The following is a 288358-nucleotide window of genomic DNA, read 5'->3' as shown; positions in this document are numbered from 1 at the left end:
CGCAAAGCTTTTGCACAAAAGGGCCAGTGTAGACAGCTCAGATTTGTTTTGCGCAAAAAAGCCCCGATTGCAAAAATGGCAATCAGGGCTTTTTTGCGGAAAAGCGTGTCTAGATTGGCACAGATTCCGTGCCAATCTAGACGCTCTTTTCCGCAAATGCTTTTAACGGAAAACTTTTCCATTAAAAGCATTTGCAGAAAATCATGCCAGTCTAGACGTAGCCTTTATGCATAGTGCTTGTAAATAAATAGGAGAAATATCTGACTTGTTCATCAGTTTCTCATACTGGAAAAAGCCTACAGTATCCTGACTATTGGTTAATTGCTTGGGTGAACAGGATCATCTAGAAGCTGCAGGTCAACTACCTACATCTACTCTCTAGCCTTACTCCATCCAGATCATCATCAATCATCATCACCATCAGTGTCTCTCCTAGTCAGAATGGTGTGAATTAAAATCACGACAGTAGACTGAAGGTCCTGAGAAGTTGCACAGGAAAGAAATTGATCAGCTGGCAGATACTGATTTATTGACACTGAAAAGCATAAGATCTTTTCACTTTTATAGCCTGCTGTAGCCAGACATGAACCCCATCTTGTTTTTCCCCGCTACCCCCCCCAGAGAGCAAGAGAAAGGCAATCAGCCTTTGATGCCCTGGGAACACAAGTGTGCTGCCTGTCCCTGACTCTACCATAAACAGAAACCAGACAGTAAATGGGCTAGCTGACGACCCGGGGCCTCCCGTCGCCCTGATGGCTAGTACCAGTAATTGACACGCCTACACTGTCCCAGGAGAGGAATCTTCACCCATCACATACCAGAGGTGCCCATTGTCTGCATTTTCCCAGGTGTGAATTATGCTTTGCACCCTTTGTGGGTAACTTGGCGTTCAAAGCCATTTTTCCTAATTAGCCACTTGAGACCAGGAAGAAGCCTACATGACCCAAGGGGTATAAAGAGGGGTTTAGTAACCCACCCCATTTGAGCTCCAATCATCTACACCTGCTGGCAGGTATTGATTGTCTCCCGAGGTCTGTGGGATGCCCAACCTCGCCCTACTTCTTCCCGAGGGATTGAGAGAAAGACGCTGGCCACACCAAGTCTGGAACACAGGGGTGAGAATATATACCTGCTAGGTGTCTATTTTGCATGCATTTAATAAGAGCTCAGAGAACCAAAAGGGTTTCATGGTACCTGTGACTTATTAGTGTAATTTCTGTCCTGTCCTTTGTAGTGGCTGTGTTATCTGTAACACAGTAGTAGCATTTAACAGCTAAGTTTACCCTGTAACAATAAAATAGTAACTGTTTAAGCTTTAACCTGACTCCTTCAGTTGCTGTAACAGAACCAAGCACAATTTAAAAGAATTTCAGCCAGTCATAAGGGACAGGTGTAGGAAGAGCTTGGGTGTTTGGATTGTGTCACTCTCAGGTGACAGATCCGTTGGGGCATCTCTCAGTCTTCCCTAGACTGCCCGCTGCGAAGGGATCCTGTATCCTAGCAGCTAAAATCTGAGATGTAATAGGCTCTTCCTATAAACTCAGGGTGTCTGTCAGCCTGTTGGCTGCCCTCTGCGACAGGACCCCGGTCCTAGCCGTAAAGTCACGGACGTTAAACCTTTTCCTCGGTAACATACACACACACCCTGCCCTGACCGTCAGCTGACACCTGCCATTCAGTTATATCATTGAGACCTAATGATTAATACATTCCCTGATGTAGGATGCCAGCCTTTGTTGCCTATGATGGAGATGAGACACATCAGCAAACCAGGAATTGATAGCTGAGTGTCAGTAGTAGCATGTGTATATCTCTTGGTCATTGAGAGTCCCTCAATATTGAGCTGTAGCACCTTGAAAGCTGACAGTGCTAGGGTCTGTGATGTTGGCACTGAAAAGAACTCCACTAGAGAACTCCTTTTTGCTGTATTTGTTTTCATTTTTATGGTGAGAACTTGATATTCTCTTTGTTTTTCATTTTGTCTGCTTTAGCTTAGATTTTTGTTACTGGTAGGGGGTTCCAGCATACTTGCTCCCCTATATTAATGGCATATGCATGAGAAGACTCATGTTACCATTAAAAGGCATGATGCTGCTACTTTTACTTATGTGACTAATATTTTCCTGGACAAGCAGTTCCACTGAAGACCACTTTTGCCATGATTACTATTAAAGATATAATCATGAATGCAATTAAAGTGTCATTAAAGTGATACTAGTTGTTCCCTCCCAGCATCTCAACTCTGGTGCTTTCCAAGCTTTGTTACCAGATTCAGATCTATGCAGCCATTAGATTTTTTTTTTTAATTACAACTCAGTAAGGTTAGACTGTGCCACAGGGAAAATGCAAATAAGGGGTAGTGAATGTTACACCATTCCAAGTGCAATCCGGGGAAGGAACTGTAGTTCAGGGATCACAATCTGGGGTCTTTCTGTTCAACCTCTTATTTAAAGAGATAGTAGCAAATTACTACACCACAGCCTCTCACTGTTTCCTCTTTATTAGCTGGCTTATTATAAGGAGAGCCATTGCTCACGCCATTCCTGGCTGCCGGCCTGCCCATCTACTTTGGGAAGGAGGTGTAGTGAGCATACAGTGTATTTTTCCCCTGTATCTCTGGACACAAGATCTTGGTAGTTACCATAGGAGTGAAAGAGAAGGTCTAACCCATAAATATTAATGATAGCAACCATAATGCAGAATGGGGATAAATGAGTGTCCATAAAAATAATGTAGCATTGATTATTAGTTATATTTGTTGGTTACAGTGAAGATGTAACATAATGATACATTGTTTTATTATTACCAATTCAGACAAAGGATTTAAATACATGAGGGGGAGAGATAGATATGCTGGAGGGCAGGGATAGGACCCAGAGTGACCTAGACAGATTAGAGGATTGGGCCAAAAGAAATCTGATGAGGTTCAACAAGGACAAGTGTAGAGTCCTGCACTTGGGACAGAAGAATCCCAAGCACTGTTACAGGCTGGGGACCGACTGGCTAAGTAAGGGTATGTCTACACTACAGCACTAATTCGAACTAACTTAATTTGAATTAGTTAATTCGAACTAAGCTAATTCGAATTAGTGCATCTAGACCTAAAATGCTAATTCGAACTAGCATGTCCACATTGAGCGGACCCTGAACCGAGGTTAAGGATGGCCGGAAGCAGTGCCGGCAGGGCATCAGGTTAGGACTTAGAGCGTGGAGCTGCTGTCTCAGGCTAGCCGAGGGCTGTGCTTAAAGGGACCTGACCCCCACCCCGGACAGACAGTTCTCAGGGGTTCCCTGCTTGCAAACCAGTCCTGTCTTGGAGTGCCCTGAGTGCCCACACTCGGCACATCACAGCACTCGGCCATCAGCCCGGCTGCACTTGCCGCAGGCTGCCATCCGGAGGGGGGGTCAATCAAGGGGCTTCAGGAGAGCTTCCACCCCGAGAAGCCCACAGAGCCACCCCAGTCCTCCCCATCGGGGGCTCGTACCCCATTCCTCCCTCACCTCCTTCCACTTATCCCTCCCTAGCCCCCCTTCCTGATGTACAAAATAAAGGACACGTGTGTTCAAAAATAGAAACTCTCTTTATTGAACAAAACTCGGGGAAACTGGGAAAAGGAAGTGGGAGAGGGGAACGGAGAGGGTGGGAGAGGGGAGGGCAACTAAAATGATCAGGGGTGTGGAACAGGTCCCATGTGAAGAGAGGCTAAAGAGACTCTGCACTAGACCAGGCGGGCGCCCACCTCTTGCGGACCCGAGCAGGCTCCCGGGAGCCGCCAGCCTGGTCCCAGGAAGAGGCGGAGGGCTGGGTGGCAGCGGGTAGCTGGTTCGTGCCGTGCCAGGTGCAGGGTCTGCTGGCTGGGTGCTGGCAGGCTTGCACCTGGCACGGACACCATAGCCAGCCCGTGCCCCTTTAAGGGCTCTGGGGCCGGGAGGGGGGCAGACGAGTTTCCCTGTTGGTGCCCAGAGTGGCCACCAGGGAAAGCTGGGGAGGGCTAGCCTCCCACTAGTTCGAATTAAGTGGCTACACACCCCTTAATTCGAACTGCTTAATTCGAACTAGGCGTTAGTCCTCGTAGAATGAGGTTTACCTAGTTCGAATTAAGTTCGAACTAGCAGTTTGTATGTGTAGCGCCTATCAAAGTTAATTCGAACTAACAAATTAATACTAACTGGAGTATTGTGTCCAGTTCTGGGCCCCCCACTATAGAAAGGATGTGGACACATTGGAGAGGGTCCAGCGGAGGGTGACCAAAATAATTAGGGGGCTGAAGCACATGACCTATGAGGAGAGACTGAGGGTATGTCTACACTACACGTTAATTCGAACTAACTTAGCTAATTGGAACTAAGCTAATTCGAACTAACGGAACCAGACTAAAAAACTAGTTCGAATTAGCTAATTCGAACTAGCATGTCCACATTAAGTGGACCTTGAACCGGGCTTAAGGATGGCCGGAAGCAGTGCCGGCAAGGCATCAGAGGAGGACTTAGAGCGTGGAGATGCTTTCTCAGGCTAGCCGAGGGCTTAAAGGGACCCAACCCCCACCCCGGATAGACAGTTCTAAGGGGTGCCCCGCTTGCAAAGCAGTCCTGGCTTGGATTGCCCGGACTACCCACACTGGGCACATCACACCACTCGGCCATCAGCCCGGCTGCACTTGCCGCAGGCTGCCATCTGGGGAGAGGGGGCAATTGGGGGGCTGCAGGAGAGTTTCCACCCCCAGAAGCCCGCAGAGCCAGCCCAGTCCTCCCCATCGGGGGCTCGTGCCCCATTCATCCCTCACCTCCTTCCACTTACCCTTCCCTAGCCCCTCTTCTTGATGTACTAAATAAAGATAACGTGTCTTCCAAAATGGAATCTGTCTTTATTGAACAAAACTGTGGGAGACTGGGAAAAGGAGGTGGGAGAGGGGAAGAGAGAGGCTGGGAGAAGGGAGGGCAACTAAAATGATCAGGGGTTGGGAACAGGTCCCATATGAAGAGAGGCTAAAGAGACTGGGACTTTTCAGCTTAGAAAAGAGGAGACGGAGGGGGGACAGGATAGAGGTCTCTAAAAGCATGAGTGGGGTGGAGAGGGTGCATACAGAAAAGTTCTTCATTAGTTCCCATAAAAGAAGGACTAGAGGACACCAAAGGAAAGGAATGGGTAGCAGGCTTCAAACTAGTAACAGAAAGTTGTTCTTCACAAAGCAGAGTCAACCTGTGGAACTCCTTGCTGCAGGAGGCTGTGAAGGCTAGAACTAGAACAGAGTTTAAAGGGAAGTGAGATCAAGTCATGGAGGCTGGGTCCATGGAGTGGTATTAGCCAGGGAGTAGGAGTGGTGTCCCTGCCCGAAGTTTGTGGAAGGCTGGAGAGGGATGGCACGAGACAAATGGCTTGGTCACTGTCTTCAGTACATCCCCTCCAGGGTCCCTAGGGTTGGCCGCTGTCGGCAGACAGGCTACTGGGCTAGATGGACCTTTGGTCTGACCCAGGACAGCCATTGTAAGCTCAGGGCTCAGGTTCGGGGGTCTCACTGGACCCCCTTGATTCTCTTGCACACCTGCTCCTGGGTGGCCAGGCTGGCAGCTCTCCTGCCCTAGACGGTCACTTTCCTGTGCCTAGTGCGGAGATCGTGGACAAGGTCCATGATGTCTGCACTAGCCCAGGCGGGTGCCCGCCTCTTGCGGTCCCGGGCAAGCTCCCGGGATCCGCCAGCCTGGTCCTGGGAAGAGGGGAAGGGCTGGGGGGCATCGGGTGGGTGGCTTGATCTGTGCCAGGTGCAGGGTCTGCTGGCTGGGTGCTGGCAGGCTTGCACCTGGCACGGGCACTGTAGCCAGCCCGTGCCCCTTTAAGGGGTCCGGGGCCGGGAGGGGGGCAGAGGAGTTTCCCTGGTGTTGGCCAGAGTGGCCACCAGGGAAACCTGGGGAGGGTTAGCCTCCCACTAGTTCGAATTAAGGGGCTACACACCCCTTAATTCGAACTAGCTAGTTCGAACTAGGCTTAATCCTCGTAAAATGAGGTTTTCCTAGTTCGAACTAAGCGCTCCGTTAGTTCGAATTAAATTCGAACTAATGGAGCGCTAGTGTAGAGCCTATGAAAGTTAGTTCGAACTAAAGTCCGTTAGTTCGAACTAACTTTGTAGTGTAGACATACCCTGAGGGATTTGGGTTTGTTTAGTCTGCAGAAGAGAGAAGTGAGGGGGGATTTGATAGCAGCCTTCAACTTCCTGAAGGGAGGTTCCAAAGAAGAAGAAAGGCCATTCATAGTGATGGACAGGAGAACAAGGAGCAATGGTCTCAATTTACAGTGGGGGGAGGTCTAGGTTGGATATTAGGAAAAACTATTTCACTAGGAGGGTGGTGAAGCACTGGAATGGGTTACCTAGAGAGGTGGGAATCTCCACCCCTAGAGGTGTTTAAGTCTCAGCTTGACAAAGCCCTGGCTGGGTTAATTTAGTTGGGATTGGTCCTGCCTTGGACAGGGGGCTGGACTTGATGACCTCCTGAGGTCTCTTCCAGCTCTATGATTCTAAAACAAATTTCAAGCATTTTTATATTCTGCAATCGTAGTTGTGTCTGACTGATTTGATGGTTCACTATGGCTACAGATTGGTGTGTTTACTACAGGTTGAACCTCTCTTATCTGGGACTTTCTGGTCCAGCAACATCTGTGGTCAGTGAGATCACGGATATTGCTGGACCAGAGAGCCTCTGCTGGCTGGGTGGCCATGGGGTTGGCTGCAGCAGCTTTTGCAGTCCCAGCAGCTTTTGCAGCTTTTGCTGGCCAGTGGAGCTGGGAGCCAGTGCCCTGGGAGCAAGGGAGCTCCACTAGGTTTTCTGACAGACCCCAGGAGAGCCCAGAGTCCCATCAGTGGGGAGGGGAGGGGCGTGTGTGTGTGAAATTGACCACCCGTGGTCCAGTGGTATGTAGAGAGCTGCTACCTATGAGATTGTGCTAATTAGAGAAAATTTGGGGGCACAGAGCATGTGCAGACACATTGAGCATGCTCAGTAGCTCTATTGACGCCACTGCCCTTTACCCTGCCCACTCTATGTATAAGTTTTTGCTTGCTTCTTTTTAAAAGAGGTAAAACATGGAGAAAAGGGGCTAAATAGAGGAGAGGGATGAATATTGACTGGGTGGGGCATGAAGCGCTGGAGACAGGGTTACAATCAGTGCTGGGAAGAGTGGCAGGAAAGTGCCACAACACAGAGGGCAAAGCCCCAGCACAGGCAGGGCAGAAAGGGTAAAAACAGTCACCCCAGTGGGAATGAGGCACCAGTCAAAGAGTGGCCCTGGCGGAGGGGCTCGTGTAGGAAAGTGCTCACCAGAAGTAGCATGTTCCTACAGGGAGCCGCTCTACATACAGAAATGTATAGAACTGCTCCCTGTAGGATTGCACTACTTCTGGTTGCAGTTTCCTACAGGAGCATTTCCATACGATCTTACAAATGAAAAAGAGCTACCGGTAATACATTCCTACAAGTATCAGAGAGGTAACCATGTTAGTCTGGATCTGCAAAAGTGACAAGGACTCCTGTAGCACCTTATAGACTGACAGATGTATTGGAGCATAAGCTTTCGTGGGCAAAGACCCACTTTGTCAGATGCATGTCGTGGAAATATCCAGAGGCAGGTATAAATATGCAGGCCAGAATCAGGCTAGAGATAACAAGGTTAATTCAATCAGGAAGAATGAGGCCCACTTCTAGCAGCTGATTTGGAGGTGTGAATACCAGGAGAGGAGAAGCTGCTTTTATAGTTAGCTAGCCATTCACAGTCTTTGTTTAATCCTGAGCTGATGGGTGTCAAACTTGCAGATGAACTGTAGCTCAGCAGTTTCTCTTTGAAGTCTGGTCTTGAAGTTTTTTTGCTGCAGGATGTCTACCTTTAGATCTGCTATTTTGTGTCCAGGGAGACTGAAGTGTTCCCCTACAGGTTTTTGTATATTGCCATTCCTAATATCTGATTTGTGTCCATTTATTCTTTTACGTAGGGACTGTCCAGTTTGGCTGATGTATATAGCAGAGTGGCACTGTTGGCACATATTACATTGGTAGATATGTAGGTGAATGAACCAGTGATGGTGTGGCTGAGCTGGTTAGATCCTGTGATGGTGTTGCTGGTGTAGATATGTGGGCAGAGTTGGCACCATGGTTTATTGCATGGATTGGGTCCTGAGTTAGAGTTGCTATGGTACGGTGTATAGTTGCTGGTGAGAATATGCTTCAGGTTGGCGGGTTGTCTGTGGGCGAGAACTGGCCTGCCTCCCAAGGCCTGTGAAAGTGAGGGATCACTGTCCAGGATGGGTTGTAGATCACTGATGATGCACTGGAGAGGTTTTAGCGGAGGACTGTAGGTGATGGCCAGTGGTGTTCTGTTGGTTTCTTTCTTGGGCTTGTCCCGCAGCAGGAGGCTTCTGGTTACACGTCTGGCTCTGTTAATCTGTCTCCTTACTTCCTAGTGTGGGTATTGTAGTTTCAAGAATGCTTGGTGAAGATCTTGGTGAACTAAAAAAGCAGCTTCTCCTCTCTTGGTATTCATACCTCCAAATCAGCTGCTAGAAGTGGGCCTTATTATCTCTAGCCTGATTCTGGCCTGCATATTTATACCTGCCTCTGGATATTTCCACTACATGCATCTGATGATGTAGGTCTTTGCCCACAAAAGCTTATGCTCCAATACATCTCTTAGTCTATCAGGTGCTACAGGACTCCTTGTCGCTTTTGCACATTCCTACAAAAGCTTCAGAGGGGTAGCTGAGTTAGTCTGTAACTGGAAAAACTTAAAAAACAACCCAAAGTCTAGCAGCACCTTAAAGCCCAACAAAACATGCAGAAGGTACCATGGACAGGTTTTGTCTGTTTTTAAGGTGCTGCTAGACCACTGGTCCCCAACGCGGTGCTCACGAGCCATGGCGCCCGCTGGGCCATTTATATGCGCCCGCCAAGTGATCAGGGCCGGTGTATAGGCAAAAAGTGAAACCGCTCAGTTTTTGTGACGGTCACAGTTTCTGTCAAACAAACATGACATTCCGTATAACTGCTCAGGAAAACCAATTTTTACAAGGACATCAGGTGGCTTGTACTGCTGGGTGACTGTTCCCACCTCTCCCCCTACGTAAACGGGGGTTTTGTCGTGCACAGGGTCTGGCAGTGTCCCCCCTGCCCGGGGTTAACCAAGGCTACCACCCCCCACCACCCGATTTTTTCAATTTTGCACATCTTATGCAGGTAAAAAAAGAGGATTGATGCCTCCAGCCAGTAAATTTCTGCCCCATGATCAGAACCTGACACACCCCCCCCTGCAATTTGCCCCCCTTCATCATTTTAAACACCTCCGAAGAGGAGGAAGCAAATCTGAGGAGGCAGTGAGGGCAGAGAGAGGGCAGCGGCTACAGCGAGGGACACTGAGTTTGCTCAGTTCGGGTGCGCATGCTCAGTGCACCCAAAGTAGCAAATTCTGAGAAGTTAGTGTTTTGCTCGCTACACCGGCCCTGCCCCAGGTGCACGGGTCATGCTTGGAGCCGACCCTGGGGGCGTGGCGCATGGGCAGCCCCAAAAGGTTGGGGACCACTCTGCTAGACTACGGGTTTTTTAAGACATTCCTACAAGGCAGCAGCTCTTTATACTGCTGTTGGATCTTTGTTTCAGGAAAACAGCCCTACTTAGGAAAGGTGCTTAGCAATGCCCAGAGATAAGCACGTGCTTGAGCACTTTCCTGAATCAGGACCCTCGTCACTACAACTACGACCCCTACCTCTCTGCGATTGCTGCTGCGACTACCGCTGAAATGAACCGTGGCGATCGCCTCGGCTGCTGTTTTTGGCTGCGGTTGCTTTGAACAGCGTGTTCCGATGGCTGCTCTCCCAGGGGCCCGGGCCGCGCCGCGGGTTCTCTTAGTGCCACTGGGCTCTTGCTATTGACAGTCACCCTCCTGCCCGCGCGCTCTCCCGCGTGGCGCCCCCCCGGCGGGCGGGGACTTCCCAAGGCAGCCCTGAGCGAGGGGAGGCTCCGCCCCCCTTCCCCTTTGACCCAGATGTCTCGGCGTTCCGTCTTCCTGTTCTAAACCACGTGGGCGCTGCTGCGGGCTCTCGGGCGGGCGGGCGCGCGCGGGGCATGGCGAGCCAGCCGCACTCTCTCAGCTACGCGGGGTGCAACTTTTTGCGGCAGCGCCTGGTGCTGTCCACGCTGAGCGGGAGGCCGGTGAAAATCCGCAAGATCCGGGCGAAGGAGGAGAACCCCGGCCTCAGAGGTAGCGGGCGGGCTGCCTGGGCTGGGGAGGGCATGCCTGGGGGGTGGCACGCAGAGGGGCAGAGCCGGGGGGGAGGTGTGGGGTGGGGGGGGGGTTGGGGCGGGTTTGTTTCTATTATGGAAACAGTCGGACTCGGGGGTCTGTATTGTGGGCGGCGCAGCTGTTTTTAAAGGAGGCGCTACGTGGTTTTTGTTCATAATGCGCATGGGATGGGGGGGGAGGCAGATGTGGGTCCCTGTGGCCCCACCAAGCTGTCAGGGATTTGCATGCTGTTCCGGGAGCAGTAACTGAGACCCATGTTGTTGGTTCTCCTAATGAACTTGCGGTAATCACACTGTGAAGCCCTTTCCTGATAGCATGCTTGATCTACCTTCGACAGAGACCTACGAATATTTTTTAAGAGAGAAGGAAAGAAAACACATTGACAGCAATTCCATACCTTGTTGTGCCAGTGAAGTACTTTGGAAGTGAGTTTTACCCCTGTAAGCTCCAGACTAATACAGCTACCCTCTGAGACTGCTCTCCTACTGTTATACCTTTTAGTAACAGGAGTATGTTTTCAGGCTTTAGTGCAGATTCCAAAGTGAAAAATTGTTTTAGAGAGTGAAATAAGGCTGTCCAGGAAATTACTAACAGCCTGATGGAAGCTAGGTTTGGCAAGCCAAGCAGGCCCCTTTCTGAATTGGCAGATGCCTAATTTGGATAGGCCAGCTATATGTCCAGTTTTTTAATAGTAGTGTGTGACAGGAGGCATTGATGGTAGGGACGTTAGATATAGGGTAATTGAATAGTCATGTAACTACATGAAATCTTAGCAGTTACACTATTTCAGGGTTTCCCAACCTATGGGTCGGGATCCAAATATGGGTTGCCATTACATTTCAAAAGGGTCATTTTATAAGGAATAAGGGTAATTTCGAAAGAAGGGTTTTCTTTCCAAGTAATCGCGTCTAGACAGCGTTTCTTTTTTGGAAATAGGGTATTTTGAAATTGCACCCGGATGCGATTATGCAAATGAAGCACAGGAAATTCAAATCCGTGCTTCATTTGCAATTTTGCTCAGCTGCATTTGCATTCCTCTCTTGAAAGAGGAATGCAGTGTAGACATACCCACTCAGTGGATTGCAGCCACCTGGAATATTGTGTTCAGTTGTGGTCTCCTTAACTCAAAAAAGTTACAGAAGAGATAAAATGGGCCAGAATCCGGTGATGGAATCAGTTAGGGGATGGAAAGATGGCCCATCCAAGGAAAGATGGAGAAAGAATGGACTTATGTAGTTGAGAGAGGCAATGAATAGGGCATGGTCTCAACTACAGAGTTAGGGAGACCTAAGGTAGTTTGAAGGGGGGAATTCACTATGATTGTTTCTCTCGACCTAAGTACGTCAGTGTAGAATGTTGCTTCAGCTGAAGTAAGGGGCTTGCTACACCAACATAATAACTTCACTTCCATGACAGGTGTAGGTCTTTATATCAGCATAGTTAGGGCACGAGGGACACTTGCATGATCTGTTGGCTGTCATTCTTGTCAATTTCACCCTCAGCAAGACCTCAGCTCTGGAGCTGTGAAATTTACAAGAAAGGCTGGTACACTCCACCCTGCGAAATGGAGTCCCACACTGGGCTCACAGCTCTGGGCTGTCATACCAGGGCACATGGGTGAGCTCCAACTTGGGGTCTGTGCAGTGGTCAGTGCCCCAGAATACCCCCCACTTCAGTTAGTACTAGCATTCCTGGTGAGGAGACTCATCGCTGGCAGAAAGAAGGTAGTGTAGACACCAGTTGAGTTATTGCAGTCGCTGTCGGTCCACTCAAAGCGAGTCTACTTAATTTTCTAGTGAACCAATCCCTGAGAGACGTGTTAGAGGAAGTGTTCTTTGTGTGGTGACAAATCAGAAGAATATGGGGTGAGGGAGAGAATTAGAGGGCTTCCCTGGGGGTGCAGTTGACCCCCTTTCTCTGCCTTTTCTCATATCATGAGAATTATAGTAGGTGGCTTGAAGTAGATCATTCCCTATGATTGTGCCATGAATTTAAATGTTTTTCTATTCTTCAGTGGGGCAACATTTGACCCCTCCTGATCTATGGGGTCCCCTCTTCCAATGAGCTAGCCCTTTCAGTCAGGCAGACTTCATCAGATTGTCTTCAGTATCCCATCATCTTCCAACCCTCTTCATCCACAGACCAAATTTGTGCCAGGTTCCCCTTTCCATTCTTCCTGTTTGCTCTGGTATCTCACTTCTCAGATTAGCTCTGCCCCTCCACGCAATGGAAGATCATTCTGTCTGTTGAGTGGCTTTTACTGCTGCTGAGAGATGAATTGAAGATGCCAAGAATGCAGTAGCATGGATGATTCTAGCAGCCTGATCAAACAGTACACGGACCTTTCTCACTAGAGATGCCAGATCTGGCTTGTCTCTAAATAGGACTGGATGCACCAGGAGCTGCTCAGATTCTGGATCAAATGGTCCCACGCAGTGACTGCTGGTGCCAGCACATATTGCTGCAAGCTTATTGCTTGCTCAGGCTGTGACTCTGCCTCCCAGTCTCACCAGTTTTAATTGGGCTTCTTTCATGGTTTATTGTCATCTGTCCGCAGCCCAGATAGTTGCAGCTAGCAGTGAAGGTAATGGAACTAAATCCGTCTGCTATAGATTTTTAAAAGCTTCCCCCAGTGTGGATAGATTTAAGAGAGAACCCTGAGCTCTTCAGCGCGGGAAGCCCTCGCCATTCTTATAAAGCACCATGCACATCTCTGGCACAGTCACAATGAATTAAAAAAAAAATCTAATTCCAGTTGAGTATCTTAGGGTTTCTTTGCATGGGCAGTCCCTGTGAAATGAATTTGTTGGAGGGCTTTTCAATCTAATTCTGGATGTAAATTAAATAGACACCATCATAGTTGTTGCTATTTGACACTTTGCTCAGTGAATTACTGTGCATCAAGAATTGGAGGGGTAGCCATGTTAGTTTGAATCTGCATAAACAACGAGAAGTCCTTGGCACCTTATAGATAGACTAACAGATTTATTGGAACATAAGCTTTCTTGGGCAAATACCCCCCCCCCCCCCTTTATCAGAAGCATGTTATCTGACAAAGTGGGTCTTTGCCGACGAAGGCTTATGCTCCAATAAATCTTTTATTCTATAAGGTGCCACAGGACTCCTTGTTGTTTGTGCATCAAGAGTAAACAACCCTATCTTCCAGGAACTCAGTCCCATATGTCTTGTCAGGATTCATATACACGGGCAGAGCTGTTCTGGTCCCATACAGTTCCCAATTAACTGTTGGTTCTCTGCTCCCATTTAACTGCTCACTACTGATCAAGTGCATCATGCAACGTGAAGCTTTCCTGGGCCCTGACTGGAGGCATGCTGGACCGAAGTAGAGGTGCAGGAATTTGTCTGCACAACTGGGTTCTACCTGGCTGCTACATTGGTCTTGCCTTTTCGCTTCCCTGCCTTGCTCCTGATCCTTGCCCTGGTCACCAGCTCTGACCCTTGGCTTGAGTTCTGCTCTGGCCACTGTATCCAGCCACTTGTGTCCTGGCCCCAGCTGTACTTGTCAAAACCACCAAATTCCCAGAGACTGGTAGTTGAATGCTGTGATACTATATAAATATGTTATTGCCCTAGGAGATGTTTTTTGGCAGATAGAGTTCATGACTTTTGCCTCTCCTTTTAACAAGATACAGCTTTTTCTTTGGAATCAGTTAGGGGTTTGGAGAAGTGGTCCTGCTGAGGAAAGATGGGAAAAGAATGGGCTTATGTAGTTTAGAGAAGCAGTGAATAGGGGGCATGGTCTCAACTACAGAGTTAGGGCGACCTAAGGCAGTTGGAAGTAGGGAATTCCCTATGACTGTTTCTTGGCCTAAGAATTGTGATTAATGTGAGAAAAGTGTGCAGAGGAAAAACCATGACTATGCATTGGTATTTGCAGTCCATTTTGTTTGCTTTTCATGACATGAATATTTGTGCAAGTGAAATCTTGTCTGCAAGACTGTTCTCAGAAAAGTTTCATGTAGACACACGTTCACACTGAAAGTGAACACAGTGCCATCATGTAAGCTTTGTGTGAGTAAAGGTAATCAAAGCTGAGAGTGGAACCAACACCATATGACTCACAACCATCTCCAGCATGCAAATATTGATTAATGCATAGGGGAAAACCTGGAACAATAGTTGGGTCAACTAATTCATAGTTTATGCAACCACTTAATTCAGTGGGTCAAATAATTTGGTAAAAAGAAAAACATGGTCACAGTTTAAAAAAAGCTACCATATTTTCCGGCGTATAAGGCAACTGGGCGTATAAGACGACCCCCTAATTTTTTAGTTAAAAGATAGGTTTTCGTCTTATACTCGCCGTATAAGACTACCCCCCTTTAAGAGGCCAACCGGCAGTGCCCCAGCGCCCCTCCGCCTCCCGGCTTTGCTCCCGGTGTCCCTGGTCTGCTGGAGACGGTCCCCAGCAGACCAGAGGCACCGGGAGCAAAGCCGCAGCAGCGGCGGGACCCCGCACCTCTGAGGCTTTGCCAGAGCAAAGTCTCAGAAGCGCGGCACCCCGCCGCCGCTTCGGCTTTGCTCCCGGTGCCTCTGGTCTGCTGGGGACCGTCTCCAGCAGACCAGGGACACCGGGAGCAAAGCCTCTAAGGACGCCGGCAGCGCGACAGCCGCGGTGCGCCTGGGCTGCCCCGCTGCCCGAGCCCCTCCGCGGCTTTGCTCCGCGTCTTCCTGGTCTGCAGACCGGGGAGACGCGGAGCAGCTTTTCTCGCCCCGGAGTACATGGGCGGCGGGACTGCGAGGTCCCGTAGTCTGCGTCCTCCGGGGCGAGAAAAGCCCCGTTCCTACCTGCAAGTCGGGGACTGCCTGTATACCCGGCGTATAAGACGACCCCCGATTTTTGGGGGATGTTTTTTAGCATAAAAAGTCACCATATTTTCCAGCATATAAGACATCTTAATTTAATGACTTACTAGCTTGTGTTCTGCAGCCTGTTCACAATGAGAAGGATGCTTTTACTCTTTAAAACTGGCTGGAATTTAAATTCAGTATAGTTCCAGGTTCTGCACTTGCTACGGAGTCTTCCTTCATATGGGGCAGATTGGTTATATTTGCTTTAAAACAAAACAAGATTTATTTCTTCCTTGTTACTGTTTGAGAGCCCACAAATGGGAAATTGAGCAACTAAATTTGTGAAGTGCTATAATGTACAGAGTAAACAACTGGGAAGGAGATGGGGAAATATTTTTCCCTATTATTGTCACTTCAGGTGTTTGTAGAAACAGCAGATTTTAAAAAAACACAAACTTTCCAGACATGAATGTTGATGGTGTCTGACAGCTATTTAGCAGTGGCACTTTGCATTTTTATGTCATCCTCTGTAATAGAAGGTTTGAAAATCTTTTTAAAGGAGAATTTATGATTTCAGGGGGAAATGCCCTGGTCAAGATCCCATGGTGTTAGATGTTGTACGTGTATGAGATGGCCATTACCCCAAGCAGCTTGCAATCAAAGTATACATTGGGAAATGACAAGGGAGATGAAGGGTTGGAGGAGGACAAGGTAACAGTGAAATCATTAGCATAGAAAAGCAGCACTCTCCGCTCAGCTTCCTAGACTCCCCTTTCCCACTCATTCACATGGACACAGGTACTCTTTTCTTTTTGCCCTCAGCATTTTCCAGTGTCTTCAGTTATGGTTCTTTCATGGAGTCCTAATACTTCTGTGTAAATTCAAAATTCTGCCATTACTGGGACAACAGCTGAGCTGTTGGATAAGATAAACATATCAGGAATATTTCTTTAACTGGTGTCCATGTGCAGAAAGCAAGAGGAGGTTCCTAATTCCAAGTAGCAAAGAACTTTTGGGTACTAATTCCAATACTGATGCTGACTTCCTCAATGTCTTTGGATAAGTAGCTCAGACTTTCTGTGTCTCGCTTTCCCCATATCTAAAATTGGGAGAAAGAGTTGCCAGCCTGGCTTACCAGAGTAAGCTGGGCGCTTGTGTGACCCCTCAGGAGAGATTTTAATGTTGCCCAGATGATAACCAGAGTGCCAACAGGTAAATTTTTGTTTCTATGAGTGGTGCACATAACAATTATTCTGCACATGGATGAAAAAGTCCATACTTGAATGAAAAAAGTTTGGCGAGAACATTGCTGGCTACCTTCCTCCTCCCAGGAGTTTTGAGAGAAAGCTTTATTGACATGTTTCTCGTGAAGGTTGAATACCTCTCCAGGAATAACTTCCCAAAGGAAATATTTTAAAATTAATCCTTTTTCATCTCCAACAGACTTTGAAGCAAGTTTTATACGACTGATTGACAAAGTGACCAATGGCTCTAGGATTGAGATAAACCAAACAGGTAACTGTATTTTTCTTTGTTCCTTTCTTCTATGGTATGTCACTTGGAGTTGTGGGAAGGGATCTATATACTGGAGGTAGACAGGTTAGATGGTGGTCTTTTTCCAGAGGACCAGTATGTGTCAGAACCAGCCAAAGCCAGGAAATTCTAAAACAGTGATTCATGTTCCATTAAGTTTGCTTTCTGCCATAATGCTGTGGCTCAGAGAAATATCAATCAGTTGTAACTTGGAATTTTCTGTGAGGGGAATTGTTGGTTTGTGTCATGACTTGAAGTAGCGGCAGTGATTCACGAGGTGGTGGTGGGCCAGCTGAGGGGTTGCCTCCATTAGGAGTTCCTGCACAGTTGTAGTTACATCAGCATAGCTATATAAGCGCTGTTGCCAGTGCTTTTAGTTGAGATGAGATTATTCGGTTGAACTCCAGACAGTACGGTAGCCACTAGAGCTGAACCCTGGATGGTATAATACATAGGGATGTAATAGTATAATTGTTTAAACGGTTAACCAATAAGCATGACTTATTCGTTACTGTAATGGTTACAGGCCAGCCCCACTCTTGGGGAGCCAGAAGCCACCCTGCACCACGGGCTCTGTATCGGAGCTTGCAGGGCTGCAGGCAGGAACTGGGGTGTGCCGAGAGCCGGCTGCCACCCCACAGTGTAGCAGAGGCAGCAATGTGGGGCAGCAGATAGCTCTTCCAGAATCAGGGCAGCAGGTAGGAACCAGTGTGCATCGGGAGCTGACTTCTGGTGCGCAATGACTCATGGAGAGCTGGCCGCTGTCTTGTGTTGTGGATTCTGCAGTATAATTCTTATACTGCAGAGCCCACAGTGCAGCTGGCTCCCTGGGAGTGGAACCAGCACCCGGAAGCCAGCTCCTGGCATGCTCTGGCTGCTGGCCCCACTCCTGCAGCATATACTGGAGATCCCTCAGCATGTAATTGCTAAGATCTTCAGCAATTACATGGTTACCTAATTAACCACTTTTTAATACATCACTAAAATTAACTTTAAAAATAAAGGCTACAGTACAGTTTCCTCTTCCCCCAGTGTCAGCCCCATATAGCACCAGTGTAGGGCATCTACGTTGATTCATGTGCACATGTACAAAAATCTCTAATGCAGGGAAGTCCTGAGTTAGTACTGACCGTATGCCCAGTATGAGCGCCACTCGGTTGATTTTATGTTTCAAACAACGTATTCCTTTGCGCTCTCCTTGTTTTTCTGGGGGTGACTACTAGATTCCTCTTCAGTCTTGCCACCCTAGTCCCCATTGGCTTCATTGTGAATGGTGCTTATGGAAAGACTGCACAGAATCAGTAAGGCAGCTGATCTGCCAGCATGAACTCCGTGCTGAGGTTGCCCTTTCTCACTGGGCCAGTGAAAGTTGCTAGTGTAGCTGTTCATTGGCCTTGATGGTGGTAACTGATAGATTCCCCTGATTTATGGGTGAAACATGATACATGATGTTAAAATCTGGCCCTCCTGCTCCTCAGACCTGGTGAGCCAGGAACTGCAGAGTGAGGTGCTGAGGTAACTGGGATTGGAAGTAGGGATGCAACTAGTCAACTATCTGATAAGCAAATGCTTATTGGACAGTCAACACGCTAGTCGGCTAGTCGCTTGCCCCCCTCTTGCTGCCTCTATCAGAACGAGGCAGTAAGGTGGGGGGTGGGAAAGGAGGGGATGCTTCGAAGTGGCAGCACCATGTGGAGCCAGGGGACTGTCGCTTTGAAACACCACGTGCAGCCTGGGGCCAGCAGGGGACTCTAGCTGACCCCCGACTCCCTGCAGCACTTTTGCCTTTGAGTTGAGATGAGATTCAGAGGTGGAGGTGCCCTTATCGACTAATCGAATACTTGATGCAAATTGCATCAACTATTTAAATAGCCAATGAATTGACATTTTACATCCCTAATGGGGAGGAGTGCCTTGGAAGAGCTGTCTGCTCCAGTTCGACGTGCTTCTACTGCTGTTGTCATGGCAGAGAAGAGCGTTTAACTTCCTTAGATTCCAGTGTGGTAATGACACTTGTTTTTCTTCGCTCTCAAAAGGTACCACCCTGTATTATCAGCCTGGCCTTCTGTACGGGGGCGTGTTGGAACATGACTGCAGCCCTCACCGTAGTATTGGCTATTATTTGGAAAGTCTGCTCTGCTTGGCGCCTTTCATGAAACATCCATTAAGAATCGTCCTCAGAGGAGTAACCAATGACCAAGTAGACCCTTCAGTAAGTAACAAAACTTCATTAAGTGCCCTGGCAGCTCTTTCTTCTTCCCACCCCAACCATGAAAACCCCCCATTGTATTTTTAAGTAGGATTCTATATGCTTGGAGCTACATTATACCTTGGGCTGATAAATCAGGTAAATCACGAAACACACCCCACATTTCAGTCATGTGCTCTCCTTCAATATTGGCACACAACAATTTGGGATCATGGAAGCTAGAGAGGGGAAGAGACTTTTTAGCTCTATACCAGGGGCTTACTGATCCAGCATAACCTGCCACTGCCCTAGTTTTCCTTCTTGGGGTGGGGGAGGGGGGCAGAGAGCTTTTCAGAAACCACACCCAGTCATTTGCAAGTCCACTATCTCCTTCTCCCCCATCTTGTTTGGGGTTTGGTTTATGCAAGCCACCACATATTTCAGATAGTCTCTTAAATCAAAATAAGTCTTTCCCCCATTCCTCAGTTCTTTCAAACCCTAGCGAGTCTCAACAGCTATTTCCAAGAACGTAAGAGTTGTAGTACAGGTGAGAACCTGGTGTCCTGTGTTTCTTTCACAGTCTCCAGAACTAGCGCTTCAAGGGGAGTACACAGAACAGGGAAGCTGGAGAATCCACAGGGTTGCCCTGAGCATGGGATTGTGGCCCCAATAGCATAGGGCCGGATTTGTAATATGCAGATAGGCACCAAGGCACTTATGAAAATCGCATGTGGTGTCTCACTGCCTTTGAGTTAGAAAGAAACGCAAGGAGAAACCAAGAGGGATAGGATAATGCAACACAGGGAAGTGGAGCAAACACGGACAAGGGAACACCACAGAAGGTGAGCAAGAAGGGAGAGACCACAACACCAAGAAATAAGGGTTGGTGGGTGAGAAGGCAACACTGCAGACCAACATAAAATGGAGCGAAAGACCACTGAAAGACAGAGAGAGACCAAAATACAGCAGAAGGCAAAAAATAGAGAAAGTGAAAGATAGTCAGACCAAGCCAGAAAGGTTAGCCATTAACAGAACATCTGATGCCAAAGTATCCAAAAACTATTTCTTTCTGCTTCTGCACACACGGCTCCCTTCACATGGCTGCAGCTTTGGCACCTTCCATCCCACCCTTTCTCTGTGCCTCCCCCCTCCACTGTGCATCCTGGTCCCATCTCTAGCTTCTAACCCACAGTTCCTGACTCCAGTTCTGTGCTGCTTCTGCTCCTCATCCTTTCCTGGTTAGTCTTTCCAGGCTTCACGTTGGGCCCTGCCATTTGCTCCTCCACTAAGTTTGCTTTTCCTAATCATAAGGATGAGAGAGGTTGATTTTTTTTTTTTTTCCCCCTTCAGAGTACTATAAAAAGAGAAAATTATGTCTGAAACTTTGAAAGGCAGTTTCTGTGAAGCAGGAGTGCTTTTTATTGCATGCATTGTGCAGATTTATATGGATGCTAAAATGAAGCCTGAAGTTCATCTGAAACAAAGGTCATGCAACAGTAATTCAATTACAGTAGCAAACATATTGTACATAATTTACTTAGCTGTCTTACCCTATTTGCAGAAAGGAAACAGCCTGATTGTTGAGAGAGAAGCTAATAAGAACACAAGTTTAAATGACCATATGAAATTCGCCACAGTTGCAATGAATTGCATTCATGACAGCTTAATTCTCCATCTAAAGTCTTAGGCTACGTTTATGCTGCAGGCTTTTTGTGCAAGAAGCTTTTAGCAGAAGATAGCTTCCGCAAAAACTTCTTACACAAAAGCGTGTCCACGCTACAAAAGCACATCGCAAAAGTGATGAGCTTTAGCGCAAGAGAGCGTCCATGCTGCATGGACGTTCTTGTGCAAGAAAGCTGTGATTGCCATTTAGAGAATGGCCATCAGAGCACCTGTGCTTTTTCTGATGGGCTCTTTTTGTGCAAGAAACCCTTGTTGAGAGCCCACACGCACCTTTTTGTGCAAGAAGTCTTGCGCAAAAAGGAGTTATTCCTCATAGAAAGAGGTATACCTATACTACAAAAAGCCCTCTGTTCTGCCGTTCTACTGTAAATTTTATTGTGCAAAAAAGCGCTTGAGGTGTGGATGCTCCGCGGGTGTTTGCACAAAAACCCTAGTGTAGACACAGCCTTAGCATAGAAGAGGAGTGAGGAAGATGTGAGTTAAAATGCAAAGGTGATGTCCGTTTCAAAGCTATTGGCTGAAAGAGCACTGGTGTTTACTTTCACTGCTGTCCTTTCTGTGATTAGATTAAAGGGCCTTTCAGCTGGAAATCTAACCAGTTCAAAAAAGTGCACTGAGTACAGCTACAGATGTTAGACTGGCCTTTCTGTCTCCCAGCCAGTGCTTATGGTTTAAAACAACAAGCAACTGTAGTTACAAAAAATGTTTTCTTTGCACTGTTCCTTTGTAAACATCCACACAAATGGGAGGGGAAACTGAAACTGGGTATTAGAGCTATGTGGAAAGAGGTAATTGCTACCAGGTGGGTGAGCTGCTAGGAAACCTGGAACACTGTAACCAGCAAAATCACAGTCTCCCAAAACATTTTAATTTTGACAATTTGGCATTCTTGGACAGAAAAACATTCCATCAGAGAATTTCCAAAGAACTTTACATAAAAGGCTGTCAAATGGCACAGAATGAAATTGAAAAAAAAATTCCTGTCTTTCACTTGCTGCTATTTTAGATATTCACTGAACCGCAAAGTTTAAAAAAAAAAGTTTTTAAAAAAAGGCAATTTTATTTTAAATTGACTGTCTCGCTATGACTGCGGTGAAGAAAGTCTTCCTTGTAGAATGGACAAAAGCACCCAGGCTTAAATGTTGATTTTAATTCAGCTTTGACACACATCTAAACATTTAGGCTTCATTCAGAAAAACTGATGTGTGTTGAGGCAGGCCTTAGATCTTGTCTATATGCAGACATTACACCAGTTCAACGAACATTGATCGAAAAATCAAGTGCTAGTTAAATCTGTGCAAAGCCCCTGCGTGAGCACTTTTGCTGGCATAAGCCAGGTTTAAAGTTATTTATGCAGCGTTTTTTACTTTGTTTTCATAAAAATTATATAAAAATATACCTCTTGTCAAATTAATGCAGTTGTGTGTATGGACTACGGATTAAACACATGCTTCAACTCTGTCCTGAATAGGGATCCCTGTTGGTAAATATAGTGCGTCTTAAATGGATGTGGGGTTTGATTATTTTATAAGCAGATGGTGCCCTGGAGCTATGCATAGAAAAGGTATAGTGGACATTTGTCCAAAAAATGTTAATGTTAATTTGCTCTTTTTAGTAAATAGACCAGGTCTTGGAGCCATATACACAGATGGACAAAATAGAACACCATTTTGGAATTAATTTGTTTTAAAAGGGGATGCTTTTCCCCACTGTAATTAGCACGAGAAGAGAATCTCTCCCTAAGAGTTGAATATCAGGACAAGACAGACAGCCACTTCTGTGGATAGCACTTGCATTGTAACTGTCATTACCAGATTTACAGTAGGGTCAGCCGGCTTGAATTGAGGGGGGAGCATCCACTGGTGAGCAGGGCCAGTCTTGTCTTCACCTGCGGGATCTAAGCTTTCATTGTGAAAAGCAGCCCCCCAGACTCCTTGCCCCCAACTGTTGCAGCAGCCGGGGAAAAACCTGGGACCATTAACGAAAGGTCACAGAGTGCAGCTGCGGCTGTGGGGAAAGCACGCTCGGTCTGCCTCAGTTCTGCTGCAGAGCAGGTGGGCGGGAGGGGAAGTTGCAGCAGGCCCTGCTGATTCCTTCAGAGTTCTACCCTGGGCTGGTGAGCAAGGACAATGAAGATTATTTGGTTGATCTCTACAGAGCCAGGCTTGTTCCCTCCTTGCCCCTTGTTATCTTCCCATTGGCAGGCCCAGGCTGTGTGCACTCCTGCTCCTGATACCTTTCAGACACCTTCCATGGCTGACTCCATGCTCCTCTTGCTGAACTTTCGCTGTTTCCTCCCTTGGCCTATGAAGGAGGGGAGGAGGAGGAGATGCCTGGCTTCTTATCCCCTTCCAAGGAAGGGTACCTACCTCACCATCTCCAATAAGTCTTCCCTAAGGAAGGGGAGAAGGGCTCTAGCAGAAACCCCTGCCTCTCTCGGGGGGGGGGGGGGGCTACTAGTGATGCAGATGGGTGAAAAGGTGATGCCTTCCACAAATGGAGGACTTGTGGAAAGGCTTCTCTAGGCTGTGGATCGGGCCCATAGTGCTTTGGATGCAGAAGCGTCTTCTTGACTGTGCACAAATATACCCATCACCTGCCATTGGGGGAAGCAAACAGCTGTTTAACAGCAGGCAGCCATGCAATGTAACCACTGGCAGGAAGCAGAGGATACAACAGGAGCAATTGAACAGCAGGGAAAATGTTCCAGCCTGGATGTATGCCGAGCCCAGCTGTTGACACTCCCACTGTTACAAGTGACATGATTTCAGTGACTGAGATTTTGGTACTTCAGTTTTACATGTTGCCAGAAAGACAGCATGCCTAGCTGCTGCAGGGTGCCCTTACTGCCATGCTGGGGCATTCATAGAGAAGTGACGCGAGTGGCTGGGAAGAGAAATTCTGCCATTCTTTTGGGTCACCAAGACAGTGCCCTGCAGTACTCTGGAATTTACATGGTGATCTGTCTAGGCCTGCCCCTTCCTGACTTGGGAGATTTGCCAAACTCAGATCTAGATTTGGGACAGCTTCAGACTATTCAAAAACCCCTGTCTCTCTGTCTTATTCAGGTGGGCAGTGTGCCTCTTTATGAAGCGGAGGAGAGAGATTCTCACTAGGATACCATGCAAACAAGGGGAAAACAGATTGAGATTATCCTGACATGCAGCAAATGCAGCTATGGCTGCTGTAATCTGGTTTAAAAATATCTAGCCCATAACAATTCTTTAACCTCATCTGGGCTCTTGAGTGCTAACGTAAGATCTGAGTTCCAGGACTTTGTAATTGAAATCTTATTCACGCTGGCATGAAGTTGAGAGAGAGAGAGAGTTCTAGCTGGGGAGCAATTAAAAAAACAAACCCATCCATTAATCGGCTTAAATTCAACAGCTGTTTGGACTCCCCTCTTGAAAACATGAAAACACAACTTTTCCCTGCTGACTTTTTGTCCTTTTCTGTTTTCTAAATCCCGTTTTCCTATTGCTGCTGGAGCCAATCTGACTTTCTGCCAATGTGACAGCGTTATCTGTGTTAACAGGAATAGGCGCTGTGTTGAGGAAAGTTTTAACTAATGGCTGTCTAGGAGAAGGAGGATTACCTATTGCTGGGGTTCATTTTAGTTGTGGCCTCATTAAAATTGTGGCTTTTAAAATGTTTCTTGGCAAGCCAATAACTTTTTTTTTTAAAATGATTTTGTTTTTTAATACAATAAAAGGGGAAAGGAGGAAACATTTCCTCACCACACTAACCAATTTTAAGTGTACCCAAGGGATGTAAAAGAGCAGTCGATTAGTCGACTACCCGATAGGCCTAGGCAGTAAGGGGCAGGGAGCTAGTGCTGGGGGGAGCCAGATTAAAAGCCAGTTCCCCCAGCACCGTCTCCTCAGTGCAGGGGGAGAGGAAGCGGAGGCAGAGGCGCTGTGATCCGGGACTGCTCGGTCCTGGTTTATGCCAGGTCCCAGACCTACTCCCACTGTGGCTGTGCATTTTAAAAGTAGTAAAAGCCCACTGTGGTCCCCACTACCTCTGCTGCAGCTCTGCAGAGCGCCTCTCCTTATCGACGAACGTAGTCAATACAAATTGTATTGACTACACAGTTAGCCAAATACCTACTTCTTAACATCCTTAGGGTAACCAACCAGTCATCAGAGCTATTAAGCCTGGCAGCATCTTTATAACTCAGCACTGAGTTTTGTTATGACAGCCCAACCTTGATTGAGCCTGGCAGTTTGTGGTTGTTTACAGCTAAGGCTCTGATGAGGGAACAGCTGCTATCCAAGGGAGCTTGTAGCTAAGGCACTAGACAGGGCTCTAAGAGATCCAGGGTCAGTTCTCATCTTTGCTCAGACCTGTGTGACCTTGGGCAAACCCTTAATTTCTCTGCATCATGGGGATAATAATTATTCTTCAGACTCCCTCACTTATCTGTTTAGATTGTGAGCTATTTGGGAGAAGGACAGTCTTATGTATCCGTACAGTGCCCAGTACTATCTTGAACTTGTTTGGGGACTACAGTATTACAATACATCTTGTAGTTGTTGAAGTAAAACTTGGATTTTAAGTGGAGCTGGTCCAGTGTTGTGGTATAATATGCTTTCCCCCATAGATGGCTTCTCAGGAGTATTTCAACCCAGTGGGTTGCAAAAGAGGGTTTCTAACTTGCATAGTAGGGCTGTTCTTTTTCCAAGAACCAGAATGTTTTCTAGAGAGAAAAACATTGAGTAACCCAGATAAAGTGCCAGGATTTTAAGATAACTTTCAAAACTTGTTGGCAGAGTTGTTGACTCATGTGTATGTGTGATGGATGCCACCCGGGAGACCACCTGATATGCTGAAGATACAAATGAGCCCCCCCTTTTCTGCCATCCTGGGCACCCTTTAACCCTGTCTTGCTGAGCCAGGCTCTTAAGCCTCCTGCAGCAACACGCAGGTAGGGCTGCACCCAGCTACAGAATGAACAGACACTGAGGCCAGTTCTAAACTGGCACATCACAGCACTGCAACTTTCTGGCCCGGGGGTGTGAAAAAACACCTCCTCCCCTGAGCACAGCCAGTTGCAGCACTGTAAAGCACCAATGTCAACCAGGCAACATAGAGCACGGCTGCACAGTCACTTTAAAGTATGGCCATGGCTGAGCTTTAAACTGTTAAGTGCAGACAAAGCCTGAGATCAGCTCTGGGAAGGCTCAATTTAAGGGACATGCCACAGCCCCAGGAATTCACATCCCCTGGGGTACGAACCAAATTATATGAAATTCGCCTTCTTCCTCAGTGTGGAGAAAGGTATGCACAGCTTCCTCCTCCTCCCTGTTAGGAATTACAAAACTGGGTTATACTATTATACATTTAACTACAAAAAGGTGTATTTTTAAATGGTTAAAAAGGTAACAAGCAGAACAAAGCAGATGACTAAGGAGTTTAATGCAAAGCATGCAAACTAAGCTAGATTCACTAAAGAAATAATAATTCCTCATTGTTTAGACTGGAGAACCCATTCTTCTTAGACTACTCATAATTGACCATCCTTTAAAAACCTTTACTTGGTTCTTTAACTGTCCTTTAACATAAATATTGCCATGGTAGTAAAGAGGTTGGCTTCTTGTGATTTATTCTAGGTGGATGTACTTAAGGCAACAGCTCTGCCCTTGCTGAAGAAATTTGGAATCGACAGTGAAAGTTTTGAACTGAAGGTAAGAATTTTTAATTACTTTCATTTAGCATTGACTAAAGTGATATTTTTGCCCTGGTTCTCACAGAGCTATATGCTTCCTGCCTTCTACTGTCTTTAGGAGATGTACTATCATCACTAGGTTTTTATTACATGTGTTACTAAATAGTTTGCCCATCTCGTTAACCTTTTAGGGCATTAGCAAACCAGACTCATCAGTGCACAGTGGTGGAGAAATGCCCAGATTATCGAGTGGGAGAGATTGGAGAGGGCAAGCCTGGAGTCTTTCTCCTTCTGCTTCATGTTCTCCTGCCTCCCCAAAAAAGCTCAGCATCGTTTCCTCCCATTCAGTCATTCAGGGAGATCTTCTCTCTTCCCTGCCCTGTCCCTTTCCACTAGTGCAGACGGCCAACCGTAGAATCTACTGTCTTATCCAAATTCAGAGCTGCCTCTAGTTTGAGGAGGCTTCTCTCTTTCAAGCCACTAATTATTGTACCTTTAACAAATCCAAAAATCTGGCTCTAAGGCTAAGGGTGGGGTATGGAGAAGAAATTGTGGTCCCTATAAAGCTAACCCTCAAAAAAAAAAAAAGGCTAGACAAAACAAAAAGTCTTCTGCACTTTTTCCTGCCAGGTAGGAGTGTCTGACTGGGCTGACCTTTTTTTTTAAGTGTGTGTGTGTGTGTGTGTGTGTGTGTGTGTGTGTGTGTGTGTGTGTGTAAAATATATATATACACACACACACACACACACACACCCCCACACACACACAAGCTGCAGTTGCATTGCTCGGGGTGGGCAGTGGGGTCCTGCCGGGGTGCCCTGTGTGAGGGGTGGGCGGGAGGGAGTGAGCACTGGACTTAGGGTGGGCGGGGCGGCCCAGCTCGCGCCCGGGGCTACAGGTACTGCGGGGGACAACTACCCTGCTGCCTGCCCTGCTACCTGCCGCACCATGGGGCCGCGCTGGGGGCTCCCCTCTCCCACAGGCCGCGCCAAGCAGGTGCCGGACTCCCCGCCACACAACCAGGAAGCTGCACCAGACCCCGGGCCGCTCCCAGCACCGCCACTGCCGCCGCCTCCCCACTGCACCCGCAACTGCCCTCTAGCGGCAGCTGCGAGCTCCAGCTCGCCGCTTGGCAACCCTTGGCTGCTGCCAGAGGGGAGGGGCCCAGGCCGAGTGCCATCATGGGTGGGAGGGAGGAGGGGGCTCCCCGCCCCGGACGTGCCTGTGCAGTGGAATGGCCTGGTAGAGGCAAGTGGGGCAGCTGCCGCTAGGAGTGCCGCCCCTCGCCTCGCGCCTCCACCGCTGGCCTTAGTAAGTGACACTCCCTGCTGCTTCCTCCAGGATGCTGCTTCCTCCAGGAAGCTGCTTCTCCCCGCACTGCCAAAAGTACCTTAAAACCTTCTCCTGGAGGAAAGGTTACCCCATGCAAAGTTTGGTTGTGGTAGCTCTTCTAGTGCCCAAGTTATTAGCACACAGACATACAAACATTCTCCTTTATATATAAACAAATAAAATAAATTTGGCATGCATGAGGGTTAGTTATTTAAAATATTTGCTGTTTCTAACAGGCTGAAGCATCTGTATCCTTGTTGCTTTGTTTTATGACGATGGATTGGGGACTTGATTTAGTCCTTTGCATGCTAAGCAACTGAGGGTATGGCTACACTGCAACAGTATTTCGAAATAACTAGCACTTTTCTGAAATAACTTATTCCGCATCTAAGCAGCAGGACGTTATTTCAAAGTAGTGTCGAAATACTGTCAACTGGAGGACTCCTTACTCCGACTCCTATAACCTTCATTGTATGAGAAATAGGGAAGTTGGAAGAAGAGTGCTCTATTTCATAAGTGCTGTGTGGATGCTCCTTAGTTCGAAATAGCTTATTTCGAAATAAGAGATGTAATTGATGTAGCTCAATTTGCGTAGCTTATTTTGAATTAAGCCCTGCAGTGTAGACGCACCCTGAGACGCTTCATTACATTCCTTCAGAAGCAAGTCATTTTGTAGTGTCAAAGCACAGATCTGCTTTTATTGCTCCTTTCACCTAATCTTCAGTGGCAGGCATTGCCCATCCCTTTTTAAATGAGCTAGAAAATTATCTTTATCTCTTGGTGTAAATTAGCTCTAGCATTGCCTTGGGTGTTAGCGTTGACTGTCCTGTATTCACATGACATTGGCCTCTACTGTTAATGTTCTAGTATAGTATAAGTGGAATAAAAGCCATCAGTGTGAATGTATAGATGTATTCGTCCATTGTTTGCTAACCTATTTTCTCTTTTTTTTTTTTTTTTTAATAAAAACTCTGGTGTCCAGATCACTAGAAGAGGAATGCCTCCAAAAGGAGGTGGGGAGGTGATATTTGCCTGTCCAGTTAGGAAAGTCTTGCGACCCATTCAGTTCACAGACCCGGGCAAAATCAAACGGATCAGAGGAACAGCGTATCTTTTTCCTGTGTGGTGGTTTTTTTTTTTTTTTTCATTAAGCTTATGCAGATTGCAATTTATTGTGATGTTCAACAGCCACCATAGTAATATAAATGCATATGGTTGTGCTTGGACCGCAGCACACCACTGTGAAGGCCTTATCCAAATAGCAACAGAAATACAATTAAATACAATAACAGGTGAGAGGGGTTTTTTAACAGAATTCCTTAAGTAGCAAGGAAAATAGAAGTGCTTTCCCATCACTTACTCCTGCTTCAGCTTGGGAGGCTGGACCAGATGACCTCTCGAGGTCTTTTCCAGTTCTACATCTGTGTGACATGTAGCAATACTCCTTCCCCCTCCCCCCAAAAAAAATCACACTATTAGATGTATTTAAAAGAAAATCCTTGATAGGTTTATTGTAGGATAAACTGTTAGGCTCCTTTTTTTATGGTAAATTATCCTAAATGTATGTAAGGTAAGAGCCTAAATTTAAGCTCAATTTGTACTGCACAGCACACAAGTGTGTAATAGATAGGGTGGTGTTTGGCATAGGCTTCACTGTTGAAATTAGATAATGATGAAAAAATGTGTAGAAAGCAATAAGAATTCATGCAACTGTAGAAAAGTATATATTCAGGTTGAAAGATGGGCTGATGTCCATGAGTGGACATAGATTGCAAAACCAAATATCCAAAAGAATGTATTGAAATCTCTTTGTGTACTAGCTATCTTTCTAGTTTAAAGTACTTTCCTATCATAATAAATTCCTTGACTTCCTAACATAGGTATTCTGTCAGAGTGTCACCACATATAGCAAACAGAATTGTGGATTCTGCAAGAAGCATCCTAAATAAGTTTATACCAGATATTTATATCTATACAGATCATATGAAGGGGACCAGTTCTGGAAAGTAAGTCTCAAGGATTCGAAGGAATCTTATTTAAAATCATACTAACTTTTTTTTAAAACTTTGGTAGCTTGGACCAATGTATGCTGTCAGGTTTGATGGTGCATTTAATCCTCAGGACCTGGTTATTGGTTTTGCCATTTAATTAATGAGTCTTTACAAGAAAAATGAAATACTCACTTGTGCATATCCTCAAAATATTGTGTCTAGATTTATGCAGTGTACTTCTTAAATATGCAACATAACATTATAATCCATCCACTAAAGGTAGCATTTCATCAAATGCTTTCTTCGGTGTTTAATTTGTTGTGTTAGTCTAACGTATAACTTGCAAAAAAAAAAAGCTCAGTGAGTGCAGTAGGTGCGGTGTGAAGGCTACAACTTGTATTAGCTTATAGTTTTCTTACTAGAAATGGTACTACCTGCTAGGGCTGTAAGCAACTAGTTGACTGTCCCATAAGCGTAAGTGTATCGAATAGTCGATAGTCACTTGACTAGTTGCTTCCCCCTTCTTGCTGCCTCTATCAGAGAGAGGCAGCAAGGGCCAGGGGAGCAGGATCTGGTGCTAGGGGGAGCTGACTTAAAAGCTGGTTCCCCCAGCACCATGTTCGGGGGGGCAGAGGTGTCCCTGCTGCTGCACCTCTCCCTTTTTAAATGTACAAAAGCCACAGGCCACTCTTGTATATTTCAAAGGGAGAGGCACAGCAGGATAGCAAGCGCCCCCTTATTAACTAATCAAGTACAGGCAGTCCCCGAGTTACGCGGATCCGACTTATGTCGGATCCGCACTTAGGAACAGGGCTTTCTCGCCCCGGAGCTCACAGGCAGCGGGACCGCCCAGAGCGCAGCGGTCCCGCCACCTCGACCTCCGGGGTGAGAAAAGCTGCTCCGGGTGCCCCTGGTCTGCTGGGGACCATCTCCAGCAGACCAGGGACACCTGGAGCAAAGCCGGGGAGGCGGAGGGGTCCCGCGCCTCTGAGGCTTTGCTCTGGCAAAGCCGGGGAGGCGCGGGACCCCTCCGCCTCCTCAGCTTTGCTCCGGGTGTCCCTGGTCTGCTGGGGACCGTCTCCAGCAGACCAGGGACACCGGGAGCAAAGCTGCTGCGGCTTTGCTCCCCATGTCCCTGGTCTGCTGGGGGGGGGGCACAGCTAGTGTGCCCCCTCCCCCCCAGCAGACCAGGCTTTTGTTGTGGACCCTGGGGTAGAGCAGCTGGGGTGCTGCCGGGTTGGTCCTGCAGGGACCTACCTGGCAGCCCAGCTGTTCTGTCCCAGGCTCGAGATTCAGCCGCTGTTGAAACTGATCATTGGCTGATTCCAGGAAGCTGGGGGCAGAGCAATTCTGCCTCCAGCTTCCTGTAGTCAGCCCCTGGTCAGTTTCAGCAGCAGCAGCTGAATCTGGAGCAAGTTCCGACTTACATACAAATTCAACTTAAGAACAAACCTATAGTCCCTATCTTGTACGTAACCCGGGGACTGTCTGTAGTCGATGGAAATTCTATCGACTACTCAGTTCATTAATCAAAATTTAACATCCCTGGTACCTGCATGGTTAGACTAAGCAATTTAAATATGGCAGAACTCATTACTGACATACACGTGGTAATTTACATACGTATGCATGCACACACGATCACACATACATCCTTGATCTGAACAAAGACTTGCCCTGGTTACCATTATAAAATGAGCTTTCCTTACATTCAACACACTATTGACATCAAAAGCTAAGTATGGGACACTTTCAGCCTACTCAATTAGCGTCATTAGCACCAGGACTGCAATTGACTGGTGCTTTATTTTTTTTCTTCCCTCTCCTTCCCTCTCCCCTTTTCTTTCTCCACTCGATCATCTCATCTGAAGTAGTGGGTTTTGCCCACAAAAGCTCATGGTACTATTTGTTTCTGTTAGTATCTAAGGTGCCACAGGACTACTTGTTTTTAGCAGCATTCAAAGTCATTGTACTCTTACATTTTATTGATCTGTTCATTAGCAAAACATGAAAGTGAAGCAACATGGGTATATTGTAGTTCTGATATGGTATGTGGAGCTGTTTTGTTTTGACCACAGGGAAGGGGAAATGCTTTAACTGAAAACAGGCTGGTAAGTGGACAAAGGAATAAAAGGGCATTGCGCATGCTTATTTGGCGACGTGAATGATCATCTACAAAACTGTTTTTCTCCAAAAGATTCAAAAGACTGATGTGTTATAAACACTGTGAAGGACACTTGAACTTCTGTGTTAGTAGTGGTACGAGAGGGGTAGTAGTGGTACGAGAGCCATGTTAGTCTGTATCTGCAAAAACAATGAGGAGTCCAGTGGCTCCTTAAAGACTAGCAAATGTATTTGGGCATAAGCTTTCGTGGGCAAAAAGCCACTTCATCAGCTGCATCTGATGAAGTGGGTTCCAGCCCATGAAAGCTTATGCCCAAATAAATCTGTTAGTCTGTAAGGTGCCACTGGACTCCTTGGTGGGTGGGTGGGTGGGTGTCTGTCTGTCTGTCTGTCTGTAAGGTATTGATCATAAAAATTGTGCCGAGTTCTTGTATGCATGCCCATGAGTCCTGCTGTAGTCCAAGGGAGCCCTGTGCTTGCATTTAAGGACAGAACACAGCCCTTCATACTTGCCTCCAACTTACTTTCCCTTTTGTGTTTTCATACAGAATTTCTATTGCAGATGCTTTGGGGCCTGGAGTCTGACAAGTTGTGGATAGGAAGGGGAGCTAAGCAGATGTGGCATTGAGTTGGGACTTAAAAGAGGTAGTCTCTGTTTGCAGCTCAGCCACAAGACATCCTGTGTGATGTCATTTAATCCAATCTGTGCCTAAGTTTCCCACTTGTAAAATGTCGGTAATACTTCTAGTTCATAAAGGTGTTGCAGATAAAATCCATAAATAGTTTTGAGGCCCTTAGTTATTGGTGTGATTAGGGCCGTATAAGTGCCTATCTTACTGGGTGCATTTTGCCCCTTGTGTGGTGCCTTGTATGTCTGCAAATGATTGTAAATGCAATACTTTGCATTGGATTTTCAGAAGTGTTGAATATCCACAACTCCAGTCATAGCCATTGGGAACTGCTGAAAAGTGAAGTCCTTTGTACTTACAGGGCCTTTGAGTCAGAACAGCTCACACCTCTTTACATTAGAATAAAGATAAAAATTCCCAAGTATCTAGCAAGGGGCTTTTAATGAATTTAGGCTGCTTCTGAAAATGGAATTTTAAGTGCTACCCTGTAACTGGTTGTGTTTGCAAATCTAAAAATCTTCACAGAATAGGTGTTGGCTATAAGTTAAGCCAAGATTGTGAAGCTTTTTACTTCTGGGGCATGATTTTACTTGACAGCAAAGTGGTAAAAAGAAATGAACTCTGAGGTGAAAAGAAAGGCAGTGTGCAGCCAGGAAGATGACTGAGGCTGGATGGGGGCAGGTCCCCAACCAGTCTGGGGCTGCCCCAACTAGGAATGTTTACTATCGGTGAATTGAATAGTCGAGTAACCTCATGAATTCTTATCAGTTAGTTGACTATTCTATAGTCCCCGGGGGCGGGGGCGACAGCAGTGCGGATGCCAGGCAGGAGCTAGTCTGCGAGGGGAGCCAGTTTAAAAATCAGCTCCTCTTGCAGGATGGCAGCAGCCCATGTCTGGGGAAGGAGGTGTGTCTGAGCTCCCGGACGTGGTGTGAACAGGAACTGAGCTGAGCTGCCTGCCCGCCCAACACCTAATACACCTTAAATGCAGAGCCACAGCGGGGATACGTCCTGCACCCGGCCTGAGTCAGTACTGAGCCAGGCTGCTGGCCAGCCTGCTAAAAAAACTTTACTGGTTGGGAGGGAGGAAGGGAAATGTATGTAGTCTGTAGCATTAACCTATAAGCTTTTGCTTACCAGTTAATCAATTACTCTATTAACCCTTAGCCTCAACCCCAAGAGCCCCCCTCTAGGTACCATTTAGGTAGGGCAGAGAGGCTTAAGCTCACCTCCCCCTGAGATTCATAGAACCAGAACACTAGAACTAGAAGAAACTTTGAGAGGTCATCCAGTCTAGTCCCCTGCCCTGACGGCAAGACCAAGCACTGTCTAGATCATCTGTGATAGATGTCTGTCCACCTGCACTTAAATATCTCCAGTGATGGAGATTCCACAGCCTCCTTAGAAAATGTATTTCAGTGTTTAACCTCCCTGATAGTTAGGAAGTTTTTCCTAATGTCCAACTTAAACCTCCATTGCTGCTTGTTCTATCATCACTGGCTAAGGAAAATTATTTTTCTCTCTCCTCCTTGTAACAGCCTTTTAGGTACTTGAAAGCTGCTGTTAACCTCGCTCTCTCTTCTCTAGACTAAACAAACTCCGTTATTTCAATTTGCCCTCATAAGTCATGTTTTCTAGACCTCTAATCATTTTTGTTGCTCTTCTCTGGACCTTCTCCAATTTCCCCCATCCTTCTTGAAATGTGGTTCCCAAAACTGGATACAGTACTCCCGTTGAGGCCTAATCAGTGCAGAGTAGAGCTGTGAAGGGTTACGACTCATGTCTTGCTTACAACAGTCTTGTTAATGTATCCCAGAATATTTGCTTTTATTGCAACAGTGTCACTATGGTGACTCATTTAACTTGTGTTCCACTGCGACCCCTAGATTCCTTTTTGCCGCGTACTCCTTCCTAGGCAGTCATTTCCCATTTTGTATATGTGAAATTCATTCTTTCTTTTTATCCTGCTTACATAATGTGCCTGCATTCCTCTCCCTCCTGCCTGGGGAAGGGACGAGGCAGAGGAATGAGTGATTTACGCTGTATGCTTCCCCCTCACTCCATGAGTGAGGAAGAGGAACAGCAAGAGGCGTTCTGGTTCAAATCTCAGGGAGGCTTCAGCCCCTACTTCCCTGAGCCCCTCTTCACACACCCCAACCCTGATTCGTGCGCACGCGCGCGCGCACACACACACACACACACACACACCTACCTACCTCTCTCCTGAGCCCCCAGCACTCAAACCCATACTTGCATTTCTTACAGGTACTGTTGAATCACGTTCCCTGCCCTGAGCCATCTCTCTCTCCTCTCCCCCACAGTACCGTGAGAAAAAAATTACTTTAGTCTTCGAATGAATTGAGACAAACTCCTTTAGACTGGTCTGCATTGTAAAATACTTTGGCATGTGGCACCTGGATTGGAAGCCTTTATGGAGAAGGGTTAAGGACTTAATGGACCTGGAGACTGAATTCCCCTCCCATTCTTGCAATTGGTTCCTCAGTTTTGGCTGGAACACATTAGCAGGGTAGCATGTGGAAGCCTGCCCTTTCATTTCCAGTGTCGTTCCCCTCTTGTGGATAAATAGGATTAGTAATGACTAATCAATCTTGTGCACTATCCTGGATTTCAGCTTCCATGGTAAAAAGGATTTCAGAATCCCTTCCTCTATGCCAGCATCTTCAGGAAATGAATCACCTTATTTCCTTGCATAATCCCTAAAGCATCTCTAGGAAGGAGAGAAAAAAATCCTCTGAGTTGTATCCTCTGTTTCTGTGTCAGGGGTTTGCACGAGAAAGTTCATCAATACAGATGGTAGCTCATACCCAGTGCAACTATAGGAGGAATTAGATCTTCATTTGCATGAATAATATCCATTATCACCATGTGCAGGTTTTGCTAATTTATGAAAACCAGAGAGCATGTTTATTAACGGGACATTGTCGTGGCTGCTAACCACCAAGAAATGACTTTCTTTGGCCTTGTTCCCATCTTATTTTCCAGATGCTCCTTCTGTCTCTGTTCCAACTAAGAGGGCAAAAAAAAGGACATGTCTTAATATACTTTCTACATCACTGTACAAAACCAGGCAGTTAATGGGTGGGGTCACTACTGTTTTATAGTTCCTTGTGCTTTCTGCACATTGTTGAATCTCCCTTTTGGGTGGGTCTGGGTGATGCTTTTCTGGGTTAGTGCTGGGAGGGGAGCAGCCGTAGAAAGAAATGGACACAGATTTTCTGAATTTGACAGGGCTGAGGTGGGCGGAGAGAATTAGGATATCCCACTGCTCCTGCATAAGCCCTCTAACTAGCAGCAGCCAGAGGAAATATTGGTGCAGCGCTTCATTTGAAACTGTGTTCAACTGGCCAAATGTGCATTGGTTTACCTCTGCATGGCCTGCTAGGGTATGCGCCGTGTGGGGTTGTGGGTGGGGAGAAAGCAGTACAAGTGCTGGGGTGGAAAGCTGCCATAGTGGCTTGGCTGCAGTGCATGGTAAAATGGGGCTGATTTTGCCGCTTTGCCCTTCAGGCCAGCAGAAGCTGGCAGTATCTCCTTGTGCTCTTTCTGGACCTGTCCTCTTGTGCTACGGCTGCCTGAATCCTTGGCCAATTCTTGAGGAAGCTGCACGTGGTGCCTTCTCAGCTGAGGTGGTGCAGGGTCTCTGACAGGAAGTAAATGGATGATTCGGTCAAAGAATCGGAGGAGAAGATGGATGGGGAAAAAAGGGGGGAGTGAGTGAGTAGCTCAGCTAAGAAGGTGAGGGAGATGTGTCAAAAATTCCAAGTGTAAAACTGAGGAAGTCGTGTGACCTGGGAGCAGGAGTAAAGGCAAGGTGGAAATGGGGTTAACTGTAGGAGGAATTTGATTTTTTCCTAATTCATATGTAATCTCTCCTTCCCTCACGCCCCAGACAGGCAATTAAAACTGAACTCACAGTCATACCAGAGAATCAATCAACTCCTCATTGTTCCTTTGCCAGTCAGTTTTTCATGAGTAGAGATTGCCACTGAGAATTTGTGCCTGTCTGTGACAGAATTGTCTGCAACAACTAGGATTTAATGGTCTGCAGTTTACTCAAACTGAATTCAGAAAAAATTGAACTGTCACTCATTTGATTTGTCTGGTTTCCCTCCTTTAAGTGATCATTTACCTGTGTCCAAACTTTCCATCTGGAAGTTCTTCTTTTGAGACAACCGTTTAAAGCAAATCATATTCATGGGTATGGAGACGGGTTTTGATTTTTGTCTCAGATATATGAAAAGCTGTAGCACAAGTTCTTTTTTGTGTCTTTGTTCATGGGTTTTCTCTGTCTTATGACCAGTGAACTGGCAATTGTAGATTTGTAGCTTGAGTTCATCTTGCTTGTCATAAATGACCCATTAGAAACCGAGAACAAGGCAAGAGTTCTCATTCTAAAGCTCTTTAATGTGATACAGAAAGTTCTCTCCAAACTCTGAGCGGAGTAAAAGCTTTGAAAATGCTGATCAGTGGCAAAGAATGCTGTTTCATTTGTCACTCTGTGTGAGTTCATTTACTTTGGGATTCTTAGGAAGTTGCTATCAGTGATTTCAGGTGGCTGTGCATTCATCTACATCAACTTTTCCTGATTGGTGTTCTTCTATTCAAAGGCAAAAATACTTTGCGACCTTCTTCTTTTTATAGCAAATATATTAGTGACAGCAACTGTATATAATGTATTTACTTGTGTGTTTCAAGTCACTGACAGAGGGGGCAGGAGTGTGTAAGGAGTGAGGGGATGAGATTCTTTGCTAGAAGTTGCAATACAATTTTCAGTACCTCCTCACCCTCCCCCATTCTTTCATAGCACCTCTCTATCCCTACCAGTTGAGAAACAATGCATTTTTTTGAGAGTTTGCTGATAAAAATATCCATTGTAATCATATATGGGGGTGGTGTTGTAAATCATGCATATACTTCTGAGACAATAAGTTCTTATTGTCCTGAGCCTTGGGAGTTCTGTGTAGTAAATAGGGGTGTAAAAATGAATACAAATATTTACTGCGTAACTGATAAGGATTTTATCAATTATACAGTTAACAGTAGGGCTGCCAACATTGCTAGGGCTTCTGGCCCAATGGGGCTGACAGCCCATGCGAAGTTTAATTGTTAATAGTAAGCAATAAGCCTCAGCTTACTGGTTAATCGGTTAAACGCTTACATCCCTTGTGGTAAAATTGTCCTGTGTGTCCTTTTTGTGAACAAACTACATACTTTGACTATCCTAAAGCCATCAAGAGTGCTTTCTTAAATTCATCTAAATCAGTGGGTTTTGCCCACTAAATCTCATATTTTTTTTATATATATATATATATATATATATATATTTATTTATTTATTTATTTATTTTGTTGGTCTGTAAGGTACCATAGGAGTGCTTGTTGTTTTTAAAGACTCACATGGCTACCCCCTTGAGACTTTTAGATCTTATCAGGTATTCAGGAGCTATAATAATCCTGAGTGGCACTAAAAGCATTGAAGAGGTAGACAGTATATTTGGCTGTTTAGTTTTTTTACTCTGTGTTCAGCTTGGAGGCATTCCTTGCTATTAGGTCAGTAGTAATGAATTTCGATGTAGACCATTCTGATGAGTAGTGGAGAGGGAGTCCAGCAACACTTTCCCTAGTTCACTGTTTCTCAGCCAGTGGTACGAGTATCCTTAGGGGTACTCAAGAGAAGTCTTGGGGGTACATCAACACAACTGAAATTTGGAGAAAACTGAATTTTCGTTTTTACAGCACTTGGTTCTTTTTGTACTTTTTACACCCAACAATTTCATTGCCCACCCAGCTATGATTAAGTTGTTTAAACATATGTGTTGCAATGGTGGGAAAAAAAATGGTCCGAAAATTAGGTACTGGGGGTACTTTTAACTTTTTTTTTTTCTTTTCAACTTTATAAAAAAAGGTTGAGAAACACTGCCCTAGTTCACTTGTTGTAGGAAAACTTACACACTGAGGAGAGTTAATCTAACTTGATGTAATAGCAATTGTCAGGGTTTTTTTCTAAAGTTTAAAATGAGACAACTGTGTGAACAAAAGACAAAGGGTATTGTTTGGACTTCTCAGTAACCTAAGCTCAGATATCCTGTGGATTTCTGAGACAAGGTTTTCTATTTATTGGACCAACTTCAGTTGGTGAAAGGGACACACTTTCAAATCAAACAAAGCTCTTCTTCAGGTCTTCTGACTTTTCTGTGAGACAATGTCCACCTTTAAACACCTTCATTAATATGAGGTAACTTTGTGTATTGGCATTATTCTGGGCTTTGTAGTAAAGAAATTCTGCCATAAAACAGGAAGTGTGGAATTCTTCTGTACAAGTGAATCTCTGACTTGTTGTTGGCTTAAAGTGGAAAAAGTCAAGGAGAGCCAGTGAATAATACCGGATCAAAGTATTAATTACTTGCATCTTGTGTCATATTACGAGGTCTGATCTTGCCAAATCCTGAAGCAACTGTCCAAAGAGTTTGGCTCCTGGGCAAATGTTTGGTTTGTTTTTTTGATTGTAAATGAGGTGGAAAAGAAACACTTTTCAGTTACTCTAGATGCAGCTGTATTCAGGGAAGAAATTAAATGAACATATAAAAACTATTCATGTTAGGCTTGGGAATGGCAGAGAGAGAAAAGCTGTCAACTATTACACTGGTTGTTTTTTATTAATCCTGAAATGTAATTAGAGAAAGTGTTCAGTGCAGATCGAGTAGCCTCCTAGCAGAGAGCACTTTTAAAAGGGAGACCTATAGGATAAGGTTAGAATCAACTCATTTCTTTCAACTTTTTTGTATATTCTAGTCAAAGATACCTTTCATTTCTGTCACTGTCTTTCAGGTCTCCAGGTTTTGGCCTGTCTCTTGTTGCAGAAACCACCAATGGCACTTTTCTGAGTGCTGAACTGGCATCTAATCCCCAGGGCCAGGGAACTGCAGTGCTCCCAGAAGAACTTGGCCTCAGCTGTGCAAAGCTGCTGCTTGAGGAGATTTACAGAGTAAGTAGCTAAAGTGTTCCCTTTCTTTTGCTGTCCTGTGGATGTAGCTGGAGGGAAAGGGGAGGAGTGTTTCATTCAAAGCATGTTTCTATGACGGCCTCCAATATCAGTAATAAACTGGGTTTTTTAAAACACAAACTGCGGGTTTTCGTTTCCTAGAATCATCATCTTAGTTAATATAGAAATTATATTAAACTAGGTTCAGGCAGGCATTTTCTCCCCCTGGGTCTATTGAGGCAGCTACCTGTGGTTATGTCAGTATACATAAATGTGGGACAATGAGCTGATTCAGGTAGCTGGGAACCAGACACAGAGCTGTCTGCTTTGAACACAGCCGAAGAAGTGACCAGTGACTGTCGCTGTCTCATCAGTATGGGAAGAATGTTGATGGTGGGTCTTGCCCTTCTCACCCTGTGGTGGATGCCATTAAAAGTAAATGACTTGCCACAAGGCTATACCGTGAGATGTCCCACTCTTAGAATGTGCATCACCCTCAGTTATTTGGAGGGTGAAACTTTCTGACTGAAGAGCCCCAAGTGTTCTCTACCTCTGTCCAAGAACAAAAAGTTCATTGTCTCTCTTTCAAACCATGTCTGGCATATTTTTTAATTCCCTTTCAAGACCAGTGCAGTAGAGTCGGCAATAAAGTTCAGAGCTCTTCAGTTTGAAGAATTCTCTCCTTTTACTGACTGAAATGGATTTTTTTTCCCCTCGTGAAAAGGTTCAGAAGGTTTCCTTTAGCCCCTCCATCTTTAAGCATAACTGCACAATAATCCCAAGATCACATACCTGGGAATGACGTATTTTAGAATGCCAGAAATGGCAACCTAGGAACAATCAACATGTTCAACACTGTTAGGTATGGTTCATTAACCTTATGCTATGAAACCAATTAGCTTCTTATCTTATGTTCCACACATACTGTTTTTGTCTGTTACTGAAAACCGTGCAAGAGCTCACCCTATTACTCAACTCCTTTTCCATCTTTGTCATGAGCTTTTTCATTTGAAGAAATGTAATAACTCTTGTTTAATAAGAGAATGAAATTGATTCAGGGCATTGACCCTGCAGCAAAACAAAAACCCTGACTTTCAAAACAGAGATTAGAAGGGTTGTAATGTGCCTCTTAGCACAACTATTTGCTGCATTTGAAAATCCATCTGCATTTTGCTTTTAAAAAAATGAATTGGTTGCTTAGCAGTTGATTCAACTTGCTCAAAATAATCACAGTAATTAGGCCAAACGATGACACATGAGATACTGCCTTACTACACAAAATTGGAGTACTATCAGGAACAGCAGAAAGCTTCCCTAGACTGCTTAATGAGGGGGTGCATGTTTTTTTCCTTCCTGAGCTCAATCTCGCATTTGAATAAACCCTAGAAAGCACTTAAGCTACGTCTGGACTGGCATGATTTTCCACAAAAGCTTTTAACGGAAAAGTTTTTCCGTTAAAAGCATTTGTGGAAAAGAGCGTCTAGATTGGCACGGACTCTTTTCCACAAAAGCACTTTTTGCGGAAAAGCGTCCGTGCCAATCTAGACGCGGTTTTGCTCAAGAAAGCGCCGATCGCCATTTTTGCTATCGGGGCTTTTTTGCGCAAAACGGTTCTCAGCTGTCTACACTGACCCTCTTGCACAAAAGCATTTGCGCAAGAGGGCTTTTTCCCAAACGGGAGAGTCATTGTATTTGCGGAAGAACACTGACAATCTTACATTAGATTGTCAGTGTTCTTGCGCAAATTCAAAGCGGCCAGTGTAGACAGCTTTTGCGGGGAAAAACTTGCCAGTCTACACAGCGCCTTAGTGTGGCCCTGTTGCGACATAGCTATGTCAGACTGAAAGAGGGTTTCACAGCCTAATGCATGCCTTTCAGCTGGGGAAGCAGCAGCATCAGGGCTTGCAGCTTAGGCAACTGAAAAACAGTTCAGCATGTAAAACATGTTTATTGTAGCCTCTCTGCCAGGGGTGGGCAATAATTTTTGATAGGGCGACTCCAAGATTTAGAAAATGGTCGAGGGCCATACTCTTCCATTATATTAATGGAAGAGGTGCAGGGTCTGGGATGGAGGTTGGGTACAGAAGGGAACTTGGGAAAAGGGATTAGGGTGCAGGGGGGAATGTGGTGTCTGGGGTGGAGTTTGGGTGAAGGAGGCAGTTGTGACCTAGGGCAGAGGATTGGGGTGCAGGGTTTTGGAATGTGACCTAGGGCAGGAGGGTATGGGGTGCCAGATCTGGGAGGGGGTATGAGGGCAGAGGGTTGGGGAAGGGAGGGACTGGGGTGCCAGAGGCAGGCTCTGGCCAGGAAACTTACCAGCCAGCAGCCCAACCTGATTGCCTGCCTGCAGAGCTAAATGCTTGCAGAGCTTAAAACGTTTTAGCCAGCCTGCCTTCCTGCTTGCTTTGCACCTGCACAGGCTGCAGGGCCATGTGCTCGTGTGAATACAGTATCTGTGCCGGAGGGGAGGGGCTGTGGTGCTTCATATGCTGTCTATTATTCAAACAGGCTGCTCCCATTGGCCAGTTTCTCGTGCTGGGGGCAGAGGCAGCTCCTGAAGGTACCCCTCCCCCTCTGCCCCTGGGATCACAGTTTTGAAAGAAACAGCCCAGCAGCCGCTTTATTGAGCAGCGTGTGGGGCAAGCAGGGGAGCCTGCCTAGGGCTCTCTGCTGCATCTGCAGGCTGGATCCCTGCTGCTTAGTGGGCTGGATTTGGACCACGGGCCATATTCTGCCCAGGCCTGCTCTATGCAGTAATCTTATTAGAGATTGTCTGATTTGTGGTTCGTATCAACAAAACAAGTGAAAGGAAGGAACAGAAGGGAGCCTTAGGCGGCCCCATTTGGAACAGCTAGATCCCTTCATTAGTTCTGTGACCCTTCCCTGGTGTAATAAATGGCATTGTACTCCTGTCATCAGAAGTGGCTTGTGCCCTGTACAGCAGCATCTTGTTAGTTGTCAGGAATATCTTGAGTATGAATTATTTTGACTGTCTGGGTCATAAGGGACAGATATTGTATCCTTCTCTGTCTCTTTTTTTTCTTTGAATTGTATTTTTCCACAGTACTTTAAAAAAAATCTGGTCCTTTGTTTCCATGCCCATGTTAAATCTCTCCTCAGCACCCCCATCACTTTGGTTGTATCTAGACTACATCCCTATTTCGACAGAGGGATGTAAATTAGACACATTGAAATTGCAAATGAACTGGGGATTTAAATATCCCATGCTTCATTTCAATAATGGCGCTCTTTCGAAAAAGCGCCATTTAGAAAGTAAACCCACGGTCTGTCTAGACGCGGTTCTTTCAAAAACCTCATTTTTTGAGGTTTACAGGATCTTTCAAAAAAGCCTGCCATTTTTGAAAGAACCATGTCTAGACCGTGGTTTTAATTTCGAAACGGTGCTTTTTCGAAAGAGTGCCACTACGTGATTATGCAAATGATGTGTGGGATATTTAAATCCCCACTTTGTTTACAATTTCGACGTGTCTAATTTACAGCCCTCTGTCGAAAGAGGGATGTAGTCTAGACACAGCCTTATTGTCTTTTCCCCCTACAGTCTCATCCACTTCAGTGTTCTGGGTCTTCACCTTACCCCTTGTGGTGCATCAGAAATGAGCTTCCTTGTCCCTATTTCTGTGAGGTATCTTGTACGTGCTAGAGAGCTCAGGATGCTAACAGACGGCTGGGGAGGAATACTTGATTTTTCACACTTACCTAGTAATGTGCAGTTTTTGGTAGCATATAACACAATGCTGGCTAACGGCTGAGAATCATGCAGGGCACATAGAAGATTGGACTTCACTCATAGGAGAAGTTGTCTGCTTACCTGCCCACTCCACTGTATCAGGTCTCAGAACTCTCAAGTACAGTACTAACTAGCTCACACGTTCATGCGAACAGCTTAGATGCAAAAGTGAGCAAGGGATGTGAAAATGTAACCATGTACACGATTAACGATGAGACTCTGCTCGTTGGTTAATGTTCATGGTTATACACAGGCTCCCAGTACATGCGGGGAGCCAGCTTAAAAGCCAGCTGTCCATGCGTGCTGGCTCCTGGGGAGCTGACTGCTGCCCCTGATACAGAAGCAGCGGGGGCGAAGGGGGGCAGGGCAGGCAAAGAGCTGGTATGCATGGGGAGCCAGCTGCCACCCTGCATGTAACTGCTGAAATGTTCAGTGATTACATGGTTATTTAATTACACATATTTTAACATCCCTAGAGCACACAGTCTCTTCCCAAACAGAATTGCTTGTGAGCCAGGCAATCACTGGCATACCAGGCACTGTTAAAACTGAGTGCGAAAACTGGGTAATTGCCTGCAACATACTGATCTAGATGTGCATGTTTTTGAATGCAGGTGAGGCCACTTGTATTAGAAAGCTTTGTTAGTGAGGGAGAAACAGAGTGGGGGGAGGTTCATTTCACAGCCTGCCGCTCTATGCCTCCAGTAGCAACTGCCTACAGCAACGGCCATTCCCAGCACTTCATTTACAAAAGCTGAATTGCAAACTCACTCTTCTGTTTAAATTCTTAAAACCCACTCTGAGCCGGCCGTTCCATGTAAACACCCCACAATCCTTCAGCTGGCAGAAAGAATCAGAAATCCAATTTCCTCGCAAAGTTCCCTTATTTCCACATGGCTTTCCAGCAGCAGTGACTATTTTTACTATTGCTTTTGTAATCAAAAGCAATAGAACCAACTAGTGATTTGTAAATTTAAAATTATATATAGTACAGGCACTAGGAAAACTGCTTTAATTATTACTCCCCTTTTTTATTTTATTTTATTTATATTTTTAATTTTAATTGATGATGTTGGCTAAGCACCTAAGAAGGTACCAAGTACCTTGCAAAATAAGGGGAAATGGGGCTGAAAGAGGCAGCTTGCTAAGGCAGAGGAGGAAGGTAGCAAGCTTCTCAGAGCAGATCAGATGTCTGTGACTATGTTTAGACTGCAAGCTTCTTTCATAATAAGCTTTTCAGTGGGTGAGTGCTCTTCTTCACACCCACCACCCCTGGCCTGTGTATCTGAAAAAGAGCACTCACCCGCTGATCCCTCCCCGGCTTCGGAGGATGCCTGGGAGACATTGGGGCCCTGGGGTACCAGCTCCGTTATGGTGATGATCATGCTGGCCATCTCTTCCTCTTCCTCCTCCTCCTCGTGGGCTGAGACCCCGCAGGTGGGTGCCGATGGGCATTTCCAGCCCCAAGTGCACCACCAGGGGTGGGGAAGGGGCTGCACTGTCCCCCCCCCCCCAAGATACGGTGAAGTTCGTTATAATAGGGGCAGGCGTGGGGTCCTGCCGTGGAGTAAAAACTGCGCGCCCTGGCATAACCCTGCTGGAGCTCTTTTACTTTACTCTGGACCTGCTCCAGAGTGCGGTTGCCCCTAAAGTCAGGCTCTCAGCCATCCTGCCGTAGATGTTGGCATTCCAGCATCGGGAGCAGAGATCCTGGAGGGTCTCCACTTTGCCCCATACCTCCAGGAGGGCCAGGTTCTCCTCCCCAGACCAGGAGGATGCATGTCTTTTCGTGCCCCGGCAGGCTCTTGGTAGCCCTGTGCATGCTCCCTGTGAGGGCCAGTGAGCTCTTTGGGGGGCTTGTGGCTGGGACATAGTGCCTAGATGTGTGGCAGTGGCAGCCGCACAGCAAGTTGCAGCTCCCAGGATCAGCTTCCTGCTACAAGCCTTGTCCTGGGTGTCTGCGGCTTTAAGAACTGCCAGGAGATAGGGACTATGGAGTTACGATGAGTGTGGATGGAGTGGCCAGCAGGGCACCTGTGTTATTTCCTGGAGACTTTTTTTTAACAACTCCCTCTAACGCGTTCACACTTGCCTTTTTCGAACAAGGCTTTTTCAGAAAAAATCCTTCTTCCTCATAGAATGAGGTTTGCTGTCGTCGGAAAAAGCCCTCCATTATTTCGACTGTCGAAATAACACTATTGCAGTGTGGATGCAGGTATCGTTTTCCTAGAATAACGCTGCAGCGTAGACGCACCCTGTGCGTGGTAGGGATGTAAACAGGTAGCAACCGGTTAACTAGTTACAGGGAGCAGCAATCCTGCCTGTGATCTGCCATGGGTGGAGGACTGCTCTAGACTCACTGGACCCCCCCCCCCCCCATGGCTAAGACCAGGACCGCTGGAAGCTGCTCCAGCTGGGCTGAAGCAGTCCCCTAACATTTAACCAGTTCACTGATTAATCAAGATTTTTACATCCCTAGTGCATGGTAGCACCAGCATGAGGTGCAAAAGCAGTGTTTGAGAGAGGAATAGGGACTGTTGGTGGGTTAGGTAATCCCTTTGCCATTTTACATGTTAGTGGTTGATGTGAGCTGTGGATGAAGTGGCTAATTCTGTCCTATGGGACTGTTAGCTAAAGCAGCTTTAATATTCTGTTTTCTAATTTAGTTTTGCCCTTGGTGTGGATAGGGCACAGGTCTGGGACATCTTTTGAGACCAGGTACTGATGCAGGCATGATTCATTGCTGGGTTATGCTGGCCTGCTTGATTGTGGTTGAACAGAGCCTCTAGACTCGAGGGCTACGTCTACATTGGCCCCTTTTCCGGAAGGGGCATGTTAATTTCACAGGTCGTAATAGGGAAATCCGTGGGAGATTTAAATATCCCCCGCGGCATTTAAATAAAAATGTCTGCCGCTTTTTTCCGGCTTTTAGAAAAGCTGGAAAAGAGCGTCTACACTGGCCCCGATCCGGCCCGATCCTCTGGAAAAAAGCCCTTTTCCGGAGGATCTCTTATTCCGAAGGATCTCTTATTTGAAGTAGGAATAAGAGATCCTCCGGAAAAGGGCTTTTTTCCGGAGGATCGGGCCGGATCGGGGCCAGTGTAGACGCTCTTTTCCGGCTTTTCTAAAAGCCGGAAAAAAGCGGCGGACATTTTTATTTAAATGCCACGGGGGATATTTAAATCCCCGCGGATTTCCCTATTGCAACCTGTGAAATTAACATGCCCCTTCCGGAAAAGGGGCCAATGTAGACGTAGCCGAGTAGTTTTCAGAAGCTGGGTGGTTAGGAGTTGGAGTATAGGGTGTTTGTTAAATCAAACCCTGTCCATACTAGGTTGCAAGCCTTCTGAGGGGCATAGATGGGTGTCTATTATGACTTTAGCACCATTAGACAGAGCTCTTAGGAACAATAATGGAAAGATTTCATCAGTAGACATTAGTGCTGACAGCTGCTTTTCTCCTGCTTGTTTGGGTGTCTTAAAGTGACAGAGGTTTCATCAGTAGACATGGCACTGGACTGGGACTTGGGAAGGTGAGGTTCTAGCCCAGATTTGACACCAGCTGCCTTTGTGATGAAAGCTGATCTTTTCTTTCTCCTCCCATCGTTGTCTAGTTTGTAAGCTCTTCAGCACAGGAACACATTCTCACTGTGTCTGTCCAGCATCTAGTACAATGGAGCTCTAATTTAAGCTGAGGCTTTAAATCAGGAGGGGATGATAATTTTTGACTGGGAGGGGGGCACTTCAAGAATTTGGAAATTGGTCAAGGGTTGCACTCGTCCATGATATTAATGGAGGAGGTTGTGGTCTGGGATGGAGGGTGGGTGCAGAAGGGGGTAAGGGATTGGGGTGCAGGAGTGGGTGTGGGATCTGGGAGGGAGTTTGGGTGAAAGAGGTGATTGTAAACTGGGGCAGGAGATGGTGCAGAACCTGGGAAGGAGTATGAGTGCAAGAGAGGATTCTGACCTGGAAGAGGGGTGCAGAAGAAAGTGCAGGTTCTGGGAGAGGGTTGTGACCTGGGGCAGGAATGCAGGAAGAGGTGCAGGGATCTGGTTGTGACTAGAGTAGGGGATTGCAAAGAGGGTAGTGGTTCAGGAATGGAGCAGAGGGAGGGAGGGAGGGGGGGAATGGGCACTTAAGCTGGGCAGCTCCTGACCAGAAGCCCACCAGGTTCTTCAGCCAGGCTCCCTGCCTTTCATGCCCCTGCATTAGTTGTGGGGGCCATGTGCAGCTCAGAACACTGGAAGCCAGGGTGGGTACTTCGTGTGCTGCCTATCCAGCAAATAAGCAGCTCCCATTGTAGGAAGTGTAGGAACTTGACATAAAATTTCACAGTCAGCCAGTAAAGTTAGAAAAAAATCGAAGAGCAGAAGACACGTCCCCATGTTGAGTGGATCTGTGTCAACAAGTATGTTGAAAGCAAACAGCATTCTTTATAGAAAGGAAGAAGAGCCTCGAACTTACCCCCTTCCCCACAGACCCTCCAATATATATATCCCCAAAATTATCTAAGGCTCCTGCTGTATTGAAGCCCTCTTCTGTGGCACACATTGTTTCTAAAGCAAATGCTAATGGGGAGGTAATACACCATATTATTCTGTCTCAAAAGCTCTTGTACACAGCTGAGAGTTGAACAGGAAACTCTGAGGTTTTACTTTTAAGTGTCTGTAGGTCAGATGTCTGTTTAGTAAAGATGGCCATCTTTGCTTGTACATTTAACAAGAGAAAAACCACAAGACGTTTGGCGAATTGTTTACCTAACTAGATCATCCAGATCCGCAACTAACAATTAGTGGATCCACTACTTGCTGCATGCAAACTGTTGCTAAACAGAATAATTTAAAAAAAAAAAAAAGCTTAAATATCAATAGTCAATCAAATGTAGATAGAACATCTGGCAATTATTTGAAAAGAGTGTGAGACAAATGCTGTGTACTTTATAAATGTTTAGCCTTCCAGCCCACCCTTTGCTTTTCACTGCATCATTCTGTCATTGCAGTAATTGAACTTTAGGCATTTGGCCTTTTTTCTGTTTCATGTTACCTTTGTACTCTCCAGGCTGAAAAAATGCACTTTAAAAAGTTAACCAATAAACAAAACCTTGTGCATTGGTCAGCAGGGGTTGGACAGGAGTCAGCAAAGTTAAGGTCAGAAATGTTCATTGTTTTGAAAAATTATTCACGGGCAAAAGATAATGGGGATAGATGAGTTAAGCTGTAAACCATGAAGTGAAAGGAGCGGCATTTCATTGTTTCTCCATTTCACATTCAAATTAGTTGTAAATACTGATGTGAGGGCATGTCTTCACTACAGGCGGGATTAATGGGCAGCAGTTGATCCAGAGTGGGTTGATTATCTTTCATATGACCTCCGAGCGCTCTCCAGTCCACTGCAATACTTCACCAGAATGTGATAAGTAAATGGAGTCAACGGGAGAGCATCAGCTGTCAACTTACCATGGTAAAGACACCGCGGTAAGCAGACCTAAGTATGGCACTTTCAGCTATGTTGTTCACGTAGCTCAAGTTGCGTAACTTAGCTCGAAAGTCCACAGTCGTGTAGACAAGGGCTAAGACTGCAATCACAGACTAACAGGGTTAGTGCAGGAAAATGTCAGGGCTCCTTACAGAGACATTGGAATGGGACCCCATAGTTGCATTTTGTAAGGTTCAGTGTTCAGCCTTCTTCACCAAGCCTTCCAAAAGTCCAATACTCAACTAGCCGTGGGGGGTTTAGCACTCCCAGTGTAGGGCAGAGGAGTAAGTAATGTCAGCAAAACTTGGGGAGAAGAGGCTGGAAGGAGTCAAGTATAGGCATGAAGTTACACCCTCAAAAATTCCAAATCCACAGCTTTCCACAAGCATGTTGTCTCTGTGTCCTGTTTTCTTTAGATTCCTTTTGATACAGCAGGGGTTCTCAAACTTTTTGATACCGCAACCCCCCCCCCCCCTAAGTTGCTCGCAACCCCCCGGGGGGTCGGAACCCACAGTTTGAGGCGATACAGAATCCAGTTCAAGAGCTGCGTCCTGATATTTGCAGCCTTCTGTGGGACTTCATCTTGCCTCTTCCTCCACAACCATGTCCTCCTCCCTCTGTGGGCTGGAGATGGTGCAATGTTATATAGAGCAATAAACCTTCAGAAACTCTTTTTTTTCCTAAAGGAAAGCAGCCTCCCTTCTACCTTGTCATCTTGACTAAGCTAGTTGAGTACTGAAGTCATCCTGTTCATTATTGTGTTCTACTTTGTGTATTTTTAATTGTTTGCAAAGGGGTGGTAAAATACTGTCTTCAGCAACATCTGCTCCTTTTATTTTGCCACGTGATTAAATGGTAATAAGTCTAATGTGTGATTGCGTGTTCTGGTCAGACCTCCCTGGTCCAACATCCTCGGGAACTCAGTGATCCTCAGAGTTTATTGTGGTCAAGGCTCCCTACCTGGCTGTTGGCTCTACTCCCTGATGCTTGTCTTGCTGCCTCCAGGCCCCCTTCCCTCCTGCCAGCCCTGGCTGGGACTGCATCCCCACCGCGCCAGCCGCAGACAAGGGCCCGCCCTGCTGCCTCTAGCCCAGCCATGGATGCACCTCCTACTGTGTAAGCTCTGGCCGGGACTGTGCTCCTGGCTGCTGGTCCCACTGCCTCCAGCGTTGGCTAGGGCTGCGCTCCTTGCAGCCAGGGCTGCACCCCCCCATCACGCTAGCCCTCACTGAGGCTGTGCTTCCTGCCACGCCTGTTGTGCTCGCACTCTTACTGCCAACCCAGACCAGGCTGTACTGCTGAACCTGGCCAGCTGGGACTCTCTGGTCCACAATATCTGTGGTCCTGCCAGAAAAGAGAGCCTCAGATTTAGAGGTTCAGTCTGTGCCAGTTTTTGAAATGGTAACATAGAGTTTCTCTCACAATTTTTGGAGAGCCTGTTAGGGGTCCAATCCAAACCCACTGTGGTCAGGAGAGATCTATTCGCTGACTGGTGTGCCAGATTTTTCTCTCTTGGGTTCTTTGACTAGCTTTATTTGGTAAATTCTCTTCATGCTAAGCAAGACAAAGTGTAACTCTTGCTCGAGTCTAGAAAACCACAGGCAGTTACAGGAATGACTTGTTGCTATGTGTACATTATAATTCAACCCTGTTTATCTGAAACATTTCAGGCCTATCTAAAAATAAGGGTTGAACAGTCAGTTTGCAGTTTCTGTATAAACTTCTCATGCTAGGAGGACGTGTAAGATTAGGATAAATGGGGTTTTACTGTGTGATCTGGTTTGGAGTATATTCCTGCTTTCTAATGATAAAGAGTTTTTCATATGTCAAGTTTTAAGTGCTGCAGTTGTTTCCAAGCCATTTAGATTGTCTTGATTAAAGGGATACTGTTAACTAGTTTGGGAACAAAATGTAGGTTGTTTAATTATCATTGTTTATTAGTAATCAACAAAACCACAATTGTGTAAATCCAAGTCTTTAAAAACTCTCTCAAAATGTCCAGTTTTTTTGTTTGCATGTTAAAAGGGCAGTGTCAATTTCAAAATGACACTGCTGTCAGAAACATTTTTATATCTCCTTATTGTTCCTAAAAGATGCGACACACAAATATTAAGGTCAGTTATATTAATACAGAATCTTAGCCTTAGGTACAATAATATAAGATAAATGCAAGATTTAAAATCAACACACCTCAATACGATTAAAAGACATTCTGAAAATACAAAAACACAAGTTCAGCCTTGCCCCAGAATCAATCACAGGTTTGACGTCACAATCCCTGGAACAATATACAAAAGCAAACTACCAAAGGTTGAATACATTAGGGATATATGTGAAAATACATTTATTCTTCTACTGACATTTTCAGTTACACTTTTACACGTGGATGGTGGTCCCCGTGAGCATCAGCTCCCAACTCTTCCCCCTCCCCCCACTTCTGCCTCTGCATGAACAGGCTCCTGCCCCCATCTCCACAGCTGCTTCTGTGGGGAAGGAGAAGTAGGTGGCTCTGTGGAAGCTGGCACTTGTGGGGAGCTGGCTTTTAAAGCCAGCTCTCCACGAGCATCGGCTCCTGCCTGCCCGCCGTCTCCCCACACCCACCCACTTTTGCCTCCCTCCCCCCATCCACACACTGCTGCCTCTGGTACACACATGCCAGCTCTCCCCACCCCCATCTCCGCACTACTTGCTTTTGAGCCAGTGAAGTAAAAGACATCTGAGCCAGAAATGGGGTTAGCCAAGTTACCAGAAAGTAAATATGGTAGATCTTCCACTTACATAGACCTCCCTGAGTAAAGCTCTTCCTTCCCAAACAGGCCATCTTCATAATTTGACAGTAGAGCCATAAATTCCCTTCCTGATATATTTTTGTTCAAACTATCCAAATATTTCTCAGAACTATGTCTGCTCTTTGAAGAGGACTGCCAAGGGGCAAATGCCATGTCCAGTTGTTTGCAAATATCTTCTGCTCTAAATGTAATGGAGATTCCACACTCTTGCCTACATCCCTAGCCAGGTCAAGTTGCAACAAGCCCAAGGAATGGAGAGAGCCGCAGACATTCAAAAGCCAGAGGAACGCTATGGATTGTGTACTGTTCAGCTGTTATTCCCCCCCCCCCCCCGTTGCCCCCAGACATAACCTTGGATGATGCTGTAGATTCATATGCTGAATCCTCAGCCAATAATTCAATATAAAGGCATCAAGCTTCACTCAGAATAGTGCACTCCCTTCTCTTCCCTAAATAAGGCTACCAGGGTGTAGTTTGAGAGACCGAGCCAGGGAGAAAAATGTATTTCCCCTCAGGGCTTTTGTTTATGCATGTGATGGCACTTTGTGTCGTTCCACAACCTGTATTCCTTATAGTTGTGTGGATTTTTCATGCAGCAACACCAGGAGAGGGACATGTTCTGTAAAAATAGGAAAATGTGTCTGCACAACAATTGGCAGCAGAGCGCTGGGCAAATGTAATACCTGAAACACCTTTTAACTACTTTTGAATAGCTTTCAGGTTGTCCCATTTTAAACATTGACCTAAAGAGCTATAGCCCAAGCAGTTCAGTAATCTATTAGTGCACATGAACCTGAATGAGAGTACTCCCTTTTCACTTGACCAAAATGAGTGAAATGCAAAACAAATGTTTTTCTCCATTTATGCTGTTTAAATGTTAACTATTCCTAGAGCTTTCATAACCAATAGCAGTAATAATGTTAGAAAAATAATGTCCGTATTGTTTTTAACTCGTGTCCCTTTCCAAATATGCCCTGTGAAGTTAGTTACTATTACAAAATCTGGATTTTATCTTTTGACCCTTGAAACGTGAGAGCTGTGATAGTTCTGTTTTAAGTAAATGTTCCTCCATCTTTTTTTCCTATTTTCTGGTTTGTATAAAGATTAATAATTAAAATGTTTGTGTTTATAGGGAGGCTGTGTGGATTCAACAAATCAGAGCCTGGTTCTGCTCCTCATGACCCTTGGACAGCAGGATGTTTCCAAAGTCCTATTAGGACCTCTGTCTCCATACACGTAAGTTGTTCTCTTTTAACTTTAAATACCAAATCTTGTTTAATTTGCAATTAATAACAGGTATTTTTTATGTAGAATGCTTCCTTGCTGGCTACGAACAGAAATACTTGTACTGATCATTTAATGATCTGCACATCAGAAGTTACCTAGTGTTTATTTTTACATACTGGAATAAGACTTCCTCATTTCCTATTTTCCCTCTGATTCTAAGGTGATTAAACTTTCAGATGCCAGTTGTTTGTTGGTATTGATCTTGAATTGTATATGAAAAATGCTTTTTTGATGCTTCGATTAAGCTGTCTTGTTTTGCCTAATGTTGAAGTTCCAACATTGTATTCCGCTCATAGCATGAACGTCAAAGAGAAACAACTCAAAGGGGCACCTCATGGAGTCTGGGACCCATGAAGTTTTAGAACTGATGTGGATTGCACTGGGTTTTTGCTTTGACCTTTTTTTTTTTATAAGAGTTTTTCAAGGTCTGTGGCAGTTACCAGTCTGAAGAGGAGTGCTGTGTTTCCCCCATTCCTGCATAGAGCTTTCTTGTTACCATAGCTGGCTGATGAACAGTTGACTAGACCAAAGCAGAGACTGAATTGATCCAAGTTTGCCCCTTTAAGGGAAAGGAGAGAGATGTTCATATGTGGCGGCGATATTGAACAGTTAGAATGTGAACTGTCCTTTTTCGGTTATCATGGTACCGGTGCTGTATACGTGAAAGGTACAGTACTGTGATAACTGAAGAATGATGGTGCCATCACATGAGAGCTATAAATTGCATAACTATTATCAAACCCTGATATCTCCGAAACCAACAGATCCACCAGAGTTGGTGGAAGGGGCTTTGTATTGATTTTGAGGGGAGCAATGGACGATTATCTGTGTGAAAGGGGCGAAGTAGACCATCAGAAGGTAAGTATCTTAGTGGTCAGTAATCTCATCTAACACCAGTCATTAGACTGCACAGTTAAGAGTATAATCTGATGTCTTACAATTTCAAACCACAAAGTTTGTAAAGTATTAATTTTTAAGCGGACAGATTTTAGCTGCTTTTGTTGTTGACACACTTAGCATAGTAGTGCAGGGCAGAGGAGTTTGGCACTGGACCAGGGTCTCTATCAAAATCAGTCGGATTCATGTCAGCTCATGTATGTTTTTTCTGTTTTCACTTCTTTGCTGCTATCATCTAAGCATTGAGAAGTCAACCTCCACAGCTACTGAGCACAGATGCATGTGACATTTTAAAACTGAGAAGCAAAACCCTGTAGAGTTCCACTCCCTTTCTCCAGTCCACATCTCCCCCCTCCTCTGATTGCTGCTATGTTAGTAGCCTCCTGCATTTAGCACCTTTCACGCTGAACAATCCCAAGCTGCTTATTTTATAAATGGTATACGATTAAGGATGTAACATCCCGTTTAAAATGTTAATAGGTAAATCTCCATATATTATAACCCATCTCATAGAACTGGAAGGGACCTTGAGAGGTCATAGAGTCCAGTCCCCTGCCCTTAGGGCAGGCCAAGTACCATCTCTGACAGGTTTGCCCCAGATCCCTCCTGCCCACACCACAATGAGCCTGGACAGGATGGAGCTGCCCCCCCACCCCCCCGTAGGACGAGGCTCTTATGGCCATGCCATGCGCCAGTTAACCAGTTACTCCTTTACATCTCTATGCAGGATTGATTTCCCTTGTCTAGCACAGTGAAACTGGTGGATTATAGTGTTAGGAATAGAAACAATATCTTGGCATATGTCCCTTCCCCACATCCCATATGAAGGCGGCCTCTATTTATTAATTGGGGAAGGGGGTGTTCACTTACCAAACACGCTACCTCTGGCTTCTCTGAAGTAAAACAGGCTGAACAAAGATACATTGGCATAAAGCCCTCTAGATCCTTGCTCCACATTCACATTCCAGATTCCACCGAGTCTGGGCATTCAGTTGTGTGTTACACATCCTGGAGAATCCCAGATCACATGAGGTTAGGCTGTTTTCACAATTTAGCGCACGCCACTCTACATACAGTTGTATCCAGGGGAGGAGGTCACAACCACAGCACACAGGAGCCAGCTCAGGGGCCTGAGAGGAGGGAAGGAGAGGGACGCCTGACTCCAGCCAGAAATGCCCATTGGGAAAAGGAAAGTGGAATTTATCCTGCTCTGGAAAGCCCTTGTAGACTTTAAGGCAGGCTTGGGCAAAATATGGTCTGTGGGCCACTGCCTCCAGCGTTGGCTAGGGCCCCGGTCAAAAATTATTGCCAACCCCTGCTTTAAGGCCGCAAGAAGCCGTCATGATAAACACGTTGTCAACGTGTACATGTTGCAGACCATACACCATCATCCACCCAATCCTGCAATAGACTCCTAACCTCTGACCAAGTTACTAAAGTCCTCAAATCATGATTTAAATACAGAGAATTCACAATTTACACTAATTTAACCCTGCAAGTGATAGGGATGTAAGTGACTAGTTGACCATCTGATAAGCAAAAGCTTATCTGATGGTTAACTAGTTCCTCGACTAGTCGCGCCCCGCCCCCCCTTGCTGTGTCTAGCAGACACAGCAAGGGGGGGCGGGAAGAAGCAGAAACCAGTGCTGGGGGAGCCAGCTTAAAAGCTGGTTCCCCCCAGCACTGTCTCTGCAGGAGGCGGGGGAGGAGTGAGGGCTGGGCATGAGCCAGGAATCAGCTGATTCCCACCTCACGTCCAGTCCCAGACTCTGCAATTCTACTTTTTAAATGTATTAAGAGCCTGCGAGCTCTTAATACATTTAAAAATCAGAAGCGCAGTGGGGGGGACTCAGTGCAAGCCAGGCCAGGCCACTGGGTCCCCCCTGCGGTGCTTTAATAGGGTTGCCCGGTGTCCAGTATTGAACCAGATGGTCTGGCATTTTCACCTCCTATCCAGTAAAACAATTCAGAAAATACCAGATACCTAAAATGTCCAGTATTTTCTGATTCTTCTCTCTCCCCGCCACCTCCCCCGCAGCCTCTTAGGGCCACAAACCCTCAAAAGCTTTTCTTAAAGGGGGCATGCTGTTTTGTTTTTGTTTTGTTTTTTTGCTTAACAGCTCTCGGGATCCTTCTGCCCCCCCCCCCCCACCCCCCTCCCCCGAACAACTCTGGTCTCCCCCCCCCCGGTGGGGTGTTTTTTCCCTGGTGGGGTGTTTGCTTTTTTTGGGGGGGGGGGGCAGGGGCATTTCGGTATCTTTGGTTAAACCATCTGGCAACCCTACACTTTAGCACTTTAAATGTATTAAGAGCCTAGAGTCTCTTAATACATTTAAAAGCAGAGCCACAGCGGGGTTAGCTGCCGGGCCGGGGGTTAGCTGCATGTCTGGTATTTTCTCATTCGGTAAGTTGTATTATTATTAGATGTATCAGTTTGTAGTTAAGAACTGCCTAGCTGGTGTGTGTGCTCAGGCTGCATGAGTGTGTCTACCAGCCAGACAGTTCGCAACTACTCGAGGGGGTGTGTGTGTGTATGGGGGGGGCGGGGGGGACAATAGAATCCCTGGGCCGGACTAACTCATGCTTTGTGGAGGAGAGGGGGGAACGGTGGCAGTGCCCCAAGATCTACATATGGTCGGGTCAGTCCCACTCCCCGCAGGCCGATTCATTTCTCCCCCCTGCTCCTCCTGCTGCGCCTCTGGCCAGCCCCACTCCCCCAACCCCCTCCCGGGCAGCCAGTTCTCCCCCGCATCTCCCTTGGCCAGCCCTGCTGCCCGTGTCCAGCCCCCCTTCCGGCATCTGCTTCTCTCCTCCCCCCAATCTTCCCCAGCCAGCTCCCTGCCCCCAACCTCGCACTCCCCTGGCAGCCTTGTTTCACTGGCCTGCCAGTCTTCCCAGCCTGCCCCGATTTCCCTTTCCAGTGCTGCTTCCGGTGGCCAGCTCTCCCCTCCTCCTCACCCTAGAATCCCCTGGCACCTGCACCTTCCCTTAGCCCTGCACCCTCCTGGTGTCTCCCCCTTTCCTTACTGCTCCTGCCCCCTTTGCCTTCTCTTACCCTGATACCCACCCCCTCACCACTCTCTGCCCCATCCCCTCCTGCCCCTCTGTGCCCTCACACATGACTTGCTCCATTCTGGCCTTCCTCATGCCCACCCCTTCTTTCAAGCCTTCTCCCAGCACCTCCCCCTCCAGCCCCCAATGCCCTTCCCCCCTCCCCTCTCCTCTCCTCTCCTCTCCCAGCATCACCCTGTCCCCTCTCCCACTGACACCTCCCCTCCTGCCCTTTCCCTCATTGTCTGCACTTGGCCCCCTGGCATTTGTCTCTCTCTCCTGCACCCTGTCCCTTGGTGCCTTCCCCTTCCACTCCGCCGCTGCCGCCTCTGCCCAAGCCCGTTCCCTACCTTCTGCCTTCCACATTGCGGGGCCGGAGGCCGGCCCCAGAGGAAGCGTGGCCTCGCCACGTGCCTCTGAAGAGTTTTAAAATCTCAGGCCGTGACATCACGTCATGCCCAGGCGTCCTCCCTGCCCATGTGCAACGCCGCACATGAGCAGCTGCAAGCGGTGAGGAGGAGCCGCACACGGCGGGGATGCTCTGGGGGCGGGGTGGGAGGACGCGTGGGGGGGCCGGGGCCTGGGCCCGGGCCCGCTCCAGGCAGAGCCGGGGGAGAGACCCAGCTTCACATATCGGTGGAACAGGGCCCCCAGCTCTGTAACTTGCTGGCACTTCTGGGTTCAGGATCGCGGGGCCGATTCGACCTAAGGCCAGCCCTGCCGGCAGCCGGCAGCCACCAGCCATGCTGAGGCCCGGTACCGGGCCGCAGCCCATTGTTTGGGAAACGCTGGAGTAGTCAATTAGTTGATTAAACTGTATTTAACATCCCTAGCAAGTGACACTGGCTGCACAGTCTCTTTATCTCTCTTGAAATGATTACCCTAGACTGCAGTAGAAATATCTGGACACTTTTTTGTGCAATGTACCGACACGTCTCGTTGGTTAGGCCACTTTAGCAAGCCCGAGGACAGTGTTGTTTGGAATCTAAGGGTATAGCTACACTACAGTTGATGGAAGGGTTTTTTCCATCTGTAGGGTAATTCCAACACTTCTGTGTAAGTAATCCATCTCCCCAAGAGATGGTAGCTTTGTGTGTGGACCCAGGCAGCCTCTTTTTCCTGATTACCTCCCCTTTATACTTGGGTGACAGGACAGCGAGGGATTATTAACATGGTCCCAAAGGATGACCACAATTTTCTGCCAGTTCCTGCCAAAGTCTGTTTGCTTTTACTGCTGGACTGTCCCACTGCTGGGGGAGTGCCTTGGGACTTTCTTAGGACTTGTGCTGTAATCTGGAAAAAAATGTATTTTCAGGAATAAACACTTTTTCCCAAAAGATGTCCAGAATCAGAATTCATTTTAATGCTGTTAGGTTCTACAGATGTGTATTCTAGCAGTGATCAGCTTGTGAAACTGCTTTTGAATCCATTTACTGTATTGCTCCCCCAAATATTTTGAATGGCCTTAGCTACCCTCAAAAATATTTTTCAGAAATTCCAGTAGAGTTTAGCATTGAACATTTTGGAATCAGGGTGGGGCTCAGAATGAATTGGAAATTGGATCCAGAGACATGGGAACTAGATTCTTTATGGTGATTAAGCAACTGACCTGCTGTGACACCAGTCATGTCATGGCACTTCTATGCCTCAATTTCCCCTTCCAGTCTTTGTCTGTGTTGATTGACAATTCTTCAGGGCTTTTCCTTTTTGTATTCAGTGCGAATTCGGTTGTGGCCTTCATAGCATTGCTATAATACAAATGAGATTTTTTTTTTCAAACCCACGCACCAATTTTCTTATGTCTGTCTCAAGTAGCCAGAACCTGAGCAAGAGAGAGACCCTTTCTAGCCATGCAGAGCTCAAAAGCTTGCCTCTTTCACCAACAGAAGTTGGTCCAATAAAAGATATTGTCTCGCAAATATCCTGGGACAGATACAGTGTCAACAACATCCTATGTCTCATTGAGTGCCAGGCTGTGCTCTATTTACAGACAAAACTTTTGTATTTATCAGATGAGTAACTGATATGTTGAAGATAATTTAACACCTCTTTCTTTTAAAAAAGTAAAATAAAATCTCATTTGTCCTCTCTCTCTCTCTCTCTCTCTCTTTCACTTTCAGAATTGAGTTTTTGCGACATTTGAGAAGCTTCTTCCAGATTATGTTCAAAATTGAAGCCAGGCCACCTCATGAAGAACTCAAGGGTGGAGAGAAAGTGTTGATGACGTGTGTTGGCATTGGATTTTCCAACCTTAGCAAAACAATCAAATGACAAAACAACTGCAGTTTTAATGAAAATGTGACATCAAAACTAATACAGCAAAGATACAATGTAACACTGTACACACAAAATGGTTGTGCCTGTTCTTCTTTCTCCTCCAGAATAATGTAGTGGCTGCTATGTGCAACTGTTTAAGAATATTATGAATTTTCACTTTTATCTCTTTATGGAGGCATTAAGGAAAGCAGCCTTAACAAAGATGACCAAAAAGAGAATTTGCAATGCAAATAATTTACCAAAATGTGGAGAGAGGAGTAACATTACATAGCTGTGTCAAAGAAATACCAACATTGAAATAAATTCAGCTCAAACTAGAGCAATATTTGTTTTCAGTTGTACATGCAGAATTTGAATCTTGAGTGGGCATTAGATAAGGACCATAAAGTCAGGGAGAGACACTCTTACTGATGAAATGGGCTTTATTCAAGCTTAGTGAACTGCAGGTACGGGAATAAAGTAGAAATATCTTTAATGTAACTTTTTTTAAAATTAGAACATAAGACATTTGCTATACTGTATCCAATTCAACTTTCTTGCTGTAGGAGCAGGGGTAGCCCTTTGGACTAGATTTTTTTACCTGTAAATTGTTTTATATCAGAGCCATGATTACTATTTTTAAGAAGGCCCAGGTTGGTTTGTTTACAGTATTTCATATACTCCAGAATGAGACTCTTCTGATCATTTGGGAAAGGTGGCAACACAATGCAGTAGCCACAGGAGTTTGGACTAAATATATCTCATCAGGGAATTGTCTTGTGCGGCTGCAATCTTTGGTGAGATGTTTGGTTGGGGTTCCTGTCTTAATGTGTCTCAAGTTTCCAAATGATGAAATATCACAGATTTTTTTTCTATACAGCAGAGGGGAGTGGTTGAACCTAGTGCACATGTGTTAGTTTAGTATTGGGCTGCTTTTGTACAAGGAAAAAAGTATTATGCACATGGCCACAGATTGAAGTAATTTTCCTCAGTATAACAAACAGTGAGGATGACTAATTTAAATTGAAACCATTTCAAAAACTGTACCACTGGTAGTACAATGGTCATAAGCCTGTACAAATTATATTGATCACTATATACTGTGATTAATATAGCATTACATCATTAGAAACTCATGAGAATGCATCCTTATCCATTACCATTGCAAGAGATGCATCCATAACATGATAGATATATGTTGCCCCACACAGGAATTTGACAGAAGACTATATTTATGATTAGTACTGTGCTGTAAAATATTGGAGACAACAATACTCATGTACTTGAAATTCTGTGGGGGGGTTTGTAGCAATCTGATTATGCATTTAGAAAAATAAAATTGAATAGTTTTTTTTTTTCCTAAATGAAGCTTTGTTTCTTTGTTTAATTTTGGTTTCCCTGGACTAGCACTCTGGATTTTCAAAAGAAACAGCTCTTCTAAAGAGATACTTACGATAATTGTCACCTTCTTAAAAACTTCTGGGAGGAGGAAAATAGGGGTGACATCTTTTTAGTACAATGTGTAGACATTACAGTAAAAAGTAATAAACCTGGACTCTCTTGTACCCTCTTATGCACATCAGTGAAGGGAGCTGAGATGTGTCCTGGCATAGCCTAGTTGATATTACTGTAACTGAAAAGCATGTCATGTCTGCGTTGATATTCAAGACACATGCCACAAAATGCTGTAACTTGTCATGTTACGTACATCATGTTGCTCTGTTGTTGGGCTGTGTAATTCATTATGTAGATGTGTGTGCTTACTGTTCAGAACCTGAATGGGGCATTACAATGCTGTGTAATCTGTGCAAACAGTCTACATGCAAAATACAGTACTGCTCTTATGTTGCAACAGATGGATTTCCTATTACATGCTTTTAATCAACATTCATAGTTGGTGACCTGGTTGGTGAGTACTGTTTCCAGTAATTGACTGGGGAATTACATCTCAGATTAGGGATGTTAAATTTAGATAGATTAACTAATGGAATAGTCAGTGGTATTTGACTATTCGATTAGTCTATAAGGGCACCTCTGCCTTTGAACCTGCCAGGTTCTTGCCACATTTCAAAAGGAAGCCCCAGAGCGCTGGACCAGTGGAGGACTCCCCATTGGCCCCATGCTCCCTGCAGCACCTGATCCTTTGAAATGTACAAGAGCCACACTGGAGCTCTTGTACATTTCAAAAGCAGAATCGCAGCAGAACCAGCAGTAGAGAGGGAGCCGTCTTAGTCAGATCTTGCTAAAACAAAAGGAAAAACTATGTAGTACTTTAAAGACTAACAAGATGGTTTAATAGGTGATGAGCTTTCGTGGGTTAGACTCACTTCCTCAGATCATATTCCCCAGCAGAAGCAGCATGAGTGGAGACTGTTTCAGTCCCCAATCGTGCCATTTCCTGCTGTGCTTCTACATCCCCTGCCCCTATGCTTATCGGATAGTCGACTAGTCACTTACATCCCTATCTCAGATTGACTCTTAGCACCTGGATCTTTAATCACAATCAAATGTTTCAAATAATACTGTTCAGAAGACTCTGTTCTTTCAGAACAGAAACCCACTAATTCTGAAGGCAGAATGAGGTACCTGAAATTATCCTAAGAATGAATTCCCTTAAATGCCATCCCAGAAATTAGTTGAATTATGACTGAGGCAGAGTAAAAACAATGTGATGCTCTTAAAGTGCAGAATTAAGCTGTTGCTCTTAACTTTTTTGCCAAAGATTGTTGCATGATCCTTGGTGTCTTGATAGTCATCCCTCATAATATAGAGCACATGCCAGTAGCCCAGTTCTTCACCTCTGCTGCAGTAACACAGTGGTTGAAGCAGATCCGAAGAGGAGGAAGCTTACCAGCATTGAGTGTAAGCAGTCTTTGATGTTAACCCAGTGTGCTGAGGTATCACCTGTGTCCTAGTGCGTGAAAGGACACAGCACAAGGAATAGAACAGAATGAAGGGAGTAGTAGATGTTCCCAGGCACTCTGTGTTGAGTATGTGATTGTGGAATATCTGTTCAACTTCCATCCACTACTGTCCTCTGTGGAGTTCCAGGAAGGAAAAAGGACTGACACACGATTCTGTTTCCCTGGGTTTCTGTCTGGGGGAGAAATAATCAGTGCTGGGCTCACTGAAGTGGGGAGAGAACTGGAGACAGAGTACTTCCCCCCCCCCTCCCCCCGCCCCCACTGTGGGGAGGAGACAACTAAGAGACTGATCTGTCCCTAGGAAAAAGAAGAGTGATGCTTTGGACAATTGATGGTCCAAGGTTTCCTGTGATTAGGTGAAGCCTTTTAAAGTAGGCATCTTCCTCCCTCATGCTTCCATTTCATACTCTCCTTCCTGATCAGTCCTCATTCATCAGCCAGTAAAGCTACAGATGGTTGAGCTTGCCATCTCAGGCAAGGGAGAGGAGCAGAACTCTTCTTGGTTTCAACAGAGGATGGAGAGTTACACTCCCACATACAGAACCTTGGCACATCTCTAGTTTTCTAGGCAGAGGCCAAAGCACCGGCCCTGGGAAAGTTACTGGCAAAATAGAAGTACAGGGTTAACTTTGAGAGAACCTCAAAGAGGAGATTTCTTTGAAGTGCCGTGCTCACTCTGAGGCCGAAAACGCTCAACTTTTATCTTCTCCTCCAATGGGCAGGCGCCTGTCCAATTGCTGGCTCCTACTCCTTTCTATAAGGTTTTGCATCTTATGACATCAGTCATGCTGGGCTGATGTCAAAGCACAGACACAGAATGCACACGACTATTTTAAATGGCAGCCACTTAGTGCTGCAGAAAACTCTGGCAGACAGCTAGTGAAATTCCAAAAAGGCGTTCCAAAAGTAGTCCCAGCTCTGCTAGAGGCTTGCTGTGTGATTTTTGGGTAAAAAACACAATCTTCATTTGGCTTTTGATTATTTGTATAATATCTTGAACAGCTATATAATGGCTACTTACTACTTGTAAGGGAACAGTTTGCCTCTGGGGAAGACACAAGATATTCTCATCTCAAGGTGCTGCGGGCTTGTCACTTCTCCCCCTAATGGAAATTGCATCCACAGACTTATTTTTGAATATATTGAGAAACCCTCTTCTAGAAATCATGGCCCTGAAGTTGTTTTGGAAGGGCGGAATTATGACAGTCTAAGCAGAAGAGTGCATAGCTCATTTTGCTTAATACAGGTAAGTAAGCAGTGGGAGGCAGATGGCTTCATGGTGAACAAAAAGCTTTCAAAATTGATGCTGAAAAACATGTAAAAGTATTATAGTTATTCAAATATAAGTCTGGCTTGTGGTAAACACTGTTCTTGTCAGTATGATTAGCCCTTCCCTGCACGTGCAAACGGTCCTTTCATTTAATGTTGGTGAACTTGCTGGTTCTAATCTGATCTGCCTCCTTGAAGGCGTCAGAACATCATCATAGATTATTTATTGCTCTCCGTTGTAGGCATACTATCCCCAATGTGCTTGTGCTCCAGTTTACTGAAAGTTCATTGAATGAAAAGGACTGAGATTCCACCGTGAAGTAGTTAACTGATTATCTCTGCCTTGCATGGTTAGCCACAAATGACAGACTAAAGGTCTAGTCCTCTACCATTGAAATCAGTAGTGTTTCCCCATACATATGGGGGGTGGGAAATCAGGATCAGAACCTAAGCACCCCACATCTTGGCCCAGTACGCATTGGATTTGGTGTCAAGCCTGGTATGGCTTCCCTGGAACACCTCTTACTTTATTCCAAAGTGCTGGCTGGGAATCCACGTGGAGGAGTACAGGCAGTCCCCGAGTTACGCGGATCCGACTTATGTCAGATCCACGGTTACAAACGGGGCCCGTCTCCCTGGTCTCCAGCAGACCAGGGAGAGGAAGCAAAGCGGCGGAGCACGTGGGCAGCGGACAGCCCAGACGTATCTGGGCTGTCCACTGCCCGCGTGCTCCTTGGCTTTGCTCTGCTTTGCTCCCCGTCTCCCTGGTCTGCAGACCAGGGGGACGGGGAGCAAAGCGGCGGAACACGCGGGCAGCGGACCAGGGAGACGGGGAGCAAAGCAGAGCAAAGCCGCGGAGCACGCAGGCAGCAGACCAGGGAGACGGGGAACGAAGCAGAGCAAAGCCGCAGAGCATGCGGGCAGCGGACATCCCAGACGCGTCTGGGCTGTCCGCTGCCCGCTTGTTCGCGGCTTTGCTCCCCGTCCCCCTGGTCTGCAGACCAGGGAGACGGGGTGCAAAGCAGAGCAAAGCCGCGGAGCCCGAGGGCAGCAGGACAGCCATGGCGCATCTGGGCTGTCCCGCTGCCCCCGTGCTCCACGGCTTTGCTCCGGACGCCTGTGGTAAAGCAGCTGGGGCGCTGCCGGTTGGTCCCGTAGCGCCGCTCTGGGCGCTACTGGACCAACCCGGCAGCACCCCAGCTGCTCTGCCCCAGGTGTCCTGATTCAGCAGCGGCTGAATCAGGACGCCTGGGGCAGAGCAGCTAGGTTGCTGCTGGGTTGCTCCAGTAGCGCCGAGGAGCGGCGGCACTACTGGAGCAACCCAGCAGCACCCCAGCTGCTCTGCCCCAGGCGTCCCCAAGTCAGCCGCTGCTGAAACTGACCAGTGGCTGGCTACAGGAAGCCCCTGCCCCGGGCTTCCTGGAATCAGCCGCTGATCAGTTTCAGCAGTGGCTGAATCTGGACGCCAGTTCCGACTTACATACAGATTCAACTTAAGAACAAACCTACAGTCCCTATCTTGTACGTAACCTGGGGACTGCCTGTATTGCTGTTCATTCCACTCCTTGCTGCTGTACATATCTGACGGGGTTAGCATACAGTCAGCCAGTATTGGTAGATTATGTCCATATTTTTTAAAATGTGCATCATCTTTATCTGAACCTATGTCATAGGTTCGGTCCCCTGTGTCACATAGTGAGTGAGATGGCCCTTTAAGGGAGTTGAGGGTAGTTCCACCTGTGACTCCCATTCTAGTCAGGGGTTTGATAGCTTGTTGTTTACATGGTCCATGGGTAAAAGGCCAATGAGCAGCTCAAGGGAGCAGTATCCTGTTGTAGACGGGCAAGGTGCTGAAATGGTCTTGAGTCTTTCTTGGACAGACGCATCCAACAAATAGTGATAAGGGCACTTCCACCAGAAAGCTTTTCATGGGTAGAGTCTCACAAAGTTCCATTCCCTCTGGTTGTTTTAAAATGACCACTTAGTGACCTGGACAGACAACCCAGACACAAGTGCTAGCAATATGCAAGTAACACACAGCTCGACCAGTCCTTCACTACCTCCAGCCACGCTGCTTTCACTAGGCAGTGTGGCCTTGTGGACTGAGCACTGGACTGTGACTCCAGCCACCTGGATTTTATTCCTGATTCTGCTGCAGGCCTGCCAGGCAGAGGTGGCCTGTGGGTGTAGGCAACCTCAGCAGTTGCCTAGGGTGCCATGTTTAACGTGGCACCCAATGATGACGTCACGCCATTGAGGGCTATGGAGGTGGGGGCACCAATCGCGCATTCCACCTAGGGCGCCAGTTGCCGGCAGCTCTCCTCAAGCTGCTCCTGCTGCCAGGTGATCTTGTACAAGTCACTTCCCCTCTGTTTCAAGTTCCTCCCCTAGCAAATGGGGATACTCATGCTGTCCTTCTTTGTGACATGCTTTGAGAGCTACAGAAGAAAAGTGCTATTATAATTTACCACCTGATAAATGGCCCAGGGTTTGGATGAGATCAGATCATGAGGCCTAAAGGAGTATCTACAAACTCCAGGTTGTAAGAGATAGGGAGGAGTTTCAGTATCCAAACTGGATGTAATTAATATTTTTCAAAAGTTATTTTCAAAATGTGACTGTTTTCCACTCCATGATGTGCCACAAGTTGACCAGGTAGCAGGTTATTTAGCAAGAAAGAAATTGTCAGAAAATTACTTGAACTCAAACAAACCCTCCCATTAGAATACTAGCCCATAACTCCACCTAGACAAAAATAACTGGGTTGTGCATCTTGAGATGTTGGCAGTGACTCAGATTTGCTCATTGTTTTGAAGGGAAATAAATAAATAAAAGGCCCGTATAAAGGGTATGCAGTTTCACAGATCAGCCAGTCTTTGAAGAAGCAGCAACAATTATTTAGGGCCCGCTGGTAAGAGTTGTATTAAACTTGTTTTTAGTGTTTATGTGAATGGTGTTGATTTGACAAGTCTACTGATCAGATTCCTCTGTTTATCCAGAGGCCAGGGGGAGCACAAGCTGTGGTACTGCAATCTCCCCCGTAGTGCCCCACTCCTGACGGATCACTTCTTCCGGAGGTAATGATCATTCAAGTTGTAGGTCTGTTCAGTTTCCACAATGTGGGTTGAGATTGTCAATTATTATCCACCATGTGTCAGTTGTGGCAATAGATTTTGTGAGTTGTCCACTGAGAACTGGCTCAGAAGCCATCAGGTGGCAACAACTTCAACTCTCTAGTGTCCATGCTTGGGATTTTATCCACCAACCTGTATGTGAAAAGTTCTATATTCCATTGCTCATTTCCCTGAGCCATGAAGCCTCATTTCCATGTCCAATTAATAATACTGCAGAAAATAAATCTGTATAATTAAGTTCTGGCATCTGATGCTTCTGGATGCACTGCTCTGATAATGCAACTCAGTTCTGAGCAAAAACATCCCTACTCATAGGTAAGTATAATGATGGCCAGTATAATGGAGCTGAGTGTAGGCATTTAAGTGCAAAAAGGGAATAGTTTACCAAATATATTTCGAATGCACGTCTTAAGTCAACTAATAATTTTAATAGCCCAATTTGGAAAATAAAGACCATGTAAATTATGTGAGCCTACACCTACCATATGCCAGTAAAACAGATCTGTGCACAAATAACTTTACCTGCTTGACTGGTTGTGTGTGTTCACAAATATCTGATTGGTGCACACTCATCTAGGATGTGTGAAGATACATTAGGTGTGCATACAGGTATTTGTGCCTGCCTGTTAAGTACTGGCTCTCCTTGCTCTCAAGAAGTTGGAAGCCTTGTATCCGCCTCTTGTATCGGCCTCTGGTTACATAGGATATGATGGAGAAGGGGAGTGTCACATATATTTTTCAATGAAAGAATGAATATGTTAAGTTTTCATTATAGTTTTCCAGCTCCATAACCCACATCACTTGTCGGGAGCCTTAGAATGTTTGATGATTATCAACAATTTAGATGATGGCGTGGAGAGAACACTTACAAAGTTTCCAGATGATACCAAACTGGGAGGGATTGCAAGTACTTTGCATAATAGGGGCTTAATTCTAAATGATCTAGCATGAAGTTCAATAAGGACCAATGCAAAGTACTCCACTTAGGGAGGAACAATCAGTTTGACACATACAGAATTGGAAGTGACTGTCTAGGAAGAAGTACCGCAGAAAGGGATCTAGGAATCATAGTGGACCACAAGCTAAATATGAGTCAACAGCATGACACTGTTGCAAAAAAACCCAAACATGATTCTGGGATGCATTAACAGGAGTGTTGTGAGCAAGACAGAAGAAGTCATTCTTCCGCTCTACCCTGTGCTGATTAGGCCTCAACTAGAAAGATGGACAAATTGGAGAAGGTCCAGAGAAGGGGAACAAAAATGACTAAAGGTCCAGAAAGCATCACCTATGAGGGAAGACTGAAAGAATTGGATCTGTTTAGTTTGGAAAAGAGAAGACTGAGAGGGGACATAATTTTCATGTAACTAAAGAGTGTTAAAAGAAAGGGGGAAAAAAGTGTTCGCTTTAGCCTCTGAGGATAGGACAAGAAGCAATGGGCTTAAATTGCAGCAAGGGAGGATTAGGTTGGACATTAGGAAAAACTTGTCAGGGTGGTTACCTTACGCAGGGAGGTTGTGGAATCTCCCATTACTGGATATTTAAGAGCAGGTTAGACAAACACCTGTCAGGGATGGTTTGGATCGGGGGTGGGAAACCTAAGGCCTAGGGGTCGGAAGTGGCCTCTAGCTTGTCTGGATCCAGCCCAAGGCTCAGGGCTTCCCCTCCCCAACATTGGGGAGCCTGCAGTGGCATTCCAGCTCTCCCCCTGCCACCTTACAGGGCTGGAGCACACAAAATCTACTAGCCTGAGCTTCTGCCTAGGCTCTGGTGTACAAGGGGAAAGTGGGAGGCATCTTTCTGCTTTTTGGTTGGTGGACACTTCAATGAGGGTTTAGGTTTTTTGTTTTGGGTTTTTACCTTCTCGCGTGGGTGCAGCTCTTGACTGATTTTTCTGTAGGTCAGCAGCCCCTGACTGAAAAAAAGGTTCACCAGTCCTCGTCTAGCTGGTGCTTGGTCCTGCCATTAGGGCATGGGACTGGACTTCATAACCTTTTGAGGTTCCTTCCAGTTCAAGTAGTATATGATTCCATGGGGAGGGTTTAGAGGTGTGAATGGTTTATTTTACAGAATGGTTTTACTCTCATGCTTTGGAAAAATATAATAATGAAACTTCCAAAAACAACTTTGTCGCGGAGGCTAGGTCTATTTGCATAGCTTTTCCCGATCACCTTTGTGGAAGAGGCTTTTCCGCAATTTGGCCCAGTCTAGATGGGGCCAAATGGCAGAAAAACCTCCTCTTTTGGCAGAGCCCTTATGCCTCGTGAAACGCGGTATACAGGACTCCCCGAAAGAGCATGTTTGCTCGTCCACAAAAAAAAGCAGAAGATCAAACACGTTCCTTGGATGTGGCACAGGTTTTGCGGGATATCGGAGGTATCCCGCAAAAACCCCGTAGTCTAAATGAAGTCTGAGTTAACTCCCTCTAGCAGACAAGGCTGTTGTGACTCCTGCACATGCCCACGTGAGCCTGAAACAAGCCAAATTTCTTCTTGTTCTCCATGGATTTGGTACAGACATGGGGCCAGAGAACCATGGAAGAGATTAAGGTCAAGCTCTAGTAGGCACATGAAATTGTCTCCTGACTCTCAGAAATATAGAACCAAAGTCATGGTCCATTTTGGTCAGTTTCACAGCAATAGGATTTTTAAAACAATAAATGTCCTGTATTTTAATCTGAAATTTCCGTATTGCTACTTTAGGTGGCCAGGCCCAAAAGAGTGTTGTGGAGTGGGGGAGTCAGAAGTCTATTTTAGGGGGGTCGTGACATTCCCAACCATACTTCTGGGCTGCTGTTGGAGGTGCTCTCTTTAGCACTGGGCACCTGGGCAACAGCCACTCATCTCTGAAGGCAATACAAAAGTAAAGATGGCAATACCAGAACACCCCTCCCCCCAGTAATTTTATGACCTCCCCCCATAGTTCCCTTTTAGGTCAGGACCTCCTCTTTGAGAAATACTGGTTTTCCCCCCATGAAGTCTGCATAATAAAGGATATAAATGCATGAAAGACCAGATGTGACAGGGGAGAACAGATTTCATGTTTCGTGATGTCTTTTTTCATAGTTGTGAATTTGATAGGGTCCTATTTGTTACCATGGTCAGGATGGAAGGTTATTCTGTAAATGTGATCTGGTTTAAGTGTAAAGTATTTACCAAGTCTCAGTTTTTGTGTCATATATAAACTTTATCCATGGTGATTATTTTTATTAGTGACCTGGACAAAAACACATTTACATAACAAAGGCCCAGAACTGATTTTTGTGGGACCTCACGAAGAGCATACTCATTCAGCAATTATTTCCAAACTTACACTTCAAGACTTAACACATGTTAAATGGATTTAAAATTGTTATGTTAATTTTATATTGGTCTAAGTTTTTAATCTAAAGAGAGAAATCAAGTTAGACTGGCAGGATCTGTTAATTGATGTTAATGGTCCTCAGCCAGGTCTTTTAAATCACTTGGATGCAAGTTATCTAGGTTAGCTATTTTTAAAATGTCTAAGTTTAGTAGTTCCTATTTTAGGTCTTCCTGAATTACTGTTGGAAGGGAACATGACTTAGAATGACAACATCATATGTCCAAAGGGACTTGGCAGAGCACCCAGGAGCACAATCCCAGAGGGACCAGAAACCTAGATAAATCCATCTTACTCTGCATAAAAGGTTTATGTAGACAAGCTCATAGGCTGTTTCCCTACTTTATCAATGAAAGATATACATAGCTGTTGTGTTCCCCCCCCCCCAGATAAAAATAATTTACACTGGGTTTATTAATAAACAAACGTGATTTTATTAACTCTAAAAAGTAGGATTTAAGTGGTAGCGATAAGACAGCTCAAAGTAAGTTACTAAGCAAAATAAATAAAAACATACCAGCTAAACCTAATACCCTAAGACCGCATTTCTCAAACTGTGGGTCCCGACCGCCCAGGGGGTTGCGAGCAACTGGGGGGGGGGGTTGCAGTATCACAAAGTTTGAGAACCCCTGCTCTAAGATAAGCTGTTACTTATCAGATTACTCACCCTAGTTCTTATTGCAGGTACAGTCCTTTTTAGACTACAGATGTCTTTTCTGACCTGGGTGTAACAGTTCTTTTCCTATCCCTGTTGTTACAAGCCTTTTGTTTCCAGGTGTTTTCAAGTGTCCTCTCAGAGAGGGGAGCAGTCTGTGAAGCCAGCTGAAGACTCTCATGGTTTACTTCCCTTGCCTTATATAGAATTTTGTTAGGGTGGGAACACTTTGTTCAATTCCTCACACTCCTGTGGAATAGTAGGAAATTCAAGATCAATTCCAGCAACAGGTCTGCCAGGAGCCAGTTCTCCCCCACTTAGTTGTCTCTTGTTAATGGGCTATTAGCTCTGTGTCTCACCTCTTCATTGTTGCGTCTGATGGACTGGAAATAGGCTTTCCCAACATGAACATGTTGATAAATCTACAGTCACTATTCTTAATATCTGATACAGAAATGGCACATGCATGCAAATAGAATATACACTTGGTATTACAAGCACTGCAGTGATAGGTTACATGCAGTATTTTGCATAAAGCATATTCAAGTTACCGGTAGGTATATTCATATTCCTAGGAATAGTTTTATAAAGAATATGAAATATTCCATCACAGGAGGCACTCAGCCACTTCCAGAAAGTATGAAAGATCGTACCATTAAGGAATAAATAACAAAATGACAATACAGCTCCTGATAACTTCTTATTCCATGTGTCCATGTGAAGTAGGTACGATGGACCAAAGCCACAAAGTTTGGGAGTATTCAGAGCAAGGAGTTGCTTTGAGCTTATGGCATGAAGAAAGGAGTATGAGTTGAGAAAGTGGTTATAGTTCTTTCTATACGCTTCTATGTGCAATTAAAGAGAAAACATCCATCTGTTTGGCTTGCATACTTAAACAAATATTATAAACAAATTAATTTAAGGCTTGACTTAAGACACTGATTAAGCATAGCATCACACATAACAAAATGTGCAAAACCGACAATCCCTGGACATAAGATTGCACAACACAGCCTCCAGATTTACATTCAAATGTGGTTGAGCAATTTAGTTAGTCAAATGTGAATCATCACTAACCCTTTTATTTGTTAAAGGAAATACGGGCAATGATCAAAATTCCTGTTAACTTATGTAAATTCCAGAGCACAGAATAGACCATGCTTAGCTCAAGATCTCTTTTTTCACTGCGTAATTTTCTAGCTGCTAGAGAAAGGCTTAACGTGAAATACTTGTACAGACACTTTCCTTTCTAATAGATTTTAAAGCTTCAATAAAGTCCTTTGCCAGATTAATTCCCAAGGCAATAACAGTATGAATCAATGACCTGCTAATACCATTTTTTCTAACCAGAGTGAAAGTAATTTAAATTTCATATAGATACTGTTTCATGTCATGCAGTTTTTAAGTTTGTAAATGTCTTTCACTTCTTGCTCAGCGACTAGATGAAACAGGCTTCTTCCTATCTGGCTATGCCAACTTCATTGGAGGAAGGGCCAGAGGTAGCTTCACTACCACCATGAAACAGGTTTGCCAGGTGTCTGGTTTTCGTCCAGTTTCGCTGGGGGTGGAGAGGTGGGGAGGAGGCTCCAGCTGGCAGGCAGAGGAGGAACAGGCGAGCGGGGAGCGGAGGGGGACTAAATTGGCTCCCCCGTAGCGTGGCACCTGGGGGCAACTGCCCCCCCCCTCCCTTTGCTATGCCACTTCCCAGAGGGGAGTATGCTAATGTCTGGGAGGGATGTGGGTCCTAACGCCAAGTGGTGAAGAATAAAAAGCAACAGGGGGTGAGACACCAATTAAAAGGGGGTGCTCCAGAGCTGAAAAGCTAATTATCAGAGTGTCCAGCAGCAGGCGCCTGTGGTGGTGAGCACCTGCTGTGTTACAGAGTGTCTCCTGCATAAAGACTGTATCAGCTCAGAAGTAAGACCTCAGAGCAGTGCCTGCTGTCTTGAGCCATGACTTCCACTGGTGTTAATATAAGTCATGTGACTGAACCCCCCCCCCAATAACTGGCTGATAATGGCTTAGCCCTTAGGTTCTGCTCCTGTTTTAACCCCCTTATTGACTCCTGAGAGGGCAGGCTCTGTCCATTCACATAATGCGAATGCTGCCTCCCAAAGTAGCCATGCTTACTTGAGTGGACCGTGTCTCTTAAACTGGCCTGTGTAAGGTTCAGATTATACAGGGGAAAAACAGAATGTCAAAGGCTGCATGTAGATGGGGAGGAGCAGGGTTGGCTGCTGGGTACTAGACAACCTCTCAGGACATGACCTTCCAAACCTTCTTCTCACAGAATTTCCCAAACTAGCATACATATTTGCAATATGCACACCCTGCAGGCTTGCCAGAGGATGATGCTACAGATGCTTGGTTGCATCAAGCTTTCTCTACCCTCAATTATTTCAGACCACCAGTGGGAACGTGGAGACAGACAAGGCAGCACGTAAGCGTCATGGCACGGAGCCTTGGCTGGACATCATAGTTCTTAGAACATTGGTGCCATAGACACTTTACCTGCACCAGGTTTCTATATCATTGCTACCAAGGTGAAGTTGCTCAGACTGTAGCAATGGTGTGCAGTTTAAGGGGGGTGGGGAGAGAGAGAGCCAGCAAATAGTTGTTCCCAGCCATGATTGCTCTCTTCTGAGCAACTCCCATGAAAGTCTTCACCTTCAAAACATTTCATGCAGAAAGGCCTCCTTGAGTTTCAGAGATGTGTGTGTGTGTGTGTAGGGGGGTGGGAGGGTGATGTTGCACTAGCTCAGTAGCAGCATCTTTGTATGAAAGGAGGAGCAGGAGCTCTCCTTCTAGCAATCCTTCTGCAGGGGAAAGTGGAGAGGAAATATGAGCCTAACAAAATGCAGATATACTTCTTCTGCCTTCCCTCAAGCTAAACAATCACCTCCACTGATGGACATGTACATCTCATAGCTGGCTGTGATTTAACTGTGCAAGCACAAAGATAGAAGTGAGGGAAGGATGGAAAAAGTCAGACTGGCAGCACAAAATTCAAGAGGAAAGGAGAACTGAAAAACACAGTATGAAAAACCTGAGAAAGTGGAAGGAATAAAACAGCGACAACACTTTCAATTCAGTCCCAGTATTTGATGCAGTAACATAATGAAGCTATTTTAAATATTGCAACTTTCCCCATGCCATGTAAATGGAAAACACTTCCTAAGGAAAGAAAAAGCTTTTCAGTATATAGTGACAGTGGTTTGTTTCTGTAATAATGTAGAGAAGGCTGGTAATCAGGGCTTGAAACTAGATACTGGTCCATCAGCAGATGCTGAAGATATATCAGTAGCTGTACCTCATTCATCACTATCAGGACAGTGAGCTGTCCCTGTTGGAGTTGCTGCAGCTGTTAGAATGGACACAGAACCTGGCAAGCTCAGGGTGCTGCACCTGCTTTCTGTTTAGTATGTGGCACACTCAATTTGTTAGTAGCGGTAGCTTTAGGCAGAGGCTACTGCCTGACGCATCTGTTCAGCTGGAGTTAGATCAATCTTGTCATGATGGACTTTTGTTTATATCGGGGTGGGGAACCGCAGGCCCAGGGGCCGGATGTGGCCCTCGGCTTGCCTGGATCCAGCCCCTGAGGCCCAGGGCCACCCCTAGTATTGAGCAACTGGTGCTCCAGTCCCCTGCTGTCACCCTGTGGTGCTGGAGCACACAAAATCTACTAGGCTGGGTCCCCTAGGTTCTGGTGTGCAAGGGGAATGTAGGAAGTATCTTTCTCCTTCGCATTTGGGGGCCACAGTGAGGGCTGGTTTTTTTCTGCTTCTGACGTGTGCTGCCCACAACTGATTTTTTTCTGTGGGTCAGCAGCCCCTGACTCAAAAAAAAGTTCCCCATCCCTAGTCTATATGAATCAGCCCCATCAACTGTTACTTTCTAACCCCCTTGGCAGCTTGCATACTTCCAGGCCATACTGAGTGGAGTGTTCTCCCTTTTAGAATCACAGAGGCACAACTTTTATGCCCATCCAAAAGAGGTGTCTGGTTAGATTAAGCAGATTTAGATGCCAATTGCTTCCAAACTCTTCTGCCATGCCAGCTAAAGAGGCACAATTTCACAACAGTGAGTATAACCAGCATGGGTATCCTCTTGTGGGGTGAGCTGGCCTTCTCAAAGTTCTGGAACACTTTGTTTCCTCTATCTATATAGCATTTGTACTCCTGATTGTGTGGCATTAGGGCCTGAGTATTAAACAGTTCACCATCTGTCTGTGTCCCATGTAGGAAGACGTGTCCAGGGTTTGTTTGGCAGTGCTTTATATGTACTAAACCTGCCATGAGATGCTACAAGCCTGAAAGACAGCAGTTCTTCCTCATTTGTTGGTCAATGCTAATGGTATTCTTGCAGGGCTTTTATACAGGTCCTTACACTTCAGAATAAATTTTCTTTGGGAAATACTTTGAAAATACTCAATACCAGGCTTACTGCATCTGCCTCTGAGTCTTGTATACTACTATATCAGCATGATCTTCTGCAGCCATAAGAATTGTTGTGGTTCCTGTTAGCAGGCTGTGACATTCTGGAGCAGGGAGAGTTGTCACCTCTGCCCTGCAAATTTGAGAGCCTCACAATACTTAGCTGCTGTCACTCCCACTTGGGCCACTCACAAACAGCACAGCAAGTGTGTGTGTATAGTGCTAGCCTGCCAGCCAAACTCTAGCTTCCACCAGCTGAGAGTTACCACTTTCAGGGTGACCCAGTACATGCCCAGTTCTGGATTTTCCCAGAATGTATTTTCTGCAATGGCCTGCCCTCTTCTGGACTTTCCAGATATATTATGTCCATTGCCTTTTTAAGGGAATCAATATTCACACACAGTCATGCTACTTTAAATGGAGTCCAGTTTAACCACAAGAGTGGATTCATTTTGATTAAAGAACCAAGGAATTTTATTTAATAGCAAGGAGACAGGTTTTACAAGAGTACAAGTGTATGGCATTAAAGTTAGAAATGATTACAAAAGAAATCAAGATAAAAATTCTTCTTAGTCCTAAAACCTAAAATAAATGTGCTTCAAGATGAAGTACCTTGCCACATGTTCCCAAAAACATTGCCAATCAAATGCACAGGCCAGGTTCTGCTCTCAAAGTCTGTTTCTTTTGTTCTCTGTGGTGTGAGTATGAGCAGGGTTGCCAGGTGTCCGGTTTTGAACCGGACATGCCAGTATTTGAGCTTTCTGTTTGGGAAACAAATTGAGAAAATATAAATGTCCAGTATTTTCTAAATAAGATGTAATGTAGATTGTGATGTAATGTCAAGTGTGTCTGGTATTTTTGTTGAAACCACCTGGCAACCATAAGCATGCGGCACGGATATCCTTTGAAGTAGGAATAACAGATCCTCCGGAAAAGGGCTTTTTTCTGGAGGATTGGGGCCAGTGTAGACGCTCTTTTCCGGCTTTTCTAAAAGCCGGAAAAAAGCGGCGGACATTTTTATTTAAATGCCGCGGGGGATATTTAAATCCCCTGCTGATTTCCCTATTACGACCTGTAAAATTAGCATGCCCCTTTCGGAAAAGGGGCCAGTGTAGACGTAGCCCTTATGTTTATAACTTTACATATAATGTTGCTTGCACACACTTGATCATGATATTATAGATCAGTGAGATTTTTCAAATGATATCTTATACAGCATATTTTGTACAAAGGTTATTACAATGGTGTATAGGATATGAACACAGAGATTCGTTTGGTCACTCATTCAGACATCTCTTGGAAAGCATTATCCATCCTCTTTGCCCTTGAGAATGACTTTCAAACTCCCTTGCTTTTTATATTTTTAATTTCCGAGTCTGACATGTTTTGCACGAACTGCTCATTTCAAATCTCTCCTTGGGCTGAAGAACTACTGAAGGATATTTCTAGCACTCAAAATGCTGTCCAAAATGAGATTTTATTTCTACTGAATTGTGCTAAGCTTGGGTGTTGGTGGAGCTGGCATGACAGTTTGAATGATGAACTGATATTGCTTAAATTCAGTGCCTGCTGGGTGTCCTTCCTGAGAAATGAAATAAGCTGAATGTTGCTTTATTGTTGTAATTATAAGACAAATCTATCTATTGTTTGGTGACTTGTTTCAAAAAGGCTGGCCCAGATTCTGTTGTCAGTTACACCAATGTAATTTGAGAGCAACACAGTTATAATAATTACCATTCCTGTGGACCAGCAGAATCTGACTCAGCTATCAAGGAATTATAAAATATATTCTGTAAAATAACCATGGAGATTGAAGGCGCCATCTACTGGCTGTTAATAGCTGTTCCCAAACAATTACAGGTAAGACTACACAGCAAAGATATTTCGGGATATTGAGGTATCCCGAAATAGCTACCCTACATATTAGAAACGCACCCATTATTTCAAAATATTTTTCGAAATAACAGGCACTCTATTTCTCCATCCATGTACATCTCATACTCACAGATTCAACTCTTGAGGGCTGCAAGGCATTTGACTTGGTTCTGCATGACATTTTGATTAAGAATCAAGAATAATATAAAATTGACATGACACACATTAATTGGAATAAAAACTGGCTGATAGGCCTCAGAATATAACTATAAATAGGGAATAACCATTGAATGGGTCTGTTTCCATTGGGGACCTACATGGACAGTTCTTGGCCTTGTATACAATTTAATGTTTTCATTAATAACCTGGAAGAACATGCAAAATCTGCGAGCATAATGTGAGGATGATGACACAAGAGATGGTGGAGTAGTAACTGGATGCAAGCAAACAATGTGCATGTTATAAGACTAAATGTAAATGTATACATCAGAGAACAAAGAATATAGGCCATATTTATCCCAGGAAGCAACAACTCTGAAAAAGACTTGAGGGTCATGGAGGATAATCAGCAGAACACGAGCTTCCCATGTGAAGCTGTGGCCAAAAGAGCTAATGAGATCCAGGGGACTCAAGTAGGAGTAAAGTTAGTTTACCTCTGTACCTGGCACTGATGTGGCTGCTGCTGAAATAATGTGTCCACTTCTGTGCCCACAATTTAAGAAGGGTGTTGATAAATTGAGAAAAGCCCCATAAGAATGATTAGAAGGTTAGAAAACATGCCTTTTAGTGACAGACTCAAGAAGCTCAATCAATTTAGCTCAACAAAGAGAATGTTAAGGGTGACTTGATTACTAACTACCTAAACGGGGATCAGTGAATAGTGTCTTCAATCTAGTAGAAAAGTGAAACACAAACCGACAGCTGGAAGCTGAAACTAAACAAATTCAAACAGGAAATAAGGTGTAAATTTAACAGTGAGAGTAATTAACCATTGGAACCAGCTCACCATTACTAGGCATTCGAAAGTTTCAATAAATATGATCTTCTCAAAACTTGGTATGATCAATCTTGTCCTAGAGTAGAGTTCTTCTGAGGAGCTTAATAAATATTAGTCAAATAATTTTCAAGTTACCATGTATGAAACTTCCACACAGAGCATTTTGCTTACTGTGGTGCCTACAGAATTAAAAAAGTTGACATTTTAATTTGTTCTGGACCTAACATAACTTCCCTCAAAAGTACAAATTACAAGAAAGATTGATGGAAAATGTAATGGATACGTATGCCTACAGTCCTGTTGAATCCCTGGTATAATTGTACAGGATATCCTCCAGATTCATGGAATTGCTATTCATAGTTCTGCATATTTGTGGGAGTCTCCTGTCCAGGCTGGGGGAGGAGAGGTGGGAGGTAGGAGCTAGAAGCTGTGGTGAGCCCCCCACAGCTCTTGGCAGCTGCTGTGAGTTCCCAGCGGTTACCAGGAGCCACAATGAGTTTCTTGCAGCTGCAGGGAACTGCAGGGAACTCTCACAGCTGCCAGGAGTTGCAGTGAGATCTCTTTGGCTCCTGGCAGCTATGGTGAGTTCCCTGTGGCTCCCAGCCTCTATGAAGCATTTTGGAGCTTGCTGTGGAGGCATGGAGTCGTGGCTCCCAGTGTTCACATTTCACTCTTTGTAGTGGTATCAGGAACACATCCACCACAAATGGCAAGGGTTTGCTGTATAGAAAGGAAATATAAATGTTCATAAATATAAATTTCTTAGTATGGGCATTTGTAAGTATAGTCTAGCCTTCCTCAGACTCCAGCTGCTGCTCTAAATCATAGGTGAGGGAGTCAGAGAGCAGGAACAACTGTGGTGGAGGTAGTTAGGGGAGCTGGACTTTGGCAGAATATGGCAATGAGGCTAAAAAAAGTGCAAAAGTCCCAGGATCCTAGCAGAGAGTTGGCATAAAGAGGGAATAGAATAGGGTCAGAGAAGAGACCATATAGAAAGTTAGTAAAAGGAACCATGTAGACATAGATAAATGGGTCAAAAAATTACTATGAGATTATAAAATCTCATTTTGTCTACATGGATGTATTTCCAAAGTTTTCTTAGTTATTTGTTATTTTCAACTCTGCACATATTTTTTGGAAGATTTCATTGGTGGTGATGTTAAGTTGGAGGGGGAGGGAATCAAATGGGATGATGCAAGTGAAGAAGGATTATATAGCAGTGAGGAGCTGATTACAGTGAAAGATGTTAAGTTGGTCCTGCTGACTCACTGGTTTAGGTACGTAAATGGGGACTACAGATAAATGTTGTTGCCATGTCACTCATGCAATATATTTCTTTTCCACTCAAAATAACCTCCTGCAGATTACACCTCTTCACCCAATTTAACTGTATGTAAAGCTAAGAAGAACACATTACTAGTATTTTAATAGGGCTACTCACAGTCTACAAAGTTAAACAGGTGCATCAGTGTTTGCAAGATTGGGGCCTTAGTGGGTAAACATATGTAAATATTCTAATAAGAAAAGTCTTGACTACACTTATCTAAATGCAAAACACCATATATTCATTTAATTCCATATCTCAAAGATTCTCTTTTTCATAATAGAAATACAGTATCTGGTTATTATTCAATCAATATGTATAGCACAAGCAGATAATTGATGGAACTCTGAGATATGTTTTAACACCTTGGATCAAATTAGTTTTGAATCTTTAATTCTAGTTACTGTAATATGTAGTAGCACATTACTACATCTGTATATATCCAACAATGTGTAATGGTCAAGAGGACTAAGTGTAGGTTGGGTAAGGTCTGAGTGAAAAAGGCATCTAAGATTTGTGAAGTGGTTACTTTGTTTAACTGGTTATTTCTAGACTTCTGAGGGGTTTTTAAGGTAGAAGAATTATTTTATGGCATTTATAATACCTTTATTGGTGTTAAGCAGACTTCACTGAGGCACACTTTCACTCTTAGCTGTTTTCTTATCTGGCCTTTTCTTTCCTAATTAATAATGTTATTTGATTTCTTTGTATTATTTATATTATAGTAGTGACCAAATGCCCCATTAGGATCACAGACCCTTTGCATTAGGTCGCTGCTCAAACATCTAGGCATATCCTTCCTCAAGAAGCTTGTGTTCTTGTAATATATGATATTAAAACTACATAAAATGGTGGCTAGAAAAATGAATTGGAAAATAAGATTGGGGTAATTCAAACTAGATCAGAGTGACCCAAAATTTCAGAGAGGGAAATCCTTCTACCTCCATTAAAGCCAAAGAGAGTTTTGCCTCTTATCCAATGGAGAGACCTCCTGTGTGTGAATGACATATATATCAAATCGCTCTAACCCAAGGAGAATTGGCAAAAAAAAATGCATTTTGAGCTGGAGGAGTATCTCAGTGTTTCCTTTTCCCACAGGACTTACTCCCATGTTTTATCCTATGGGAAAGAGAGATCGTCCTATGTTCCAACTTCAAAATCTTTATTATTGCTGGTGATACGTAATCCAGAATGAACCCAGCTTGACTTTCTGGTCCCAAGTTGAGGTAGAAAACTTTTCTTTTTATTTGTAACCAAGCAAATAGGCTCTGGAAGTCAATGAGACACAGTAAATGTGCTGAACCCCACAAAGCCATTTATAAAGCATCACTTTCCAGCAATCAGCTGTATTTTAGATATTTCCAAAAGTACCGCAGTTAACACAATTACTGGAATTTGCCCACCTACATTCTCATTTGCATAACATTTTGGCTGAACAATCGCTTTCATTTTAGAGTAGAAAGAGGATGTACATTCCATTAAAGGAAATCCTCATGCTGCTACTTACTGAGTGACTCAATTGACTCATTAGTAATCAAATCTATCTATATACATATCAGCACCACATCAACCATTTGTGGTATCAGACTATCTGAAGGAATTTGGAAATCTCATCTATCATGGGAAGCTCAAGGGGATAATGTGGTTAACATAAGACAACAAGATACATTTGAGAAGAATGAGCAACAAACTTATTTCAGAGTCAAATCATCTTTCTTTGCAGAAAACAGCAGAGTCTGCTTCAAAGAAAACAAATTACACCTCTTTTCAGTATACAAAAGAAAACAGGTAGAGGAAAACAAGAATCATAAGTTATACGATGTCAGAAAAATGGAGTTATTTAAAGGACAGATTTTTAGAGCTCCAAACAAGGATAGTGGCTTACTTGGTTGGTCTAGTTCCTGGAAATTCTTTTGTCTTTGCTCTTGTTTTCCTTTTTTCCATTGGTCTTTTGAACTTATCAAATACAGATACTCCAGTGACTGATGCTCTAGAAATACCTTAGAGACATTCAGAAAGGTATATAGAATGCCTTCTGTAGGACATATTATTTAAGATTTTACCAAGTCTTTAATGTGAAATAATGACTCAGTCATTAAAACACTTAAAAATATAATTAGTCTTCCTCCTAGAATGATGGAATTTATTACTCTATTGTATAACATTTGGAGATCTTGGTTCAAGAAAATTGAAACTAATTTGTTTTTATAACTTCAAACGAGAAATAGCACAGAAGATTTTCCATAATCCCTATAAATGAGCTAAATCTTCCCAATGACAAAATGAAGCCTTCTCTTGAACAAGGTATCAAACATTGCAAATTCCCTCCTCTCCCCACTCTTTGGACCATAATATTTACATGCCAGGTCTTAGACATGTGACCTAGATTACTCAGTATCAGTGGCCCCACATCACACAAACCAGTGATGGCAGAGCTGAAGTACTCTACCTGAGTTTTGTCTGTGTATCTATTTAACTTGAACACTAGCATATCACCAGCAGGTGAGAGACCTGGTCATAGAGAGAAAGGTTACATCTACACTACAGGGTTTTTGTGCAAAAACAGCCATTTTGCGTGAAAACCTGTGGAGCTTCCAGATCTCAAGCGTGTTTTGCACAAGAAAATTGATAGTAGAATGGCAGAACAGAGGGCTTTTTGTGGTGTAGGTATACCTTTTCCCATGAGGAATAACTCCTTTTTGCACAAGAGTTCTTGCGCAAAAAGGTGTATGTGGACGCTCAACAGGGGTTTCTTGTGCAAAAAGAGACCTTTGCATTTTAACCCCTGTCTTCCTCACTCCTCTTCTATACTAAGGCTATGTCTACACTACAGGGTTTTTGCGCAAAAACCCGCAGAGCATCCATACCTCAAGTGCTTTTTGCACAATAAAATTTACAGTAGAACGGCAGAACAAAAGGCTTTTTACAGCATAGGTATACCTCTTTCTACAAGGAATAACTGCTTTTTGCGCAAGAGTTCTTGCACAAAAAGGTGCATGTGGACTCTCAACAAGGGTTTCTTGCACAAAAAGAGCCCATCAGAAAAAGCACAGGTGCTCTGATGTTCATTCTGTTAATGGCAATCACAGCTTTCTTGCGCAAGTGTCCATGCAGCATGGACACTCTCTTGTACAAAAGCGCATCGCTTTTGCAATGTGCTTTTGTAGCGTGGACACGCTTTTGCGCAAGAAGTTTTTGCAGAAGATCTCTTCTGCAAAAAGCTTCTTGAGCAAAAAGCCTGCAGTGTAGACATAGCTAAAGGGATTTAGATGCCCTCTCCTGTTCTGACTAGGCTCTTATATTGACCTTATCACCATAATATCTGAGCACCTTCTAGTAGACCATTAAGCAATGTAACAGGATCTCAAATGGTTCAGCCTGTCTCCAGAGGGAGCTTTGGGTGTGCAGAGTTTTGTTTTATTAGGATTCTTTTTGAAATCTTGACACATCTGTGTGTTTATGTTGGAGAAGCAGGTTGAAGACACATACCTTACACTTGGTGAGGATGGAAGTGAGGTCTGTGATGGTTCTTAATCCCAGAAGAAGTTGATTCTTCTGCATACAAAGATTTTTGCTTATGGCAGAGAGATCACTGTGGCTGAGGAGAGGAGTTTTTGACTATAGACTACATCTGAGAGGTGACACGCCCCTTTTATTTCACTTTGGGCCCCCTCAAAGCCAAGGACTAGCTCTTTGCTTGGAGTCATGGGTGCTGGGAGTGGCCGCCATACCTCCTGACTTGAAGTGGTTTCTATTATATATGGGGTTTACAGTTTGGCTCAATGGCTCTGAGCAACCCCACTATAAAAATTGTTCCAGCACCTCTACTTCAAGTACTTTTTCTGCAGTGGGATGAATTAGAATTGTGCCCTTTCAGGATTTCTGTGATCATCCAACCCATATCTTGCTGCCTTATGCAAACCACGTTCCCCCCTCAAGTTTCCCATGGTAGATGAGATTTCCAAATCTCCTTTTCACCCTGCAACAGTGGGGAACAGTGGGGAAAAACACAGCTCTCTTCAGTAAAGATCTGCAAAAGGAACAGTTTGTTTCAGAGTATAATTATAAACACTGACAGCTGACTGTGTTCAAAAAATCTTTGTGTTGTGTGTATATATATGACGAAAAGGAATGTTTCAGAGACAAAATACATGTCTCTCTCTGAAGCTGAAATTATAGAGATTAAGGGAAATTTTAGCATTCTCTCGTCAACTTACTTTTACAGTAAAAACTTTACAACTTGAAAAGTTCCCATAAAAGCAGGAGAACAATAGGTACATTTGCCCAATAATTCACAACGACTGGCCTGATCCCAGAGCTATTATTTACATGAGCAGCCACTTTAGCCTCAGTTCTGGTAGGAAAAGTTAGCAAATAGTTTCCATACTATGGTTCAGTTCCACCATTGGAGCAATACTGGGAGTCCTAAGTAGTTGTTCTACTGCCAGCTTTTTAACCACTGTGTCAGTTATATTTATTCTTGTTTTTAGCTGAATGTTGGTATTTCTGCAGTTTCAGCAGAAGTCCCTTATTACTTTTATGTATACTAGGGACATTTATAAACCATATTACATAATCCGCTGATACAAAATCTAGGTTTTTGTATACACGGCTAGTCTATTTAATTGCCAAAATAACATCAAGAATTTTGTTAAACTAGATAAAAATCTGAAGAAAGTGCCCTTAGCATCCATCTCAGGTAAAGCTGAGTTACAGTTTCAGTTCTGAAGCACCTTATCAGTTGCTAACAAACCCGTGTCACACTTTATATTCACATTTATATTAGTTTATAGAGGAATAATAAATTAACATATAAGCATGTTGAAGACCTGAATAGTATGCACTATACATACAGTGACCATATTTTCTGAACCAAAAATAGGGACACAGTATCCAGGCCCCCGGCCTCATTAGCCACCTCCCAGATCCCTTAATCCCTGCCCACCAGTCACATAAAGTCCCACCCCTGGAGGTAGTACTTCCAGGACACGTGGCCAGAAGTGAAGAGTGTTGTGTGACCCTTCTATGAACTCCTCCCATTGTCCTCTGCCAATAGGGATAGGTTTGCCCCCCCCAAAGATCCCCCGATACAACTATACTGCAATTGCATTAATCCAACTTGCATTGCATTAACTTGGGGGAAGAGGCCTGGGGTGCCTCTATTTCAGTGGTTCTCAAACTTTTTGGCCTGTGAACCACCTGGCTCAATGTAAACTTTCTGCGAACCACCAGTTGCTAATGGATACTCACTGTTAATTATATAATTATGCTTGAGCCATTTTGCTAGTGCTGCAGCTAGTGAGAATAGTTTAATTTAAATTATTAAACAGATTAAGTGTTTTAACTTTTTTTAGTTAATCAAACTTCATTTTAACTAAAGTAAAATATTAATTTATGATCAACTATCAAGGCTGTTCCCCACTGTGGCATGACGAATGCAGGTGTTGGGGGCTCACAAGAGCACTCCAAAACCTTGCCTCTACAGGCTCTGATACAAAAACTCTCCCCCCAGAATCCTAATACCCAGATTTTCAGGAATCTGCTGCCACCATTAAGTGCTTTTTAACCCATGAACAGGGGTGGACACTTGAAACCAACCCCTGGGTACCTCAAGCTCTTTTTCCCCGAAAGAGTTTGAAAAAGAAAAGAGAAAAACAAGCTGCAGACTGTGGTAGTCGACCCCTCAGTCAGGCATGCAGATATGCACAGACAGAGCTTCCAGAACACAAACATCAACCAATACCAGTTAATTAGAAAAAATAAACAATTATTTATTATCAGAACAAAACTACACTTGCAAGCATAGTAAAGTGGCTAGATGGAAAGATATAGATACTTAGGGAAATTGATATAGATACTTAGGGAAAGTCGCTGGGCTAAAAGCCTTGGTTACAAAAGAAAAAAAAAACAATTAACACCTCAGACATTATTTCCAAATCCCCAAACAGGGAAAACAACAAATCCTGATGGACTAGCTAAACTTTCCCTACTTACACATTGTAAGAAGTCTGTTCTTGGAGAAAGAAGTCTCTCCCATCTCCCTCAGCACTTGGAAGAAACTGCTCTGAATCTCAAACAAAGGACAGAGAGAGAAAACCCCTCTCTTCCAGTTTGAAAATCCTACCTGCATTGTTATTGGCTGACCACTCAATACCTGGCTAGGTACAGGAGGCATTAGTTAGCCCCTTAGTCACTGGGTGCTGGTTAGCACTCCTGATTATGACACCAACACAAAAGGTTTCAGTGTTTTCTTTATGGCAGCAGTGCGGAATCTTTTTTGGGTTGGGGGCCACTGGCCCACATTAAAATCAGCTGGGGACCACACAAGTGAGAAGCAAAAAAACTCCTCCAAAAACCCCCAACCCTCACTGCTCTGGCATCCCAGTTCCACAGGGTGAGGGGATACTTTTGCATAGCTTTTTCCACAAAAATGTTGCAGTCTAGACCTAGCCTCAGAAAGGGGTAGGGTCCAACAGCTGGAATCTAAACTCTACTATCCCTACATTAAGTAGGAAGTAGTGCTGGGAGAATGACTAGAACTCTGCTACTTTGGCACAGCTGTGAACCTCTCCCAGCCAAAGAAATCATATCAATCTGCCGTGCATACATGCCTTCCACACAGAGCAGTGCACCAAGAACCACTTGATCTACAGTTCCCCTCGCTCTGGTGTCCTTGTCCAAATAGAGCAGCAAATCACCATTTTGAGGCTCCTTTCATGTAGCTGGGCTGTCATTTTGGAATTGGGCTGGAGGAGGGTATAAGGGGAGATGTGTGATCATTCAAAGGAAGCAGAGAGGTGTCTTGAGAATTAATCTGCAGTGTCCTGTCCCATTCCCATATACCCCCTCTGATGCCAACCAGCTCACCATCAGAAGAAACAGACATTCAGCCCTGTTTGGAGTTTCTTACTGGGACGGAGAGGAGGATTCTGAGCTGCAGCAGGGTGGAGGCAGGAACAGCAAGAGTGGAAAAGGAGGCTAAGCACTATGAGCATGTCTACACTAGGAAATAATTTTTGAAATAACTAAATTAGAAATAACTCCTGAAATCACAACATCAAAATAGTGTCCCTGTTATGAGGGAGCCTCAGAATTAGTCTGAGGCAGGCTCCATTATTGTGGACGCACTTCTTTCACTTAGACCCCAGGAAGCACTGGGGTGTAATAACTTCAAATAATTCAGGGGAGTATTTATTTCAAAATAGCATCAGCAGAGCATCCATACTAACGCTATTTCGAAATAACTATACTGAAATAAGTGCTATTCCTCACGGAAAGCAGGAGTACAGATTTTGAAATAACTAGCCCGTTATTTTGAAATAATGGGCTTAGTGGTGTGGACACTCCACTTATTTCGAAATAAGGGGGGTTATTGTGACCAGGACTATGAGGAAAGGAGTATATTGCAAGAAAGAGGGGTAATCTCTGCTCACTTTCAATAGACCCAAGTCCGAGCTGTGCCACTGAAATCAATGGGCCTGCTTTTGTAGTGTAAGCTGCCATTTAAACTGAATCCGTATGGCAGTCTAACCCTGGGTGAGAAAGTAACAACCTTCAGTAATCAGGGCTAGGGTCAAGGCATTGTTACACTTGGGCCCCTCCCTGTCACACAAATGTAATGTAGCCTAACCCGCATGCTATCTTCAGGCAGGAGGCAGAGACCCTAGAGCAGCGGTGCTTGAACAGGGGTACTCAGAGGTGTTCCATGGGCTACAGTAACTCATCTAAATATTTGCCAAGTTTTACAACAGGATACATAAAAAACTCAAGTAAAGTCAGGAAAAACTAAGTTTCATAGAGATAGTGACTTAGAATTACAGAATTAAAAGAGATCTTAAGAGGTCATCAAGTTCAGCCCCATGCACTCATGGCAGGACCAAGTACCATCTCTAGCTCACCCCTGACAGGTATTTGTCTAACCTGCTCTTAAATATCTCCAGTGATGGAGATTCCACAACCTCCCTAAGTAATTTATTACAGTATTTAACCACTGTGACAGTTAGGAAGTTTTTCCTAATGTCCAACCTAAACCTCCCTTGCTGCAATTTAACCCCATTGCTTCTTGTCCTATCATTATCAGCTAAGGAGAATAATTTTTTCTCCCTTCTCCTTGTAACACACTCTAATTACTTGAAAACTGTTATGTCCCCTCTCAGTCTTCTGTTTTCCAGACTAAACAAACCCAATTATTTCAATCTGCCCTCATAGGTTATGTTTCTAGATCGTTAATAATTTTTTTGGCTCCTGTCTGGACCTTTTCCAATTTATATACATCTTTCTTGAAATGCATCACCCAGAACTAGACACATTATTCCAGTTGAGTAGAGTGGAAGAATTGTTTCTCATGTCTTGTTTATGTAGGTTCTCTTTACTATAGGAGCTTCTGACTTTTACTGGGAGGATCCTTGGTGCTGCAATCTAGCCCTAGAGACTACAACTCCCATGATGGCTTGGGAAAACAGAGAAACTGTTGCTTTTCTCCAGGCAGAAGTAATTGATGGCACTTCTGCTATTTTCACACTTTCTGTTACTGCTTTTCCCTCTTCATTTAGTAATGGGCCTACCCTGTCCTTGGTTGTCTTCTTGCTTCTAATATATTTATAGATTTTTTTTTACCCTGTATGCGTCTAGTTATTTTCAGCTCATTCTGTGCCTTGGCCTTTCTAATTTTCCCTCTTTGTACTTGTGTTATTTGTTTAAATTCATTGTTTATAATTTGACCTAGTTTCTACTTTCTGCTCCCTTTTGAATTTTAGATCATTCAAAATCTCCTGGTTAAGCCAAGGTGGTCTCTTGCCACACTGTCTGGCTGTGTCTAGACTGGCCAGTTTTTCCGGAAAATCAGCCACTTTTCTGGAAAAACTTGCCAGCTGTCTCTACTGGCCCATTGAATTTCCGCAAAAGCACTGACTTCCTATTGTAAGAAATCAGTGCTTTTTGCGGAAATACTATGCTGCTCCCGTTCGGGCAAAAGTCCCTTTTGCGCAAAAGGGCCAGTGTAGACAGCTCAGATTTGTTTTCCACAAGAAAGCCCCGATTGCGAAAATGGCTATCGGGGCTTTTTTGAGGAAAAGTGCATCTACATTGGCCCAGGACGCTTTTCTGCAAAAAGTGCTTTTGCGGAAAAGCGTCCGTGCCAATCTAGACGCTCTGTTCCGAAAATGCTTTTAACGGAAAATTTTTCCATTAAAAGCATTTCCGGAAAATCATGCCAGTCTAGACGTAGCCTCTATGTTTTCTATGCAGTGGAATAGTTTGTTTTTGTGGCCTTAATAATGTCCTTTTGAAAAACTGCTTTTTTCAATTGATTTTTCTGAGACTTGCTTCCCATGGGATCTTGCCTACCAATTCCCTGAGTTTGCTAAAGTCTGTGGTCTTGAAATCCATTAGTTATTTTGCTATTCTCCCTCCTACCATTCCTTAGAATCATGAATTCTTAACATTTCACGATCACTTTTACTCAATCTGCCTTCCATTTTCAAATTCTCAACTAATTCCTCCTTATTTGTTAAAATGAAATCTAGAACAGCCTCCCCCCAGTCACTTTCTCCATCTTTTGAAATCAAAATCAAAATCTCCAATGCATTCTAAGAACTTGTTGGATACTCTGTGCCCCACTGTGTTATTTTCCCAGCAGATGTCTGGATAGTTGAAGTCCCCCCCGCCCCCCATCACCACCAAGTCCTGGATGATTTTGTTAGTTGTATATACTGCTGCCTGTGCACTGAAATGTAAGTCCAATACTTGTATTCTATTAGATTAATTTTCTAATTATACTGTAAAAAGGAGAATGTCAGCCATTTCTCAGTGAGTGTGCCCTGACGCATATGAAGTTTTGTGTTTGTCAGCACATAGTTTTGCAGTGAGGTGAAACTTGGGCTGGGCAAGGCAAATCAGCCTCTGACAGTGGTACATTCAGCTGCAAAGATGGATGGCCACTGCCCCTAGAGAACTATTTGCCGCCCCCCTTTGCTTTTGGAACGCATCTGCCCACTGGCTGCTCCGGAGCCCCGCGGGCTCTAGTCCCACCTCGCGGGGGCTGCGTGGGAGCGGCGCTGGGGGGGCGGAGCCTCGCCCTTGGCTCCTCCCCTCCGCTGGAGCCTGCCGCTTCCCGGCCTCGACGTGCCGATGACGCGGCGGTGACGCGCCGGGGGGCCCCTGGGCACAGGCCTGTGGAGCCCAGCGCCGCGAGCCGGCCCCCGAGCCGCGCAGGGAGCCGGGCGCGGCGCAGCCAGGCAGCGCAGGGACCGGACTCTGTCCCCGCCCCGCCGCGCTCCCGGCGCGGGGCAGCGCGTCCCGCAGGAAGGAGCTGGCGGAGCGAGGGGCCAGGAAAGGCAGCGGCGGGTGAGTGCGCATCGCGACAGCCAACTTCTCTGCGCCCCGCCGGATGCCCCGCCGGGCAGGTCTGTGCATTCGGAGAGTAGTAGCGAGGTACCGTGCGTGCGAGCCGTGGGTGCCTCTGTGTGTGGTTTGTAAGTGCTTCCGGACAGAGACCTTCAACAGAACAAAAACCACCCGGATTTTTTTGGGTCCCCCTTTGTAATTGCAACGATTTGCTTTTAGGCTCTCGCTGCAGAGTGAGGGAGAGGAGAAGTGTTTCTGCTAAGCAGGGAAGGCCTGGCCTCCTCTTTCGGATGGTGTATATATTGTAGTTCGTTGGAATCTAGTCTGTCTTGTCCATAAATAATACCCCCAACAAATACCTTATGGACCCTGCATATGTAGGAATCTGTCTTCCTCTTTCTGCTTATCGCGCCGCAGGAAGGATGATAGCATAACTGTTGGCCTTGAAATGGAAAAAATTGAAGCTTAATTGTGTGGTGGTATTTTAATCTTCCAATTTGCTGGTCTGATTTGTTTGTAAATAGCTTACTTTGGAAGCAAATATTTCCTTCAGCTATGGGTTTATGGATTAATACTTATTATTTTCAGGAGATACCTTTTCATCTGCAGTTGTGTATTACTGAGGTGACTAATTGGCAAACCAAAATGATCAAGCAGCAATTTCTTATTCTCGCTGTCTAAAACGGGAAATGGATTGTGCTATCCCTGGTATTAGTAAATATTAGGTGTCACAAAAGGCCTTTCTTTGTGAGTTGCTGAGCAGAGTGTTCAGGAATAACTAGAGAAAATTGTGCTGGTGACTCTGGCTTCATAATTGGTTTTGAACAGATTAGCGATCGGTAAGTTTTCTGACGTCTTGAGGGTTGTGTCAAGCTTTCTCCCCTCCCACTTTCAACCATCAGATTTAATGCATATGCATGTGTTGCAAATATAAATATATATTATCTATTAGGAAAAGTAGTGAAAGAGAAGTGGATCTACAGGGAGAGGAAGAGGACAGATTCTGACAGATAACATTGACTGGCTTCCTTACCTGCCCTATCTGCCTGGTAATTGCAATGTGTGTGTGCTGCCGTGGTCAGAGTTAAGCTCTGTCTCCTCTCCTCTCCACTTCCCTACTTTGGATAATGGGACAGTATTGTGAAGAGCAGGTAGAAATACAAGCATTGCCATAATGGATTGGAACAAATAGTCTATCCTGATTTTGGTGGTAACTTGTACTAGTTGATTCCGAGGAAGTTTTAACCCAGTCCCCTGTAATGGATCACTACAGAGGAACCTCCTTAGTAACTGGAATGAAGGACTACTGACTCTAGTCAGTAGTCTGTGGCAGAGAAGGAGTGGGAAGGTATTTTATTGCTGAACTGTTTTCATGGCTTTTTCATTTTTATATAAATACCAGTGACAAAACAGAGGGAAGTAGTGGTTGGGAAGGGAAATTCTAATCAGCAGGGAGCTTATAAAGTTGCAATAGAGGGGCTAGCATTCTCCATAGATACATTAGATTGCTGTGTAGATCAGTACAAGGGAAAATAAAAGGTGGTGAATGCTGTTGCTCTTGCTCCTCCTTACTTGCTGCCATTAGAAGAGTGATGGATAGAATAATGGAGGACTTAAAATATGTTCTGTGGAATAGCTGCTCTCAAATGAGATGGAAAAAACTGTTAGGTACAACCATAGAGTATGACAAAAAGGAAGTTACTTGTGTGCTAGCAGCTGTACTGTTTCTTTACTCATTTGTCTGTCAGGATAGTTATTGAAAGTTTTCACTATCATTCTCTGAGCTGTATATCTAAGTCTGGGGGTATATGACACATTTTTACAATAAACAGTCACACAACTAAAAAGAAGCATTCATGGGGCTTATGGTTATGATTGAACTGATTTCAGTGGACTCTGTGGGTGCAAGGTTTCCACCCACATGATTCTCACCAGGGCTAGAGAGGCTACTCATGTGAGTCAGACAAGCAGGATTGGGCTCAGCGTTTCAATTCAGGATCACGTTTGTATTTCTCCCATTAGATTTACATTGGTTCAGACATAATTAAATTATAGAAAGGTGAGCTAGAGAAGATTTATCAAATATCTGGGAGTAACATTTTGTAGATTATTCCATTAAGTGTATTTGTATCTTCAGAAATGTTAAATGCAAAACTAAATCAAATAAAAATGCTGCAATTTACAGATACTACAGTATATACAGTACTTTCACCTGAAGGTTTTTAGAATGTGTATTTTATGTAAAATAACAGCATTTTGTTACATAAGAATGGCCATACTGGGTCAGACCAGAGGTCCATTTAGCCGTATCCTGTCTGCAGATAGTGACCAATGCCAGGTGCCCCAGAGGGAGGAATCACAACAGATAATCCTCGTGATCCCTCCCCTGTCACCCACCTCCAGAGAAACAGAGGCTAGGGACACTATTTCTACCCATCCTGGCTAATAGCCTAACCTCCATTAATCTATCTAGCTCTTTTTTTAACCCAGTTAAAGTTCTAGCCTTCACCACTTCCTCTGGCAAGGAGTTCTGCAGGTTGACTGTGCACTGAGTGAAGAAAAACTTCCTTTTGTTTGTTTTAAGCCTGCTGCCTATTAATATCTTTTGGTGACCTTTAGTTCTTGTATTGTGGGAATAAGTAAATAACTTTTCTTTATTCACTTTTTCCATACCAGTCATGATTTTATAGACCTCTGTCATATCCCCTCTTAATCTCCTCTTTTCTAAGCTGAAAAGTCCAAGTCTTTTTAATTTCTCTTCATATGGAACCCATTCCAAACCCCTAATCATTTTTGTGGCCCTTGTTTTGTTGGATGATATAATATTCCACAGAGCATCTTAGGTCCTTCATCATTGAGGCAAATGGGAGTTATCATATCATTGATCCGTTATAGTCTGACAGTCTGTTACTTACAATGGTCAGTATGTGGTTGATGCTGAAAAGAAAGGTGGTGCCCCCAACCCCTCCATATTGAAGTTGTTCATTTACGCAGTGCTTAACATGAGGGGCTATGTTATGTTGCAGATGAATAATGTAAACATGGAACCTAGGAATACACAATACAGCAACCTAGGAATGCAATGTCACATTAAATTAGTTGTCAGTCTGACTAGTGTTGTTCTACAGTGTATCAGATGCTTCAGAGGAAGGTACAAGGAACTTTGTAGCAGACAACGATAACTTTCTGGGAAGAAGGGTGGTTGTTTTATGTACTGTAGCATGAAGAGTTAGTTCCCTTATAATTTTATCCTATCTAGATGTACTTTTAGATGTATACATGTCTTATTCTTTTAAAATCCTACTAAGTTCTTGGCAGCTATGATCTTGTGGTAATGAGTTCCACAGACTAATATATACTATATTAAAAAAATCATTGATCAGTTTTGAATGTGTTTTTAAGTTTCATGGAGTGTTCTTTGTATTGTGAAAGAAGGAGAATAAGAACATCCAATGTACTTAATTATTATTTTTGTTATTAATTTTTACTGGTCTCCTCTCTAAACAGTCCCAGTATCTTCAGTGCCGGTCCATATCTCTGATGCTCTTCTATTTTTTTTTTTTTTTTTTTTTTTGAGATAGGATGTTACAGAATTCTAGATAAGTATATACCAATGCTATATTTTCAGGTCTCTTTTTTATGCAGCCTGACATTTTGTTTTCTGCTTTCTTTCTTAAGCAGTAAGCTGTGTAGTGCCACAGTGGTTGGACTGTTTCTCTGCTATACAAATTTTTCTCTCATGTTTAGCATTCCAGTGGTCTGGAAAAAGGGTGAACAATTTCTCATAGATCTTCCCATCCTGTAGTATAGTTCTTTTGCCTGAGTGTGCACAGTTAATATAGAACCTAGCAGTATGGATGGATAGTTGAAATGATTTCTTCCTGTATTAATTACTGTGTACTTACTGGCATAGAATTTTACTTGCCCCTGTGCTGTTCATTTGCCTGGGAACTCTTGTTCCATGGTCTTTTCTTGTCTTTTAACTGAAATGATTGTCATCTGCAATTTTTGCCAGTTTGCTTTTCACTCTTTTTCAGATCACTAAAAAGTGTCTTAAAAAATACCAGTCCCATATAGGACACTGGACCACCCTGCTGTTAACCTTTTGCTGTGCGGAAAATGGATCATTCAGGTCCCAATCCTGCAAACATTTATACTCATGCATAAGTGTTTGGAGTTTCTAATCCATGAAAGTACTTTCTCTTATTCTCATGATTACTTGGTTACCTTAAGAATTTCTGGAGTTAGATTTTTGGTAAATATTTTTTGAAAATGCAATAAAATTATTCTAGTTAGTTCTCCTTTATCCAATATATTGTTGACATGTTCAAAGAATTATTATAGATTTTAGGGTCACGCTATCCTTTCACAGGTGATGCACTGGTTTATCTGTATCATATTGTGGCCACCTCAATTTGTTATAATTTTATTTCTAATTATTGGTTCAGCCAGTCTTCCTTGTACTTAAGGAATAATATCGAGCTCTTATATAATGCTTTTCATTAGTAGATTTCCAAGTGCTTTACAAGTAGGTCAGTAGCATTCCTATTTTACAGATGAGGAAAACTGAGGCACAGACTAGTAAAGCGCCTTGCCCAAAGTTCTACAGCAGACCAGTGGAGAGCCAGATACAGAATCCCTGTCTCCTGAGTCCTGGTTCAGTGTACTATCCACATGTCAGTGGAACTGAGTTGTGGCAATATTTATATTTGTGAACTCAATGAGATTTGAGTAAAGCTATTAACATGCATAAGTTTTGAAGGATCTGCTCGTTAGACTTTACTGCCCTAAAAGATAGCATAGCAGATAGAGATTTGTTTAAAGGATTAATGAAGAACATTGTTTTGGGCTAGAAAGCAGTTTGTGAGATGACTGTTATGTAGTACAGGTTGGCTCTCCCTGGTCCGGCACCCTGGGGACTTGAGTGGTCCCAAACAAGAGTTTGCCAGACCATGGGGAGGTCAGGCCTTGAGCCCCTCCTGCTGCTGGTCCTAGCCAATGCGCTGCCCCTCGCCTGCCTGCTCAGTTCCTGTTTTCTTAGCCAGGAGGGCTCCCAGCCCTGCTCTGTCTGGTGGGGCTCCCTGCCCCTGACAGCTAGCTCCATGCCCCCAGATAGTGGGGCTTCACTACCAGCTGATAGGCTTCTGGCTGCTGGCTCCACTCCAGCTGTTGGCCAGTGGGGGGTTTCCTGCCCCTAGGCCACTAGCTCTGCAAGCTGCCAGCTGCCAGACCAGTTCTACTCCCAGCCACTGGCTAGGGCTCTCTTTCCAGGGGTTCTCTGTTCCAGTAACAGCCATGGTCCAGTCAGACTACAGATGTTGCTGGATGAGAGAATCCCGGACCAGAGAGGTTCAACCTGTATAATTTTATTGTTCAGAAACAGGCTAAACAAATCTGAGAGAGAAACATTTGTGGGTTTTTTATTTATTCACAGTCTATATTTTAAAGGGGCACTAGCAAAATAAAAATAACTTAATACCATTTTTGTTGGCCTAAATTTGACACCATAAATATTGAAACTAAGATCATCTTTAAAAATTCAAATTTAAATCTTGTGCAGTACATTTTAAATTTATGCTCTGCATTAATTTGGATCATGAAATAAACTGGTTGCTTTCACTTTGTTTACTGTAAGTTTCATTTTGTATTTCTTGTGCATTACTACCCTCCTGGTTTGTAGCACTGCGTGGGGAATGTTTACAGATGAAATGGAATTGTTTTAAATGACTAATCAAGATAGATGTTAGACACTGAATCTTGCATCTATATTACTCAGCTGACCTTCTGAGGCCTCATTCCTGCAACTGCATCTAGGCAGGAAGCCCATTGAATTCCGTGGGATGCTATGAAGACCATGGGACTAGATCCAACCAGGGCCTAAGGTGATATCTCAGATACTAATATAGATTAGCCAGTTAGTCAATTTTTACTGTTAATGAAAGAGAATTTTAAAATGGATAATTGGAAAACAGCTGCTGAGTGTTCACTGAGAAGAGTTCCAAGGTGAATTAAATAGATGTTGGGGAAGAGACAGAGTCAAATGAAGCATAAACACAAATGTATATTTTCTGAAAGATTTTTGTCCATCAAAGGCTCTCAAGGATCTAGCATTTTGAGTAAACTTCACTTTCAGAATTATCTGCAGAAGAAAAATTAGCAAAACAAGATCCAAGTGACACATGTACTGTTATGTATGGTGTGGTTGGTCATCAGTTTTTTGTTTTTTTTTAAATAGGGTTAAATTACTGTTGTAGAAAAGAAGATAACCAGTAAAATTGTTTTTCTGCCAGGAGTTTCCTGATCTAGAGAATTCTGAGCACTGGCCCAAATTCCGATGAATAATGAGGAATGCCCTTGAGTGTTTAGAACTGTACCTGCAAAATGTATTGGTGTTGTACTATGGTGTTGTTGATTTTGTAAAATATAAATGGTTAAAAGGGACGCTGGGTCTCCAGCTCCTTCCATTCTGCATCATGGAACTGCGGAGCACAAGAAAGGTTACACACTACTGAAAGCTCATAAAGAGACGTGGAAGATGACCTATTGCATTCTTGTCTTTGACATCCTTGTCTGAGTCTTTTGGGGGGGGGGGGGAAGAGATAGCAGTTCTCAAACTGTGGGGAAAGCCCCCAAAGTGGGTCACAGCCCCATTTTAATGGGGTCGCCAGGGCTGGTTAGCGGTGCCAGTACCGGAGCCGAAGCCCAAGCCTAACCACCAAAGCCCAAGGGCTTAAAATCTGAGCAGCGTGGCTAAGTTATGGATCCCCTGTCTGGGGCTGAAGTGATGGGGCTTTGGTCCCCTGCTGGGGCAGTGGGGCTCAGGCTTCAGTCCTCCCCTCTCTGGGGTTGTGTAGTAATTTTTATTGTCAGTAGGAGGTCACAGTGCAATGAAGTTTGAGAACCCCTGAATTGGAGCCAGGGAGCAGCTATTGTGTATGGCATGGCCTCCTCATTTATCAGATTTCTCCCAAATGTCTACTCCAGTTCTCTACAAAAACAAAGAAGGCAAAACTTCATATTCCTTGTTAATCTAAGGGTGGGAAAACTGACATGAAATGAACTTCAAATAAATCAAACATTTCTCAAATTGACTTTTTATATCAGAGAGAAGCAAAAAGGCACAAACCCAAATAGTTTTCTACTCTGCAGACTCCTGTGCGTGCTGTTGAGAAGGGTTTCTCACCGTGAGAGTTATCAGATGTATAAACTGTCTTTCAAAATAGCTTTGAACAAACTGTCATTTTTAATATTACACCAGGGAGTGGCACTTTTGAAATAATGTGTGGTATTGGCAATGCACAGTCTGTTTTTTCTTTTGCCCCTTGAGCAATCAGTGTAATTTAATATACCATGCAATATGTAAACCAAGTATTGTTTAGTATATTGAGGCAAGAGCAGTCCCACTCCTGGGACCCAGACCCCTGTTCAGTCCACAGTCTAGGTACTGCAGCACGGGTCCCACTTCTCCTTGCCAGGGTTTGGGCTTCTGTATTTTGGCTAAAAAGAGCATTGGGCAGGTGCTCCCTGGTCAGCCTGAGCTGGGTAAACAGTCTTCCCCAGCTACCAGCTGGACTTTCAGGCTACCGGGAGGGAAGGGAGCCCAAAGGCTCCTTGTTGGAGCTCATCACCCCCAACCTTGCTGTCTCTAGCAATGCTATCATTCCTCTTTTCAGTTTTTCTGGTTCTTTTCTTATCTGTTATACTCTCCCACTTTGTCCCCCTTTCTCCAGCAGGGAGGGCTTTTTAAAAGGCTCAATGGCATCCTCAAGAGAGATCAGCTGGCCCTAATTGATGTATAGGAGCCCTGTCTCTGCTGCTCCCACTCTTTCCATGATAACCCCAGGTCAGCTGCTCCTCCTTGCTCTGAAGTAACCCTCTCCTAATTAGCCAGGGCTGTTGCTGCTTTTTAGAGCTGCCTTTCTCTCTTTCTCTCACTCTCACTCACTCTCTAAACTATCCCTCTGGCCTGTCCCTGTCACAATATAATTAAATTATTAAAGCTAATGTGGATGGTGTGTATGTTATGGGGAGACTGCACTGTGCATTACTTCAAGTGTCAGGGGGTAGCTGAGTTAGTCTGTACAGAAAAAAACCAACAAATGGTCCAGTAGACTATAAAGTGCTAACAAAACATGTAGATGGTATCATGAACTTTTGTGGGCACAGCCCACTTCTTCAGGTGACCCAAGTTACCGAAGAAGTGGGCTGTGCCCACGAAACCTCACGATACCATCTACATGTTTTGTTAGTCTTTAAAGTGCTACCAGACCATTTCTTTAAGGTTTGTTTTAAAAACAATGGGTCATATTCTCAACTGTGAAAGCAGTTGCACTGTTACTGGCATAAACCCAGTGTAAGGAAGTGAAAATCTAGTTTGAGATTAATCAAGAGTATTTCTATTGAAATTAATTATGTTAAACTGGAGTGAGAGTAGAATCGGTCTAAAATGTGTTTTTTGGGGGTGGGAATGGTGGTGTCCGCACTTCTCCAATTCTTTTCTCTAAATCACTTCTCCAAATTTCTAAGTCACTAGCAGTGCTGTTAGTGAGTCTGTTTTTCTCACTGATTGTGGACTTACCTATTGAATCCAAAAATATTTATTTTTTTAAACATGAGAAACAATTTTGGTTTTTTATTAATTTATAATAAAAATAAAGCAAGTATATGAAGATTCTGTGAGCTTCAGTATAGGGAAGAGTAGATATTGGAACAACATGGAAAGTGTTTGAATAGCTATAATATTTAGAGACTTAAGTTAATAATGTACTATTGACTTATCTACATAATGGCATTCTTGAAAATAAAATTGGCATCCTAATCCCATTCATGATCCTTAATATAGGATAGTTCCAGCTGACATTAGAAGGACATTTCAGTTGGAAAAGAAAGCTTCAAAACAGGATGGTTAAACATCAATTATTATTTTAGAAATTTGGATTTTTAATTCTGATTTTAAAAAAATCAATAATATACTAAATTTCTCATTTCTCATAACAATTACAATTAAATTTCATCACAAACATGCTCTACGTACACTTAGGGTTGCCAGGTGTCCGGTATTGAACCGGACAGTCTGATATTTTCGCCTTCTGTCCAGTAAAATATTCAGAAAATACTGGACACCTAAAATGTCCAGTACTTTTTTATTTTTTCCCAGCCAGGAGGCGAAATTGCAGGGCTGTCCGGCTCAATATGAAGGCAGAGGGGCGGGAATTACTAATCTCCCACTCTACCAAGGCAGCTAAAATCCCTGCAGACTGGGAGGCCTTGGAGCAGCCTGGGGCATTGGGGCGCCGCTCCCAGGGTGTCTCTTACCTGCCCCCCAAGCGCTGTCCAGCCTGGGGTTGGGGCAGGGGGCTGGGCTGGGCAGGGCCTGGCCAGGCTGGGGGCGCTGCCCTGGAAGAGGCTCCTGGAGAGCAGCGGGACTGGCCTTGCCGGAGATTCCCCCTTCTGGCTGCAGCCCGGGTTCCAGGGCCCTGCAGCAGCCCCTGCTGGGACTCAGGGATCAGGCCTGGAGCCTGGCCCCAGAGTCCCCACAAGCAGCGGTGGCGAGTTGCTTCCTGCAGCCGGGTCAGAGCCAGCGATCGCTCCCCCTGCACCTGCTGGGTCAGTGGGACTCCCAGCCACAGCTCCCGTCCCCAGCGCTTCCTGGGTCCTAGCAAGCTCAGGGCAGGGGAGGGGACTCCTTGCCCAGGGTTGGAGCGGTTCCCAGCCAGGGGACAGGTTGGCAGAATTTTTGGTGGTGCCTAGAATGGGTCCAAGACTGCCCCCCCCCCACCTGCCTAAGACTGTGGGAGGGAGTTTGGGTGCAGGATCTGGGCTGAGGCAGGAGACTGGGGTGGGAACTTGGGGGCAGGAGGGGATGCAGGTTCTGTGACCTTGGGGGATTTTCAGCAAAGACAGTGTATTCATAAAAATGTATGTAACCCCCCCTAATATTTAACTGGAAAGCCCCCCCCCCCCCCACACACACAAAAGGACCCTGAGAGTTAAGCAAAAAACCCCAAACCCCCACCTTGGCCCCTTTAAACATGGCATGGTGAGGCTTTTTGGCTCGCCATCTTGCCTCCCTGAGCTGCTCCCCTGCAATTTTAAAGGGGCCACGGTGTTGCTTAACAACTCTCGGGGTCCTTTTCGTTGAGGGGGAAAAAACTTTTTCCTGGCGTATTTTTTGTTTGGTTTGTTTTTGTTTTTGTTTTGGTATTTTTTCTGAAACCATCTGGCAACCCTACATACACTTCCAGTCTCAAAAAATGAATTAATGACTCGAGTCTGTCCAGCCTAACTAGTAGCTCTTGATACTTGAAAATTCTGAGCTTCCAGTTTCTGTTTCTCAGCAAACTAAAAAGTAACATGTGCAAAGAAAGACACAGGGTGGATAGGGTTGTTTTTGTTCTTTGCTTATGTAGTGGTGGACCTTGTCCAAGCACAGAAGAGGAGTTAGTTGAGACATTGATTTAAAGACAGAAAAACAATATATAGGAAGGGGCAGTGGATTGGACTGGAAAGGAAAAGGAAAGACGTTATTCTGCAAACACAGAGCTTCCTATATCCCCCCACACTTTTACCTCAGAAAAACTGTCATGGCTTCTGGATGTAAGAGACCCTATCTGGGAATACTTTGAAGAAATTCATTCCCTGGGTAAAAAAGAAAAACATGTAAGCAGTGCCAGAAGATGCTGGCCTAGTTGCAAGTATGAAATATCATAAGGAAAACTGCTTATTGAGAGAAAATGATGTAGATCAAGGGTGGGCAATAATTTTTACAGGAAGACCACTTAATGAATTTTGGTATGTGGTCATGCGCTGGCTCCAGCCCTGGAAGGATCCTGAGGTAAAAGGGGCAGGGCTGGGGACTAGCCTTCCTCTAGAATTGTCTGGGGCCAAAGGCTTTGAATTAAAAACATGGCAAAGGGCTTTGTTGCTTTGGCCAGTAGCGCCGCTATTGGGAGCCATTAGCCATTTAAATAAGATTTTACTGCCTGAGCCACAGCCTGGAAATTCATGTGCATGTGCAGCAGCATATACATAGAGAGCAGCCAGATGCAGTCTGTGGGCTGCATCAAAGTGTTAGGCAGGCCGGATCCAGCCCCCAGTCGGCATCTTGCCCAGCACTGATGTAGATGAAGATGTGGCTATGGCTGAGTGGATCAATTGGTTTGTAACTTAAATTATTCACTTTGCAATTCATCATTTTTCGAGACTGTATGGCTGCGTCTAGACTGGCATGAGTTTGCGCAAATACTTTTAACAGAAAAGTTTTTCCGTTGAAAGTATTTGCGCAAGAGAGCGTCTATACTGGCATGTGCCTCGGCGCAAAAGGTTTTTTTTCTTGCGCAAGAAATTAATGTTGCTGTCTACGCTGGCCCTCTTGCGCAAGAATACTTGCACAAGAGGGCTTATCCCTGAGCGGAGCATCATAGTATTTGTGTAAGAACCACTGATCTTGTACATTACAAAGTCAGTGTTCTTGAGCAAATAATCGCGGCCAGTGTAGACAGGTGGCAAGATTTTGTGCACAAAATCATGTCAATCTAGACGCAGCCTTTGCCTTTTAGTATAAGTATGATTTGATAAGTAAATTCCCAAGCTGTTTGCTATGTCAGATGTTACTAGATCTCGAAAGAAAAAGTTTAGCTTAGCTAATCCTTATAGCTTGTTTAATTAGTTAACTGGGTTTAGAATCACTCAAGTATACAGTACAGAAAGCTGCAGTAAGAGAAATCTAGAGTATTTTCCTTAGCATAATTCATCTTTTCCAGGGGAATGCCGTTTTATATTTGTTTTGTCAAAAAACAGAAGTGCCAGTGAGTTCAATGGGGCTTACTCCAAATTTAAGCTTACTCCAAATCTTAGCTTAAATCGCTTTGATTTAAATTAATCTACCCTGCTTTAAAATAAAAAATTCTGGAGCTTTGTATTACTTGAAATCTCTGCTACAGATTGCACATGAGAGTTCATTAAAAATCAGATATGTCCAAACAAATTTCAACATCATTTTTGTCATCATTTGTTTATTGTTTTTCCTTTTTAGAGGATACTTTTCAGAAGGCCATGTCTAAAGCTTGTTCAGTCAGAGATGCTGCAACTAGGGATGTTACATTATGGGTAATTGACTAATCGAATAGTCAATGCATTTTGCACTGACTATTCAACTAGTCAAAAGGGTGTCTCCACCTTTGAAGTGTAGCAACAACCCTAGGGCTGTTGCTACACTTTAAAGGTAAAAGCCTCATGTGGAGTCTGGGGTCATCTGAGGACTCCCTGCTGACCCCGGGTTCCATGCAGTGCTGCCGCTTTGAAGAGCTGCGGAAGCCCACTCCCAGCATTTCAAAGCTGCAGAGCCACACGGCGCCCGGGATCAGCTGGGGAGTCCCCAGCTGATCCCGGGCTCCTTGTGGTGCTGCTGCTTTGAAACTTCGTGTAAGCCCAGCATCTGGCGTTGCTTTGATTTGTCATCCTGTAATCCATATGTCCCTGAGTGGAATTCTTTAGGAGGAACTTACCAAGATGGGGGGCACTACAGATATCAAAGCATTGTGTTGAGGAGATATGGTACAGTGGCAAGCACCTGTCTTTCTGCACTGACAGTGGTTCTCCCGGGGAAAAAGAAGAGCATGTTTCCCTTGAGACAGGATGAGTGAAAATGGGTAATTGAATCGGATTTTTAAATTCAGTACATTTTTTTCTTTAAAAAAACAAAACGGTTCAAAATTAGAAATCACTTGGACCCTCAAGCTCTTTTACCGCAAGAGAGCTTGGGGAAAAAAAAGAGAAAACAAGCTGCAGTCTCTGGAAGCTGGCCTCTCAGTCTTAGGCATGCATACACACAGACCTGTGTCTTCTTCCAGGACACAAGACTTAAATCATCAAATTAAAAAAGGTGATGTTATTAACAAAACAAAAAGATATACTTGATAAGCATACTTGGTTGGTAGGTGTTACAGAGCAACTGAGTAAAGCAAATTAAATCAGAGAACATCTCTGGGTACAACTTAGGAAGTGAATAGGGGAGGAAAGGCATGGATTCACACAGAGAAGCTTAACCAAACAACCAAAACAAAGAAAAATACCCTGATTGTGACTAAACATACATTCCTTTCTGCTCATGATCCGTGCTGATCTGCACTTCAAGGCCCAGTTCACTCCCATCATGCACAGTATTCCTTGTAGATATGGTAATTCTGAAGACTGCATGTTGCTCCCTCCAGCCCTTATCTTAGAAGTCATGCAAAGAGAAACAGTGGCAATTCAATTCAAATTTCACCTGTCTTTCCCATTGATTTTCCTGGCTTTCTGCTATCACCTCTGCTAGCTATCTGAGTTTAACCTGCCTGCTACCTGAGTCACTGTGTGCGGCCAGCAGTTCTCCTATCCATCACAATAGGGTGAACAGATCTGCATGCAGTACTCAGGATGTGGGTATACAATGACTTTATATTAGAGGTAATATGGTATTTTCTGTCTTATTATCTATTCCTTTCCTAATGATTTCCAATAGTCTGTTAGTTTTTTAGTTTTTAGACTGCCACTGCACATTGAGCAGATGTTTTCAGGGAACTATCCACAATGATTCCAAGATATCTTTCTTGAGTAGGAAACAGCCAGTTTAGGCCCCATCATTTTTGTAGGTATATTTTTCCATGTTCATTACTTTGCATTTATCAACACTGAATTCCATCTGCCCTTGTGTTGCCTAGTCACCCAGTTCTGTGAGATCCCTTTGTAACTCTTTGCAGTCAGCTCTGGACTTAACTATTTTGAGTAATTTTGTCCTATTTGCAAATTTTGCCGTCTCACTATTTACCCCCTTTTTCAAGAACATTTATAAGTTGTATAGTACTGGTCCAAATTCAAATCCCAGGAGCACAAGGATCATTGCTACTCTTTGAACTCCCCCTCCCCCCAATCTTTTAAGTACCTGGCAATGTTTCCATTATGATCTAACAATCTTTCAGTTACTTGAATGATAAGTCTTTTGTCATTCTTAATTATCTGCCTCCCTCTTTTTATAACAAATTCCCTGCCTCAAAGGCAAAGCTGCAAGCAGCTCATACTCTGTTGCATTTAAGAACTGTCTCTGGAGCCAGGGCATGCAGTGTTTAAGCAGACCTCAAGTATGAAATCCAGGGTTTCAAACTTTGTGGGGGAAGCGGGTTATTGTCCTCCTGTCCTCCCCCAAATGGCATCCTTGGTGAGAGCATGAAATCTGCTTGTTCTAAAACCTCGAAGATCATGGTAATCAGAAACCGATAAATTCAGTTCACTAACTGTTGACAGTACTTCCTTTAATACATCATTTAATTTTAAATGCAGAACATGGTTTGGTAAATTTGTTTTTTTTTTCCTATGTGTGTGGCACATGTAAGGTTGTTTTATTTAACTAATAAACTATTTTTACAATGCTGGTTTTCTCCTTTTATAATTGAATTCCAAATGTAGCTTGACACAAATCATGGTTAAAAAAATTAGTTATCAAATAAATAGCTGTATCTTTCATTATTTTCTAACAAAGGAGCAAAAATTTAGAATCTGAATAAATGTAAGTTAAAGTTTTAAATAAAAGTGTGTGGATATATTATATGCTTAAGAAATCAACCATTTTTAATAATGAACAGCCAATATGAATCAAATTTTCTTTAGAGAAATAACAAAAAAAAAGTACAAATGCAAAAATCAATTATTTAAATCAAGGTTTCCTTCTTGCTCTTTAAAATTTACAATTAAACTTGATGATGTAAATCACTTTCATTTCGGTTAATGTACCCTGCCTTGAAATCAGTAGAAGATTTTCACCCTTTTGCACTTGTTAAACCAGGGTAGTGTCTGGCTCATATTATGTATTTTGGCTGGCTTCAGCCATATTACCAAACTGGCTTTTTTAAAAGCAGTTTCCAAATTGTGGTTCAAAAATCCTTCCCAGTGGTGCACAATGAGTTGGACCAGCCCAATGGTTTTTATGCCCAAACCACACGCTAGACACTTTCCAGGCATTATAATGGAGCTGGTACTACAGACTCCTAGAAGAATCTGTCTCCTGCATCAGCTCCTTTCTTCCCACACCTTATGTCTCACTGGAGCCAGGATGAGCTGCATCAGATAGAGGAGCAAGGGCAAGGAACAGGGCTCAGCAGGACTATGGAAGAGAAGTGGTTCAGAGGTGGGCTTATCAGTAGGCAGAGAGCAGGAATGGAGACAGTTTATTTAAAAAGAAGTGGGTTGTGCCCATGAAAGCTCATGATACCATACATGTTTTGTTAGTCTTTAAGGGGCTACTGGACTGTTTGTTGTTTTTTAAGTTTTTCCTGTTAGAGTCTAACTCGGCTACCTCTTTGAAGTTTATTTAAAGGCTCTTTTGTTCCTATCCTTCCAACAGCTGCCTCTGTGGCGCCTAGATCCCTACACTTTGCCAGTGACTCATTTCTTTTCTTCAGTCCTGCTGAGCTCCTGTTGCTGCCTCTGGGTACTCACCAGAGCTTGGCTCCCCTACAGTCCTTCCCATTTAATAGAGGGGCTACCAGCTGCAGCAGTTGACTTTCATGTACCCTACACACTCCCATATACAATCAGCTCCCAGGACTACTTTTCTTCCTTTGCCAGGGGCTGGGTCTCCTCCTGAAAGGGAGGATGGTAAGCTCCAGATCCCCTCCAGATCAACCTGCTCAAGGGTGACAGCTCAGCATCCGCTTCTTGAGAGGCAGAAGTGTGTTACTACTTCACATCTCTGTAGCCAAGCAATGAGGCCATTGAGGGGAAAAATAGAAAGGAAAAAGGTGACAGCAGAATAAATAAAGCACAGCTATTGTTCTACAGGTTGAGCCTTTGTCCAGCACATTCTAATCCGGCAATATCTGTGGTCTGACATGATTTTAGTTAGCCAGGTGTCCACTTATCATGGGTGTGCCCAGGTTTCCTGCAGTCCCATAAAGTTTGTTTATAGCTACCAGTTCTGTCTTTCAGTGTTCTGTGCTGTTATTTAGCTCTAATTTACCCCCTAAATGTTTTCTAAGAGCCCAGTAAGCAGTGCAAGTGCTGGTAATGGTGCTAGACAATATTGACCTCCTGTGGTTTTGCAAATTCTCTGGTTCAGCACCGATCCAGAAAAACTGATTGTAATTGCGGGGAGGTAAGCAAAATTGAATTACAGTGGGGAAAAAAATCTCTTTTATTATGAGGGAGGTTGATTATGAGGGGAGATCAGAATTCATTTTGATGTGTGGGGGATGATAAGAATTGATGTTGCCTGGAAGGGAATGTGATTGGGAGGGGTGGCTGCTACAGGTTAAATCTCTAAAATCTGGGACACTCTGGTTTGGCAACATCAGTGTTCTGGCAGGATTTATCGTTCAGCAGGATCAAAGATGTTGTTGGAGCAGATAACCCCGGTTGGCCAGGTTCAGGGGCTGGCCTGGCAATGAGGAGCACAGACTGGTGGCAGTGGGGCTAGCATGGAGGAGATCACAGGCGGTGTGTAGTGCAGCCCAGTTTGGGACAAGGGCAGTAGAGCCGGTGCCCGGGAGCACAGCACCATCCAGTGAGGGCTGGGAGCACAGCCCTGCCCGGGCTGAAAGCAGTGGAGCCAGCAAACAGAAGCACAGCCCCAGCCAACAGGGGAAGGGAGGATAATCCCGTCTGGGCTGGAGGCGGCAGGGCAGTGCCCAGGAGCGCAGCCCTGGCCAGGCCAGCACAGTGGGAAGTGGTGCCCCAGCCTGGCTGTACGCAGCAGGGCCGGAGTCTGGGAGAGCAACCGGACTGGTACAGTGGGTGGTGAGGCGCACGGCCCTGGCAGGGGTGGGGGGCTGGTGGCGGAACCTTCCCTGGTCCGTCAAACTCCTGTGGTTCGGGACCACTTAGGTCACAAGGGTGCTGGACCAGGGAGGTCCCACCTAGTTGATTTAGGGGGAAACTGATTTTTTTGAGTGGAAGGAGGTGGCAGATAGGGTGAAAATATTTTAAGAAGGGAGGAGTAGAAGAGCTCTGCAGGGCAGAAGACAGAAAATAGGAGAGGGAAGAAAAGAGCAAAACAAACGACAGTCATTGCGTTAATTAATATAAACAGTACATATTTGAATGCTAGAGGGCTAATGTAAAATTGTATCTCTGAGCATTCTTGAGAAGTTGGGGCAGCGGTGGGTTCATGCTGTGAAAATCCCTGTTTTGTAACTTGAGTACAGACAGTTGGTAATTAAGAATATAATTTACACGTCTAGATCTTTGAGGCATGGACAGTCCTAGTGAGTACAGTGCCTACCTAGAACAGTGGGTTCCCACCTCACTGACGACTCTATCCCTTTCTATAGTACAAATTATTTAACACACATATCACACTATGATTTCTTTCTGAATGCAAACAGATCCTAACTGCAGTTATTATGTTGTTCATACATGCAGTTAAAAAATCCTGATTATTCTTCACTTACCAGCAGGTTTCTTGTTTACTTATGTGAAAAATAAGCAGAACTGTTTATATAAAGTTTTAGGACCGTGTCTGTTTTTAATAATGTGCAAATTTATGCAAATAAGTGTATTCAAATTAGCAATGCTTTCTTTTTGCTTTGCTACTTCTGCTGCATTTCAACAGCAGAGATACGTAGAGCTCTGCAGATCTGTGGATATCCACAGTTCATTTTTGCATATGCAGCTGTGGCTACACATTTTGTATCTAAACGCTGCAAATTTGCGGATATTTGCATATCCACAGGTATCATAGATCATTTTTGCAGAGACAGATGTGCATACCAATTTTGTATCTGCACAGAGAGAAAATTAGTTTTTCAGTCAGTTTCTGTTGCCTCTCCTTTGTGTTTTACATATGAAAGCTCATGATCCTGTATGTTTTTGTTATTTTCTAAAGTGCCACAGGACTACTCATAGTTTATTTTTGTAATCCAGTATTTACTTTCTAAGTTTTTACTTCTTTATTTATGTTTAGAACACTATAATGAGAGGAACCTTTTGGGCTTATTCATTGTATCTCGTTATTGGTGCAGTTGAATTATTCAACTAATTCACTATTTTTTCTCTTTTTCCCCCTTCCCTCCCTCTCCCCCCCGCCTTTCCTTATTTATTCTTGGATCTGGACTTTTAATACTCCATTCATCTGAAGAAATGGGTTCTTCCCACAAAAGCTCAGGATACCATCTATACGTTTTGTTAATCTTTAAGGTGCTGCTAGGCTATTCGATGCTGAATAATGTGTGTCTTCGTATGAGAGGTCAAATCTAGACATAAACATATTATGAGGGCTTGACAAATTATGTAATCTACTCACCTGTGGCGAGTAGATTACAAGCCGGCACAGCTGGCGCTGTGCGATCTGCGCATGCGCAGCTCGCAGAACCGTGTGGCTGGCGAGCGGGGTTCGCCACCGCTTGGTGAGCTCTGCATATTATAAAAAAAATCAATACACTCCGGGTCTCATCTCTTCTGTGGCCTTTAATCCATGTCTGGGGTAGTGAAATATGCAGTCTTTCAAAGATTGAGTGAAGTATGAGCAAAATAAGCAATAGGCTAATTTTAGTTCTTCTTGTTCTGAAACATCTGCAAAGTCTTCACAGAATCAACCTGGCCGATTCCCTGAATACTGTCACTGCAATATGCCTGATGAAATTTCATAATGTGCTTACAGCCATATTTAAAGTGTTAAATGATGTGTAGACAGTAGGGATGTAAAATGCTGTTTAATTGGCTAAACGCAGTGCTGACACCACGTTTGACTCATTAAAGGGAGGTAAGTGGGGGAACCCCTCCCCGCCCATTGGGTTCGGGCTAGAGTGACCTCCACCTCAGGGAAGGACTACTCCATCCTGGTGGCTCCCAGGCTCGACATAGGGGGCCACTGATGCAGCTCACAGCCTCCCCTGTAGGGGCCGCCACTGCAGCTCCTGTCCCCACCTCCACAGGGGCTGTCACAGCTGCTGCTGGCAACCTCCACGTAGAGGGGCTTGCTGCTGGGCTGCTCCCGGGTACCATTTAAACATTACCCGATAAGCACTACCTGTTAATGGCAATGCTTACTGGGTAGCCGTTTAACCAATTACCCATTAACATGCCTAGTACAAAGCAGTGAGAGAGGTGACAGGTCAGCCTTTACAGATTTTAAATGTGTGTGGATATCAGCTCATTAATTTGTCTTTCCATATTTTGCTCTTTCATTCTGGCTGTCATGACAAAGAAAAGCAAAATTCTGACCTTCATATTTAGTTTGAAGATAGTGGAGCTTCACTGCTTTGTACAATATAATTATCATAGTAACCCTCAGAAGAAATGTACAGTACCTATACAGTTCATTAACAGTTAATGAACTATTTAGCCTGTACAAAACATTTGAAGAAAGTGAGCTCTGTTCATTGTACAGAAGAAAATAAAAGACTTAATAATCTGGTGATCTTGACCATTTCTCGCTATGTTGACAGAAACAGGAATAATATAGTGCACATCAAACTTAATGTTGGATTGAGAGAGCACTAATTTCTGGAGGAGTTGCAAGAACTCTGGCCACAAATAATGTAGCATTGGAAAAGTCTATCAAGTCTTCACAGAGACAAGGTGAGAGAGGCAATATCTTTTATTGTCCAACTTGTATGTGCGAAAGAGACAAGTTTGCAGGCTACTCTGAACTGTTTTTCAGAAAGGCATGCAGAGTAAAAACAAAAACACCCACGTGTCTTCTTTCTCTTTATTCTGCCTGTTAATGTTTTAGTTTCATTTGTCATCTCTTCCTCTGACCCTCTCATGTTCTGAAAAGGATACTGGGTACCAAGGAAACCCACTCCCCTTTATTTCTTGTTTCTGCTGTGTGAAGTATACATGTGCATCTTTCTCAAATAGTTGATAGCTGAAATACAGGTATTTGACTATGTGCAAGTGTCCAGTATCTTTCAGTGTCCCGTAGTCACCACAGTCTATCTCAACAAAGAGAAATCCAAACTATAATTATAGCCGAGCAAATATAGAAAAATACCATATCCCTATTTCCAAATGGAAAGTTGGTAATAAATGTAGCATCTGGGCATATTATAAAACCTAAAGTTTATTGTTCTTGTAGTTGTCATGTTTGTTTTTGCTTGTTTTGGGAGGGGGAGAGATTTCAGTATACAGTGGGAAAATAGTATAATCATTGAAAATGATGGGCCTTTACCCCAGAATCATGACTCAAAGTGCTCTTGAACTTTGGGAAAAGTCTGGATCTGAACTTCGAAGCTCTGAACCATCCCCAATAAACAAACGTGTACAGTCATCTTCACTTGAAAGAGGAATGAGTAACTGTGGTGGTAGTCTTCATGAATGACATACTCTTAAATTGGCATAGTTTTCTTAGAATACTACTTTTGTTATTTGAATGGTATGTAATTTTATGCAAATGTTTCCTCTCTAAAAGTTAATCTCTCATGATGGCCTTACCTCTTACAGATACTTTTTCTTTGTCTCTTGTTTTACTTTATGGTCATGACAAAATCTTTGTCTTAATAATCTGTACTTTTAATTGGTTGCTTCTAAATGGGGATTTGATGGCCCTTTCACAATAAAATATTTCAGGGCATCTGTCTTAGAAGTTGCTTGTAGCAAACAAATTGCTTTTGAATGATACAAATACAAAATGTAAGAGATTTGTCTTCTAAAATGTCTGTTCAATAGATTGGATATTATTTCAAACAAACTAACAAAAAGAGTAATTTTGGGAAACCCTGACCTGAGGAAGGGTGGCAAGAGAGAGAAACAAGGAGAGGAATTTGGAAAGAAGAAACTGTCCAGTAAGGGCCTTTCAAGCAGGGAAATTTTGGCAGTACAATACAAAGAAGAAAAGGGAAAGGAACAGGATGGAGGAGGAAGCTAAAACCAGCAGAAAAAGACTGGGTGTGGGCCAGTTGCTGTGAGTAATTGTCTGGCATGCTGACGAACTAGAGACTCAGGTGATATGTTGTCTGAAGTGGCTGCCTCAGGGTAGACCTCATAATGTAATTAGATTTCACCAAACCAGTAACAGCTGCAAACTCTTGGATGGTTTTAGCAGTCTTACTGTGGAGTCACAACCAGTCCCTTTAGACTTTCAACCCTGTCTTGCCACTCAGGTATACTGGACTTGTGATAAAATGTCATATACAGGGATTGGCAAATATGCTCGCCCACTTGCCCGTGGTGAGTAGATTTTGGCAGCTGGCGAGCTGTGACGGGGTGCAGGCGCCCCGCGGTGGCGAGGGTGACCCGCCCCGCACTTCAACGGCGCCGATCCCCGTGCTGCATGGCCAGCGTGGCATTCTGACAGCAGTCTGCGCCACTTATTTCTGTGTGGCTGCCCAACTGAGCGGCGTGCAGGGGGGGCTGAGTCCTGGGACAGGAGCCGGAAGCGGGGGCTGGGCCACATGCAGGGCCGTACGTGGGCGTAGGGTGGGGCCAGAGTGTGCGTGCATCCCTGACGTTGGGAAGAGGCGTCGGTGCAAGAGAGCGCCGCATTCAAAAGGAGAGCAGCGGAGGAAGGCAGAGGGGAGAGGAGACGGAGGAGAGAGGGGAGAACAGAGGAATGAGCTAGAAGACGGCGGTAGGCGGAGGAATGAAGGGTGAGAGCGCAGGGGGATGAGAGACGGAGGAGGTCAGAGAAGGCAGGAGGGAGACGGGGAGTGGAGCAAAGCGTGGGGGCAGAAGACGTGAAAGGAGAAGTGGAGGTAGGAAGCAGCCCAGAGCAGAGACAGCAAGGAACCCCGTTCTGGGCTGCTTCCTACCTCCACTTCTCCTTTCACGTCCTCTGCCCCCACGCTCTGCTCTCTGTTCCACTTCCCGTCTCCCTCCTGCCTTCTCTGACTTCCTCTGTCTCTTGTCCCCCTCCGCTCTCACCCTTCACTCCTCCACCCACCGCCGTCTTCTAGCTCATTCCTTTTCTCCCCTCTCCCTCCGTTACTTTACTCCGTCTCCTCTCCCCTCTGCCTTCCTCTGCTGCTCTCCCTTTGAATGCGGCGCTGTCTTGCGCCGGCGCCTCTTCCCCTGACTTCAGGGACGCACACACACTCTGGCCCCGCCCTAAGCCCATGTGCAGCCCCATCCCCGCTTCCAGCTCCCATCCCAGGACTCAGCCCCCCTCCCCCACATGCCGCTCAGCTGGGTGGCTGCACGGGAGCAAGCAGCGCAGACCGCTGTCAGAACGCCACGCTCCCCGTGCAGCACGGGGGTCGGCGCCATTGAAGTGTGGGGCAGGTTGTCCTCACTGCTGCGGAGCGGACCTGCCCCGTCACAGAAGCAAACGTGCTGTCCTGGTCATCCCATTCTCCAGGTAGCGTACACCTGCATGGTGGGGGTCACGCAGTGGGGGTGGTGAGTCCTTTTTTTGTCTGGCAAGTAGGGTTTTCTATAATTTGTCGAGCCCTGGTCATATACATTAAAAAATCATACCACATTTAGGTTGCTTACCATAGATCAATTGTATCAGAGGGGTATCTGTGTTATTCTGTAACTTTAGAAACAACAAACAGTCCTGTGGCACCTTAAAAACTAACAAATGTATCATGAGATTTTTGTGGGTAAAACCCACTTCATCAGATGAGTTGGGAGTGGAAATAACAGCAAAAGAAGTACCTGCCAATTGTAGGACTTGGCAGGACTTGTGTTAATGAAGCTAATTAAGTGGGCTGGATATGTCCCAATCATAGCTTTTGATGTGAAATTCGGATGTGAAAGGCAGGAAAATTGACTTTGTAATGTGTTAACCAATTAATGTCTTTATTCAAGCCTAGCGTAACAGTGTCAAATTTGTAGATGAATTCCCTTTCTGCAGTCTCTCTCTATAATTGGGTGGTGAAATTCCTTTGTAGAAAAATGGCCACTTTTAAATCCATGATTGAGCGACCAGGTAGGTTAAAATGTTCACCTAAAGGTTTAAGTGTGTTACCATTTCTGATGTCTGATTTGTGTCCATTTATCCTTGTTGCAGAGTCTGTCCCATTTGGCCAATATACATGGCTGAGGGGCATTGCTGGCCCTGGATGGCATATATCACATTAGAGAGTGTGCAGTTGTATGAGTCTCTGATGTTGTGGCTTATGTGGTTAGGTCCTGTGATGATGTGGCTTGTATAGTTATGTGGACAGATTTGGCAACAGGGTTTGTTTCGGGGGGTAGGTTCCTGGGTGAGTGTACCTGTGATGTGGTATGGCTGCTGGTGAGTATTTGCTTAAGGTTGCGGGGGCTGTCTGTAGACAAGTATTGGCCTGTCTCCCAAGGTCCGTAAAAGTAAGGGATTATTTTCCAGGACAGGTAATATGTCAGAGTTGCACTGGAGGGGTTTAAACTGGAGACTGTAGGTGATGACCAGTGGGGTTCTGTTGCTATCTTTGTTGGGCCTGTCTTGAAGTAGGTAACTTCTGGGTACTTGTCTGGTTCTGTCAACTAGTTTTCTCACTTTCTCAGGTTGGTTATTTAAGTTTTAAGAATGCCTGATAAAGATCTTGTAGGTGTTTGTCTCAATTGGTAACCCTAGATCTTACAACGAAGACAATGCTGAAAGCCAATTCTATAGTAAACTAACTAAAGGATTATTAGGTAAGAAAAGTAAATAAGAGTTATTGGCAGGTTAAAGCAGGTAAAATATGTGTACAGGTAAGTTATAGCCTGTAATTCCAAATGGTAGCAGAGAGATGGTAATCTGCCAGTTTGCCATAAGTCTCTTAGGCCTATCCAATAACTAGGGGGGGGGGGCTGTCTTCTTGTTCAGTTATTCTACCGTGTTAGAATCTAACTAGTCCAGAAATGAAGGATCTTTCCTTGAGTCCATTCTTGCAGCTTTTTCTCACAGAAAACTGGATGACAGGTTCACTACCTATGTGGGCTCTTACTTGAATGCAGAATGAGGAATGCATCTAAAGTCTATCATCACACACCATGACCACTGGTTTTGAAATTAGCACTCTTCTGTTAAAAGTTGTTCATTTGCTCTCCATAAGGCTTCTTTCCCATTTGATGTGTGATTTAGTTACAGGATATACAGAATGTAAATGTTTTATGCAGACAAAATTTCTCCCATCAGCATAGGTACTCCACTTCCTCAAGGAGCAGTAGCTACGTCAACAGGAGAAGCCCCTCCATCAACATAGTGCTGTCTGCACCAGAAGCTAGAGTGATATAACTGCATTTCTCAGTATTGTGGATTTTCTGCTCTTCTGAGCAGTGTAGTTATACCGATGTAAGTTTGTAGTGAAGACAAGGATTCCAGCTCAATGTGGATCTGCTTTGGAATTTGAAGAGGTGGGGAGAACCAAATGACTAGTCATCAGTCCAAACAACGTAAGTTCAAGAAGGGAACTGCTGACCATTATGGAAGCTCTTCACCATATTTAACTTTTAGAGAAAAAGCAAAAGGATCATTTTAAGGATAATAGTTTCTTTGAGTTACAAGTGTGACCCATATAATGGTGAAAATTACTGTAAAAGGCACTAAAGAGATGGCAGGTCACTTGATTAAAGAGAAACTGTGGCTCTAATGAGAAAATTATTGAGTTTCAGGATATGGCTAGGCGTAACTGGGGGAAATTTATGATATAGCGTGGTACAGAGTAAGCTACTTTGTGTCTGTTTAAAAAAAAAATGTGCTGAACATCCTGCATTTCCTTTGCCATGCTGTTTATGCAAATAGCTGTAACATCAGAGCACCCGCAACTGGGCAGTGATGTGTGAGGGCTTCCAGAAGCAATTCTCCACCTCTCCTGCATCAGCGTCACTGCCAGCTTCACAGGAGCCTGAGTGCATAATGCCTAAATTAAATGCATCTTCCCCCATTATTTTACAGTAATTCTACAGCTCACCTCTTCTGTGACTAAATAAAACAATTTACTGCCCTTAACCTGATGTCTTGGTGCTTTCTTTTTTCCCCTCTTATTGTTTCTCTGTCTTTCAGTCTTCTCCACACTTTTTCTGGGGAAGAGGAGTACAGGCAGTCCCCGAGTTACGCGGATCCGACTTATGTCGGATCCGCAGTTACGAATGGGGCCCTTCCTCTCCCTGGTCTCCAGCAGACCAGGGAGAGGAAGCAAAGCGGCGGAACACGTGGCCAGCTGACAGCCCAGACGCGTCTGGGCTGTCAGCTGGCCGCGTGTTCCGCCGCTTTGCTCTGCTCTGCTCCCCCTCCCCCTCCCCCTGGTCTACAGACCAGGGGGAGGGGGAGCAGAGCAGAGCAAAGCCGCGGAGCCCGAGGGCAGCAGGATAGCCATGGCGCGTCTGGGCTGTCCCGCTGCCCTTGTGTTCCGCCGCTTTGCTCCCCGTCCCCCTGGTCTGCAGACCAGGGGGGCGGGGAGCAAAGCAGAGCAAAGCCACGGAGCCCGAGGGCAGCAGGACAGCCACGGCGTGTCTGGGCTGTCCCGCTGCCCCTGTGCTCCGCGGCTTTGCTCCGGACGCCTGTGGTACAGCAGCTGGGGCGCTGCCGGTTGGTCCCGTAGCGCCGCTCTGGGCGCCACTGGACCAACCCAGCAGCACCCTAGCTGCTCTGCCCCAGGTGTCCCCAAGTCAGCAGCTGCTGAAAATGACCAGTGGCTGACTACAGGAAGCCCCTGCCCCGGGCTTCCTGGAATCAGCCGCTGATCAGTTTCAGCAGCAGCTGACTTGGGGATGCCTGGGGTTCTTAAGTTGTATCTGTATGTAAGTCAGAACTGACGTCCAGATTCAGCCACTGTTGAAACTGATCAGTTTCAGCAGTGGCTGAATGTGGACGCCAGTTCCGACTTACATACAGATTCAACTTAAGGACAAACCTACAGTCCCTATCTTGTACGTAACCCGGGGACTGCCTGTATTTGCCAGATGTTGAGCCTTTTTTCTGGTAACAAATCTGCCCATGAATTATGCCAAGTAGAGCTTTGTGTGATCCATAAAGACAAATAGCAGATCAAGATTGCAGGAATATATACAGCATACAAGCAAACACATGGGGTAATTATGGCCATGTACCTTGTCGGCTTTATTCATTTATTTATCTAGGCCCATTTATTTGTGGGAGAGGGACGTTATCAGGTAGAGGTGGGACAAGGCATGGTAGTGAGGGAGGGCTTGAGGACACAAAACATGGGGAGAAGTTCAATTGGAAAGGAGGAGGAGAGAGGGAAGGAAAATGGAAGTGGAGGAATGAAATGACAAGGAAAGAGTATGGAGAGGATACTATGAATACTGGGTTCAAAGGAGCATGATAATGGAGGAGAATCAGGCCCTGGAAAGAAGTAGGAACAACCAACAAAAGGAGAATGTGATAAGAATTAGTGGTATAAATGGGTAACCTTACTTGGGTGATGCTTACAGGAAACTGGTTAACTGGGCTTGGCCCAGCCGGAGTAGCTCCCAGGTGGGAGGGTATTCCGGCCTGGCTGAGCCCACTGCACTTTGCCACCCCTACCGTACTGCACTGCCCCTGTGAGTGGGGAATACGTGTGGTGAGCCCGGCGGGTTAGAGTAGCCCCTGCCTGTAGCATGGTGGGCCTGACTGGGCGAGGCCTGTGCCACTGTGTTGTGGGTGGGGGCCTGCTCTGCCTGAGCAGTGTCCGTGGCTCAACGCAGCAGGCTGGTTAACTAGTTAAATGTATAGGTTAACCAGTTATCATTTTAAACAGGATTTTACATTCCCAATAAGACTTCAACTTGGATGATTCCAGTGACTCAGTTGTCTGGCTGGGATGTGAAGGCCAAACAGCTGCTGCTGTTTCTCCTTGGAAGAGCTCCAATGGGTGCACAGGTCATCTCTGGAGAGTCTCCCACTGTTGTTGGCAGAGCTGGCCCTAGATATAAAGCAGACTTTGGGCCCTGAGCAGCTCACGGGGTGAGGGTGGGGGCTCTCTATTGGTCTTTTTAGTATGTGTTTTGTTGGGGGAAAATATTCCTGTGTAGGGCCCCCAGTGAGCTAGCACAATGGCTATCAGGACCCTGTGTCAATTGGATGTGGGTAGGAACAAAGGCTAATGAAGCCATATTAATACCCCAGTTTTATTACTAATGCCATTGCTGCAGGAATAAGGGAGAGAATGCATGGGACTGAGAAATCATACCTGTAGATGTGGTGCATAATTACAGTGGCTAAGGAACACCTGACACAGGCACCAAGATCTACAGGTAGATCCTGATCTACTGGTTGGTGATCACTGATTTAATGCTACTGTGCTGTTACAGAGACAGTGTAAATCTTTAAGGGATTGTCATGCTTCCACAACAATAGTTTCCAAGTGCTTCACAATTAGGTGACACCTTACCTGGCTGATAGGTTTCTTCTCTTTATAAACAGGACATAAAAATTGTACCTGTGCTAGCCCATGCACTAATCCTTCTAGCACTCTAACTGTAGCTTTGATCCCTTTTTCTTAAAGCTTTTGTAACACCCAACCCTCAGATCTGAGCAGTGTCTACACTTGCACTAGTTCGACAAACTTTTATCGTTCGTGTATGCTTAAGTCCCGCCCCTTCATGCACCACAAGATTTTGCCGTGGTAAGGGCATGTGTGAATGCCTGGAAGTATTTTGTCTGCAAAAGTACTCACAAAAAGCATTCACATGCACCAACTTAGCAACAGCGCTGTATTGACGCAGCCTTGGTGCTAAAATCTCCACAGTGCAGACATAACCAGAGAATTTTTTTTTGTCTTGTATTAGACTTTTCTTTTGAATCTACTTCTCAGTTCTGTTTAACTCCAAACAAGATCTGTCCAGGAAGCATGAGCGAAAGGGTATATCTACACTACAGTGCTATTTCGAATTAACTTAATTCAAAATAGTTTTTGTGTATAGATGCATTATTTTGAATTAGCTTAATTCGAATTAACTATTTCAAAATAGCATTTTGCTATTTTGAAATAGCATGTCCACACTGAGTGGATCCTGAACTGAATTTAAGGCTGGCCGGAACCAGTGCCAGCAGGGCATCAGTTTAGGACTAGGGGTATGTCTACACTACCCCGCTAGTTCGAACTAGCGGGGTAATGTATGCATACCGCACTTGCTAATGAAGCCCGGGATTTGAATTTCCCGGGCTTCATTAGCATAAGCGGGGAGCCGCCATTTTTAAATCCCCGCTGCTTCGAACCCCGTGTAGCGCGGCTACACGGGGCTCGAACTAGGTAGTTCGGACTAGGGTGCCTATTCCGAACTACCGGTACACCTCGTTTCACGAGGAGTAACGGTAGTTCGGAGTAGGACCCTAGTCCGAACTACCTAGTTCGAGCCCCGTGTAGCCGCGCTACACGGGGTTCGAAGCAGCGGGGATTTAAAAATGGCGGCTCCCCGCTTATGCTAATGAAGCCCGGGAAATTCAAATCCCGGGCTTCATTAGCAAGTGCGGTATGCATACATTACCCCGCTAGTTCGAACTAGCGGGGTAGTGTAGACATACCCTTAGTGTGTGGGGCTGCTGCCTGAGGCTAACTGAGCTCCATGCTTAAAGGGCCCCTATACCCACCCAGACAGACAGTTCTCAGGGTTCCCCGCTTGCTTGTCTACCTCTGAGGGACAGCAAAGCAGTCCTGTCTTGGAGTGCCCCGAGTGCCCACACTTGGGACACCACAGCACTCGGCCACATGGAGCCACAGCTGTCCCTGAGCATGGCAGTGCGTCTCGTGGGGTTGTTGCCATCAGCCCAGCTGCACTTGCTGCAGGCTGCTATCTGGGTGGCTCATCGGGAAGGTTTCAGGATCCAGGAGGCCCTGAGGAAGAGCGTCCATCCTGAGGAGCCCTCGGAGCCTCCCCGGTCCTCCCCACCGGTGGCTCGTGCCCCATTCCTCCTTCATGTCCTTCTACTTATCCCTCCCTAGCCTCCCTTCCTGATGTCAAATAAGACACGTATGTTCAAAAATAGAAACTGGGTTTATTGAACAAAACTGGGAGGGGTTGAACCTCTGGGGAGTCTGGGAAAAGGAGGTGGGAGAGGGGAAGAGAGAGGGTGGAAGAGGGGAGGGGGAAACCTGGGAGGAGGGAGCTGGAAGGGGGAAGCAAGGGGAAGAAGGGGGAGGGGAAGCTTTGGGCGCAGGGTTGGGGGTCTCGCCAGATCAACTTGACTTTCATGATAACCTGCTCCTGTATTCGCATGTGGCCTTTGGTGGCCAGTCTGGCAGCTATCCTGCCATAGACAGCCGCATTTCTCTGTCTAGTGCGGAGATTGTGGATGTTGGGGGCATCCCCCCCAAACCTGAATAAGGTCCATGATCTCCACCCTGGACCAGGAAGGTGCCCGCTTTCTCCAGCCCCTGGCAGGGTCTTGGGAGCTGGCAGATTGCTCCTGGGGAACGGTGGAGGACTGGCTGCCAGTGGCTTGCTGGCTCATGTTTTGGGGCCACTGGGTCATGGGCCCCAGTGGCCACTGCTGGCTCTGGGCTGGCAGGCTTGGAGCTGGCACAGACACTGTGGCCAGGGTCTACCCCTTTAATGGCTCCGGGGCTGGGGGAGAGGAGAGTAAGTTTTCCTAGTTGTGCCCAGAGTGGCCACCAGGGTTTCCTGGGAAGGGCTGGAGGCCTCCTATTTCAAATTAAGGGTCTACACAGCACTTAATTCGAAATAGCTATTTTGAATTTAGTGTTACTCCTCGTACAATGAGTTTTTCCAAATTCGAAATAAGGGCTCCACTATTTCGAATTTATTTTGAAATAGCAGCTTGCCTGTGTAGACGCTATTAAAGTTAATTCGAAATAACTGCTGTTATTTCGAATTAACTTTGTAGTGTAGACATACCCAAAGGTAGTTGCAAATAGTTTCAGGACAGAGGAAGCTTAGAGAGACATAAAAGCAAGAGGTACAGTGTACTTTTGAAAGCTGTCTCCAGTCTCAATATCTCTCACTCTTTTTTCACGCTGTATTTTAATTTTCTGTTGATTTTTCTGACCTCTTATGATTTCAATACAATGGAAAGGGTTGTTTCTAAGCTGTTTACTTGCAGAGAGCGCATGCATGGAAAATAACAGTCCAAGAAGGTAAATATTTTGGAAATTTATGAGCATCTGAAAGCTAGCTTTTAGAATGCAGTCGGTCTTGCAGTTGTGACTGCTATAGTAGTTAAAATTAATTTGTTATATGCAGTGTAGTTGTAATGAGCTCTGTGTGGGTTGAAAGCTTGTCTCTCGCCACCAGAAGTTGGCTCAAAAAAAGATAAAACTGAATTGTGTCATGCAAATGACCACAATACATTTAGTAATGTATTGCCTTTGCATTTTTATTGTTGACTTCTTAAATGATTGGATTGAAGTTCTTCTTTGTTCGAATCAGAAAAGCTGGGATTTTCAAAGGGGCACTGCTGATTTCCAGCCTATGGGAGCTGTGAGGATGATGCTAGGGAACAGAAACACGCTTGCCAGCAGTTGCTGGTAGTTTTGTGCAGCATGGGGACACCATGGCATGCAGGCAGCCTGCCTGCCTGAATATCCTGCTGAACTGCTGGGGGGGAGCCACCTAGGCTGGTAAGTGTCTCTCAGCCAGAGCCTTTATCTGACCCTCCCTACCGTACCCTAACCCTCTTATATACCCAAATTGCCTCCTAGCCTCAGCCCCCAATCTCTGCCCAGATCTGTCTCCTGCACTCAAACTCCATCTCAGAGACCCTACGCCCCCCGGGGCCTGTAGAGACATGCCTGCCAGCAGCCTCTGGCTGTGGCGCTTCTGGATGGGGCCATGGCAGGTAGGCAGGCAGACTGCTTAAGTGCCTTGCTTGACTGCGGGACGTTTTCCTCTGGCAGAATTGAGCAGACATGAAGAAAGGTGGATTAAAAATGGTTTTAAACAGCTCTATAATTTTTAGACACTCTAATGATGTTTCACTGCTGGTGGCATGAGGCCTCCAGCATGCGTCTCCCAAAGTGAAGTTCCCCGTAACACAATTTCACTAGCCACACATTTCAGGCTGATGGCTAAGGAGTTCTCATCCTCTACTCTGATGTCATACAGCAGTCCCTAACAGGTCCCCACCAGCCCCTCCTGCCTTTAACACATTCATCCATATGCATTCAAGATTGTGTGGTTCTGTTGCTGAAAGATAATCTACCCCGATAGCAAAAATCAATCCAGTGCCCTTTCATTTAAATCTGAGCAACATTAAGTTCAGCGGTTCATGGGTTCTGCTGTCTTGTTTACTCTTGTCTGAGTGATAAAAGCATTAGAAAACCTGATCTATGAGGGAAGGTTAATAAAACTGGGCAGAGTTAGTCTTCAGAAAAAGAGATGGATGGGGAGGGGGGTGGGGCAGACCCTAATAAGTCTTCAAATATGCGAAGGGGCTGTTATAAAGAGAAAAATGTTCATTTGTTCTCCATGGTCACTGACAGTATAACAAGGCATAATGGGTTTAATCTGTGGCAAGAAGGTTTAGGTTAGATTGTAGGAAAAACTTCATAAGTCTAAGGGTAGTTCAGCTATGAAATAGGCTTTCCAGGGAGGCTGTGGAATCCATCATCCTTGAAGGTTTTTAAAAACAACCTGGACCACCTTCTCAGGGATGGTGTAGATTTACTTGGGTCTGTCATAGTAAAGGAAGCTCGACTCAATGACTTCTTCAAGTCCTGCATTTCTATGATTCTGTAAGCTCAGTTTTGCCTAATGCTGCTGGAACTTTTACCACATTCCTCACGTGATGATGTAGGAGAAACAATCTGATTACAAACACAGTGAAAATTAAAATAATCTTAAGGTGTTTTTTACCTTTTCACTTGAACCTTGTTTGTTTCATGGTTACATTTTTTTTCCCACAGAAAAACAGATGTACAGTAGAGCCCTGTAATTCACGCACCTAATAAATATCTCAAAAAAACTGGACAGATTTGTCAGCAAAGAGCAGAGTACTGTAGGTGAATTATCATATTACTAAAATGTGGTTACTAAAACTGTTGCAGGAAAATTATGAAAAGTGGCCTAATTTCTGTAAACGCAAGTGACTCTTGTGGACGGTGCCTAATATTCATATTTCAGTAAGAAATATTTTGCACATGAATGTGGTGTGGCAAGGGCCCTTCTTTCCCTTGCCAGCTTCTGTACTCCTTCCCCTTGGCAAGATGTCACCCTCAGCAGAGGTTTAGGCTTGTGGTCTTCCTCCTGGGATAGAGACCCCAGCTTCTCCTCTTGAAGCTGCTCACTCCCCTGTTATCTCTGACTTAGTAGCTGCTTGCATGTGTTTGCCTTTCTCTTTCTCCTCCCTCCACCTAGCAGAGGAGGCTTTAAAAAGGTTTCAGGTAGGCCTGAAGTGCAATCGGCTGACACTAATTGGCCCAAGGTAGCCCTGTCTCAGCTGATTCTACTATGCCTGAGACCACCTCTTGTCAGCTGATCCTAACTGACCTGCAGTAACCCACTTCTCTTTAATAGGAGAGTGGTCCTTTTACCCTTTTAGAGCTGCCTTTCCCCACTCTACTGTAGCCCTCTGGCCTCACTTTGTCATAGTGGTCCATGTTAATGAGCTTATATTGTAGCAAGGAAATAGCCATTTTCCTAAAGACAGATTTTTATATTGCTAGATGGATTGTATAATAGATTTTAGGAGCCTGTGTACATGATACAGGTTGAACCTCTCTTAACTGGGATGCTGGTCCGGCAATATTCCTGGCCTGGAAAGACCATGGATGTTGCAGGACCAGAGAATCCCATGGAGAGCTGGTGGCGGGGAGCCCAGCAGTGGGGCTGGAGCCGAATAGCAAGGCTTTGACAGCGAAACAGGGAGTCCAGGAGCAGGGCTGCCGCGTGGCAGCAACACTAAAAAAGGAACAGGGAAAGGGAATTACAGGGAACCTTCTGATTGTGGTTGGCTGTAGCAATTTTGTTAGGGGATAACTAAGGTGCAGCTTTTCCTGTTTTAAATAAAAACTTAAAACACTTCCAAATCATGTCTGATACATGGAGCATTATACTATCTCATAGAGCTGGAAGGGACCTTGAGAGGTCATTGAGTCCAGTCTCCTGCCCTCATAGCAGGACCATCCCTGACCGATTTACCCCAGATCCCTAAATGGCCTCCTTAAGGATTGAACTCTCAACCCTGGGTTTAGCAGGCCAATGCTCAAACCACTGAGCTATCCTTTCCTCTCTCATTATCAAACTATGTCCTTTTCCAAGGAAAATAATTAGCCAAGAGTGATGCAGTGATTTGCAGACTGTTTCTCTACTTCTCAATGAATCTTTGAGTACAGCCGTTCTTGCGCAAGAATCTGCAGAGCATCCATACTGCCCACCCACTCTTGTGCAAGGAAATTTACAGTACAGCGTGGTAAGAGAGGGCTTCTTGCGCAAGCACTACACTCTTTTTTTTGTATCTGGTGTAAGCCCTCTTGCACAGGAGCTCTTGCGTGAGAGGGCAGTGTGGATGCTCGGCAGGGATTTCTTGCACAAGAAAGCTCTATGGTTAAAATGGCCGTCAGCTTTCTTGCACAAGAGAGCATCCACACTGCCATGGGCACTCTTGCGCAAAAGCACAGCTCGCACATGGTAGTGTGGATGCTTTCTTGTGCAAGACTTCTTGTAGACATAGCCTGAGAGAGACTTCAAAGCAAAGGCTTTTACCTAGCAGAAAGTGTAGCCATCAGCACAAATCAACTCCTATCTTCTCCACGTTGATTAAACAACTGGTTTATGTTCTACCAGGAAGAGGTTTGTCACAAAAGCAACAATGCAGAGTGTATTATAGCTAAAGCTGCATTATGATCTATCATGATCAGAATGTCCAACTTAATTTTGAACAAACATTGCTAACGTGGTCTCTGCTTTTGTGTTTTAAGCTGTTTATTGAGGAAGTTTTAACAAGTTTACAAATCCTCGCCATATAACTATGGGAGATAATGCAGCAATCATTACAAAAATAAGCTTTTGTTTAGAGAAACATTATAGAGTATTCTAATAACCAAATCTGTTTTTAACAGGGCGTTACCATGTACAGAGTAAACATCTTTAAATTAATATTTTGTTTCTAGTGATCTTATGAAACTGAGAGAAATTTCTGCTTACATATTTAGCAAACATGGTATGTCTATCAAATGTTAATATTTTAAAAAATGAACAGGTGTGTTTTATTCTTTTGTAGGTGAATGTACTTTGAGTACTGAATCAATAGCAATCAAATGCCTAAGTACCTATTTGTCCTCTGTGTTGTTGAGCGTGTAGTTGGTATCTAAATTTTTCCATAACAAACCACCTCTTTTGTTTTTGTTTGGAGCCATTCCTCTGTGGTTGAATTATTTTTTTTTCCAGTGACAAGTTATCAGTAGTTAAGCAGTTACTAGCAAATGAGAGAGTAATTCATCATTTCCTTTTCCTGACCATTTTCATGAGAAAACCCTAAGAAGATTACCCGAAGGATCACTTGGCATCAAACAGCCAATGATTCAGAAGATTTGACTATGAATTCCGTCCCAATACTCTCTAGTGACTAAGCATGTCCACCATATAGATGCAACATCTCCTCTTTCACTGCAATGTTTCCAACATGTATTTCCATTCAAGCTATATATCTATTCTAACTTGACTGATTTGAGATACTGAAGATATTGAAACAAGGTACTTCAATATCTTGAAGAAATATGCTGTTGAGCTGCAGGCTGAAGTTGCTGGTCCTCTTTTTCAGACTGAACCCACTCCTTTGGGGTAACTTGTTTATCTAGGTCCTTTTCTTAGCATTTCATGTATGGACACTTTTTTTATTAGGAAAGTTAACTGTAAAGATTGATACTAATTAGTTACAATTCCGTTATTTCCTAATTGATGGTTTCCACTTCTGTGTAAGATTAGAGCAGGGTTGGGCAATAATTTTTAATGGGGGCCACTCCAAGATTTTGGAAAGTGGTCAAGGGCTGCACTTCTGTGAAGGGGGTGTGCAGTCTGGGACAGAGGTTGGGTGCAGAAGGGAACTTAGGATAGGGCACTGGGGTGCAGGAGGAGGTGAGGGGTCTGAGAGGGAGTTTGGGTGAAGAAGGGGGCTGTGATCTGGGGCAGAGGTTTGAGGTGCACAGTCCAGTAGAGGGTATGGGTGCAGGAGAGGATTTTGACTCAAGTGAGGAGTTCTAGAAGGGGGTACAAGGTCTGGGAGGGAGTTGTGACCTGGATGAAAGGTGTGCAGAAGGTTTGGGTGGAGACCTGAGGCAAGGGAATGGGGTGCAGGGTCCGGGAAGGGATATAGGTGCTGAAGAGAAGTCTGAACTGTGAGAGAGGTGTAGAAGGGGATGCAGGGTCTGTGAGAGAGTTGTGACCTGGGAGAAGGGGGAAAAGGGGAATGGAGGGTTTGGGTGGTGGCCTGGTGCAGGTGGATGGGATGTCAGAGGCAGGCTCTGACTGGAAGGTGCTTATCTGAAGAAACCTGAGGCAGACTGTCTGCTGCAGGCTGCTCACTGCTCAATGTGGTTCTACTCCAGACATGCGGGGCAAAGGGAGGGAGAAGGCTTCCCAAACTGCCCCTGCTCCCAGCAAAAATTCTCAGCTCTTGTAGGCTGGAAACTGATATTGACCAATGAGAGCTGAGATATTTTGCTGGGGGATGGGAACAGCATGTGAAGTCTCCCTCCTCCCTCCCCAGCTGTCCAGAGCAGAGAGCAGCTGGCTTTTTAAAGTGTGAGCTGTTCTCTGCCTAAGGGTTCCTGCAAGGCAGCTGTGGGCCAGATCCGGTGGCTTGGTGGGCTGGATCCAGCCCACTGCAGCTTCTTGCCCACTCCTGTGTTAGAGACTACCTGGTTTGTCACTGAGGGTACGTCTACACTGCACAGAAAGTATCCCGAAATAGCTACCCCGCGTCTACACAAGCTGCCCATTATTTTGAAATATTTTTTGAAATAATGGGCACACTATTTCACCATCCTGGTAAACCTCATTGCACAAGGGATAAGGGATGGCCCTAAATAGCACATTATTTCAAAATCTGGCACTGTGTAGACGTGCCAAATTTCAAAATATGCTATTTCCAAATAGATTCAAAATAAGATACGCAATTTGCATAGTTTAGGGTTAGACGTACCCGTAGTATCCAAGTGCTCCCGTAATTTGTCAACTTTCCCAAACAAAGGAAGATTGAATCTGTGCTGTAATTATCAAGAAGTTCTCACTAAGAGATGGCTAGTTGAGGAGAGATCTGAGAATTATTCTGTTTCTGGGAAGGATGTAATACAGAGATGGGCTGGAGGAACCACTCATGAGGCAAACCAGGAAGGATTATTCATTTTTCTGTATAATTTGCATAAAGCCATGTGCCATACTCAACCCAAGTTCTAATGAAAATTCACCCCCCCTCCAAAAAAAAAAAAAAAATAAAAAAAAATAAAGGAAGAGGCTGGTCACTTCTGTGTAATATAAATACCTATTAGCTGATAAAATAACTTCCAACGTGAGTGATCCCTTGGAGGGGGGAAGAAACTGTTGCCAATCCGTACTTTCTTGGAAAGCTAGGAAGAGAACCACTTGAAAGACTCCATCCCTGCTACATGCCAAGGAGGCTTCTCCCAAAAACTCATGATCAAACGTATCCAGCAGTTAGAAGTTTCAAATTTGATCCAGGTGGGCTTACTACTGTTCCATTGAAGTCTATTTACTTTTCCTGTCAATGGGAACAACGCTGAGGGGATTTGAAAAAAATTATCTTCATCCATGTAAAAGAGATCATAAACTTACATCCCAGTGCAGTTTTCATCCCATGTCTATAAGTTCTCTAACTCAATTGGATGGATTCAAGGAAATCTGTGTACTTGGGCTGTATAAGCTGCTCCTCTGCAAAATGATGAGATGGGATGCTGATAAAAATTGAGATTTCCCCCCCCCCCAAAAAAAAACCAAACAAACCACTACCGAACCTGACAAACGTTTCCCTGACTTTCTAAAGAACAGCTGACAACCTTCCTTCTCATCAGGAAATGCTTACCTCCTCCTCAAATATGAGACCTAAGGCTTTTCTCCACAAACCAGCACTGAAATTGTATCTTGGAGTTGACACGGCACCTCCAGAATCTCCGTGAGTAACACTAGCTAAGTAATGACTTGCATGCTGTCCAAGAAGTTTCGTTAACTGCGTTTCAGAGTATTGGTGGCTGAAGACAAGTGACATTTCTTGCCATCAGTCATAACACTTTTTTGAACACTAACAGAAAGTCTGTACGTAAGAGAGTCGAAGTATCTGCCTAATAAGGATGTTTAATAACAGCTAATTGAATAGTCGATTAACCTCATGAATTCTTATCAGTTACTCGACTATTCTATAGTCTCTGGGGATGGGACCTGCAGCCATTGCACTCCAGCCCCACTCCCGAGGAGTCCCTTGCTCCGGGTGCCAAGAGTGAGCTGGTCTGCAAGGGGAGCCAGTTTTAAAACCAGCTCCCCCCACGGACCGGGTGTCTGTCACTCCACGCTGCTGCCTCTGATACAGAGGCATCAGTGCAGGAAGGCAGCAGGAACTGAGCCGGGCTGCCTGCCCATCTGGCTCCTAATACACTTTAAATGCAGAGCTCTAGTGGGGGTAGGTCCTGGATGTGGTGTGAGCCAGGACCTAGCCGGGCTGCTGGCCAGCCTGCTAAAAAATTTACTGTTGTCAGGGACTTGGGGGAATGCGTGTAGTCTATAGCATTAACCTATAAGCTTTTGCTTTTCGGTTATTTGGTTAACCGACTACACTACAGCCTAGCCATTTCCAGTCTGGCCTGTGCCAAGACTGCTTCAATCCAAATAGTACACTGTAGTCTCTAGGCTCAAATTAAAAACAGAGCATGGCAAGAAACCAGAACGTGAAGAAGCCCCTCTAACAGGTGGTAATAGCTGTCTGTGAGATGAAAGATAATCTGGCTGGAATGGTGATGTGAAAGTACTTTATATGATTTAGTAGCAATAAGCGGACCACAGAAATCCATACTATGTGTGTATCACCACACAGGGTCACATGATTATCTGGCGTATTCACCCTGCATATGCACAATTTAAGCTAACCTTCCGGCCATCCTGAAAGCGCTTTGGATTAAAGCAAGGAATTCATCACTCCTAAGAATGTAAATGAGATGGTTCATCACATCAGGTGTCTGCATACACTGACTCCCAGAGAAGTGCTGGACCAGCTCACAATTCAGCTATGAAATTTCCTCATGTAACTTGGTGGTCCATACACAAATAGAGGTATCAGATCTTTCCTCTGTGGACTCAATAAATAGCCAGATGCTCTTAATTATTTCTATGCTTGGGCAGCTTAGGTATGCCATGTGACATGAAAACAACTACTTTCCCCATTTCTTAGTTTTATTTCAAGAGAATAGATCAACAAGTTCCCAGCTAGAAAGATTGGGGATTAGTACTGCTTCTGTTATTGTTGGAGGGGATCATCCTCACAGACATTAATCCTTAAAGTTCCTTTCAGTACAACTTGTCGGTCTGTAATTCATGTGACATGTTCAGTAACCAAAGTCCAAAAGTCTTGTAGCACTAGGTGTTTGCACAATATGTTCCCAGTTTTTCTGCAGTCTTCAGTGATGCTGAAGAATACAGTATGCCAAAATATCAATTTTAAAGTGAAAGACTAGACTTTATTTGGAGAAGCTGGTTAACTTGGACATATGTTGATTCAGCAGACCACTTAAATCTCAGTAGAACCGATCCTAGGGACGCTCCGCTTGAAAGGGACCGCCAGCCAGACATCAAGCCATTGATCACTACCCACTGAGCCTGACAGTCTAGCCAGCTTTCCAGCCATCTAACAGTCCATTTATCCAATCCATACTTCCTTAACTTGCTGGCAAGAATATTGTGGGCAACCGTATCAAAAGCTTTGCTAAAGTCAAGGTATATCACATCCCCTGACTTCCCCACGTCTCCAGAGCCAGTTACCTCCTCATAGAAGCTTATCAGGTTGGTTAAGCATGACTTGCCCTTGGTGAATCCATGTTGACTGTCCTGATCACTTTCCCCTCTTCCAAGTGCTTCAAAATGGATTCCTTGAGGATCCCCTCCATGATTTTTCTGAGGACTGAGGTGAAGCTGACTGATCTGTAGTTCCCTGGATTGTCCTCCATGCCTTTTTTAAAGATGGACACTACATTTGCCTTTTTCCAATCATCTCAGACCTCTCCTAATCTCCCCAAATTTTCTCCTAATCTCCATGAGTTTTCAGAGATAATGGCCGAAGGCTCTGCAATGTTTTTTTGATGTGTTACTTCTTATTCTCTCTTTCTTCAGCATCATCTGGTGTTAAAAGACTAAAAATAAAAGTGTTCTATGTGGGGAAACAACACAAGTTAGAATTTCAACACCACTTCTCTGCCATGCCACTTTTTTTCTTCACTTTTTACATTCTTCAAAGGACATGTCATTTGTGGTTTTGTATTGGTGGTTGTCCTTCAATTATGAAATTTTAAAATGTTAGTTTTTCAGTATTAAGTGTTTTATAGTAAATATAAAATCTGGCTGTGTTATGTGTGTGTAAAAGACACATGGGCTACGTCTACACTGGCCCCTTTTACGAAAGGGGCATGCTAATTTAAAACTTCGTAATAGGGAAATCCGCGGGGGATTTAAATATCCCCCGCGAGATTTAAATAAAGATGTCCGCCGCTTTTTTCTGGCTTGGGAAAAAGCCGGAAAAAAGCGTCTAGACTGGTGCAATCCTCCGGAATAAAGCCCTTTTCCGGAGGATCTCTTATTCCTTTGAAGTAGTGTCATGTAGCAGACACTCCGAATTTTCATTTCAGTGGACTCCTTTTCTTTTGGTTGGGGTCTGATTCTTGAAGCCAGTGTAGGTTTCATCTTCCTGTTCTTGCCAGCAACTTCCTGCTTCTTTGAAGCACAGATCAGAGACTTGAAGTAGTGTTGCCAATGTAACAGTCTGCAATGCTGTCATGGAATCTGAGTCCCCCTGTAGCACAATAAATTCAACAGGATTGGGGAAAGGCACCATGACTGTGGAGCTGATTTTTGCCTGATGGGACTTGGACTCTGGCTGAGTGTGTAAAATTTACTGAAACTGAGTGAACTTCTGAAGAGTCTGTAGAGATTATAAATTGGGGTAGAATTGGCTGCATTTGGCTCTTGTGAGTTTCACAGGGAGTTGATCAGGCTTCCATGTACTTCTCAGGCCAGCTGATCTTTATTTGCTAGTGGGTTGGACTCTACTAGATCCACTTTTTGCTGTTCTCCAGCTGTGGCTCATGGACACCATAAATGCTTGTGTAAGTCTGTTTTGTTTACATGTAGGTCACTGGTATTTTTCCCCAATCCGGATGACAGAGATTTATACAAAAGTATACAGTTTCCCAAGAACTTTTACATTACTGCCTATGTGGAGTTTTTTAAATAGAAATTCCTAAAGTTTGATCAGATTGAGCAAAAGAGATAAATAAATATACTGTGTATCTTGCATAAGAGGCTTGTGGTCCTTAATGCATCTGATGAAGTGGTTTTTACCCATGAAAGCTTATGCCCCAAAAAATCTGTTAGTCTTTAAGGTGCCACAGGACGACTCATTGTTTTTTGTGGTCCTTGAGTGCTTTTACCCTTATACTATACAGATTTCACGGGGGAGACTAATCTTTCTCAAGTTGGGGATCCTGACCTAAAAGGAAGTTGCAGAGGGGTCGCAAGGATATTTTAGGGAGATTGCAGCATTGCTACCCTTATTTCTGCACTGTCTTCAGAGCTGGACAGTCAGAAAGTGGCAGTTATTAGCTGGGCACCCAAATCTGAAGACAGCCCCCCTCTAGCAGTAGTGCAGAAATAAGGGAGGCAGTACTATATCCTGCTACTCTTCCTTATGGGCTGTTATAATCAGAGCTGGAAGGCCGAAGAGTGGCATCTACTAACTAAAGGCACGTCTACACTTACAAGTAGATTGACACTCCAGATGTGGATCTTCCGGTGTTAGATTTAGTGGGTCTAGTTTAGACCCGCTAAATCGAACTCAGAGGGCAGCCCCTGCCAGCATCCAGTACTACTCCTTCTGCAAGGAGTTAAGGGAAGCCAACTGGAGCATGTGCTCCCATTGGCCTCCCACTGTTTGGACACCGCCATGGCTTGGCTTAAGGTAAGCTGACTCCAGCTATGCAGCTAGTAAAGACCAGGCTTAGAGATCCAGCTCTGCATGCATCCATGCAGAAGTAAGGGTCGCAATACCGTACTATATCACACCTATTTCTCTACTGCTGCTGTCAGCGGCTCTGCCTTCAGATCCCGTCCAACAGCTGCTGCTGCCCAGCTCTGAAGGCAGCAGCGCAGAAGTAAGGGTAGCAGTACTGCAATCCATTTCTCTCCCCCCTCCCCCCAACAACCTTACAAGCCCCACAGCTCATTTTTGGGTCAGCACCCCTGCAATCACAACACTCTGAAATTTCAAATTTAAATACCTGGAATCATGAAATGTATTATTTTTTTAAATTCTCTGACCATGAAGTTGACCAAAATGAATCATAAATGTGGTGATGCCCTAATTATAAGGAACAAATATGAGATAATGTCATGGTTTTTGACCATGGGTCTGGGAGAAGGACTTGGTTCTCATTTCAGATTAGTCAGCAGGTTCATATGTAGAATTTTCTCTAGTGGATAGGTAGAAGCTGGTGATTAGGATTTAGGAGACAGAGATAAAGTTAGTGTTGCCATTTTAGCTAACTGTTCCAAGGCATTCTGACTTTTAAAAGTTTAACTACTTTTAATTTCCTAATTAAAAAACTACTAGGGAGCTGCTCCCCGTGCTCACTACCCTTGACAATCCCCCATCTGTCCACTGCAGCCAGATTGTGCCTCCCCTCCCACCTGTGCTGGAGCAGAAGGGGGGCTGCCACCAGCCCTTTCTGTGCCCAGATGGGGACTTGACTGCGGGACCTGCCCCAGAATCGGGGCCAAGGACAGGACCCTGTGGCAATATTGGGGCTGGGCCCCAATTGGGTAGGATGTCTAGCCAGGGGGAGGGGTCAGGAACAGGCTATGGGCAGGGTGTTTGACCAGGGGAAAGGGGCAGGGGAGAGTGCAGGAGCAGGCTCGGGACAGGGTGCCTGGCCAGGAGGGAGGATGCAGGAGCGGGCAGGGTGTCTGGCCAGGGAGAAGGGGGCAGGAGCAGGCTGGGGGTGCAGTGGGGGAGAAGGTGTGGGAGGTGCAGGGTCTGCTGCTCCAGTGGGGAAGCCGCCTCTGCCTGCCTTGGGCCAGGCACTCAGGCTGCCTCCTGCCTCACCTGCCTGGTGCTCCAGCCTTGTGGGTCTCCCCCCTTGTAAGATTACAGCTCTAGCACCTGCTTCCTGGAGATTGGGAGAAAGCCCCAAGGCTCCGCGCCTGATGTGGACTGCAGGGAAGTGCATGCACGCACTGGTCTTCTCCCCACAGCAGTGCTTGCACTTCCCTGCAGGCAGCCAACACTGTTACTCTAAGAATTTCTCCTACTGTCCTCTATCAACAGGGACGGGTTTGGGCTCCATAGAACCCTTCGTACAACTAGCCTGCAATTGCATTAACCCAACTTGCGTTGCATTATCTTGGATGGAAAAGGACTGGAGGTGCCTCTATTTCAGTGATTCTCAAACTTCTTAGCCTCTGAACCACCTGGTTCACTGTAAACCTTTCCGTGGACCACCAGTTGCTAGTGGAAACTCACCATTAATTACATAATTACACCTGAGCCGTTTTGCTAGGGCTGCAGCTGGGAAGAACGGTTTAATTTAAATTATTAAACGGATTAAGCGTTTTAACTTTCTCATATTAATTTATCAAACTTCATTTTAAATAAAGTAAAATATTAATTTATGTTCAACACAGAAGGTTTCCATGTTTTCTTTATTTATGGCAGGGGTGGGGAATCTTTTTTGGATTGGGGGCTGCTGACCCACAGAAAAATCAGTTGGGGACCACACAAGTGAGAAGCAAAATACCTCCTCGAAAACCTCCCAACCCTCACTGATGTGGTCCCAACTGAGACACCTCATTCTTCTAGCGCTACAGCTCCATGGGGCGCGAGGGGGAAGGAAGGGCTGAAGTTCAGGGCTTCCCATAGGCCAGATTTACTTTTCTGGGGTTCTAGAGTTAGTGGATTTTATGGACTTCCTTAGGCTCTGGGGTGGGGACAAAAAGGAGGAGTTCAGTGTGGGGCAGGGCTCCCAGTGTGTGGGATAGGTGCAGGACCTGGGCAGTAGGTGGGGTGCAGAAGGGGGAGAAGTTGTGAAGTCTGGGTGGGATGTAGGGCGTAGAAGCAAGCTAGGGGCAGGGTGTCTGGCCAGGAGGGAGGGTGCAGGAAGAAGCTGGAGGTGCGGGGTCTTGGTGAGGGGATTGACAGAGGGGGATTGAGGGTCTGGACATGGGGGCGGGGAACGCTTACCTGGCTTTGCACCCCCTTGCAAAGCCTCCAGACAGTGTGCTGCCATTTGCCCAGTGGGGTAAGAAGGGGGAGGGAGCTCAGCCCCCTCTCCCCTTTTTGCAGTGGGGAGCTTGTTCTCAGCCACGAGGCTGCAGTACCATCTCCCCAGTTGGAGGGCGCAGGGTGCGTGTGAAGAAACTCCGACCTTCCCCACCAGACCCAGCTCACTGCCAGTGGGGGGACAGAGAGTGGCAGCACACAGAATGCACCTGCCAAGCCCAAGCATGCCTCATCCCACAGTTCCCCCGCCAAGCTCTGCATGGCCCCTGCTGGAGCTGAGGTTGCAATTCCAAGGCACAGAGCTCGGGCACGGAGTCCGAACTACCGGGGCTTTAAAAATGGCGGCGCCTGGCAAGATGCAAATGAAGTCCGGGATATTTAAATCCCGGGCTTCATTTGCAACTTTGGTTGCCTACATTAACCACCCTAGTTCGAACAAGGGTGGTAGTGTAGACATACGCTGAGTTTGTCTGGCTTCAGCTTCCAGACTTAATGCTTTTTATGTTCTTTTCAGCTAGATTACATAGCCCTTTGTTATCCTTTAATTCTTTATTACGTGAGTCCCATATCAGCTTGTCCATTATTTTGCCCAGGATTGATGTCCGGTCAACTGACATGGATACCTAGGTCATCCCACTTGTTCTTTTGGAATATTAGCATTTCCCAGGTATTTCAAGATTTATTAAAAATTAATGTTAGCTGGCCAAAGATCTCCTTTGTTATCTCTTAAGACTATATAGGGAAAAACCCTGAAAAAAATATTTCAGTGCTGTTATTTCAGAATTATAAGTACAACAACTGTAGCTATATAGGCTGCATTTCATAGGTTACTAATGTTTTGAAAGATTCTACAAATTTGAGAGAGACTTCCCATACTTAAAATAGAGAATATAGGTGCAACAGTTTTCTTCTCCCAAAATAGAAGTCATTCTAAAACTGTAAATGTATTTAGTGGTCTTGTGACACATCTCAAACAAAAATTTTTTGTACATTTTCTACATTGGTCATAAATAGTTGAATTCTTATCCTAATAAGACACGGTTTCCATGGAAATGCTTCTTTAAAATGTTTTAAAACTGAATTTACTGTGTTTTTTCTGAGTAAATGAAACAATCTATAATTTTAGTTTATTATGAAACAAGAGTACATCAGCAGCATATGTTTTACTGCAACCCTTGGTTTGCTTTCAAAGCCTTGGCTTGTTTTTGTAGGTTTCCATTTTTCTGCTGAGATCTGTTTATCGAGATAACGTGATCTTGGCTGTGCATGTCTTGTTGTATCTTTAATGTAACTGACTGGCATTTCAGATATGCAAACAGTGGAGAACTTGTAAGCCACTGATGGCAAAGGAAGCATGAAATAAACTGTTAAACAAATGCATTCCTCTGAATTATGTAGATGGACTGTCAGAAACTGTCATTTTGTATTGTTTAATTTATGGCTTTAAAACATCATTTAAAAAAAAGTTTTCACTTCTATTTTAACATGGGTTTGACAGAAGAGTTAAACTGTAGTAACAAACTGCAATATTGTGTATTGTGCATAGGTCCCTTGAAGACATTATGACTATTTACAATGTGTAAGTACAATGTAATTGACCCCTTATTTTAAATCTTTGTGGTAGGGTTTTATTTTTCTGGCTAATTTTCTTTGAGGAATATGAGAGGTAATATTTATTTAAAACTTGTACATATAAATTTTAAAATATGCTATCTTTATTTCCTGTGGCATCCTCTCACTATGAGTTATTATATTAATTATGCTAATTTCATGGTTTCCCTGTCTTGCCCCTCTTCATCAGTTTGTTTTATCCATTTATTGACTCTTGTCATATGTTTGGGCCCCCATCCCACAAATCTTTACACATAATTTACTTGGTATATTGCATGTAGATTCTTTGAAGTTACTTGGACTATGCTAGGTGTGTAAATCTTTGCAGGCTTGGGTCTGTGGATTGTAAACCTGAAGAATCATGGACTTTTTGTTGTGTGTACTGTGCCTGGGCATCTCTAAATAAGAATATTGTACAGAATTTAATCTGGACAGCATTCTAGAAGCTTGGGTTTTTTAAATACAGAAATTTCAGGGCTGGAATGAAAGCATTATTTTGAATATATTTCTTTTCAAATTACTGCACTTAGTAGTTGCTTGCTCACCATAAAACTCGAACCATTTATGCAGATTTTAAAAGTAACCACTTTGAGGAGAAGAATTATAACTTGATTTTACATGAAATCTAATCTACTCATAGGTTGCTTCCAAGTTGAAGCAATTAACTAAATAGTGAGGCTCAAAGCTGTAAATATTGGATAGCTGAGAATAAGGATCTTAAGAGATGCTACAGCAGAGACCATCAAAGTAATACCACTTCTGGTTGTTCTATACTATTGCTGATTCACTGTGACTTTAGGTTATCTTGTTTACTTTGTTAATTTCCGCAAAGGGATAATATGGTGTTGTAAGTGCTACTTCCAGATTCTCTTCTGACCATAATACAATTCATAAAGAAATGTGTGGCTAGACTTCTGGTTAAGCTATTGAAGTGTATTTCTATGCTCTAGCTGTTATGTGCAGCATTTATTCAAAGGCTATCTCTCTTTCTTTTGGTTTGTGCCAGAACAGTGTTTTCTATGTCAGTTTTTTTTCAAAGATTTTTCACAAATACAGTTAGAGAATAGCAACAACAGTGCTAGCATGTTTTGCAACACTCAGTTTGCCTTTCCCTTTTTTGTAGATGGGGGCAGATACCAAATTTTATAAACAAACAAGAAAGCAAACAAAAGCATTCCAATGAATAGTTACAAATATTTTAAAAGCCTTACATAAAAAACACATGTTCAGCATCTCCTCCCTCACATCTCACTAGAAAAGGAGATTCCTCCCAAGATTAATAGAATTTGAAGGAATCTCAACAGGTCAAGTCCAGTCCCGCACTCATGGGAGGACCAAGCACCAGTGATCATCCCCTGTTAGGGGTTTTGTCTAACCTGCTGTTAAAAATATTCAATACTGGAGATTCTACAACCTCCCTAGACAGTTTATTTCAGTGCTTAACCCAGGCATGTCCAAAGTCCGGCCCGCAGGCCAATTGCAGCCCGTGTTCCGGTTTAATACGGCCCCCCAGGTAATTTGGCAATATCTATCTTTTATGGCCCCCAACGAATCCATATGTATTGAGATGAATACATTGTAAAATCTCAGTTAATGTCAGTTGGTCTAAATCAGTTATAAATATATGTGGACACAACATGTATACTTGGTGTTATGTTCCTGTTCATATTTTTTGAACTTAAAAGTTGACAGACAACCTCTATTACCAATAATATGTAATGTACTTTACAATGTTCCTGACATATATTTCAGCTTCCTGGATTTTTTTTTATCTGGCCTTCAGATATGAAAGGCAGAGTGATTTAACACCTGTTTAGATTTGTCATCCATGTGACGAAATGAAAAGTATGCCGTTTGCAATAAACTTTGCATAAAATAGTTAATTTGTTTTTAATTTTAATGGTTCAAAGAATGTCAAGCAAAATGGTCGGCCCTCACGCATGTTCACTTCATCAAATCTGGCCCTCTTTGAAAAAAGTTTGGACAGCCCTGGCTTAACCACTCTGACAGAAACCTGCCTTGCTGCAATTTAAGCCCATTGCTTCTTATCCTATCCTCAATTAAGGAGAAATTTTTTTCACCTTCCTCCTTGTAGCAACCTTTTAAATACTTGAAAGCTTTTATTATGTCCCTTCTGCTTTCTCTTTTCCAAACTAAATGAACCCAGTTCTGTCAGTCTTCCCTCATAGGTCAGATTTCCTAGATCTTTAATCATTTTTGTTGCTGTTCTCTGGACTGTCTCCAATTTGACTACAACTTTCCTGGAATGTGCTACCCGAAACTGGATACAGTACTCCAGTTGAGGGCCTAATCAGGGCAAGTAGGACAGAGCAGGACAGAAGAATGACTTCTTGTGTCTTACTTACAAAACTTCTGCTAATACATCCCAGAATGATGTTTGCTTTTTTTGCAACAGTATCATACTGTTGACTTATATTTAGCTTGTGAACCACTCTGACTTCTAGATCTGTTTCCGTAGTAGTCTTTAGTAGACTGTGCAATTCATTTTTTCTTTCTAAGTGGAGTACTTTGCATTTGTCATTATTGAATTTCATGCTGTTTACCTCAGACCATTTCTCCAGTTTGCCCAGATCATTTTGAATTTTCATCCTCTTCTCTAAAGTACTGGCAACCCCTCCCAGCTTAGTATCATCCACAAACTTTGTAAGTGTATTCTCTATGCCATTAGCTAAATCTTTGATGAAGATATTGAACAGAACCAATCCCAAGATTAATATCTGAGGAACCCCATTCATTATGCCTTTCCAGCATGATTGTGACTACTTGGTAACTACTTTCTGGGAACAGCTATACAATCAGCTAGCCATATGTTTAACCAGTTAACTGGTTAAGTGGGATTGGAGGGGACTAGTCTAGACCGGCTGTAGCAGCTCCGAGCCCTGAGGGCTGCCACTGACCCCCCCCCCCCCAGTCCTCCCGCACAGGACTGCCACTTGGCCTGTGACCTCCCTCCCCTTGGCAGTTACCCATTCACATCCCTAATAGTATCTCCATCTAAGTTTTATTTCTCTAGTTTATTAATGAGAAGGTCATGCAAGATCGTAACACATGCTTTCCTAAAGTCTAGATACTGTATATCACATCTACTGCTTCCCCCTTATACACAAGGCTTGTTATCCTATCAAAGAAAGTTATCAGATTGGTTTGACGTGATTTGTTCTTTGCAAATCCATGATTACTGTTAATTATCTCCATGTTCTCTTCTAGATGTTTGCAAATTGATTCCTTAATTATTTGCTCCGTTATCTTTCCTGGTACAGAAGATAAGTTGATTGATTTGTAGTTTTGTGGCTTCTCCTCCTTTCCCTTTTTATATTTGGGCACTATATTTGTTCTTTTCCAGTCTTCTAGAACCTCTCCTGTCTTCCATGATTTTTCAAAGATAATAGCTAATGACTTAGTCCAGGTCTACATTAGACCTGGAAGGTTGGGTTAATGTACACAACTCCAGCTATGTAAAATTCAGAGCTGGAATCAGCTTATCTTAAGCTGGGTTTGGCGCCATCTTTACAAAGGGAGGCAAATGGGAGCATTTGCTCTTGTCAGCTTCCCTTACTCCTCACTACTTTGAGAAGTACCAAGGACGATTGGAGCCACCCTCAGCATTCAATTTAGCGGGTCTTTACTAGACATAAATCATATACCAGAAGATTGATCTCCAGCAAGTGGAGACGTGGCCTTAAATATTTTCTCAGTCAGCTTCTTGAGTATTCTAGGATGCATTTCACTTGTTGACTTGAAGACATCTAACTTGTCTAAGTAATTTTTAACTTCCTGTTTTAACTTCTGAACCTACCTCCTTTTCTCCAACATTTACTTTGGTAGGCATCCAAGCACCACAAACCTTCTTGGTGAAAATCAAAACCAAGTTGTTAAGCACCTCTGCCATTTCCACATTTTCTCTTCTTGTTTTTCCCCCTTTTCTTTGAGTAATGGACCTACCCTGTCCTTGGTCATCGTCTTGTTTCTAATATATTTGTAGAATGCTACAATTATCTCTAGATAATTTATGCTTCTTTTGTTCCTTGGCCTTTCTAATTTTGCCCCTGCATACTTGAGTTATTTGCTTTGTATTCATCCTTTGTAATTTGACCTAGTTTCAATTTTTTTGTAGGACTTCTTTTTCATTTTTAGATCATTCAAGATCTCCTGGTTGAGTCCAACTGATCTCTTTCAAAGCTTCCTATCTTTCCTACACAGTGGAATAGTTTGCTCTTGTGCCCTTAATAATGTGTCTCTGAAAAAATGCCAACTCTCTTCAATTATTTTTCCTGTTCGACTTGCTTCCCATCAGATCTAACCTACCAACTCCCTGAGTTGGCTGAAGTCTGCCTTCTTGAAATCCATTGTCTTTATTTTTCTTTTCTCCCTCCTGCCCATCCCTTAGAATTATGAATCTTATCATTTCATGATCACTTTCACCCAAGCTGCCTTCCACTTTCAAATTCTTAACTAGTTCCTTTGGTTTTCTAAAAGAAACCTAGTAGCCAGATGGCAATACAAAATATGAAGCCCTCAAGCAGGGTCCATTAAGTAAACAGAAACCCCCCAACTTCCGCCCGCCTGAGTTACGACCCCCTGCACTTACAACCATTTTTGTAACTGTGGAAGGGGCTGAAAATGCCTGACTTAAGTCTTTGACCCGCATTTACAATGGTGCACGGTGCCTATTGTAAATGAGGGTTCACGTTATGAGACGCTTCCCCGGGAACCAGTCACGTCACTAGTTAGGGGTCGCCTATACCCTGGTAGAGAGATCCCAGCATTCTTCTCCTTCATATTCAAAGCTTTGTTCCATTCCACTGTAGCAAGGGATAGGAAACTTGTCTGAAGGTCTCTTACCCCTCCATAGATTTCTGACCAATAAAGAGTGGGTCTCTGATATTCTCTCCTTTTTTTCCATATCTTATAGTCTGCTGTGAGACAGCGGCAAATGTCCACTACTCTTCCCCTCAAGCTCTGATTTTTGGACCCTATTCCCTTGTGAATAATGCTAGCATGCAACTTTCACACACAGCAGTGTGAAATGCCCTCAATTCATAACACTTTTGTGTAGCCTGCAGGGTTCTTAACAGCAGCTGTGAAACTGATGCATGTCTTTAAAATATCATAGTGCTTCTAGGCAAAATTCTGAGCAGTGTAAAAGCTATGTGGGGAAATAAAGTACCTCAGGGTCTAATAGGTCCCATCTCTTAGCAGGGTCAGCATGGAATGAATAGACAAATCCACTTTACAATCCTTAACTATAACTGAGGTACTTGACTCTGTGTGTTTCTTTTTCTTTACATTTTGAATATTTAATTTAGCATGTTAGTATAATAATAATTTGAATGACTCCCCAAAAGAGCTGGTTGAAATATTTTTGACTAAAGATTTTTTTCTGTGTCAATTTTCATTTTTGATAAAAATTTGTGTTTTTTCCTACTGAGAAACAAATTTTAAAAATTTGCCATACTTTTTTTTGGAGTTTGGTTAACCAAATACACTGTTTTACATTGGGAAAATAGTCACCTAAACTCAATAGTGCTGGAACAATTTTTACAATGGGGATGCCTGTTTTATGCTCCTCTGTAGGTTACCAGCTCATGGCAATGGTGTCCAGTCCATGCAGTCTGGGAGAGATGGTAATCCTAGCCCCTTGCTGCCCACGGAGGAGCTATAGCTAAGGGCAACTGCTGAACCATGGGCTGAAGCCTCGAGGGCTGGTGACCCGAGCCCTGGAGCTGTCAGGCTGCAGATCCTGTGGGGGCAGATCCATACAGCAGGCAGTGACAAAGCCAGTGGACTGTTGGGACCCTGGGGGAGCTGCCTCAGAGGTCTTTTAGTGTCTGAGATTATTCAGACCAGTTTATTTCCTTATGTGCAGGAAGTATTGTTATAACATGCACTGAACCATTTTGGAAGTTGAAGATTTTTTATTTTTATTTTTAAAGTTCTGTGATTTATCAGAAAGAGCACTCAATTTATCTCTCTAATACCCTCCATTATCAGTGTTTCTAGAGACCACTACCAGAGCAGATAATGCATTATGCAAACTGAGCTGCTATAATATAGGATGTCTGTATTTCCTAAGAGTGCAGCCCTCGGAGAAGTGTGAAATTGCTTCCAGAATCTTTGGTGCATTTAAAGTTTTGTGTGTAATAAGAACTCCACCTTACCTGCTTGTGCATTTGTAAAGCCCTGCGCAGATACAATTTGTATCTGCTTCCGCATCAGCAAAAATATGCAGCAGATATGCATACCCATGGGATATAAAGTAAATATCTGCATCCACAGATGTGGGTGCAGCTATCTGTGGCTCATTTTTGCAGACGCGGATGCTGATACAAATTGTGTATCTACACGGGGCCACAGAGGATGCGGATATCCACAGATTAGCAGAGCACTTTCCATTTGCCTTCTTAGTGGATGAGTTGCAGCAGGTGATACAGCTAATGTGAATGTTACTTTGTTTCTTAATAAATCAGTGGTTTCCAGTATACCCAGAATCCTTAAAACACCTTGGATGGCTTTCAGTTGCTGGATTTAAAACAAAACAGTTCCAGGGAAGCTAGAAAACAATTACTGAATTGATTTAATATATAGAAGTGTGGCATGTTACCTACACATCAGCCTAGAACCTGATATGGTTGCCAACTTTCTAAATGCAGAAAACTGAACACCCCTGCTCCGTACCTGCCCTAAGGCCATGCCCCTTCCCAGAGACCCTGCCCTTGCTCACTCTATTCTCCATTCACTCACTTTTACCGGCTGGTGCGGGAGGGTGTGAGGGGCGGTGAGGGCTCCGGCTGGGGTGCAGGCTTTGGGATGGGAATGAGGGCTTGGGATACAAGAGGGGCCTGCGGATTGGGTGGTGGTGCTGAGGAGTTCAGCATGTGGGAGGGAGCTTCGAGCTGAGGCGGGGGGGGGTGGCGTATGGGAGGAGGTAAGGGCTCTGTCTGGGGGTGCAGCCTCTGGGGTGAGCCCAGGAATGAGGGCTTTGGAGTGCAGGAGGGGGCTCAAGGCTGGGGTATAGGGCTGGCATGCAGGACAGTGTGTGGACTCGGGGAGGGAGTGTGGGTGCAGGAGGAGGCTGTGGGAGGGGGTTTGGGGTGTGGGTTCTGGGCATCGCCGACCTGGGCCCCTAGGAAACAGCAACATGTCCCTATAGCTCCTCGCAAGAGAGACGTCCAGGGGGCTTCTGTGTGCTGCCCCCTCTTGTAGGTACCATCCATGCAGGTCCCATTGTCTGTGGTTCAGGTAGGGACTGAATCAGAACAGTTTCCTTGAACTAAGGTTTATGATGGTTGCAAAGGGCCTGTGTAGATCATACTGCTTTTTCCAAATGAAAACTGCATGTGACTACTATATTCACTTATGTGGGTTAAAGATAAATTGCCTACGTGTTCGTTTAGCAGTGGTTTTAGTCTTTTGGCAGTAGAGCAAAGAATACAATTTTCTGTTTGAGGTACCATTGGAGGGGACTCAGTGATGTGGATTGAGAGTTTTCTTTACCTTTAATTGAAATGGTGCAATACTGAATCCTGAACACTGATCTCTTCATTTAGTTATGTGTTGGGTAGATAAACTGAATATTGTTGACAAAAATACAGAAAAGCTTACGTTTTAAACTTTAGACTAAACATTTCTGTCCCACTAAATTAATTAGATTGCACGTATGTGCTTTTTTTGACGATATAATCTTACTAAATCTCCTGTAGTCCATGGAGACTTTCCTGTACAACTGGGAAGAAAAGACCTAAATTTCCACAATTTAAAAAAGAGTTTATACTTATATTCATTGCAAAGAAGCAGAAAAAGACACATTGTTTTCCCTTCTCATGTAATCTCTAGAACAAATTCTTTGTTCTTAAATCCCCATAGAACATACAGTATGTTTTGAAAATGGATATAGATTTTTTACATTTTAATTACCAGACACGATTCGGATTTTAACCATAAGTCAGAGTAGGAAACTACTTGTGCTGTCTGTAACCAAGAGGGCAGATCTTCATGTTCACCAAGGCAGAGCTTGGCATGCCAGGATTAGAGCAGAGCAGAAATGACTTTCTCTTCCTTCTGTTCTCTGAGTAATATGTAGCAAGTTTTGCCCAGCGTAGAAATTAGAGATGCCTGAGGACTTGTTCACTGGAGTGCTGCATGTTCCAGTTGCACCACATGGGGTGGGACAGGAAGGAGAAAATGGCATAAATAGAGCCAGTTGTAATGACTCTATTGCCCAGAAACATGCAAGTGGAATCCCTAGCTAGGCTGTTTAAGCTTCCTTTCCTTCCTCTTTGTGCTACCCTGGTGAAGTGCACTGAAGATTCAGCCCAAGTACTTTAGCAAGGGTTTTTTAGGTCTGAGCTGAGCAGAGCATTTAGACATATACAATTCACAGTGAAAGAAATTTCAGTTGTGATTACTCAGAATAGAAATAGCAGCTTTATTTAGAGGCAGTGAGTACAGGCAGTCCCCGAGTTATGCGGATCCGACTTATGTCGGATCCGCAGTTACGAACGGGGATTTTCTCGCCCCGGAGGACTGGAGCGGCGGGACACCTGGTCCCACCGCCCGCCCCTTCCGGGGCGAGAAAAGCTGCTCCCCGTTTTCCTGGTCTGCTGGGGGAGCCAGCAGACCAGGGAGACGGGGAGCAAAGCCGCGGAGGACCCGGGCCGGACCGTGGCGCTGATCTGGAAGCGCCGCGGTCCGGCCCGGGTCCTCCGCCGCTTGGCTCCGCATCTCCCTGGTCTGCTGGGGGGGGACGCAGCTAGTGCTCCCCCCCCCCCCCCCCCAGCAGACCAGGGGGACGTGGAGCAAAGCCCGGGGCCTGTGGTAGAGCAGGTGGGGCGCTGCCGGTTGGTCCCGCAGCACCGCTCCTTGGCGCTACTGGACCAACCCTGCAGCACCCCAGCTGCTCTGCCCTAGGAGTCCTGATTCAGCCGCTGCTGATCAGTTTCAGCAGCGGCTGAATCAGGACGCCTGGGGCAGAGCAGCTGGGGTGCTGCTGGGTTGGTCCAGTAGCGCCGAGGAGCAGCTGCGCTACTGGACCAACCCAGCAGCACCCGAGCTGCTCTGCCCCAGGCGTCCCCAAGTCAGCCGCTGCTGAAACTTACCAGCGGCTGACTACAGGAAGCCCGAGGCAGAGTTGCTCTGCCCCGGGCTTCCTGGAATCAGCTGCTGATCAGTTTCAGCAGCAGCTGATTGGGGAAGCCTGGGGTTCTTAAGTTGAATCTGTATGTAAGTCGGAACTGGTGTCCAGATTCAGCCGCTGTTGAAACTGATCAGTTTCAGCAGCGGCTGAATCTGGATGCCAGTTCCGACTTACATACAGATTCAACTTAAGAACAAACCTACAGTCCCTATCTTGTACGTAACCCGGGGACTGCCTGTAGGCCTGTGGCACCTTAGAGCTGGACTACTCATTTTGAAAGTTACAGGCTAACACGGCTATCCCTCTGAGACTTTTTATTCAGAGGTTAAATAATGGAAATGGTTTTTGTTGAAGAGCATGATTTAACTTGGCCAGTAGGGGAGTAGTAAGTTCATATGAGAATTGATATAATTGGAAGTGCATCAAAATCCAGGGTTTTGTCTGACTGTAATTTACTTTTCCTTTCTCACTCGCTTAAATATGTGGGCAGTAACTCCTACTATGTAATTTTTTTAAAGAATGTATGTATTTTTGCATATGTTTAAAGACTGTATTCAGAGCACATCTGTTCTATCATAAGAAAGCTAATATTTTCTCTCACAAATTGCTATTAATATTGGTATGCTAAAAATGTAACTTGGGCTTTTGGTCAACTAAAAAATGGAGTGGTAAAAATTTCTGGGCATGTCCTGTTTTTAATTTAGTATGAGGCTAATAATCTCATTTGCTCGGGATTAGGCACATGGAAAAACTTTTAAAATAGGGCAAGGAATGAAGGTAGTAGAGTTGGTGATCCAGCTTTAAAATGAGTTGCTGACAAAATAATTTAATTAATGTGAATGGCACTATTAGTTCCTGATCCTCTAAACACTTACGCATGTGCTTTCACTTTTATGTAGAAGGGTAGCCCAACTAACTTTCAGTAGGACAGCTATTGTTTGCTTTTGTGTGTTTTCCGGATTGGGGCCTTGGCAGACTTACTGGTGAATTAACTAATTCATAGTGACTGTAGTTATTGCTTTCACTTGGTTGCTTCATAAGCATTTCAGGTTAACAAAAGAAATGAAACTATAAAATAGTATAATTTTAAGAGTCCCCATCAATCACGCCTCTGGAATTGTTTTCATCTGCTTTTGTTACAGCTGCCAAGTTTTCATTTTTTTGCATAAGAGAAAGAGGAGATTCAGTGGAAACTGTGCTATTTCTTGTAATGTGATTAATTGACATGGAAGGACCTGAGAACTCAGAGATGAGGAAGCAAAAGTTTATTTTTGATGGCAGGCTGAGTTTCTCTACTACAGTAGTGCTATTTAGAGTAGTGATCGCTGCAGTGAAGAGAGAGGGCTCCAGACTTCATCAGTGATTAAAACTAAATTGGTAAAGTTTCATCAGAGCAACTGGCAATGCACAGAAAGCAGTGACAGACATACATATTGTACCAAACTGCAACCCTTATGCCTTTAAAGGGCTTTTGGCATATTAATGCTACAAGTAGATAAATATCAGGTAGTTTTTCTTTTAGGAAAAATGGCTTTCTTGTGTGCCTAAATTGAATGTGACTGTTTCTGCTTGGAACACTTACGTAGTAGTGCCATTGCTTGTATAACGGGCTCTATCTTGGCTGAAACACCAGGAACAGAATCTGGAAACGCCAGAGTTATAAAAAGCACAAGCATCTACAATTTGAGCTCGGGAGCCAGGCATTTGTGGTCATAGCTTTAACGGACCCATATGTTCTGTTGATCAGGCAAAGAGGGAGGATGTATAACACATAGTGGATTATGCTTACACCTAGAGGAACAGCCTAAAGTTTCTTTGAAACACTGACTCGGTACCGGTGCTAGTTTTATTTTAATATAACAAAAGTGATCTCTGATCTCTTGGAATTTCAGACCGTATTTCAGATTTGTCATCAAAATGGTCTTTTGCCCTTGTTAATTAACCTGTTGCATTAAAAAAGAAATATGTTTTGCAGTCCTTTGGTAGGTATATAAATCTGATTACATTGTAATCAGGTGGAAATCAACATTAACAATGGAAATTTGATTGTACTGTATATGGAAAAATCTCAAATAATAGAAGAAATAGTGTTCTAACGACAGTCAGAAAGTAGCATTTCAGAATATCCTTTCATAAAACAATAACGTAGTTCATGAAGTCTAAGAAAATAAATGTTTTGCGCTTTGTGACTATCTAATGCAGCGGTTCTCAAACTTTTTGGGCTCCGGAGCCCTTTACATGCATAAAAATGTATGCAAAGCCCCAGTGGTCCACTGATTGTATGTGTTGTACCTGTTGATGTTTCCAGTTTGTCAACCTCGAGAAGCCCCTGGAGATGTCTCTCGGAGCCCTGGGGTTCCGCAAAGCACAGTTTGACAAACACTCATCTAATGCTTGTCTCCAGAGACCAAGTGGTTTAATATAAGTGAACTTTAGAGGGATTTTCCAGTCTTTCTTTTTTTTTTTTTTATAAGTTTTAATTATACTGAAAAATTCATGATGGTTTTATGCAAGAACAAAGATACTCTTAGCCTAGCCCGGGATGTGCTCTCCAGTGCGTTTTAAAAATTCCATTGTTAAATTGAGAGGTTTTGAGTGAATTCACTATTTTTGATGGAGTTCATCCCCTCTGGATCCAGCTAAACCATTCCTGCCAGAGATAACTTAGTCCTGAGTTTCTTCACTATTTGATCTGAGGAAGTGGGTCTGGCCCACGAAAGCTCATCATCTAATAAACCATCTTGTTAGTCTTTAAAGTGCTACATTGTCCTGCATTTTGCTTTAATCCTGAGTGTGATTAAAAATGTTACTGAAGAGCAGACTTTTTTTTTTTTTTTTTTTTAGAAGGCAGTAGATTGTGGCAAATGGTATACAGTTCCAAAATGTTTTTGTTTCTCTCACCGATAACCCCAGCCCATGCATCTTCAAATTATATTGAGCAGTTTTATACTGTCATTGTTCATTTTTTCAGTCTCAGTTTTTTGCATTGAAGTGCATTTTGTATAATGTATTAGGTTGTGTGTCAAGTCACTTTCCCTCATTCCATAGTTATGGTTATGAGAGAGCATTTTTTCATTGAATGGAAAAAAGTTTCTTCATTGGTCTTCTCTGTGAGCATGTTCACACTGGTCCATGAGATTGATTTGGGAGATTAATTTTTGATGGAGTCACTTCTTAAAATTTGGCATAATGTTTGAAACTAGTTTGTATGTTGCTTCTAGACTTAGTCATATATTTTAGAATAAATTGCCACTTCAAGAAATGCTAGGAGGATACATACATTGTGAAGACCGAAGTCTTTCTAATGATAATTGTATTCTGAGTTTTTACTTGCAGAAGTAATTTAACTATGCTAGGCTGGACTGAAGCACAACTGAAAAGGGATTCTTTTCTGAATTAGCTATAGTGTGACTCAGTTGATATCTTTTCTTATACATCATCAGCTCAACCTCTGACCTGTCGCTTAGGGGACAATAGGGTTGCAGAGGTGTAACTGAGGAACTCATTTGGCATGCAGATGCTCTGGGTTTGTAGGGCTTACAATTAAAAATCCTGATTTTATTTGTAAAATGAACATACAGTGTTGGCTTTGGAATCATTGAGCGGCAAAAATCATGAAGGCTTTTTGTTTTTCCTATGCACAGTCACTTTACAGAGTAGAACTATTGTAAACTGTAAAGAAACTCACCTGTTGCTAATTTTTTTGAGAAATTATGCAGTCCTAACCCAGTACTTTAACTCACAGTTTCTATGCTTCAAAATGTCCACATTACCATTGAAAAGCATCCCAGGTCTTTTAAAAATCTATTAGGAGGCTGTGCCCCCTGCTGGCTAGGTCCCCCTCTTGGCTGTGGAGGGCCCAGCTCTCCCCTCCCAGCGGCTGAGGAGAGAGGATAGGGGAAGGAGGGAGGAAGGAGGTAGGCAGGACATCAGATGATGTCACTCTGTCATCCTGCAGGAAAAGTTTTTATACAGTGTGTGTGTGGAGAGGGAGAGGGAGATTTATTCATTCAAGTAGGAAATGTTAACAAGTTTACAAACTATAACCATGTAAATATCAGAGATAACAGATCTTGTGTAGCTCTTTCAGTTTCCCTTGCTTTTTAAAGTCAGTGCATAATCTTTTTGTTTTTTAGACAACCACTCTGAGAAGAACACAATGAAAAGATGGCCTGCCTTACAATGACAGAGATGGAAGGAACTGCAACTTCTACCCTCCATCAGAATGGTGACATCCTTGGGAATACAAATGCTCCCAAGCAGACGGAGACAGTGCTTCAGGTTTACCTTTATCATTCCCCAGAGAAGACCGAGGGACATTATCTTCAGTTTCCAGCTGGCGAATATATTGCAGAAGAGATTTGTGCTATAGCTTGTAAGGCTTGTGGTAAGTATTTACATGATGTTTTTTCTAGGGACAGAGTGATATGTTTTAACATACCGCAACATTAGTTTATAATATAGTGTGCATAGGCCCTGACTAAACTATATTATGCTGTATTCATGCATACATAGACCAGGGTTTTTGTTTATTTCTGACCCTTTTCTTCTGTGAGAGACCATTATTTTCTGGTTAATAGAAATACCTCCCTGATACACAGGCAGCAGCGCGGGGGAGAGGATGAGAGGCAGGTAGCTCCATGGGATGAGGATGAGAGGCAGGTAGCTCCATTTTCAGCGGTTACATGTTAACAGAATTCACATTATTTAATAATCCTAATCAAAGCCTTATGGCTGTAGCCCTTGTCCTGAGTACCCATTGGCATTGTCACGGGAATAAACAAGTTATTGTCTTTCTCTTACACAGAAGAAAAATAGGAAACAAGGCTGGGGATTCCCCTTAGACCTGTGAGGAAGCATGGCCTTCCAGAATGTGTAAGAAATACGATGATTCTAAGAATACACCAGCGTATCGTTTTCAATATTTACAGATCAAGGGATTCTGCACTGTTATCATTGGTACCTCTATAGGTCCTGCTGCCCAGTTAGTGCTATTGGATCCAGCATCTGCAGATGCTTAATGGAGATAGTGGTAGAGTGTCTCCATAATTTCTGTGTTACCTACATGTGATTCAAGGATCTGTTTTTGGAGTCGCAGGGCTGGTCTACAGTATGAGCATTTATTCAGCATTAAGTCAAATTTGTGATGAATGTGTCTGCATTGCCCAGTCCTTTCCATTGACCTGAAGGACATTTAAAATCAACCCCTATACTCCACCTGAATGAGTGGAGACAACATTCCCACCTCGAATTAGGGGCACTGTAAACATTGTGTATTGTAATTCAGAGTTACTGGCCTCCAGGGGATAATCTGGAGTGCTCCGTTGTGAATGCTCTGGCAAGCACTTTGAACTCCAATGCTCTTCAGCCAAGTGAGCAGGAAAAAGCTCTGGGAACTTTTTAATGGTCATTTAATGTGCAGCGTGAAAAATGCACCAGCACAGCTGAGCACAAATGTGTCCAGCATCGAGTGTTCAGGAGACAGCAGATTTGATTGTTGTGGGGGAGGAAGAGTCTGTGCAGCCAGAGCTCTGACTCAGCAAAAGAATTGTTGGTATCTATGCCAGAATCACATAGGGCACCTAAGTGCTATACCAGGGATACAGTAATGCCACGTGAAAATAAAGGCGTGTAGACAAGTATATCATGGGATAGGGCTGGTTCTGAGCCACTGACATGGGAGACTGATGACATGCATCCATAACCATCCACAGCAATGTTATCATCCCATTGAGGCCTCTACCCAGAATTCCAATCTGCTGCAAGAGACTGTGGGATAGTCTCATCACTCCTTTAGTTGATGAAATCTCTGGCTGTGAGGATGTGCTCCATCAACCACAGCCACCGAGTGGAGACATGTACAATTATAGTTATTGAATCAGATGCTCAAAGTCAAATTAAATAAAATTGACCTAATTTTGTAGTAGACATGCCCTTAGAGAGTATTGATGACGACGTGTTGTTAGCTGAAATTGAAAATATTTTTTCTGAGAGTCTTGTGTGCCCAATTGTTCTTTTTGTTTACTAGTATTCCCAATATTTTGATCAGTTTGCTTTAATCAGATAAACCAGGTTTGTACCATCTGAGTTCATATAGTAGAAACCAGAATGATGGGACCTTTGGGGGCATGCACTATTTATCACTTGTCTCTAAGGATTACTATCTTGGTTATTAAGGCATCAGCAAGAAGAGAAGTAAGTTTGAAATTTTTGTCGATTCTAAGTCCAGTAGAGACTGACCATTAGATCAACAGATCACACCTCCAGTATATCAAAGACCATTCGGTTTCATCCATTTACCCTTGTATTGAGCCCATTAACTGGTGTTTGACTAAAGCATATCTTCCAATAAGGCATTTAGTCTTGATTTGAAGACATCAGGAGGTTGAGAATTCACCATATTTCTTGGTAATTTGTCCTAGTGGTTAAATTCAGATTCCAGGCAATGGTTCTTGTCATGTTTTTGTGGGGTTTTGTTTGTTTGTTTGTTTGTTTGTTTGTTAAAGATTAAAGAGCCCTTTAGTACACAGTATCTTACCCTTGTAGATGAACACTGTAATCAATTCACCTAGGTGAATTGATCTCTTTAGCTTGATAAGTTTCTCACTCGAACGCATTTTCTTCAGTCTTTGAATCATTTTGTGGCTGTTTTTTGTATGCTGTTTTTTCAGTATCTTTTTCCAAAATGTCTTTTGAATGCTGTTTTTTTCAGTATCTTTTTTTTTTTTTTTTTGGTCAGTGAGGAGGGAGAAACAGTAACAGGATACTTGGAAATGGCAGAGATGCTTAATGAATTCTTTGTTTCGGTCTTCACCGAGAAGTCTGTAGGAATGCCTAACATAGTGAATGCTAGTGGGAAGGGGGTAATTTTAGAAGGTAAAATAAAAAAAGAACAAGTCAAAAATCACCTAGAAAAGTTAGATGCCTGCAAGTCATCAGGGCCTGATGAAATGCATCCTAGAATACTCAAGGAGCTGATAGAGGAGGTATCTGAGCCTCTAGCTATCATCTTCGGAAAAACAAAGGACTGGAAAAGGGCAAATATAGTGCTCACCTATAAAAAGGGAAACAAGAACAACCCAGGAAACTACAGACCAGTTAGTTTAACTTCTGTGCCAGGGAAGATAATGGAGCAAGTAATTAAAGAAATCATCTGTAAACACTTGGAAAGTGGCAAGGTGATAGGGAACAGCCAGCATGGATTTGTAAAGAACAAATCATGTCAAACCAATCTGATAGCTTTCTTTGATAGGATAACAAGTCTTGTGGATAAGGGAGAAGCGATGGATGTGGTATACCTAGACTTTAGTAAGGCGTTTGATATGGTCTTGCATGATATTCTTATCAATAAAGTAGGGAAATACAATTTAGATGGGGCTACTATAAGGTGGGTGAATAACTGGCTGGATAACCGTACTCAGAGAGTAGTTATTAATGGTTCACAGTCCTGCTGGAAAGGCATAACAAGTGGGGTTCTGCAGGGGTCTGTTTTGGGACCGGCTCTGTTCAACATCTTCATCAACGATTTAGATATTGGTATAGAAAGTACGCTTATTAAGTTTGCAGATGATACCAAGCTGGGAGGGGTTTCTACTAATCTGGAGGATAGGGTCATAATTCAAAATGACCTGGACAAATTGGAGAAATGGTCTGAGGTAAATAGGATGAAGTTTAATAAGATAAATGCAAAGTGCTCCACTTAGGAAGGAACAATCAGTTTCATGCATATAGAATGGGAAGCGACTGTCTGGGAAGGAGTATGGCAGAAAGGGATCTAGGGGTTATAGTGGACCACAAGTTGAATATGAGTCAGCAGTGTGATGCCGTTGCAAAGAAAGCAAACATGATTCTGGGATGCATTAACAGGTGTGTTGTGAACAAGACACGAGAAGTCATTCTTCTACTCTACTCTGCGCTGGTTAGGCCTCAACTGGAGTATTATGTTCAGTTCTGGGCACTGCATTTCAAGAAAGATGTGGAGAAATTGGAGAGGGTCCAAAGAAGAGAAATGAGAATGATTAAAGGTCTAGAGAACATGACCTATGAGGGAAGACTGAAGGAATTGGGTTTGTTTAGTTAAGAAAAGAGAAGATTGAGGGGAGACATGAAAACAGTTTTCAGGTATCTAAAAGGGTGTCATAAGGAGGAGGGAGAAAACTTGTTCATCTTGGCCTCTGGAGATAGAACAAGAAGCAATGGGCTTAAACTGCAGCAAGGGAGGTTTAGGTTGGACATTAGGAAAAAGTTCCTAACTGTCAGGGTAGTCAAACACTGGAATAAATTGCCCAGGGAGGTTGTGGAATCTCCATCTCTGGAGATATTTAAGAGTAGGTTAGATAAATGTCTAGACCATCCCTGATAGACAGTATTTGGTCCTGCCATGAGGGCAGGGGACTGGACTCAATGATCTCTCGAGGTCCCTTCCAGTCCTAATATTCTATGATTCTATGAGATCAGAAGTGCAGTTGGTATTTTTCTGAGATTCTTACAAATGCTGTATATACTACATCACTTCCCAGTTTATACATCCAAGGATTTCATTTGTACTTTTTGCCAAGACCTCATACTGGGTGCTTGTGTTCAGTTGCTTGTCAACTATGACCCCTCAATCCTTTTCAGAGTCACTGCTTTCTGTTACATAGTGTCACATTCTGTTGGTGTGACAGCAATCTTTGTTTTTAGACATATGATCTATCTTTTGGATGTATTAAAACACATTTTGGTTGAATGAGTCCAGTTTACCTAATGATCCAGATCACTCTCTGTGACTGTCCTGCGCTGATCATTGTTTATTACTCCACTAATCTTTGTGTCAACTGCAAATTATCTCAGCACTGATCTTATATTTACTTCCAGATAATTGATGAAGATTTTGAATAGTATTAGGCCTAGAACTGATCCCTGCAGAACCCCACTGTAAACACTTCTGTTAAATGATGATTTCCCATTGACAGCTACTTTCTGACATCTGGCAGCCAGTTCTAATCTATATAATGTGTTTTATTAATATTGCATAGTGCCAGTTTTAATAAGAAAGTAGTGTGGCACTGAGTCAAATACTGTACAGAAGGCTATTACAACTTCTGTAGTTGCCTTTATCAACTTACCATATTATCTCATTAAAATAAAATTGGGGTTGATTGACCAGATTTGTTTCCCATAAAACCCATGTTTTGGTGATTGAACCTTCATTTTACAGTGTTCCACAAGGATAAGGGATCTTATATCCTTACCCTAATTTTTACCAACTTTTTTTTATAGCAGACTGTAAAAAATACCATCTTTCCCCAAAGCTGCATGTGTTACCTGAGGAAACTAGATTGCATGAACTGGAGATTTAAGGGGGTTTTGAATCATTCAGAATAACTTAAATATTTTTTGTCCTAACTCTTGGTGATAAGGCTACGGGTATCAGTGACTTTCTGTACAGACTTTCAAAATGGGTAAGTCTTTGTACTAAATTGTTGCAACTTAGCTGTTAGCCCCATAAGTATGAGGAAATAAGAGTTCACTCCACTAGATCTAAAGCAGCTTTCATGACATGCTGACGCAATGCATTCCTCACAGAAATGTGTAATTGATAGCTTTCTGTGATAAAAACTGAGGTGTTTGGGGCTTGGTCCCTTTTGGTAACATTGTTGTGAATGTTTGGATACGCAAGGGGGTACTCAGTCTGGAGTGCTGCTTTACTGGGTAGCTTGCTGTGTTGAGAATGTGCACTTCACATAAGTGTGCCTCTGCAAAGGCAGAACGGTTGCATAACATTTACAGTGATGAACTTTTCTCATCTAGATGGTTGCTGTGAATACGTCAGCTTTTTTCATTGCCATTCCAAACGGGAATACCTTTATATCTGCAATGAGAAGTTTGCTGGCAGAAACACAAATTGAAAGTACAGTGCATACAGTGAATAACTACAGTATTTTTTTTTTATTGTTCCTTCAAGCTCTTCGGGCTGTTCTGTCACTCCACTGTGGCCAGCTTTATTTTCATTGAAGGAAGATAGGGAAATTAGTACAGCTGAAGAATATTTGTTGGAATGTTAAGTCTAAACTTTGAGATTTCCATTCAAAGGCTAAAGAGGAATCTTTCTGATTATAGTTGGACAATGAAATATTAAATATTTTCTAATAGTAGCTCTCGTTTCATGATGTATGTTCTTACGTTAATATTGCTTAATATTAGATTGCCCTGTTCTAGTTGCCCTGCAGTAATTTATGACGTCTTTATGTTAACATGGTTATTGGAATACTATTAGAAGAGTCTGTTAGCTTGGCAAAATAGAGAGCTGTCAAGGAAAGCAAGCAGAATAGAAAACAGTGCCTCAGACTAAAGCTAGTGCTACACAACCAATTTATGTCAGTATAAGCACATTGCTTAGGGTGTGGAAATTGCTTAGGGTACAGAGCAGCCTCTTTTGGTAGTGAGTCTGGGCTCACCATGGAGAGCAGCTGCTCCATGGATGCCAGCGCATCCTCGGTCTAGAGCAGGGGTGTCCAAACTTTTTTCAAAGAGGGCCAGATTTGATGAAGTAAACATGCGTGAGGGCCGACCATTTTGCCTGACATTCTTTGAACCATTAAAATTAAATGCAAATTAACTATTTTATGCAAAGTTTATTGCAAACGGCAAACGACATAACACCAACTATACATGTTGTGTCCAAATATATTTATAACTGATTTAGACCAACTGACATTAACTGAGATTTTACAATGTATTCATCTCAATTGAAAAAAAAAAAAACTTGCCTACACTAATGTGAAGGGTGAAACTGAGATCTGGACTGCAGTACATAGGCTAGGTCTGGTTCAAAGGCAGTGGTTTTGATGCGCAAAATGTCACGCAGGTGAGAGTCACTTAGTCTTGTCCTCACGCGGTTCTTGTTACAGTTCATAGCAGAGAATGTCTTCTCACACATATATGTTGAGCCAAACAAGCTCAGCATTTTCTTAGCCAATGTTCGAATCTCTTGAAACCGGCTCTTATCCAGTTGGCGGTAAAAGTTCACAAGAGAGAGCTGTTGGTGACGACTGCGTAACTCGCTGTCACAATGCAGCTCAATGAGCTCGAGCTGCAGCTGATCTGGAGCATCATCGGGGTCAACAGAGAATGGAGAGGAGAAAAGGCTGATCTCCTTTTCAATAGCTGCAAAGTCCTGAAAGCGCCGTTTAAACTCCCCAGCCAGAGATGCAATGTCTGCTGCATACCTGCTCGTTTGCGCACTGATATTGTCCTGTGGAAAACTGTTCATTATTTCCTGCAACGCTGAAAAATGTATGGTATTGGGCTGTGTTTGTGACAACTGCCTTATGAAAAGTTGCAGCTTTGTCCCAAAGGCTTTGAGGTGTGAATAAAGCTGGTTCACCGCTGCATCTTTCCCCTGAAGACTCGTGTTCAGTACATTCAGATGCTTTGTTATGTCAACTAGAAACCCCAAATCAGCCAGCCAAATAGGATCAGATAGTTCTCGCATTGGTTGTCCCTTTGTTTCCAAGAATTCTCCGATTTCCTTTCTGAGAGAGTAGAAACGCTGCAGTGCAGACCCCCGACTGAGCCATCTTACATCGTTGTGATATAAAACATCTTCGTATTCAGCCTGGATGTCCAGTAGAAACTGTTTAAACTGGCGGTGGCACAGGGCTTTAGAGCGAATAAAATTAATAGTCTTTAGCACCGGTTTCATAACATGATCATATTTGAGATGTTTAGCACAGAGAACTTGCTGATGAATGATACAATGGAGTTTAATAGCTTTGCCTCCTTCTTCGATCACCTTGTTACAGATTAGGGTTGATAATCCACTTCGTTCACCAACCATGGCAGGTGCCCCATCAGTAATAATCCCAGTAACTTTGTTCCAAGGCAGTTTGATGTCATCTATGGCGGAACTAACAGAAACAAATAAATCTTTTCCTCTTGTTTGGTCCGTAAGGCTCTGGAGGTCAAGTAGCTCTTCAGTCACATTCATTTCATCGTCCACCCCTCTCATAAAAATCAGCAACTGAGCTGTGTCAGATAGGTCTGTGCTTTCATCACAGGTTATTGAAAAGAAGTCAAAATCCACTCCTTTGGATGTCAACTGTCTCTTAATATCTGATGAAATCTCCTCAATTCTCCGTGCTACAGTGTTACGAGCCAGGCAAATGTTGGCAAACTCTTGCTTCTTCTCGGGACAGATATTCTCAACCATTTTCATAACGCATTCTTTGATAAAGTCACCCTCAGCAAAAGATTTGCAATTTTTAGCAATTAACGTTGCCACCTCATAGCTCGCCCTTGTGGCATTTTCATTTGACTCACGGGCTCTTATGAAAAATTTCTGTTAAACAGCTTCAAGTTGCTTCAACTTTTCACTGCGGTCGTGCCCTGTAAGCTTATCGTATGTGCTATGTCTCGACTGGTAGTGTCTCTTGACATTAAATTCCTTATAAACAGCCACAGTCTCTTGGCATATCAGACAAACACAGTGATTCTCTATTTCAGTGAAGAAATATTCCACTTTCCACCTGTCCTGGAAGCGGCGGCCCTCACTGTCAACTTTCCTTCTCTTATTTACAGTCGCCATTTTTTAAAATTGACCAGAAGGGGAAGGGATCATGTGAGCGCAGTGCCAGAGGTTTAATACACTGCCCAAGTAATACACTGCACTAATATACTGCCCAACAAGAATTCTCTTGCCTTTGTGGCTGTTTGTGGCGAAGTCTCTAATGATGAGCTCCACGTGCCTGAGCCCGCCAGGAAGCTGACAGTGCGCAGGGCCAATCGCAGATACTGAGCTTGAGCAGCTGCGGAGTCCGTCCCTGATCTCAGCAGCTGCGGAGTCCGTCCCTGCACTCTCAGCCCCAAGGTAGAGGGCTTGTAGGGTCAGAGGCGGGTGGAGAGCGCAGGGCACGCTGGCCTCACGGCGGCCCGGGGGCAGGGCGAACCCGTAGCCAAGCGGGGGAGCAGGGCTGTGGACGTGCCCTACATGGTGGACTTTAGGACCGCAGCGGCCGCCATGGACGGCGGCAGAGCGGCCGGAAACGGCGTCAGTCAGAGGAGTGCCGGGGAGCCAGGAGAGGGGGAGGAAGCGGGGGCTGTCCCTGCACTCTCAGCCCCAAAGCGGAGTGCAGGGGCAGGGTTTGGGACCGTGGCAGCGGCGGCCCGAAGCGGCGCGCTGAGCGCGCCAGTTAAAAAAAACACCGGGGAGCCGGGAGAAGCGGGGGGCCGTATTAAATCCGACCGCGGGCCGCATTTGGCCCGTGGGCCGGACTTTGGACATGCCTGGTCTAGAGGGAGGTTGGACACCCCCCCACCCTCCATGGACAGGGGCTGCTACCACAGAGCCACTTGATACAGAGACAGCAGCGCAGGATGGCAGGAGGCTCCCAGTTCCTGGAAGTGGGGCTGGGAGCACACTGGCTGCCAGCCCCGCCCCTGGGGACGATCAAAAAGTTGTGTAACCAATAATTTTTTGTGCGGTTACATGACTATTCAATTAATTTCTATCTAACATCCCTAATATCTCCTGACTCCAGCCAAAGCCTGGAAACCCAAAAGATCAAAAGGACTGTAAGAGTTTGAAAAGGATCACTCTTTCAAGAGATTGGAGAGAAGCTAGACTATGGACCAGGCATCTACTAGGCATTTGTGTGCGCCCAGCAAGTGCTCGGGGCTGGCCTGGCCCCGGGCACGTGGCGCATGCATGGTGCCGGAGCCGGCTCCGGGCACATGGCACACGGTGAGCGCCGGCCCCGGGAGCATCACGGATTGGCCGCCCACGCTCTGGGCGCGTGGCGCTTGCAGGGGGCACTGGCCCCGGGTGCGCGGCGCTGGGGGGGGGGAGAGTGCCGGCCCTGGGCGCGCAGCACTTAGGGGGGGAGAGCGCCAGCCCTGGGCGTGCGGCGCTTGCAGGGGGGGGGGGAGGCGCGCTGGCCCCGGGCGCACAAGTGTCCCCTCCCCCTAGCGCCCGGTGGGCAAATGGCCACACCCCCTGGCGCCCAGCAACCTCAAATGGTTGGGGACCACTGTACTAGGGTGTCTGGAGAAATTGAGGCCTGCATGGATTACCATCAGGCGATTGTAAGCCCTTTGGTAAAATGGACAAATGTGTACAGTAGTTTGTTTTAAAAATTCTTTTCTGCTGTTTCTACTGAAAAATGAAGAATATCCTTGTTTTAAGAAGACTTTGCTGCCACTTCAACCACTGGTAACAGTTTTCTGAAGGCAAAGACCACATGTGTCTGAAATCAGACCTGTTGGGTAAGACTGGTTGATATACAGCTTAATATAGCCCAACGTCCAGTCAAAGAGTGGGGAGAATTATTTCAAAGCAGAAATGAAGGCACACTGCCTTACAACTGAGGGGGTGTACTCACAGACAAGAAAGGGGACAGAAGTATAGTTAGTCTGAGCTACGAAAGACACCAATATACATTGGGTAGAGTAGCAAAATAGGCTGAAATACATTGCACCCAGTAAATATTTAAAAATTACCTGTGGTTTGCATAACTGAAAGAACTATTTTGATAGAGATTCCAGATAAATCAAAGTAGAGGTGAATACTTATTATTTATGCCAAGTGGTTTTGACATCCAGACAACGATCAATATGCAAAGAGACAATCTTGTCTTTTACCTTTTACACAGCTCAAACAATTGAAGGCTTTTCTAGTCTGCATTGACTTGGCTTGAAGTCTATTGTAGATACCATGTATTTGCTGTAAATATTGGTTAAAGCTGAATGCCAGAATAGCTATGAAAAACAAATTCACCATATTTAAAACAGAAACTTAGTATCCTGTAGTTATTTTTTTTCTGGTAAGGTACAGCAAATGCAGCCCTTTTCAATCTCAACACCTTTGGAAATACAACTTTTTATCCTGAATGAAACAATATAGCTATAGTGCTTTCAGTATTAGCAGTTGAAGTATTGCATTGAGCATTCATGTTTGTGTTTAGTAATTATTAGTTGCTGTCACATATGAAAGCGGGGGGGGGGAGGGAAACACCACTGTATCTGAAACAAATATTTCCAGACATTTTAATTGTAAACTATTCCAGTGATTCTGCAGTTTTATGATGTCATTTTACAGGAAACATGAAAGTATAATTTCCTGTTAGTATTTTAAATTGGTTAATCTCAAAGAGGGATGATCTAATGTTTTCTTTTTCAGCTAACCGAGGAACTGTTTAAATTTATATAAAAAGAACATTAGACCAATAGCATGATCTATTTTCTGATGCGTATGTATAAAGTTATTTAAAAGAACGACACAAAATTCAATTCTTCCCAACCTCCCTGCTCTGTTACTATTCATTCAAAACGTTCCCCTGGGTTGTTGTTTTTTATACTGAAATTGAATAATTTTTTCAGCATGTTGTTCATTTTCTGTTTTGTATGCCAGTGAAGATATTATTCAAATTCATTTTATAGGAAACTATTTATTCCTCAATGGAAGAGTAAAATTCTGCACTTAGAAATAGATCCATGGCACCTGTTGTCTTAGTTGTATCCTTATTTTATCTATGGTAAAGTGATATAAAGACGTGGGCTCACCATTCTGGAAAAGATTATCATTGCTGAGATTGCATCTATTTAAGATTTTTCAGTCTGAAGAGACAGATTTTATGCAACTTTGATAAATGACAAATATGTATATGTCCCATATCATACCAATATGTTTACTACATATTCAGACTGTGTTCTAGTAATGTCTTCTGAATGGATTATACATATGCAACTATCTCTAGAAAATCAGGAAATAAATGGATAATTATGCCAGGGATTAGTTATATTTTACCAATATGTAAACTGTGATTGAACAGATTATAAAGACAGGAGTAGAAGAGTAAATCTTAGATCCCAATTTACTTTGGAAAAGAAAGACTATACTTACTGTAAGTAGAACTGACAATGAAAAAGTTGGCAAATGGGGAAGTATACTAGTTTTACATTGGGTAGACTTCTAAATTCCTTATCTAATCTTTTTTTTTTTTTAATGTCAAACCTATAACCTTCGCATCTGAGAGTTTTTTCCTCTGGTTGCCAAAATACAGTTCTCTTAAATCCCAAATGAAATAAATGTTCTAAGCTGTTTATTTTGTGATGAATATTTGTCCCTTTTATAGAACAATTACCCAGCTAGGCATAGTTAATATAATTGGTCATTGTTAATACAAAGTATTGCCTAGAAGACTATGTAAATAGTCTTTACCACGTAGATAATGGAAAGTGAGGTGGTTTTTGCATTGTACTAGTTAAATGAGTATTTGTAATCTTTAAATAATATTTTAATACTTAGTTTAAAAAATTAAGCCAGATAACAAACTGCTTATGTTTTTACCTCAAGAGATTTGTTTTTTTCCATGTTTTCGCAGAACCTAATAAGAAATTAACAACAAAAGATACAGAACTGGTAGTGCTGATGGGCCAGGTTGTGGAAACTACCTTTATGTGCTTAGAAATACCTTTATGTGCTTAGAAATCTTAACTACAGCAGCAAAAAGATTAGGCAGCTGCAAGGCGAAGTCTCTTATATTTTTCCTGCTGTAGATGTACACTCTGTTTTGCCCTCTATTTGTGTATAGAACAAATGTGGCATCACTTGCATGTGTCATTTCTGATAGGCCACCGTGTGCATTCTTTTAACTGGCAGGGGCTTTTTTCAGAGTAGTCCTTCCCTTCAGTCAAGATTTCAGGATTTAATTGTTTTAACTGGAAATGAAGATTGAATGCTCACAAGAAAATTTTTCAGGTGGACCCAGTTACTTGTTACCAAAGTTGCTAATTGTCCCTCTCTATTTTGAGCAAGGAGACTTTCTGAATTTGTTGACTGTGCTATTTTTTGACCTCATCTTGTAAGGCTTCTGGGTGGAATTTGAATTTTCCCCAACAGACTTGCTAATGAGCTGAAAGTTCCATTTTAAAGAGATTTTCTTCTGGTAAAATGGCTGTTCTAATTTTACTTGGTTAAGTAAAAAGATAACAGATAATTAGGTTGCCATAGAATCATACACCTGGAAGAGACCTTAAGAGGTCATCTAGTCTAGTCACTTGTGCTCATGGCAGGACCGTGTTTTATCTAGACCTTCCATGAGAGGTGTTTGTGTTACCTGTTTTTAAAAATTTTCAATTATGTAGATTCCATAACCTCCGTAGGCAATATATTCCGGTGCTTAACCACCCTGAGGGTCTGACTACACAGCAGCGTTATTTTGGAATAACTGATGTTATTCTGAAATAACAAAGTGCACGTCTGCACTGCAAGCCATTATTTCAAAATAATGTCAAGCTGGAGGACTTCTTACTCCAACTTCTGTAGCCCTCATTTCTCAAGGAGTAAGGGAAGTCGAAGGAAGAGTGTTCTTCCTTCTACTTCCTGCAGTGTAGACAGTGCTAAAAGCCGAATTAAGCGATTTTGACTTCAGTTACGCAGTTGATGTAGCTCAAGTTGCATAGCTTAATTTGACTTTAGCCCTGCTGTGTTGACTGTGTTATTTTTTTTTTTACCTCATCTTGCGAGGCGAGGACAGATTCTTGAACTTCTTTGCACCACAACCCCCTTCTGATAACAAAAATTACTACACGACCCAGGGGAGGAGAAAGCTTGAGACCACGTGAGCCCCACCCCACTGTGTGCGTGGAGCAGGGAGGCAAAGCCCAAGGGCTTCAACTTCAGGCAGGGGGCCTGTAATTTGAGGCCCACTGCCCCGTGCTGAAACCGAAGCCTGAGCCCCACAACCCACTGCTCAAGCCCTCAGGCTTTGGCTTTAGCCCCGAGCGGTTGGGCTTGGCCTCCTGGGTTTCAGCAAGTCTGCCACTAGCTCTGCTGACCCCATTAAAATGGGGGTTTTGCAGGGGTGGCCTGTGACTATAAGCGGACTCAGCCGCTGCCTAGGGCGCCGCCGCCTGGGGCGCCTGATGATGACATTATGGGGCGCCCCATGATGACATCAGTCCATTGACGGCCCTGCAGGCGGGGGCGCCACATACCGCATCCGGCCTCAGACCGCTCCTGGGGTTCTGACTCACAATTTGAGAATTCTGATCAAATCAATTCATATAGTAGTAAGAAGCCTGGATTCATATTACTATAGATGAGAACCAGGAAAGTTAGGCAGGTGTGTTACCCGTGATATAGCTCAGGAATGGTATTAGCCAGACTATCTGCCAATCAGTGTTTGTGGAGTGAGAGCTTTCCTGATCCCTGCTGCATTTGAAACAGACAGGGAGTGGATTAGTCTACAGTCAGTTGAATACTACCTTGACAATTCTTTACTTCTGACAAGTTGGGCACCCTGTGATTAGACACTCAGGGAAGGTGAAACAAAAACAAACCAGCCCTCCTCCCCTGCACCAAAAAAACAAACAAACAAAAAAACCCAACCACCAAAACTTTCAGAAAAAGAAACACTGAACACGTTGCAGGAAGTTAGCCTTACAGATAAATGAATGTAATGGCTGGAAGATTAGATTGAAAGAGAGTTTATTCAGGAAAGCAAACAGGGCAGTATTCCATCCAGTGGGTGAAAGGTCTGCCATGATGAAGATAATTTACCTGACAGATTTGCTGTGGTGATGGATTAACGTTTATGCAGAGCTTTGAAAACATAAAATACAGTTCTTGTTGTTAGTTAACCACAACCAGCTAACACATTTTTAAAATGTGACCATCTTAGTATGCACTACATGCCCAGTGCCGTTTAATAACATGTTAATTAAAATGGGAGTTATCACATTTTCTAACACACTTAATTTATGCATTGTAGACAATGCATGACCTGCTATAGTGAATCAGCGTGGCCTCCCTGTGACCCGGAAGGGGAAGCAGTCCATAAGACCCCTTCTTGGGAGAGGCCAAAGCTGCCCAGCTCAACCCCCAGGAAGTGGAAAGGCGATGCTGGGATGATAAGAACAGGAGCGGAGAGCTCAGTTAGAGCTCAGCAGCTAAGCAGGCCAGACTCTCTCCCTGGCCTCCCCAGGAAGGAGGCATGGCTGCCCTGCCATATGAGGGATGACTGGATTGGGCCTCTGGGACTGCTGCCCAACCCCGGACACAGGCCAAGGCCACCCCGACCACTGCCAGGCTCCGAGGATAGGCTCAGATGACCAGGGCCGTGGCTACTGAACCCTATCACTGCTTGTCGTTTGCTATCCTGCCCCCAGGGCCGTGGCTACTGAGTCCTGTAACTGCTTGCTTGCTTGTTGCCCTGTCCTGACCAAGGGTGCAAACTCTGTGAACTGCAGCCCAAAACCCTGACCAATGGGGGACCTTGCCCAGGCCTATGGCCAGGGAGCTGGAAATTCCTATTTAGCTGGCCCAGGGTAGCAACTCAGCGTGGCCTCCCATTGACCTGGATATTTTTTGTACTTGTATAACTGTCTTTCCTAGAGAATGTGATCTGTTACCAAAATAGTTACATTGCTACAACCATTAACTTAACCTCTATAAATATTTGAGTGTGGTTATCCCAAGGTAGTTTTATGCCCTCTCTGTTTGGGAATAAACTATATTGGTATAAGCATATTTTCATTGGTGTCATTGCTTCCACACTATGTGGTTCTGCACTGCTTTAACTATACCTTTATGACTAACATGGTAAAATTTTGTTCTGAAGACAAGACACTAATCTTTAGCAGATAGAAGAGATAAGGCATGGCAAACCAAATTCTTCTAACGGTCTGTCACATTGGCTGCAATGAGAAATAAGTGTGGAAGAATTAGGGATGTCAATGTGTAGTTGACTACACATTAACCGATAAGCCTGGGCTTCTGCTTGCACCCCCTTGCTGCTTCTGTATCCGAGGAAGTAGGAGAGAGGGGAGTGAGAACCGGTGCCCATGAGGAACTAGCTTTAAGTAGACTCCCCATGAAAGCAGGCTCCCCTCTTCCCCCCCCACTAGGGTAGCTAGGTGTCTGGTATTCACCTGGACAGTCCAGTATTTTCGGCTCCTGTCTGGTAAAAAAAAAATTCAGAGCATACAGCATACCTAAAATGTCCGGTATTTTCTGAATTTTTCCCCACCCAGGAGGCAAAAATGCCAGGCACCTGGCAACCCTACAAACACTCAGCGCCTGGCCTCCCCTTCTCCCCCCCCCCCCCTGCTCCCAGCCCCCATGCTTATTTGGTTCCCCAAGGCTGCCTGCACAAAATGGCTGCCGGCCAAAAGATCTAGGGGAAGCAATGCTTTACCCTGGTCTTAGTGCTCAACTGCTCTCCTGTTCCTATCCCTGAACTTAAAGGGGACATGTTGTTTTAATGCTGTTTTATTTTACTGTATTTTATTTTTTTGGCTGAATAAGTCCTTGGAGTCTCTTTTTTTTCTTTTTCTTTTTGCTCAGCAACTTTGGTCCCCCCCCCTCCCTTTTTTTCCTCCGTCAACGGAATTTTCTTTTTTTTGGGGGGGGAGGGAGGGGTTCGGTATTTTTGTTCCAGTTATCTGGCAACCCTACCCCCTATGCTGCTGCCTCTGATAGAGAGGCAGTAGCACAGAAAGTGAGTGGGGCAGGCTGGAGCCAATATGTATGTGCCACAGAGGCAGCGAGGGGGTGCAAGCAGGAGCCAATGGAGGGGAAACTGGCTGTGGTGTTTTAGATGCTGTTTGTAATTATTAGAACTGGGAGCACTGGCTTTGGGGAATCTGGAAGCCCAGGAAACAGGAAGGAGGGGGGAGGAGATGGGCCAGGCCTGAGTGAGAGCTACAGAGGGGAGCAGCAGCAGCTTTGTAAAGAGGTTTCACCTTTGGTAAATAAAGGCCTGTTGAAGTTTGTTACTACCTTGCTTGCATGATACAACACTGGCTTAAAAGCTGGTTCCCCCAGCACCAGCTCCACAGTGCTGCCTCTCTCTTTCCCCCATTGCTGATTATCAGAGGCCGCAGCGCAGGGAGGAGGGGGCAGGGGCTGCTGCTGCAGACCAGCTGCTATCTGTGGGGAGCTCAGACCCCCCATGAACAGGTGCTTCTGCCACCCTGTACTGCTGCCTCTGTGTCAGAGAAAACAGCATGGGGTGGCAGGCAGCCGGCTTCTCTTGCAGACCAGCTCCTGCCTGCCACCCTGTGCTGCTGCTTCTGATATAGTGGTAGCAATGTAGGGTGGTAGGGTGTTCCCCGGGAGTGGGGCCAGGAATGCCCTGGCTGTCGGCTCCACCCCAGGGACTATCGAATAGTCACAACTTTTCAATTTCACAATATCTAAGATCCCTAAGAAGAATAAAACCTTCAATTGGTTACAATTCTTCGTTATAGGGCCAGAGTGTCCTAAGACTATTTTCTACTCAAATCCATACTGTTCAATTCTGGGGGATTTTTGTTACTTTAAGTTCCATTATTCAAAATGTGGATTAGGTGAGGCGTCAATTCACCAAATGATCCTATTACTTCCTTTTAGTGGTTCGATGGATTACTTTGTACCGTCCTTGAAGTGCAACTATCGAATAACTCTAACATAAGACTAGAAGAGGCCATTTTTCAGGTTCCTTTAGCAGCCACAGGGCTGTTTCATGAAGCTTCTGCCCAGAGAACAGTCACAGTTTTGTTTCATCCATAGTCCCTATGGTTTTTTAGGTAACAATTTAGTAGACACTTATCCTAAAGAATAATTTCTTTTATCAGGCTATTGAATTCTCTTTTCACATTGTTTGGCAGTCTGAGCCACTGTATTCTCTTCTGATGATTTATTAATTAAATAAGTGAGTATTGACAGTGTGCTTAGGGCTGTGCAGAAATACAGAAGAGATGCACTTCCTGCCATGTAAAGCGTTCAGTCTCCTCTCTTATTATGCTTACAATGAAGATGGTTGTTTTAGTCATTTTTTCATATGTTGTTTACATACCTATATTTTAGCAGATGATTTTTTTCCCAGAAAAGAGTGCGTCTACAAATTCATTATCCTCTGCCTAAACAGCTCTTCTAGGTAGATTTATATGGGAAGATATGTTTCAGATCTATATTCTGTCTTCTGTAAAGTCTTCCTACAGCAGTCCAGACAGATCCAGTTATTCTGAGTTTTTGTTTATATATTATATATTCAGTTTCATTTCGTAAGTGCAATAACATTCTGACACAGAACACATGAACACTTTTTAAACCTACAACAAAACATGAATCTTTTTGGTGGGTCTTGCCATGTTTACATCCAGGATGTTTTCTTTATGGGTGGTCCAGGCCCAATTAGAGTTATGAAAGCTAAACTCCAAGATGTGGGTTGATGTGCAGAACCAGATTTTGTTTCCTTGTATTTTATGCCATCCTTTCTGTTTTCTGGTGAGAATTCCAATTCCCACCTTATTCTTTGCAGAGCAATGAAGGGCAGATCTTGAGAGCAACAATTACGTGACCTTGATTGAGGTCTCTCCCTTTTATCAGTATGATGATCTTATCCGTAATGAAACATACATCAGATTGACTTTGGGGGAGAGGGGGTTTATCTGCTGCGATTATAGCTCACGGATCCTTGCTTCATTCTTAGTGGGGGATGGATGGTGTTTAGTAGTGAATGTGGCAGTGAAACACATATTGAACAGTGAAAACAAAATATATATACTGAACAGCTCCTTTCTTCACTATTCCTCATCCAAATTGCATAGTGAATTAAGCATAGGTCTACTGGGTAAAATATAGAGATGTGCATGTGTAGTAAAATCTATAAAGTACTTTGAGGCAAATGGTATCATAAAAGTAATTAGGGATGTAAAATCCTGGTGAATCAGTTAACCAGCTAAACCACAGGTTTAACTAGTTAGTCGATTAAGCAGGATCCCACTCCCGCCACCTTCCCCCATGGTGAGTGTTCCCTCTAAGCTGTGCACTTGTGTGGCCACACGCTAAACATTTTAGGTCCACACATGTCATTTTAAGAGACGTGCAGCAGCACTTACTACTCAGCTTCCTAATGGAACAAAAAGTGAGAGGTGGCAGCAGCAGCCAGAGGCCTGGTGGGTTCCTGGCAGCAGGTGGCTGCCATTTTGCTCCACGTGGAGCCAGGGCGTATGAGGAGAGGCTGTTCCAGTGAGACTGCTCCAACTGAACCAGGCTGGTGCAGCTGCCGCTTGACTCCAGCAGGAGCCAGGACTGCCCACAGTGCTATTTTTAGTACCAAGGTTCCACGGGAAGCGGGAGCATGGCACGAAAAATAGCACCACGGGCAGTCTCTAGTCTCGGCACGCTGTCCCACCCCGGGAGCAGCTAGGTCCAGTGCTGTGGGGATTTTGGGGGCCAGGACCGTGGTACTAAAAATAGCACCATGGCACCAGCTCCCGCCTCCGCCAACTGCTTTCCACATCAAAGGTAGAAATTTAGGGAAGGGTCAAGGAAAGAACTAAGGGGAAGGTGCAGGAGGAGAGGAAGGGACTTGTGCTGAGGAGGGGGGGGCAGGGCAGGAGAAGGCACCAAGGGGCAGGGTGGAGGGGGCCAGGAAGAGACAATGAAGAAAAGGGCAGGAGGTGGGGAGGGAGAGAATGTGTCAGTGGGGGTGCAAGAAGGGAGGGGACAGGATGATGCTGGGAGAGGAAAGTGGAGGGACAATGGAGGCAAGAGGGAGAAAGAGGAGAAGGAATGAGTGGGTGCCAGGAGAAGAGGGGTTGAGAAGAGGGGTGGGCATGAGGAAGGCAGGGGATGAGCAAGTCATGTGTGAAGTCATAGAGGGGCATGAAGAGAACTGGGGCAGAGGGTAGTGAGGGGGTGGGCACCAGGGAAAGGGAAGGCAGGGGCAGTGAGGGAAGGGGGAGGCACCTGGAAGGTGCAGGTGCCAGGGGGATTGGAGGGACGGGCAGCAGAGGACAGAGGAGAGAGGCAGGGCAGGTGGGTAAAGGGAGGTGTTAGGAGAGGGGATGGGGAAGGGTAGCTACAGATGATCAGAGTGAGGCTAGAGGAGAAGTGGGCACAGGGGAAAGAGAAGGTCAAGGAGGATGGGGAGAGTGGCAGGTTCCCAAAGGGCTGAGGGAAGTGAGAAGGGCAGGAGCCAGGACAGCAGAGGAGGGTCGGTGGGGTGGGCAGCATCAAGCATCAGGAGAGGAGATGGGGTGAGGGGAGGGTGGGAGATATGGCAGCAGAGGGAAAAGGGAGAGGTTTATAAGATATTTATTAATAAATTGGGTGCCACAGTGGCACGCATCCGAACAAGCACACATGAACTCAATACTGGTTCACAAGACAAAACTCACTTTGCTCATGGATGGAAAATCTTAGAGGGAACACTGCCCATGGTGGGCTGTTGCTGCCTCAAGGCCAGCTTCTGCTTCTGCTTCTGCTCTCCTCCCTTCCCTGCCCATCCCAGGCGGGGGCGGCAGCAGGAGCTAGCAGCCCAGGGCACAGAGGGGGCTAGCTTCTGCTCCCAGTCTCACTGTGAGCAGGTTGCTGCTTCCAGACCTCCCTGCAGGGGGGCAGGCCTGTGCACAGGTGGCAGCTACTGCTGCTGGCCCCCTGGGGGGCTGGAGTAGCTCTTGGCCCGTGGTGGTCTGTTCCCGGGTACCAGTTACCTGTTTACATCCCTAATAAGTATATGTTTTGTATATCAGTTTGTTCTTTTTCACATTTCACAAATCTGTAGAATGGCTGAAGTCCACACTTCATATATCAGAGTGAGACTGAATTTGGTTGGATAGGATAGATTAATAATGAACTTGGTAAAATGTTGTAACCGTTTGATCCATTTTTCAAATTCATAATTGGTCAAATGCTTCTTGAACCACCAAATTTCTATTCAGTTCTCTGTTTCACCCTGTGACATAATGCATTTATTAATAACTAATGCTGGGCTATGCCTTGGGGACTTTTAGTTTAGTTTTGGTTTTTCTTTTGTTACATTACACAATGTTTTTCATAACTGTGTTTCCTGTATGTCCATGACTTTTATTTCTTGAAAATCATCTGTAAGGCTGGCAGCTCTTTCTGATTTCAATGAGTCCATTCCAAGCAAGTGTCATATGATTTTCCTGTTTAGATTCCTTTTTTGAGTTAGGCCGCTTTACTATTTTGTTGTAAGCCAAGTATCTGTACATTGGGACTGATGCTGTTCTGCAGTAGTTTCAAATCGATGCCTCAAGCGAATCACATTTTCTCAGCAAGTTAGTGCTCTGTTACATATAACAAGTTGATTAACCACATCAGAAATGTAAATGAATCTTGAACTTTTTTTGTTAGCATCATGTACTTTAGACAAGATGTCAGAGATAGGTCTCCTGCCCTGAAGAGTTGAATCTAATCAGACTTTGTACAGAGCAGTGAGAGATGCCACATGCAATTTCCTCCCCTCCGTTTAATTTCCCCTTTTGTGCCTGAATCTTTGTTTAGTTTCCTTTTAACTCTTGCCTGTTGTTTCTGTATTATGCTTGATAGCCCCTGCGTAATTTTTCTCTTGTTTTTAACTTCTGCCTAACTTACGTATGTGGTTTTATCTCTTGTTCTTTTTGTATAAGCTTTTACCTAAAAATCCTATTATCTTTCTTCCTTTTTATTTGAACAGTCCCATTGCCTTTAATCATGACTCATGCCTGTGATATTTTAGATTTCATACTAGCCTCTTTTCCCATGACTTCCAGACTCCTCAGTCTGAAACTCCTCAGTCTGAGAACCAGATCATACCTTTCCACAGGCATAAATGAAACTTTCACAGGAACTGAACAGTAAACTTTATCCTGTTCAGAAAATGAAGGTCCCTTTCTAGCTATTTCATTTAGAAAAGTTAAGATTTTTCAAGTCTGAGACTGAGACTCTTGCTCTTTGTGTTTTATTTAATTTTAATTCATTTTAAAACAATTTCTAATGATGAACATTTTGGGAAAGGGACATCATTGTTACCTCTGTTTTAGTCCAGTTAGCCTTGAGAACTTACAGTGATCAGGCTCTTGATAGATCCAGGAAGTCCTCCAGCAAAATCAGGGAAGGCCAGAGCTAATACCGCTAAGGTTTGAAAAACAAACAAATAAAAAGGCAGAAAATATTTTTTAAAACCTTTTGGGTCTTTATACATCAGAAAGAAGCCAAAAAGGGAGCAAGATCAACTGGAGGGGGGGGAGGGAAACACTCAGTGGGTCACATGCAAATGTCATGAAAAGATGACTTTGTTCCAGGAAGCTAGCGTTTCAGAGGGGGGGGGGGGGGGGGGTGTGTGTGTGTGTGTGTGTGTGTGTGTGTGTGTGTGTGTGTGTGTGTGTGTGTGTGTGTGTGTGTGTGTGTGTGTGTGTGTGTGCTGGGAGTAGAGCGCATATGAAAGTGTATGTTTGAAAATCTGTCCGTAGGGTTTGCACTTCACCCCCTTCTCCACTCCCACTGTCTTTATGGTCATGATCTTCTTTTCATAAGCTTTGGTCTTTTAATCTCTTCTGCTACATTTGGCCACTGTTGGAAGACAGGATAATGGGCTAGAAAGATGGACCATTGGTCTGATTGTTCTTATGTTGTTATGCCAAAAATAATCACAAGATCCAATTTCTGGTGTCATCCAAATTTGTTAGAGATTCTTGGGATGCAGGAAACTGATTACTCTCAAGAAGATTCAGTTTTCAGTCTCCCAGCTTCATCCTTATTCCATAGTCAATAGATTCCTGAGAAACTTTACCATTATTAAACACAGCAGTGTAGCTAGAGCTTTATAATTCTATAAGGTGGTCAGTTTATATGTGCCATAATTTTATTGACATGCAGCAGTATTGTAATCACTTGTGAGATGTGTCTCTCTTAGAGCTGGTGGAAGACATTCTGTTTGAACTTACTTCAAGGGAAAACTGGGTTTCAGCTAAACTAAATTTTTCACATTGTGTCTGCTTTCCATTGTTTCACTGGAAAACTCCCGAATGAAAACTTTAAACCATTTTCCAGCTACCTCTAGTTAATATTGCAGAGTGCCATGAGACACTAAAATAAATGTGTTTAGCAATACATTGTTCCTTTCTGTAAAGTTTCCCTCGAAGTAGTTTCAGAAAAATATGTATTAATGTTATTCAGTTTCACTTACTATGTGTTTATTTAAAAATGTTTTTAGGTGTTTAGGTATGAAATTACAGTCTTAAAAGAGAAAGAATCACCGAATATTGTTGCATTTGCTTTATTACTAATTCTCTGTGATGATTACTTAACTGCGCTGGCCTTCCTGATGTTTACTGTTGTCACAAAGTTGGGATTCATGTATAAAGGGCAGTGGGTTCCATTTATTATGACTAGACTGAGTACAATTGTCATTGACTCTGATGTCAATGACTCAATTCCCGCACACCTCATAGGTGTTTTACTTTTCTACTTGGCACTGCACATCTTGGCTCTCACTCTGTTTACTTTGACAAAACCTGGTGAAACATCTTGGACCACGTCCTCTGGCATGTTGCAACTGCATTCCACCACTTTAAATTAATAATCCATCCCTAAATCCAGCCAGTCTGGCCCTGGGAATATCCTCCTCATATAAAAGTCATCCTCCAGTGGTGCAGAAACGATTAAAAAGTTCTAGCACCACCCACCATCCTGGCTTCCCAGTGAAACAGAAGTTGCTGGAGGAACAGGGATGTGGACAGGACACACACACCGTGTAGGCCAAACTTACATGTTGGGGGTCAGTCTCCTGGGAAACGGCAGCTCTGAGAAAGATTTGAAGGTCATAGTGGATAATCAGCACAATTTGAGCTAACAGTGTGACATAGTGACCAAAGGAGTTAGTGAGATCCTAGGGTGCAGACGCAACTAGTATCTGCTGATAGTGGCAGGGCACAATTTAAAGGTTTGTCTCCGCACTAACGGCTTGAGTTATGGACCATTCCCGCATAGTCCTCGCATGGCCTTTCCATACTTCTCCCAGTTGTTTGCTGCTGCCTCGTCCCATGGCTGCATTTTGCATCTCGCCAGCTCCAGGAGCTTCCTCACAGGGAGGAGGACCTAGCAGAAATATGCAGAGGAGGGGACATCGCCTTTACTGGGATGCATAAATAAGGGAATCTCAAGTAGGAATAGAGAGATTATTTTAACTCTGCATTTTGCCCTGATGTGGCCTCAGTTGGAATGCTGTGTCCAGTTCTAGTGCTCACAGTTCAAGAAGGCTGTGAATACATTGGAGAAGGTTCAGAGAAAAGCCTCAAGTATGAGGAACAGATTAGAAAACATGCTTTTTAATGACAGACTAAAGGAGTTCAATCTATTTATCTAACCAAGTGGTTAAGGAATGACTGTGCATACTCTGTCCATTTCTGCAGGTGAAATAGATACTTAATAATGCATTCTTCAGTCTAGCAAAGAAAGGTAAAACAAACTCCAGTGGATGGACGTTGAAACTAGATACATTCAGACTGGAAATAAAATATGAATCTTTTAATAGTGAGAATAATTAGCAGTTGGAACAGTTTGTGGAGAGTTGTTGGATTTTCTGTTACTGGTAGTGCTTAAATCAGGATCTCAGGATTGTATGTTTTTCTAAAAGGTCTAGGAATTATTTTGGGGAAGTTCTATGGCTTGTGGTGAACAGGAGCGCTGACTAGATGAGTGATGACAGCAAGTGGATACAACAGTCAGGCAAGGAGCATAAAGAAACAATGCGATGATACAGAGGCAGAAAATAAACTGCAGCATGCAGAAACTTGCAATGCAACTGTGACCTACCAGTGCTATGGATAATCAATTAAAAAGACTCTCAAATACTATCAGTTTACCTACCACTTTTTACCAGGGTGCATTTTCTTCCTTGTAAAAAATATCTTCTGAATAAGAAGGAACTTCTCCTGAATAAGAAGGAACTTCTCAGTAAACATTTATTTTTCTGTTGCTTTACTAGGTATGATGCCTGTGTACCATAATATGTTTGCACTAATGAATGAAACAGAGAGACTTTGGTATCCTCCAAATCACATCTTCCATGTAGAAGAATCAACCAGGCTGAACTTACTCTACCGAATAAGGTAGTATGACAACTCAGATAACATCTTAAAAAGAACTGTGATTTATTGTTCATATTTATGCAAAATGCTAAATAACAAAACAGCAGCAAACGATATAATGTAAAATGAATTATAGTTTCCATTTGAACTATTAGGTACTTGGTAGGAAGCATACGATGTTGGATTCAGTAAACTGAATAATCATTTGTACCTTACATGACTTTGTATTGAAGATAGGTCTACTTGACTCTTTACATTAACACACCAAAAAGGTACTGAAAGAACATACGGTTCCAATTATTTTTGTTTAAGATAAATAACAAGAGGCCAATTTCTTATTTATGAATTTGCGGTTTTGAGTTATGATGCTAATGTAATTGCCAGAAGTTTGAAAATGTAAAAAGTCCTTCCTTCTGTGGCTAAAATGTGTCTGTATCCATCCAATTATCAGGAAACCTAGAGCAAAATTTGTATCTATCCAATGAACAAAATCTCTTTTCTGAAAGTGAACTTTTTGAGCTGTGTATCTGCAATTTTTTCCTGATGAAAAGGCATTTATTTCCTTGAAATGCATAAGGTACCATAGGTGTCCCTTTGGTAAATTCATTGCAAATTCAAATGCCCAAACCAGGTAGGCTGAAATTATTGTGTTGAAATTTCTTGTGTGCGCATGTTAGCTTGTCCCCCATTCTACTATAGGAGTAAGATAAGAATGACTACCAGAGTGCACAGATGCACAGCAGAGTACTCCAATCATATTAATAATTCCAATTTAAAATGTGCTTGTGGTCAGCCTGAAAATCTTAACTCTTTTTAGAGTATTTTGTTAATTTTCCACTAATGTCATCTGTATAAGGCAAAGTAAGATCAACCAGGTACACAAAAAAAAAAAAAATCACGCAGTTTGTTTTATCTAGTGTGTTATGAGCAGGAGAGATTCAGGAATCAGAATTTACAGCTGGCAGTTTTGTTAGTTGGATTAGAATTAGGAATGTTAAAATGCATTCATTCCAGTAAACATGTAACTGCTGGAATTTTCAGTGGTTACACAGTTTGGGTTTGGGGGAGTGCACTTGGGGAGCCAGCCGTTTAAAGCTCCTGTCTGCCTCCTCCCCTTGCTGCTTCCTCTGATACAGTGGCAGCCGAGGTGGGGTCCTTCATGTAACCATGCACATTAACTGATGAGCCCAGAATCATCGGTTAACCATGTACATGGTTACACTTTCACATCCCTAATTAGAAGGCAGCTTTCTGTTCTGTAGTTACATCATATTAATTGTCTAGTGCTGCCCCTAGTTCCAAACATTTATTTTAGTAATCTAAAATATGATTTAGACACATTGGGAGCAGTTACAATGTTTGCAGCAACCAAGTATCATTTCTACAAGAACCATTTTACTAATTGCTATGCTGTTACCTTGTATTAAACTAAATGGCATGATACACATAGGGAGCAAGTGTAGACATACCCTATCTCGAGATAGGGATGCAAATGTAGTGTACCGAAATTGCTAATGAAGCACGGGATTTAAATATCCCGCACTTAATTAGCATAATCGTGTCCAGCTGCCATTTTGAAATCGCATTATTGCGAAATAAAACGCCCCATGTAGCAGCGTTATTTCGAGAGAAAACCTTTCTCTCGAAACTGTTAAACCTCATTGTATGAGGAATAAGTTATTTTGAGAGAAGGGTTTTCTCTTGAAATAAAACGCCCCATGTAGCAGCGTTATTTCACAATAATGCGATTTCATAATGGCAGCCGGACGCGATTATGCTAATTAAGTGTGGGATATTTAAATCCCGTGCTTCATTAGCAATTTCAGTACACTACATTTGCATCCCTATCTCGAGATAGGGAGCAAGTGTAGACATACCCATAGTGTCGTCTTTGGGATCATGTAGCAGTTGTTCACTCTGGCGTAGTATAATCTTGTCTTCCTTGGACGTTGTTATAATAACCTAAGTATCTCCACAAGAGGTTTCTAAAGGACCAAGAACCTTGCTACAGGGAGTCATATATAAAAAGAAACATTAACTTTGCGAAGTGATTGTGTTTAACGTGTGTGGTCTTTTTCAGCACATACACACTTTTCTTTTTATTGATATTTTCCTAGCTATACAGTTTGTGTGTTCCTCAACAGGTTTTATTTTCCTCACTGGTATTGTAATGGCAGTAGCAGAGCATATCGTTATGGTGTTTCCAGAGGTGCAGAGAGCCCTGTCTTTGATGACCTTGTCATGTCTTATCTGTTTGCTCAGGTATGGCTTTCAGTTGATAAGTCATGACTAGCTCCTTTTTTCTTTTAACCTCTTTGCAACTGTTTTTGCCACCATCATCCAAATGTAGAATCTGGAGAATGTTCCACAGAAACAGCCCAGACAACTTAATTTCTCAGAGGCCAGTCTTAAATATGCTGACAAAACTCAGGACCATATTGTGCTTGTGCAGTAAGAGAAAATGAAAACCCCGTGGATCCATGTTGTGAGGGAAGGGACGAAGGACTGTGCTACATTCACCTTGTCATAGCCCTCAGCAAGGGTCAGGTTCCCCCTCCGCCCGCCCCCCCCCCTTTTTTTTGAGAAGAGTATGCCTGGAAATATAGGACCATACCATCCATCCCTGAACAGGCTTTGTGGGACTTCAGCAATAATGATACAAACCTTTTAAGAACTGGGCTGCCAAGGGTTGAACGATAGCTGGGAGCCAGTCACAGAGCTCTGAGTACTGAAGAATGGCGTCATAAGATTGTTCAGTAAAGAGCATATTGTAAAAGAGAGATTACAATGAAGTAAATTTTTCAGACTCGTTGCTTGCGCTTTTTTTTTCTCTCAGTGGCGAGAAGATTTTGTGCATGGATGGATAAAGATACCTGTTACTCATGAAACACAAGAAGAATGCCTTGGAATGGCTGTTCTTGATATGATGAGAGTGGCCAAAGAAAAGGACCAAACTCCCCTGGCTGTCTATAATTCAGTCAGGTAATTCCTTACTTTTACTTTCACATACAGTAGAAGGATGACTCAAGAGTTTACTATTTCTTACTCTGCCTTTCTCTTTCATGTTGCCCAAGCAATTAGCAAATTAACAGACACACTATTTTTGGCAACAGATTTGTTCGAGAGCAGTGATTCCCAAACATATTTGTAGTGTTGTCTGTAGCTTAACAGAGACAGTATCTCCTGACCATCTCTCCATACCTTTGTGATCCCTGTTATGGATGTCATTGTGTAGACGATTACATGATTAACTGATAAGACCAGGTTTATCGGTTAATCCTGTTGAGTACGTGCATTCCCCCCCTCTCTTTGCTGCCTCTGTATCAGCTTAAAAGCCAGCTACCCCTGAGCACTGGTTCTGTAGAGCCACCTGCCCTCCCTCCCCCGTGCGCTGCTGCCTCTAATAGAAGCAGCAGGGACGGGGAGAGGCTGCGTGGAACACACCGGACGTCTGCAGAGCGGTCACGTTATATTTGGACAGAACTAGACAGATACACAAATCACCAAGATTATTTGTAGCAACCACTGAAAGATCCAGAGGCATGCCTGTTTCCCAGCAGTGGTTGTCCATGTGGTCAGGGGACAGTATAAGACTGGCTTACCATACCTTCAGGCAGGACCCTTTGCTGCAGCTACGTGCTCATTCCACGAGGGCAAAGGTGACCTACTACAGTTTACCTGAACAACATACCTCTGATAGACATTTGTAGAACTGCCACACAGTCCTCTGCGCATATGTTTACCAAGCACCATGCGCTTGATACTTACCTGTCGTGTGGCACTCACTTTGGCCAGGTTTAGCTGCTGTGCAATCAACTAAGTAGAGATGTAAGTGAGTGGTCGACTACTCAACTACCCGATAAGCACCCGATAGACAAGTAGAGTACTCGACTGCTCACTCCCTACTTCTGTATGAGAGATGGCAAGGGGGGGAACAGGAGCTGGTGCTGGGGTGGGGGAGCCAGCTTAAAAGCCATTTCCCTCCAGCATCGTCTCCACAGTGCTGCCTGCACACCTTCCCCGCTGCCTCCATCAGAGGCAGCATGGGGGCACATAGGGAAGGCTGCTCCAATAGCAGCCCACGTCCACGGGGGTTCCAACAGGGAGCATGGCCAGTCTATGCTGCAGCAAACAGGGGCTGCTGGACCTGGTATGAGCCAGGGCCAAGCAGTCCAGGCTCATGCTGGTCCGGGACTGCCGTGCCTCCATATTTAAAATGTAGTAAGAGCCGGGCGGTTCTTACTACGTTTAAAATTCAGAGCCACAGCAGTCTAGAGCCAGGACTTCTGAGTCCTGGCTTGAGCCGGCTCTGAGATCTACCCCTGCTGCAGCTCTGTAGAGCAGCCTCCTTATTGACTAATTGTGTAGTTGATACAAATTGTATCAATTACATGATAAGCCGAATAACTGCTCTTTAACATCCTTAAAATGATCCTCCTTCCTCCAAGCACGACTACTGCTTCATAGTCACCTAAGGTGCAGCACCCACAGTGACATTCCTTGAAGAAGAAGAGAAGGTTACTCACCTTATGTAATAACGGAGGTTCATTGAGATGGTTGTCCCTGTGGGTGCTCCATCTCCCGCTCTTCCTCCCCTCTGCTTCAGAACCACCTATTTACTGGGGCAGAGAAGGAACTAAAGGTATGGTTGGCTGCGCATGTGGAATGGCTGCACCAGCGCATACGGGCTGTCCTGCATGCGCAACCTACCAAGGGCACTGCTACCTAAATTCTCCAGCTAGAGGTGCAGCAGACCCCAGACACGTAAGGTGGAGCACCCACAGGGACAACCATTTCGAAGAATCTCAGTTACTGCACATGGTGAGTAACCCTCTCTTTTTGGGTCCATTCTTTTCTTAAACATCTTCATGTCATAACTTTTAAAATGTAATATATTTTCATTTTTCAATCATTTAGTTAACAAGATGCTGCCAGAGCTAGTGACATAAATGGTAGCTGATTAAATAAAACTTGATTTAAGATTGTCTTCAGATTTTGGCATCTTTTAAGTTACGCACAGAAAATGTTAACAGAACACTAATTGTGAGAACATAAAGCACTCAAAAGTTAAGAAATCCAACCTCCCAGTACCAGGCTTAGTTCATGATATAGAATAGCATTGTTGGTTATCTCTTTGAATTTGAGAAATATGGTTTTGTTTTTGTGTTTATAAATCTGAATGATCTAGAAAGATCAGGATTTTGTTAGCATAGATATGGGAATTTACAATTAGCAGTATCAATATATACTGGCTGACTGGACTTCTCTCCAACCCCACATGATAATGGCTAAATCAGAAATGTTCAGGTGTATGGAAACAGCAATGTTGAAACTAGTTAAATGAAAAATAGAAAATGGAGGTGTGATTTCATTTTCAACATCTTTTACTGGTGGTTGAAATAAAGATCATAATATCTTTTAAAATCACAGTAAGTAGTTCATTTGATAGATAAACTGTTTTCATTTTGGCTTTGTATTCATTAAAAAATTATTTCCTTTTCTAGGCTTCATAGATAAATCTTAGAATTTATATGCTAATCTTGTATTCACAGCTACAAGAATTTTTTGCCTAAATGTGTTCGGGCAAAAATCCAAGACTACCATATTTTGACACGAAAGAGAATAAGGTACAGATTCCGCAAATTTATCCAGCAGTTTGGCCAATGCAAAGCTAGTGCCAGAAACTTGAAACTTAAATACCTTATAAATCTGGAATCCCTTCAGTCTGCCTTCTATTCAGAGATTTTTGAAGTAAGAGAGCCTTGCAGAGGTCCTTTAGGTGAAGAGAGTTTTGCGACCATTGTAATAACTGGAAATGGCGGAATTCAGTGCTCAAGAGGGAAACATAAAAGCAGTGAAAAGCTGACAGAACAGGTAATCCTTATGAATATGGGTTAACTTATTATTTTAAGGATTTTGCATATGGGCATGGTAACAGAGTTATCTGGTTATGTTACATGTACTGGTTGGTTCTAACGCAGTAGGTTGAAACTCTCTTGGACCATGGATGCTCCAGAACCAAAACGTCCTGGTGAAGGGCTGGCAACTGGGAGCCCTGCGGGTTGACAGGGCAGTGGGATCCCAAGGTATAGCAGGGGAACTGCCCGGCGGAGGTGGCTGGGCCCGGACTGGAGGACCCAGTGGCAGAAGAGCCAGAAATGGCCTCCCCGGTCCAGCAAAATCCCTCATCTGGAACTGGCCCAATCCTGAGGGTGCTGGACCAGGAAGATCCAACTTGTGAAGAATGAATTATGATTTTGACTTGGTAGTTCTGATGTGATATATATATATATATATATATATATATATATATATATATATATATAAAAGTGGGGTTTGACTTGAACCACACAGTGCAAGACTTTTTAAATTACGTATAAACACCTCGATAGTTCTTCATTTGTGCTTTTTGAATCACTGTAGACTGAGCTGAGCTTTGGATATTTACCATCTGTATCATTTTGATGATTTAATGGAGGGATGTTAGATATCATGTAATTGAATAGTTGTGTAACCACATGAAATCTTAGCGGTTACATGACTTTTCGATAGTCCCTGGGAGGCGGGGCGGTAGTCAGTGTGCTCCCTGCCACATTCCTTGGCAAACCCCTAGCACAGCATGCTACTGCCTCTGATACATGGGTGGTAAGCGGGAGCCGATCCACCAGGGGAGCCAGTTCAAAAAACAGCTCCCTGCTCAGACTGGCTTCCGCCTGCTGCCCCGTGCTTCTGCCTCTGATACAGAGGCAGCAGCGTGGGGAGGCAGCCATCTCCGTCCGCCGGAAGCTTGGACCCTCCATGGACAGGGGCTGCTGCCACGGCAAACCCAGGCTGCTGCGGAGAGAGGCCACTTTGTGGCAGCCACCCCTGCCTACTCCCCAGTGCTGTCTCTGATAGGCAGCAGTGGGGGGTGAGGGTGGGCAGGCGGCACTGCAGAGCTGGTGCTGGAGGGAACTGGCTTTTAAGCTGCTCCTCCCCCCTTCCCCACTGCATCTGTAGGAGGCAGCGAGGGAGGGGCAGGTGGATCCATGGAGCCAGCACACATGGGGAGCCTGCTTGAAAGCCGGCTTCTCAACCATATCAGCCCCACCCTGCCCCCCTCACTCTCCATGCTGCTGCCTCTCTGTCAAAGGCAGCAGCACAAGGAGGGGGGCAGGTGGATCTGGTGCTTGTAGGGAGCCTGCTTAAAGCCATGTCCCCACAAGCACCAGCTCCCGCTAACTCCCCTCCTTGCTGCCTCTCATACAGAGGCAGCGGGGAGGGTGGGAATGTATGTAGTAGACATGATTAACTGATCAGACAAGGTTTATCAGTTAATTGTGTAGTGGACTTCACATTGACATCCCTAATTTAATATAAAATGTTCCTGCTATAAGTGAAAAGCAGCTTTCAAGAGACGGTTCTAATGATAATGCCTGGAGTTATTTTATAGAAAACTAGGCCATTTAAATTAACTTTTTACACATTCATTGATAACATTTGATGAGCTTATGCCCAGATAAATCTGTTGGTCTTTAAGGTGCCAGAGGGCTCCTTGTTTTTTCAGATACAGACTAACATGGCTATCCCTCCAAAACTTACATAAAATTTGTCATTTCTGAAGTTTATGCAACTGTACCATTTGTGCAAGCCTTTAATAGCTAAAGTAATATACAGGATTTTTATTGTTTTTTTTTCATCTGAGGATCTCAAGGTGTTTTTCCAAGGCAAATAAGCATCCATTTTGTGATTATTTGATCTTTAGTGTTTTGAATTTGTCATCATTTTTAAGGTGGTGAAATATTTATCTGTTGTTGTAGAAGTTCTAGAATTTTGAATTGTACTTTAAAAAACATTTACTGTGCTTGTATTTATAATAACAAACATTTATTACAGGAATTACAGACATACTGTGATTTTCCTGATATAATTGATGTCAGCATTAAGCAAGCAAACCAAGAAGGCTCCAGTGAGAGTAGAATTGTCACCAGTGAGAATAGAATTGTCACTATTCATAAGCAAGACAGCAAGAATCTGGTATGTTTATTTTTGAATATATTGATACAGGTTTGATTATGCAGGTGAATATTGTAGCATTATCAGAATTCTATTAAACCTGGGATACAGGAAAAATTATTGTGATGTTAATTAGGCAAAAGGTAAAACTGAACATTTTAACAGTGATCAGTATATAGACATGCCAATGTATTTGAAGCATCACAACATGGACTTGGAATTGAAAAGAAGGATTTGAAATTAACAGCGACATTTTATATGCAGTTCATTCTACATCTTCATTGTGCCTAGCTAAATAATTATTAAGCTTATTTAATTTTAACTAACCTCATCTCTGATCCTGCAATTCATTGTGCATGGACACAGCAGTACACTTACATGCACACAACTACAGGATTGGGATTAAAGATTAGTTTGAAGGAGAAATTATATTATATACCTCCAGCAAGAGAGAGGATACAAAACTAATACGTATAGTTATTATTCAAATATTGTATGAGTTTTGAAAAGTGTTGGCCTGACAGTGTAAACAAGTCACTTATAATATATTGTAAAGAGAATTTGTGTGTGAACTAAAAAGCTAAAGTTGCTCATCTTTTTAATTCTAACATAATATTACCAACACCATTTCCCATATGAGATAACCTTTTGGCGCAATAGTTTCTTTCTTGATCCTCATTACTGATATGTGTAACATCACATTTCCTGTTTCAGGCATTTTCCTCTCTGATCAGAGATTTACATCTTGTTGGTATGCACACAAGACAGATGTACTGCTAAAATGGTTCTTTCTTCCTAGAGAAAGTAAATCCAAACCCTCCAGAACATTTGAATGAGAATGTAGTCATCTTCTGTTTTTAAGGCTGCCTTTAAAAATATTACTGTTTTTCAGAATTATTTTAAATTTGATGTAATTTATTTTTCAGTAGTCACATACAATCTACAATAGCCGATAATTAAGCTGTCAATGTCAACAAATGGTTTTTAATATAGTCTTCCCCTGTCATGTATATGCATGAGAAATGTTTGATGTTTACCACAATAGTTTCACTTTTGGATTACTAAAGAACACTAATTTCATTACCTCTTTCATTGATGTTTTTCCCACTTCAGTAATGAACATGTTCAGTTTTCCTATTACAATAGTACAGTTCCTTTTTCTTAAGAAGTATGGTTGGTCTAGGACAGCCTACAATGTAGTTATGATTAATCTAAAACGTAAGGAAAATGAAGGAATGACACAATCCATAGATCGGAGGACACTGACATAAAATAAGGGAGAAGTATTTTCAGTATCCAGTGCCCAACTTCTTCAGTTTTTTCTTGGTTGAGTGAGAGGACCATTTTGGAATAAGAGTTGTCTTCACAAGATTTGTTTTTCCAAAATTATCTTAACACATTTTTGAAGCTGTCTCAAAAAATAATATTGGGGAAGCCAGAAAATAGAAGGTGCATGAAAGATATGTAACATAATAACTTTTGTAGTTAGTTATATTGATTTGAATAAAACTAAACACGAGGTAATTGGTTTTCCCCTCCCCATCTCTCTCTCCCCCCTCATGACATTTAGAAAATTGCAGAGGTTGCTCATATATGCATACTTACTTAGTGGTTTGTCCTTTTGCCTTTTTATATCAATGATATTTTGTAACAAATGTTTTCTTTTTTATACTGATAATTTTTATTTTGCAACTAAAGTCTTTAAAGACTTTAAGTCCATCCTGCATTGTATTTCATCCATTATTGTGCAGCACCTGTAGCTCTTTTCATAAATACAGCAGTTGGATCATATTACTGCAGCCAGGAAATATGTGCAAGTTACTGTTCAGCACAAAAGCTTTATTAAAGATCTTCTCTTAAGAAAAAGTGAAAACCAGTGTGTGTCCAGTTTTAGGTATTTAATATTAGAGCTGGTATAATCGTAGTTCAACAGTTTGTAGACTATGTGCTTGACATACAATAGGTACTTGCTTTTCTTGTGTTTAAACAAAGTTTAGGAAATCATGACCAGAGTATTTTAAATTATTTATTATACAGCTGTTTTATTGAAAACCATGTTATGTAAGGTTACACTGTATAGTCTATTAAACAGTCTTTCTCCTAGCCACATCATGTTTCACTAGATAATCTTCAAAAAACCCTTGAGATCTCAACTACTGGTATATAGCTCATGTTATTCAAATAAACTACTATAGAAAAATAAGAGAAAATACAGTCACTGGTCATGTGGCCGATGCAGAATCTGTTTTCTCTGAGTTGAACTAAGTTATTGACGTTGGAAACTAGACAGGGGAGGAACGTTACATGGGGTTTGAATCACCATTGTGCTATTCCAGGCTGAAACCAACAGAGTTACTCCAGGGTAAAAATGGACAGCGATAAAGTCAGACAGCAGTAGGAGGGTGGTGAAAGGCAGGGATATCAGCTAGTTAAAGCCTTCCTTCTTGTGAATTGAAAAGAAGTGACCTCATTAATTAAGGACAACTGAGCCCAGATGAAGGCCACAATGGCCTTTAGAAATCTTTTCCAGCGAGAGAACTGGGACAAGAACAAGCTGCAGAAAGTTGGAGAATAACTTTCTTCTTAGTCGGAGAGCTGTTCTCCTTCTCATAGGAAAATATTGAGTTGGAGAAGGGCTGACAGCTAGGAGCCAGTATAATAACGGGTCAGTGCTTTTGGTGGAAGCACACATGGGCCAACCCTAAGGCCTTCCTTGTAAAAACAGTAAATAAATCACTGAGGAATTATAAACTTGTGGAGAAGGACTGATTTACTCCAGGCCTGCACTCCTCACCAGAATGGTAACTGCTGAGGCTGATGTGATGTGCATTGCCACGTGAGGCGTGGTTTCATACTCAGTGGACACTTCCATTGCTGAGAGTGGCTAACATGGTGAGGATGCTGGTCAAGCCACTGCACCACAACAGGAGGCTACCACGGTACAGATGGCTGCTCAACAGGAATCAATACAAATAAAACGAGATGAACCAACAGCTGATGAATCAAATGGCATAAGGACCACATCATGCTACAGGAAGTAGCTGGACAGCTGACGGCCTTAACTATTCTAGTAGGTGGCCACAAGGGAACTCTGTCTTAAAGGCTGATGATTACCTACAAAAGATGATGCCAAAGGGTGATGTTGAGGTTTATCTTCTCATGCTTGAAAGAGCAGACCTCTTAGTGACTTCGCCCCAAGACCCAGGGATCAGTATCCTTGCTCCCATTCCTGTGTGGGACATGGCTGCAGAAATTGTCTATGACTATGCCCAGTTGAAAACTGAGATCCTAGGAAAATCTGGAGACCCAGAGATTCTACAAGTGGAGGTTACAGGGTAACAATGCCCCAAGATAGCAGGTGTTCCGTTTGATCCATCTAACACAGAAGTGGCTGTACCCTGAGACTAGTGGCCTGGAAAACATTGTAGACGTTGGATAGGTTCTTCAGAGGACTACTGCCTGGGATGGTGTGTTGGCCAAAATGACCCATCTGATGACAACTATTTGGTTGCCTTCCTGGAGAATTACTTAATAGCCAGAGAGCTTTCTAGGGTGCCTAGAGAAGAGATGCATAGACCCAAATGCCTACGCCTTTGAAAGTTTGGGGTAGGGTTATATGGTGGTGGAGGGATGGTGAAGTGAGACCTGAGGCTGGGAATGGACTTGGGAAACCAGGGAGAGAAGGCTATGGGATAAGACCTAATAACCCGTAGAATAGGGGGATATCAAGGGCTATGTATAAATGTTATGCTTGTGCGAGGGCTAGGGCATAGAGCAACTCAGTGTCCTAACAGTGAGGATCCCCATGCAGTGCAACTCACAGAACAGTGAGAGACTGTGTGGCTGCAGCAATAGCTATAACTCAACATAAATGTGTGTGTCCATTCCAGTTGAATGATACAGAGATTGTTGTCTTGATAGATTCCAGAAGACAAGTCATGCTGATCTCTGGGAAACTGGTGGGGTAAAATTAGCTGTCTGAAATGCTGGAAAATAACCTGTGTGTATGGGAAGTTAATTATTAACTGGCCATTCCTGTACAAATAGAGATTCGGGGAAGCACCACAAGGCTGGTGGCAGCTACAGTCCCTAACCTTAAATAGCCTGTGTTCATAGGACAGGATTTTGTAGGGTTTGAAAATCGACTTCCGGTGAAAGAATGGGGGGGAGGGAATAGTAACTCCATATCTGATATCAGGACTCTAGTGTGCAGCCCACTTCCCATCTTCTCTGAATTAGCCCCAGACTTGTTTTCAAAACTCCAGAAGGCTATGTGAGAAAGAAGGGCAGGCAGAAGACTGGGGAACAAGATCTTGGCCCAGAATCATAAGGCAGTGTTCATGGCTAACCAGTCTCATCTCACAGGCCAGGAGACAACTCAGACAGTTACTGAACTTGAAGTCGAGCCAGGTTCTATAGAGACCAGCCCTGGGGTTAAAGCAGAAATAGATCCCTTTGAGTTTGGACATATTGAATGCTCATGTGACCTTTAATAGATGGTGATTTAAAAAAAAAACTGTTGCAAGTTAGTGATGCCCTAGATTTTGGGAAAACATATCTCCATAGAGCCCAGATATTTAGAATGAATTTTACTTATTTCTGAGCACATACACAGGTATTCAATGGAAAGTAATTACTCATGTAAGTGCTTATCACTAGGATTAAGGGTTCAGCTATTTTGGTCTATCTTTACTATGCATATGTGTATTAGGCATTTTATATATGCTGTTCCCATCCCTACCTGAGGATTGTGTTAAGTATTATAAAATAATTTCCTGTCTCTTTCTCTCTCTCTCTCTCTTTCTCCCCACCCCCACTTTTGCAGGAGGCTGAATTTCATTCATTACGAGAAGCTCTCTCTTTTGTATCGTTAATTGATGGATATTATAGATTAACCGCAGATGCTCATCATTACCTCTGTAAAGAAGTAGCACCACCCACAGTGCTTGAAAATATCCAGAGCAACTGCCATGGACCAATTTCGTAAGCAATGTTCTTTTGTGACAAGGCACTTTCATTGAGCCTTGAAAGATGAACTTCAGCAGGAATGAAACATAATGGGCATATTGAGTGAAATATATGTAGAGAGAGAATAAAATATGTTTTTGGTTTTTTTTTTCCTTTTGGCAAAACTCTTCTTTGGGGGGAGGATGTAGAATGCTTTGCCTTTGACTTTGTAAGTGAAGGTGCACTCCTTTTTCGATGAGGGGCATGAAGTTTTGCAACACCTTTTCTCTCTATATTATTCCTCTATCTGAAGATGAAATTCTTACTGAGATTATTGGGAAAAATCTGCAGAGTGATAGCAGAATGGTATCCTTTGTGATATGTTTCATGTTTAAGTTTCTTTGTAAATCATAAGATGAACGCAGATGAACTTCAGATATTTCCTCCACTCACAATTCATTTTTCCTCCAACCCAGTCATGCAGTCATGTAACAAAGACATGACGCTGAATTTAGGACATTGCTTCATTACCATGATAACAGTGTATGATGTCATAAGAGGTTCTCATAATGTTTTCGCTGAAAGATCTAGCAGAACTAGAATTTATGTTGCAAGGGAAAAAAGGCAAATTCACGTATTTTCAATCATTGTGAAGAGAACACAGAAAATTGCTTGCTAGTAAATTTATTAGGTAACAAATTGCTTTTTGTACAGCAGTTGTTTCCTAGTTCAGTTTCTTCAGTTCTTTAGGGAAACAGGTACCTTAACCAATATCGTGTAAGTACTATTATTATTTGAACTCAGGATATGTGCAATCATAATGTAAGTAAGCAGAATGTAGTGAGCATTTGTACTTGTCACAAGTGCATTTAATTTTTTCCATATTTTCAACAAAAGAGCCAATGTTGTCAGTCACTAAAAATCAGTTGTCTGACATCTAGTAAATCAGGCATATCTCTGGAAATTTTTCATTTACCCGAGTGGAAGATCTGCATCTTCCAAGAGACATTGGTGAAACATGTCCTAATAAATTAAGAGCCTTCTGTTTACTTTGGAGCATGGGGAGGGAAATGTGCAATTTGAACAATTGAGTCAAATATTAAAGTTAACTATAGGATTGCTTTGAATTATGTGCTCCACTCTGACCCCCTCAACAATGCCATTCAAAACCCCTGGAATAAGACATGGATAGTTAGATAATACATAGCAAAAATCCTATGCGATTCCCAAGAAAAATCCGTTTCAGTGGTGGACCATTCTGGTAATTTTTTACCAGTTTTTCTTTCTCCTATGAACTGCTTCTCCTTGATAGCCCTGTTTTCCTACTTATATAATGCTGTTGCTAACCATAACACGTACATAGATAACAGTCCTTCTATTAGATTCCCAACACATTGCTGATGTCATTCATGCTTTCTAATAATGTTGTCGTTGCTGAAAATCTCTGCTGATTTTGCTTTCTGAAATCGTACAGTAGTGAACATTATTTTCTTTTTACTATAGCATGGATTTTGCCATCAGTAAACTTAAGAAAGCAGGCAATCAGACTGGCGTCTATGTTCTTCGTTGCAGTCCTAAAGATTTTAAGAAATACTTCCTCACTTTTGCTATAGAGGTCAGTATGCTGAACTGAACCGTAAACGTAGCTTGTATTGCACTGAAGCAGAGCACTGCTACATAGTTAGTTTTTTTCACTTATATGCTGTAAATCATTGCGTTTCTATCATCTGTTTATGTGAGCTGTGTGTTCTCCTATTTAGTTCATTCATGCAGTGATTCTCAAACTGTGGGCAAAGCCCTCAAAGTAGCTTGCAACGCCATTTTAATGGGGTTACCAAAGCTGCCATTTGACTTGCTGGGAGCTGAGGCTGAATCCTGAGACCCACTGCTCTGAGTAGGGGCTGAGGGAAGACATAGAGGAGGGAGAGCCAGATCCCAAGAAGAGATTTAGCCTTGGGCATCAAGGCTCGGATAACTTCATGTACTGAGCTAAAGTCCTTTGGGCTTTGTCCCCCATCCTTCACCCAGAGCGGTGGGTCTCGGACTTCAGTTTTCCTCCCCCATCTGGGGCATTGGAGCTCAAATAGGCTCAGGCTTTTGTCTGCACTCCTGAGTTTGTGTAGTAATTCTTCTTGTCTGAAGGGGGGGGCTGCAGTGCCATGAAATTTGAGAACCCTCTGCAATAATGTTGTTGCTATTCACAATACCTTATTTTATTTACGTGCTCTTTATCGGTATACAAGTATTTGGGTTGGTGTAGTTTATATGAAGAATCTTTTTGAATCACAAAATTATCATCAGTGCACCAGACTTGTCTACCAAAATTTCAAAATATCAAAAACAATAGCTTCGCCCTGGATGTGATATACCATAAAATAGTGCGTGAGCTTTTGTGCTGTATTGCAGCAGTGAGTGTAACTGTAACAATACTTTCAAAGCCATGTACATTTCAGCAGATGATACATTACCATCTACACACTAGCATTATTGTGTCAGGCCTTTTAGAATGTACTGTGTTCGAAACTTGGGACTCTTTGCCAAATCAGAGAAACATAATCATTGAAGAAATAAATGTTTTGTACAATTACGCTGAATTTCTTTTAGCTGATATTGTAAGCATTTCTGCCACTCAGAGCAAGTTTGTATCATTTCTTGACTTGATTTTTCTAAGCAAATAATTAGAGAGCTGATGAGATTTGGTGTTGATTGGTATGTTTTTCACAGTGTTTATAAAGAAAGGGTATGTGACAGCATTAAAGGAGAGTCTATACTTTAGAAATAGTCAGCTGGACCTTTTCAAAGTTTGTATTCAAGATATGGGCTGTGTGTTGAGTGTGTGTGTCAAGATTCAGCATGGAGTTAATTATTTAGAACTGTGCTGCAGACAATGAAAATAGGAATCTAACCTAGGTTTTTGTAAGGTGACTGTGATAAGAGTCATAGCTGCATCAGAGCATAGCACTACAAAATACATTTCACTGTTGCTAATAGATTTTCTTTTGAACATTCAAGACGTGAAGCTTATTGCACCTTTGCCTTTACATATCATCACTTTGTTGCATGATATAACTCATGTTAGTAGCAAGAAGGACTCGCTTATAACTGGGGTCATTCACTCTGCTTGCTTTTAAATCTCTTGGTTGCAATTGCAAATGCCAAAATGCTAATCAACACTTTCAGTGATTGAAATATTAGTCTGATCAGTGTCTGCTCAGTTGTACTAGGATTAAAATTCCAAATGACAGTACTGTGACAGATTTCTTGAGAAGAATAAATAAAATTTAATACATGGAGTACATCTTGTTTGTATTTTTAAATAATACATGTTGGTGTTTCCTTTTCTAATTAAACATCTCTACAGCGGGACGGCGTCGCTGAGTATAAGCACTGCTTAATAACAAAAAATGAGATGGGAGAGTATAATCTTAGTGGAACTAAGAGAAGTTTTGGTAACCTTAAGGATCTGTTGAGTTGCTATCAGACTGAAACAGTCCGTTCAGACAACATCATTTTCCAGTTTACCAAATGCTGCCCTCCAAAATCAAAAGGTACAGGTTTGTCAACAACACAAGCATGCCTAATATTTTTGAGTTCATTGATTTTTTTTTTTTTTTAAAGCAAAATTAGCAGATTAGTATATTTGCCCGACGGACATTTTCATCTCCTTAATCTTTGAGATTTCAGAGTTAAGTCAGCCTGGGTTTGCCTTTGTAAGATGTTACTCTCAGTACTGTGATCTTCTTCCTCAAACCAGGACCATCCCAGCAATCAGCTGTCCTGGGAGAAAGTAAAACTGGCCTCTCTTAATGACTGATGGTTTGCATTCAGCAGCATTTCTCATTTGACCAAATGCTTAGCTGTATGTTTGTATTATGAAAGAGCTGCTAAATTTGACATTTCTCATTTTAAAAATGCACATGATGTACCATGAGAAGTGGTGTGGAATATTTTTGCCAATGTAAGGCTGTACTTGTCAAAAAGAGTGCTTGGAAACGTTACTAATCAGAAGAGAAGGAAGAGAGAACCAGAATGTTATTGCTAGTTGGAAAGATCTAAGCTAGACATTTGTTTAATTAAATCCTGTAATACTGTGTTATTTATTAAACAAATTGTTCTCTCCCTGCTGTTGTAATTGACATTAATCTTCTTATCAGAGTATATTACATCTGAAATTAATAATTCTGCAGAAACAACTTTGTGCTAAAAATCTTTAACAGATGTATTATGGATTTTGTGTTTGTTTTTTTTCCTTTCGTCCCCACCTTCTTTCCCTTCCCTCTCAGATAAGTCAAATCTTCTTGTCTTCAGGAGCAATGGTGTTTCTGATGTACCTACATCACCCACATTGCAGAGACACAATAATGTCAACCAAATGGTCTTTCACAAAATCCGGAATGAGGATTTGATATTTGTAAGTTCATTAGTTGCATCTATCTGGCTATTTCCATAGAGAGTTGTGCATAGAGTTCCTGTTTGTATGCCATTTAAAATAGCCTTTTTTGCAGCAAGATGTTTTGCTACTGTAGTTCCTTAGTTAAAATTTTCAAAAAATGTCTTAAATTTGGGTGGCCCTTTAATAAAATAAATAACTGTTTTTATGTGTCATTTCCTTTTTTATTACCCCACCCGCTGTTTTCTCCAGCTTCAAAGAGGCTCACATTCTTTATATTCCTAGCATCCAGTTTCCTTGCAACAGTCTGTCCCCAAAGATCCCCAACCAGTGAAAGGGGGAAAATAAACTTCATCTAAACAAATATAGTTAAACTCTTTTTCCAGTATGGTTATTCTTCATTTTTTGTCATCTGACTCTTGACCCTGAATGTATTAGCTTTAAAAGTTTTCCACATGCATTGTTTATGAAGAACTTTAAGTGATCAGTGTTTTCCAGAGTTGGCAGAGAAGGTTGTCTGATTGCATCTTCCCTATTACCCCAACCTTTTTTATTTTTTAGAATGAGAGCCTTGGGCAGGGCACCTTTACTAAGATTTTCAAAGGTGTAAGGAAAGAAGTGGGAGACTATGGAGAGCTCCATCAAACTGAAGTCCTCTTGAAAGTTCTGGATAAAGTGCACAGAAACTACTCTGAGGTTTGTCTGGTTCTTGGGTAGTAATATATCGATTACTTCTTGTCTGTAAATAATTACTATTCTTTGTCATAGAATCATAGATCCTTAGAAGGACATCAAGTCCAGCCCCCTGCCCAAGCCAGGACCAATCCCAATTACATCAACCCAGCCAGGGCTTTGTCAAGCCGAGACTTAAACACCTGTAGGGATGGAGTCTCCACTACTTCCCTATGTAACCCATTCCAGTGCTTCACCACCCTCCTAGTGAAATAGTTTTTCCTGATATCCAAACTGGACCTTTCTCACCACAACTTGAGACCATTGCTCCTTGTTCTGCCATCCATCACTACTGTGAACAGCCTTCCTCCATCCTCTTTGGAACCTTCCTTCTGGAAGTTGAAGGCTGCTATCAAATCCCCCTTCACTCTTCTCTTCTGCAAACTAAATAGACCTAACTCCCTCAGCCTCTCCTCGTAGGTCATATGCTCCAGCCCACTATCATTTTGGTTGTCCTCCACTGGACCCTCTCCAATGCATCCACATCCTTCCTGTAATTGGAAGGAACTGGACACAATACTCCAGATATGGCCTCGCCAGTGCCGAGTAAAGAGGAATAATCAATCTTTGTTACCATGAACAATTGAGGCTGTTCTATAGTAGATGGTTACATTTCTGTCTAAACCAGGGCCAGGTTTTTTCTTGCACTGAGCATAATTTTGTGTAGAAGAGGAGAGTCAGGAAGCCAGTTGAGGTTTCCTTGTTCTCTGTCTTGCACAGCTGCAGGCAAGGTACTGCTGCAACTAAGCTACACCATTTGACAATGGTCCCAGGGGACCACGTCCACGTACTGAGAAATGGCAGAATGCAGCAGTGCTTCAGACATGCCCACTTCTGCCCCTGGTACTTTATACTTTGGGCCAAAGGGACTGGTTCAGGGGCCAGCTGTAATGGCTTCACACCATCTAAGAGCTTTTCCCCCCTGTTGCCATTGGGAGAATTCTCAGCTGACCAATTATGGCCAGTGTTTAGGGCCCTTTGCATCTCCTGAGCAGCAGAATGGGGCCAGATTCAGAGAGAGGATTTGGCCCCAGATTTCACCATTGATCAAATACACTACATGCAAATTGCAGTGAAATGCTTTAGTTCCAAATTTCTGAGCAATGAATCACCTTCCATTTGTTATAGCTTTCTTTGTGGAGTTCTGTTCTCTGTCACAGGTTAAAAAAAATTCCCTGCGAGCACTCCTCACTTTCTGCATGTGTAAAGCAGAAAGTTTGTGGCCCGTGGTGTGGTTTGAATTTATGCAGGGCTCAACCTGTGGCTCACAGGTGGGAGCCAAAACAAAAAAGTAGTCAATATAATGGTCTTCTGTTGATATGCATTTTAGTAGTTAAATTCCTGGACTGTCCTTGCTCATTAAAAGTGCTGTCATATGGGTGGAAATCAGGTAAATATTGCATTTTATTAATATCAGCAGAACTGACTTAAATGGGGCCTGCGTGTTGTGTAGTCTTGCCTTAATCTTTGTATTTATGCCCATCAGTGTGAAAGAAGCTATTTGCATATATTTGCATATATATTTGTATGCATATGCAACCACACTTAAGTTGTGGCCCTCGGCATGTGCTGTGAGTATCACTGTGGCCTTCGGGGCTTCCAAAGTTGACTTGCCCTGGTATAAAGCTTTCTTGTCCACCCATTTTCCTAACATCATCAAATTAGATTGCTAACCAAACCATGTGCAAGCCAACAAGATGAAATCTGTTATACAAAATCCTTGCAATAAGTTAGAAATTGAAGTAATGTAAAAATGTGGGTGGTTTTAATCTGTTTAATTCCAAACAATTTAACTTTTGATTTTTCATCAATGATTATCATTCTTTGTTCCTTGCACTTTCAGTCTTTCTTTGAGGCAGCAAGCATGATGAGCCAGCTTTCTTACAAGCATTTGGTGTTAAATTATGGAGTATGTGTCTGTGGAGAGGAAAGTAAGTAAAATCAGTTATATTTATATGTATTCATTTCAGACTGCTCCCATTACAGTCTCTGTTCTTGTGTAAAAGCCTGCTGCAAAATTTATTTTATTTTATTTATGTTTTTCATCATATGCCAGGCTTTTATATCAGCTGGTTCTCCTGGTTTTGCCATGTGTATTTTGTCTTCAGGTAGATTAGGGTTAGTCTATCCCTTATCTTGCAATTATTTTTCCACTCCACTCCTTTTATGCAGACCATAGGCATAGATTTTGCTAAATAAAATTTGGTTTTCCATTTTATTTTTCCATGTGATTTTTCTTAGTTATTTTAGTATCATATTGTTTTCCTTCTACGAGTCCCATTTTGCAAACAAAATAAAACATAGCAACAGTGTGTCAGAATCCATATTGTTTTCTTCGCTCATGGGAGTACTGAAGAGCTCAGTCTTCAAACAGATGTCCCCTGAATGCAGCTAAAGGGGATTTGCAGTGATTTTTTGTAAACAAACTTGTTTAAGATTCTAAATCCTACTTACCTGTTTCATACAATGTAAATGCTCTTTTATTTTCCTTGACTGCTCAAAGAAAGAATGTTGGCAAATCCCAAAGGTAGCTCCTGTCCTACATTTGTTTTGCAGCTTGGCTTGAGCTTCTATGATTCGAGAAACAACATGAAATAAATAGTATAAATTGCAGGTTCTCAACCTTTTATACAGTGGGGGACCCACTATCCCCGTTAGCAGTGTAGAAGTGTAGGATTCCACAGATTGAGAACAATGGCCATTATCAAAGTTATTTTAACATTGTTTTGTGGGTGAAAAAGGATTATTTTAAATTGTTGGATGCAAAGTCATTTTATTTTAATAATTACTAAAAATATTTAGTACAAACAAACAGCAAATGGTAGGCAAGCACTTACTAATTGTTTCTCTTACTGCCAGCAAAGGGAAACACTGCTCCCACTATTTAGTTGCAATATTTTTTTAAATTTACATTAGGGATTACATTAGAGATTACATTAAACAAAGCCAAGCAAAATCATCACAATTACTAATTATGGCTGTTTTATTATTAAAGAAAAGAAACATTAAACAAAACAATACAAATGACAGAATACAAGTGATAGACTAGTGACTTTTTTAAATAATGGAGATTGCCTATCTCATAGAGCTGGAAGGGACCTTGAAAGGTCATGGAGTCCAGTCCCCTGCCTTCACAGCAGGACCAAGTACCATCCCTGACAAATTTTTGCCCCAAATCCCCTCTGCAAGGATCGGGGCAGATGACTGTTTTGCAGAGCCCCAGGCAGTGTAACTTCACAGGGCCCTCCCCTTTGCCACGGCGCATGCGCCGTGACCCCATGCACATGCATGGTGGCACCACGGCGCATGCACGGGGCTTTTTTAAGTGCAGGGCCTGGGGCGGTCGCCCCATTTGCCCTGCCTTATCTCGGCCCCTGGCAAGGATTGAACTCACAACCCTGAGTTTAGCAGGCCAATGCTCAAACCACTGAGCTATTCCTCCTCCCACAGGACTTCTAGTACATGTTCTTCCCCACATATAGACATATAGAGCTTTTAAATGAGATTAAATCCTTGAGTCAGTCACCTGCTAGAGGTATTTTTTTCATGATAAGTTAAGACCAAAGTATATTATTTCCCAAAATTAGTCTCTTCTCCAGCAATACATGTTCTAACCATCTGATGATTAACAGGAGGAACAAATAAATATGGTTGTTAGATCACTAATAAAAGGTATCACCTCAATCACTTTGTGTGTCTAATATGCTAGGACTGATATGGCTACAATTGCACTGCATAGAAGAAACAGTCATTTGCAATACTAGCATTTTCATAACCCAATAAAATTATTACAGGAGTTTAAAGATAATCCCTTAGGCCTGGCCTACAGCGAAGGGGAAGATCGATTTAAGACACACATATCTTAAATCAGGTTTTCACACCGTCCGCACAGTGGGAAGGTCAGCAAGACCAAACACTGCTGTCGACTTCCCTTACTCCTTGTGAGAAGCAGGACTACCAGCACCAATGGAGGAACCTTCTCAGTTCCAAGTAGCAGGTCTTCACTAGACCCGTTAAATGGAACCCAGGAAGATCAACTGTGGCAGCATTGATCTTCTGCATAGTGTAGACGTGGCCTGAGAGTCTTAACTTTCTCTTACCAATCCATTTTGAAGATTTGGGGGAGGTATCTTTGGATTCATTTATTCTTGAGACATCTCTGTCACAGTTGTATTGTGGAGCATTATTTTGAGCAAGATAGCTGAGGATATGTGTAAGGGAAAGGATGCACTACTCATTTCTGAGTTTTTGTACTCTTCTCTCTCCAATTTTCCCAGGAAAAAACTTTTCTTTGGGGCGTGTATCAGTTCAAAATTGGTTGCTGTCACTATTTGGTTGGCTTCATGCCTGGGGGTTGGCTTAGGGGACACCTTCAGTACAGTCTGCTTGGTTAATATGCAACATTTATTTCTGCCTTTGTCTTTCTTGGGACAGGAAAGATCCATTCCAGATCACTTTTAAAGTGTTAGTTTTGACTCTTTTTATTCAGTTCGTTTTCTGAGATTTTTTTTCAGTTTTGTTAGTTTCACAGAAAATTAAATTCTGTTTTTCAAAAGTCCATATACTTTTTATATATAGAAAAGTTTTTAGTTCTCAGAACAGTCTTAAATTTGAATAACTGTTAGAAAGTGTTGAGTTTAAAAAATTAAAAGTTGTTGACTTTGAAAGTCAACAAATATATAAATAAATTATAAATAATCTATATTTAAATGGCATCAATGTGCTATACATTATGATGCTATCTTGAAACCACATTACTTTTATTCAGGGGCGCTGGAAAAACTTTGACAGTGGAGGTACTGACAGCCACTGAACTAAGCTGTAAATCTTGTATATAATGGAAACCACTTTAAGCCAGGAAGTGCTGCAGCATACTCCTAGTTCCAGCATCTATGCTTTTATTGTTACAGGGTGTGGGGGCTGGAGAAGAGGTGCAAGTTAAAAAATTGGATGTTTCTTATGAGTAGCAGTATGTTTATTAAACAAGAATGAAAAATTAACAAGTCTGTTTACCTTTTAACCTCTTTAAATCAGATATCCTGGTGCAGGAGTATGTCAAATTCGGATCCTTGGACACGTATTTGAAGAAGAGCAAAAATTCTATCAATATCTTGTGGAAACTGGAAGTTGCCAAACAGTTGGCACTGGCCATGCATTTCCTGGTAAGTATTTTTTTTCTTTTTTAGTTGACGGTTAAATTCATATTCTTCCATTACAGAGACAGGTACTATAAGGCCCATGGGCCAGATTCGGCCCACCAAGCCTTTTGTTCTGGCCCACAGCCTACCCCACCCAGACCTCAAGAGAGGCTCTCTGCATGCTGTAGCCCAAGGATGCTCCAGACGGCTGGCGGCTCCCAGACCAGCCAGTGGGAGCTGCGACGATTGGCTGGTTGGGTGGGGGGACAGCACATGAAGGTTTCCCCTCTCCAGGGGCATGTGGTCCCAGAGCGGCACATTGAGGGAGCCTCCAGCTGTTTTACGCAGTCTGGGGCTACAGCAGGCAGCGAGTCTGCCTTAGGGTCCCCGTTGGGCTGCTGGCCATGAGCCACCTAAGGTAAACACCTTCCAGCCAGAGCCTTCCTCTGGCATCCCTCCCATTCCCCAGCTCTTTGCCTGGGATCACTCTCCTCTTCTTCCCCAGAGCACCACCCAAATCCTCTGCTCTCCTCTGCCACAGGTTAAAACTCCCTCTCAGACTCGGCACACCTCCTGCACCCCTTTCCCAGGCTGGAATCCTCCCCTGCACCCATATCCCCTCCCTGACTCTGCACCCCAACCTCCTGCCCCAGGTCACCACTCAAACCCTCTGCATCTCTCTTCCCCCAGGTCACAATTCCCTTCTAAATGGTGCACATCCTTTCTCAGGTCAAAATCCTCCTGCATAGCCATCCCTCGGGTCAAAATCTTGCACACCTCTCTCTTAGGTCAGAATCCTCCTGCACCCTTACCCCCTCCTGGACCCTGCACACCAGTCCCCTGCCCCAGGTCACAATCCTCTCCTTCACCCAAACTCCCTCTCAGATTCCATACCCTCTCCTGCATCCCAGTCCTCTACACTGAGCTCCCTTCTGCACCCAACCTCCATCCCAGAACCTGCATGCCCTACATAGAAAAGTGTGGCCCTTGACACTTTTCTATGCTCTTTATCAAGTGTTCTCAACCGCCAGTCTGCGGACCGGTGCTGGTCCATGAACCGCTGGGCCATGTCGGCTGCTGGAGCTCAAACCGGCTGTTGACAGCAGTTCAGCTCTAGCAGCCATGGTGGCTGATTTTTCCCACTTCTGGGGCTGAGGTGGTGGCAGAAGGAGGCAGAACAAGAGGTGCTTCCCTTCCTCCTTCTCCCTCCCACCTAGGTAAGGTGGCGGCCCAGCCAAGGCTACACGCTGCCCCCCCGCCTCTCCTCATGGGGGCACAAGACACACTTGGGAAGGGTGGGGGTGCAAAGGAGGAGGGAGTGTGTGCACCACCGTGTGCACTGGAGCTGAGGTGGCAGCAGGAGGAGGTGGAAGAGGAGGTGCCTCCCTCTCTCCTCTCCCCTCCCATCCCCTTAGGTAGGATGGTTGCCCAACTGGGGCTCTGCACTCCCCTGCCCCTACCCATGGGAGTGCAAGACGTTCTTGGGGAGGGAGGGGCATGAAGGAAGAGGCCGCTCTCCCTGCGTGCATAGCAGTAACGGCCACGCTTCTTAGAGGGGGCAGCCAGGCTCTGGGGAGTGGGATGGAGTCAAAGGGTACGGAGGTACGGGTGGGGGACAAAAGGTGTTAAGCACTGGGGAGTAAGGGGCTGGGTTGAGGCTAGTTGGACAGGCAACATTTTATTTGCATATTTGCATAATTAACATGCAAATAAAATATTATCAGTCTGCCAAAAGTTTGAGAGTGGGTTTGCTGGTCTATGATATAAAAAAGGTTGGGAACCACTGCTCTACATCGTCTTTCTCCTTATTCTCTTCTCTTGTGTCCCACTATTCTTCTGTTTTCTCTCTACATTTCGCTAAATTGATTTTTCTGACTGCATCCTTTACCTCCGTTGGTCTTATTCCTTCTCTCCTGCTACTCTGTAAGCAGCTATTATTTTGTCCTGGTTTGTTTACCATATGGTTCCTTTTCTCCTCCTTGGAAATCCCAACTGAAAAGTGACTTCTTCCAGGAATCATGCCTGCCATTGCTCTCCCTTTAACTTCCTCAGCTCAATATAAATTACCTTCTAATAAGGCTAATAGCTAACACCAGTAAAAGCTCCCGCAATGTTCAAATTACTAATCTGCTTCAGGCTTTATTTGATATCTGCCTACTTATAGAAAGTTTAGTACAGCTATCTAGAGTTGAAATCTAGATAGATAACTGACGTAGTTTAGTTTAAGTTTTCTAATCAGAGAAGGATTAGCTGTATTGTTTTATTTGTGCGTGCAATATTGTGATCTATGTAGTTTCCTAGATTAACATTTTCTTTTTACATGCCTGGTGGATTTTACCTTAAGTTTATTTACATAGATATGTATTTGTCTTTATCAGGAAGATAAAAGCCTTGTTCATGGGAATGTATGCGCAAAAAATATCTTGCTTATCAGAGAAGAAGATAGGAAGTCTGGAAACCTTCCGTTTATCAAGCTTAGTGATCCTGGCATCAGCATTACCGTTTTGCCAAAAGACAGTAAGTCTTGATGTCTGCTGTCTTTGCTATTGTTCGTAACATTGAAAATATTTGTATTTTTATTCCTCCCACCTCTCCTTGTACTAATAGCTTTATTGTGACAAATGTCTCCAGTCCCTAAAACACCATCACAGATGATAGATACAAATACATCTTGTTATCAACACATGACTGTTGAATAGTTTTGTCTGGTTTGAAATGAGTCTGTGCAAATATACAGACAGGTTAAAGTGTTGCCTTTTGGAGATTGGCATTTCAGCACAGATTACTGTATGTTGTAAGCAAAACATCTTCTCCAAAAGAATGTTTGACCATGCTGTACTTGTGGCCTGTTGCTGGACAGATACCGTATTTTCCGGCGTATAAGGCGACTGGGCGTATAAGACGACCCCCTAATTTTCCATTTAAAACATAGGTTTTGGCCTATACTCGCCGTATAAGACTACCCCCCTTCCAAGGCAACACCATTTAATAACATCAGATTTGATTTAAATAATTGTAATTAAAATGGTTTTGACTTACTGGTAACTTAAAATCCTTAAAAATCCTCCTCATGTTCATCCTCTGACATCATAAGTTCATCAGTGACATCTTGTGGTATATTTGTAAGACGGTCATCATATGGATCTAATTCCGAATCAGATGATGTGGCTTCAGCTTCGGCTTCCCCTTCATCTTGCCACAAGAAGTCGTCCTCCATACCATCCAAAGAATTTGATATGCCACACTTCTTGAAAGACTTGATTACTGTTTCTGCATCAATATCATTCCAGGCTTTTATGACAAAGTTACACAAAACATCCAATTGTGGCGCACGCATGTTTCCTCCTTTTGTGAATGACTTTTCGCCGCTAACCATCCACTCATTCCACTGTTCTCGAATGCGATCTTTAAATGACTTGTTTAGGCACACATCCAGTGGCTATACCAATGATGTCAATCCTGCAGGAATAACTGCCGCATCTGTGTTTATTCTTGCCAGCCTTTTCTTTGTGCTGGGAGTTAAATGAGCCCTGAACATATCCCACACCAGTAGGCTACGTTCTTGACGAAGTCCACCTGGTCGCCTACTCCATACATTATCAAGCCATAGCTTTACCCCTTCTTCATCCATCCAGCCTTTTTCATTCACATGTACAAAAACTCCAACAGGGAACTTGATTTTCGGCATTGTTTTTCTTTTAAAAATAATCACTGGTCTTAGTTTGGCGCCATCAACTGTACATGCTAGTACCACTGTAAAACTGGACTTCTCATGTCCCGTTGTTTTAATTAACACTGTTTTTGCACCTTTTGGATTAACAGTTTTATTTCCAACCATATCAAAATTCATAGGAGTTTCATCCATATTTCCGATCTGACTTAACGCATAGCCATGTTTCTTGCGCTGTTGTATTACATATCGATGGAAAAGACTTACTTTTCCGTCGAGATCTGCAGGTAATTTTTGTGCAATTTTGGTCTTTTGCCTCAGTACCAGATTATGCCTTTCCAAGAACCTGGTACACCAGGATACAGTGGCCTTAAATCCTTTGCTGTGATCTGGGTTAGATTTGGCCCACTGAAGTGCAAACATACGTATTTTGTTTCGTGTCACTACATAACCATTTTGACGATGCTCGTGCACCGTGTCTGCTACGTGCTTTTCAAGTTCTGACCAATGTGGGGTGCCTCTTCTTAATGCACACTTACTACTTGGCATACTCTTTAATGCATCTTCATTTGCTTTCCAGTCTCGGACCATCTTTTCTGTTACTCCATATTGACTTGCAGCAGCACAGTTATTATGTTCCTTGGCAAAGTTTACAACTTTCAGCTTGAAACTGGCTTCAAATTTCCTTCTTCTTGCTGGAGCCATGATGGGGGGTCTTTTCTACCAGCCATTTGTTGTACACCCACTTACAGAACGTCCCTAATCTTTTAGGCTGCTGGATGTGCGGTAATACAGGACTGTAGCTTAGGCTACATACAGAACGTCCCTGTGCTGATACTGTATGTACCGCGCTGAGCCAATTCCGGCAAGTGGTGTATTCTATTAATGCATACAAAGCCTGCTCGGATTGGCAAAGGTTGTAATAGCCCGCCTCTCTGACTCAGCCAATCCGAGCAGGCTTTGTATGCATTAATAGATGACACCGCTTGCCGTGATTGGCTCAGCGCGGTACATACAGTATCAGCACAGGGACGTTATGTATGTAGCCGAAGCTACAGTATGTTTATACTCGGTGTATAAGACGACCCTCGATTTTTGGGGGATGTTTTTTAGTATAAAAAGTCGTCTTATACACCGGAAAATACGGTAGTCACTGCGGGTTAGGATTAAAGTGCTTTATTATAATAATGAGAAGAAGTTTAGAGAGCATATAGAAACTTAAGCATTTTCAAAGGCAACAAGTGATTTTTTAGGTGCCCAATTTGTAACTCTGGGGACCTTATTTTCAAAACCATGCCAATACATCTCAGGCTGAGCATCTGAAATCCTTCACTCTTGAGAATGATGATACATATATTCACAATATGTTGCTTTTCTGTCACTTTTACAAGCTGTGAAATACATTCAAATGGAGTTTAAAAAAATTAATAATAATCAGGATGACATGCCTAAGTGAATGCATCTGTTGACTGAATATAAGATGGATATATAATATATCCATTCTCACTGTCTTCCCTTTTTTTCCTTTTAAAGTTACAGTTAGGTAAAAAAATTGATATATTATTAAACCAATTTCCTTAGCTGTTTTATACCATAGATTATTCAAATGAAAACATTTTTAAAATCAAAGGTAGTCTTCTTCAGTGATATTGTTTACCTTTTATTTATTTACTTACTTACTTACTTACTTACTTATTTTTGCTATACAGTATTCAGTTTGGAACATGAAAACAAACTGATCAAGTTTTGATTTTAATCAGTTTTACTGTATAATTTCATATGTTGGCAGGATGCTGCAACCTTAGGAAAGTAAACTATGTGGTGTGCTATTATCCTAAACTTTCCAGTTTTCATTTTGATCAAATGATGAAGACTCAAACAATTAAATTCCTCTGTGTGCACTCAGCTGCTTGTTGTTGAGTCAGCATGTTATGCCCCCTCTGAAAACTACTAAGCATGATTTTTCACCCTCTCAATCTTGAGTGGGAACTACTGTTTCTTGATGGTTAGTGAAGGACATTCATGTCAGAGCAACAGAATGATGTAGAAATTCCTCAGATCTGGCTTTAAGAGGCTATAAGAAGAAGATACTTACTGGACTTTTAAAATCAGAAGCAATGGTACTTCGTCCTAGTTACAGGTGATCATCATTTATTTGTGTGTGTGTGTGTGTGTGTGTGTGTGTGTGTGTGTGTGTCATTTAATATTTACTACTGGCGAACAGGAACTTGAGAAGAGTTGAAGTATTTCATTCTGAAAAATAAGAGATAATTGTAGAAACTCAAAATTTGGCTAACTCTAATGTGTTTAAAGTAGAATTAGCAGAAAAAAGTAGACGCTTCAGTATTATTTTTTGACTTGTTATGTTTTCATGTTTACATAGTTCTTCTTGAAAGGATACCCTGGGTTCCACCTGAGTGCATTGAAAATCCTAAACAGCTGAGCTTGGCAACAGACAAGTGGAGTTTTGGTACCACATTATGGGAAATCTGCAGTGGAGGAGACAAGCCCCTTGGTGCATTGGATTCTCCCAGAGTAAGTGTTGGCAAGTAGAGTTGTTATTACTGTATCTGTGAACTCGGTGGTTTTTTTGTTGACTGTTCTTTCTAGTGACCTTTAGATTGTATTTTTAGTGCATTAGTGTGTTTGGTGTTGCAGAGTCCAGCCCCCAAATCAGCCAGAGCAGAAGTATTTACAGATATAAAAATGTCTCTCAAAATAAAATACAACATAAAAAAACCCAGCGTTATTGCTCTGTAATATTGTATGGCTTTCCTGGATACATATATAGTTAATCTCTCTTGAAAACTGTCAAGTGAGTCCCCTACATGGAGAACCCAGCCCTCATAAAAGCTTTACACAAACTCACTTGTGTTCATCACAAAAGCCTAATCTTGTTTGTGGGTGCTGTTGTGATTTCCTAGTAGCTTCCTCAATCAGCACATTCCTAGTAGAGCCACTGGATAGACACTTTCTGGCAGGAGAAACATCCGAGATACTAGGCCCCCTTTGACTCATCCACGTACTCTTATAATAAAAATGAGGCTTCTTGAAGCTAGAGACAGAACTCAGCTAGAACTTTCTTACTGCTCCATCCTAGTTAGGCTGCACAGAATTACCTGTGCAAAGGAAATAAGTTCTTCCTTTTTGAAACCAGAAATAGCTGTTCTGAAGCAGAAACCACATTTGCTACAAAGCTGCCAAGAATGGTAATTATATGTTAAAGTATTTTGTATGTCTTTAATCCTAGAAGCTACAGTTTTATGAAGATAGACATCAGCTTCCTGCTCCAAACTGGACAGAACTAGCAAATCTTATAAACAGCTGCATGGATTATGAGCCAGATTTCAGGCCTTCTTTCAGAGCCATTATACGAGATCTTAACAGTTTGTTCACACCAGGTAAGCTTGTGGAGAAAAGGGGACAAACTTTTAATAGTAGGTTGTAAACTCTTTAGACCAAGAGACATTGTTTTGTTATGTGTATGTATAGTACCTAGGATAATGGGATCCGGGCCCAAGGCTCTACCACAGTGTAAACAATAAAAACGATAATGAATACATTTTATTGTTTTCTATTAAAAGTGAATTTTACTGGGGGCTCACTCAATACATTTTTATTATATTGTAAATATTTCAAATATATTGTCAAGATTGAAATGCTAGCTTCTTAATGAAGCACATTATATGAGTGATCCTTGTATTTTCTCCCAGTAGCTGTGGTTTTACTCCCAACTTACCAACTGACTTTCTGATTTTTTAATTCCCCGCCCCCTCCCCAGAAATGGAGCAATTGAACATTAGGTTTTATAGTTAAAGCAGCAAGGATTGGTTTGCAAAAATGGATATTTGGAAATTCTTAAGAGAAGAGTTACTATGCATCAGCTGTCATGACTAAGTTCTTTGGCCCGGAAGCATCCAGACTGTCACTCTAACTTGTTGGTTTGTAGTAACTCATTATTTAGGGCAGCAGCTTAGTAGGTGATATCTCAGTTCAATCCATTGTTAATGTTCTGCTGTGCTCTGGGTAGACATAAAGAGGAGCATGTCAGCATAATGACAACATTTGCTCTTTGATAATTTTCTTGGATTTTGCCCAGATTATGAGTTATTGACAGAAAATGACATGTTGCCAAATATGAGGATTGGAGCTTTTGGATTTTCTGGGGCATTTGAAGACAGGGACCCAACGCAGTTTGAAGAGAGACACCTTAAGTTCTTACAACAGCTTGGCAAGGTAGGAAGTTTGAACTCTAATTGGCTGGAAGAAATAAGGTTTTTACATGTAACTGGGGTTCTTTATGATGACTGCATGTTCTCATGTTTTCCACTTGGGAGTTTTGAAATGTCAGGTATGTTCTACAATAGAAAATTAGGTTGGTTTAATTAAATGTCAGGCAGGAGAGAGATTAGTACCACTGCCGCCATATGCACATGGTTTGTGTCAGAGTACGGGGAGAGAAGACTCAGTTTCTCAGGCAAAAGGGAGATATTGGACTGAGTGTAAATAAGTGAGGCAGGGGATAGTTCTCAGAAGAATTAGTTAGGAAGGAGCAAACAGAGTAGACACTGATGATCAGGAAAACTAAGACAAGCATAGAAAAAAAGTTAGCAAAATGCAGGAAGGGGAGAGCCGTTATAGGAGGCAAATAGACGATCAAGAAATAAAGGCAGTTGGAAGATGGTAGAGGGGAAAGATACTGGACCATGGATAAAAATAGAAAATACTGTAAAGGTGCAGTAATAGGTAAAACATGTTCAGAGGCTGTAGTGGAGTCAATGCTGTTGGTTTAGCCCGTCCCAGCTATTAAAGTGTGACGTTTTAGTGGGGAAGAAATTGTTTGGTTAAGGAGGAGAAGAGGGAACAGAGGTTGCTCCCCTTTCTCTAACCTGATAGAAATGTAGCCGTGTTAGTCTGGTGTAGTTGAAACAAAAAACAGGACTATGTAGCACTTTAAAGACTAACAAGATGGTTTATTAGGTGATGAGCTTTCGTGGGCCAGACCCACTTCCTCAGATCAAATAGTGGTTGTGACCGTTTTCTTCCACTATTTGATCTGAGGAAGTGGGTCTGGCCCATGAAAGCTCATCACCTAATAAACCATCTTGTTAGTCTTTAAAGTGCTACATAGTCCTGTTTTTTGTTTCTCTATCCTGTTCTCCTTCCTGTCTCAGTCCTAGTGTTTCCCCTTAATCCTGGTGCAGTCATACACAGATGGGGAAGAGACTTAGAGATAGGGGTTTTGTTTTTTTTTTTAGTTAAAGTGTTTCTGTTTATGGTCCAGGGTAACTTCGGCAGTGTTGAGATGTGCCGGTATGACCCACTACAAGACAATACTGGAGAGGTGGTGGCTGTGAAAAAGTTACAACATAGCACCGAAGAGCACCTGCGAGACTTTGAAAGGGAAATTGAAATCCTTAAATCCCTGCAGCATGATAACATTGTTAAGTACAAGGGAGTGTGCTACAGTGCTGGTACGTAGAGCATTTAACATGCCTTCCTTACTCTCTCTGCTTATTCATCAAAACAAAGCCAGAACTCATTAAATGTTTTCATATTGGTGGAATACATTTCTTGACTATATCAGAGCTTTTATAGATGACTTGGAAAAAGAGTCAGTGTCCATCATGCAGTGCTTCATTATGCCAAATGGACACAGTTTCATCACGTTAATCTGTTGCAACTATAGATGAATATTCTCTGATAGCCTTTTTAAAACCAAACAAAAAACATTGTAACTATTTGCAACTAGTCATGTTGTGAAGTGCAGACAGAAGTCCATGTAGAAAGTCATCAGTAGTTCCATGAAATTGTGAGGGGGAACCTAAATATTTCTTTAGCTTTTTTGGTTTTGGCTCACTGCTGTGTCTCAGGAGAGTGGACTGCGAAACTCACCACTTCATGGATTTCCTGTATGAAAAGAGAATGGTCAAGGAACATTTTAGAAGCTTTAAAGTCATGAAGTGAAATTCTCATTGGTAGTGTCAGGAATTCACCCAAGGTCTTTGCTTTTAAAAGCCTTCTCTTCAAATCAAAATGAAGCTTTGCAAGTTTTTAACATTGCTGACCAAGATGGCAACTACCATCTTCACCTGTGTAACTAGGTAGAACTTTAAAAGCCTAATTTCAGTTTTGTGTTGGGGTTAGTAGTTAAAACATGAATCAGATATAACTGTGGACAGGGAAATAGTTGTTTGCTTCAGATGAAGATGAGGTGAAAATGTTTCTAAGTATAAATATTGTGGTTTAGCTTTCAGCATAATATAGGCACGCAAATTTACATTTATGTTAATGTGTGTTAAAATAGATAATGGCACATGGCCAATCAGGCTAAAGGGCATTACTAAGCATTCACTGACACACTGTTTAATTAAAATACTTTCAGGAGTTAAAGAAAAGTTTAAATCCACTTCTGTGATTGTCCGATTACATTGCAGTAACAATTAGATTATTTTTTAGGTAAATGGAAATATGGAAGAAGATTGCCTTTATAAATTCTGATTTCAAAGAAAGCAGGACTACATTGCTGCATAACGTGTCTCACTCATTTTTCTAATCAAAACCAGGATACGTTGAAATTGAGTAGATTTGCTCTCCCTTGCTGCCTCATTGGAGTGATTTCCTCCCTCCCCTCCGCCCCCGGGCCTATAGATTTAAAACAGTTTTGTTGAGTGGCCTCTCATCCAACCCTGTAAGGACGTCTTGGGAGAAATTGTTTAGTAATCTTAAAAGATGATAGTATAACAACAGCCTACTGTGCTCAGAAAGGAATCTTCCTTCCCATCCCTCCATTCCCTCTACCCCACTTCTACAAGACTATATTACTATTGGGTTGGTGTATTACTAGAATTGAGATTTGTTAATCATCTTCTGAAGCAACAGATATGACAGTGAATTCCACAGGGCGAAGCTGTGCTATGTGAAGTAGTGTTTCATTTTAGTTTGTGTGTACTTACCATTAATTCACAATTATGATTGGAGAAAGTAAAACTGAGAGACTGATTAACGTTCATTATGCTACTTCATTAGAAAATAGTTCGAGAAAAATTGTCTGCTGTGGAGCCTCTTAAAATGGCCTAAATCTGTTGTATTATCTGTTTTTCAGGCTAAGCAGAATGTATTGCAGAAACTTATGCTACTGAAGGTGTACTCTAGATAAGCCACTTGAGTATTTCTAGTATAAAATTGTTGGTAAACTAACAGAGAATTCTCCTTAGCTTCTAATGGCTGTTTCTTCATTTATGGAGTCATTAGTTTGGTCTAGGTTAAATGAGTCTGGTTGTATATTTATTTACTTTACCAGAAAAGTGTCAAGCTGTGAGAATTTGAGGTTTGAGTGAGAGGGGATGTCTGTGAATTACTGGAAAACATGTACATACATACCATCCAAAATCCATGTGTTTTGCAGAGCTCATTGCACATTCTGTTCACATTAGCACCTTTAAAACATCTTTCAAATTTTAGAAGTGCTTTCTCTAAAATCTTCTCTACATTGGGAAAATACATGATATTTACTAATGTGATTTTTAAACATGTAGACAAGGATGAGTATATGTTTAATATTGTGGCAATTAACATGATATTCTTTCCTATTGACTTTGCTTCTGTTCTGTACAGATACCGGTGTATGTTCATGAATTGTCTATTGCAAAATTGAGGCTTTATTTGCTTGGTGACTGGGACTGCTAGACATCCCCATGTAACTTGATTATCACGCCTATATCCTTCCAGCTTTGTGGGGTGCCTTACTACTTGGAGTGTCTTGCTCCACGTGCTGTTGGTGGCACTCTATAGCTATGTCTAAACTACATTCCTCTTTCAAAAGAGGAATGTAAATGAGCCTGAACGAAAATGCAGATGATGTGCCGATTTACAAATCTCGTGCATCATTTGCATAATCGTGGGAGCGCGCTTTTTCAAAAAAGGGTTTTTTGAGAAAGAAACCACAGTCTAGACGGGGTTCTTTTTTGGGGGGGGGAATCTTTTTCGAAAGACCCTGTACTCCTGATATAATGAGATTTATGGGTTCTTTTGACAAAGGGTATTTTTTCGAAAGAACCCTTTCTAGACTGTGGTTTCTTTTTTGAAAAACCCTTTCTCGAAAAAGCACTATCACGCAATTATGCAAATGAAGCATGAGATTTGTAAATCCGTGCTTCATTTGCATTTTCGATCGGGCTCATTTATATTCCTCTTCTGGAAGAGGAATGTAGTTTAGACGTGTCCTATGTATGACCTCCTGACTTTGTATTCCCTGGTGAGGTGGTGTGTCCTAGGTCCACGTTCTCAGGATGCACTGACACATACATGGTTGGGCATTGTGATACGTGTGAATGTGCAAACATGTCTGACACATCACTGTGTTGTGTCCAGCTCTGTGGACATAGTTCAACTTTGTGTTTATTGTAACTAGATAGAGGAGGGTGTCACGACCTGCTTACAAAACCGTAAGGGTACAGATAATGCGGATGGGGCCAAGGTTAAAACTGCAAATCTATCCATCTTACTTCCTTACAAAGTAAGAAGGTGATTTGATACACGTTATGTAAGACTGTTCTAGTCACTCATTTATATGAGGAAAGGAACTACACATGTTCTCATGGATCAAGAATAAAAGAGCCTCCAGGATGAAATATTTTCAGCACTGTGCTAGTACATTTATTTGCAGATACATTTAATTATTTGTTTTAAGAAATTATAAAAATCTAATCTTATATTTTGCATATTTTTAAAAAGGTCGTAGAAATTTGAGATTAATTATGGAATACTTACCATATGGAAGTTTACGAGACTATATCCAAAAACACAAGGAGAGGCTGGATCACAAGAAACTTCTAATGTATACTTCTCAGATATGCAAGGTAAGAAAACCTTTTGATATTGTTAACCGTGTATATACCTGCAATCTGTTAGCAATGCTTCCTTCTAAAAGAATGATTACAAATACCTTATTCAGCAAATGAATATTTTATTTTCATTGCCAATGTGGGTTCACCATTTGTAAGTACAGGCTGTACCTCCCTAAACTAGAACTATCTGGTCTGGCAACATCTGTGGTCCAGTAGGACCATGGATGTTACTGGACCATAGAGCCCAGGTATAGGGAGGTCTGGTGGCAAGGCTAGGAGCGCAGCAGGGGGACCCATGGCAAGCGGGGGGGGGGGGGGAGAAGGGGTGTTCTGGTAGCTCAGTGGGGAGCTCTGGCCCGGAGGCAGCTAGCGGTACAGTGGGGAGCTCTGGCTGCTGGGGAGCTGTAGGTCCAACGGTGCTGCAGGGAACTCCAGCTCCAGGAATCCACAGCTGGGCTAGCAGTAGCCGGGCTGGTGCCAGGGCCAGAACGCAAGCCTGGGGTCAGGCATAGGCCAAAAGCACCTGACAATAAGGAAGAAGTGGAGGGGGGTGCTGGGAGGTCAGTGATGGGCAAATCCTGGGTGCCAGACCAGGGAGGTCCAACCCGTAGGACAGAGTTAACTACATGTCATATTTCTCATAGCCCCACGGGCACTGGCTTCCCCTTCCTCCCGTCCCCTCCCTTGCTGCCTCTAATACAGAAGCAGTAAGGTGCAGTGGGGGATGCACATAGTCGAGAGGATTAACCAATAAGCCCAGGCTTATCTGTTAATCATGTAGTCATCTACACATTGACATGCCTAATTCAGAAACATTACCAGTTTCCCACTCCAGTGGCCTGACTGAGGAATCAGGACAGCCATGGGAGAAGCCTGGATTTGAGAGCGAGGTCAGGTTTTATGATGGAAACTAGGCATGTCATGGAAGGGGCATATATGGATTTTAAGGCGAAAGTGCCAGCCATAACATTGTTAATGTGCCACTCACAGAAAGGCACCAAGAGCTTGCATTGGAGGGCATTGGGCCATCCTTTCTCCTTACAGCTGATAAAGTACTGTTGCCTAATGGTGCCATCTAGTGGTATAAAGAAAATGAGGAAACGTTGTTCAAAAAGATTGACACAAGTCTGGGGCAGAGGCAGGCAGGAAACTATGTGGAGGGGGAAAACACCTGACCTGCTCAGGGCTGGATTTCCAGTTCGGCACATTAGGTATATGCTCGGGGCACTAGTGTGCTGGGGTTTGTTAGCTCTTCAAAATTGTGTGCAACACAGTGGTCAGCCATAGATTGGGGTGAGGCAGGAGTGTCACTGAGGCGCATAAGGTGTAAATCCGGCTCTGGACCTGCTGCCTGTGAGGTGCTCCTCCTCTAGCGCCATAGGTTTAATGTTTAGAGTCATATAGCATAAGACTAGGATGAGTCACCAGACCATCTGGTCTGACTTCCTGCATCTCACATGCCTCCAGCACCATTCATGACCTGCATATTACACCCAACAGCCAAAAAGACACCAAGGAATTACAGCCCCCAGAATGTGTGCCACATGCAGAAAGGCCCTGCAATGTCAAGGAAAATTTTTATGCCAAAATGTTTGGTCAACATCCAAAATTTCGATGAGCAATTCTTGCTGGATTTTAGATGCATGGAAGGAAAGGAAAGGATTCTTATAAAAGCAGGGGTACTCAAACAGTGGGTTGCAACCCTGTTTTCATGGGGTTGCCAAAGTTTATGTTGGCCCTAGGACCCAGCAAAGCCTAAACCCTACCACACAGGCTAAAGTTATATGCCCCCACCCAGGGTAGAAGCCCTTGGGCTTCAGCTTCGGCTTCCCTACCCAGAGCGATGTTCCCTGTAAGCTCTGCACTTGGGCAGCCACCCAGGAGAGATTCAGTTACTGCCCAGCTGCTTAGCTGCATCCCACAGCATGTGTTTTTACTAGTAATGCACATTCATACAAGCCTTGGTGCACATAACAAAATTTAGAAAAATTGGAGAAAGTTAGAGGGAGCACTGGCCCAGAGAGGGGGTTGGGTGGACTCAGTCTTTGGTCCCTCCTCCTGGGGTTGTGTAGTAATTTTAGTTGAGAAGTGGGTTACAGAAAGGATGTTAAGATGCGGGTAATTGACTACTTACATAGCCAATACAATTTGTATCGACTACACGATCAGTTGATAAGGGAAGGCGGGATCTAGGAGCTACCCCTGCTGCGGCTCTGCAGTTTATATGTAGTAGGAGCTGGGTACCCAGGCAGCCTGGCTCCTACTACATTTAAACTGAAGAGCCTCAACTGGGATAGGTCCGGGACCCAGCATGAGCCAAGACTCGGACCGCTGCGCCTCTGCCTTTTAAATGTAGTAAGAGCCGCTCAACTCTTTAAAAGGCAGAGCCACAGCGGGGTAGGTCCAGGACCTGGCGGCTCTTACGTTTAAAAGACAGAGGCCCAGGACCAGCTACTCAGACCACTGCGCTTCTGTCTCCTCTGCCCTCCTCTGCGGAGATGGTGTTGGGGGAAACTGGCTTTTAAGCCAGCTCCCCCCAGTACCAGCTCTTGCTCTTCCCCACTGCTGCCTCTAAGACAGATGCAGCAAGGGGGGGTGGGAAAGTGAGTAGTGACTTGACTAGTCACTCACATCCCTAGGTTATGGTGCAATGAAGTTTGAGAATTGCTGGTCTAGAGTGATTGAACAGATGGCTTGCTTAATGTTTCCACACTGTTATACTTTAAAATTGGTCAGCTTCTACAAACACTCTGTGTTCTGTCCACTCCTCCCCACCACATACAACTGCCCAAACTAAGGATTTTCAACTTAGTAATAATAAAATCTGAAGTTGGATCCCCCCTAGGCATAGTTTGACTTCTATATTTTAGGGTGACACCTCGAGTCAGGCCAGTGGTGCCATGAGTGGGAGGGGGCAAATCATGTGTCTGTCTGAGGCTTGCAGTTTGAGGAGGCAGTGCCCACCCACCCTCACTCCATACATGCCCATGTTCCCCCTTCTCACATTTCAGCAGTGACCAAAGGAATAGTCACCATAGCCCAACTGCTTGCTCCTATAAGATGTTTGACATCTGAGGAGCAGCCAGAGCAGGAAGAACGTCTTATTCAAGACAGGGTTGGTCATAGATTTCCCCTACTCAGAGAATGAGAGTGAATGTTTGTGATAGGGGAGGATGGGAGGAAGAACATACTGGTTATGGGGATCAAGGAGGATGATAAAATAGAGCTGGATAGAACAAGCAAAGGAGAGAAGGGGAAACAGAGCCTATTAACACTGGAAGTCAAACAGGCTGGGTTATTGGTTGGCACATTGTTATATGGTACAAGAAATTTGGCTTGACTTTCATTCTCCCTGGGCTAATGAATGGAGGTCTGCCAACACAGCATTTTGGGCCATGGAGAAGGAGGTGCAAGAACTGCCCTTCTGAATAAGCTAGAATTAATGATGGGTGTGACTACACTGCACTGTAACTCGAAATAAGATATGCAATTTGAGTTATGCAAATTACGTATCTTATTTCAATGCTAATTCAAAATAGCTTATTTCATCAGCAGCACCAAATTTAGAAATAAAGCACTATTCCAAAATGTGCCTTACTCCTTGTAGAATGAGGTTTACAGGGACATCAGAATAGCGAGCCCAAAATAACGGGCTTGCTGTGAAGACGCGGGATAGCTATTTGGGGATACTTCAGTATCCCCAAATAGCATTGCAGTATAGACATAGCCACTGGTGGGCTAAGAAGAGGATTGAGGAAGCATTAAGCTCTCTCCAAAACATAGGCTTTCCGATAAAAAAAAGTCTGCTGTTCTTCCTGTATTTGGATTAAACTCTGTGAAACAAATTCACCACAGCCATAGACAAATGTGACTGCATTTAATTTAATGAAATTACAGCCACTTATGCCAGTGCTAAATTTGACCTTTTATCTCTATTAAGTTTTAAAAGCAATTATCTAATTTTTGTATTATCTTTACATTTAGGGCATGGAGTATCTGGGCACGAAAAGATATATTCACCGGGATCTAGCAACAAGAAACATCTTAGTGGAGAATGAGAACAGAGTTAAAATTGGAGACTTTGGTCTGACAAAAGTCCTGCCACAAGACAAAGAATACTACAAAGTAAAAGAACCTGGAGAAAGCCCTATATTTTGGTGAGTTTCCATTTGCTTAATGAAACAAGGCCGGATGTTTGTAGTACACAGAGAAGAATTGTATTGCACTGAAAGGTGCTAATATTTGTGCTTATTCTGGAGTCCCTGAAAGCCTAAGTCCATAGCTGTGGCTCAACATAAAAAGGCAAGTGCAGGATTTTAGTTACTGTAAATGTGGATATTTTCAAGCCGCTCTCATGAAGTTAATAATTGTCTATGTATTCTAGCTGGGGTTTTGAATTCTCCACTGTTGTTTAGCAAAGGTGCTAAATGTTTGAGAAGTTTAAAAGAAACGTAAAAAATTTTATCCAAAGAAACCCTTTTTGGTGGACTCTCCCTCTCCCTTCTGCATTTTTACTTCTTGCAGATAACCAGATAGAAGTTCTCACTGTGTATTTAAAGTTTTCAGGTATCTTTGAGGTATCTATGGGTTGATTGTTCACATGATCTGCCTGCTAATAGCCTTTTCCATACCAAGGTCAGTGTCTTCTGACCACATCCAGCAAAGTTTCTTCCTGGACTGTGAGAGTAGAAGGTAATGTTCAGGTGAGGGATGAGTTTCTAGAATAGGTCCGAGTCATCAGGACACACTATAAACCCCTCCTCTTTGGTAACACTTTTCTGTAATAGATGCTTTTAAAAGCATAATCTAGAAGCAGTTTCCTTTCAGCTAGGAAAAGGAAACGTGCAGAAGACTCTGTAGTCTCCTAGAGACCTCAATATGTGTATTTTAGGCCGGGTCTACAATAAACCTGGAAGGTTGGCTTAAGGTATGCAGCTCCAGCTATGTGCACAGAGGGAGGCGAACAGGAGCAAACACTCCCATCTGACTGTGAGGAGTACCGGCACCGACCAGAGCTGCCCTCAGCATTCAATTTAGCATGTCTTAACTATACCCACTAAATCAAATGCCAGAAGATTGATCTCCAGCAGGAAAAGTGGAAACATGGCCTTAGTTTGCTTGGGAAACATTACAGTACTAATTATGAAGATGAGAACTCTAGGATATATTAAGGTAGCTGCATGTTTAAATGAAAGAGCTTAATTATTTGTACTCTTGAGCAGGGTACATGCTGGTTGTATGAGCAGTACTTGTCAGCTCTAAGTACTTTAGAAGCGTTACACTCTAAAGAAAAGAGTTAAGAATATAGTGTTCAGTATACATAGATATTAGATTATTGAGTACCTGGACTGAAGAACTTAAATAAGAGTATAATTAGTTAGCATGAGCCAAATCAGTGACATTGATGGAAAGAGTCATTGACATGAATGGGCGTTGGGTCAGGCTCTTCACATGAGAGGATTTTTTGTGATGTTCATCATATTGCATAAGTGAGGCCGTTATGATAAACAGTTCTAAATACAATGTTGTAGAAACAGAAAGCAGGAAGATTTTAGTTTTTTTTTTTAAAGTTAAAACAAAAAAAAAGCATAGATACAAATGATAGTAATGTAATGAAATGCAGAGGTATAAATGCCTGCAAACTTGTAATGAGAAAATCTTACCTACATGTAGATTTACATAGTTTGGAGTCCTAAAAAAAAGTGCAGAATAATGTTCCTTTTTCCTTCCATATTAACTTTGCTGATGTTTCCCATGACTTTTTGATACAGGTATGCTCCAGAATCGTTGACAGAGAGCAAGTTTTCTGTGGCCTCTGATGTGTGGAGTTTTGGTGTGGTCTTATATGAACTCTTCACATATATTGAAAAGAGCAAAAGCCCTCCAGTGGTCAGTGCATAGTTACAGGTTTCTGGTGTTCCTTCTCTCTCGAGCTTAACTAAAGTTTTAGATTGTGCATAGATCTAAATCTGTAATTATTTAGTGTTCCTTTTGTGCTTAATTGGATTTTCATAGTGCAGCATGCAGTTATTAATGTTTTTCAGTATATTTCCGCCTATAACAAGTCATACAATATTAATTAGAAGGTGTAAAATTATCTAACATCTGTAAAGGCCTTAGCCATATTAGTGTTTATAACTGTATGAGACAGTTTTAAAATATTCAAATGTCAGACTTTCTCTCTTACCGAATACTTAAAGCTTCAGATATGATATCCTAATGCTGTCTGCAACCATTTCCAAACAAAACAACATTAATGCTTCAGAGAGATCGTGAGCCAAATCTTTTAATACTCTTGGTTACACACTGTCTTTACATTTTTAAATTTTGAAATATTTAACTTTAAAGAGTTGCTATTTAATATCCTAGTGACTGGTAGACTAAGAAATATTTATTTCATTGCTACTCTGATATGAAGGCATTGCCCTGGTTCTTTCTGAATACAAACAGAAATATATATTTAATATTTCTGCCTTATCTGCATCATAATTACTATCCTTATTTAGTTTCTGACTTAATCTATTGTTATGATTTTACTTGTTCCTGATGTATTTGAAATTTTCCTTCTTAGTGTCCTTTTACGCCATTGGTCATAGATTTTTTTTCCCCCTCTTCCTCCATAAACAATACTCCAAAATATTACAAAGTATAATTCACTTTTAGATTAATAAAACTTGACTTTGTATTTCAGGAATTCATGCGCATGATTGGTAATGATAAACAAGGGCAGATGATTGTATTCCATTTGATAGAGCTTTTGAAGAACAATGGACGGCTGCCAAGACCAGATGGATGTCCTGATGAGGTATTCAAATTAATATTTTTGTCTTAATGTTGGATTAGCCAGAGTGAGTTCCGTGTTTTGTGGTACTTGGGTTATTGAAGCAACATCACTGTGACAGGTCAGGACCCCCTTGAGACTGTCACTTGATGTGCTGTGACACCACTGAGCCTGTTTGCCCTATAATAGCCTGGGTACCCTGCAATCATGTGTTGCTGAGCACGGTCTCAGCCTGCCCCAGCACAGACACAGGGAAGGGCCATGCCCCTCTGCTTGTAATAGACAGCAGACAATAGTGTGAGGGACATATTCTTAGCACATAGATAGCCTTTCTGGGAGCTGAACCCTAAATAAATCTGTTTTATGATGCATGGAGACCTACAGAGTATAAGCTCATGAAATTCTCCCTCTTTCTCAGTGTAAATAGAGATATGCAGACTCCTTGTCCTTCCCCTACCAGATAATTATTTACACTGGGTTTATTAATAAACAACAGTGATTTTATTAAGTATAAAAGGTGTAAGATTTAAGTAGCATGCAGAACAAAGTAGGTTACTAAACAAAATAAAACAGAACATTCAAACTAAGCTTAATACATTAAAGAAAATAGTTACAGATAACAGCTCACCCTAAAAGTTGTTCTAATAATCTTCACAGACCAGACATCCTTTCAGCCTGGGTCCAGGTCCTTCCTTCAGTTCAGTCTTAGTTGTTTCAAGAAATCCTATTGGGTGGGATTCCAGGGGAGAACTGACAGCCAGGATTACCTCTCTCCCCACCCTTAAATAGGATTTGCCTAAGGCAGGAATCCCTGTCTACCAAACCCAACTCTTCCTCCCTTTCTTGTGAAAAGATACAGAATCCAAGATGGATTCCAGCCTCAAGTGACATGGTCACAGGTCGTTATAGAGCCAGAGGCCATTTCTTATAGGCTGTTCCTAATGCTTAAAGAATAACTAAGTTCACTGTCTCTTGCTAATGAGCCATTAGCACTGTGTTTGGCTTCCTCATTGTTGTACCTGATGGGCTTTTCCCAGTATGAACACATTGATAATAAATGTGCAGCCAATATTCCTAACTAGAGATACAAAAATGATGCATGTATAGAAATGGGATAATCATATTCAGTAATTCATAACCTTTCCAATGGTACATTATATGAGGCGTCTTGCATAAAATACATCTTGGTTATGTTATATTTATAGCATAAGTATATTTTCATAAAGCATATGGAATATTACATCACAATCACACAAAATGCATAGTCAAGTACACTGGAACGTTGTGCTGCTGTTTTATAGTAGTCTTATAGCAAGATATTATCAAACATTCGGCTCCCGCTTCTTAGTCTGGAAATCTGTCAATAACTTAAATGTAAAAATGTTGCTGAATATCTCTAGATACATTACCTGTCACCTATTGCAGACTTGGATTCAGAATTGCAAATTTATTAAGGCCCTTGGGAGATAAATAGATAGTTCAGTGTATTAACGTATCTGGTTGCCTTAATATTAGAGGAAAAATATTAATACAAGCATAAAGTCAAAAAATACAGACTTTATAATGGTCACAGTCACATTAACTTATCTATGTTTCATACTGTGTGTAATAATAGAAGTTTTACAACATAAATGGAAACTTTAAGCTACCTATCCTAATCTGAAAATAGGAATAGATAATACTATATATTGCTAGGTTCCTATTTAAGATTCCGTTAATATAAATAAACTTTGCATTTCCTGTCTTTTGTGATTTTAACTATACAACCTTATTATTAAACAGGAGGTTTTTTGCATTTAATTTCCAGATTTTTTTTTTTTTTTAAAAAAAGCTAATGTTTTACTTGATTATTTTTCTTCCCAAACTTTGAAATGCACATATTTGTTAGGGAGGAGTCTGGCCTAATTCTGCAAAGATTTACATATCTGCTTAACTCTACACCCCTATGGGACTACTCATGTACTTAGTTAGTGGAACTGTATTCATAGTTTAATAATGTGTATAATTCTCGGCAGGATTGAGACTTGTATTGTAATTGTGTTGGATTTATATACAAACACTATATTTAGAAGTGGCTTCTGAAGTTGTGCTTGCATTTTGTGTATATAACTACTGGTAGTTGTTTTTTTTATGAAAACCCCTTATTTGAGAACACAGACTGATCACGTATTCTGCCAAATGTCTTCAAAATATTCTAGTGTTATATATATTTTAACTGGTTCAGTTTTTGTAACCTTCCACATCTTTAGCCAGGCTTTCACAACTCAGATTGTTCAGGCCTCAAGGAAAGAAGATAACAAAAACTCATTAAATTTAAAAAAAATTCTACAACTTATCTCAATAATGATTACACGTTGGACATCCCTTATCCAGCACCCCTTGGGACGTGACTGGTCCCGAACCAAAGAATTTGCCGGACTAGAGAAGGTTCCCTGGCACCGCCCCGAGCCACCAACTCTGCCAACTCCTGCTGGATTGCTGGCCCTGCTGTTGCTGACCCAGCCAGACTGCCTGCCGTGCTCCAGCAGCCTACACTGCCATGGGTTGTCACAAGCTCTGGCCCTGTGCTGCTAGGAGCTGGCTCTGGCCCAGGTCTGGCTGTCAGGGGTTGCCGAGGGCTCAGGCTCCAGTCCCAGTCCCGTGGCAGCCCATGGGCTCTGGCCCCGCTTCCGCAGGCTGTCCGGGGCTCCTGTCCCATGCTTCCAATGGGCTGGGCCTCCTGTCCCATGGCAGCCCACAGATTCTGGCCCTGCTTTTTTTGTGGGCTGCCCGAGGCTCTGACCCCAGCCCACACTGCCATGGGCTGTCTCCAGCCCCATCTTGCACTGCTGGGAGCTGCCCCAACCTGGTCCCAGTGCCACAGGCTGTCGGGGCTGCTCCTGGGAGCTGCCATCAGCGTCAGCCCCTACCCCGTCCTACTGCTTCAGCCTGGTCCCTCTGGATTGCCCTCCTGCCAGACCATGGATGTTGCCGGACTAGAGAATTCTGGTTTTGGGAGGTTCCACCTGTACTACCCTTTCAGGGGCAGATATTACATAACCTAGTGCAAATGCTTTTTCACGGTAAAAAAAAAAAAACTGTGAATCTCTCAACTTTTTACACCCTGGTGCACTGATGGATCACAAGCTATTAAGCTGTTAATTTTTCACTGGCTCAGAGTTCATTTTATGAGTTATTTTGGAGTTAATTTCTTATTTTGGAGAGAGAGAGACCTTGTCTGCAGAGGCATGTTTTGTCAACAAAACACTGCCTCTTAAGCAGGTAGTATTTGGTTGGTTTGTATTTGAAAGTTGGCTTGGATACTAGGAATGACTCGGATGAAACTGGATTCATGGGCAGAGTGCAGGTGAGCAAGTCAAAGCTGCTCTGCAAGTTATCCTGAGGACATAACCACCAAATCTGTAGAGGTAGTGATATAAGTACAATGGAAACTTCTTAGAGTAAATTAATCTTTTTTTCATAGGACAAATTTATTATTTGTAGAGGTTTATTAGAACTGGAGTAGCAGTTATTGAGATGTATTGAAACATATCAGTGGGACTTTGCGAACAAAATATAATGTTAACATTTTTAGGGCTGGGACAGAACATAATCTGGAAATACTATCTTTGTAAGACTGGTCTTTGGTCTGTCTTGTAAAGTAAATGTGACACCTCTTCATATTTTTAGAAACATTCATTTAAAAAAAACAAATCCTCCTTTTTGAAAATGGGTTCACTACTTCAAGGATTTACCCAGCCTTTTCCCTCAAACTTAAAGCCATGCTCTTAAAACATTCCTCTGGTAGATCAAAGCTAGATGCCATCATTCACTGCTTTTGCTTATGTCCACCAAATAAAGTGGTTAGACAGACATGAGCTTAGGAGCTGAGCATTCAGTCTCTGCAGCACTGTGGCCCCCTAGCACTCAGAAGCAAAAGACTAATTCATAGATCCTTCTGCGGGGGGGGGGGGGGGGGGTGAGTGAGTGAGTTAGTTAGTTTAAAAACAAAAGTGTCAGTACTCCAGGGGAAAAGTTGTTGAGCTCTGACTGGAGGTGTCGGTACTGCACCCTGGGAAGTACCATCACAAAAAAAGCACTGCCCTTCTGGCAGCTACTATACTGACAGACCAGCTCAAAGTATTTGAAACTAGTTGAAGTTTCTATGTGTGTAATACTAATTGTTCTTTGAATAGTGTCCCTGTGGGTGCTCCACTTCCGGTGCATGTTCATCCCAAGCACCTTTGATTGGAGATTTTCATTAGCGATGTCCATTCAACTTATGCATGCACTGCTGATATACTTATACCCTGCTCCAAAGCTATATAAGGCTGCACAGGCAAACCATCCTCAGTTCCTTCTCAAAAACCTCTGCCTAAGATGGAGCTTAGCATTGTGAGTGCCTCAGCTAGTTGCTAGGTTCATTCTACTTAGTTTACTTTAATTAGTTGGAGGAAAGGTCACTAGTAGTGGTTAGTTACTGCTTATAGAATTATTGTTTTATTTTCTCTGAGGACATCTTCTCTGTAAGGGGCATGCCCAGTTTACTGAGGCTTAAATGTGCCTCACATGTAGAGAGGTGATCCCAGTCAACAACAGATGCCCTGACTACATACATTCACAGCCTGAGAGACTCTCCTGTCCCACAGAAGCGTCACTTTTATTTAGCCCTCAAGTCGAAGGCACAGAAGAACTGGGAAATCAAGCTCCATCTTAATAATGGAGCACTTTTTTCACCCTGTTTAGAACCAGGTCAGAGAATTTATTTGTACATCACTCCCCGTGGATAGCTCATGGCCCTCTGATGTCAAAGTAGCACTATCCTAGAAATAAGAAAGCCTCAGAGACCTCCTCTACCAATCTTAAGAGGAGTTCTAAATCATTCTTAACGTACCACATCAAAAAGACCTCGCTTTCTGACCTGGTCAACTGTCTTTGAGGCTTTCAAAGATACTGTCCTTGAGGCTCAGTGAAGGGATCTTCCAGCAAGGCAGGAACAGTGAAGGGATCTTCCAGCAAGGCAGGAAAATCCTACAGTTCTAAGAGTAAACATGGCTCCAAGAAGGTTCTAGTACGCCTAGTGGAGGTGGTCAGAGCAAACACAGAAGCTCAGTACTGTTAGACTTAACCCCTCTCTTGGTAGCCTTATTGAGTTCTTTGGTACCATACAAGATTAAGCCTCCATCTACATCAGCGTCAGCTCTGAAGTACTCAAAACCAGTAGTACAGTCCTGCAGAGACAAACATATCAATTCAGCAGTGCTGCGGCTCCATTTGGTGCCACAAAATGTTAAGTGTCTGAATGATTTATCAGTGACTACTGAACTGGAATCTTCATTGCTAGGAGGTACTACTACTATCTCGCAGTACTGAGAACCTCTCGGTTTCTAGCCCTTATTTGTCCTGGGAACTGTCACCTCCCTTTTTGGTCAGAGCTCCCTCGTAGAGGAAGAGGATGATGGAGACCTCCCTTCAGCATCAATGACCTGTTCAGGTTCTCCTTTGTATCCAAATACAAACCTGCTCTCTCAGAGAGTCAGGGAAGATGTCTGGGGATCTCATAATGCCTGGTGTGAGTAATCTCTTTTCTGATGTCTTTTTTAGATGTATGCCATCATGACAGAATGCTGGAACAATACCATAAATCAGCGTCCCTCTTTTAGGGAGATTGCTCTGCGAGTGGACCGTATAAGAGACAACATGGGTGGATAAGAGAACTGAAGATAATTCAGAGGACGTAGTGGAAGACAGAATAAAATCTGTCCTTTGGGTTGCTGTGGATTATACATGCATCTATCTACATAAGTGCAGGGGATTGGACTAGATGAGCTCTCGAGATCCCTTCTGGTCCTCTGATTCTATGATCTTTGCTATGGGCAAAATGTATGTGAAAATATTCTATCAGAACCAGCAACTGTGAGGAATTCTGGTCATTTTCTTCATCAGGATACATTTGCTACTATAAGGACACAACAACAAAATACTTTAATAGAAAGGGTGTTAATTTTCTAACCAGTGCCCTAATATGTGGTCAATTTGCATCACCAGTATTTGCCTTACTTGGCAATGCAAAAAAGAGTGACTTACCACTTTAGTGGGGTTTTTAGGAAGATGAAAAGACTGGATGTATTTCTTTGCCAAGGTGGAGATGCACAGAATATATTTTTAGTGTTTTCACACTGAATGTATAGCAACTTAGCATCCTGTGTAGTGTGCTGCACAAGGGCTTGTGCTTTATTAATATAGTTTTATAATTTTTCAATGTCAACGCAGAATTGGCTTCTTTGTAGGACAAATTGAAGAAGGGTTAGATAATTTACTAAGCAACTTTCAATGTGCCTGTTTGAGTCCATTATTAGCCAGCAATACATGCAAAGGTATGTATTAGGCTGTTGTGTAATGTACTGTAAATATTTTGAAGGAAAGGGAACAAATTTTAGTTTTATTTGTATAGCAAATCCTGTCCCCACCAAATTTTAACTTGTGAAATGGACAAGCATAGAAACAGCACAATCTATTTTCCTATCTCCCTTCTCCCCCATGTATCTGCTGCAGAAGTGCTGGGTTCTCTCCACATTTTAGGAAAATACAGATGGCAAGTGGAATTAAAACTGCTTCAGATAAAGCAATTACTTCAGTGGGCCACTTATGAGAATAAGAATGCTAAACATGTTATTAACCATATTACATGCAGTTATTTTGTCTATCTTAGTAACCTTAATATGATGATGAATTTAACTTTAAGGATTCTGCTTGGGGACTGAACACCTCCAAATCCACGATTCAGTATTATGAATGATTAACAGTGTCCTTGTGCCCCCACTCCCAAAAAGGAGTTTACAACAAAACTCCTACCTATGTGATCTGGTCTGCTTGCTAATGGAGTTGTACCATCCCATCTCAGATTTCCCTTCCTCTGATAAAACACCAGAGGGGTTGGGGAGAAGGTGATATCAGTGAGATTTCATGGGCAGAAATTCCTTCACATCAGTCTGAGGTTTAGGAACCAGGATTTGCCACCCTGCAAACAGGAACAGGCCCCACTCTCGGAACCCTGTGGGATCTGCGGAAACCAGAGATACCCATACAGACTCCCTGTATATTTATCTTGGCTCTGGTTCCAGTTCTGGCCTCAGTCCTTTTAATATAAGTCAAGGAGCTGTACAAAAAAGATAAATACAGCTCCAGACTCAAAAGCCCTTTCTAGGGGACTCATGGTCTTCTTCCCTGGTCCATTGCAGACCCACATAAGAGGTATACAATCTGTTGAGGTTAACGGAAGCCCCTTACCCTGTTACAGAGGGGAGTGTCCCAAGGAAGTGTTGCACTGTCCTCTCCTTCAACCCTTCCTGCACCCACACCCCCTCTTCCCAGCACCTGCACCCTCACCCCGTCCTCCACCCATGCTCCATCCCACACATCACCCTCCTTCTCACACCTTTTTATCCCCAAATTCCCTCCTAGACCTTGCACCCCCCACCTCCTCCTACACCCTGCCTCAGCCCAGAGCCTGCACCATAGACCTACTCCCACACCCACATTCCCTCAGAGCCCAACCCCTCACCCCTCCTGCACACAACCTCCCTCCCAGAGCCTGTCCACCCTTGCACCTCAGTCCCTTTCCTCAGCCCAGAGCCTGCACCCAAACTCCCTCCCAAAGCCTGTACCCCTTCCCCCACCCAAATTCTCTCCCAGAGTATTATGTGGATGGGATATGAGGGTAGGAAGCTGTGTGTGGAGTGTCCCCTCCATGAATATTTCTTGGGGGCACGATCTCCATTATCTCTAGCTGTAAGTCAATGACTGGTGTTTTCTAATTCCAGCCATATGATCCTATTTGATCTCTTAAAATATGGTAATTTATAAACTAAATTTAACTCTAAATTGCCTTGTTAGTGTGGTTGTTCACCTTTGTTTTTGTTGAGCAAATCTCATTTTCAGGGAAGCTGACAACCACACCTGGCACCTAGGCAAAGTGTCAGGGGCATCTCTGTTGGAAGGGGCGGGGCAGCCAGCCCTCAGTGCTGCCAGGAGTTCCCTCCCATGACCCCAGACCTTACAGCTGCCTGGAGCACATTGCACAGCACTCCAGTGGTGATTTAAAGGACCCAGGGCTCCCAGCCACCACTGCTGCTACTGTGGCAGTGGCGGGAAGCCCCGGGCCAGTTGTTCTGTTTCTCCCTGCTTCCCCCTTCCCCCTACCGGCTCAATTGGGCCTGCTCTCTTTAGAGGCACTTTTGTTCTATGAACCTTTGTTCATAGATCCAGATTTTTAGTCAAGTGGAATATTCATTTTTAAATAAATTGACAGCAGATTAATTACACAGGAAAATCATCGCAGACATTGAGGGGCACAGTAGTGCTGTCACGATATCTAAGAAAATTGCTTTTAAAAAGTACCTAAGTTCTAACAATGCTTACCCAGTGTTCAGCTTAGCCCCGTGCCAGTATGAGAATGGTTTGTGCCTCTATGGGACACCCTCCTGCAGATCTTACTTAGGCAGTCTTATGTTGACCAAAAACAGGAAGACTTTGCCAAGGGCAAGAAGAGCAAGCTCAGGCCTTCTATTCTGAAAATTGTATTTTACCAATAATTTATGCTTCTGTTGCCACAAAATTTGAAACACTTTAAGCGTTTTTTTAAAAAGTAACTTCACCATATATTTGTCAAATGCTTTTTTTTTCAAATCAGTTATTGCATTTCTGTACAGTGTTTTGAACTTGATTTTAAAATTTGTGCAAAAGATGTCTGTAGAGTCTTAACTTTGTATGATGAGTTTTGTAGGAATTTTGTTTCGTTTTGTTTTTGTAACCAAACAAAATATTCTAGCTTTATAAGCATTAAACAGCATTATTGCTGGGATAACAAATGCAGAAATCTAAAATGGCAGTGTATAACACTCAGTAGGTGGGATCCATGAAAGTCCATATGCACCTGAGCCCCAGATTTAGGAGCCTACATCCTGGTTTAGGCACTTACGTGCCAGTTTTAGCTTCACTGATATGTGAAAAACTCCTGCCAAACCCTGTAAGCACCTAAACTTACTGAACACCAAAGTGTTTTGAAGTAAAAGATCCCTAGGTACCTCTGTTTCTTCCTCTGGGTATGTGCTGCCTCATTCTTTTGGCATATTGGGCTGCATTAGTAGGAGCATTGCCAGTAGATGGAGGGAAGTGATTAATCCCATCTGAGGACAAATCTGGAATCCAGTTTTGGGCCCCCTACTCCAGAAAGGATGTGGACAAACTGAAGAGTATCCACTGGAGGGTAATGAAAATTATTAGGGGACTAGGGCACATGACTTACGAGAGGCTGAGGGGACTGGGCTGCTTTTAGGGATGTAAAATCCCATTTAATCGGTTAACAGGTTAAACATTATTTTAACCAGTAAACCAATTAAGAGGCAGGAGGGTTGCTCAAGCCTCACTGAACTGGAGCAGCCTCCACACTGCTTTAGGCAGGAGCTGATTTAGCCTCACCCTCTCTGCGGTGGGCCCAGGCATATTGCAGGCAGGGGATACTCCAGTCATCCAGAGCAGCCCCTGTCTGCAGGGTGCTGGGGCCTGCGTTGGGCAGGGGCTGCTCCAGCAGGCCCCTCCCTAACCCCCCATGAGGCTGGAGCAGCTCCCTGCCTGCCGCTGGTGAGGAGCTGCTCCAGCCCCCACCAATTAACAGTTATCCAGAACAATTAAGGGTGATTTACCGGTAAGCTGGCTACTTCGTTAACCTTTCACCTCCTAGCTTTTTTAGTTTACAGAAGAAAAAAGTGAAGAGGGATTTGATAGTAGAGGGGGAGGTGCCAAAGAGGTTGGAGAGAGGCTGTTCTCAGAAGTGCAGATGATAGAAGGAGCAATGATCTCAAGTTGCAATGGGGGAAGATCACAACTGGATATTAGAAAAATAAACCTATTTCACTAGGAGGGTGATGAAGCACTGGAATGGATTACTAGGGAGGTGCTGGAATCTTCATCCCTAGAGATTTTTAAGGCCTGGCTTGACAAAGCCATGGCTGGAATGATTTAGTTGGGGGTAGATCCTGCTCTGAGCAAGGGGTTGGACTTGATGGCCTCCTGAGATCTCTTCCAACCCTAATCTTCTATCTAGCTGACCAGATGCCTGTCTCCAGTCTGAGCCCATTAGCTAGAGAAGGACAGGCATTCAGACACATAACTTGTGTGCAGGGCCCAATCCTGTAGGCAGGCTCAGAGCCCCCTTACCACATGAAATCCAAGGACTGGACACAGGGTCAAGAAGTCCTGACCTTAGATTTCAAACCTTCCAAGCACTGTTTCATTATTTATTAACCGTGCAATGGGGAAAAGGGAGCCTTACTTCAGGCTGCTCCATAGCCAAGCGGTTAGACCATTCTCCTTGGATACACCCTTCAAATGCTCCCTAGCTGGGGGGGTTGTGGAGAATTGAACCTGGGTCTCCCACATCCTAAATGAGTACACTAACCACTGGCTAGGAGTTATCCAGTTGGTGCTACTCTACCACCACTATTGGTAGGGTGAGGTAGGTACCTGATTCCCTCAAGAAACACTTTAGGTGCCTAAGACACCTAACTCCAGGCAGCAGGTTCCTGTTAATAGATTGTTACTTAGACATAGGTGCCTCCCTGTAACCTGGATTTAGATGCATCTCTCCAAGAGAAGGTGGGGCAGGTCTTAGCAAAGACATTTCTAACTGGCATCTCTCACTGGCTAGCCTAACAAGCATGCTGGCTTTTGTGACTCTCTCTCCCCAATGATTGTAGAGGTACCTAACTCAGTTTGGTGGATCGCTGTGTTCCTGTAATTTTCTAGGTGACTAAAAATTGAGCTGTGACATGCGGTATTGCAACACTTAAGGCCCTTCATTGATCCCACCCTAGGTTTCCAATATTCAAGAGACACAGAATATAGCTTGTTTATGTAAAAATCTCAGGGACATTTTGTGTAATGCAATGAAGAGATCTTCCATACTGCTATTATTTTCACATGAATAAAAGCCCTTTGCTTGTTCTAGTACAGTATGACTGATTTCATACTCTATTTGATTTCATAAGTAGTGTTAGAACTTAAAATTTTTGAAGTTCTGTATTTTATTAAAACATTGTTAAAAACATGTTTTTTATTTTTTATATTCATTTTAATTTGTAGAGAGACGCTACAAATTTACATCAATTTTTTGTTCTGTTGGACAGGGATAACTTAATCCATTGTAACAATTATCTATATTAAAGGCTTGATCCCCATAGCCCAGTAAAATCATTAGGAGCTAAGAATGCTTAGCACTTTCAGGAGTTATGCAGTACCTTGCAAGACTGAGAACTTATGGACAAAAAAAAAGATTCAGACAAAAATAATCCCTTTCACAAATATAACTGTTCTGTTGGTTTTTAAAAGAATACAAAACAGTGATTTTGCTGGACTTGTTAATGCCAAATGTGGTAACCTTTAAAATCAATGTACTTCAGAAATTAGTTCCTATTCGTTACAGAAGCTATATATATGCTCTAGTATTTTGTTTTATATTCTATAGTCTGCATTAACAGATAAGCCATAATTATTTTACTTTCTTCAAATGGCATTCAGTTTGTAACATTTTCTTGTTATTTATAATGCTGTGATTTGTTGTGAAAAAGTGCTCCGTCCTACCTGTACATGACTGCTGCTATAAAGTGAAATTTTTATTACAGCTACTGCTTTTCAGATTTTTATATTTACAGGAAAATCATTTTAATATAAATGAAGTATATTATAAAAAAGTCTTCACAAACACAAATGTGTTTTTATTTCCAAATATAATACTGGTCTGTGGCCCACTAAATGTGAATATATTTAGCTTCAAAATTCATTCTTAAGCATATTCCAAAAAGTTGCAACAGTCATGTACTAAGCAACAGGAATGAGTTTGCATAAAGCTATGATCTAATCCAATAAGAAGGAAATCAGCAGCTAATAAGAGTTTGGACAAATCACAGTATCTGAGAAACACTTCCATAGTTTTCAGACACCAATTATGTATATCCCTATGAATATAATTGTACCAATACATATATTTCAAAGAATATTAAAATGATTTTTAAAAAATCTGTTTCTTCTAATTTTTGCATAGTTTTACAACAACCTTATCCTTCAAAAAATAACACTGACTCCAGTGTCACTTTAAAGACTTAACACATTTAGTAGGGCATAATAAATCCTCAGTGAATTGTATCGACTGAAAAATTATGCCCTAATAAATTTTAAGCTTTAAAGTACCACTAGACACGTTTTTGCTGAAACCTTTTCCTATGACTAGTCCTGTGGCACCTTAGAGACGAACAGAAATATATAGCATCATGAGCTTTCAGTAACAGTAGGGGAAATAGGAAGTACTGCTAAGGATTTATTTGAGTCAGTATGATCCTGAGAGTAGGATCAGCAACATGGGATAGTAGTTTGCTATTATAATTAGATGTTTAAGTTGTGAGAAAGTATGTGTGTTGATGAACATTGGCGACTCCTCTCATAGACAGCTGAGGAAGATATTACACATTTCATGCAAAGACAAACAAATGGGAGCATAAAAGAGCTGACAAAGCAGGATATGCTAGAAACTATCTTCAAAAAAAGAAAGTACAGATAGTTGTGACATAAGGTCTGGAAGATGGGAGACTTGCTAAGCAAGCATTGAACTGAGTACTTGCGGGAAGAAAGAGAAAGCACAGATGGCCAAAGACTGGTAGAAGACGGTTACAAAGTATATTGACTGTGTGTGCATCACCTGGGACGAAATACCACAACAAGCAAGCGCTTGTAATCAATGGAGGAACTGGATTGTTCATTGAGTCAGCATCACAGGAAGAATTAAGGTAGGAGTGGCAGGAGTGAAATACCATGGTAGGAGTCAACCATGAGTTCACCATCAGAACAGCCTGGATATAATCAAGGAAGATTCCTGCTCTGCCCTAAGACTGATCTATTTAAACAGGAAGTTGAGCAAAAGAGGAGGGGATGGGAAGCAATCCAGCTTGCAAATGGGTAGTGATCTTTGCCCTAGACTCCCAGAAGAATATCCTGAGCAGGCTCGGATCAAACACTTTGCTTGAGGACTTGAGCTGAGCTTATACAGCAAGAGTCCTAAGGTAAGGGTTTCTGGAACTCTTTTCCTTCCATGAGATACTTATTTTTTCTTTTGGTCCTCCTACCCCAGATCCCTTGTTAGAGAGTTTATGGTGTCCCAGTTGGGCTGGGATGAGGAGAGTAAGGTGGGGTTCACAGCCACAGTGCCAATCCTAGTTATAAGGGAGCATACTGGGACAAATACTAATTGAAAAAATTACTTGAAGTTCAAATGTGATGGTGATTTAAAGTATCCTATGCAATCTAATTATGTGCACTGAACATGCCATACCATTTGAAATATTTTTTTTGCTAGTGTAGTGCTCAACTTTTATCTCCCCTATCTTAAATATAAATTATCTTTTGTTGCATATCTGACCTGATGAAACTGAAGATGCATGAAGACCTCAAAATAGATTGCATATGGTGAAACACTGTTCTGTGCAGAGGACCAAAATGAGGCCTAGGTGAACTAACTGCCAAGACCCAGTGATATTGAAGGACTAATTCAGATAAAATTAGACCAAAACTTAGCTTTTGTAACACAAACTTTAGAACTGTTTCCATTAAATGCTTGTTTTAAATAAACATTTTCTTGCAGTGTTCAGTTTGCAAGTACTGTAATAACTTGGCTAATGCAGGAGAACCTCCATGTAAAACTGAGTACAGACATGAAATGTGAGTATTTTCATTGTCCAGAATCATAGAAATGTATAAAATAACTAAATGCTTTGACAGAATTGTAGATTATTGCCAAAACGTCCAAGTGGGGGAACCTAAATGTCAACTCTAATTCAGGAAAGTATATCTTCTCAGGAAAAATACGTGTGTATGTGCGCGCTTACAGTTAACTATGTGCTGTCCTAAATCAAGGTCTTATTTCATTGCCCTTTACCATGGTTTTAACACCCAGCCTCTCACACTACCTAAAATTAGGCTCCTAATTCCTTATTGGGTATTGTTCTTTTAAAAAACAAAACCTTGACCTTTACAAAACCTTTGATAATAGCATAAAGAAATGTTTTATTTGTTTGGTGCATCTTGAAAGATAAAGTAGGAGAAGATGACAAACCCCCAATGATAAGAACAAGTATGTTGGAGTACCAGAATGTTAATTCTAAAATTTTAAAGCAAGATTGTTCTGATATAACAGCTTGACCAACTCTAAACTGAAATAATTTATTTGAATTACTTGATTTTTTTTAATTGCAAGACTTCCTATAATTTTGTTCCCATTCTATTTTTCATCTCCTCTTTTAAAATAACATGTTTTCACTCAGTAAAATCTCAATGGGTATCATTAAAAAATTGAGGATGAAGAGAATGTAGGATGTGCACTATTGATTTAATGAAGTATTTGTTTACTTCAAATTTAACTGGTGAAAATAAACATGGATTGAAAACTGGCTGACAGAAATAAACAGTCATCAGAAATAGTCTTCAATGAGTGGATGTAAGTGTAGTGCTATAGCAATTAGTGTTAAGTCTGGTATTTACAGTGGCAACTACTTCCAGAGTCTAGTGAAAAGGACAGTGAGTGGGAGGCATACAACTAATGTGAAAGTTACAATAAGTGACGATGCGCTGTAAATATCCCAATTCAGAAGGACCTCAAATGATTAGATATTAGTAGAAAATAAGTTAAAACATCTAAAGAGGATAATCAACTAAATGAAAATATGGACACCATAATCCTTAGGAGAAAAGTACTGTCTCATTTATCTTCTAGTTAGGAATTCAACAATGCATCTGGAATGCTGCACACAGTTCAACAATTGAATATTGTAGAACAAATTGGAAGGTGATCATAGAACAACAGTGAATAGGAGCAAAGATTAACTGTGTTAATTATCTGACTGTTTGGCTAACAAGTGAGGAAAAGACCACACACACGATAAACCTAGAGTCCTTGAGATACTAGCTCTTCAATCAGAAATTAATTATTAGGGCAGTACAGAAATATACTAATAGGAAAAGTCAAAGCTGAACAAGAAAAATTTGTTTTAAAATATGGTATTTAGGAAATAATTGGATGGAGATGGCCTGAATGTTGTGCTAGATCCTTTAACTAACTTAGCCTGGTATAGAAGGCCAGGTTCCGGTGCAACAGCCAGCTTGGCATTGTTTGAGCTTCAACATCCTTTGAGCTAGAATTGATCCAAGTCTCTGCTCTTTAAAGGATTCCCTAAGTATTGTTTTCAATGGAAGAGGAAAAACAACACTATTGCATTTATATAGTATAACATTTTAATTATCATTGAGGTTTCTCCCTGGAGTATTACAAAGAGGTGGTGTGATTTTGTAATTTTGTAATACAAAGCCTTAAAAACACAAAGTTAAAGATCTACTAAAGTGAAGCTTACTGCAAAACAAAGTTACTAATGATCATAAATTTGTGAGTTTGGGAAAAAGCAGTAACATGCAGAGCTGCTTATAGACAAAATTGCCATGTTATTGAGAGTGTTTCCTTCCCTACATCCAATACGTGATCAAGCATCATTGCAACTACCACCCAGGTCATGGGTCTAAAATACAGAGACAAAATGTTAATCTCAGCATAGCGTACTGATCTCAGCTTTGGTACAGCCCCATTTGCAGCAGACTCCGGCCACCCCCACTGAGAAGTCCCGTTTTCTTCTGGGATACTTGGGCCAAGGAAAACTGTTTGGCCCCATGGGATTGGCAATCTCTGTTTCACCTCTGTTCTTCCAGACAGCATCCTCAACATGACGAATATATTCACCAAAGTCATCTGACATAGGTATGTGCTCATTATAATCATATAAACTAAATAAATCCTTCAATGACAGCTGTCCAAGAGGCAGGCTGGCTCTCTGGAGGTGCTCCAAACCAGGACTTAAGACTGACTGCAACTTCAAGTTCTCCAGTTCTTTATTACTGGTGGCTTGAGAAGAATCTGTTAAAATACAAATGTTTTAAATTCTATGGTTATTAGGCAAAATTGCAGTGTTGCCAAGAGTGGAAGGTGATGGTTAGAAGTAACTTCTAACAATAAGCAAAAAAACCTTTAAACACAAGACAACAAGAATAGAACTCCCATTTCCCTTGATGACAGTGGTTTTTATTTAATTACTAGAAGATTGACCTGGCCTTGCTTGGCTCCTTCTGAGCAGGGGGTATGCAGGCATCAGGGTTGGAGGTGAGAGGCTCACCTGAATGGGAGGTGCAGGAGTCAAGGCAAGAGGTTGGGTGTAGGAGGGGCTCAGGGTATGGTGAGTGCAGGAGTCAGGGCAGGGGCTGGGCTGTCTGGAAGCTGTTCCCCAGAACTGGGGTACTTTGCTGCCCCTCTGTGGTCATTCTGGAATATAATTGTCCCTGATATCAGAGCCCTCTCTTTCCATCTAATGAGAAACAAACAAACAAAATCTGATTTCAGGAACATCCCATTGTCCTGGCACAACCTACAGCCATGTTAGGGTTTGGCTATGATAAGAAAAAGCTGCATACTAAATTTGGTGGTCCTAGCTCTTACCATTTAAGAGGAGTTCTTGAACAGACAGACACACACACACACAGTCTCTCAAAATATAATAGATATAACTAACAACAGTGTGGCTGCTATAAGCAACACACCTGACATCTTTTCCCACAAGGACCTGATGCAGTTTATGTGCAGTCTTAGATGGAAAGCCACTAAGCTATTTATACCCACAGGCTATTCATATTAAGCAGTTATGAGATGCAGGCAATTTCCTAGGGATTGACTGGGTAAGAGAAAGTGATGGCCCACAACTATACTTAAGCCTATGCCAAAGTCATCTATTACAGGAAGTGTGTGCTGGGTTGTTTATTGGACTGTCTTGAGCTTGCAAAGTGAGTATAGTACTTTGTTTCCCCACAAAAGCACTGAAACAGATGTTTATAAGAATTTATGGTACCAATTTGACCATCTGGGATGAGGTTCTCTCTGCAATACTTCTATGCCCCATAGAAGAAGAACTCCTTTAGTCTTCAGAGATCCTAAGGATCTACCAGTGAGAGGTAAAGAATTTACTCAGTTTTATGACAGATGTGGCTGTGGCTGAAGATACATCACTGAAAGAGGCAATCTCTGCTACATTTGTGTCATTTACATGTGATGTTATGCCCTGTTGGGCTCTGCCTTCTGCAAGCTCTTTCTCCTTTGCTAAGATGGACTGTTTCCTCTTATAACTCTGGAGAACTGTGTTAAAGCTCTTGTTTCCAAAGTTTCAGTCTTGAGGGTATGTCTAGACTACGTGGCTCTGTCGACAGAGTCATGTAAACTAGTTTACCCAACACAGACAATGAAGTGGAGATTTACATAAACCCCGCTTAATTAAAATAAAAATGGTCACCGTGCTGTGTCGACCATCAGCTGATCTGGCACAGCATGGGAGTCTAGACGTGGATTGTTCGAGAAGGGAAGCCCTTGGTGGCAGCTCCATGTCTAGACTCCCATGCTGTGCCAGATCAGTTGATGGTCGACACAGCGCCATGGCCATTTTTATTTTAATTAAGTGGGGATTATGTAAATCCCCGCTTCATTGACTGTCGGGTAAACTAGTTTACATGGCTCTGTCGACAGAGCCATGTAGTCTAGACATACCCTGAGTGTGATCTTCCCAGTTGTCCACACACTTCCAATTTCTTTGAGCTCTCACTTGCACACATCCTTGAAACACAATTTTGGGCATCCTTTGGGGTTTTTTCAGATGCTATTTTGCCATAGAGGATATCCTTTGGGCTGTACCCATCATTCGTTTGGCATGTGTGCCCAAACCAGCAGTGGCATCTGTTTGAGAAGTGTTTTCATGGGGGTTATGCTGGCCCACTTGAGCACCTCAATGTTAGTGACTGTCCGTCAAGGAGTTGCCAAAGATTCAGCAAAGGCAATACATCTGAGCGCCATTGATCCTCTTTTTCCTAAGAAGCGTAAAAGGTTCGCATCTTGCTCCCATACAAAAGTGTGCTGATAACACATGCACAATGCACACCATCTTTGTGTGTTTCAGCTTTTGCCATAACCTCTTTTTCAGTCTAGACATTGCTATGACAATTTCCCAATGTTAATGTGAGTTCTGTTTCATGTACAAGGCTGACTATAAGATGACTCCAGGTATGTGAACTTATTCATCACTTCATAGTTGTTAATCTTGATGAAAGGTGCTTCTTCAACTCCTTGGCACATTAAGTCTTTTTAAAGGTTTATGGTAAGCCCGAAGTCTTGGCAGGCTTTGGAAATACTGTCCAAGGTTGTGGAGATGAGCCTCCGATACAGAAGCAGCAGCAGCATAGGGTGGCAGCAGTCTCCCCTGCCCACCTCCACGCTGCTGTCTCTATTAGAGGCAGCAGCGTGGGGAGAGGGAGCAGGTGGAGCCAGTGCTCATGGAGAGCTTGCATTTAAGCCTGTTCCCTACAAGCACTTGCCTGCACTGGCTCCTGCCTAAGTGATGGGGTGGGAGAGTGTGTGTAGTCAACAGGAATAACCAATAAGATCAGGCTTATTGGTTAAACATGTAGTCGACTATGGCTACGTCTACACTATACGTTTGCACAAAAATTTCTTGCTTAAGAGCACATCCACACCTCAAAGCACATCGCAAAAGCAATGTGCTTTTGCTCAAGAGAGCATCCACACTGCATGGATGCTCTTGTGCAAGAAAGCTTTGATGGCCATTCACAGTGCTTTTTTCCATAGGGGTTTCTTGTGCAAGTTTCTGGAGCATCCAAACTTGCCTTTTTGTGCAATAACTGCAGCGCAAAAAGGAGTTATGCCTCATAAAAGGTGGCTTATCTACACTGGCAAAAGCCCTCTCTTGCCGTTTAACTGTTGATTTACTTGCACAAAAGCTCATTTGAGGCATGGATGGTCCCTGTGTTTTTGCACAAAAACCTTGCAGTGTAGACATAGCCCCTATGTTGACATCTCTAACTTGTATGGATGCAGTTTTACATCTAGTATTGGTATTGCTGAATGGAATTGAGATGGAACTGATCTTAAACAGATTACATCATGAGTGTATGGGCTCACAGCATTAATCCAGTTTTCAATTTTTACACAGAGAATGAGGAACTTCTTTATTTGTGAAAGTGTCTGACGAAGTGGGTCTTTGCCCACGAAAGCTTATGCTCCAATAAATCTGTTAGTCTATAAGGTGTCACAGGACTCCTCGTTACTTTTGCAGATTCAGACTAACACGGCTACTTCTCTGATACTTTTATTTGTGAAGTGTCGAATGCTGAAAAGTCTAGGAAGACCCCAAAACAGTGGAACAATTTTGGTTGGTTGATTTCGCAGCTCAGAAAAGTGCATTTCATGTTTAAGGCAGCACTTGGTAAAAATCAGATTGTCAGATTAGTCAGTGGCCAAACAAAGCACACCCATATTAGCACATCTGTGGCAAATATAAGAGCCTATTACTGTAATATTAAAACAATGCTGTAAATGTGGTTTATCAACTAAGTGACATGCATGTAGAAACTATCTGGTAGCAATTAATTAGTATGTGTATCAAAATGATGAACAGTTATGTGCTATACCAGTTTTTGTCTATGCAGGAGAGTCTGTTAACTGGATTAATACTAAAAAAGCTCTTTGGGAACTTTGAAACATCTATGGGATCAGGGACAGTCTTAAGTTCATACAATGTCTAGCACAGTGAGGTTTTGGTCCACTTGTGGGGATTCTGGGCACTGTTATAATACAATAAAAACAAGTAAATAGAAACATAGCCATAATTGTATATTCTGTTCAACAATTAGCAACATTCAGAAGTTTAAGCAAGCAATAAATACAGTAAAGGTTGAATACTACAGAAGTCTTAGGAAGTACTTTGGAATCAGTTGCTATGTTTGGAATTCTCAATACACAATAGCAATATTTTAACAAGTCCTGAACAACAGTGCAAGTGTTTAATCTTAAAGCAAATACACTTTTTATGACACAATATAGCCATGATTCTGTTTTCCCCTTCCAACTCCCCGCTCCCACCCCCCCGGGATGATGGATTAAACAAGTTTATCTAGCAGAAAGATTTATTTGAAAATGTTCCATCATTTGCAAAGTAATCCCAGGCATTTTTGGATTTTTCTTTTTAGGTGATGGGGGGAACAATGCACTGTTCTCGCTTTTCAGTCTGTGCAAACAGCACCTGCTGCAAACCATTGCCACTGTTTTCACATGGAAACAGGTGGTAAATAGTAAAATTTAACTGAGAAGAAGTGGGTTGTGCCCACAATCTTATACCATCTGCATGTTTTGTTGATCTTTAAGGTGCTACTAGACTATTCATTGTTGTTTTATGTTTTACGATTACAGACTAACTAGGCTACCTCTCTGAAGCGTGTGTTCATAACCAGTATCTGTGTAAATGTCCCCTGAGAGATTCTAACAAAAAAATCACACCGGGCAGGTGCTTTCCTATACTACAGCTGCTCTGGCGTTACAGCTGTGTTTTAGGCACTTGCTACAGCGACCGAAGAGGTTTTGCTGCCACTGTGGTTAATCCTCCTCGGGAAGTCAGCAACTCGCTCAAGAGAAGAATTTCTCTCTCAAGCGCGAGGTGCCTGCGCCAGGGCTAAGCTCGGCTTCGCTTCAGACGAAGGTATGCAGTTTTTCGCACCCTTGAGGAAGGAAGCGAAGTCAACCGAAGTTGTAGGTGCAGAGCAGCCCTTTATTTCCCCCCCTAAATAGTGGCTGGAGAGTCAGCCAACCTTCCCGGGCAGAGCGCGCGCTTCTCTCCGTGCCCATTTCGCGGGCGGCCAGAGCCCAGCTGCGGCGGGCGGAGTTGGGTGTCTGCCCCTTCTATCGGGTCCCCGCCAGTAGCAGCTGAGCACGCGGGCTGCTAGCGAGCGTCCCCCGAGCCGCCTGGGCGCTGCTGGCCGCGGTGGCAGAGGGACCGCCCCGGTGCTGCGCAGAGTGCGCGGGAGCAGGGGCTGCCCAGTCTTAGCCTCGTCCCGCGCAGCCCGGCCGAGGAGGAGGGGGGTAGACTGAGAAGCCGAGACGGCGCCTAACTCTTCCCCCCAGTCCCCGCGGCTCTGCGCGCCCGCTCCCCTCCGCGCTGCCCGGCCACTCACCAGCGCCCGGCCGCGGCTCCTCCGCCTGCAGGGACAGTCTCTTCCAGCGGGACCCGCCGCAGGTGAAGATCACGGCGCGGATGAACTCCCGGCCGCACAGCTTCACCCCGTACTCGCCGCCCGGCCCGGAGCCCCGCGGTGGTGCCGCCGCCGCTGCAGCAACAGGGGCGCCCTGCGCGCCCAGCCCCGCCGGCAGCGCCGCCAACAGCAGCCCCGCGCACAGCAGCCCCGGCCCCATCCCGGCGCGCGGCAGCCCGGACACGCCCTGACACACCGCTGCACGGCGCGCGCGCGCTACCCCGGCCCTCGCGCCCAACCGCCCGCCCTGTGCCGCGCGCCCTCCCGGGCTGCCCCCTTATATGCAGTGCCGAGCGCCTGAGGCGCCGAGTCACCCGCCCGCGCAGCCCGGGCACGTCCCCCACCCCCGCCCCCTTCCCCTCCAGCCGGGAGTTACCGGTTGAAGCTGCGCGCCCGCCTTGGCGGCCCCCTCCATGCAAACCAGCCCCAAGGGCCGCTCTCCCTCCAGCCCCCGCCTTGCTCACCTACAGCTTTGGGCTGAGTGTCGCCTAAGCGCCCCGCTGCTCCACCTCAGCCCCCCAGCGGCTATAAACTAGCTCCTGGGCGCGCATACGGCGCCCGCAGGCAGCGAGGGCTCAAAGCTGACAGTGACTTGTCATTGACAGAGCCAGGACGAGGGCTGTTAAACCAAGAGCCTCTTTTCCTACGCAGCGTGGTCCTTTTGCATCGCCACGACCACCGCGAGATGCAGGTATTATATCTTGAAGAGGGCGTTGTAAAGCAGCATTGCTGTATGAATCGCCTAACTTTAAATCAACTTTTATACAGCAAGTGGAACCATTCCTCTTTCAATGAGTTGCCATTAAATTGCAAACTGGAGCCAAAATCACTCTTAGCTGTTCATCACGGCAAGGAAAGCTGTTCAAAATATCTATACTCAAAAAAGTAACAAATATTTGTACTGCAAGTTAAAGTAGAGCAATATATTTTTGTGTTCACTTAGTTGGAGATTTATACAGGCAATGACAAAGAAGAAAAATTGTTTTTCATCATGAGAAATGTAGGATACTATCTTACTGGTTGAGTCAGTATGTTGTTCCCGTATGAGTAATTTTCTTTAAATTACTCTCCAGCAGGAATTTTTAAATTATATTTCACTAGGAAAAAGCCCTCATGTACTGAGCTGGAGTGGATTCCACAAAGGAAAAACCAAACATCTGCAGAAAGACCACTGCTCTAATAAAATAGTTTCTCACTTTAGACTTTTGCTAGATTCCTGCATGTAGCTGTAATTATTTCCTTTCAATTGCTTATTGAAACTTATATTTTTAGGGATAAAGACCGGTTAGGAGGTAGAAGACAACTCCTTAGGAAGCTAATTCTTCAAGAAAGGAGCTGTTTAAAAATAATCTTGGAATATAGTTGAAATAAAGAACAATTCATGATCTCAACTGTATTCAGCAGCCACAAATTAATATTGTCCTTTTTATTATTTTCAGCTAGTCTTTTTGGTGGTTTTGTGTGCAAAAACATTTATTTGCTATAATATTGTTTTCTGTAATATACACTACTGTATTGGCTCTGGCACTTGTAGCCATTAAACAGTTGTGCCTTTTTCCACTAGTGTATCTTTAATATGAGATCAGAAAATATCTGATAAGATGAATGTCTTATTTCTTTGCACTAATATCCACACAGAAAAGGTTTGTTTAATCTGATTAAAGAGGAATATCCATCCACTCAAAACTTTAAAAATTAAATGTGGAGTTTAGAGCTTTTAATTGCTATCACTTTTACCATTTTCAATCACACTGTACCCTGTATACTCCAAAATGTACAGAGCAGCATCCAATCATAATACAGAACCTCAGTGACATCAGCATATCTGTTAAACATGCATTGGGACTATACATTGAAGAATTGTAATGTCAGATGTAAATAGGAAGAAGAGGAAAAAGAGATATGAAGTGGATTTGACAAAGTAAAAATGTTTGTTAACCAGTGAAATATGGGAGATAAGAAAAATGTAATGGCACCGGGCAGCAAGCAATAGTGTGGCTAACAATTTGGAAAATGCACTGCTCACTTATATCCATGTCCTGCTCTGCCTTGGATCCAAGCACAGTGCATCGAGTCCATCTAAAGCCCTTTTTGCCTCTCTGATACAGGCAGCAAGGGAGGGGGAAGTGACTAGTCGACTTCCTACTCAACTACCCGATAAGCATTTGCTTATCGGATAGTCGACTAGTTGCTTATATCTCTAATTTACAGTTCCTATTGATGTCAGTTTGAGCTCCTAGTGCTCTATCATGCCTGAAGATTCAGTCTAGATGCCTAAGTTCATGCAGGTGCCTAAATATAGTTATAGGTGATGAGCTGTAGGTCCTTAAATTTGAAGAAGGAAAAAAAAGTTGCTATCATCAATAGGCCAGTTCCTTAGCCCAGGTTTATAAAGGAAAGGTATTTCCAATGGTTTTTCCAAATGATAATAGAGATAATTGAAGAGTGGGAATTAATGATGTTTCATGTTAGGGAATAAACAAGAATTACTAAAATAAAAATATTTGCATTAAATACATAAAATAGAGAAACAGTTGAAAAATATTTTAAATTCATTTTATTTTAAAAAGGTAGTATTCTCAAATCTTTAATTATTTGACATACTTTAAGTCAGCAACATGATTACAAACAAATTTTGTATATTCATGGACTGAGAATTAGTCTTATTTTTCTATAAAGAACCTGCTCTGAGCTCTTCTGGCTTTTTCAATGCTTTCAAAAGTGAGGGCTCCTTTTGGCATTTCTAGCAAAGTATTTTCTGTGTCAAGTATGTTCTCCGCTTCACCTTAAAAAAAAAAATAATTTTTTTTTGAAAAGTGCAATCATGTGGTTGTAAGAACCAACCAAACAAAAGAAACTGCATATATCTTGTTTGGGGGGACTGAATAAATAAAGAATATTAGGTATTTACTCAAATTGTTATAATGGGGGCCGGTAATAACATTTGTTTGCATGGTTTCCCAATGTCATTTATTATAAGACCCTGTTTTCAGTTACTTAGAATATGCAAAATTTAGACTGCAGTTTTCCATATCTTGTTTGCCTTAGGCTAAATTTATATGGAAAACCTCAGTAATTTCCAAGAACCAAGGTAAAGGAAAAATGCCTTGGTGGGGTTGGGAGTTTTGGGGTTTTTTTTGGTGGGTGGGTGGTTTTTTTTGGCCCATGTTAAATTCTGGCAACCTTTTCCTTGAGAAGCTTTAGTGGGCCCATGTTTTGGAGCAAGAACATGACATTTAGCAGATGTCCTTTGTATCAGGGATATGCTTTTCCCAATCCCTAGAAAATCCTCCAACATTTGGCTAAATTACAAGTCTTTGAAAAAAATGGCAGTTTGTACATGCTCAACAGAAACACGCCAGAGTTTCTCAACAACATTCCTTTATAATTCTGTCCACATTGAGTATGCTCCAGCCCAGGACTGAACAGTACTTTCCCTGCAATTATGGCTTTGTTGTGGTTAACCTTCAGTTACACGCAGGCTCCTGGTTCAGGCAGGGAGTGCACACAGGTTCCCAGGGAGCTGCTTGCCCCTCCACTCTCCTGCCTCTATCACAGGCAGCAGCACAGGGTGGGCAAGCTCTAGGAGTACAAGTGGAGCCAGCTTAAAAGACAGCTTCCTATGCACACTGGTTCTCCCACATGTAACTGTGTAAATGCTGACATTTTCAGTGGTTACATGATTAAACATATTTTAACTGGACATGCTGGGCAATGAGACTGGGATGAGATATCTGAGAAGTGGAAACACAGCCAGGGTTGAGGAAGTGTCAGAACTCCGACTGGAACAAATTGGAAATGACAGAACAGAGGAATCTGTTCCCACTAATAAACCCATAAGCTCTTCTCCAGAACCTGGAACTAAGGATCTTACATTTAGATTGATCAACTGCATTGACTATTCCATTAGTTGAAAAGGGCATCTCTGCCTTTGAAATGTAGCAAGTGCCCTGCTGGCTCGTGCTACATTTCCAAGGCAGAAAAACTGGGAGGAGCACTGGCCAGCCGCGGTCAAGCAGTCCCGGACTCTTGTACATTTCAAAAGCAAAGCATGCCCAGGGAGCACTGGGCCAGAGCAGGACTGCTTGAGTCCCACGCTGGCCCCATGATCCCTGTGTGCACTTTCCTTTTGAAATGTAGCAAGAGCAAAGCAATGTGGCCATGAAATTTGACAATGGAAGGCAGGTTTGACCATTTTTCACGTTTGGGGACTTTTGTATGTTGACAGCACTTGTGTCACTAAACCTTCCCCATGTAGACATAGCCTTAAACTTAATTCAGTTTCCATGTGCCTAATACTGTCTTTAATTACACAACCACTTTTTTTCCACATAACTTCTGCCTTGTTCAGTGCACAAGATGAACAATGTTCAGTTAATGAAAAGCCATGTAATGTTTTGGTTGCCTTCATTGTTCAATATGTGGCCCTAAACCTTATTTACTGCTCTAAAGACCAAACTTGATTCTGTATTGGTGATCATGTATGACTGTCATTTCTACCAGGATTTCAACAATTCCCACCCCAACATCAACCTCAGCCTCAACGTGTTCACAGAAGAGAGCCACTTCCTGAAGACTATGTGATGATCATATAAACACCACCCTATTCTAGAAACCTACTGACCATTATATTTACCTACATGCCTCTAGCTTTCATCCAGAACATATCATAATTTTCTCAATTATTGTATTTACTTAAAGACAACCTGACTTGGTAGTGAAGGATGGACTACTCTCTGTTGGGGAAGCTCAGACAAAAGGAAACAATTTTGACTTTACTTCACTTTAATTTCGGTCTTCTTTAATGAGCTTATTCACTTGCTTTGACAACAAAAGTAGTTGCAAAAGAGACTAGCATGGCAAATTGTGGTGAAGAACAAGATAGTCCAAAGGATGCTAGACTTGGTTACAAGTCTCAACAATTTCTACATACATACCCTTCATTCTTTGCAGAAGTGTTCCATAGCCCATATCATACTGGTAGGCAAGTATAAAGCTTAAGGGGATCATTGGAAGGAACAGTCTTGGTTTCTTGTTTTTTATTGCTCTGTTCATTAAGAAAAAGAAAAAGACAGGAATAACAGTAAGTTTTGTATGATCAACAGCAGCCTAAAACCTTCACTAATTACACACAAGGTATTTAGCTACTTTACAGACAGAGCCATGGGTGGTAGGTGACAGTGGGGCTGGGGCAGGCAAGCCCCCAGCCCTACCCCTTCTGCCCACCATGGGATCCAAGCCCCCCCAACTAGAGCACCACAGGGAGGTGGGGCAGTTCATAGCCCCTGAGCACGGGGAGGATGGGCAGTGCGTGATCCAAACTTCCCCTTCCCTGGAGTACAGGGAGAGCAGGCACTCGGGCAGCAACACTCTGCTCCCAGTATGCCTACAGTAGGCATTTTGTGGGTGGAATCTGGATGGGGCCAAGCTGGCAATTTGCCTACCTATTATACCTGTCATCCCTAGACAGAGCCAAATGTTTCATTAGACTATTATTCTGTTTATGCACATTTTAAAGAACATTTATTTAATAAATTCCAGAACCATTGAAATGAAAGATGTGTCTTGTGCTCCAGAAAAGTTTAAAGAGCTACTAACTATTTGTTCATCATGTGTGTTTTTGGGAAAAAAGAGTTATGATGTCCATAGTACATGGGATTTATTACAAACCAAAATGCACACATTTTGCGCAATATATATATTTTAGTAGTATATGTAATTATAGGTCTAGCATCTGTGACTCTTTTTCAGGTCACTTGAGGGCTCCCCTGCAGGCCTTAACCTCTCTGTGTGGAATCCTACAATTTTCCCCACTCATTGACTGGGTCCTGGGGCTTCGGTGCCCTGTGTATTGACTATGCTTGCCCAGCAGGTCTGACTAGATTGTGGTACCTACAGTTCTTCCCTTCAGCAATTTGTAACCAGTGGTGAATAAAGTAGCCAAAAACAGCCTTCTTAAAAATCAAAGTATTGTTTTTTCTGAACAGTAGAATAAAAGCATAATGTAAGAAGTCTATTGTACGCTGGACTCCTAAACTCTGAAGTATGAATTTCTCTTCCTTCTCAAAAACCTTTGCATCTCCCTTCTTGAGATGGAGAGAGTCTTAATCCCCACAATCTGCTTGGAACTTCCCTCCCAGAGAGACAGGTTTTCCCAAGAATGACTATATGGTAGGCCTACCTGGTTCTGAATGCTAATTTAGTTCTATCACGAATTCCTGAAGCAACTTTGAGTACAGTATAATCTTTGTCTCAATCTCTGGTTATATATTCTTACGGTCTTATTAAATTTACAGACAAGTAAAGAAAGAAAAAATGCTGCTTGAGAATTCAGTGTTTGATTTAAGGATATTTACTTTATATATTTTGGCACATGATGTGGAAAATTTGTGTTTTAACAGTTCAAAACTTTAACTTTTTGAATCTTAATGTCTACTGTCATTATATAGTAGTTTGCCCTCCCCCATAATAGCCCACAATTTTGAAAAATTAAAATAGAAAAATATACTTAAAACAAACACTGATATCAGTAAAATTATAAAAAACAATCAAATTCTGCCAAGCATATTTAAGAATACGCAAGAAAAAGACAATGTCCACTGAAGAATAACAACTAATTTACTTGAATTTTCTGGTAGATAATGAACTTCATACCCAGCTGTTAGACCTACAGCAGCAATTCCAAAAAATACTCCAAAATATTTCAGGAATTCCCTTGTCCAAGCAATTTGCATAGCCATCTGTCTCTCTCGCATTTGATTCTGCATCAGTAGCTGTCTTTCCAGCTGAGTTGAGGTGAAAAAGAAAAGAAAAATTAGACACAACAAAGTAATTGATAGTTTGAAAGTTTTACTAGATCTTTCAATCCATCAACACAAAACTCTGGTGAGAAGCTTTTGTTCTTCATCTCTTTCCAGGCACTTATTCACTCTATTATTGTTAGAGAAATCTATAATAAAGCATTTTGTTAAAACAACTTATGCCAGTATTCCAGCGATAAAATTTTTTCTAGTTTAGCAAATCTCAGAAGATAGCAATTTCCATCACCACCACTTTCTCTTACTGAATAAAATTAAGCAAGGTTTAGAACTTTTTTTTTAAAACCAGCTCACATATTGTAGTTTCAGATCTTCAATTACACCCACCGGTTACTGGTTAAGGTTCGCTAGTTCTTGTGTCATTTCTATGCTGTTCTCAGTCTCACATACTTATAGCAGATCAGAGACCAAATTATGCTGATTAATTATGATCCTCCTAGGTAGCAGCATTACAGCTGGCCATGTGTGCCCTCCTTCCTCCCCCTCGGGTTCCTGATTTTTCTACAAAGACTCAAGGTTAAACAAATGGTTGTACAGGCTAGAAATATTAAAGAAGTTACAAAAAACTACTGAAACTTTCCCAGCTAAATATATAATCTCACTATTTGATTCTGAATGTATCTGGAACTTGTTTTGCAATTAACATTTAACCAACCATAACCATTTACATTTGTACAATATATTAGGCAGCTTAAGCTAGAACTGTAGACTAGATTAGTGATCTTAAAGAATATGTACTGGATTTTTATTAAATATAAGAAGTCATGCATATTCTCCACCATTACTTTAATTTATTTAATAAAAAAATTGATCAACAAGTGGGTATTCTCTATTAATTATCTTCAGCAGCATAAAACACCAGAAAACTACAAAGCCCTTCCCACTATATACAGATGGCGAGGGCTTTGAGTACCAGTGGGCATCTAAAAGTTAGGAACTTTGCTTCTTCCCGTTATGTTTCAGCCTTATCAAAGATCAGAATATTTTATTTGGCTAATTTTAACTTGAGCTGATGACTTTAGGTACACATGTGCATCTGCATCTTTGACCAGAAATTTTAGGTAGCAATAACCATTTGGATCATGCATGAATCCTACACATCCTCATGCCCCACACCAAGACTAAATAGAGCTGTGCAGGTGAATCATCCTCAGATCCTACTCCATTGCAAGGCCCACAGAGTTAGCTCCAAAACAAAAGGGGAGGAAGGGAGGTAATGAAGCACACAATAAGGGACGCATCTCAAAGAAGTCTAATTATTGCATGAAGCCAATAATCACTCCTTTAAGAATCCCTGTCAATACTTCATTGTGGATGACTCCTTCACAGTAATGCTTTGAAGAAGTGGGCATTTTAGAACTGTCCACCACTGAAGAAAGAAGAACACTGCCTACTGCAGCATCTGATCTTGCAGCATGAACTAAATCACAGTGGTCAGATGCATCTTGTGTTGTTCAGGGTATGCGAAAAAGCCATCCCCCTAAGCGACAAAAATATTGATTAAAGCACAGTCCACATCAGTGCTAAGTCGGCTGTTTGCTATGCTGTTTTGTGTATCTGGGAGGTATGCATGAGCTTTATCAATTCGGTGCAGAGTAAGGGGGCACAAGCTCTGTCCTGGTGACTGATAGAATACATGCATGCAATGTTCTTTGCCTTGATCTTCATGGACTTGTTTTTGAGTAAGGGAAGTAAATGGAGGGATGCATTTCTAATTACTCTTCTGAACTCCGACAGATTGATGAGCAAAGGCCCTTCTTGTTAGGACCACTCTCTCAGACTTGCGAGGACCCAAATGTGTGCTCCATCCCAAGAAAGAAATGTCTGATGTTAACATGACTGTAGGAAGATTCTGGCTAACCTGGGTTCCTGTATAAACCTTGGAAAGACTGCCCACCAGGTGAGTGACAGTAAGATCTGGCCTGAGTAGTTTCCTTCTTGTTCAGACCATGGATAGCGGGTGAATCCCTGGCTTAGAGGGGCTTACCCTGCCCCTCCTGCATCCAGCAGAGCTCAGCCCCCACTGTAGCTGCTGGCCACTGCCCTGAAGAACCAGGCAGTGCAATCTCTACTCCCACGGGCCCTGGAGAGTGGGGCAACGTGACCCCAGTCCTGGAGAGTGGGGCAGCGCTGAAGGCTCCCTCCATTTCCAGCACTGGGAAGGCAGCTGGGCCGGAGCAGCCCCAGCACTGGGAGGACAGATGGAGTGAATGGTGTGGCCCCCAGCCTGTCTGCTGCAGCCTCTTGTAGGGAACAGCATGCAGGAGGTCGGGAGGTGGAGCATGCGCAGCGATTCATTAGTCAGTTTGGGAAGGCAGAACCTTCCACTGCCTATATCTGTCACCTATGATTTAGGCCAGTGGTGGGTAATCTGAAACTTGCAGTTTGCATGCCACCCACTGGGGTTCTATGTGTGGCATTTGAGACATTTTGTTTACCGTTGTCCACACACAGCGTTGTCAGATTCCGATGATTTCGGTCTGTAATTTTTTTTTCATACTGGTACTACTAAAGCGATATGCGTGTAAAGCAAAGGCACATGAAGTGAGATGCATGCTGAGTACACACAATATTGACTGTGAAAGCCTCCTGCTCTCTCTGCCTCCAAAGTGGTTCAGTTGGCACACCCTGTAATTCTAAGTACACAAGCGAAGTTAGCACAACTACCCTATCCTGGGAGACCACCTTGGTTATGACAATTTTGTGGCCCACTGACATGAAAGCAGGTCACTCATATCCCACTCACTAGTTTACATTGCCCATTGCAGACTGTGAATACATGAACTATTCTGAGCCATCTTGGAGACAAAGAGGCAACCTGCTGTGGGGGGCTATGTGCAGTTCTGAACACTATGAGCCCAGAGTGGGAGGGGTACTTCACATGCTGCCTGTCCTGCAAACAGGCAGCTTCCATTGGCTAGATACCAGCCAGTGGGTGCTGTGAGATTGTGCCTGGGGTAGGAGCAGTTCATGGATCCTTTTCCTCTCTCTCCTTAGGCTTACAGCATTCAGATAGCTGCTCTGAGCAGCATGCAGAGGTGGGGCTTGGCAGTCTAGATCTGACCCACAGGCTGCATTTTGCCCGCTCCTGGTCTAAACACACAAACCCAAACATACATACCCTGAAGCCCCATTCCTTGAGGTTTCACCCCACTCCCTCTATTCCCCCTCCCTCCCACTCTTGCTCACTGGCACTGGGCTAGGTGGTTGGGGTATGGGCTCTGTGCTTGGGGGTGCTGAGGGTTCAGAGTACGGGAGGGGACTCTGGGCAGAAGTCTAGGTGTAAGGGAGAATGGAGGGTATGGGCTCTGGGAGGGACTCTAGGTGCAGGAGAGGGCTCTGGACGAGGCCAGAGAGTTAAGGTGCAAGGAGGGGTATACAGTGCAGGCTCTGAGGCTGGGCATCCCTTATCTTGGGTGGCTCCCAGTCAGCAGTGCAGTGGAGTTAAGGCAGGCTCCCTGCCTGATCACTGCACTCTGCTCCCAAAAAGCAGATGTAACATTACTGTGGCCCCTGGGGGAGCAGGAGGATTTGCATGCTGTCCATGGCTACAAGCATTGCCTCTGTAGCTCCCATTGTCTGCAGTTCCCAGCCAATGGGAGCTGTGGAGTCGGCCCTGGGGACTAACAGCAGCGCATGAAGCTACCTGACCTCTCACCCTCCCAGGGGCCGCTGGGACATGTTGGTTCTTTTCAGGAGTGATGCAGGGCGAGGAAAGATGGGAGCCTGCTTTAACCCTCCTGTGCTGCTGAATTTTCATCACCAAAGAATTTAGCTTCTGGGAGACAGGACACTACTCTGGAAGACTCCCAGCGAAACTAGGAGGGTTCACAACTCTAGTTGATGTACCTCCTGGAAAGCCTTTCAATAGCTCCAGGAGTACATGGACCCCTGGTTGAGAACCACTGGCCTAGGGAACCTGGCATCCCTGGCAAAAGAAAATTTGTTCAATCTTCTCGCTAGGGGGAAAAAATGAGAGACAGAAAGACCAAGGTGTGGATAGCCACGGGGCTCTGCACTCCCATCTGCAGCAAGATGTGATGCTCAGCCAGCGAGTAGAACAGAAGGTTTATTGGTTCACGTGGATACAGACTTCTTAGTACAGAAGCCAAGAACAGTCAGTACAATCCATCCTAAGGGGGAGGGAAGAGGAATGCAGGGAAACGGAAGGGAACCCAGGGCCCTGGTCCCCCATCCTGCTCCAAGCCTCCTAAGAAAAATCCACACACATCACAACTAGTCCCAGCCTGCAGGCAGCCCTATCCTCTACTTTGTCCAGGTTCACGGGCCAAAGGTGTCTAACGCTGCTGCAACTCTGCCTTTTAAGAGTAGTAAGTGTCTAACTTACTCAGGTAAGTGTCTAATCTCAGGAGGCTCTTACTACATTTAAAAAGGCAGAGCCACAGTGGGGAACCAGGCACAAATTAGGACTCAGCTGTTCTGGCTCATGCCCAGGTCCCTGCTATGCTTCTGCCTCCCCTGCGGAGATTGTGCTGGAGGGAACCCAGCTTTTAAGACAGCTCCTCCCACACTGGGGAAGGGGGGAGAAGCAATTAGTTGAGTAGTGATTCAACTAATCGCTTACATCCCTAAGCCATATACCGCATTAGTATGGGGGCAGAAGGATGTGTAGGGTGCATGAGCGCTGCTACCAAAAATACTCAAAGTGCGTGCACACCTAAAGATGAGCACCCGCAAGGATACTACTTAAAGAAGAATGACAACTAGAGAGACACAAAAAAAGTAAGAGAGATGTAGCCGTGTCTAAATACAAGAAAAAGTATTACTTTTACTCTGTGTTCTTAGAAAGTGTACAGTATGTTCCCTTGTTATACATCTAGTATATTAAATGTACACTATTTTTACTTACTGTCTAATGTGAGACTGTTTTTATACTTTTGTAATTAGTTTCCCACCAATATAGTTATCTCCAATCACAATGGATGTAACTTGAACAGAACATTTAAGTTACATTTTTACTTATTTCCTTCAGACTACATTAACCTTGCCATCCTAGTCATAAACTGGTAAGAGTCCAGATAAGTAAAATTTATTTGCTAACACAATAAGGGACAGATTTAATTACACTTAATTATGCATAGGAAAAGCTCTAGTCAGTCGAGTCTCTCCAAATTGTTACATCCTGAGAGTAAAAGTCTAGAAAAAGAATCATTTTTATTACAAATATCATCAATAGCTACTATTTTCCTGGGCAGCCATAATTTTCAGTCCACTTTAAATTCAGAAGAGGTAATTATATAGCCTCTCATAAACCACTTAATAAAACATCAAAATAATTAGATTTAATGTTGACACTCATGAGGCATTTGCAACCTAAGGTAAGTAGCAACTCTGCTAGCTAATTAGCTCTGTTGTGGACCTTAATATCAGAGGCTTGGGCAAATTGTTGAGGCTGAAATGACAGACAATTATATATAAAATATTTATATAATTACCTCTATTTTCTTCTCAATTTGCTTATTTGTGCAAAATGCACACAGATGTGGAAAACACAGAGGTGCTTTTTTGTTTGTTTGAACAACGATAAATAATCTGTACTCCTAAAATACATAGTCCATAAAGGAGTTTTTAATTTGGGGTGGTGGGAAAAGGGAAGAGGATATGGCACATGAAATCCATTGAAGGCCTCAAAATAGAAGTTTGCTAAAAAGAGTACCATAGTTATCGATTGGAAAAGCAGGGCCAATCTAATTTGCAACAGCCACGTAGTCACAAGCAATTCTGAAAATTTTAGGAACAAAGAGAAAACCAAATAGGATCTTAACACTTCTTTTCAAGATAAATGTTACATTTTAAGGGTGCATTATAATCCATTGATGAAATGAGGAAAATAAGTTACAGAATTACAAGCACAACGGTCAGATGAACACATCGTTATAAATCTGCCATGTCAAGTTTCAGAAGCCCAGAATTATGTCATATCTACAAGTAATTCAGTTATGAAACCATCATTTACTATAAACTAAAAGAGTAGCTCTTAATGTTTCCATACCCCTTTCAGGAAATCTGATTGTGCACCCTCAAACTTCACCAAACTTAAACAACTTGCTTACCAAAAAAAAAAAAAAAAAATCCACACACACACGTGCAAAAGTATTACAGCATACTCATTTTTATTATATAATGATCAAATAAATCAATTGGAATATAAATATTATACCTACAACAACAAATTTATTTCTCATTGCTTGGGTCCTTGGCTCCTTTTTTTAATTAAAGGAAAGTGTATGTGCTTTGTTAAAATCATTGTATTTTTTTAAAAAAGTGATTTTTTATGAAGTAACTTTTAGTAATTTTTTAAAATGGGAATTCCATCCAGTGTATTTTTTTCTTCTTTCCTATAAACTCTTATCATTTGCTATGTTTTAATAGAAGAAGGCTATAACCAATCTGGTTTCCAACAATTTGGTCTTCTAGTTTTCAAAATTTAAGTATTGTTTTAGCTGCGCCAAAAGAAAGCACTACTCAAAATTTCTCCATTTTACCTCTTTTCTGTAAGGTTTATTGAGAAGCAATCCTATTTTAAGTTCATCCTAGTTTTCTCTCTCATCTTGTTAGGTTTCTTTCAACATTTGCTCACTTGTGTCAGATTTTGAGGACTGTACTTGATTTGGTGATGGTCTCTTTTCTGTTAGGTTTTATGAAAAGCAAGCCCATTCCAGGCACATTGTTTTTTCCTGGCACCGCTCAACCCTTATTTTGCTTTAAATTACAGTAAGTTGTATACCAAATTTGGTGACACTAGCTTTTACCATTTAGGAGGAGTTCTTGATCAAACAGACAAAACTCTCTAAAACAGTGTTTTTTAAACTTTTTTTCTCAAATGAAAGCTTTGGGATGTAGGAGGGGGCTCCAGCTTTCCAGGGGGGTGAGGGCTGCGACAGGAGGGGCTTACCTTGAGTGGCTCCCAGTCAGGGATGCTAAGTCAAGCTTCCTGCCTCTCATGGCACCACAGACCATGTTGAGCACCAGAAGCCGCTAGCAGCAGGTTCCCAGCCAATGCAAGTGTGGTGCTAGTGTCCAGGGCAGAGGCACTGTGTGGAGCCCTATGCACTTCTCTTCCCCCACATAGGAACCAGGCCTGCTGCCAGCAACTTCTGGGGCACAGCACAGTCTGTGGTGCCAGGACAGGAAGACAACCTGCCTTACCACCCCACTGGTCACCTGATCGCCCTTCAGCAAGGAGACCCAGTGCCTAACATTCCACAACCTAGTACTGGGTCACAACCTGTATTTGAAAACCACAGCTCTAAAATACATAGAAAACTTCAATGTATAGTTATAGCACAGTATAAACAAGTCATTTTCAGTATGAATTTTAGTTTCAACTGACTTGACTAGCGATTTTTATGTAGCCTTTTAAAAAATAAGCAAATATCTAGATGAATTGATGTACCCCCTGAAAGACCTTTGAGTACATCCTCTGCTCCTGCTACATGTACCCCTGGTTGTTGTCCACTGAACTAAAAAAAGCCTGGATTATACACTAAAAACAAAAAAACTCCAGATTATGTAAAGTCATAGTCTTCTTATTTCTCCCTGACCTCTGAATAAAACACTTTCTCTAATGTATACTATTCAATATACAGCAAATGTTAACTACAGATGCTACCCAAGTCTAGGAATTTTCTATGCCGATTCTTTGACCTCTGAACAGACCTCTTAAACAAAAGTTATACCATATGCACCAGTGTTCAAGGCATGTATTAGGAATTCAGTAAAGTAGATTAATGTAGTTTCTGAAACAGTGCTAACAGTTCTGGGATAGTTCTAAAAGAAAAAGATATTTTTACCAGTTGCTACTTTGCAAGGAAGCTTACAGCTTTGGAGGATCAGTGATTGAGACCATTAAATCCCACGTAGCATCTGCCCTGCAGTACCACTTGGCCTCGTTATAGAGATTTCTCAAGGAGCTGCTCGCAGCCTATGTGCAAATTTTGGCAATGGCAAATACTCAGTGTTGTTTGTATTACTTAGATTGATTCAGCAGGATGTCACAGAAGCATCTAAATAAATTAAGAGGGCTAAATCCTGCAGTTCTTGCTGGGCAAAACTCCCAATGAGGACTGTACAAATTCTGCTGGAGAAAGAATGTCAAGATCTGAATTACAGACAAGAAAACTTTCATTATTCATATCATTCCTCCCAAAGAGACTAATCCAAAGCACATTAAAGTTAGTAGAAAGACTCACACTGAATGGGTGTTATATAATTCTGTTCCTGCATTGGTTTACAAAACAAAAATTTACAAAAGTAAATAGTTTCGTATTATTTATAATAAGTTTGCCCTTTTGCAAAAGTAATGACGTGAATCCAACTATGCTGTTCACATCTGTGAACAGCTTCTCCTTTTCTTCCATGCATGTAAAAAATTAAATTTCAATTTCCTTCAATTAGAAAAAAGGCATTTGCTCACATTGCTTTGGTTAGTTACAAAGATGGATATTTTCATTCTCATATGAGATATGGATGTTAACTAACATGTATTTGTGTAAACATGTAATGGCTGGAAATTCTAGCAGTTACATTTACAAGCAAAGAAGACAGGCAGGGGCTAATGCTTGAGGGGGAACTGGCTTTTAAAGCGGCTCCCCATGAGTAACAGCTTCTTCCTACCCATCCCCACTGCCTCTAATCAAGCTGGTGCATATGGGGAGCTGGCTTTTAAGCTGGCGCTAGGGATCTGAACAACTAGTCAATTAGCAACTGCTTATCAGATAGACAACTAGTTGCTCCCCCTTCCCTGCTGCCTCCATCAAGGAGGCGGCAGCAAAGAGGGGGGGACAGAAGGGGGTGCTTCAAAGTGGCAGCATCACGTGGAACCCAGGGCCAGACCTTGGGCTCCACGCCACACTGCCACTTTGAAATTCCACATGCAGCCCATGGCCAGCTGCACACGCATTTCAAAGCGGCAGCACCTCATGAAGCCTGGGGTTAGCTGGGGACTCAGAAATGCCACTTTGAAATGCTACAGGGAGCACGGGGTCAGCTGGGGACTGCTCGAGTCCCCCACCGGCCCCGTGCTCCCTGCAACGCTTTCTCCTTTCTCCCTTGGGGCTGTTGCTGCACTTCAAAGGCAGAGGCGCCCTTATCAACTATTCAAATTGCATTGACTATTCAATTAGCCAATTAATCTAAATTTAACATCCCTAGCTGGCTCCCCCTGCTCTCCCTCATCCTACCAATTTGGGAGTCAGGGAGGGGGCAGGTGGTGCCTTAAAAGGTAGCTCTCCACAGAGCTGCCTACTTCCCCGCCTCCCACACAGGCAGCAGTATGGGGAGGGGTCAGCCAGGAGTCAGAAAGGGAGGGGCTGCATGTAGTCAATATGATTAATTAGTAAGCCCAGGCTTACTGTTTAGTCATGTAATCAACTACACGCTAACATTCCAAATAGGAGATTGCAGAAAGATAACCTTACATCTGGGTTCCAAAAGGTTTTGTCTTTAACAAACTAGTTTATTAATCAGTGGACCAAAAAATACACCTCAAATGCTCAATAAAAAGAGTCAGCTGAACAGATACCCATGATTGACAAAAACTAAACCACTCAAACAGCAGCAACAAAATTTAGTGACACTTGCCTAAATTCATCCCTGATGTAACGTCATTAAAATGGTTTTTACACCAGGATGAAGTTAACCCATTAATTACACACACATAAACATTTAAAAAATGCTTGATGACTTATGAGAAGATGCATGAGCCTTTATAGTCATGTTAAAAAAAATAATAATCTTGTTCAGTGTATAGTATAGTACAATGTATAGTTTATAGAGCAATATAAACAAGTCGTTATGACATTTTAGTTTGCAATGACTTTGCTAGTGATTTTTATGTAGCCTGTTGTAAAACTAGGCAAATATCTAGATGAGTTGATCTTAGGGGTTGCCAATTGTCTAAGCATACAAACCCAAACACCCTGCAGTACAGACCTCAGAATGCTCCAGCTAAACTAATCAGACTACATAATTCAGCTGCATGAATCCACAGACCAAACAAAGAAAAAGACCTTGCTAATACAGGCAGTCCCCGGGTTACGTACAAGATAGGGACTGTAGGTTTGTTCTTAAGTTGAATCTGTATGTAAGTTGGAACTGGCATCCAGATTCAGCCGCTGCTGAAACTGATCAGTTTCAACAGCGGCTGAATCTGGACACCAGTTCCGACTTACATACAGATTCAACTTAAGAACCCCACGCTTCCCCAAGTCAGCTGCTGCTGAAACTGATCAGCAGCTGATTCCAGGAAGCCCGGGGCAGAGCAACTCTGCCTCGGGCTTCCTGTAGTCAGCCGCTGGTCAGTTTCAGCAGCGGCTAACTTGGGGACGCCTGGGGCAGAGCAGCTCGGGTGCTGCTGGGTTGGTCCAGTAGCGCGGCCGCTCCTTGGTGCTACTGGACAAACCCAGCAGCACCCCAGCTGCTCTGCCCCAGGCGTCCTGATTAAGCCATTGCTGAAACTGATCAGCAGCGGCTGAATCAGGACTCCTGGGGCAGAGCAGCTGGGGTGCTGCCGGGTTGGTCCAGTAGCGCCAAGGAGCGGTGCTGCGGGACCAACCGGCAGCGCCCCACCTGCTCTACCACAGGCCCCGGGCTTTGCTCCACCCCTCCCTGGTCTGCTGGGGGGGGGGCACTAGCTGCGTCCCCCCCCAGCAGACCAGGGAGACGCGGAGCAAAGCGGCAGAGGACCCGGGGCCGGACCCGCGGCCGCTTCCAGATAAGCTGGAAGCGCCGTGGGTCCGGCCGGGTCCTCCGCGGCTTTGCTCAGCATCTCCCTGGTCTGCTGGCTCCGCCAGCAGACCAGGGAGACGGGGAACAGCTTATCTCGCCCCGGAGGAGGCGGGCGGTGGGATCAGGCGTCCCGCCGCTCCAGTCCTGCGGGGCGAGAAAATCCCCGTTCGTAACTGCGGATCCGACAAGTCGGATCCGTGTAACTCAGGGACTGCCTGTACTCAAAACCCATTTTTAAACCCTAATTTGCATTTCAGCCTTTACTGCTCTAATATATGTTTGTATACTGAAGTTATTGTCTAATTATAGTATTACATAATACTCTGTAGGAGATTTTAGTACCTATTTTACACAACTAAGAAAATAAAAGATGTCTTCCCCCACATAGCTGCACAACTTTACTTACCCCTGTAGGTAAAGCTTGAATACGATTACTTTTAGGCCCTATTGGGACAATCAGCATGTTTGCTCGCTCTGTTGGGATGTATCTTGTTGAATGCAAGATTAGGGGTATCAGTAGGAATGCATACAGAAGTGGGGTGTTCCACGATATAAGGAAAATATCCTCAAGTAATTTGGGTGTTATACCTACTATGGAGCAGAAGAGTGGGCACTAGAAGAGTGGGTAGCTGGTGCAACTAGGTTGATGGATGGGTAGCCCCATTTCAGGAATATCATTTTGAGGACATTGCCATGTATTTCTGATTCATGTTCCTCTGAGAAGTGTGTGCTTAGTGATTCTACTCCTGTGTCCTGGCACCCCAGTAGTTAAGATGTCATGATGTTTATGTTTTTGTGAATGCACTAATTCCATAATTTTAAGGCTTCTGTGCATCGAGAGAATGAACTCCTTGTTAATTGACATAGAACACATGCTCCATTGTCAATTAGCATACAAATTGATTTCTTTTCTATGACTAGTAGAAAGTAATGTCATGTAATTGTCAACTGCTCTGAGCTCTAGGAGATTGAAAATCAACTTCACATCAGTCATTGACCAATTGTCCTATACGGTGTTGTGGCCCAAATGAGCACCCCAACCTATCAGGGACATATCTGTCATGATAATTAGTGATAGGTGACCCATCCATCCCATTTTTAATTCCTTATTCAAGCCCTCTTGCAAATGTGCCACTTTTTTAAAGGGCTAACTGTCCCATATTCTTGCTTAGGGTAGTTAAAGGATAACCAGTTAAATGGTTACCTGGTACCTGGGAGCTGTCCCCACCTGTGGCCTAGCTGCATGCAGAGGGCTGCTCCGGCACCACCGCTCTCCTCCCTTTCCCCCCACAAGGCTACACTGCCATGGGGCTGTCTGCGGACAGACAGAAGGAATTGAAAGGGTTAAATCATATGCACTCTATAAGGTGCCAAAAGTACTGAAAGAGAACTACTACTCACGCGCACCCTGACTGAGCACTGCCAACTAAAATCTCCAATCTTTGGAACAGGGACACGCTGACACCAGAACTGGAACACCCACAAGGACGCTACTCAAAGAAAAGTAAGTTCTTGTATTGATTTTAGAATGAAGAGAAGAAATTTTTAAAATCAAGTCTTTTCTAATATTTAATTTAATCTTTAAAATGTTTAATTTAAGATTTCAGACTTACGATGCAATTATTTAATATGTGAATTTGTATTGAAAAAATTTGCATTAATAGTAACTGAAATTAAAACTTTTAAATAGGTCCATTGGGAGTATTACAAATGATTTTCCACTTTGATATAAATATTAGTTACTTTATACCCTGGGTGAGAGGAAACTAGGTATAGTCAAGCATTTGAAGTTTGAAACATGTGAACAGTTTACGGTAAAATGAAATCTATTTGAAAAAATGAAATGTGACAGATTGAGAAGAAAAAAAGACAGGCATTATCTGTGGAACTGATAATGTTATTAATTAGGCAGGGGTACTCAGCCTTATCATTTCTATTGATTCTTTTTATGACAGTATCTTCTGGGGTTGACATTGTAGTGACTATCTGAACCTATATTTCATTGATTAAAATCTTGTGGGAGAACAGTCTCATCTGCAATAACTTAATCAACTTTGACAACCTGTGAAGAATAAATATCACTCTTGCTAACAAGCTGAGCAACAATAAATAGGCTGGAAGTTACCAATGATTTAGATTTTGTTGTATTCTGCTGTAATTTGCTGAAAGACTTCTACGCTGGTGTGGTGTTTAGCTTGCAGCACCCTTTTAGAGAGTCAAAGGATAGTGTTTATCAAGAGTATTTGGGGCCTGTGTTCCCTCTTATGGTGTGCAGTAAGAAGCAAAAAAAAAAAAAAAAAAAAAAAAAACAGGAAAAAGAAATATACAAAGGACTGTTAGTCTACAGAGGCCAAGTCAAATCAAATCAAAGTACAGGCAGTACAGAGCACTACTCCAAATTTCTCCATATTATCTCTCTTCTGTAAGGGTGTTGGGATTTTTTTTGGGGGGGAGGGGGAGGAAAGGGGTGCAGAGAAGCAATCCTATTCCAGGTTCATCCTAGTTTTCTGGCTCATCTTAGAATCATAGAACACTAGAACTGGAAGGAACCTCACCAGGTCATCCAGCCCAGTCCCCTGCCCTCATGGCAGGGGCGGGTCCTCAAACAGAAGGGGGAAGAGCCAGGATGCTTCCAGGCTTCCCCACCCACAGACCATGACTGGTCTGGGGTGGAGGAGCCTCTGTGCCCCCCCCTCTTCCCACTAAGCACCCATGCCCCTGGCGGTGGGAGGAGACTTCCCGTGCTTCTCCTCCCTCCCCCCCCCCACACACAATCAGGGTCTGGGGGCAGGGGAGCACGCAAAGCCTCTTCCTGCTTCGCCAGGAGTGTGTGGCACTTCTAAGTACTGTGCGCGCCTTGCAGGGTGAAGGCAGGGCAGAGGAAACTTTCAATCAGGGCTTGGGTGCGGGGGAGCATGCAAAGTCTCTTCCCGCCCCGCCAGGAGTGTACGATGCTTCAAAGCGCTGCATGCTCGTGGTAGGGCGGAGGAAACTTCGTGCACTTTCCCCTGCCCCCAGGCTGTAATTGGCCTTGGGGCAGGGGAGCAGCAAGGCCTCTACAGGCCAGATCAACCCACTTGGGGGATTGTTTCTAGCCCGTGGAGGCCCTTTTGCCCACCCTGACCTAGATCATGCCCGATGGCTATCTATCCAACCTGCTCTTAAATACCTCCAGTGATGGAGCTATCACAACCTCCATAGGCAATTTATTCCAGCGTTTAACCACCCTGACAGGTATGAAGTTTTTCCTAGTGTCCAACCTAAACCTCCATTGCTGCAGTTTAAGTCCATTGTTTTTTTTCCCTATCAGAGAAGAACAATTTTTCCTCCCTCCTCCTTGTAACACCATTTTAGATACTTGAAAACTGCTATCGTGTCCCCTGTTAGTCTTCTCTTTTCCACGCCCAATTCTTTCAGATTTCCCTCATAAGTCATGTTTTCTACACATTTAATCATTTTTGTTGCTTTTCTCTGGACCTTCTCCAGTTTCTCCACATCTTTCTTGAATGTGGTGCCCAGATTTGGACACAATACTATAAAATAGAGTATTTTGCAGAGTACAGTGGAGAGTACAGTGTAGAGTACAGTGGAGCGGAAGAATTACTTCCCTTGTCTTGCTCACAACACTCCTGTTAATGTATCTCTTAATCATGAGGGTGGGGGGGGGGGGGGGCAGAGGATTGGCAATAGCATGTCGCACTGGTGACTTATGTTTAACTTGTCATCCACTATGACTCCTCGATCCCTTTCTTTGGTACTCTTTCCCAGACCATTGCTTCCCATGGTATGTGTGTGAAACTGATTGTTCCTTCCTAAGTGAAGTGCTTTGCATCTGTCCTTATTAAATTTCATCTTATTTACTTCAGACCATTTCTCCAGTTTGTCCAGATCATTTTGAATTATGACCCTATCCTCCAGAGCACTTGCAACCCCTCCCAACTTGGTATCATCTGCAAATTTAACAAGCATACTCTCTATGCCAACATCTAAATTGCTGATTAAGATATTGATCAGAACCGGTCCCAAAGAAGATCTCTGCAGAACCCCACTTGTTATGCTCTTCTATCAAAAAGCAATAGCAATTTTTTTTTCAGTACAGTAAACTTCCAATAATCCGGCACCTTTAGGTCCCAGGGGGTGCCGGATTATCAGATATGACAGACTATCAGAAGGGGGGGCTATGAGGGGTCTGGGGTGGGGTGGGTGGTCAGTTTCAGAAGCGGCTGAATTCACGACGCCTGCAGCAGAGTAGCTGGAGTGCTGCCGGGTTGGTCCGATAGCGCCGACCCTTGGTGCTGCAAGACCAACCTGGCAGCACCCCAGCTGCTCTGCCCCAGGTGTCCCCAAGTCAGCCGCTGCTGATACTGATCAGCGGCTGACTCCAGGAAGCCTGAGGCAGAGCTGCTCTGTCCCAGCTGTATCCAGATCAGCTGCTGCTGAAACTGATCAGGAGCTGATTCCAGGAAGCCAGCGCAGAGCAGCTCTGCCTCAGGCTTCCTGGAGTCAGCCCCTGGTCAGTTTCAGCAGTGGCTGAATCGGGGACAGCTGGGGTGCTGCCAGGTTGGTCCCACAGCCCGGAGGGGCAGCGCTACGGGACCTACCCAGTGGCACTCCAGCTCTGTCCCCGGCTTACCCGATTCAGCCTCTGGTCAGTTTTAGCAGCGGCTGAATCGGGGAAGCTGGGGGCAGAGCAGCTCCAATGGTCCGGCTGCCTGGAGCGCTTCCGGGTTCCTGATGGTGCCGGACCATCAGGAGTGCCGGACCATTGGAGTTTTACTGTACATTAGAAGCGGGAAGCCTGCTAAAAAAAATCAGTGGGTGCCCTAGATGATCGAGATACAAAAGGAGCAATCAAGGACGATAAAGCTATTGCCGAGAAACTAAATGATTTCTTAACTTCAGTCTTCACAGCTGAAGATGTTAGGGAGATTCCCAAATCTGCACCATCCTTTGTGGGTGATGAATCTGAGGAACTGTCCCAGACTGAAGTGTCATTAGAGGAGGTTTTGGAACAAATAGAAAAACTTAACGTTAACAAATCACTGGGACTGTATGGCATTCATCCAAGGGTTCTAAAAACTCAAGTGGAAAATTGCAGAACTACTATCTATGGTTTGTAACCTATCCTTTAAATCGGCTTCCATACCTGATGACTGGAAGGTAGCCAACGTGACACCAATATTTAAAAAGGGCTCTAGGGGCGATCCTGGCTATTACAGACCGGCAAGTCTAACTTCAGTACTGGGCAAATTAGTTGAAACACTAGTAAAGAATAAAATTGTGAAGCACATAGAAGAACATAATTTGTTGGACAAAAGTCAACATGGTTTCTGTAAAGGGAAATCACATCTTACTAATAATCTATTAGAGTTCTTTGAAGGGGTTAACAGACATGCGGACAAGGGGGATCCAGTAGATATAGTATACTTAGATTTTCAGAAAGCCTTTGACAAGGTCCCTCACCAAAGGCTCTTGTGTAAATTACATGGCCATGGGATAAGAGGGAAGGTCCTTTCTTGGATTGAGAACTGGTTAAAAGACAGGAAACAAAGGGTAGGAATAAATGGTAAATTTTCAGATTGGAGAGGGGTAACTAGTGGTGTCCCCCAAGGGTCAGTCCTGGGACCAATCCTTTTCAACTTATTCATAAATGATCCGGAGAAAGGAGTAAGCAGTGAGGTAGCAAAGTTTGCAGATGATACCAAACTGTTTAGGATAGTCAAGACAGAAGCAGACTGTGAGGGACTCCAAAAAGATCTCACCAAACTGATTGGGCAACAAAATGGCAAATGAAATTTAACGTGGATAAGTGTAAAGTAATGCACATCGGGAAAAAACAACCCCAACTATACGTACAGTATGATGAGGCTAATTTGTCTATGACAAATCAGGAAAGATCTTGGGAGTTATCGTGGATAGTTCTCTGAAAACTTCCACACAGTGTGCAGCGGCGGTCAAAAAGGCAAATAGGATGTTAGGAATTATTAAGAAAGGGATAGAAAATAAGACACAGACTATCTTACTGCCCCTGTATAAAACTATGGTACGCCCACATCTTGAATACCGTATACAGATGTGGTCTGCTCCCCTCAAAAAAAGATATTTTGGTCTTGGAAAGGGTTCAGAAAAGGGCAACTAAAATGATTAGGGGTTTGGAACGGGTCCCATATGAAGAGAGGCTAAAGTGACTGGGACTTTAGTTTAGAAAAGAGGAGACTGAGGGGGCATATGATAGAGGTACATAAAATCATGAGTGGTGTGGAGAGGGTGAATAAAGAAAAGTTACTTATTAGTTCCCATAATAGAAGAACTAGAGGACACCAAATGAAATTAATGGGTAGCAGGTTTAAAACTAATAAAAGAAAGTTCTTCTTCACACAGCGTGTAGTCATCCTGTGGAACTCCTTGCCAGAGAAGGCTGTGAAGGCTAGGACTATAACAGAGTTTGAAGAGAAGCTAGATAATTTCATGGAGGTTGTGTCCATAAAAGCCTATTAGTCAGGGGATAGAAATGGTGTTCCTAGCCTCTGTTTGTCAGAGGCTGGAGATGGATGGCATGAGAAAAATCGCTTGATCATTGTCTTCGGTCCCCCCCGCCTCCCCCCGGGGCACCTGGCGCTGGCCACCCCCTCTGGGGCACCTGGCGCTGGCCACTGTCAGCACACAGGCTATTGGGCTAATGGACCTTTGGTCTGACCCAGTACGCCATTCTTATGTTCTTATGACTGTGAACCATTAATAACTACTTTGAGAACAGTTAGCCAGCCAGTTATTCACCCACCTTATAGTAGCCCCATCTAGGTTGTATTTCCCTAGTTTATGGATAAGATGGCCAGGCAAGATCATATCAAATGCTTTACTAAAGTCTGGGTATACCACATCCTCAGCTTCTCCCTTAACCACGAGACTTGTTATCCTATCAAAGAAAGCTATCAGTTTGATTTGATGTTATTTGTTTTTTTACAAATCTATGCTGGCTGTTATCTATCACCTTATTCTGGATGGTTGCATATTAATTCCTTAATTACCTGCTTCAATATCTTTCCTGGCACTGAAGTTAAACTGACTGGTCTGTAGTTTCCTGAGTTGTTGTTATTTCCCCTTTTATTTTGGCTCAGTTATATCAATTGTGAGGACAATATTTGCTTTGGTGATTCTGTCTCTTGTGTTTGGTTTTATGACAAGTACTCCCACTCCAAGTACTTCAGTTTTCTTGTCACACCCAAACCCCTGTGTTGCTTTAAGTCATGGCCTAAGGAAAATGTATACTGAATTTGGAGGTCCTATCACTTACCATTTAGGAGGAGTTCTTGATCAAACAGACAAACTCTCTAAAATATATAGAAAATTACTTTTTTTTCCTTTTAGTTTATGGAGTTGAAGGTACAATGAGTGCGAAGTAATCTCACTATTCCTTCAGTTACTCAGAAGTTAAGGCCTAAATTTTCAAAACAGCATATATAAAATCCCCCCTGCACACATGCAAGTTGGAATTTGCGTGTATATATCTCAAGAGGCACATACAAACATTAATCTGTGTCTATGCTTTGTGAGTTTCATGCACAATTTTGTTAGGACTAGAGCCTAGACAACTATGATGGGTTATGGCGGCAAGTCTGTAGAAGAACTCAGGAGTCCTGGCTCACAAACAAACATAAAAATGCTGATTATTAATTGTTTCCAAATCATAGATATTTAAATTATAGAAACGAGTGGAAAAGAGATTACCCATTTCTACAAAGTATACCAGAAAGGATTAAGTTAAATTTTTAACTTGTCATAGAACTAAGCAGTAATCAAGTAACGATTGCAACATTAACATCTTGATACCAAAAGTCAGGTTTACAGACCGCAAATAGCAAGCTATTAACAACAAAACATATTTGTTTTCCTAGCATATTTACAAAAAAGTATTCATTATCAGAGTAAACTGCAAACTGTAGGACACAGAGCAATTACATTTATTACAACTGCACTGCAAAAACTAGGCTCCCTATAAAATAATTTGACTAGACTTTTTTAAAACTTAAATGTTAACTATACAAATATTTACATAAAATAAACCAAAATAAAGAGGCATCCTGCTGCACAATACCAATTAAAAGTTACTGCTCAACACTTAACTGAAGGAAATCCTTTCTATGCTTGTTGCTTCTAAACTACTTGCACTGCACAGAATGTGCAGCCTAGGATATAGGATACATGGGAGGAAAGATGGCTGTGTGTCATCTTTGTGCTCCCCAGATAGGCTGTCTGGACCCCAGAGCAGCCTACAGTATAAGTTAGAGCAGCATATTGCTTCTCTAATCTATGTTAGCCCAGAATCTCATCAGTACCATATGCCACGGCATTGCCCCTTCTTCCCTGGAGCTTGTAAGGGGTGGGCAGTGTATGATAACTTACAGCTGTGCCAAGGGAATGCCCCTGTACCCAACTAAGGCTTCTGTGCAATGTACACTGTACACTGCCAGGGTGATATATAGCAGTCGGAGCAAGGGACAAAAATCTGCCCCAACGTTTTTAACATATGTTCGAAGGCTCTCCCATATCTTCTTTTTGGTTTTGTTAAGGGAAGGTTCAATTTGCATTTTTACTCCAATCCAGCTTTTGCCCTCCTCTCAAATTTACACCTCCCCCCCCAATTAGGTCTGAATCCAAGGCACTTTTTCTAAATCTCAAGACATTTGAAAAAAGCTGAAAAGGAGTTTATGAATTCTGAAACTCTTAAGAGCAGAGGTGTTAACCGCTGTTCAAGAAGTTTTACGTTTGCTATTTTGTAATACACAAAACCCTTCTCCCTTCCAAAAAATTATCTTTATGTTCTAAAGGAAGGACAATCAGATTTACTGGATTCTTCTACCTGATGGACAGTGTCTAGCAATGAAGTTTTCAAAATTATTAGCAGCAACCCTGCTAGAATCCTTGGTGCCACTTAGTTTAATAGACACACCAAATGGGTTGTTCACCCATACACCCACACTGAAGGATTGGCCTTAAGTTTTCCTTTGTAAAATGTCTAAGACATGTCTTTGCAGAGGAGTACATAACTCAACACCCATGGAAACATGTCAATGAAAATGGAAGAATATTTCCAACAGCTCACAGACAAGGACTAGCAACTAGCCTCCTTAAAGTTAGTGAAGAGGACTTCTACATTCACTGAGGGATTCTCCTCTCCTATACATCTCATGAGAAAGGCAAGATTCAACTGAACAGCTACCATCCAAGGTGCTGGCTCTCACCCAATCCCCACCCACAGCCCTTGAGGTTTTTAGAAAGAAAACTCTGCCCTAATCACACAGACTTTAGGAGATCTGCAGGACAGGCTAAAAAAAACCCTTCACTTCAGAATACTTTGGGGAAAGCCTTTAGCATAAGAAAACATTTGGGCTACTATATGTCAATTTATAGGTCTAACAATTTTGAGAATTACTTTAAGATTAACTGTTATGAAGTACAAGTCTTCTGGAAATCTGGGTACTCCAATATAAAGTTAACTATATGATAAGAAAAGCAAAACAGTCAAAGCAATCCATTTAAGACCAAAAATAAAAGAGAAAGTTCAGTATCAAGAAGTTTTTTAAAAAGCCAATCTAACAAATAAGTACTTCAGTGACAAAACTATTGATTCATTATATATATTTTCCCCACTATTCTCTTCAAGTGGATAATGTGCCCTATGAAGTTACTCTTTCGAGGTAAAGAATCAGAGCACTGAAGCAGAAATAAGACCAGGGAAGCAGGAAACTGAAATGATCTTGTATAAAAGGTTATTATGACTACATATTGTATCATGTGCTTTTGGTCAGGGATTGGGCACTTAAAGCAAGACAACTAATCAATCTGTAATGAGGTTTCTTCATCCCATTTTAGATTCTATCTTCCCCACTTGTAGTCATTAAAAGCAGTATTGCAGCCCCCCTTCACCACTGCATACATATACAAAACTTGTGTCAAAGTAGAGAAAAATTCAGACAGCATTAAAATATATATATTTTTTTAGAAATCTGGTCTTTTAGTTTTAAATCCCTATTAAGAGTATGGTTTCAATAGAGTACATTAAAATATATTGTAACAATTTTTAATACTCCATCAGTTTCATTTTAGAGTTTGTTTACCTTATAGCTTATGTAGTTTAAAAATGGCATTATATACCACCCCAGCCTGCTCTCATTGAAATTACAGGCAAAACTCACTATTAGGACTTGGGACTTACAAAATGGGAGACATCTCAGGAAAAGTCTGAATGCTGAAAGCAGCAGCTACTGCTTAGGTGAAACTCTTCACTCTTAGTAACCAAATAATGCCTGTGCACATAATGGGTTTTTTTTTTATTTACAAGAGAAACTCAACTCTCAGTATCAAAGAAGAGGATATATTATATTTGCATCTAGTGTCCTCTGTGGAGAATATTATCCCCTTGCATTTGAAGGAGTATATCTTCCCTATCAAAGCAGAGAACTGTGATCACTTTTCTTCAACAAGACGACCACCAACACCCCCGTAAAGTACATTTACATTGTACAGAGCCTTTATAGCCATGCTACTAGATACACATTCTATAGAATTCTCTGGGCTAAAATCTGCAGTGATACAAATGATAGCATAAACCAGTCATAATATGGATGCACAGGATAAGCCGTCTAACTTGAATTAATATGGTGTTATTGTTGGGCCTTACTTATCTTCGCTTTCCTATTACAGTAATTACTTTTTCTGTGAAGTCTCATTTCCACCTATTTTGTACATCCAGGGCATGCAAAATTGGTGCACATTACACTATTCTGGCTTGTGCCTTTTTTCTGATCAACTTTCACCTCCACTTGTATCACTGCTTAATTTGGTCCTTATGGAACCTCCCCCTCTTTACCTGAATCCCAAAAGTGTGAATTTGATCTCACCACTAACAGTAAAACTAACTCCACCACAAAGGTTCTTGATTTATGAAAATAAATTGAAAAAGCGTCTTATGCTGTGCTCAGTCTTTGATCCATTTCTTCTGCTGTTTTTAAACAAGCCTAAACTAATAAAAAGTATTGTCCTTTGCCTCTTCATAAAACAATAAACACACTGGCTTATAGACATTTAGCACACAGTACCCTAGTAAAAATGCCTTTTTCTAGTGAGATAAATGGTTGCGACATTTCTTGACACTTATGTAATTTATCGTGTTAAATTTTATTTGGTACACACAAACCGATGAAAAAAAATAGGTTTCCTCAATTACAGAACATATCACTACCTGGAGGGCAAAGCAGTTGTTCTTGTTGCTTCAATAAAGATACATTAAAAATGTCATAAACATTACTATAGTGTGTCTGACAAGATACAAATGTAATGATTGTGCCTGTCCCAGTCCCAGTCAAAGGAAGGGCCAGGTAGATGAAGGAAGACTAGTGAAGCTTTATTGTATATAGCAGAAATACAATAATTTTTGGTGGATTTTATTCTTCTAAAATGAGAAAACAAAACAAAAAACCTTAGACCAGTTTTCAAAGAAAAACGCACAAAAAATTGTGACATTGATTATATATTTTCAAACCAGTTGAAGGTATGACTCAAAGTCTAATATGGTTACAGAACTTATTTTCCCATGTATTATCAGGAGAAAATGATCATTTTTACATTCCAAGAGAAATTGGGAAGTCTGGAAGTATAAACAATGTCATCACAAGAAAAAAGTTTGATATCAAATACATACAGAGGAAATCAATAAAAAAAAGTCTAAGCTAAATTCACTGTAAACTGCATGTCAATTCTCTTTGATGATAAAGTCAGTGAAAGTGATGACATTAAAAAAAAAATCAGATTGTGCTGAAGTTCAGTGGCCTTTTATCAGTCATTTTTCCCTGCCTACACCCAGAGAACATCTGCCTGCTAAAAAAACATTACATTTCATTTCCTAATCAAATAGTGATTGATCAATACCAGGCAAACTTTAGAGTTAAAAAAAAAATTACTTATCCAAGAAATTAAAAGCAAAATGTATAACCAAAAAAAAAAAAAAATCCATGCAACTTTTGAGAGTCTTGCAAATAAAATAGAAAGCTTTTCTGATCTGCCTTCCCCTTTGTTTTGACCCTCTTATCTTCAGAGTGAGAAATGCCCTTACACAAGGACCACCAAACAGGAACACATAAAATATGGACCAAATCTGTGGATATTAAATTATTAGGCTATTTATTAGGTGTTAATTGACTGGAAATAACTTCTCCTATATGTAGCAGACTAAGGTCAGATATTAAGATTTTATTTCTTTATTTTGTTTTATTTCCCCTTTTCTGTCCTCCTCAGCTATTTAGAATATTTAACTTGTCAGCTGAAGCAAAATCTAACCTAGAATTAAGACAGTTTCCATTCCCACTGACTTAAGTGATACAAGATCAAGACCTTACTGCTTTTCGTTCTCAAGGGTAATAAAACTTTCATGTCCATTACAAATACCTTCCTAAATTAAAGCTAATCCTGAGAAGTTACTAGCAAGACTGACAGATAAAACAAAAACGTAAACATTTCCTCATTCTCTCTCGCTCAAGGTTGTTGGGTCTCCAGTGTTAATTAAGTAGTTATACACAATAAGATATTAATATTTTCTATATCCTAAACATGGTGGATTACATAACCCAATTAAAATGTCATTTCATAATTTAAAAACAACCATAAAGAAAAAGAAGAAAAAAAGTCAGACTTCTGACCAAACCACTTTCCCAGATGTTGGTATAATTCCTGTCTTTCTATCCAAAAACAAACAAACAGTTCCCCTTATCCCTATTAACCAACAGTCCCTTTACAGATGGTTTAGTTCACATATCACATAGTGGCTATGCATACAACAGATTGAAAAACGTGCTAAAACTGAAAAAGAAAAAACATCCAGTTCCTTAGGAAGCATGAACCTCTGGATAAAGCCATCTAGAGGAAAATTAGAATTTCATTAGATTCACTCCAATACAAAATAAATCAAATAAGTTGCTTCTATTGGAGTTTTAGGACTATATCTTATTGCAAGGACAAAAAACTAATCTTATTCTCTGTAATTTCTAGGGCTATCAAGTGACAAAAATCATGGTTAGTCACACTGTTAAAAATAGCATACCATTTATTTACATTTTGTGGATATTTCCTATATTTTCAAATATATTGACTTAAATTACAACACAATGTAAAATTGTACAGTGTTCACTTTATTTTTTGTTACAAATATTTGCATGGTAAAAAACTAAAGAAATTGTATTTTTAAAATTTCCACATTACAAGTGATATAATGCAATCTCTATCAGGAAAGCTGAGCTTACAGATGTAGAATTAGGACAAAAAAACTGTATTCAAAAATAAAACAATATAAAACTTTAGATCCTACAAGTCCAATCGGTTCTACTTCTGTTTGAGCAATCGGCCGAACAAAACAAATTTGTGTACTTTGCAAGAGAACGCTGCCTGCTTCTTGTTTACAATGTCACCTGAAAGCGAGAATATGCGTTCACATGATGCCGTTGTAGCAGGAACCGCAAGATATTTGCATGCCAGGTGCACTAAAGATTCATGTGTTTCTTCGTGCGTCAAGCACCATTCCAGAGGACAGGCATCCATGCTGATAATGGAATCTGCTGTTCAATAACGGTTCAAAGCAGAGCCGAGGGATGCGTGTTCATTTCCAGCATCTGAGTCAGATGCCACCAGCAGAAGGTTGACTTTTTTTCTGGTGATTTGGGTTCTGTAGTTTCAGCATCCGAGTTCTTGCTGTTAAGACTTTTGAAAGCATGCTGTACAACTCCTCCTTCTAAGACATGGGGAGGCACATCAGATTCTTAAACCATGGGTTGCGTGCTGATCCTATATCTATAGAAGTCTCACTTTGTTACCTTCTTTGTGTTTTGTCAAATCTGCAGTGAAAGCATTCTTAAAAATGAACATGGCCTCAACGGGTAGTTAACTAGAGAGGTAGATATGCTGAAGGGTAGGAAGAGGGTCAACTGGAGGATTGGGCCAAAAGAAATCTGATGAGGTTTAACAAGGACAGGCTTTTAAAGAACAGAGTACTGCACTTGGTATGGAAGAATCCCAAGTACTGCTACAGGCTGAGGACTGACTGGCTAAGCAGCAATTCTGTAGGAAAAAAGACCCGAGGATTACAATGGATTATTCCCCTTTATTCAACATTGGTAACTCCACTGAATCCAATTCTGCCCCCACCCCATTACAGAAAGGTGTGGATATATTGGGAGAGTCCAGAAAAGGAAAACAAAAATGATCAGGCGTCTGGAGCACATGACTTATGAGGAGAGGCTGAAGGATTTGGGCTTATTTAGTCTACAGAACAGAAAAGCCTTCAGCTACCCAAAGGGGGGGGTCCAAAGCGGGGGTCCAAAGCGGATGGAGAGTCTGTTCTTAGTGGTAACAGATGACAGAATGAAGAGCAATGTACTCAAGTTGCAGTGGGGGGAGGTCTAGATTGGATATTAGGAAAAACTATTTCACTAGGAGGGTGGGGAAGCACTGGAATGGGTTACCTAGGGAGGTGATGTAATCTCCACCCATACAGGTTTTTAAATCCCAGCTTGACAAAGCCCTGGCTGGAATGATTTAGTTGGGATCGATGACCTCCTGGGGTCTTTTCCAGTTCTAGGAAATAAAATGCATTTTTTAAACAAGCATCATTAGCATTAAAGGGTATTCTCTGGAATGGTGGCCAAAGCATGAAGGGATATATGAATATTTAGCATATCTGGCACATAAATAGCTTGCAATGCTGGCTGCAGAAGTGCCATGTGAAGACCTGTTCTCACCTTCAGGTGACATTGAAAATAAGAAGTGGGAAGCATTATTTCCCATAAATGTAAACAAACTTGTATCTCTAAGGGTATGTCTACACTGCACGATAACTTGAAATAAGATACACAATTTGCATAACTCAGATTTCATATCTTATTTCAATGCTATTTTGAAATAGCTTATTCCATCATTTGGCCCTGTCTACACAACACTAAATTTTGAAATAAAGCACTATTCCGAAACATCCCTTACTCCTCATAGAAGGCGTTTTGCAGGGTCATTGGAATAACGAGCCCAAAAATAACAGGCTTGCTGTGAAGACACGGCATAGCTATTTCAGGATATGCTGCTATCCCAAAATAGTGTTGCAGTGTAGATGCACCGTTAGGGATTGCCTGAACAAGTAGGAGGATTGAATGGACTTGTAGATGCTGAAATTTTATATTGTTTTGTTTTTTGTAAGATGCACTTCACAGTGAAGAGATTGCACTACAATATTTGTATGAGGTAAGTTGAAAAATACTATCTGTTTATCATTTTTAGTGCAAATATTTGTAATAAAGTGAGTACTTTACACCTTGTATTCTGTGTTGTAATTAAAATCATATTTGAAAAATGAAGGAAAACAAAAATATTTATTAAATTTTAATTTATATTCTTTAACAGTATTAAAATGGATTAAATTTTTAATCATGATTTTTATTAGTTAATCGCATGATTTAACGGTTATGCAGGCAATAGTGTTATACAGTTCTGTAAACCATACTTACATTAGGGAATCCATTGGTATCAATGGGGCTACTTTTGCAAGGACTGCAAAATAGAGGCCTCATGCAGCATCAACAATAATGTGGGCAACAGCACACAGTAGCTACCATAAAATACATCTTGAACTCAGTACACACACACAGACAGACACTAATACAGGTTGAACCTCCAAAATCCAGGACTCTCTGGTCCAGTAGGACCATGGATGTTGCTGGATTAGAGAGCCCTGGCACCTGGGAGTGCAAACCAGCTGGGAGCCCTGTCCCCAGGAGCCCTGGTTGGGTGGAACAGCAGAGGGACCAGCAAGCCCTGGGCAGGACAGTAGTGGGGCAGCCAGCGGCCAAAGCGGAGAAGTTGGTAAGCCCCATTTCCAGAAATCCCTGGCAGAGTGCAGCAGAAGCAGGGCAGCTGGCAAGCCCTGTTCCCCAGGGATTCCCAGTCGGGTGAGGGATAAGCAGGGCCACAGTGGCTAGAGAACTCCATCCCTGGGGAACCCCACTGGGCCGGAGTCCACGTCCAAGCCCTGCAGGCTGGAGCCCAGTGGCAGTGGGTCTGGAGCAGAGCCAGCCATGGGGGGGGAGGGAGCATTCTGGAAAGCTGGTGGCAGGGGACCTCCCCGATCCAGTAAATTCCTTCATTCAGGACAGGTCAGGTCCCGAGGATGTCCTGGACAAAGGAGGTTCAACCTGTATTGTACTTATATAGCTGGTCACTTTCTCAAGATAGGCTTCAAGCAGTTGAAATAATGTTCCAAATTTAACACTGAAGCAATATACCAGTGAAAACTTTGAGATGGGCATGTTATCAATTCCAAATCTGATTTTCTTATACTGGTCTCTACAAAATCAGGTTATACCATGTTGTGCGTGCGTATGTGTAAAAAACAGGAGTAGGAAAAGGTACATTGATGAGAAGCCAGAGCTAACTTGAAAATAAACCAAAAGAAGATTATGTATTGGCTCCTACTGTAGTATGTAAAGCACTGTTCTGCCCTCGTACTAACACACTAACCTGGACAATATCTCATTGAAGTATACCAGGACTTTCTTATTTAAGAAACAGTTGTTTCTTTATGTGATCTTCAGAGTTTTTCTATCCTCTTCCATAATTTACAATGCTAGCCCTGATCTGCTTTTCATTGCTTCTTTCTTTACTATTCTAAAAAGAAATGCATTGGAATTATCATAAGGCATTGCTTATCTGAAAGTTGGCTAGAGGAAACTGGAATATTTGTATTTCAAATTTAAGAACAAATAGTTCAATATAGGAGAAAATTGCCTCATTCTTGTTACTTATTGCTGTTCAGTGAATGCTTGTTAAGAAAAACACTGCCAGAAGATGTAATGCAATCAAGTTACGTTTTGCCTGAAACCAAAGACTAAAAATGTTGATAGTTAAGAAGGAAATAAAAAAGTGATATTAGTTATATTAATCTATACTCCCACTCACTAGTGATACATTTTCCAGTACAAATATTTTGCTTTCTTGTATATTGCATCAAATTGGAATCTAGTGAAATAAATTAGTGTTTCTGTATAGCTCAAATTACAGCTAAACAATGCTGCAAGACACATTGTTATGAGAATTTCAGCATGAGAACTACTAATATACACTTCCACACTTGACAGCAACATTTATATATTTGTGTGAAATATATAAAAGTCATATATAATAGTTACAGCAGGCTGATTTAAAAATAAAACAAAACAAAAAAAAATTACAGCTCTTTTCCATGGGCAACAATTGGAGAAAAACAGATCATTCATTAAAGACAAAGTACCCAAGGGTCATTTTAAAAAGTAAAACTTTGTTTCATGATGGAGCATTATCATTAAAATAAACTAATCCATTATTTTCAAAAACATGGAGCCTGGAAGACACCTTAGTGACATTTCATTGAACATACCAGTTTGCTGGTATGTTAAAATTAAATATTTTAATGTTATTGTATTGCTATATTCTGGAATACTAACCAGAGTTCATAACATTGCTGGACACAGATATTACTCTTTTGTACCCATTCAAAATCCTGGGCAGATTCTCCACTAGTATAAATCATGATAGCGTCAATGAAGTCAGTAGTACTATGACAATTTACAATCATTCCTCTCCAGGCTGAAAGTCTTTTATAGAAGAATTTTTTAAAAACCCAATTCATTGAATCATAGAAGACTAGAACTGGAAGGGATCTCAAGAGATCAAGTCCAGTCCCCTGCCCTCATGGCAGGATCAAGCACCATCTAGATCAGGGCTACACAACACACGTCCCATGGGCCACAAGCAACCCGCAGCCCTTTTGTTTGTGGCCCGCAGTGCACTTTGGGTTTACATGGGGCTCAACACGTGGCTCACAGGTGGGAGCTAAAACAAAAAAGTAGTCAATATAATGGTCTTCTGTTGATATGCATTTTAGTGGTTACATTCCCAGACTGTCATTGCTTGTTAAAAGTGCAGTCATATGGGTGGAAATTGGGTAAATATTGCATTTTATTAATATCAGCAGAACTGACTTAAATGGGGCCTGTATGTTGTGTAGTCTTGTCTTAATCTTTGTATTCATGCCCTTCAGTGTGAAAGAAGCTATTTGCATGTATATGCAACCACACTTAAGTTGCGGCCCTTGGCATGCGCTGAGAGTATCATTGAGAGCCCTGGGGCTTCCACAGTGGAGTAGCCCTGATCTAGATCTTCCTTGTTAGATGACTGTCTAACCTGCTCTTAAATATCTCCAGTGATAGAGATTACACAACCTTCATAGGCAATTTATTCCAGTGTTGAACCACCCTGACATTTTTCCTAATGTCCAACCTAAACCTCCCTTCCTGCAGTTTAAGCCCATTGCATCTTGTCCTATCATCAGAGGCCAAGGAGAACAATCCTCCCTCCCCCTCCCCCCGTGACACTTTTAGATTCCTGAAAACCACTATCATGTCCCCTTTCAGTCTTCTCTTTTCCAAACTCAACAAGCCCAATTCCTTCAGCCTTCCCTCATAGCTCATGTTTTCTAGACCTTTAACCATTTTTGTTGCTCTTCTCTGGACCTTCTCCAGTTTCTCCACATCTAACCCCCGCCTTCCTGCAAAACGGCAAAGGGTTCACCCCTCACCGCGCAGTTCCTGCCCAGTCCCTGGACACAGCGCGGGTCCGGCAGACCTGTCACAGCCCCCCCGCCGGAGTAACTCCCGATACTCTGGCATATCTGATAATCCAGCACCACCTAGGTCCCAAAGGTGCCAGATTATCGGAAGTCTACTGTAATAGTGCAAAACTCATTTATTTAGGACTCTGTGGATGAAAACTTCCAGACTACTTGGATAAGCATTAAAATCACAAATACTAACCTGAAACTCCATCTTTAACCTCTCTTGCTATGCCTTTGCATTGCAACATTTAGGACTTAGAAAGATCTTTTATTGTTTGACAATAGCTGCAATACATCAAAGGGCCATGCATGTATTACCTTGTTAAATAAGAGCTTCCTAGGTACCCTGTTTAATTATATCAATGTATACATAGCAGAAGTCTGAATTCACGAGAAACTACACATTACACATATACAAAACACACAATTCACTTTTTAAAGATCTATTTGAGGGAGGAGAAAAGAGAGAGAATTTCAATGCATATTAATAGTGACTCTTAAGAATTAAGGTGTTTAAAAACAAAAGAAGTTAATCCATACTAAATATGAATCATCTTCATGTTTCACTTTTTAAAAACTAATATAAACTATTGTGACTTTTAACCAACCACTTGCCCTCTGAAACGGAGAAATGGAAATATTTTTGCTCTTTTATTTTCTAAGTGCTTACTTTGTGCATTTTACAGCACTTTTTGATGATTAACTACAAGAGAGATTTTCTGTTTTCTTTTTTAAGAAGGAATAAACCCGGGATGCTCAGACAAAATGTTGTGATATAAAAGTGCCGTAGAACAGAATGCACTGAAAACACAGGAACTGTGGAAGTTACTCCATTATAATCATGCAAATGGTGCTGGTATAGCATTTTGTTTTCCCCATTTGTCATAGTTACAAAATGTCTTAAATATGTTCCAAGACTTGCATTCTTTCTTCTACACATTCAAGTTTTAATATGTTAGCTATAAACATGATCATTTTAAAGAGCAGCTTCATGTGTGTTCCCTCAAGCAATGGGGGATATGATAAAGTGAAGCCTCAATAATATTTTTTTCTGAGAATCCTTTTGACTAGATTTGAGATGTATTATTTCACTCTGGAGACACATATCAATGCATAATGCAAACAAATAGTGAGTCCTCCAGATCAAGGCAGCCTGATAGGCCAATCTTCATTATTTTATAAACAGCAGCAAGACAAAAAACTTATGGGGCCTCAAATTCTGCTTCTGGTTGAGTTCCACCTGCTAACAAAGTGGAGAAGTTAAGACATGCTATCCTTGCACACCTCTGTTCCGGGGTCACCTGCACAAACTAGAGCAACCATAATCTAAACACACAACACACAAAGGTTGAATTACCAACTTTTTTAATTTGAGAGCTTGAGAGAATAGTCTGTGGTACAGTATTCTTATATCAATAGATTTATTATCAAGTTTGATAATAAAAAGGAAGCTTGTGAAGAATGTGAATATAAAAAAAAAAAAAATCACAGGACCGGACTAGGCGTTTTATGAAGGAACTAGTCTAGCTCATCTGTGCCTCATTAACAGCCTGCTGGTTCCCAAGAGACAGCAGATGGTCTCTGTGAAGCACTTGAGGGGAAGAGGAAGAAGTGGTAGAGGCTAGAGAGAGTAGAAGGCTCGTATTGGAGAACTTTGCCTGGAGGCGAGGGTTTGGGCCAAAGGGCTGAAGAAGAGTGAAGGCCAGCAGAACAGTACAGGGGTCTGCCTGCTGACGAATAGATAGCACTAACAGATTGATGGATCTCTCCTAAGAAAGAAAAGATTCCAGGTAGGAAGGCCTAAGAGTGAATGCTCAGTAGATCATAGGCAGTGTTTAAAGTTGCATATGGTGGATTAAGACAAGTAGCTAAGCATAACCTGGAAAGGGACTAAAAGCTGTGGCCAGTTTGGAAGCTTGAATGATGAAACCTGCGGAGCAGAGTGGAGACTTGCCCCAAAACTCACTGGGCACAAAGAAACTTTATTTTTTTAATTCATTTTTTGTCAATAAACCAAGCAATGAAAAGAAATGCTACTGTATACACCCTTCTATAGTGTATTGAGGAGCTTCAGTAAAGAAGAAACTGAGGCAGAGTGCTGGACAACCACTCCTGACCGCAAGAGGATGTGCAAATGTTCCTTTATTTATAAAATAGGTAGGCTGTCACTGTTAGTAGGATAACGGCACCTCTGACATGCATGCTCCTCAGTTTCTAAGAGCTGGTCTCATGCTTTGTGCAGGCATCTGTCTTCAAGTGGTATCAGGCAACTCCTGCACTTTTCAGACCAGAATCCCTGTATATCAGCCATGATCACCTCAGCAGGCCAGCTTAGGTTCAGTACCTACAGTTCTGTTCCTTCTAGGAGTTGTGATCATTTCTAGCTACTAGGAAGCCGTCTTACAAAAAAGCATCATTTATTTAGATCAAAAGCATTTCAGAAAAAAAATCTTAACCAAACATTGCTGTTCTTCCCTAAGGCTTAATTTCTAAGGAGCCAACGAAAGTCTAATTGCTTTCAGGTACTCTTGTAAGACCCAGGTCTGTGTTTCATCAGTCTGCTCTTGTCAGGAACAGCACTCAATGACCACCTGCCATTGTCACCAGTCCTTTCAACCATTCAAGCCCAGATGTAAAAAGAGACTTCAATGAGCTAGGTGGCCTCTGAGTACAAGTTCCTACGGAATTAGGTAGCAGCTGAGTACAAGTTTCGTGAATTACATGGTTCCTCAAATTGAGACTTAAACATCAAATTAGCTTTGCGGGCTTAAGTGTCCCTCGGATTCCTAGGCACACAGCCTTAGCAGAAAGCTTTGCTGCCTCAAACTAGATCATGCTTGGAATTACCCTCCTCATCCCCAAGAGTTTGTTGTGAGGTTGCTTGGGTATAGTCATTGTGTTGCTTTTCTGCTTGGTCTTCCAACTGTCCCTTACTATGCTAGATGAATATAACCATGCAGGATAGTCTAACAGTACAGTATAACTACAGTCACCGTACCTCACTGACCAGGTCCTCTTCAGCAGCGGTTCCCAACTGCTGGTCCCCCTGCAGCCTCCAACTGCTGGCTGCCAGGCTGCAGGAACCCCGTCAGCAGAGCCACGCAGCCATGGCCCCCAGCTGCTCCCAGGGTCAGGGTGCAGCAGTGATGGCTGCCAGCGCTGGAGCCTGGGCTGTGGGACTAAAAATAGCACCGTGGCCCTGGCTCAACTCCCATCTCCAGCCCCATCCGCCACGTGGCCCCGCCCCCAGGAGCAACTGGTGCTGCAGCTGCATTGTGGCTGCTGTGGCCAGACCACAGTACTAAAAATAGTGCTGCGGCCCCAGCTTCAGTCCCGGAATACTGGGTGTGCTGCCCCATATATCAGGACTGGAGACAGGATCACGCTGCTACTTTTAGTATCGCGGTATGGCCCCAGCAGCCACCATGCAGCCGCAGCCCCAGCTGCTCCCAGTGGCAGGGCCACATGGCGGACAGGCCCAAAGCTGGGACCGCAGCTACATGGCAGGTGGTGGCAGAGACTGGAGCTGCAGGGCTGTGTGGCCAAAAACAGGAGACTGGCCCTACAGTGTATGGTGGTGGGAGGCTCTAAGGGGTAAGGGAATGGGAAGCCAGCTGTTCACAGTGGGTCGGGGGAAGAAGGGGTGGTGTCAGGGCTTTTGGCATAGTGAAAATGCAAATAAAATGTTGCCGGTTCACCAAAAGTTTATGAATGGGTTTGCCGGTCCCCAGCATAAAAAAAGGTTGGGAACCACTGATCTACAGTGTTCACAAAATTATGTATCAATATTCTTATAATATAACCACTACACATCCACTACAACAGTCCCTGTTCCCAAACAGCTTACAATGACCAATTTGTTCTTCTTAATGGACATGAAACAGAAAATTACATTAATTGATCCTTCCTCTATGCATTAGGACACCTACAATTACTCTCTACTACAGGATGTCCTCACTATAAGTCCAAGATATGTTCCACAAAACTTGGATTTATAGCAAAACAACTTAAAGCAGGGAACTTTTTCTCCATGGCTGACTTCCATTTGCGCAATTCCCAACTTAAGAGCGGGGAATGAAAGGACTTATGATGCATCAGTTCCTATAAGCATCAATGACTTTAGTATGGAACGGGTGTATACTGGGGTGACTTATAGTGGGAACACACTTTAATGACACGAGCAATGCTAGGTAAATGTGCTAAAGAAGGGTTCAGGTCAGAGGTTTGGGAATGTGCAGGGCTTGAGAGTCAGGGGACCATAAGTATTTTATTTCCATTATATGCAAATAAAATCTACTCTCCCGCCGAAAGTTTGTGACTGGGTTGGGAACCACCGGTCCACACCATAGCACATTGATGGCAGAACACTCTCCCATTCACTTACTGCATCTTCACTAGATTCGCTAAATCAATGCTGCTGCACGAATTGCAGCAATGCCAATTTAACTCATAGAGGACAAGCTCTTACGAAGAAACTTCCAAGTATTTTAGTGAATGACAGCTTTTCTATGGAAGTGGGAAGAAGGAGTAGGTTGTCTTACACTGCAGACAGTGACAACACCAAAGGTTATCTGTTACTCAACCATCTCACAGCGATGTGAGATAAGGAAGATTGCTTTGAGAAATGTCTTTTTTAATATGAGTCTGAATTTTTTCCTGACTCAAAAACAACAGAAGATGAAAATGTATTCTAGGGATGTTAAGAGGCGGGTGATTGACTAATTGTGTAGTCGATACAATTTGTATCGGCTACACAATTAGCTGATAAGGGAAGGTGCTCTGTCCTGGCTTGAACCAGTTCAGGAGCTATCCCTGCTACAGCTCTGCAATTTAAATGTAGTAGGAGCCAGATGAGCAGGCAGCCTGGCTACATTTCAATTGCAGAGCCGCAGCAGGGGTAGATCCCAGACCAGTACAAGCCGGGACCACTGCACCTCTGCATTCTAAATGTACTAAGAGCGGGGCAGCTCTTATTGCTTTTAAAATGCAGAGCCATAGCAGTCCCAGACCAGCCTGAGTCCCTGTTTGTGGCAGCCCAGTCTCCTGCTAGAGCAGTAACTGTCCCAGCACGAGCTCCTGTTCCCTCTCTCCCCACTGCCTCTGATACAGAGGCAGCAAGGGTGGGGGGGAGGTGGGGGAAGAAAGCGAGTAGTCAAGGACTCAACTCAACTCCTCACTTATATGCCTAATATATTCTCGGTATTCTTAGGCCAGCTTTTTCTTCATTAGGAAAATTGTTGTTACTTTCAACTTTTACTATAAGACTGTACCATGTTTTTCCTCATACACATGTTCCCCTCCCCATAATTTCCAATGACGGAAATATCTTCTCCAAATATTCAGTTTACTTTAAATGTGAAATATACAAATATCAATATTAAATATCTACTCATCTTCAACACTTCCAAAAGCTAAAATACACCACCTACTGGCAATTTAAGTGTAAAATCCATCAACTGTTTGTACTGAAAGATGTATTTTTAAATTACACTGCATTTGATTTTAACTTCAGAAGCGTACAGAGAACTTTAGACTATATACTCCCCACTGACTTACAGCCAACTGAAAAAAGTCAGAGGCATGTCTACAATGCTTGGCATTTTGGACTACAGGAGTGTCAACTGCAGCACCTATAGTGTCTCCATGGCGAAGTTACAGCACACCATTGGTGCATGCTGCAATTCACACCCAGCAGTCCAAAAATGTGGGTTGTGTAGACATGTCATCCCAAAATATTAAAATACTTGACAGCAATGTTTCCTGTAAGCTGTACACTTGTGTGGCTGCTCAGGAGAGATTCAGATGCTGCCCAGATGATTAGCAGAGCGCCGACAGCTAGGTTTTTGTTTTTAATTGTGGAGCACATTCACACATGCCTGCATGCACACAGAAAAATTTATTCTGCACATGAGTCGAAAAGAGGAGAAGGGACATTGCTTGACAGCACATCAGACAAGGGCACTGCTGCCTGGATAAGACGGAGTAATTCTATTGCTTACTTCCGGATTTCAGCATCAAGAGCTGTCTTCCCCATCTCCATTATGCCACACTAATAAATTAAATGATAAACTGGAGAGTTAAAATCATCCAGTATTGTCTCTATAACCTTTGGTCTTTATCAGCTTGGCTGCATGGCCAGGAAAAGTCAGACAAGTTGCAGCCTTGGTATTACCTTAGAATTAATGAAGCTAACAAACCTGAAAAGCTAGTTTTAACTGGAGTTTATGGCTAAGTCTACACTGCTGCTTTACCATGCTGCAACTTACTGGCTCATGGGTATGAAAAAAGATCCCCCTTTTCCCCCCATTCCTCCTTGAGGGCAGCAAATTACAGCACTATAAAGCACTCATGTAAATGGGCACACCCAGCACAGTTAGCTAATCTCGTGATGGAGGTGGTTTATATAAAGCACTGGGAGAGCTCTCTTCCAGCACTCCTGCCATGGCCACACTTTCACTTTAAAGCAGAGCTGCTGCAGTGCTTTAATTATAGAAGTGTAGACAAAGCCTATGGATAGGAGGGGGAAGATCATTTAAATACATATTTTAGTTTTAACTTTTGGAATCCACTAATTGGAGTAGAACACTGGGTTCTATTAGCACCTCTGCTACTGACTCACTAAATATACGATTTTACACAACAGCAGCCTCATTGAGCTCAGTGGGGCTACTCACAGCTACACTAAGATCATGTTACAGGACTGGATTTTTAGGAACCAGCTAGAATAAGTCATTTAATATCTATACCTGAGTCCCATCTCACAGGGAGCGTTAGCTGATGAAAAATGCTATAAGGGCTTTTGCTATAAAACTTTCCCTATTTATAATCATGTTAAACAAAAACAAATAAACAAAAACAAAATCACATTGCACTGCCCTCCACCCTCAATACTTGAAAGCAGGATTGGGGAACAAATCAAAAAACTACAACAGTGAAGCAAAACACAGAAAAACAAAACCACCCCTTCACTCACACTTAAGTTGGAGCTCCAGCCCCACGAGGAAGGGACAGGGTATTGAGGTTCCACGCGGAGACATGCCATTGGCTGGATCAAATTAAGCCAGGGACGAGATGAAGCCTGCTAGCGGTAGGTTCCCCATGTCTGCTTTAAAGCTTCAAGAGTAAGCTTTTTCAAACAGATGAAAAATTGGAAGCTTTTCTAGATCTTGTACAACAAATGCTTACCTGAAGTCGAGAGTTCATGAGCATGAACTCCTGTTGACTCTTCATGTTTTCATTCATAGATTTTGAAAAGATGAATCCCATTTTGATCTAAACTGTAGTTATAAAAGGTAGATTTTAGTGTTTTAAAACACTAACCACAACAACTGAAGTTTATTTTGAATGTTTCTCTCACAATAGGAATAATAACTTTAATAGCACAGACTCTGTTAATAAGGACTTTGCTGCTGGCTACCACCCAAAAGTTTTATAACTCATTGTATCATATCTACAGTTAGACAAGAGTGGCAAACACTGGGGCCATGTCTACACTGCCTCTTTTTTTTTTACAGACGGCAATACAAATGAAGCGCTCATTAACAACTTTTCATGCTTCATTTGCATAATCTCTGCCGGAGGCTTTTTACAGAAGAGTTTTTTTCACTAAAACTAGCAGTGTAGAGATGGATCTCTTTTGTGCAAGATCCTTATGCCTCAAAAAAGGAGGTATGCAGAACTTCTGCAAAAGGTTTTTATTTGCGCAAAACAGACCAATCTACACTGCTAGTTTTTGCACTTCATTTGCATTGCCTCTTCTGCAAAGAAGAGGTAGTGTAGACATAGCCAGGCTGTGTGTGGGGAGGGGTGTATTTTAAGGGGGGAAAAAATCAGATGTTGCAATAGTTAGGTGACAGCTTGATTGGGTCACTATAACTATGATAAGATAGTCTTCCATGTCACTCACATGAACTGAATTAAGTGGGGTTTTAGAAGGGATTTGAATGAAGGTGGTATAGAAATCTAAAAGACATGGACATGGATGACAATTTATTTCCTTAATAGCTGTTTAGTAACATTTTTTCAAAACACCATCAACAGACAGGGGAAAAGGTATTGATAAAAGCAATCTTATTATTTCATGGTTGATGATTTCTGCTTAAATGATCCTCTCCAACCATAAAAATGGAAAACTGCTTCAGAGAATAATATTGTAACAGCTCCTCTGAGAGCCCTTCTGGTTGTTCTTGTTCCCACAGCATTTATTATCTGCAACTTGTTCAAACAGAAAAACAAAGTTTTGCACAAGACAGGCAAAACACAACATGATAGAAACTAACAGCTCCCTGCAACTCCTGGAAAAGCCTGCCTAGACCAGAACTTCGTGCTTAAAACACATGCTCGCTAGTGTTCCTTGTATAGGATTTTATTTTGTTCGTAACTTAGGGTTCCTCTCCTTAGCACCAAATTGGGGGAGGGGGTAGATTGGCAGACATGGTTTCTTGCTGCAGCATAGCCCGATCCCTGCTCTCCACTTTCACACCATCTCACTGCAATTGCAACTCCCCATTCCTGGGCACAGCCTGGACCCCTGCTCCCCAACAACCATCATCCCCATTTCCTCCAATCCCCCACCACCCTCCAGCACGACCCAGCCTGCTACCGGCATCTCACCCACATGCCCTCCACACTCCCACCAGACCGCCCCATTGCACAGCCCGCTGCCAGCCCCGCTCCTGCCACCAGGGACGAGTGCAGCGCCGCGAGTTCCCGCCCCCGCCCCTCACCGCACGGGCCGCCGGTCTCGCGGGGCAGGCGATCGTTCGGGAGACGCCTCCCACCGAAGTTTCCTCGCGCGGCCTTCGGGAAGGGGGCGGGGCGGGGCGCGCTCTAGCGAGAACCCCCCGACCCTCTGCGCGTGGCCAACGAGCGAGCTGCCCTGCGTTTCCCCTGGCGCGCGCGCGCCGGGGATTTAAAGGGCCAGCGCGCGGCAAGGTGAAGGCGGTGCCGCGAGCAGCCAGCGCCCGCCCGATGCCCAGCCGCCTTCACAGCGCCACGGGGATGGGGGCGGGGCAGGCGGCCCCACCTCGTCTGTCCTCCCCCTCCCCCCCCCCGCCGTCGTCATCATCCTGGCACCTCCGCCCCCAGCACTCACGAGGCTCCTGGCGCGGGGCCGGTGACGCGTCCCAAGCAGCGGCTCCCAAACCCGCCCCCAGTCGCGCTGCCTGACACGCGAGTTCGGGCTCTGCTCGGCTTCTGCTAACGGGGGGTCGCTGCAGCTTTTTTCCCGAAAAACGGCCGTTTTGGGGACAACAGAGTAATGTCACCATGTCACTCTGCATCCTCCGCCCTCAGCCGCCTGCCTCCCTCTCCGGCTGTGTCTAGACTGGCCAGTTTTTCGGGAAAATCAGCCGCTTTTCCGGAAAAACTTGCCAGCTGTCTACACTGGCCGCTTGAATTTCTGCAAAAGCACTGACTTCCTACTGTAAGAAATCAGTGCTTCTTGCGGAAATACTATGCTGCTCCCGTTCAGGCAAAAGTCCCTTTTGCACAAGAGTATTGCGCAAAAGGGCCAGTGTAGACAGCTGAGATTTGTTTTCTGCAAAAAAGCCCCGATCGCGAAAATGGAGATCAGGGATTTTTTGCGGAAAAGCGTGTTTAGATTGGCATGGATGCTTTTCCGCAAAAAGTGCTTTTGCAGAAAAGCATCCATGCCAATCTAGACGCTCTTTTCCAAAAATGCTTTTAACGGAAAACTTTTCCATTAAAAGCATTTCCAGAAAATCATGCCAATCTAGACATAACCTCCCTGTTCTTCCAGCGGGACGGGGGTTACGCAGCCTCCCACTACCCCCTCCCTGGTGCTCTGGGTGGGGATGGGAGAGACACGTTCTCTTCCCCCCCCCCCATACTCCAGAAGAGTGGGAGCCACATATCCTCCACCCTCGCCACACTCCTAGCCCCCTCACACGCCCCCTTAGCCAACCCCACACCTCCAGTCTGCTCATTCATAGCCCCCCATGCTGAGACCCTGTGGCCCCAACCCCTTCACGCACCCCCTCCACTGAGATCCTGCACCTCCAGATTGCTTCTGCCCCCTATAGAGAGACACCTCTTCCCAGTCCACTCCTGCCTCATCCACCCTGGAGAGACACCTATCCCCTGCCTGCTCCTGCCCCCTGCCCCCCAGCCAAACACCCTGCCCCCAGAGAGGGGGGGGTTGGTGAGTGTGTTACAATTTAGTTTACTTTTAGTGTAAAATAACAGTTTAACAGATGTGACATTTTGGACTTTCTTCTGCTCTCACTGAAGTCGATGACAAAACTTACAGTGACTTTTGGTAGGATCAAACTTTTGGTTCTTCTGCTAATCAAAATGTGAATTCTATTCTATACAGGGAGTAGTCTACACTTTTGTTGAGGCTAGGAAATAGAAATCGATCATTCATGGCTATGGGTGGTATGCCTTGGGAGAGAGAGAATAATGCATCTATGCAGTTTCAGCATTTTGCATATCAACAGAGTAAGAACATACATAAGAACCACCATACTTGGTCAGACCAAAGGTCCATCTAGCACAATATGCAGTCTGCTGACAGTGGTCAATGTCAGATGCCCTAGAGGGAGGGATCACAATATGTAATCCTCACGTGATCCCTCCCCTGTCACCCACCTCCAGAGAAACAGGTTTGGGACACCATTCCTACTCATCCTGGCTAATAGTCATTGATGGATCTAACCTCCATGAATCTATCTAGCTCTTTTTTTAACATGGTAAAGTTCTAGTCTTCACCGCATCCTCTGGCAAGGAGTTCTACAGGTTGACTGCACTGAGTGAAGAAAAACTTCCTTTTGTTTGTTTTAAACCCTAAGCCTATTAATTTCATTTGGTGACCCTTAGTTCTTATATTGTAGGAATAAATAAATAACTTTTCCTTATTCACTTTTTCAATACCAGTCATGATTTTATAGACCTCTATCATATCCCCCCTTAGTCTCCTCTTTTTTAAGCTGAAAAGTCCAAATCTTTTTAGTCTCTCTTTATATGGGACCCATTCCAAACCCCTAATCATTTTTGTTGCCCTTTTCTAAACCTTTTCCAATGCAAATGTATCTTTTTTGAGATGAGGCGACCACATCTGTACACAGTATTCAGGATGTAGGCATACCATGGTTTTATATATAGGCAATAAGATATTTTCTGTCCTATTCTCTGTCCCTTTTTTAATGACTCCTAGCATTCTATTTGCCTTTTTGACTACCTCTGCATACTGAATGGATGTTTTCAGAGAACTATCCACAATGTCTCCAAGATCTCTCTGTTGAGTAGTTGTAGCCAAATTAGTCCCCATCATATTGTATATATAGTTGGGATTATTTTTTCCAATGTGCATTACTTTACATTTATCGACATTAAATTTCATGTGCTATTTTGTTGCCCAATCACTTAGTTTTGTGAGATCTTTTTTGAAGCTCTTCACAGTCTGCTTTGGTGTTAACTATCTTGAACAATTTGGTATCATCTGCAGATTTTGCCACCTCACTGTTTACCCCTTTCTCCTGATAATTTATAAATAGGTTGAATAGGATGGGACCCAGGACAGACCTTTGGGGGACCCCACTAGTTACCTCTCTCCACTGTGAAAACTTACCATATAGTCCTATCCTTTGTTTCCTGTCTTTTAACCAGTTACCATTCCACAAAAATCCCTCTTATCCCATGACAACTTACTTTAGAGCCTTTGGTGAGAGACCTTGAGTATCTACTACTACAGTGGATCTGATAATTACTGATCTGGGTGTGTGCAGACACGAGTTTAATAGCATCTGAAGCAGAGATTTCCCACAAGGTAGCACTTTCCTGCTTTTGGTATCCCATAGTTCAGTGCGATTCGTACTTTGGACATGCTGTTCTCCATTCTGTATGCTCATGGAGATGTCTGTCTGTCTTATCTTCAATGCAGATGAGGCTGGGGGTGTTTCCTTAATTCTGTCACCCTTGTCTGTGCGGGAAGGGGAGGGTTGGCGAGCAGATCCCTGACTTTTCAGTGCTTTATCTGTGGTTCAAGCAGAGGCTGTGTGTCTGACTAAACAATGAGTATCCTCCTCCTTCCCCCCTTCCCTATGTCTGGAGAATCACAGGTCTGATGATACATACCCAAGGGGGGAAGGACAGAACCAGGCAGACCGTTTTATCAAATAAAAAATATTTATTTATAACAGTGATGAATTGATAGTATTTATTCTGCGATTTTTAATAGACAGTGTTAATAATGAATTTACAGTATTTATTATATTTATTCTGTGATTTCTAGTTAAACGTGTCAGAGATATAAGGATGGGAATGGCAAGGGGAATAGTCTCTATTCTAAAAATATCCAGCTACACTAATTAAATAACAGTGATAACTACAAACTCTATGTACTACCCAAAACAACTACACCACTAAGCTTATACAACAAGAAAAAATCAAATCATACATACCAACTTACACAGCACACGGAACATTTCAAAGATATCGGTTCGGTTGCGAAGGCCTTGGTTATGCCCGAGACTCGGGGGAGGTGGCTGGTCGGTTGATCAGGCCGGCAGCACTTTCAAGTATACGGGAAGGCACACACATGGTAGTACGTATGTTGCGAAGACCTCCTCGAGTGAACTGTGCGATGGGTATTTATCCCCAAATCTGCACATCGCTTTCCCGCGCTTGCATTTTACCATATATGGCCCAATGGTCACCAAGTGGGGGGTCTGTGTCCCAGGGGTTGGGCCGAAACTGAGCAGGTTTCATGCGACCAGGTAAGCCCCACAGTTCTCACGACAAGGTGATGGGTGGGAGAGTCTGAGGCTATTTTCCCCTTTTCACACCTTCCCTTTTTCTAAAGGCAATGGTATGCAGGAAGGGTGTGGCCGGTTTCTCCCAAGGAGTACTGCAGCCCACTATAGCAAGAGTGGCCTGGCCAAACTTTTTACTGGGGGGGGGGGGGGGGCAAGTTTTTTTTTCTAACACCTTAAACTCCTAGCATGCTATTGGGGAATTTTATTTGGGTCGGGGCAACACGCAGGTGAGAAGCAAAAGAAAATCAGCCAACCAACCACTCAACAACAAAAAAACAAAACGCTCACCTGCCCCCCAGGGAGGAGAAAAAACCCACAGATGTGGCCCTCTCTTCAGAAGCAAGAAAAAAAGAAGAGGATGCTCATTTCACTTCACTCATGCCAAGTGGGAGGGAGCCAAGGTTCAGGGCTTTCCACCAGAGCCAGATTAACTTTTCTTGGAGCATGGGGCTTGTAGATTTTGTAGGAGGGTTGGGGATGAGTGAGGGGGCTAAGGGTGCATGTTCTGGGCAGGAAGAGGGGCAGGGGATGGGGACAATTACCTAGCACAGATTGGGAAGGGGAGGGTGCAGGTGGCTCCGCATAGCCTTGCACTTACAGGCAACTGCCCCCCATCCCATGCTCCCACTGGCTGCAATTCCTAGCCACTGGGAGCAACTGGGATGTAGACTAAAAGGCTGTGTCTAGACTAGCCACTTTTTTGCGGAAAAGTGCGTCTAGATTGGTCACGGACACTTTTCCGCAAAAAGTGCTTTTGCGGAAAAGCATCCTGCCAATCTAGACGCTCTTTTCCGAAAATGCTTTTAACGGAAAACTTTTCCGTTAAAAGCATTTCCGGAAAATCATGCCAGTCTAGACATAGCCATAGTGAATAAAGATATAGCATAAAGTTAGAGCTTCCATGCACTGCTGTTTAAAGAGCCGCATCCTCTCCCTGCTAAGTAGCATCCGTGGGCTGCATGCAACCCGTGGCTAACAACCCGTGACTAACATGGATCCAGCCCATGAGGTTTGGAGGTGCTCCTCCCCCCACCCCACACAACAGGGCAAATTGGTACCACAATACGAGGAGGCAGCAAGCCTTGGAACTCCACCACCCTATGGCTAGAACATCAGCACTGGCTCGCCCCCGGGAAGGGAGGGAACCCCAAGCATCACAGCCTGCAGGCCCTCCTACAATTAGGTAGCTTCAGTATTTTGGATACCAAGAGAGGACTTTCTGCTAGAATTGTTGTGATCATTACTTTTTGGGGTGCATGTGGCTGAGGGTCCAGTATCATCTGCAGCAGGAATTTCACACCTGGCAATGCTTCCCTGCTTTATGGATCCCAAAAAAGTGGTTCTTACCTTGGACTTTCTAGTCTCCATTTTTTATACTAATGGAGCGATTCACGTGAGGCTAGGGGAGTTTTCAGAGAGGTCTAGGCATAGCCTTCCCCGACTTTTCATTGTTTTTTATCTTGTGATCAGTTTTGGTTCAGGAACAGAATGGGGATAAAAACATAAAATAAAAAACTCCAACTTACAAAATTAAAGCATAAAAACACAGTACTTGATATAATGATATAATAAAAACATAGTTACTGGTTTTAGCAATTCCTTCTATGTACTTAAACGTTTTTGAGCATTAGCTATTAAAATAAAAACAAATAGTGCCATGACATACATTGGCCAATGATAATCTATAGGCGTGCGCAGCACATTTCATTAGGGTGTGCACCCAGGGAATTTATTTTTTATTTTTTTAAAGGCGAACATTTATTGAATACTCAATCATAAAGAACATTATTTTTATTCATCAAACAAACTAAAGAAACTAAAACTTAACTAAAATTATTTTTTTTTAAATTAACAACTAAACTTTACTTAAAAAGTATCTAAACAAATACTTTGCTCCAGTCTTTAATGAGGCTAATGAAGAGTTTAGGGATAATGGTAACATAACAAATGGGACTAAGGATATGGAGGTAGATATTACCATATCCGAGGTAAAAGCCAAACTTGAATAGCTTAATGGGAGTAAATTGGGGGGCCCAGATAATCTTCATCCAAGAATATTAAAGGAACTGGCACATGAAATTGCAAGTCCATTAGCAAAAATTTTTAATAAATCTCTAAACTCAGGGATTGTACCATTTGACTGGAGAATTGCTAATATAGTTCCTATTTTTAGGAAAGGGGGAAAAAGCGACCCGGGTAACTATAGGCCTGTTAGTTTGACATCTGTAGTATGCAAGATCTTGGAAAAATTTTTGAATGAGAAAGTAGTTAGAGACATTGAGGCTAATGGCAATTGGGACAAAATTACAACATGGTTTTACAAAAGGTAGATTGTGCCAAACCAAGCTGATCTCCTTTTTTGAGAAAGTAACAGATTTTTTAGATAAAGGAAATGCAGTGGATCTAATCTTCCTCGACTTTAGTAAGGCATTTGATACAGTACCACATGGGGAATTATTGGTTAAATTGGAAATATAGGGATTAATATGAAAGTTGAGTAGTGGATAAGCAATTGATTAAAGGGGAGACTACAGTGGGTCATACTGAAAGGTGAACTGTCAGGTTGGAGGAAGGTTACTAGCGGAGTTCCTCATGGCTTCAGACACTGCTCCCAGCTCTTTACCATCATTAAAAAGGGGGTCAGAGGGCACATCGCGGGGGGGGGGGGGGGGCGGGATGGGCAGGGTGTGAGCAGGGGGCAGAAATTTACCAGCCTGGGAGCATCAATTAACTTTATGATGGGGCATAAAGGTCCACGATGTCTGCACTAGCCCAGGCGGGTGCCCGCCACTTGCGGTCCCGGGCAAGCTCCCAGGAGCCGCCAGCCTGGTCCCAGGAAGAGGGGTGGGCTGGGGGGCATCGGGTGAGTGGCTCGATCTGTGCCAGGTGCAGGGTCTGCTGGCTGGGTGCTGGCAGGCTTGCACCTGGCACAGGCACTGTTGCCAGCCCGTGCCCCTTTAAGGGATTCGGGGCCGGGAGGGGGGCAGACGAGTTTCCCTGGTGTTGGCCAGAGTGGCCACCAGGGAAACCTGGGGAGGGCTAACCTCCCACTAGTTCGAATTAAGAGGCTACACACCCCTTAATTCGAACTAGCTAGTTCGAACTAGGCTTAATCCTCGTGGAATGAGGTTTTCCTAGTTCGAACTAAGCGCTCCGTTAGTTCGAATTAAATTCGAACTAACAGAGCGCTAGTGTAGCGCCTATGAAAGTTAGTTCGAACTAACGTCTGTTAGTTCGAACTAACTTTGTAGTGTAGACATACCCTAACTGCTGAGGCTGAGGTGGGAGGGGCCATTCAGGAGCTCCAGACTGAGCTCCTTCCCCTCTGGCGGTCAGCCCCGACTGGCTCCCCAGCTTTTATCCCCAGCCTCTCTCTTGAGCATGCCCAGCAGAGTTGTAGGGGTGGGGCCCGCTCTGCTAGCTGGGCCAGGGGAATTCCCTGTGAGGGGTAGCCCTGCCCCATCATAGAGGGGAAAACCCCAGTACAGGGGCTGGCACCATCTCACCCCAGCTCCAATCACACACACATGTACACCTGCCTGATTTTTCCCTTCCAGCCCCTGTTCTGCCCCATCATAAAGTTAATTGATGCTCCCAGGCTGGTAAATTTCTGCCCCCTGCTCACACCCTGCCCATCCCGCCCCCCCCCCCCCGCGATGTGCCCTCTGACCCCCTTTTTAATGATGGTAAAGAGCTGGGAG

The 288358-nt window shown here is 43.2% G+C and overlaps 4 protein-coding genes across 8 annotated transcripts; 2 read left to right on the top strand and 2 right to left on the bottom strand.

Moving 5' to 3' along the window:
* Positions 1 to 10026: 10026 nt before the first annotated feature.
* Positions 10027 to 60595, top strand: RCL1 (RNA terminal phosphate cyclase like 1). The gene is made up of 9 exons (XM_075931636.2): positions 10027 to 10237; positions 16535 to 16606; positions 18661 to 18836; positions 26108 to 26182; positions 28478 to 28602; positions 29376 to 29501; positions 39088 to 39244; positions 52385 to 52488; positions 58608 to 60595. The coding sequence occupies exons 1-9, from the start codon at positions 10102 to 10104 to the stop codon at positions 58756 to 58758; spliced, it is 1122 nt and encodes a 373-aa protein (XP_075787751.2). The 5' UTR covers positions 10027 to 10101; the 3' UTR covers positions 58759 to 60595.
* A 28261-nt stretch (positions 60596 to 88856) lies between these two features.
* On the top strand, positions 88857 to 226192 carry JAK2 (Janus kinase 2). Of its 3 annotated transcripts, XM_075931627.2 has the most exons (25): positions 88857 to 89058; positions 108474 to 108606; positions 147221 to 147471; positions 171824 to 171947; positions 174071 to 174188; positions 174763 to 174908; positions 177479 to 177800; positions 179802 to 179942; positions 184747 to 184904; positions 186372 to 186483; positions 188230 to 188416; positions 189152 to 189279; positions 189820 to 189954; positions 191834 to 191921; positions 195025 to 195152; positions 197507 to 197645; positions 201182 to 201333; positions 202049 to 202199; positions 202898 to 203034; positions 204083 to 204272; positions 207535 to 207659; positions 211632 to 211804; positions 213419 to 213536; positions 214339 to 214452; positions 220012 to 226192. In XM_075931627.2, exons 3-25 carry the CDS (start codon positions 147252 to 147254, stop codon positions 220117 to 220119), a joined length of 3414 nt encoding a protein of 1137 aa, XP_075787742.2. In that variant the 5' UTR covers positions 88857 to 89058; positions 108474 to 108606; positions 147221 to 147251; the 3' UTR covers positions 220120 to 226192. The 3 variants fall into 3 exon arrangements, with proteins under 3 accessions (XP_075787742.2, XP_006115199.3, XP_006115202.3); XM_006115137.4 differs by lacking the exon at positions 108474 to 108606; XM_006115140.5 differs by lacking the exon at positions 108474 to 108606 and having other exon boundaries at positions 88857 to 89117.
* A 3533-nt stretch (positions 226193 to 229725) lies between these two features.
* LOC142829827 (relaxin-3-like) lies at positions 229726 to 235810 on the bottom strand. The gene is made up of 2 exons (XM_075931629.2): positions 235555 to 235810; positions 229726 to 230413 (listed from the first exon to the last, which is right to left on the bottom strand). Exons 1-2 carry the CDS (start codon positions 235790 to 235792, stop codon positions 230049 to 230051), a joined length of 603 nt encoding a protein of 200 aa, XP_075787744.2. The 5' UTR covers positions 235793 to 235810; the 3' UTR covers positions 229726 to 230048.
* A 2362-nt stretch (positions 235811 to 238172) lies between these two features.
* On the bottom strand, positions 238173 to 281149 carry PLGRKT (plasminogen receptor with a C-terminal lysine). Of its 3 annotated transcripts, none has more exons than XM_089779220.1 (5): positions 280976 to 281149; positions 279067 to 279158; positions 242287 to 242417; positions 240570 to 240679; positions 238173 to 238417 (listed from the first exon to the last, which is right to left on the bottom strand). In XM_089779220.1, exons 2-5 carry the CDS (start codon positions 279145 to 279147, stop codon positions 238296 to 238298), a joined length of 444 nt encoding a protein of 147 aa, XP_089635346.1. In that variant the 5' UTR covers positions 279148 to 279158; positions 280976 to 281149; the 3' UTR covers positions 238173 to 238295. The 3 variants fall into 3 exon arrangements, with proteins under 3 accessions (XP_089635346.1, XP_006115203.1, XP_089635347.1); XM_006115141.5 differs by lacking the exon at positions 280976 to 281149 and adding an exon at positions 280608 to 280891; XM_089779221.1 differs by lacking the exon at positions 280976 to 281149 and adding an exon at positions 280495 to 280516.
* Positions 281150 to 288358: the final 7209 nt, after the last annotated feature.

The sequence above is a fragment of the Pelodiscus sinensis genome, chromosome 6, assembly GCF_052426305.1.
Source record: "Pelodiscus sinensis isolate ZL-2025 chromosome 6, ASM5242630v1, whole genome shotgun sequence".
Taxonomy (NCBI): Eukaryota; Metazoa; Chordata; order Testudines; family Trionychidae; genus Pelodiscus; species Pelodiscus sinensis.
The sequence above is the reverse complement of the archived record's forward strand: the minus strand, read 5'-3'. Positions and strand labels throughout refer to the sequence as shown.

Excerpts from the sequence above, each read along its gene's own strand:
- PLGRKT (XM_089779220.1), bottom strand. The coding sequence starts at position 279,147 with ATGGGATTCATCTTTTCAAAATCTATGAATGAAAACATGAAGAGTCAA. Across the intron at positions 242,418-279,066 it reads TCATGAACTCTCGACTTCAG|CTGGAAAGACAGCTACTGAT; the intron begins GTAAGCATTTGT and ends ACCTCAACTCAG. Across the intron at positions 238,418-240,569 it reads ACTTCTGCAAAGAATGAAGG|GTGAAGCGGAGAACATACTT; the intron begins GTATGTATGTAG and ends TTTTTTTTTAAG.
- RCL1 (XM_075931636.2), top strand. The coding sequence starts at position 10,102 with ATGGCGAGCCAGCCGCACTCTCTCAGCTACGCGGGGTGCAACTTTTTG. Across the intron at positions 16,607-18,660 it reads GATTGAGATAAACCAAACAG|GTACCACCCTGTATTATCAG; the intron begins GTAACTGTATTT and ends CGCTCTCAAAAG. Across the intron at positions 29,502-39,087 it reads AAGGGGACCAGTTCTGGAAA|GTCTCCAGGTTTTGGCCTGT; the intron begins GTAAGTCTCAAG and ends ACTGTCTTTCAG.
- LOC142829827 (XM_075931629.2), bottom strand. The coding sequence starts at position 235,792 with ATGGGGCCGGGGCTGCTGTGCGCGGGGCTGCTGTTGGCGGCGCTGCCG. Across the intron at positions 230,414-235,554 it reads GGAGCCGCGGCCGGGCGCTG|ATTCTTCTCAAGCCACCAGT; the intron begins GTGAGTGGCCGG and ends GTATTTTAACAG.
- JAK2 (XM_006115137.4), top strand. The coding sequence starts at position 147,252 with ATGGCCTGCCTTACAATGACAGAGATGGAAGGAACTGCAACTTCTACC. Across the intron at positions 202,200-202,897 it reads TAACAGTTTGTTCACACCAG|ATTATGAGTTATTGACAGAA; the intron begins GTAAGCTTGTGG and ends GATTTTGCCCAG. Across the intron at positions 204,273-207,534 it reads GGGAGTGTGCTACAGTGCTG|GTCGTAGAAATTTGAGATTA; the intron begins GTACGTAGAGCA and ends ATTTTTAAAAAG.